The following is a 236,837-nucleotide window of genomic DNA, read 5'->3' on the forward strand; positions in this document are numbered from 1 at the left end:
CACCACAACAACAACAAAATAAAACAGAAGGGGGGGAAGCAGTCCCCCCAGAAGCCCAGCCCAGCCCTGAGACCGCTCGGGATGTGTCTGCTTCCCCCTCTAGTCGGTGTGTTACATTCCTGAAGAAGGAAAGCTCAGGCCGGCTGAGCCACACCACTAAAACTTTAAGAAGAATTTCTGGGCGGGGGGTGAGTCCCCCCCCCTTCCCCCTTTTCCCTGTCGGAGCAAAAGATTTCTCCGTTCTCTTTGCAGCCCGGGGCTGGGGAGGAGAGCCCTGCGCCTTAACGGAGGGAGAAGACACGCGTCTGCCTGCAGCGCGCGGGACTTCGCTTCGCTCAGCCCAGAAAAGGGGGTGGCCCGGCTTTGATTTGTGTGTCTGTTTGAAACCCAAGCGCCCCAGACTGACTCCGGAATGGCAACTTTACCCGGGACAGTTCCCAGAATGATGCGCCCCGCGCCGGGACAGAACTACCCGCGCACTGGGTTTCCTTTGGAAGGTAGGTCTTGACCAATATGTCTCTTGTAAATGACTCGTTTCTAAACAGCCGATCGCTGGGGGGGGGGGGGTTTGGGGGGACATCTCCCTCCCTGCCAGGGCCATAATGCAGCCTTAGCGCCCAGGGGGAAGGTAAACTTTCAACAGACGGAGTGATTCCCAAGCTAATTACCCTGTAACTTTCAACCCTCAGATAGTTTAGGGGGCAGATCTCAGTCGGTTGATTTTCTGCCACAGCCGTCAGTGATTTGCCCGGTAATTGACTTTAACTAGCGTGGTGAGTTTGATTCCCCCCGCCATGCTGGTTGTCGCTCCAGACCTCAAACCCCTAGACGGACACGATTCGGAGCTTCTCCCCAAACTTTTTGTTTCGCTCCCGGGCTGCGTCGCTTCAACCTTTGGAAGCGGCTTCCCAAGCCTCGGAGACCGTAGCCACCCCTGGCACAAGGGTCCCTGCTAAGGACTAAATGGACCCGCTTGCAGCTGCCGCCGAATGTGTGGGGGCTTTTTAGCTCATGAGAGGCCCCTGGAGCTGTCAGATGCTGTGTCACAACCCCCCCCCCCCCCACAGCTCGCAGCGCTGCTGCATTCAGTTCTCGATTTATTTGCCCCTTCATTGTGTGGGCGTCTGGGTGTGTGTTTGCACATTACCTTTATTATTAGTATTCCTTCTCACCCGCCTGCTGGCTGTTTAGCAGAGGCAAATTCAGAGTGGGACCCCTCTCCCCGCATGCATTAAACAAGAGAGTCTCAGGCAAGCCGTGATCAAGTGGCCAAACCGAAACCCGATGGAAACCCACGCAGGCTGCAAAACACACAAGCTGGGGGGATTTGCTCGAGTGCTTTTCTGTAGCAAATGAAGTAAAACAGACGGCCAGGGAAAGGATCAAAGGATTACAACAATATTTGCTCAACATGCCTGGGAATAATGAACAGAGAGCGGCCGGTGATTTTAGTACCTCTTGAATGTAAAATTGGCCACTCGAGTGTTATCTGTCGCTAATGATGTATCCAGCAAGTGTTGGCCGAGTGACTTCGAATTCGTAGTGCATGATTCTTATTAAATCGGGAGGCAATTTCGGGAATCGACTGTTCTTTGCAAAGAGAAACTCGGCCCCTCTCCCCCGCCCCCCCCGTCACCTCTTCGCAAATTATGCAGCTGAGTTCTTCGGTGTTTTCGAGACTGTGAAATTGTATTAATCTGCAAGATATACATTGCCAGGTATTAAACCAATGGGGGAGGTCGGGATTAGAAAGCCTGCCGCCCCCAGGCCCCTGAAAGAAAATTCTGCAGACTCTGTATTAGGATGACAAAAGAACAGGAGGACTTGTGGCACCTTAGAGGCTAACAAATTTATTTGAGCATGAGCTTTCGTGGGCTACAGCTCACTTCATCGGATGCATTAGGATGCGTGCTCAGTGCAAGGTGCGCTCTTGTTAATCGCTGCCACCGCAAAGAACCGACGTTTTGCTGGTCCAGTTTGCTGTTAAAATGTTAAGACGGTTCCCGTGGCACGGCTTCCTTGCCATTAACAAAAATATCCTTCCCCTTTCCCCCTGATAGACACAGAGCAAAGAAAGAACCGGAGGGTTTTGACGAGGTCATTTGAGCCGTGTGATTTTTTTAAAAACGTGCCCTTTTCCTGCGGTTTGGATCAGGCACTAAAAAAGCGCAAGAAAACTTTCCTTTTAAACACCTTTGTATTTCAAAGCCAGGTTCAAACTATGGGGACCATCAGCCATATAAGGTGATAATACTTTGGTTGTTTTGGGGAGGAGAAAAATGATTTTCATTTATCGCTAGGAAAACGGGTCCTTATTTTCTTATGAAGACCTCGAGCTCGATAGGCGAATATTACTGCCGCTGTCGATTATCTCTCTGTAGAGAGGAAAATACAAATAGATACAGGTGGTAGATGGAAGTATATCGATGCAGATAGAAATACAGACACGGATCTAGAGAGAGAGCGAGAGAAAAGGTTTATCGAAAGAACTAGAGAGAGATCTACAGCCATCAAAACAAACACAGAGAAACAGAGAAACACGTGTATAAATGAGAGAGGGGGATGCACAGAGAGGGAAGATACACGCATAGAGATGGTCTAGTTGTCACTGACCCGACGTTTCTCCTCTGCCCCCCCCCCCCCTCTGAATTCTAGTGTCGACTCCTCTGGGCCAGGGCCGAGTGAACCAGCTCGGCGGGGTGTTCATTAATGGCAGGCCCTTGCCAAACCATATCCGCCACAAGATAGTGGAGATGGCCCACCACGGCATCAGACCCTGCGTGATCTCCAGGCAGCTGCGAGTCTCCCATGGCTGCGTCTCCAAAATCCTTTGCAGGTATCAGGAGACCGGCTCCATCCGCCCCGGGGCGATCGGAGGGAGCAAACCCAGGGTGAGTGCAAAGCCAAGCAGAGGCTGCTCCAGCCAGGCGCTGGGGGCTTACAACTCGGACCCTGCTGCTGTTGAAGCCAATGGGAAAATACCTCCCCCCCGCCATCCCATTGGCAATTCCCATCAACTCCGATTTCCAATGCAGCCTGGGCACTGAACTCCCACCCTTCCTCCCCCAAAAAATAATGCACCCACTCTCCCGACGGTGCCTTGGCCCCCAAGCTGAACGCAAGAAGCCAAGAGGCCCCGTCGCCCCCCATCCCTGTTAAAATGCATTGTTTGGATGAAACGTATATGCAGGCGCGCGCAGGGGAGGGGGGGGATGGGCGTCTAATAAAGCTGCAATTTGCAGAATCAACTGGGTAGAAAAGCGGTGCGGAGTTGAAGGCAATGAATAAATTAGAATGATTTTCCACATGCAACAAGTGGGGCACACTCAAGCATTTGCTTCGGTTCCCGGTGCCTCTCGGGGGGGAGCCCTTTTGCATTTGAAGGATAAATCGGGGTGTGGTGTGGATGTGAGTCTAGATCTCCCCGAAATATCTCCCCCCTTCCCATACTCGATTTCATACACACACCATAAATCTACCCTTGTCAATTTCAAGCGAAGAGCTTGGGACAAAAGAATCTTTGGCATCAAGTTGTTTCTTGGGAGGTGGGGGTATATAGGCAGATTTAATTCCCCCCCACACCTTACTTGGAATTAAATATCTTTCTTGTTAGACCGGAATAGAGACCTCGATGGGAAATCTGAAAGCCTATGGTTCTTTTTTAAATTAAAAGTGATTTTTTTTCTCTCTCCCACCCCCCTCTCCGTTCTCTGCACTTACTCCCCCCCCACTGATCTCCATTGATCACAAAAGCAGGTTGCCACTCCCGACGTGGAAAAGAAAATCGAGGAGTACAAGAGAGAGAATCCAGGGATGTTTAGCTGGGAAATCCGAGATAGACTCCTGAAAGATGGGCACTGTGACAGGAGCACTGTTCCCTCAGGTGAGAAGGCAGCTTGGCAAGAAATACACAGAGAGAGAGAGAGAGAGAAAAAAAACATCCAGATAGAAATAGATCTAGGGAAAGGATTATCTACAGCCACCACAGACTGACACCCAGCCTATATCCAAAGGCTACAAAACGTCTTCTCAGGGGCTGCGTCCAAATAAAGGAGTTTCTGTCTCTTGGGCATGGCAATAAAGTGATGTTAAAAGAAAATCATCTCAAGATTCCCTAGAAAGGAACCTGAAAGTGCACATTTAAATTCTCTCTGCAAACAAACAAACAAAAATGGAATAAGGCAAACATTAAACCCATGGTGGAAAGGAGACCAAGTTTAGGGCACTGGTGAGACTTTACCTGTTCCATCCCACAGCAAAGGAGCCAGAGACAGTCTAAAGGGGGTGAACACACAGCACCTACCAGCACCCTGGGGTTTTTCAATCGCCCCTGGGTGATTTTCTGAGTTGCTCAGGGAAGGAACAAATTTCTCCCCCCCCCCCCCCCCGATGATGTCCAGAGGGTGGGGAGAGAATCTTTCAATTCAAGTTAAAATAAATAAGCAAAGGTTTGGGGGCACCATGGCTCTCCAGTCTCCGCAGGACAAACCCCCTCCCCACGCCCAAACTCCCCTCCTTGGAAGTACCTCAAGACCAAGAGTTTAAAGGAAACCAGCAGTGGGCCCGATTCTGAACCCCTGCTCCTACCCCCATCAATCTCCCATTCATGTCAGGGAGGGAAAGCAAAGGGGGAAAGGCCAACCCGTGCTCGGTTTTTCACAATTACAAACAAAACGAGAACGAGATGCCGTGTATGTATTTGTGTCCTCGAGGGGGGGAGCGTGGGTGGGATAAGTGGGTATTTCCGTGTGGGTACCTCTGGTTGTGTGTGTCTGTGATTTGCACGTGCGTGTGTGATAAGTGTGAATTTGTGTCTGTGTGATAAATGTGTGGGTGACAGAGGTAAGAGCATGTGGGTGTGTGAGACATACCTATTAGCGTGTGTGTAATTGCCTGCATGCATGTGATTGCACATTGGGGAGTGCTAAGTGTGTATTCGTGTTAACGAGGGTGTTGGTGTCAAAGCTTGTGACTTGACGTGTGCACGTATGTGATCTGTGTGTTTGTGCAACGAGAGTGAGGGAAACGCGTGGGAATTAGTGCGTGTTGGTGTTTATTCCTGAGTGGGTGTTCAGCTTATGGTCGTGTGTAAATTGCTGAGTGTGTATTTACATCGCATGTGTCTATTTCGGAGTCTATGTGTGTGGATTTTTTTTCTATGATGAGTTTGTGTTCGCAAGTTTATGGCTATGCGTGCATAGATCTGGGTTTGTGTGTGTGTGTCGTTTGTGTTCCTGGCATGTGTTTGCCGACCCGCTGCATCCTTTTGCTTTTCTTGTTGCTCAACTTTGGAAGCGTTGGCGGGTTGTCTCGCTTCCACCCCTTTTCCAAAGCAGCTTATACTTGCCTTTTTGTCTTTGACTGTCTGAGGTTTAGTGAGTTCGATTAGCCGAGTGCTAAGAATCAAGTTCGGGAAGAAAGAGGAAGAGGAGGATTGCGACAAGAAGGAGGAAGACGGGGAGAAAAAAGCCAAGCACAGCATAGACGGCATTTTGGGCGACAAAGGTAACTCGACGGGCAGCCAGACCTGGGCCCGCCCGCCTGCAATAAGCGACACTTGCTTAATATTTGTCACTTGCCGAAACTCTGGTCCTTGATGGGTTTTGCCTGGACCCGATCTTGCTGTCACTGGAGGTCGGGGCAGAATTTGGTGAAGCAGGATCAGCAAATGTCTGCAAAACTTGCCTTTCTCCACCTCTTTCTAGTGATTAAGCGTTTCCTAAATCAACACCCATGTCAAAAGTTACCGGCCATATAATCAAATGCTTTAGAGGCCCTTTGAGACAAGGGCTGCCCCCTCCTTCTCCCACCTCCCTTTTTTTACTCCCATCACCCCAGATTTGTTTTAATAGATAGGACACAAGCTGTCCCCAGGGCCCTTTCTGAAAGATCTACGAGAAAAGCAGACAAATGGAGAGAAAGGCCTTGATGAAATTGTACATAGATGGGCCCTTGGAAAGGGGAGGGTATTAATGGGGTACCTGTATCACATTCTGCCCCCTCTCCGAGCCATCTGAGATGCAGGAAAAAAGATGTTGGTATTTTCCTTGCAGTCACCGTGGATCAATTATTTATAGAGAAGGGAGGGAGGGGCTGGGGGGGATCAGAGATTCCTAAATGAATTTGTTAGACAGATTTTTCTCCTGCTATCTAAGTGGTCCCCTGAAACTCTGGCTGACAGTTGAGCGATTTGGGCAATCAATATCAATTAGAGAGACTGGGATGTGTTCTGCTTTTGGGCACCAGCAAAGGCGCCGTTGCTAACCAGAGAGCGACCCGTCTGGGGGTGATGGTGCTCAGATGAGCAGTTGTAAGAAATCTTTCCTTGAAAAACAAAAGCGGCGGAGATGGAGGAAAGGCTTCTTAGCCCATTTGGGGCGTGGGGCGGGAAGGAGCGGAGCGCTTTGTTGAAATCTCCCGTCTGCCATCTCCTCTCGCGGGTTTGGGTAAGGAGAACACCGGAGCAACCTGTAAACTTTGATAAACATCAGTTCTTGTGCCCAGGGAAATTGCAGGGGAGAAGGAAGATAAGTTTGCAGAACCAAAATGTTTGCAACGAAACCGTTTCTAGATTTTTGATTCCAAACCGTTCTGGGACCCCCCCCCCCCAAAAAAATTGTCAATGCGAATCCATGAAACAAGCATGAGAAAGGCTATAAAATAAACAGCGTGAAATGGATGTTGGGTCAATAAAAAGTTTGAGAGAGGAATGTCGCATATACATTTCAATCTGTGAAAAGAACAGGAGGACTTGTCGCACCTTAGAGTCGAACACATTTACTTGAGCATCAGCTTTCGTGGGCTACAGCTCACTTCATCGGATGCATGCCGCGGAAAATACAGTGGGGAGATTTATATTCGTTCGTCTCTAAGGAGCCACAAGTCCTCCTTTTCTTTTTGCGGATACAGAGGAGCAGGGCTGCGACTCTGAAACATTTCAGTCCCTGTTTCTTTCCCACTCACATCGATCTTGATGGAAGGACGAGGGCTCGTTTTCACTGGAGAGAAAAGGGAAAGATCCGGTTTGGGGATTTTCCCATCAAGATATTTTCGGCTTCTAAATCAAAACTAGACGCTAACTCCCAGGGGTGGGGGGCCAGAAACCTGTGTATTTATTTGAAGGGAAATCTGCTCTTTTCTTGAGTTAGGGAGTCTCACCTGTTTTCTGAGAGGAAAGGAGTCCGTTTAGGAAAACCCTCGAAAGGATTTCGCTCATTTCTATGAAATGGGTAGAAAGCTGGGGAAAATTGCAACTTCGGAAGGTTTCAGAGTCACCGCCGTGTTAGTCTGTATCCGCAAAAAGAACAGGAGGCCTTGTGGCACCTTAGAGACTAACCAATTTATTTGAGCATCAGCTTTCGTGAGCTCCAGCTCACTTCACTTCACTTCGGAAGGGTTCTGGTTTCGGTTAGTCTTTTTTCAATCAGTTGGTTTCTGGTTTGGTTTGGTGTGAAGAGGTTGCGGTTTCTTCGGGCGATTTGCAGTACTATTAGTGGCAGAATTTAGGGTCAGAGGGGAAAAAATAGTTATTTTCTGTCACAGAAGCCTCCAAAATGTGTGTGTTGGGGAGAGCTCACTCTTGCAATCTGTTTTCACCGGGTGCAGCGTTTCCCCCGCGCTGAGACAAGGCGAGTGACTTGGGACATCGAAGTCCCGGGATTTTGGTTTGAAAGGGGGGGGGCAGAATTGGGAAGAAAAAGCTGCCAAGTGTCACGATCAAACATTACTCTAAGTCTCAAATAAAGGTGCACAAAAGGGGGCGCTTGAAGGATCCGACCCTCCTGTTTCTTTCCTTTCCCCCAACCTTGAAGATGAACTTCATTTGCAAAGACCTTCCAGTCTATTGAAGCTTTATAAGCAAAAGATTCCTGGCCACAAAAGCAAACAGTTTAAAAAGAGAAAAAAAAATCTAAGCTGCCTTAAAAAAATGGAGTAAAGGGGTGGGGGTGGGGGAAGCGTTGTCCATTCTCATTCAAAATTCTGCAAGGAGGAGAAAAAGTTTGGACAAAGGGCTAAGGAGGGGAAGAAAAGGAGATAAATTATTCAAAACTCCCTGCTGTTAGGTAGTTTTGTAATATTATAGGACCGTCTGTTGGGAAAAGGCGAGCCGTGGGACGCTGCAAAACGTTTCGTGTGATTTTGGAAGGAGCCAATGCTCATTTGCAAATCGGTCCTATTGGGTCTCCGATTGTTTCCCCCCTTGCGCTATTTTTTAAAAGATTTTAGTTTGAGCTTATTGCTTAAAAAAATAGATAAATAAACGAATCCGCCGGTGAGAAAGCTGCACAAATATCCCCCCCCCGCACGGCTCCCCACCTCCCCAGAAAATAAGAATAAAGCGGGAACGTAGCTGTCAGCGTCCTTGCCCCGTTACTAAGAGGTAAATTGACATATGTGGTCCCCGATTTATGTAGGGGTGGGGGGGGGGGACCCAGTCCGTTTTCGATCAAGGGCGAATTGTGGAACATCTCGGGATTTTGAGGGAGAACGCGTGCAACACAGAAAGCCCCCCCCCCCCCCCAGCCGTCCGTGCCACGGCTGTCTCCTCGGCTCCTTGCAGAAGGACACCCCCAGGTCTTTTCGCCGCGGCGGCCCTGGCTCTGGAGAGCGGCTCGGGCTCCCCCAGATCTGCGAGCGAAACACAGCCGCCGCCCTTTGTCGGAGGCCGGGGTGCGTGCGCGGTGGGAGCCCGGTGGGTTTGCAGCCGCGGATCGGTTGCATCTCACCCGCTGGCCCCAAGCGTTATCGCGGGGGGAGGCGGGCTGTTGTTGTTGGTTTGGGTTTTTTAATAAAAGCCAAAACAAGATCTCACCGCAATCTTTTGTTGCAGTCCGAAGAAGTTTCCAATGGCCCCAATTAAAGTAACTAATAACACACTTCAGAGAGAGGGGGAGAGAGAGAGAGAGTCCCAGCTTGGCTCACTTTTAATCTTTAGAGATCTCACCTCTGCTTAACCAAAATGGCAACTTGGTTTGGTTTTTATTTTTTTTTTTTTTAACGACTGACAACCCCTGGGCACTCGGACCGGTAGTTTTCAAGCACAGCCACGAAAGGCTCTGGTCTTTATTTAAAAAAAAAAAAAATCGGGGGGAGGAAAAGGGAAAAGAAGCGACGAGGGGGGGAGGGCAGAGAACTTTGTTTGGGGGCTTTTTGCCCTCGTGGCAAATGCCTTTGCTCTGTTTGGGGGCTCTCCTCGCAGGGAGCCGGAGGAAGACAGCCCTCAATGCGCTCCCTTTTTAAGCGTTAAAGAAAGATTCCACCCTGCGCCTGTTTCTTTCTATCATCTGCTTGGCATTTAATAATGTTAAGACTTATTAGAGCTGGTAATGAAAACTGTGGCCGCTGAATAGGGAGCTGTGTTGGAGAGGGGTGTAATAGCTCCAAGGCATGCTAAGAAATGTATTTATCCCCAATCAGTGCTCACTCTCTGAGTTCCAAGCACAAACGTTAAGTTGAAGGGTTTTAAGGCAGATTAAATTGAGCCTTTATTTCTCTGCACTTTCATCTTTAAACGGCTCACTCCAGCTAGCCCTGGGCGTATATTCATGAGGCTTCATTTCTTCTTCTTCCTCCTCTTTTTTTTTATTTTTTTTTTTAGCCTCGTTAAACCCGAGTTGTTATTATTTGTGGTGCTCGTGTTGCTATTGATTGTGGTTATTGGGGTGCATTAGGGAGCGCCACGTGGCGCTGCAAATTCGCACCCAAACCGGCCCCGCCGAACGCCGGTGATGCGGATCCTGCGGGCTGCGGCGAGGATGGGTGTGGACACAACCAACAGCTTAGGGCCCCGGGAAGATGCCTCGTGTTTAACGCAGAAGGGGAGGAGGGGGCAAGGCCTAGTGCAGACGAGCAAATGGTATTAATTGCAACCAGGCGCTGCGGACTGCTCCACAATCAATGGAAATAGGAGTGAAGGGGATAGGGGCTGGCTCGCTCAAGGAATGGATAAGTTTATTGTATGGGAAGATGGTCTGTGTGCAGCCTTTACATAGGCAAGGCATGTAAAGAACCGACCAGGTGAAGATCAGTTCCTTATATGCCTTGCGTATATGGACACATCTTCCCCATACTGTAATCTGGTCAGTTTCACACACGCGCGCTTTATCTGCATCGTCTGCAACGGCAAAATGCATGTGTGATCAATGTTAAAAACCCTTAGCAACATATATATTGCTCAAAATTTACATATATAAAAACTAGGCTACTGTATGAGGGAAGGAGATCTGTGTGAAATATTTAATTGTAGAATTAAACAGGCATAAGAAATTGACCAGGTTACAGTCAGAGCAGTATAGGGAAAGATGATTTCTCTGTGTCTGTGTGCTCACGCAGAGAGAGAGACAGAGAGAGAGAGATCCCGTGTGTTTGCGTATTTCCCCACACTGCAACCCCCTGGTCGATTTCTTGTAAGAGTGTGTGTGGCACAGGGTTTCACAAAGTGAGCAACACCCGCATTTTGCTGTGGGGTGCAAAAGATCCAGAAGCAACTATCTGGGTTACCGTATCAGTTTTGCTTCGGGGAGGTGTGGGAAGGGTGTGAAAAGAAGGGCAGAAAACGGGAAGGGACCATGTACAGGTGTGAACGGGAGCAAGGGACAGGGGGAGGCGGGGAAGGAAAGGTGGGGATATTTAGACACTTCCAGCTCAAGGTGGTAACAATTTAATTTGGCAGCAGCAATCGCTGCTAATGTGGTTTTCGGAGGCTTGCGACACTGAAGGAAGCTGTTTTGATTGTGTGTACAAGGACCTGCCAAATTTAATTAGGCTCCAGGGGAGTGAATGAATGAGGAGAAAGAGGGGACTCCTTCCCCCCTCGCCCCCACCCTCTTTCTCGGCAACATTTTTGTGCTGTCACACCTGGAAAGGGGGATTGTTTCCCTGGGTCGGAGTTGGGGAGGGGAGGGTCTCAGGCGGTTTATCAGCCAGCAATCTGCATTGATTTAAAACCAACAAGCGCCTTCTCTGTAAATGTATGTTGAGAAGGGAAAGGGAACAGACACTTCATCAAATCAAGGGATTACCTAAGGTTGGCAATCTAATCAAACAGAGACCAGGCGGGATTTGTGAGTGTTCGGAGTGAGATCAGCTCTAATAATGGGGGGCAGAAAAAAAGATAGGGTGGTGTCAGGCAATTCATTGGCTTTAGGCTCAGTTATTCTGTGCATATTTCAGAGAGGAGAGAGAGAGGGGAAAAAAACCAGGGAGCGAAGGGGGGGGGCGAGACTATGTGTGAGCACACACAGAGCTTACATGTCACAAAAAAAGCGGAGACAAATGAGGTACAACAATAAACACAGATAACAATTACAAAGGCAAACAGTGGCTTTTGGGAACAAGTAGCTGCAGAACCTGGTCTACATAAACAAAGTAGGCAAATGTTTGCAAGATAAACTCCTTCCTAAATCGAGTGTGACGGGAAGGAGAGAGGAGAGGAGGACAGATAAGGTAGGAGGGGGGATACACCAGTATAATCTAATACAAGACACTTTAACAAAAACAAATTTAAGACAAGGATGCCGGAGAGGGAAGGAGGGAGTTCACTTATTCAGCAGGAAGAGGAATAATATAAGGAAGATGTTTATAATCCAGCTTGGGGGGGGGCATGGATTTAATTATACACCAGGACAAATATGAACCAGGTAGTTATGATCCCTGATTTGGGGTGGGGATAGGGGTTAGGATCAATGATAAACCAGGGAAAGGGAAGACAATAGAAGGAATAGGTATTTATAACCCACGGGTTTTTGTTTGGGGGAGGGGGGACATTCAATTATATGGCAGGAAGAATCGAAGGCAGATACGTCTGACCTAGGACTGTGGATGTGCATTGTTAGCAAGCCCCTGGACCCAAAAAAAATTTCCAGAAAGAGTTGAGGGCTGTGACGGGGTTTATTAGAGAGATCTATAGGGATCTATCTAAATGAGAATGGCAAATAAGAGAGTGGAGGTGTCTGCAGTGTGGTTAAAGGAATTAGATATTTACCAGTTTGAAATAAGCCGGGTATAAAAAGAGAGAGAGAGAGAGAGGAAGAGAGACAGTGAAAAGATGAGAGGGGAGAATACTTCAAACGAATTCATCATCTGGAGTGGTGCAGGGGAGATTTAGAGACAGTATTGGGAAGTTATTTAGATATTAATAACATATTTTCCTGAGGCGTCAGGAGTGCCTCCATACGCACTTTTTTCTCGCAGCTATTTGGCTGGGTGAAATATGGGAGACCCAAATGTTGGGAAGAGATAACACAATCAGCCTAGCCCTGGTCCTGTGACTGCATCATAGCATTAAACCCGGATTAACCTCCCCTCCCCCCCCCAACCCCCAAGCTTTCCAAATTTTTCAGTGGAATTTACATGGCAGGATTTTAAAGTACATATAACACTTGCCTTAAAGCTGTAAGGTTACTTGAGCGGGGGGGGGGGCGAATCTTGCTGAAAAATATCTTTGTTACATATGAAATAAGCAAATAAGGGACCCTCTTGAGACCTGAACTTTTTCAGATATTATAGTCGGGCTCTTCTCCCTCGCTGAAAGAAAGAAAGAAAGAAAGAAAGAAAGAAAGAAAGAAAGAAAGAAAGAAAGAAAGAAAGAAAGAAAGAAAGAAATTTCAATCAGTCGCTACATTTCTCCCCCCCCCCCCCCCCCAGTGGGTTTTGCTTTGTCATTTTAATCTGAAATGCGCTATGATCTAGGCTCTCGATTGGCCAAGGTTGGGCGAGGGGATCAGGGCTCTCAGTGCTTCCTAATATTGTCTGATATTGACTAGGAGTGATATTGACTAGGAGACTTTAGCCTTCATTCTAGGTTGCCCTCCCCACTCTCGGAGTGGGGAGGGCAACCATTAAAAAGAAGAGAGAGTTTGTAACCCTGAATCCCAACCAAAGCTGACGCTCCAGGCCTTTCCCTGAAAGTTCAGCTACAAGGCTTGGGTGCATCAGGGAAGAGATCTTCAAGTCTGGGTGTCCCGCATGCTTGGGATTTGCTGAGAGCGCTTGCTAAAATATCCAACCTGGCCAGAGGATGAGGGGAGGACAGGTGTCTTAGCTAAACTACGGGGGCGATCAGCACACCCCGGGGGGTGGCGGGGGGGGGTATACACTGAGATCCGGTATGACACGGAAGCAGCTAGATTTTGTACCTATTTTTATTACGAATCATAACTGTCCCCTTTTGGTGGCTGCAAATAATCAACCGGTGCCTGCCTGCCTCGCCTCCCGCTTGTCTTTCGAGTTCTCTGGCTGCAAAGAATGTTTCCAGGGGAGCGGATGAATCTGCTTTTGGAGGGGTCACTTTTACGCTGTACTTTCTCTGATCTCCCCCCCCCCCCCCCCAAGAAATCAGATGCCGGCTAATGACAGTTCATAAAGACCGCGTGTCTTCCTGGTTGGGGGAGGGAACCGAGAAGGAAACCCACTGAAGAAGGAAGATGAAAGTGCAATTGTTATGTTGGGAAGAGCTGGGAAATACCCTCTGCCTCTGAGGCCCGAGTTGTCAACGGGCGGTTGCAGCTCGTGGGGGCAAGAGTGTGAAAGGGAAAGTAGGTGAGGGAAAGCAGAGGCAGGGTGAGGAAATTGAGGAGCTTACAGCCTTTGATCCTTGGCTGCTTTTCCTTATCAGAAACATTTGTGGTGACACCGGTACAAAGAAAGTTCATCATATTACAGACTGCTCGGGCTGCTTGCAGGAACCGCTGGCTGTTAATTAGCAGGCGCTCTGTCTTGTGGGACAGACTAGATCTGAGGCTACCTATTACTTGCTTGGGTGGCTCTGGGTCCTGTGATGAATTGCTGAGAAGGGCCATTTCGGTTTCTAGCCGCTGCAGGGTTGGTCAAAGAAGCCGGAGGAGCGGGTTGGGGGGGGGGGTGAGAAGGAGAAGCCCCCTTAATGCTCATTCATAAAGTATAGGTATGGAGGGCAGCGTCTTTGCTCATTCATTATGGGAGGGGGGGGTGTGATTACAACATATGCTTAGAGAATTCCGGACCGTTCTTCTCGAGCCACTTAGACTTTGTGGTCCTGGCTTCTGTGACTCTTTTTCTTCGTGATTAAAAAGGGAAAGCGCTTTCCCAAAAAATAAATTCCCCAAACCAATAAATTTGGGGGTTGGACTAGATGACCTTCTGGGGTCCCTTCCAACCCTGATATTCTATGATTCTATAAAGTCTCTCCTATAACTAGGCGTTGTTTTTCCTTCCCTGGGAGATGGCCCCCCGGGGGCAAGGGACACGTTTTAAATATAGTTCCCCTCCCCTCCTTCAACCAGAAATCACAGGACGCTGACTTTGCTGGCAGCATCTCCCACACCTGCTGCGGCGATGGTAGCTGGCTTTGAACGTCGAGCTAGACCTGCTATTATTTAAAAAGAAAAAAGAAAAGAAAGACAGGGGGTTCCTTAAAAGAGAATCTCCCATGAACGAGTCATCGCCACAGTTCAGCTTCGGTTGCCCGTTCCCAAAGGAAGCCCAGGCCTCGAACCGTGCAAGGCCGTATCCACCACCCCGTGCCTAGACCCTGCCAGGGAAACGGAAAGGAAGCCCTAAATAATTCTTTGCCAGCGCGGTGCTGCGGCGGTTGTGGGAGCAATGCGTAGGAAGGGAAGAGCAAACGGTGTTTAGACACACACTCCTCTTTAAACCCGCTGTCCCTCTGCCCCGAGGCTCTCTGAACGCGAGAGGAAACCCTTCTGGATTTTCGCTCTCTTCTGCGTTGCTTTGCTGTTTCTAAAATTGGAAGGAAGCACTTTGCCTGACCCTGGGGTATAATAACGGAGGGCATGGCTCTTTTGCAAGGGTCCTTTCTCGGTTTAGGTACAGAAGCTGGGGGAGGAGGACACTTTAGGAGTCGTTTAGCCTTCACTGGCTTCTTTGTCTGAAGACCCTAAAGATCGCAGATCAAAGTGACCTGGTCGCTTCTTTAAAAAGACAGAGATGGGGGAGGGGAGTCGAAACCTAGTTATGAAACGCCTCAGTGTTTGGAATCGGTTCTCCTGCTGATTCCCCCTAGGGGCTGGGCTACTTTGGAGTTGTGGGTGCTCGGGATTTCTGGAAACACAAAGCAGAAAAGCCTGGCTTGTGTAGCTGGGTTTATTTCTTTCCAGCATCAGCGAGGGAGGTTCTCTTCCGCAAATCAGCACGTTTGGAGTGGTTGTGGCTTCCTAACAGATTTGATTCCTCCTCCCCCTCCCCAACTCCCCTTTTCTAATTGTCATCATGACTAAGTGGTGGAAATGGGAAATGAGGTCCAATGTTTAATCATGCTAATAAATTCCGCTCCCAGACTTCTTCCTAAATTGTGTGTTGCCAGAACGCCTTTTAATCAGGCGTTTGTTTCAATCCCCTGGTACCTTCCCCTGAAAATGCTCCGCTCAAAAACTTTAGGGTTTTTTATTATGATTTTACTTCGCTATTCTCCAGTGAACAGCTGGCAAAAGAACTAGAGGGAAAAATCTCCTCCCTGACCTATTGCAATTTACATTTTAGTCCAAATCTGGAGTGGGCGAAAAAAGTCGGAAGATGATTGCAATAATTTTGTTGGCTTCTATTATGGGGACGAATTGATTTGCATACTTATTGGGAATTAAAGGAGGAAGAGAAAAGTTGATTCGACAAGACTATTTAGGCTGTTTTTCAGAAACTTTCCAGCAACTGGGGGAGGGGGGGATGTTGGGGGATTGTAAAGACGTTCCTAAAATTGATCTAGAAAGGAGGCTACGAAAGTTGATTTTGAAATGTCGATTTAAAAAAAAATTATTTTAAGCAAACTTTTTGAAAGAAAAATACCTCACTTGTTTGCAGGGACCAAAGAGGGATCCGTGTACCTAGACTCTTCGTGATTTACTTTTCATGAAAGATCAACAAAATTGTGGATAGAATGAGATGCAGGGGGAATCTTTTTTAGTGACCAAGGTCTTTTAAAAAGCGTGTGAAATATACAAAAGGCGGGTCGATTTCAAAAGATACTCCTGTTTAAACTCTAAGGAATTCTTTCCAACCCATTTGATTGCCAGGAAAGAGAGACCTGGGACGGGGGAGGAATGTAGGGGTGGAAGAATACCACACGACCTTTCTAGATTGTAAATCATCGATCCCAGCCGCAGATTCTCGAATGGGGCTGGAGTAGACGCAATGCCAGACAGTCGAAGCTGCCAATTAATAGACTAAAAATATATTGAGTGAAATGTGGGAAATTTTGGATTCACTATTTCTGTGCAGAAACTTCCACGCTTTCAAATGCGTTCAAATCCACCCCCCAGGCCGAGACATGATTATTGTTTGTTGCTAAAACGCAGCACATATTGCTATTTGAAGCCCTGTTCAGGGGTGGGGGGGTTGTGAATATTTGGTTTGTATCTTGTTGCTTTTTCCTGGAGTTTCCCACTTAATCTCGTTCCAGCCACCAACCCTCTCTTTTGCGTTCTGCTGAATATCCTCGCAGCGGGTAAGCAGCCATTTGTTTCCCTCAAACTCCGGCAAAGAGAGCAGAAAACTTTTTTTAAAATGTCTCTTTATATTAAAAAAAAAAACCCACCCCCCACCCTCTTCTCTTTGTTGGAAAGAGGGGGAAATAATCAGTCACTGCCTCGGAGAAATGGGGGAGAATGTCCAGGATTAAAACGAATCTGAAGAACCCGAAACTGATGCAGTAAAATGATGTTTGGGGGGGAAACACACATTGTTAGAATCTCCATTCTCCTGAAGGGAAAGTGCTTAAAGATTAATCGTAGGTAGATAAACAATCTTCCTCATTGAGACTTGGCAGCAGACCCTCCCCAAATCCGTGTCAAGGAGAAGTTTTCACTACCAGTATCGATAGTAAAGAAGAAAATAACTTCACTGAAGAGCACAGATCTGGATCAGTTCTGATTTCCATTGCAAAGAGTCAAGTTTCCCGGGTAGAGAGAAATCCCCCAGTCAAAACAGCTCCGCAGACTAATAACGCAGCAGGGCAAATATTTAAAATGTTTTTTTTTTTAAAGAGGGGTTCAAATTGCCAGGGAAGGAAGGAAAGTGTAAATATCCTGGCTGCTTTAAAAAAAACAACCACCCCCAAAACACCCTTTAATCAGGAGCTCCTGCTCTTTTTCCTGCTGCTGTGACTTCATGACTTGCTCTCCTTAGTTTTTAAACTTTATACACGGCTGAATCTGATCCTTTTTTTAAAAAAAAAAAAAAAACTATTCCCCTCTCCTCCTATTATGGTATTTTTTTTCTCACTCTCTTTTCTCCCCTTAACCTCCTTTCCTTTCATTTGAAGTGAGCCTTGACAGCTTGCTACACTTTCTGAGTGCATCAATAGCCACTTTAGAAATACAAACAACTTTAAAGATAAAGTAACCAAACCAGAATGGGACTTTCAATGGGGGAATAGTTGTTGTCCTTTACCATGGAGTGTGCAGCCGTCTCTGCCTAATCCAGCTTTCATTTTCACCGACAAATGCCAAGAATCTATATCTGTCTCCCCACCCCTCAGGAGCCTGATTACACAACAAAAGGGCACCATTATCCTCAGAAGAAAACAGGGAGGGGACAAGGGGGCTCTGGGCTCTGAGGATGAGGGCATCTTCAAACTATTGACTTAGTGGATGAAGTCAAGAGCAAACACGCTGAGATCTAAAGGGGGAGGGAAGCGGTTTGAAGGTGGGGGGGGGGAAGGAAAGACAACCTAGTGCAGAAGCCAAGGAAAGTAGTCCAATGTGCTTGAAACCGATATGGGAGTAAATGTCGAGGTGGAAAGCAAAAATAAATTCGTATGCCCGCATTTTCTTTTCCCTCCAGCCTATCCTGGAAAGTCCCGATTTTCTCATTCGCTTAGAAAATGCGATTGTGGCATCTCCCCTCTCCCCCTCGGATTCAGAATCCAACGGATCTCTATTTCTGTGAGTCTGTTTCAAAGGGATCCCCAGCCCTATCGCTCTGACCCCCAGTCTTGCCCACCCTCTTCGTGAAACCGACAAGGGAGTTAGCGGGAGCAGGAAGGACCAGACAGGGTCGCGCTCAGCTCTGAAGGAATATCTGTGTCCGCTGCTAACAGGGTGTCATCTTTTGGCCGAAATGTTCAAAAGTGGCTGGCGATTTTGGGGGTGCTCAACTTGAGACACGTCAAAGAAAGCTGATCGCTGAGTATCCTCCCCGTGCAAATCCGAGCTCTTTGGGGGTGTCTCATTGGACATCCAAAATTAGGTGGGTGGCAGGGGTGGAAAAGCATAGATTTCCCATGCTCCATCAGCACAGAGACAGAGAAGGAAGGGCTGGTTCTGACTTCAGTGACACCAGAGTAAATCCGCTGGCGTGAATCTGAGTTTACCCCTGTTTTGATGAGGTTAGGGTGTCGCCTGGGTGTCTTAGTTGGGTGAAAGTTTCCAGGAATTTCTTTTACCTTCTGCTCTGGGGTTGGAAAAAAGGGAACAGTGGGGAATATGCGACGAACTAACCCTAACCTATCCCAGAATCATAGAATATCAGGCTTGGAAGGGACCTCAGGAGGTCATCTAGTCCCACCCCTGCTCAAAGCAGGACCAACCCCAACTAAATCAACTCATGCCCTCACAGGTCCAAGAGCTACAAGTGGAAAGGGCTCTGTGCCTATGTCACTTCTTTTTACCTTGCTGTGTTTCGCCTGAGCGCCTAATTAGCCGCTACTGTGTCGGGATTTGCAGGATGGGCTCATGGGGTTTCCATCCCAACCCATACGGGACAAAAGTTATTTCAGCCATATTTGTAATGTATCTGGGTCACCTAAGGAGAAACCCGCTGCGCAGGGCTAGTCCAAAGCAGCCCTGAAGGAGCCCCACTGCCCCTAATTACTCTTTAATCAACCCAACACAGTGGTCCCTTTAAGAGCTCCCTTGGGGAGAAACACCTCAGTCAAAGCATCTGCATTCTGACAGGCTCTTGTGTGGGAAGGAACTGTTGCAGCTTATTCTTTCATACTGGACCACAGCAAGCTTCCCTTCTGCTGTAGTTAGAGGAGTTTTAAAGCGGGGAGGAACACCTCAAAATAACCTGGGGGATCTGCTGTAAAACTGCAACGACATGGACATGGAAAGAGGTCACCCTTACCTCGCCCTGTTGTGTCTAGCTGTTCCAGCGGTTATATACTATAAAAGATCTGCATAGGCTAGGAATTACCTCTCTATACTAGGAAACCAAGGGTGGAGGTAAGGAGAGCACCTTCAACCTCATCTGGATTTCAGGGTATTTTTTCCTGTTTAATTTCTTTGGTTGCGGATGGGTTCCAAACAGCTAGAGAGGGAGGGGGTTGAAGTCTTTTAGACGCTCTGAGATGGCTCTGTCTGGACCTTTGTAGAGCGTCCATCACCCTGGTCTCTAGGCTCCTCTTTCAAGCGCCTGGGATCAGTTTCAAGTTTGGCCGGGCGTTTAATAGTTTTTCCTCTCTGCAAGCACAGAGCCCTCCGCACCCTTAGAATAAGGATTTTGTATCCCTCACCTTCAGAAATTGACTCGGCACCTGTTGTGTTCTTAGTTAGCCTGGGGGCGGGAACCAAGTCTTACTGATGTGCAGCGCCTAGCACAACGGGGCTTCTGCGTGCCATCAGGCTACAAATAACAACACAGATACGGGGAAGAGGCCTCAGGGGCCAATCCGGCATCGACCGGCCTACTGACTAGAGGATGTAATAAGGCCTTCTCCATCTTCAACTTCTTTTCCACCACAGCCCTTGAAAGAGGGATAGAAACGATTCTGGGTCTGGAAGTCCAAGGGCCAGCGCAACACTGGGCATGGGGAAGGTAGCAGTTGCGAATGCAAGAAAGTAACTTTGTGAATCCCGTCCTCTTGGGCCATATATAAACATATATTTCCCTGTACCCTGGCGGGTAATCGCCCCCTCATTCTGATTCATTTCGATCCTGGCGCCTAGCAAGGATCCCAGAAAAGTAAACGGCTATTTTTAACCACCGCTGGAAAGCTTAATTAAAAGCCCCTAACCTGATTGTTTTGAAAATTGATTTAGAAGAATTGCCCCTGGGCAGAGACACTATCTCCGCCAAGCTGCAGTCCCAGAGCTCGCATCGGTGTCTGAATTGTTAACCCCGAAGGAGGCTGGGGGGTGTAGGGAGGGCGCACGAGATATATAGCCGGGCTTTGTGTCACCCCCTGCAAATAAAGGTGCCTTTGTTAGCACTGGCGACTGACTGGGTTGCGTGGACCTCGGCTGGTTTCCTGGAGTTATGAGGCTTCATTGAATGAAGTGAAGCTCTATGGGGCTGGTAACATGGGGATGGGAGCTGCTCCACTTTGCCCCTTACTCCTGGGCCGGAGCTTGGGCCAAGTTACGCCCAGCCAACAGGGGCGTCTCCCTCCCCATTCCCCAAAACAAGGCGGCTGGTCCTGCAAAAAGGTCCAGAAAGGTCTTGCAACGTGGGCTGCGTCTCGTCCCTCCGCGCCCAGAATTGGTTGCCTTCCGTTTTGGTTTTGGAAGGGGGGTGGATCAAACGCGGTAAGGAGGCGGGTGTTGGTCTTTGATCCGTACTTAGTGGGGCGCTCAGCCCCCCGCATCTTCCCTTCCAGCTCCTCGCCACCTGGACATAGCGAAGGTGACCTGAGCTGCTTTAATTATCTTCAATTGCTTCCTTCGGAGAACTTGGCAGAGGAGGGAGAGGGAGCAGCCTTTCCTGCTCAGATTGGGTGAAATGAAAAGGTGGCGGGAGGGAAGTGCAGGGGAAGTAGCATTTCGGAGCCATAATTAGATGTAAACAAGAATAGAGACAGGGCCCTGTGGTCAGACAACTTGATTGTTCAGGGATTAACACCTAAGTAAACCAATAAAGGCCCCGCTTTGCTGGTAACCAGGCTGCGGGCCAGATCGGATTTTTAAAAGAAAATCCAGGACCAATGGGGTTGTCCCCCCCTCCCCACACACACACACACACCCTTCAGAGCTAAGGCCCCGCATTGGTAAATCCCAGAGAAGCGAGCTACTATTTAGATCATTGTTCGCAAACAACAGATAGAGGCAAGATTTTCAAAAGGGGCTCGTGCGATTTTGGGGAGTCGGATGTAGGACACCTTTGGGGAAATGTAGGACACTTTTGGGGAAAATCCCTGAAAAGTGCAGTGCGCCCCCTAAAAGCAGGTCCCCTTAAGACAGCGGTTCTCAACCCAGAGGTCTTCCAAGGGGGCACAACCATTCATGTAGAGTTTTGCCTAGTTTTACAACAGGCTACAGTACAAACTTCATACAAACATCACATTTCATAGGGCCAAGGCCTGGTTTATACAGCTCCATATGCTAGAGGTACACTGAAATGTAAGTGCAGTGTCCTTATTCCAAGTGGTTTCAGAATTAGACGGTAACACTGAGAACCTCGGCTTTTCAGTCACAGGGGGCTGGGACGCTTTTGTGTTTTGACGTCGGATTTTGTCAGCAAGCCGTTTTTAAGTGAGGTGAAACTTGGGGGTACGCAAGGCAAGTCAGACTCCTGCAAGGGGTACAGTAGTCCGGAAAGATTGAGAGCCACTTCCTTAAGGCACCTAAGATCACTAGTTGCTTTTGATCATACCTGAAGGGTATATCTATATCGATATAGACTAGATATAAAACCAAGAAAACAATTAACTGGTCAATCCATTCTTCCCTGATTTAAAACAAACTAAAAACCTTTGTCTGACTGAATGGTGTGACTTTACATGCACATCCCAGCGTGTGTCTGGAGGAGGTGCAAATCCGTGTGTATTTATGCGGGTGTTTCAATATGTTTGTTTTAAACAGGGAACCCTACGTTTTTCAATTAACTCATTGATTCCTTGAATCGCTTTCACCTTTCCAGAAAGTCCCGTACTAAAAATCAACCCCGTCCAAACTCGGGCTTCCATCAATTGGCATCTCTCTCTGCAGGTTTCTTTTCAACTTTGTTTTGGTTTGACGATTAAATCGGCTTTAATTCCAGTTTGCACACAACCTGCATTCTCTTACAAACCCAGGCCCCCGCCCCCAGTCTGGCCAGATTTCCAATAGGTCTGGGGGGAGTTTAACCTTTTTAAGATCAGGTCTGCCCTTAAGTGCTGTGGGTACCTGTGAGTCTAATTCCCAAGGCTTTCTGCCTGCCAGGATTTCGGACCGAAAGGTACCTGAACGGCTCAGAGTCAAACTGAGTTCAATAAGTTCGTTTTGTTTGGTTCCCCCTATCCTCAGCTCCCAGTGGGTTCTTTACTCTGCGGGGAGGGCTAATATTAGAAGCACCCTGGGGGGGCGCGTATTTCTTCCTCCCTGATTGCAAATCACCGAAAGATTAGCCCCAGCAGCTGTTTGGAATTGGAACAATAGAGAGACCTAGGAAGTGGAGAAATTGAAAAAAGAGACCCCTCTTTCTAATCAGCCAGCTCAAAGTTCACGAAGTCAGACTGCATGACTTAACATGACCTTCAGCCTCGGCTTCAGAGGGCTGGTTACTTATATGAAGGGGGAGGAAGAAAAAAGAAAAACACCAGGGCATTTAATGAAATTCCCAAAAGACCTGCACACGTATTCCGTGACTCGCCGGTCCTCCTTCGCCTCGCGGGAGATTAGCCCCAAACTCTTGCGCCCGGGGAGCAGTTTGCTAACCAAGGAGCAAACGATGAATAGTTGACACTGTGAAGACGGGGGGTGTCGCAGGCAGCGGACCCACATCAAACCCGACTGGGGTTGGGGGGCAGTGGAGATCTAGCAATCTGCTTCCCTTCCCCCACCCCAGACATTTGCCAACAGAGGCCCCCCCTCCCCCGCTGTTCCTAAATGCAAACGTTATACCGCCCCAATCCCCTCCCAATCAGGCGCGCGGGGTATGGGAGAAGAGGCTTTCTTTGCAGCAGGGGCCCGATCCTGGGGGGAGGGGGCGCGCTGCTCTCCCGACTCGCCGGGCTCGGGGAGGCGGCTCCTCCTTGCAAGTTCAGCGGCCACCCTCCAACCGGGAGCCGGGTCGGGCCCTGCGAGCCACTCGGCCTTCCAGGATCGGGCCCCGCGGTGCACCCGCGTCATTTTCCGCTCTGCGCTTTAGCTGCGCGCAGCTCCCGGCCAGGGAGGGCTCCGCTGCATCCGCGGAGAGGAGGAGGGGGAAGGTACTTGTCTTTCCTTATCCCCCCCCCTTTTCAAAACACTCGGGGTCCAGCCTGAGCCAGGGACCTTGCCTTGACCACCACCAAGCCCCTCTGACCGCCAGCCCCACAGTGGCTCAGGTCCAGATTATGTCTAGCACTTATCACTGATCCCCGTTCCCCCCCTCCAGCCCCCCGGTGCAATCGCTACACAGACTAGCGCCCGCCGGACGGTTATTATTGTTTATTAATCGCTGTTTGCACCCAAGATTTGTTCACCCGAGCAGAGATCACGTCTGGAAGTCGGGGGTGGGGGGGGGGGAGTCCTTCCAGCCCAGCCCAAGGCGGCTTTGCAGAGAGGGGGCTGGCGGCCTCGCCAAAGTGAACAGTCGGGCAACCCTGGGCTGATCAAATGCTCAATGAAGTGTGAGGGCCGCGGAGCTGTCAGCCAGGGCTGGGATGGGATCCCCTAATGGATTTGACTCGGAAATCTCGACTTGACCAGTTTTTTCCTCTTTAAAACAAACTCATTAAACTTGTCAACACTCATTAGGGCTTTAAAACACTGAACTGGGGCCACTGGGGAGTGCCTCTCTGGAAACCGACCTCGGGAGGGGATGGAGGAGCAGGGCGGATTTCTGCTCTTTTCAACAGGGGGAAATATATAGCTGCGTGGTTAAACTTAGTTATTTGGGGGCGGCGGGGGGGCACGGTTAGGGAGGGGGCCGCGCTTGGGGTTTGCCCAGGGCAGAAAGAACGTCACGGCAGCGTTTGCAAGGGATGCGATGAAACGACTCGCCCGGGGACTTTACATGGGTCCGCGGCGCGCAGAGTCTGATCTTTTGTTGTGTCTCGTTGCGTTGCTGGGGCTGGCGTAGGGCGAGCTCCAGGCTGGACTCAGATACAAGGCTACTCAAAGGGGAGCGTCCTATTTGTGTGTCTGAGTAGGGGGAGAAAAACCCGAGCTAAAGGAAGGTGAGGAAATGCATTTCGAGTGGCGATATGGCTAGACAGTTGTTGTATGGCTCTTTGTGTGTGTGTGTTGTTGTTGTGGTTGCGATCTCTTGAGGAAAGGCGGGGGCAGGGGCAGATAACCCTAAATCCTCTCTCAATGAGCCTGGCCTCAGAAACTCTTTTCCAATCCCACTACCCAAAATATTGTAAGAGCTTTCCAATTAGTTTGCTGGATACAAATGACCTTAGAGGGAGACCAAATAAATGTTGTATATTCCCCCCCTACACACACACACACAGTGTGTCTCTGAAGAGTTTTGTTTTGGTTTTTTTTTTAAAAAAAATAAGGGTTTCTGATGCTTTTCAAGGCTTGGTTCCCTTATTAGAAACACCCTCCCCCCCCATCCACCCACCCTTTAAAAGAAAACAACAACACAACCCGAGCCCTTCTGTTATCCCCCCTCTCTGAGAATGAGACCATCAGCTATTCAAGCGTATTGATGAACTCCCCCAAAAAGTTTATTAAGAGAAGCGAAAACAAAAGGACTAAAGGCTGCAGGCAACTGGACAGGGAGTTTATAAACTAGGGTCCCATTGTCCCTTCAAGGCAGATGCATGAATACCTCTCAATGGGCTCCTTTGGAGTGACAAGATCAAGCCAGACAACAGCATGTTAAAAGGAAGGAGTGCTGTTTCTCTTTTTCCACCCCAAAGAGCTGTTCCCCCGACTTCTCCTGCATTAATGTACATCTGCAGGGGGAGGAATAAATAGCTCCTTAGGATTGTGTATGTCCGTTTTTCCCCCAACCCCCACTCTACCAATGTTTCTTTGCACCATATGCCGCAGCTCAGACCCCCAGACCTCTATCTAGTCAGAAGGCTCCAGCCAGCACAAACTTGGTGGTTTATTAAAATCCCGACTTTAGAACATGCTCATTTCAAGGATTCGCTCATGGCCACTCAAGTTTCCTCGAAGCCCCCTCCTTAAATTTCGCTGCAAAATTGTTTGCATTTTCTTTTGTGAGATGTTGGCCGTACAAGGTCCAGTGAGGGGCAGGACAATAGGCCAGCAGATGACTCTAGAAGACAGTGGTTTTGGTCCATCCTCTTCTCCTGCTGGGCAAGATTCTGTCCATTGGTTATTTGGGGGAAAGGAGGAGGGGAACGGGGGGTGGGGGGGAGTTTTAATGGATCCCCATCAGAGAAGGATGTGAGGTGAAATGAACAAAAGGGAAAGAGGCCAAAGGAAAAATATTAAATCAGAGTCAGGAGGATGAGTAGAAGGGCTTTGAAACCAAGGGAGGGGGGCCATACACTGGATCTGAGCACATTTTCCTGCCTCCCACGCTACTGTAACCGTTCAGTAACAACAATATGCTTGATCCAAAATGAAGCTAGATAGGGATAGGGGATGAGATCCTGGCCCCAGGGAAGTCAATGCCATGGCGACTTATTGGGTCCAGGCTTTTACCCAGGATCTGCTTTTTCTGCCTTCACTGGGTCTTAGTTGTCATTAACTTCACCAGTGACTCCTGGTTTACACTGAGAACAGGGCTCAGAGTGTCACCAGAATGAACTGGCAGGCTCAGAGGAGGGGATGGACGGGGGTTTTTAATAAAACAATAGTAAAATTAGTGTTGTCACTGCTTGCGCAGGTCGTAACTTGTTCTTTTGAAATCAGATTGACCGGTGGGTTTGCATTTTTGCCTTTTTTTCCCCGCAACCACCCGCTTTCTCCCCCCACTACAGACACTCTCGCCCCTGTCCCCTGCTGGTCTAGCTCAGGTTAATTTTTAAAAGTGCGTGCAGGGGGTCTCGTGTGTTAATTTATATTTACATTTTATGGCATTGTCAGTGTCTATGATCCTGGGGTATCTCAGTTCCTATGAGAAAGCAGGTCTCATATTACCTGAGGTCCAGAACCTCAAAGGTATTTCAAACAATGGAAGTTAGGCGCCTAGATACCTTTTGAACATCTGGGCCTTAACTCCCAATAACTTATTGAAACATAACAAATAGCCCATGAAAAATGTCAAGATACTGAACAGATATTTCAGTTCACCAGAATGCCACCATATTTGGCTTGATCTAGATTGCTAGCCTGAATGCACAGCCCTGGTTATTTTTACGTTCTTCCAAGTTTTCTTTGCCAGTTTGAGGTGTCCCATTCTCTCTCGCTTCTCCCTGCAAACCTCCTACGGCAGATGTGGATGGTAGGCTAGTTTTTGCTCTCAGTCCCACCAGTGTGCCTCTGGAGTCACGCCCCCAGTTTGCAATGATGTGAATGAGAGGAGAGTCTGGTTCAGTGGGTGCATCTCAGCCAGTAGCTGCCGGAGTGGGTGTGGAGGAGAGCAGGTTTCAGAGTGATAATTCACATGATGGATGGCTACAGTTACACAGTGGTGATTGCTGGGCCATATGCCTGTTTACACAACCCTAACGAGAGACAGCTCTGAGTGCCGGGTTGGAAGGTCAACCGCTGATAATAATAAAGAAAAAAAAATTCACACATCCCCCTTCTCCTACCAATGGAATAGTTGCTATTTCATGACTGACTAAAGTCAAACTTCCCTCAAGGGGGTTCTGTGACTTATGACCCTTGTAACCTGTACTTAAAACTTTCAAAAGGGACAAGTACCCCTAGAGAGATGACCTGAGCAGAGACTAAATCACAAGGGCAAATCAAGGCTATAAAAAAAGCAATGATGGGGAAGAAAAGAACTCCTGAGCGAAAAACCAGAAGAGTTTCCCAGTTACAGAAGATGCCAGCTCAAATTAACTAACCCAGTGGTGTCCAGAACAGCTCATGTGCCCTCAGTGGCTATCAGAACAGGACCCATAACTTCTTATATCTTCTTGGTTCATGTTTTATATAGACATGGAACCCAGTTATAAGGTAGGACGAAGATCCTGAATTAGTTCAACTCAAGATTGGGGCCTGATCCTGGAAAGTGCTGAGTGCCTTCCTCTCCCAGTGAAGTTAATACAGAGCTGAGATTGCTCAGTGCCTCACTTCCAGCACCTTGCAGGATCAGGCCTTGGTTTTATATAGTGTCCTTTGTACAAGTTGTATTCCCAAATGCTTTACAGAGGGAATAGTGTAAGAGTTTAACATTACCCATAAGTAGAGGGACTTGTTCCTAGAATCTCCTGTGAATGGTGCTATCTAAAGAGAGAGAGAAGAGAAATTTCTAAGGTATATGGACAAAGGAGAAAAGAAATACTTCCAGCTGAGGTTTGAAATGCACCAGGGAAGCCCAATTTGCAATTGCGATGATAGTAAATCTCTGCTTAGAGTGAAGTTCTTTGGGAGTCGGGGGAGATAAATTCTTGATAGCTTTGTGGTCTGATTCCACTCCCCCCGCCCCACGCAAAAAGGGCTGAGCACCTCTAGCTCCCCTTGATTTCACTGGGGTCTGAAGCCAGGCTACGACCTGCACTTAGTAGCTCAAATATTTGCACCCTAAAGTCAGTCGGAATGGCTTGTGTGAGTAAAGACCCAGGCTAATAGATATTATGGCCCTGATCCTGCAAGCACAGATGTAAATGCTTAACTTTACATATGTGAACACCAAGATGTCACTCTAACTACTAACGTGCACAGAGGTGAGCATTGTGCATATGTATTTGCAGGATTGGCGACTCAGGTTCTACTTTGGAGATTTGCAAGTATCTTGGCATTTGATTGTAGGCTTTTCATTGGGCTCGCTTGCCTCAAGGAGTCATTTCTAGGGCCAAAATAAGATAAGGAACTAAAAGTGCCATGAGAAGAACCGATCTTGGGAAATTTCAGTCCCAGAAATCACTCCCCGAGGCATTAAAAAACAAAATCTGAAAAATATAAACAGACATACTCAAGTTCCCTTATTCACATATGAGGAACCAGTAACCAGGCCAATCTACAGAATCCCAAACTTCCTATTTAACTACTCACAGGATTATCACTTGTTGACAGCTTGACACCAGCAGGTGTTTCTAGCTCTTTATGATCACTGTTTTTTTTATACAGTGCTATTGGCAGGCGAATAGAAAGCTGGATCCTTGCCTTGAGAAGGTATCAAATTAAATTAGACCTAATTCAGTGAAGGATGATAATACTCAGTATATACGAGAAAGAATAGGTTCAAATCCATGAAGATCATGCAATCTGCATGCTCCAAATCCTGAACTGTGCAACTTGTTGGTTCCTCTTTGGATTTAAAACAAATAGACAAAACCATATTAAAATGTGGGAACAGGACCCAGAATAAGGGATGGATCAGAACTAGGGTCTCATTCTGGCTTGCAGAGGGTAGTGATAAATATAGTTTTATTATTGTGTTATGGTAGGGCCTATCACTTCCAACAAAGATGGGAACCCTGTTGTTCTAGGCACTGCACATATACACAGTTAGAGACAATCCCTGCCCCAAAGAGCTTACACTCTAAATAGACAAGACAGCCAAAGGATGGGAGGGGAAACTGAGGCACAGAGAAGTGAGGTGACTTGCCAGAGGTCACACAGCATGCCAGTACCAAAGCTGGAGCAGGACTAGATCCCACATTTCCTGAGTCACAAGCCAAGCCCTCTGCACTAGATCATACTACCTCTTACTTATTCTCTTGTTCTTTTGGCTTCAAATCCTGCAGTCTTTACTCGGGCAAAACCCCCACTGATGTCAATGGGACTATTGTCCAAGGAAGAACTGAATAAGGACCTCAGGATATGGGCTTTGTTTTTCATTAGAGCTAAAAGAAATAGAACTGTTGACAGAGGGACATCAAGCCCATTTTAGGTCCAATCCTGCACTTTCCTATATTAATGGCAACTTTATTCACACAAGTCGTTCCATTCATTTCACTGCAACATCTCCTCAGGGGAGTAAAACTGCCCACCAACCAAGTTTGCAGGATCAGGGCCTCCTGTTACCACCACGTCTTTCCTTGTTGCAACAGAGCATGGTATTAACCCAGCTCTGCAAAGAGACTCCTTAGCAGGTTTCGTGATTTCACTTGGTTCCGAGGACGGTCCGTATTTCGAAAATTAAATAGCCGCCTCCTATTTATCTGAGCCTTAAAATCTAAGCCATGTGGGATGTGACTGGCCGTTGCTCAGGCGACGGGGATATTGGCTTGATGTCTCATGCAAAGGGGGAGCCCCCTGTAGCTGTTTGGGGGCAGCTCGACCTGCTGCAAAGCTGCATAAATTGGGCTTGCTTTTTTTGTTTTTTTCCTCTCCCCCCTGGAATGTTTTAAATGATTCTGGATTTTAATGCAGGGCCTGGAGCTCATTCCACTGTATTCATGGCATCAAACAAGAGGCTGTTGCCCCCAGCTGGGTTCCGCGAACTTAGAAGCAAAGCTCAACTCAATATTACCTCAATTAATTAACTAAAGAGACAAAGGCTTTTGAGGTTTCACCTCTGTTTCCAGGGAGGGGGTCCTTTGGCAGAGATCTGCCATAAACTCATTCAGAACTCCAGCAAAGAGCCATAAGGGAAAGAGTCAAATGACACTATTTACTTGTTTACCAAGACAATTTATGTCTTCTTTGCCACCCCCCCCCTTCTGCTGCATTAAAATCTCTGTCGGGGGTGATGTGTGGGGGAGGGAAGGGAGTAGTATTCTCATTAACTGAAATCAGTGCATATGCCCATCTTAAAAAAATACCACTTCAGAGCTTTTGGTATCTTAATTTTTTTTTTTTATTTTAATTTGCACAAACTTTTTGAAGCTTTCCAGGTTCAATATAACAAATCTGAGCTTTGATGCTTTACAAGTGCTGTAAAGAGCTACAGGCAACATCACAGTTAAAGACCGAACCGTTTCAAGGCTCCCGTCAGCACTTGTATCTGTTCTGAATGTTGTTCTGTTCTTTGCGAGCAAGTCGTGAATGGAAAGGGTCACTGTCTTCTTCTGTGGTGGGGCCACACTCTGTCGCAGAGTGTAACCCACTTAAAAGGGCACTAAGGAACATGACCAGCTAAGTAACATGACCGGCTTATATGGCCCTTGTCACTGAAGCAGCTGAACACCTCATGATCACTAATGGATTTTAGCTTCCCAGCACCCCTGTGAGGTATCATAGAATATCAGGGTTGGAAGGGACCTCAGGAGGTCATCCATTTAGGCTCAGGAGGTAAGGAAGCATTGTCCCCATCTGTGCACCATGTCACAGGTTAAATTAAATGACTCGTCCAAAGTCACACAGGGAGTCTGTGGTTGAGCTGGAAATTGAATCCAGGTCGACTGAATCCCCCGTTCAATGCCCTTTCCGCTAGCCATCCTTCCTACCCACAAGTCTGTTCAATGCCAAGATTATAACTCAATCATTCTACTTGGCTGGACCAATCCCAATCATAGGGCTAGATCCTCAGCTAGTGTAAATTGGCCTAGCTAAGGAAATCTATGTTGATTTACATCATCGGAGGAGCTGGGCCATAACAGAGAGAGAGAAGAAGGGAATCTCAGATCATCAGATCCAGATCCCTTGGTATCCACTCTCCCTAAAGACTTTGTCTAGCCTATTTTTGAATACCTCTGGGACTGGCACTTTGATGCTTGGGGAAATTATTCGACTGGCTGCATAATGTTACTGTTAAATATCGTTCATTCTGACACCTAGAATGTGTAGTGACATCAGCAGGGGATTCTGCACATGCAGGGAAGTGGATTATACCTCAAAAGATCCCTCATGTGGATCAGAGAGAAGAATTTAGCCATTTTTACCCTCTTTACAACCGTGGGCCCCATTTTTGTTCCCTCAAAACTCAGTTTTGTGCATGCAAATATGACGGGTACACGTCTGAGTTGCAGGGCAGGGTGGGCATGTGGAAATGTAGTCATTTATAACTGCGTCTCCCTAATTTGTGGTGTGCAACTTCAGAGGCTTGGGTTGAGGCCTCCTTGAAAATATGGTCCTTAACATCTCACATCCCAAACCTGCAATTTATTATGCATATGCTTAACTTTTTACATGCGAGCAGTCCCAGCTGGCATGCTATACACAGCAGCTATACCAAAGAAGGTGTTTCTGCCAGAATCTCCCTGAACGAGGTTGACATAGTCAGGATTCATTGAGCTATTGGGATAATATTTCCTAGGTTTTAGGGCTGCACTTCTGTGGCCCTTGTCGTAGAGGCTCTTTATATATTCCAAGGCTTAAGGGCCAGATTGTTAGCTGATGTAAATTGGCATAGCTTCATAGAGTCAGGGGAGCTATGCTAATTTACATCAGCTGTGGATTTTACCCGTTAAATCTTAACATTAGTATCAGAAAGCAACTGAGGGTTTGGGGTTTTTTTGTGCACTAGTTCCGTTAGCCTGCGATCATATTGCCTTAAACTATGATCCCATCTGCTTTCTAAAGACAGATGGTGTACTGGAATGGGAACTGGAATGGGAATATGGAGAGATGGAGCTTTAATCCTGTCTCTGCTATGTGACCATGGGCAAGTTGCTTTACCTCTGTCTTGTCTAGCTAGTAAGCTCTATGGATCAGGGACTATCTCTTACTATGTATTTGTTCAGTGCCTCGCACAATGGGGCACCAGTCTTGGTTGGGGTCTCTATTATACAAAGAAGAAATACTAAGAATAAAACAGCTCAGCTGTTGATCAGCTTGTGGATGGAGGATCTCTAAGGAACATGTACTACTAGGGTGGTGCTGATCATTCTTCCCTCTGAATCAGCACTGGATTAACATGCTACCATGATCCGAGCAGGGCTTTTCTGGAGTTGCTGTATCATGGAGAAGGCACAAAACAGACACCCTGACAGCTCATGGACATCCCATGGTTTTATTTGGAAGAGTAAGCAGGTTGCAATTAGCTACTTTTTGCTTCACTTTCTCCTGAGGAGCACTGTTAGCAGTTGCACGGCAGTTGCATTTCACCCCAGAGGTGGCTGCCTTTCAGTCACGGGCGTAGCAATGTCTCTGGATAATTTGTGTATCCTTTAAGTTTGTAAAGTGCTTGGTGATCCTTTGGCAAGAAGGCTACAAGTATTAGTGATAGGGTGAGGCCATATCTGCACCATGGTTAAGGTTAAACATTATTATTGCAAGTGTTGTACTTCTAAATAATAAGGATAAATCATTATATTCATTATATTATATCAAATCATTATATTGTGGGTAAACTCTGACTGGTAGTGACTCTTGCGAGGCCTTGCTGGCTTTGCAGAATTCCTTCTAGCTACCTAGGTATTCTTGGAACCCAAGTGTGTGATCTTTGCCATGGGCTTTAAGGGTTGGAGGGGATTGTCTACTTTAGTTGTGCTGGGACAAAAAATGGCGTAGCAAGAACTGGTGCCCTTTGTCTTCTCTCCAGGGACCTTGGCCCAGATCCTCAAATGCATTTAGGCACCTAACTCCCATTGATTTCTTTGAGGATCTGGGCCCTCGAGCCTTGCTTAGAGCTGTGACATTTTACAATTTCCATGCCAGGACTTTCCATTCACAACAATGGTTTCCAATAGCGAACTTGGTTTTTCTAGGAGAAAATAACCACATGGATCAGTTCCCCAGCTGGTATACACCAGCATAGCTCCATGGAAGTCAATGGAGGCTGGAGCCACACTGCCTTACACTTGCTAAGTGTCTGGACCCATGTGTTTAGTGTTCCTGGAAACTGGTAGAGCTGCAGAGAGGATTACTGCAACCATTCCTGTCCCATCCCTTTGAGGGTCTATATTCCATGCTGGGGAGGGATGGCTCCTACATGAGGAGAGGAAATGTATGGCTGAGTCTCTCACAATACTGAGACGTCTAAATTATAATTCCTTAAACTTATGGATGTGGGGAAATGATTGATTCCCTAGGGGCTCAGCTGAGACTGACCAACTCATTGCATGTGAGACACCAGTTTGAACTCACGCCAGGAACCTGGGGGAAAAGGCAGAACATTTTTAAAAAGAGGGTATAAAGGATTATTGGATAAGCCACCTGGCTCCCTTTTCCCATCAGGCACTACTTAAGACGATGTACCTTTAAGTGAGGCGGAGGAGGGGGGTGGACTGGAAATGCTTCAGAAATGTAAATGCCATCCATTTGTTTATAATTTTATACCCCAACACGTAACCTGAACCTGATGGAGTCAATAAAGGATCAAACCTCTGCATGTTTCCTACCTCAAATATACTGGAGCAAATCCAGGGCTCACAGAGGCAAATGATTCCAAAAAGCTGAAAGGGAAAGAAGGAATTAAAAAAAAAAAAGAAGAAGAAGCCTGACTTTGTGTGTGTGTGTGTGTGCGTGTGTGTGTGTGTGGTTTGTTCCCCTCAAAGTTTTGAAAGAGTGCCCTTACTTATTCTCCAACATCAATGGGCAACTGATGCCTTTGCAGGAGCTCAGCCAGCTAGGCATGAAGTGAGCCCCGCAATTTACAAATAATTACATTTGTGCAGGGGAGTTGGAAGAACAGAAATGAGTGCTAAAGGGATGGAATTTCTCAAGTCAGAGAAATAAAGTTTCCCGCAACTTCTTTTTTTATTTATTTTTTTTAAGGAGAGTAATTTTCTGTTTCAAAAAACATACGTAAAAACCTGAAGATCGACTGAGTTATTATTATGCAGGCATGGGTGGCAAAGAAACGGTGAATATGAATTTGCCTTTATCTTTCCGGTACAATGCGCTTTTGTGCTGGGGAAATCCACGACCTGAGAACGAAACTGAGTGGCAACATTCAGATTGAGCAGTTGAATGTCCCAGATCTGAGGGGTGCGCAGCTCCGTGGTCTTTGGTTTGGCTCATGATAAAGACACGGATGGTTCAGGGAATTTAGATCCCGGTCCAGAGTTCTATCCCACCCTGCCCAACGTTCAGAAGGATGTGTTCGTATCCCTCCTTAGGTGAAGTAGATAGAAAGGTGCCAGTTGTTTAAAAGCATTGCAGTTCTGCTTTGTGTTTTGGAGCAAACTGGTCTGGAATGGGGGGGGAATGTCATCGTGGTGAGAGGATGCCTCTGTATTTATTATTGCTGGGACTGCTTCCTTTTCAGATAGCACACAAGGGGGAATGATAGGGGAACTAGCCAGGCAAAAATACTCCATGATTAATAGTTTGCTGGGTCGGTGCTTTTCTTTCAAACAGGGTTTCCTTTGGTGCGAGTCCCCAGAATAAAAAGTGCCCTGCTATGAAATCAACGGCACTGGTCAAATTCTGCCTCACCTACACCCATCCAATCACTATAGCTTAGTTTATAATCTCTTTGGGGGCAGGAACTGTCTTTTTGTTCTGTGTTTGTACAGCGCCTAGCACAATGGCAACCTGACCCATGTTTGGGGCACCTGGGTGCTGCCCCAATAGAAATAGTAAAGTGGCGAAGGACGGAACTTAGGCCTGCCTGCCCGAGTTGTAAGTATAGGTGTATAATAGCTACATAGAAATGATGTGCATCTATACCATCAGTCCGTGGGCACACCCATGATATACTGATCTATACTCAACGAAAGAGGTGGGATGAAAAAGCCAGGAATAGGAAATCATAGCAAGGGTGCACCTTATCCAGTCAGTGACAGCAGTGATACAAGGGCTGCTAAATCCAAATGGCGAGGTTTGCCAATGGCTGTGTGCAACGCAGAGCTGCAGAGAAGTGGGCCATGAGTAGGGTGACCAGCTGTCCCATTTTTATAGGGACTGTCCCTTTTTTGGGGGACTTTTTCTTATATAGGCGCCTATTATCCCCCACCCCATCCCGTTTTTTCACAGTTGCTGTCTGGTCACCCTAGCCGTGAGAAACTGAATCCAAATCTTTTGACACAACGAAAATGGGGCTGGATGCGTGTCTGGCTGGAGGGATTTCTGTTCTAGAAAGGTGTGGGCATATACTGGACCGGATCCTCAGACGATGTAAATCAGTGTAGCTCAATGGGGATATGCTGATTTAACTCAGTTGATAAGCTGGTCTTTCTCTGATCCTTCGTGTTAACTATAAGGGCCAAATTCTGCTCCCAGTTACTCAGCTGGCAAGAGCGCCATTGACTTAGGACCAAGTAGATGACAGCAGGTTTTGGCTATAAATCTCTCAAAACGGTTGTGTGGAAGGGAGCCACTTTCTGCCCTGCCAATCCCTTTTTAAGTGCCCCCGGGTGGATTCAGTCCTCGCTGGTTGCAACCCTTTATATATCTCTTTGCTCCACTCACAAACGGCAGTAGCTGTCCTAGCGTAGTTCAGAGCACCAGAAGGGAAGGCAGAGAGTCGTAGTGGGTGATACAGTAGCCGTGAATGAGCCCGTTGCCGGAGCCAGATTCCCAGAGGGGTGTGCACTGTTATCGCTATCCTGTGGCTCTTGAAGTAAGCAGTACACTGAGTGTTCTGTCACACTAAACTCAGCTGACCGATCTTTAATCTGGGCCTGGGCTAGGTCAGATACGCTAAAGTTCTCCGGGGGGAAGAAACACACACATTGACCTCTTCACAATCCCCACAATGTATTCAGGACAAAGTTAGCTGAGCAAAGGGATCTATTCTCCCTGTGCTTGGATAGCGTTAGTTCAGTTTTTATCCTGGATTCCTTGCTTGGAGCTAGTTGTTGGCTTAGAGATCCCAATATACCCTTTTGGGGGGTTAGCCCCCCTCCTTTCCCAGAGTCGTCCATGACCCCCATGTACCGTGCTTTCAAAAGAGGCTCTCTACTTCTCCTTCTTCGTTTTGTTTTGTTTTTGGCTAACTTTGCCACTGCACCAGCACGCCTCGGAGTGTCAGCTTGACATAATATGTAACAGTAATTAAGAAATAAGCCTCTTGCCCGGTTTCACAGCAATCATTTAGCTAAGTAACTACCATGGTCCAGTGCCTCAAAAATCACCATTAGCCCACGCCACTTATGGCCATAAAATTTCTTGTTTTCTGCTTTTCATCGGCCTCACCCTGGAATCTTCGTTTTGCTTTATTTATACATTTGCACTCAAACAATGGCAATAAACCCATTCCCAGAGTGTTGCAAATCAGAAATTTGTCCACATTTTTTCCACCACCTTCCTGGGTGAAGCTGCCTTTTTGCTTGGGAACGGTGGTGGCTGGAGCCAGCTGGGAGAGGGGGCAGGGCGTCGCATGCAGATTGATCGGTGCTGTTGGAAGTGGCGGGGATGGGGGAGCTGGAGGACGCTGGCATGAAAAGGCAGTTTGTGGCGACAGGAGTTTCTTTTGAAAGATGTGATTGAATCAGACCTGAGGGGGGGAGGAAAGGGCCTGCTGCTTGGGTTGCGTTTTATCTGCAGTTTTCTCCTCCCACCGCCAAGAGAGAAGTTGGATGTTGGGTTGTTTTGATTTGCCTTTTTTTTTTCAAATGTTTAAACTTGAAGAAATTATACAATTGGTCCTGCCTGCAAGGGCAAAATCCTGATGTCTTCACTCGGTCCTTGCAAGCCTTTGGGCCAGATCCTCATCCGGCATAAACCAGCAGAGCTCTGCCAATTTCAATGGAGCTTTGTTGATTTACACCAGCTGAGCATGTAGCTCTTTGCTGGTGACTTTGCCTTGGTAAAGAGTGAGTCCAGCCATTTACTCCATGGGTCAGATCCTGATGCGCTTACACAGAGAAATCCTCTGATTTCAGTGGAATGATGTGTGGGGCAAAGTACTCACTATAAATAATCTATCTAAGGTCCTGATGTGGTCTCTAGTACTGTAGTACCTCCCATTCTTGAATGTGTGTATCATCACGACACCCCCACGAGGCAGGGCAGAGGTATTCTCATTGTACAGGTGGGGAACTGAGGCATGAAGAGGCCAAGTGACTTTACAGGGAGATGCCGGTGGAGCAGGGAATGGAACCCTATTCTTCCAAAGCCCAGACTAGTGTCCTAACCACTGGACCATCCTTCCTCTCTGGGTAGTCTGGTGTAGCCCCGAGTGAAAACCTTTTATAGGGCCTAATCCTGAGGTCCTTACTCAGATTTTGCTCTCAGGCAAACTCCCATTGAAGACTATGGAGTCACTGCATATTTACACCACAGTGAGGTCAGAATAGCTCTGAGCAAATGCCTTGGCCTTCGGCCCCCTGGGCTTCAATGCAAGTTTTGTCGGAATCAGGAGAAGTCAGGCGGACAGAGCAAGGACCTCAGGGTTTGGCTCTTTGTGAACTAGAAAGGCCCAGATGGCTTCAGTGCTCCAGCTCTGGGGCATTTTAAGTCGGGACAAAGTGCTAGGACATATCCTGGGCTATCCTTTCCTATGCAGAACTTCCCATTGACAGAACCTCTGCGGGGAACACTCTTGCACTGACTGAGATATGGATGAGATGCCCTACCAGGTCTTTACTGTTCCCCTGATTGCTTCTCCCTCCCCAGCCTTCAGTCTCTCCAAAACCTTGCTGCTGAAATGATCTTCCTCTCCCATTACCCCCTTCCTCCGATCCCTTCACTGGATTCCCTGCCTCTTGCAGTATCAAATTCCAGTTCCCAGTCTTCCCCTACAAGGCCCCAACTCCACATTCCCTCTGCCCTTCAGTCTTGCTCCCTGCACTGCACCCAATTTCTTCCCTTACTGTTTTTCATCTCTTCTCCTGCTCTTCATGCTGTCCCCTACATTTGGAACAGTCTCCCTGACCTCCCCACCAAGTGTCATCATTCTTACTTGACATTCTTCCTTTAAATGGCTTTCTTCCAGGAACTCTTCCTGTCTTGTTCTGCCCTCCAGCATCCTCTCCACTCCCTTCTTTACTTCAGTGGTTGTCACCTATTTTACCTGTAGTTTTCTTTGTGTGTCATAAGGCCCAATCCTGCAAACACTTATGCAAAACACTTGGCAGGATTGGGTCCTTAGATTGTAAGCTGGGCAACTCAGGGAACGTGTCTTACTCTACGGGCCAAATTCTGATCTCAGTAAAGATCCAGAGTAAATCCTGAGTAACTGCACAGACTATAATGGAGGAGAACTGAGAGCCAAATTTGGCTTTGTGTGTGTAAATTCATGGTGCTCTATCAAGCCTCAATCTTGCGAGCTGATTCTTGTGGCTGGAGTCCCACTGAAGCTAATGGGACTCTGCACACGTGGATCAGATTGCAGGATCGGGGCCTCAATAGTAACTAATTACATAACAATATTGTCTATGAATCCATTGTCAGTTGCCATTCTGGTCGCAGTGAACCTCTGTTACGAGGGCAGTTGTTTTGCAAAATAACAACTTTATTAGAGTTAGTCTTTGTGTGTGTCATATATAGTATATTTATCTGACTTTCCTGAGGCAAAACAAAAATAATTTCTTTCATATTCATACTCAAAAAGGCCTTGGATTTCAACATAGACAGGTGGATATTATCTCTATGAAGGCCACTCTGCAAAGGAAACCTTTGCAGCAGTGAAAGTGAAACATACAATTGGTAAGCTCTTTGGGGGAGGAACCCTGGGTGAAATCTGACTTCAGTGGCCCCAGGATTTCGACCCATACATTTGTACTGCACCTAGCACTGTACAACCTTATCCTGCTCAGGCTCCCTACATGATTCAGTAAGTACTCCTTCCTCACCAATCTGAAAAAGGATGAAGTTATTTTTTTTAAAAAATTATTTTCAAATGAAAACTTTGTTGAACAATATTTGCTCCTGTGAGACAAAGCATTAGCCCCATTCTCCACACCAGGAAAGTTACTTACCAAGTTCATATTCGCAGTCAGTAGAAAGGGTCAGGAATGGAACCCAGGAGTCCTGGCTCCTAAGTCACTTGCTTTAACTGCTAGACTGTCTCTCCCACATCACCTGTGTTCACTGGAGCACAAACTTTTCTCTTAACTTTGTGTCTGAGCTGTTTGGGGCAGGGACAGCCATTTACAATGTATATTTACTATATATCTGTGCAAAACCTAGCATGGTGGGTCCCCACCCTTTCTGGCCACTTGGCACTATCACAATAGAAATGTTAGATGACGATGATGATTTTCCATTCTACCAGCAGCCCCCTTTCTAAAAGACATCATAGTACCTAAGGGGCCCCTGTTGTCTTTCTAGTTTTTGGGTCCATCTGTCTTGCTGTTCTCCCCGCATTTCCGCCTGCTCCATGCTGGGGCCCAGTTTCATGGGACACTCATTGATTATGTTTCATTAGTCATACTGTGTACTGCTTCAGGACAAGACCAAACGCCGATTCTCTGGTCCTGCTTCCCTGAAGTCACCTGGAGATTTGCCGTTGGTTTCAACGGAAGCAGCATGAGGCCCAAAGGTAGAAATGATTAGTCATGCACAGGGGTTGCAGGGGGTTAGAACCTTCCCTCTCTAACCCAGGGACAAAGCTCAGGGCACCCGCTCTGTTGCTCCTACTGCCTGCAGGCCGTAGTAGCAGCTGGAGGCTCAGCACCTGCCCCTCCCATGGCCCCCTGGAACAAACGACTGCAGTGCTGCCTCCATAGAATTTTGGGCCGCGGTGTCTCACCAAAAGGGGGCAGTAGTGAGTACAAACACACACCCGTCCACTTGGCAGGACAATATTGTGTATGTGCATGGAATAAATACAGGCTGTCCGAGCTGATTCCTAAGTCAATAAGGACAATATCAGGGATCCTCCAGGCAAACGCAAGTGTCGCCTTCTCCTTCCACCACGGTCTCCCTCCCCCTATATCAAAACAATACCACAGGGTCCCGTAACAATGGTGCAAAGGGCCCTGGCTTCCAAGATTGTTACCGCTGCATTTTCATGTCACTACGATTGGTACTGCGGTATTCTCCCAACACACACACACCTCTTCCAGGAAAAACAAACCCCACACAAGCCAGCGCCCGCTCCTGTCCTAATGTTGGCAGGTGTACAACACACTTACATGAGTCTGATTAGCAGCGGATCCATAGAGAGGGAGGGGCTGAGCAGGGGGAGTCACTCCAACAAAAATAATAGAAACAGCCCAGCTGAGTTGCTGTTGGGTTTGTTTCAGAAAAAGCTGAGGAGTTAGGAAACACTCCACTGGGCCTTGTCTATTGTCATGTTCTGCCACTTTGTTACCTAGGCTTCCTGCTGCCCCCACAGATGGAGGAGGGAGGGGGAGAGAAAGGGAGCTGTGGGAGGCAGTTTTCCCCAGGCATATGGTCCATGCACATAAGTACATTTATACATCAGCGGGTGTAAATCAGTGTCACTCCATTGACTCACATTTGCACCTGCTAGGGATCTGGCCCACTGACTTCAATGGAGTGATGCTGATTTACACCGGATGAGGATGTGGCCCATTGACCAATGAAGCAATGGCTATTTGCACCAGCTGAGGATCTGGCCCTGATTGCCTTTCTTCATCCTCTCATCATTTTTACCTTGAGATTCCAAGTCTGGCCATGCAAGCATAGCACTTGCCTTCAGTTGGCCTAATCCCCTTTCTCCACTGGCAGATCTGCTGGTGAAAGAACAACCTCACCCTCCCTTGCCCTTCATCCATCCATCGAACGATCCACCCATCAGTCAATCCTTCTGCGCCTCATTTCTCCCCTGGCATCTTCTCACTTCCCTGGCCTTACAGACCACCTGGGCACATTGCCTCAGATTGAGGCTTTTTAACTTTTCCAGCTTCCTGGTGATAAGTCCTTCCTTTGCTTACCTTCATTAACTCTCAAGAGATGCCCTGGCAGGCTCAGCCCACAAGCCGCTGTAGTGCAGAGTCAGTTGTCTCCTTGCCGTGGCGGGAACCAAAGGGAGTGGTGTATAAGCCACTTCGCCTGGCACTTGGAGGGGCTAAAGAGCTCAAACAGCAAGAAGAAATACCCCATTCAGAAACCAGTGCAACTTTAGTACAAGCCCTTTCTTCGATTCCCCTCCTTTCCTGTGTCCCTCCTTCCACTTCCCTTCCCATCTTTTCCCTCATGAACCACCAGAGCATCAGCATCGCTTGATGTCTCACCTCCCCCATGGCACAATCTCATGCCTGTCAGAAAGGGGTCTGGGACAGGATCCCAAGATCTGTCACCAGCCTGAACAGAAACTCAGTCTCCATTTCAGGCTTTTAAGCAGTCTCTCTTGGTTTCAAATTGAGGTTGAGCAGCTCCAGAGATCATCCATGCCAACATAAGTGCAAGGATGATTGCATGGAATATACAAGAATATCCTTTACTAATTATGATGGCAGCATACAAACTGTGATCCTTACCTTGCCTTGCACAATCCATGCTTATCCTGGCACTTTTGCTAGTATGGATAGCTGATCAGTATGGACAACAGATACATCTGTTGCTCTGTTTCAAAACCAGTTGGCCAAATGGAACCATAGGAACCAGATGAAAATGTTCAACTGGAATATCCACTCACATACACCAAGCTGGGACCACTTGCACTTTTGAGAAAGTGCTTGGAATGGAAGCCCAATTTTAAATTAAAAGAATGTCCTAGACTACTTCAGCAGGAGGACAGGTCACCGGTATACTTAAGCTAACATCTCAGCCTAGACAGACAGCCAGAGGTAAGTAGAAGTGATGGCCTTGATCATATTATGAATATAAAAGGAAAATGTCTTACCAATGCAGAATCTGGGTGAATGACCTGATTTGAATAAAATATAATCCCTTCCTCCAAATCTTTGGTTTCCAAGCAAAATCTTGTTTGGAGGTTGTGAAATGTCCAGATCCCCCTTTCTGGGCAGGTTGGGAGTAATGGAGGGGATGTTCTTTCATTTATGCTGTCTGACATTGCAAGGGCTAGAAAACTCACTGCCAATGCTGTTCTGGTGAGATTTTCCAGCCTTGTTGCTCAAACCCAAGAAGTTCTAACAAGCAACAAAGCTTTTAGATCCTTATCCAAATGCAACCTGAACTCTGGATAACATGTTTTTTTCTTTAGAAAGAAGGGGTACAAATCTCCAGGGCCTACGCCAGCCATGAACTGATGGGGGGTGAACGGAGTGGGTTGAGAAGACCCTTCCCTTCCGAACAGAGGTTATTGCTTAATTGTCCGCTCCTGGATTTCTTGCACTTTCTTCTAAAGCCTCTAGTCCTGGTGTCTGCCTGAGAAAGGATACTGCACCAGATGGACCATTGGTCTGACCCGATATGGCCATTTCTATTTGAACACATCCAGTCTGGAACTCAGGCTTGGTGGTTTGCCTGTTGCTAAACAGGGATCATCTACCAGCCTGTTGAAAGAACTTGTCTGGAAAGGAAGTAATATAAAGAGGATACCAGGCACACTCTGTTCACGGCTTATTTCCAAGAACATAGAAATCTGTGGGGAACTTTTATGCCCAGGTCCCCAGAGAATGGGGTGTGTATATGTATCTGAAATCTGTGAACTTGTATTTCTCTTTTCTAGTCTCCTTAGCTCACTCTGATGCTCTCACACTTTGTACCAGTGTCAGGAGGTGCAAGGAAGCAAGTCTATCACCTGAGACAGAGTTGTGCACATTAACTTTCTGTAACAGTAATGCTAATTTTGGGGCTTGGTCCTGCTTTGAGCAGGGGGTGGGACTAGATGACCGCCTGAGGTCCCTTCCAACCCTGATATTCTATGATTCAATGACTCTAATGTTCTCAGTCCTCCAGCCAGCAGAGGGAGACACTGTGCAGCTGTGTGAAACAGCCAAACTCAAAAATCCTTGTCATCTGTGGTGTTTTGAGTGTGTTGAGACTTTGAGGCCAGATTTAACAAAAATCCAGTGACATTTTCTAGCGCTTTGCTTGCAGATATGATTGCTTTGGCGGGTATGTCTTCACGCCCCGCCGGATCGGCAGGCAGCGATCGATCCAGCGGGGATCGAGTTATCGCGTCTAGTCTAGACACGACGAATCGACCCCCGAGCGCTCTCCCGCCGACTTCGGTACTCCAGCGCCGCGGGAGGCGTCGACGGGGGAGCGGCAGCCGTCGACTCACCGCGGCGGAGACCCCACGGTCCGTCGATCTAAGTACATCGACTTCAGCTTCCTTATTCACGTAGCTGACGTTGCGTCACTTCGATCGATCCGCCTCCCCCGGCACTAGTGTAGACCAGGGCTACTACGGAAAAGAGCTTTTAATCCAAATATCACTTTTTCTGAGCTGAAGCCTGGGTAGTTTTTGAAATCTTCTCAGAGGAAAATTAATGTTTTCCCCGAAACCTCCACCCATTTTAATTTTCTGGAAGCAAAGGCTGATTTTTGTGAAAGAAATCTTGGCATTTTCCAGGCATGAAATCAACCAAAATAACATTGTGAACATTTTTGTCGGGGGCGGGGGGGGGAGAAGAAATCACACGTTCACACAGTCCTAAGTGCCTGTGACAGATAGACCTTAAAGCAGGTCTGATTGCATCCGGTAAAGAGCAGAGAGCGGTACGGCTCAGACATACTAGCTGGGATCTGCTCTGGGCAGTGGTTATGAACTCATGAAATTAAACGGTGGGTGAAAGTCTTTGGCTGGGACCTCGAAAGGGGCTCAGTGTGGGTGGAGGGTCCTGACTGTGCGGCGCTGCCGGCCGAATCAGGAGACTGTAGACTGCTGGGGGCAGGGTCTACGTCGTCTTTTGTGTTTCTACAGCATCCAGCCCGGGGTGGCCAACCTGAGCCTGAGAAGGAGCCAGAATTTACCAGTGTACATTGTCAAAGAGCCACAGTAATACGTCAGCAGCCCCCCCAACAGTTCCCCTCCCAGCACCTCCCACCCACCAGCAGCCCCGCCGATCTGCGCCTCCCCCACCTTCCGATCGGCTGTTTCGTGGCGTGCAGGAGGCTCTGGGGGTGGGGGGAGGAGCAAGGGCACGGCAGGCTCAGGGGAGGGGGCGGGAAGGGGTGGAGTGGGGGCAGGGCCTGTGGCAGAGCCAGGGGTTGAGCAGCGAGCACCCCCCGGCACATTGGAAAGTTGGTGTCTGTAGCTCCAGTCCCGGAGTCGGTGTCTAGACAAGAAACCGCATATTAACTCCTGAAGAGCCGCATGTGGGTCCGGAGCCACAGGTTGGCCACCCCTGGTCTAGCACAACAGAGCCCCCTAGGAGTGACTGCAATGTGAATGTTTAATAATAATAGTTGATAGGGGTTGGTTTACATAGGCACAAATGGGAGGGAGTCCCCTTACTCCAATTGACTTCCCATGGGAGTTGGGTGCCTTTGGAAATCTCCCCTGTGAATATCAGTGTCCTTTGTAGATCATGGAGGTAGACAGTGCAGTGGACTGTGTCTTTAAAGGTATGTCTACACTGCATCATAAACCTGGGTCTGTGGGGCCTGGGCTTGTGGACTTGGTGTTTCCAAGCCTGGGTTTGAGCGTCCACACTGCATTGTAAGGCTGGGTTTACAGTTGTTGGACCCAGGTCTCACAGCTGTGCTAATGCATCCATGCTGCACCGCGCAGCCCTTCTGACTTGGGTCTGTGTATTAGGATGCGTCCACACTCTAAAATGACAGGACTCAGATCTGAGTCACTGCGGGACTTGGGATCTGACACCGCCTACCCCCACACAGAGCAGGCTCCTAGACCCAGGTCCTGAGTGCTTGCTAATCCAAATCAGGCTGATTTGTGTGTGGATGGGAGAGGGACTTGGACACAAACCTGAATCAGAACCTGGGCGTAGTGTGCAGTGTAGACATACCTACAGAGACCCAATGGTGACGACCACCAGGAAGTGCAGGGTTTGTTGGAACCCCGTGGCTTGTGTCTCTGTGTCAGCTGTCCCCGTGGGGACAATACAGACCGACGAGATATGGATGAAAAGGGAGTGGAAAATCTATCCTGTATTCCAGTGGAGCAACAGAGCCAGCAGCATTGCACTGAAGAGCGTAGCCATCACAGTGAGCTGGCAAGTCTTCCCAGCGGTTCCCACTGTGTTGCCAAAGCCAGTTGGAAATATCTGGTGCTGAGCTCTCTGGCAAGGTTCTAAAGGAGTAGAAGAACACCATTCTGAGCAGTGTCCATGGGACCCCGAGCAGCCCTGCCATCCCCAGAATGGGGTCCGCTCACACTGTTGCCAGTCGCATCCTGATGACTGAATATCTTGACGGGGTTTCTCTCTGAATCTACAGCACTCCTAGGGTTAAAATGAAATCCAGAGGGTGTGGTCCAGCCCTTTCACTTGTGACTGGCTAAGGCTCTGCAACTAAGTTTGCTGCCTGCACTTCCAGTCATTTCACTGGGAGGTTCATTTATTTAGATGCACAGAGAAGGCTGTTTGTTGTTTAAATTAAGAACGATGCTGCTGATGTAAGGTGCTTTCTTCTACTCCGCAGTGGGTGAAAATTAGTGACCGGCGGTGAGCATCCACAAATTCAGAGGTTTGGTCCAGGTAAACGTCCAAACGTACTTACATTTTTGATCATCCCTCAGACCGTTGACGAGGTTCAGACTTTGTTAGATGAAATTCTGATGCTTCGTCTGGTGTTGAGGAGGGTGATGTGCCTCGCTGACAGCTCTGGGGCTATCTAGCAGCCTTGCATCTTGTGCACAGTGGGTTTTCGAAGCCTGGAGGGAAATACTGCAATAAAAGTGGCAGATTTTTAAGAGTGAGGGTAATTCACCACTGGAACAACTTACGTATGTGTGTGGATGCTTCCTTGTCATTTGAAGTCTTGAAATCAAGATTGGTTGCCTTTCTATAAGGTGTGCTCTACCTCAACCAGAAGTTATGGGCTTGATTCAGGAATCCCTGATTCAGGAATCTCTGGGTCTGAGTTACACATGAGGTCAGACTAGATCATTATAATGGTCCCTTCTTTCCTTAACATCTGTGAAGAGTGGTCCAGTGGGTCAGACGCTGGCTTGGCTTGGGAGTCAGAAGACCCAAGATCTGTTCCCAGCTCTGCCACTGATCTGCTGCATGATCTTTGGCAATTTACCTCACCTCTCTATTTCCCGTCCTACTCTTTGTCCTCCTTGTCTGTTTAGATAGCATACAGTGCCTACCAAAACGGTTGTGGACTTTAGGCACTACTAGAATATAGATAAGAATAAATGTACAAACGTTGAAACACAGGGATTCAGGAAGATGAAGACAACCAGAGTTAAACCAACATCATAGAAACTTCAGGAAAGGTTTAAGTTCCATAAAAGTAAATTCTTAATTTATCCAAACCAGCTGTCCCCATTACAAGAGAAAATATCCATCTCTGAACCCAGAATCTCATCAGTGAGTAGCTGAAATTATCTAGGAACTGGAAAGAGGTGAACATCTAAAGGTTCCTGAAACAACCAAAGGTTTAGATGCTTCTTTGAGCCTCGTTGGTCTGCAAAATTTGGTTAGAAATAGAGATGAGTGAAGGGACTTAGGTTTTGCAAATTCTCATCACTTAGGTTTTGGCTGCAGAAACCTGAGTGGTTTGGATGCAAGTACCATTTCACCTGCACCATCAAAGATCAGGGGTGATTACAGCCTGGGCTTATCACTAGCTGGGAACCTATGGAGCACAAAGGTTTTTACATGGAATTTTGTGCACTTGTCTCTGTTCAGGCTGGAAAGAGAACTGGCATGAGAACTTCCTTTCTCATGCTGTTTCTGATTCCAATAGGATCTTAAAGAAGGTTTGGTTTGGGTTTGTGGCTGAGGCTTTTAATGAGGGGAGATTTCTTCTTCTTTTATCCACTCATCCCTACCCTTCATCTGTTTGCTTGTCTAACTTCAGGTGCCTGTCTGTCTATCCCTGCATCTAACCAACTAGATGTACCTAGGAGCCCATCAACATACTGTCCTCACTGTGAGGAATTACCTTGTGTCTTAGAGAAGACCACCAACATTAGCTATGGTTTCATGGGCCACAGAGAAGGCAGCACACAGGACCAAAACCACAAATACTCTCATTCCAGGTGCACAAGTAGCTGTGGAAGGGGTGATCGATAGTGAAGGAACCAGTGCTTGATGCTACAGACCTGGCTAACCACCACTTAGTGTCTGACCTCCCTTTGCTAAGCAAGCTAATTCAGAGGCAAGCACAAACCAGTCTCCAACACCATTTGACCCTGCCAGTGTCTTGGCACCTTCTCAGCCAGGCTTCAGGCCAGGGCAAAGCATCAGTTGTTCAGGTGGATGATGTCCCTCTGTTCACTGAAAAGGGTCAGCATGTAGACATCACCTTGCTTGTTGGCATCCTGCACTGGCTCCCCCATTAAACAGAGTCCAGTATGAGGCCCCCATGGAATCAGCTCTGGCTTCCCAATTCCCTCACCTCTCATACCATGATCCCTCGTGGCAGCTGTGTGCCCCTGGAGTCACGACACAAACGACACCTGCTGAAACTCTCCTTTTTCAGGTGCATTTTGCTTTTGAACTCAGAACTGGGAGCAAAGGTGAGGACATGTTAACTCAACTTCTCCAAGACTAAAGGGAACATTCATACCACTTCCGATACCCACCGAGTTCAGCCCAGCTCCACACCCTGCCGTTCCACTAGGCTGCCTCAGGGTGGTTCACTGAGAGTATACTTTTTTCCCAGAGGGCCCCATCTTGCATTCCAGGATCTAAGCTTTCAGTTCAAGGCAAAAATTCTTACGGTCACAAAGATAAACCTTCCAAAGATGAGCTGAGCGAAAACTGATGTAGTGAGGTCTGCTGGAGTCTGCAGACAGCCTGACACAAAGATTCTGCCAAATGTGACTTGCCCCTCGTCATCTCAATGGAACGTGTTAACTCTGGAACCTAATGGGATGTTTTAACATGTCAAAAATGTAAAATATTTCTCTGTTGATCCAAATGTCCAAGACAGAAGAGAGGTGATCATTTTACAAAGGTCTGCACAGTCTTCTGGGAGCAACATTTTGATTTGGCACCATGAGGGCCAAGTCATCTCTCTGCCTCAGTTCCCCATCAGCAAAATATGGATCATAGCTCTTCCTTTCTCTTACCACCCTTTGCCTGTCTTGTCTATTTACACTGAAAACTCTTTGGGGCAGGGACTGTATCTTATTATGCGTGTGTACAGTGCCTAGTGCAATGGGGTCTCTAGGCACTACCATACAATAAATAATTTAGGGGAGAGATGGCCCTTCTGCTCCTTGTGGGGACAAAGCTTCAGGGCTCCCTCCCCTGGACAGACCGTGGAGCACTGTCATGCCCTTGCAGGGTTCGTGTACCTTCCTTGGAAGAATCCGATTCTGGCTCCCACCAGAGACTGTCTTGTCCAGGCTGAAGACTCCTTTGCGCCTGGTGTCTTGGGGCCCTATGGCTGAGGATAAAAGCAAACACTCATTGACCCATTTAGCTGGACATCAGGGAATGTATTTTTGGGTCGTCTTGCCCCCCCAAAGCTCTGCTAAGCACCCTCTTGATGTTTGTCCTCCTCTCTTCTCCCTTCTCTCCCTTCCCCCTCGCCCCCGCTCCACCCCAAGCTTCTTTCCAGGCCGCTCAGGGTTTTAATATTCAGGCCATACCTTCCACATGAGCTGCGCTGAAGAGTTGACATGCCGGAGTTTATTGATATCACATCGGGCTGCACAGGGCTGTCAGCAGCACATTCAGGCTCTAACGGCCCCCTAAGGTGCCAGCTCTGGCAGCTCTAAAGGAATCTGCACAAAAACGCCTTTTCGTTTTGTCCAAGGTGAGACAATGCAATCGGGGCTCTGCACCAGATGACAGGGCTGATAAAGGGCCCAGCAGCGCAGGGATATCTTGCTTTCTTTTCGCTCCTTCATTCAATCCTTCTTTCTGTCACTTTCATTCTCTCCTCCTGTTATTTTTCTTTCTTCTCTTTCTTCTCCCAGCTCGGCTGAGAGGAGAGCGGCAGAGACAGGCAGAGGGGTTCAATTGCAGGCGAATGTCACAGTCCGGCTTCTCAAGGCGGTTTTAATGGCAGTGGAGGTGCCGTTGGCCAACGTGATGAGGGATTCCTGAGGGCACCCTCTGCCTGGTGTCTGGCTAGTGGCCCCTTTTTTCTCCTGGAGTTCCCTACGCTCACATTGCTGTTGCTTTTTCCAAAGGACTAAAATTAATGTAAAGCACGAAGTGCGGGGGGTGGGGGAGGAGGATAGATAGAGGGAGGAGAGGCAGAAAGAGGAGGGGGCGAACCATACCACAGAGAGAGTGAGGGAGAGAGAAAGGGAGGAGAGGGAAAAGGAGAGAGGAAGGGAAAGAGAAAGTGGAGGGAGCAGGGAGATAAAAGATGCAGAGAAAGAGGCATAGATGCAGATGGACAAAGGAGATGGAAGGTAGAGAAAGAAAAACAGACAGAAGTAAGTGTGTCCTCCATGGTCACATGTGCTGCATTGCTTTGCTGTCCAGCAGCCCGGGACACAGAAAGGACAAACTAGGTGAACATAGAAAATCCCCGCGCTCCACTCTTCTCACCCCACCTGGCTTCTGACAGGCAGCCTGACACCCCGATAAATGAACCAAGGCCTGCAGGCTGCAGGAGGAACCCGTTTTTCACATGTGGTTAATTGGTCTCCAGCATCTCATTTTTGCTGGCTGGTTCTTCAGGAGCGGAAAAGGTTTATGAGGGTTAAATTGGCACATCTTTGCTGCAAGAGCTTTAGGCTGAAAGGTGTGATCTATCCGTCCAGCGAGGCCCAGGGCTGGAATAGCAGGGTGCTGCAGGACAGGAGTGACGGGCATTGGCAGAGCTGTAGAGAGGGCTCAGGACTTCAATAAGGATAAGTGCAGGGTCCTGCACTTAGGATGGAAGAATCCAATGCACCGCTACAGACTAGGGACCGAATGGCTAGGCAGCAGTTCTGCGGAAAAGGACCTAGGGGTGACAGTGGACGAGAAGCTGGATATGAGTCAGCAGTGTGCCCTTGTTGCCAAGAAGGCCAATGGCATTTTGGGATGTATAAGTAGGGGCATAGCGAGCAGATCGAGGGACGTGATCGTTCCCCTCTATTCGACATTGGTGAGGCCTCATCTGGAGTACTGTGTCCAGTTTTGGGCCCCACACTACAAGAAGGATGTGGATAAATTGGAGAGAGTCCAGCGAAGGGCAACAAAAATGATTAGGGGTCTAGAACACATGACTTATGAGGAGAGGCTGAGGGAGCTGGGATTGTTTAGCCTGCAGAAGAGAAGAATGAGGGGGGATTTGATAGCTGCTTTCAACTACCTGAAAGGGGGTTCCAAAGAGGATGGCTCTAGACTGTTCTCAATGGTAGCAGATGACAGAACGAGGAGTAATGGTCTCACGTTGCAGTGGGGGAGGTTTAGATTGGATATTAGGAAAAACTTTTTCACTAAGAGGGTGGTGAAACACTGGAATGCGTTACCTAGGGAGGTGGTAGAATCTCCTTCCTTAGAGGTTTTTAAGGTCAGGCTTGACAAAGCCCTGGCTGGGATTATTTAACTGGGAATTGGTCCTGCTTCGAGCAGGGGGTTGGACTAGATGACCTTCTGGGGTCCCTTCCAACCCTGATATACTATGATACTATGACTGACCCAGAAGGGGTTCGTTGCAGGTCAGGATGGAGGTGCCCTGGGAGAGTTTTTGGAGAGCCAAAGACTGGAATAGCAGGGGATGCTGTAAGTCAAGTCTGAGGTAACTCAACAGAACTATATTGGGCCCAGGACTGGAAGAGGAAGAGTGAGGAGCATTGGACTGTCTGTTGGCCTGCGTTGTGTGGGATAGCAAGGGTATAGGCAGTTTGGGATGGGGCCATCGGCAGATCTGGGGAGGGAGTGTTTCAAGACTGGAATAGCAGAGGTGCCTCAAGTCAGGACTAAGGTGTGTTGTCAGGTTAGGGTGTGGGGCTTGGGGCTGGAGTAGGGCTGAGGTGCATTGGCAAGGCTTCACGAGCTGCAGATGGGAATGAATGGGCTTCTCCAATGAAGGGGCCTTGCCAGCACCTGGCTGGGATGATTAGGAAGGAATGGGAGGTGGGGGGGATTTTCCCTGATATATCCATGTGAGACAGGACATAGGGACTCATCACAACTGAGGCAAAACAAGCCCCCTCTAAATTGCTTCCTCTGATATTATCTTGGACTGCGTGAATGGTGAGGAGGGTCGGCGATGGTGCTTTGCACTTAAATCTCCCCTTTCCTCTGCATTGTTATCCTTATTGTTTATGGAGCCCTGTGAAGTCAGAATGTGTGTTACACACACACTCCCCATCCCCAAGGCGAGAGGCAGCATGGTCTAATGGGCAGGTACTGGACTGAGGGTTAGGAGGTGTGAGGTCTATTCCCTGCTGTGGGCCTTTGGGCAAGTCACTTCCCTTAGCGGGGCCTCTTCTTCCCTGCCTGCTGTTTGCCTGTCTTGGCTCTCTGGGACAGGGACTGTGTATGTAGAACTGCCCAGCACAATAAAGGTCCAGCTCTTGGTTGAGGTTTCCAGCTGCCTGCAGTCTAAATATATGCCCCACTGCTTTTGCAAACATTGTTCAGTAAAGCACCCGAACAGCCCCTGTGAGGCCGGGTGGGGCACGTTATTATCCCTCTTTTATATGTGGGGAGATTGAGGCACAGAGAGGTAACTGTAGTCCAACCTTTTCAAACCGGGATGCCTGCAGTTAGGCCCCTAGATCCATATTTAGGACCCTAAATAGGAGCAACTTGCTTTTCAAAGGCACTGAGCGACTGCTGCTCCCACGGATGGCAGCGTGCTTTGTGGGCAATCCCGCTTCTGAACACCAGGTCACTCATATTCAGGTGCCTAACTCTAAGCACCTAAGGTTGAAAAGCTCAACCAAAGTGACTTCTTCTAGGTCACACCATGGGCCAGTGGCAGGAGCAGAATCCTGAGAAGCAGGCGGGGTCTCTGGAGATTATCTCAGGATACATTTCCTCCTGTGTTGGCAGCAGGGAACTTCTAGTGGGGCAGAGATTTCCCCAGATCCATGAAATTCCAGAGCTGCTTTTTCAAGTAGGCCTCTGGAAATGCCCTTGCCCAATTTTGTGTGTGTGCAACACCTCCAGTTTTTTGCAACACAAACATGTATGCATTTTTATGTTCAGATGAATGTGTGTGCATGCCATGGCGATAGCAACACACAAATGAGGGATTTTTGCATGCGTGAGCTTTGACTGTGTGTTTTGGGGCCAGCCTGATGTCTTGTGTGTACTACGTTTTAGCTTTCCAACCCTAAGCCCACAGCTTTTCTGTAGTCAGCAAAGTGCAGTGGGTAAATTGATGGCATGGGATAAATATTTTTGAAAAGTGATGGTGATATTGCATCGCTGTTAGAGAAAAAGCTAAGCCTCATAATTCAGATCTATCTTTCTAACGTACCAACGTTCAGGGTAAAGCGAGGATAAACGTGTGTCACAATACAGCATTGTGTAGTTACAATGCAACATCACAATGTGATGGCATGATTTTCTCCTATAGGATAAATCGTTTGCACGCTGCTTGAGCCCTCAGACTTTCTTCCTTCTCCCCTCTATTCGGCAGGTGTGTGTCCTGCCGTGGAGTAGTATTCAATAAAAGCAACTATCCCTGGTTTTCGGTCACCTACCAGAGACTGCACTGTGTGTTCTGGGTCAGCCAGAGCAGCAACTGCTCCACTGGGGGGGTGGGGAAAACAGCCTTGTACCTTTTGGTTTTCTGCCACTGGTGGATTTCACCTGGGTCGCTGGTACTGCTGGGCCCCGGGCTCTGAGACCGTGGAATGCTGAGCTCTGCGAATCCTCCGTCCGCAGATGGAGGCAGCTTTCTGCTATCTGCTTCACTGCCTAGTACGGGCCCAATCTGCTGAGAGTCTTCCCATTGATTTCAACGCAGCTGTATTCAGCCCTGAGCTGTGCCCGGCTCTTTCTATCCAAGATCAGGCACAGGGAACCTAATACCAATCAGCTAGCTCAGCACAAAGACCCCTGCATGGGAGTGGTGCACTATACGGAACAGTAATGGGCCCACCTGTAGAAATGAAGGATAAAAGTATAAGAGGGTTATAAGGAACAATTCTCTGTCCTTAATTATTTTACATACTGCTCAGTGATAACTGCATCTCTCTAAAGGCTGGGGGAGGGAGAGATACCACCATGAGCCCATCGTGAGGGGCACTGCTCCAGGAGCAAGCCAGGGCTTGAATTGTGACTCAGTGTCTCAGTTCAGTCCCTGCTCCCTCTTGCTCCAGGGGAAGAAAGCTGAACCATCCCGCTACCCATTTACTTCTCCCACTGCATCAGCTCACCTGTGCTGGCAGGTGCTTTGGGGAAGTGGAGCTAAGGCTCCGTCCACTCCCCCTCCCTGCCTGCCTGTGCGGAAAGGAGAGTAGTGGCCCGCCTGTATGCACAGACTGGTGATGCAGATTGCCCACGCAGGGAATTAAGAGGGTGCCCTGTGTCCCTATAGCTCCCAGTATTAGCACCTAAAACACCTCACAATGAGCCCTAATAATTGCTCTGGAATTATCATGAGCGGTGAAGGAGTAAAGGGTTTGGATAATGATTTCATCTTTTCTTAATGTTGAAATCCTCTGAAACCCCTAAAAGAAAATCACCTAACTCTTTCCAGCACTCAAATCATGAGCAAACCCTAATCTGCACTGATCCCCGATGGAGGCAGCAGCAACAGAAAAGATCATGCTCGAGGACCCTGACCCCGGAGCAGAGCTGTCAGCAGCCGTTCTGAAATGTGTATATGTGCTGGCCAATCCCTTGCCTGAGACATCATGTAGTATATTCATAGGGCCAAGCTGGTCCCTTGTGTAACTCCTGCATCTTCAGTGGGACGGTGCATTTGCGACTCTTTGTCCCCAGCGCTACTGGGATTAAACACACTGTACAGTGCCTAGCACAATGAGGTCCTGGTCCACGACTGGGCTTCCTAGGCACAACCCCGGTACAAATAACAATAATTAATAAGACAAACATTGGGCCTATTTAGAGCTGGCCAAAAATATGAATTTTAGCATCGTTCAAGGCAAATCTGCAACAGGTTTTTCATACGATGATTTTTGCAAGATGCATCTTGTTTTTCAGCCAGCTCTAGTCCCAGTCAACTCAATTGCAAAACACGCATTGATTTGAGAGGGGCCAGGATCTGGCCCACTATAATGACTAATGCTGCAGCTGTAGTTAGACCGAGGCCACTGGGCCACAATGTGGGGTCTGATGTGGCCACTTGGCACTGTACTGTCTTTGGAATGGGGACATAGGGCTGCAGGAGAATCGTTCCCATGTAGTGGGATCCCCTAGTGATATAGGCCCAGATCCTCAAAAATATTTAGGCTCATGGAATCGAGGAACCTAAATATTCCTGTGAGAATCTGGGTCATAGAGATTCCTACGCCACCCACCCCTGCTGCTGGTGGAAGGGGTGTGAACAGAGCACAGAAGGTATAGACAGAGCACAGTGGGCATGGCTGAGGTGTCCCTACACCTGCCTCCAATCTCCAGTTGACATTTCAGCCCCTTGGAGCAATGGCCTAACTTAGAGCACCCTTCAGGTTACTCTAACTTATGCAGGGGAATGGACTCAGACCAGAACAGGCTCAGAACGATGGTATCACAAGGGTGAGCTTCTGAGATCAGTTGAACGAGGTTACTGCCTAGCTTGCAAGGACTTAGTGGCTGTGTGCACACCGGCGGTGGCATCTGTACACGCAGATCACTATCAAACCAAAACACACGGTGTAGAACAAAATAAATTACCTGTGCCAGTACGTTACCCTTCCAGCCATCATCCCCATGCGACAACGTCTCTCCCCGACCCCAGTAAGGCTGGAATTTCCCACTGGTACTGAGGACCACGCGTTCTGCCTCGCTGGTCAAATGGCTTTTCCTGAGTCTGGCCACATCTTCAAAACCAAAGTCCAGGTCATTGCAATGCCCTCCCCTCTGTGTCCTACCCAGATCCCCTTCCCTTGTTGCTGGAGGGCTAAGCACGCTGGTCCTCCGAGCCCAATTCTCTTTTGCCATCCTTCGGGATAGCATCAGAGGACCAGACCCTCAGCTGGTGTAAACTGGCACAGCTCAACTGATTGCAATGGAGCTGCCATAATTTACACCAGCTGAGGATCTGGCCCAGGAGCTTGTCCTCCGTGTATGAAAAATGATTAAAGGGAACTAGCGAGGTGGAGCAGGCCAAGGATGAGAGCATGAGAGGAACCCCCCAGGTTAAATAATTAGGCCCCTCCCGCTCCCTGACCTCCATCCTCCCCCTGGCCTTCATCCTCCTCCTGCACACCACCTTTTCTTCCCAATTTTGGGAGCCCCATTGAAGGGAAATGCTGCAGCAAGAGAGGCAGCAAGGAGAGGAGCAGGCGAGTCCCCACGGTCCCTCTCATGCAGCCCTCAGCTGGTTCCTGAGCCTGCCACAAGCACGCAGCTATGAATATTGAAGCGAAAAGGGCCTTTTATGGACTTCACAGATGTGCTGAGGAGTCGGGAAGGGCCCCTTTACCTCGGGGTGCTTTAAAAGGCCAAACAAAAGCCAGAAGAAAGCGGGGGAGGAGGGGAGGGAGGCGAGAACTAGAAAAAAGTTGAAAGAAAAGAAAAGAGACTGGAGTTGATGGATATTCCATCTGTTTATGCTCAGGCTAGTGCAGGGAATTGACAAAGGCTGTCGCAGGCATAGTCTCTCTCTCTCGTCTCCCCCCTCCCCCACCATCTCTCCCCAAATGTTCTGGATGCTCTGGTTCTGTTCACAGCTCAGACGTAACAGAATCTGTTTTCATGACCGGGGGTCCTTCCGTGGGGCACGGCAGCGGGCAGCTGCCATACCAAGCGCGGACTTCCAGTGGGACTCACTGGGGGTCCTGGTGGCTTTTATTTCTTTCACATTCAGAGAAGTAGATGGAGACTCTAGGACTAGATCCCCATGGGTGAAGCTCCATGGACACGCCACGAGCTGCACCGATTTATGTCAGCGTAGGAGGGGGCTTGGTCTGTGCATGGCATTGTCCAGGTGAAGTGTTAAGCAGCCCCCTTCTGCATTGCCTGGCATCCCCGAGACCCTTCTTGGAGTAGCAAACATTTAAGTGGTAAAGATCTCTGAACAAAGCACCGTCAGTTCTGTAACATATGAATGTGCAAGTGGTTTGGAGATCTAGTCCAAACATAGCTCATGTAATGGGCTTTATGTATATTTCCAAGAAAATTGAACCAGGCTAGATGGATGGCTAGATAGAGAAGACTGTGTGGTGATAGAGAGAGAGAGATGGATGGGCAGGACTCCAAAGTAAAGTCCTTGCCCAAGTCTTCACTCAACTCCAGTACTAGGAGCAGTGAAAACTCTTTGTGATGGTGGATCTCCCTAGTTCTTGCAAAATTAACATCTCTCCAAGCTGGAATATTGGGTGGTGCTGTTGATGGTCAGGCTTCGTGCTCTCCATTCCAAAATTCATGCACTGCTCCGCTCCTGATGGGTCTGTTGCTCCACAGTTCATGAGTCCCATGGTGCAAGACAGTGTGGGACGCCTGAATGCACTGCGGGTGTTGTGACATTGTACTGTTGCCTCAGCAATGTTCTCTCCTTGCATGTCAGGCTGTTGAATATTGACCTGTCATTCCCAAGTCATGTGGTGTTCTGTTGGGAAAATCCTACCCTGGACAGCACCTGTGACAGAACCAACGTGTATCTGCAACTTCAGCCGCCTGCTTCCACTTGGAGTGGAATCCAGCACGCATGACACCCTGTGCCACTCTTCCCCGGGCTGAACCATGGGCTGGAGAGAGGCTCCCATTGCCTTTTGGGTCTCAACATAAACACAGAGGTGCAGCAGCTTTGGGCTGCTGATTAGTTTAGGCCGAAAATGTGACTGAAACGGTGCTGCTTGTATCTATCTTAGGTGCTTATATCACCCCTTCCCCCCGTGCCATACAATCTTTTTAATGTATTTATCATCACTCCTCAGAGGGCTGGATTTCCTCTTATTACTGCTGGGGAACTGGGGCACAGCGTGACTAAGTGACTTGCCCAAGGTCCCACAGATGTCTGTGGCAGAGCAGGGAATAGTGCTGCCATCTCCTAAGTCCCAAGCTAGTGCCTTAGCCACGGTACCCTCCTTCCTCTCGTTCTGCAACAGTTGTGTGATCATTTCATGCCAAAGCACCTGATGAAATACACCCCAGTTTGACCTTTGTTATGAGCCCACAACATAGGAATGGCCAGACTGGGTCAGACCAAAGGTCCCTTTAGCCTAGTGTCCTGTCTTCCGACAGTGGCCAAGGCCAGGTGCCCCAGAGGGAATGAACGGAACAGGAAATCATCAAGTGACCCATCCGCTGTCGCCCATTCCCAGCTTCTGTTTGCAAAGTGGGGCCTGAGTTCTGGTGGAACTGCAGTGGTTTTGCCATGTTTTTAACCGGAACCAGGCACAGCGTGGGGGGCCAGTCCAAGTCTCACTTTGAATCTTCAGATTCACCATTTCAATTTTAAACTGCAGTGTGAATCCAGGGGACCCAAAATTGGAAAAGAAACTCATCACCTGCTGCAGACCAAAATCTCTGTATATTGCACAGCTCTTGCTGCATTTCGGTTTGCTGCCTGATCGAACCTGCTGACCCACACATTAAGAAGGGAGCTCGGAATGACATTTGATTTTCCATTCGCTTCTTTTTCAGGCTAGTTAATCTCCAGCTTTCTCTTCTCACTAGCTTTCTCCCCTCTCACGCACCCCAATACAATCTTGCACCTTCAGAGGAGGCAAGGGAAATGCCTCCCTCCCCTGCCCCCGTCCTTCTGGAGCATCGGCCTCATTGTTAGTGTTATTGCGAAGTTGTAAAGTCCATAATGGACATTACCTCCATCTGTGGTTTGGTTACAGCTGACCAGTTCAATGCCTAAATAATAAAAAACACCAAACCCCTCATCTCCTGAAGCCCCATACTAGTGCTGTGCTGAACACTGCGGTCCCCAGCTGAGCTGTAAATGACTTTTTCATTTTCCTAGCCCGGCTACCCAGTCTGTTTGGTATTCAAGGGCACCCCACCACTACGCACCATCACTCGGCTTGGACCGAATTACTTGATTAAAACGCATATCAACTATTATGTGATTCAGTTTTCTGCTATCGCTTCACACCACAGCCCCTAAACTATGTTAAACTGTAATATAGCTGTGGCGGGTGGGGGGAGGAATGGGGAGACAGAGGAGTTTACAGGTTGGGGAGAATGAAGAATCCAAGCTATATTGTAGACACCGGTTATTGTTTCTTTGTGGATGGGGCAGGGAGGGAGGGTGCATCTGGAGTTGGAATATCTCTCTGGCTCGCTTTTGAACATACCTGCAGCTAACTAGGTTGGGAAGGGAGAGTGAGGAAGGGTTATTCTGCAGAAATCCCACATTTAGGGCTCAGCACTTCATCGGTCTCAAATAAGAGAGACGGGAGGAGGGGCATTTTTGTTTTCCCGTTCAAAAAAAAAAAATCTCATGGAAATATCATTCTTTTGTGCCTGCAATATCGCCACCACTGTCTCTCTCCTCAGCTCACTTTTTAGAGGGTCTTGTTTGCATTTTGATGGATTTTGTTTGCTTTCTGCCGGTGCCTGCTCCAGAGGCAGATACTCTATTCCCGGGGCTGCTCCGCTCTTGCTCAGAGAGAACCATCCGTTGTGGTCAGAAAATGAGTACTCTCTGCAAATTAAAAAGAAAAGAAAAAAAAAAAGCATCTTTCTGTGGCTTATTTACCCTCCCAAATTGCTCCCCTCTCCAGTTGAGGTCAGTTGGTGAATCCAAAAGGGATTTTATGATCCACACCCCAGCACCGCTGTCCCCTCTTGGCACCTGGCACCCAAGCCCTGGTTTTTCTGCTTCCTCCTCCAACCCTATCAATATTGATTCCGCATTCTAGCCCGCAACTCTGCTACTGATGCAGTAGGCAGAACAGAAACCCTCTTGCTCTCCTGCCGCAGCACGGGTTGCAGCATGAAAACTTGTCTGGGTCAGTAAACGAAGCAGCTATGGCCAGCACCGTGGGCTATTCTTATCCCTGACAGCCTCGTTTTCCTGCACAAAAATAACTAGCCTGCCTGGCAAAGCAAGCCAATCTTCTGATGTCAATGCAAATCAGCGTGTGAAATCTCTGCACAGCCGTACGTTAGGGTTTTATACTGCCACCCATTCCATAGTATCTGAGTGCCATCAACCGTCTGTTTCCAGAGGTAGGGGGAGGAGAAAGCAAGATGGCACCAGAGTGAAAGAGCCAGGCTGTACTCCATCAGAGCCTCGAAAAGCCAATTCAGGAGGGCTCAAATGGAGAGGAGGAATACGGCCTCCATCTATATATGTTTAGTCTTCCTAGCGCCGAGCCGGATTGTGATACCCTTGCTCACACAGAGTAGGCCCTTACCCCACGTGTAGCCCCATTGATTTCAGCAGGGCTACTCATGGTGTAAGGTGCCGCTCAGCATGAGGAAGAGGTTCAGAGTCTGGCCTGGCGCATGTGTCATGGGGTCCTGATCAGAACGTGTACCCAGCCCAATGCTCCAGCGGTGGCAAAGATTTCCATCCAGCGAGCTCTTCCCTGGAGTGCCTCTTGGCTGCATTGTGACGACGTGACACCACGTCACCCGCTGCCGTGATGTGAGGAAACAGTGTCCCCTCACAGCGGGGGCTGGTTCCCGTGTCACCAGCCAGGCCTCGAGAGGCCTCAGAATAATGCTCTTTAATTGCCCCATGAGCAATTAATTGCCCCGTCAGGGTGGGAAGAGCCTGTGGCCCAAACTCCTAAGGTTCAGAGCAGAGTTTCAGGGTGAGTGGCAGAGCCCAGGAATGGATCCACGCGGCCTCCTGAGGGGCATTGTGGGTCAGAGGGTTTGGACGGCCAAAGTCTTCAGAGTGGGTTAACGCCACCCTGTGCTGTGCTGTTGATTCGAGGCTTCCCGATGCCTTACCCAGCTTCCCAGTGAGTAGGCACCCCAGCCCCTTTGATGCAGTCTTCTTGGGATGCCCCAGCTGCCCCCCTGACTTCGGAGTGATTTGGGATGCAGCCCCTTTCAGGCCGTGGCTTACCATGTGCTGACAGCACCCTGACTGGCTCCGGCAAGTTCCCGGCCACTCACAAAACCGTTCCCCTCTCTCTTCCTCTCAGTCACTTTTTAGGACAGGGCAGGTGGGAGCAAGAGAGAGGAAATGGAGTTAAAGGAGAGAGGGTGACAGAGAGAGATGAGAAATATTGAAGGAGAAAACACACAGCCCCCTTTTTGCCCCCCTCCCCGCCCAAATCCGATCTCTGCTATAATGAATGCATCTTCATGTCCAATCCTGTCTGCGAATCCTTCCAGAAAGCATCGAGGTGCTTCAAAACGAGGCAACGGGCCCTTGTAGAGCATCGAGGGCTCAGTCTGAGCCTGGAGGGGCTCGCCGTGGCCAATTCCACCTAATCCTGTTGATTAATTTAACTCCAAGGCTAAGAGGCTCCCAGAAGTAATGGAGGGAAAGGGCGGGGGAAGGGGCTGGGGAGAGAAAGGAGAAGTATGCCCCTTAATTATTGAGGGTTTTTCTTCTTCCTCCCCCAGCCCCCCATCCCCATTTCACTCCCCTCCCTTTCAAACTCCTGCAAACTCCCTCTGCTCAGCTCCTCCTAATTACACACCCCACCTCAGCTGGTGTCGTTACCCAGAAATGCACGTTTGCTGGCCCTAATTTACAAATTTTCTCATGCTAGACTGGACTGTAAAACCAGCTCCTCCTCCCCTCCAGCTCTCTCCTGTCTTTCAGACCCCCTCCCTGCAGCACCAACACACCTGCGTGTGTTGCTTTGACCACATACCCTTCATCCGGGAGGAGCCATCTTGTTTCATCCCACGCATCCTCAGTTCAGACATGGGCTTGAAGCGGATCATGCAAATCTCCAGTTAGCCTCTCCTCACCTTTTCTTCATCCTCTTGGCGGTGGGAGGTTGTGATGGTGTCAGGTTGTTCCTGGGATTTTGTTCAAGGTGAAAGTTGATGCTACAGCGAAGGGCTGGACCATGAGCCCAGAGCTGAATGCCCCCCAGCTTTGGAACTGTTTGGAGCTAGTTCAAGTTTTGCAGCTTGGGCTCATCTCTGCTCGCTGCTAGGCTAGGGTTTACTGAGCCAGATTCTTTGCTTCTGCAAATCGGCATAGCTCCATTGATTTCACTGGGTCTGAACTGGTTTAAACCAGCTGAGAATCTGGCCCATTGACGTCAGTGGAGTGACACTGATTGACGCCAGCTGAGGTTCCGGACCATTACTATCTTTATCAATTATTTTGTATTACAGTCATGCTCGCCTACTGAGAGCTGAGTCCTGTTGTGTTAGGCGCTGTACACGAACATAGTCCGAGCCAGCCAGACCTTCCCCCAAAGGGCTAAGGATCTAAATAATGGGGGAAACTTAAGAAGTGTTGCAAACCTTGCCAATTTTCAAGTTGGCAAACTTTCTCCTGTGCTGTAAACCCACATTTGTTGCTTGTTTCCAAGGGTGATTCAATTAAAGAAAAGAAAAATGTTTTTCTAGCTACAGGGCAGCTGCGCTGTGTGTTGGAGATAGACTCGCCCCTCAAAAACTAGGCTGGAACCAGTGTGTGTCCTGTATCTAGAATATACTGTAGAGGATCTGATTTTTCATCTCCCCTCTCTGTGCCATTTTCCCCATGTTTTTTTCTCCCTTCTTCTCTTCTTCTTCTTTCCTTTTCACAGGCAATCCCCACACATCCTTGAGGGATTGAAGGCGAGCGAGCTAATCTTTCCCTGTCCCTCATTACAAGGGGTGATGGGTGACCCATGCGAAAGGTGCTGCCTGGTTTTTCCACTGCCTTGCGTTTAGGGTGGTCAGTTACACTTGCGCAGAGGGGGCGTAAAATGCTCCCCAATTGCAATGACTGTTACTGTTGTTTGCATTGCAATCGCCCCTAGAAGCCCTAGCCCCATTGTGCTCGGTGCTGTACAGACGTATAACAAAGAGATGCCCCCACCCCACAAAGTTTACAGTCGAAGTGGGATTTGCCACCCTCTCACACCAGTGGTGACATTATACACCCACTTCACACACCTTTCCTCAGGTGCACGTGATGACACACGGTGTAGGGGGCGAAGGATCAGGCTCATGGACTTTATATTTCGGAGGCCTTGTCTACATGCAAAAGTTAGAATCATAGAATAACAGAGTTGGAAGGGACCTCTGGAGGCCATCTAGTCCAACCCCCTGCCCAGAGCAGGACCAATCCCAACTAAATCATCCCAGCCAGGGCTTTGTCAAGCCTGACCTTAAAAACTTCTAAGGAAGGGGATTCCACCACCTCCCTAGGTAACACATTCCAGTGTTTCACCACGCTCCTAGTGAAAAAGTTTTTCCTAATATCCAACCTAAACCTCCCCCACTGCAACTTGAGACCATTACTCCTTGTCCTGTCACCTGCTATCACTGAGAATAGTCTAGATCCATCCTCTTTGGATCCACCTTTCAGGTAGTTAAAAGCAGCTATCAAATCCCCCCTCATTCTTCTCTTCTACAGACTAAACAATCCCAGTTCCCTCAGCCTCTCCTCATAAGTCATGTGTTCCAGACCCCTAATCATTTTTGTTGCCCTCCGCTGGACTCTCTCCAATTTCTCCACATCCTTCTTGTAGTGTACCCCTTTAACTACACTGGTAGTGTTAAAGCAATATAAGAGCCCTAGTGTGGGTGCAATTAGACCTGTCTAACAGTGCTTATACCCTATGGCTTATTCCTATAAGGGAAGGGGGTAAATTAGACCAATATAAGACATCTTTATCACAGTGTAACTGTATCTACACTAGGAATTGTGCTAGCATAAATATTATGGTTTTAAAAAAAACCCACAGCTGTAAATGGCATAGTAACACCGATGCAAAATCTGGGGCCCTAATCAAACGATGCTTCTCAAAACTATCCAGTATCTCGGGTTCCACATCCTTGGAGTTTTTTAAGAACAGGTTGGACAAACCCCTGTCAGGGATGGTCTAGTATACTTGGGTCCTGCCTCAGCCCAGGGAGATGGCTTAGATGACCTCTGGAGGTCCCTTCTAGCCCTACATTTCTGTGATAATCAGGCTGGGTATTTTGCACGGTTTCCTTTTCCAGCCAGGATCGAAATACCTCCAGAACAGCCTGTCTTGCACTATTTTGCTGCTTCTGCTGCCTATCCTGGCTGGAGCCCAGTTGTTCAGAGGCATCCAGAGAAGAACAGTAATAAACAGGGGAGGTGGGGAAGGCATCTAAACACTTTCAAACTGGGGAAAAGAGTTGGCTCAAGTTTTGGATGAAGGCTCCTGGTGATTCGGGAGGAGGCCATTATTTTTGTGTTATACGCAGGGGGTGGTTATTCCTGCGGCTTTCTTAACCTTTTTGTTCGTGAACTTTGCTGAGAATAATAGCCGTGAGGTTCCCCCCCACCCCAGGAGCCCCCTGACTAGGAAAAGACTTGTTAGAGCATTGAGTCTATCTTTATGTAGTTACGGGAGATCATCCCCTTGATAGTAGAGGATGCATTGGCTAATCAGCTGATACTACACTCAATCTTAGCCAGAAGGCTGCCCGCATTATTTAATAAATCTGTGCCTGACAGTGGCAGCTGCATCCTGCTGAGACCAGCTGGTTTCAGACATGCCCTGGGATTTGTCTTGCTCCCTGGCCTGTTCCGTATGGTCTTGCAGTAAAACTACAGGATGTGGCATCGGGAGTTCTGAGTTGTATTCCCAGCTCTGCTGCGTGACCACAGGCAAGTCCCTTCCACTCTCCATGCCCCGTTTGTCAGCTAAAGCATTCTGGAAAATGATCAGACAGGGAGTGCTATGGAAGGTCAGTGTATCACTGCAGACACTTTATAACGATGGCTTTGGCGCTCTCCCATCTGGCACTGCAGCCAGGTAGATGGCCAGCAAGTCCCAAGGGTATGATCAGTTGGGTGTCATGACTACTGGCTATTCCCTGCCAGGCTTCTTGTAAGGGATTTTTGACCTGACAATTCGCAGATGTTTAAAGAAGTTTGGCTCCTTCCCATTAGGGGAGGCAAACGGGGGAGGGGGGGAGAAATGAAACTTATCTGAGTTTTGGGAGGCTCTCTCGTTCTACTTCCCCTTCTCCTACACCAGCGGGGATAATATTTTCGGTTGCAGCAGGGCTGTATGAATTAGTGGCAGGTATTCTGGCACTCACACCAGATAGCCAGAAGAGTGGGATGCATTGTCCATAGATATTGTAACACTACCTCCAGGTATATAAAACACCTGGATGCTGGATGTTTTGTTCATAGATAGTCTAGCACGACCACCAGGTAGCCAGGTGAGCCAGCTCCATTGTCTATAGATATTCTAGCACCACTCCCAGGTAGACAGGTGAACTGGGTGAAAATATTATTATTTATTATTAAGGTCACATTTATATTGTGATATGTCCAGATCAGGGGTTTCATTGCACTAGGCACTGTACAATAATATAGTAAATTACAATCCTTGGTCCGAAGCACTTACAGTCTGAAAAACAAGAAGTACCATGTGGATGAGACAAAAAAAGGGGTCAAGTTTAAGGGGTGAGGGAGGCAGGGGAACAGAAATAACTGGATCTGTGCAATTCTTAAGGTCAGGATCAGTGATCATAGTAATCACAAAGCCAATAGGGACTCTGGAAGTCCTCTCAGGTGGTTAGGTTGCCTGCATGTTTTCTAATGGCCAACAAGTCCATCCCACCCCTACAACACAGTAAATCTGAAACTTCTTATAATTACTGCACAATGAAAAGAGCAGCACTAAGTAGCTGTTCCTTATGCAACAGCCTGAGCATCGCTGCTGTGTGTGTGTGTGTGTATTTGTCTATACAACAACACATTCTGGTGCAGAGTGAAATAATGTTCAATCTGATTAATTTGCCTTCACAACTGTCTGTGGTGTATTGAGGACTCTGTTGTAATTGCAAGCTATCACTTTAAGAGTGGGGTGTGGGGGAGCTTGCTTGTCCTGCTTGCAGGCTCTTAGGAAAGTATGTGAGCAGAGTAAGTCTGGAAGGAGCCAGTTTAAAGCAAAGTGGGGTGAACTGTGCCTTGTTGCCTTAGTGAGCAGCCTACTTTGTCTCTCTCTGTTTTGGGTTACTGTGCATTGTTCTGGAGTCTAGGAACAAAAATAGTGTTCCTATGCAGCCTTCCAGCAAGAGTGTATTATATTTTTTATCTAACTTCTCTGTTTATATGCTGTGGACAAAACACTCTCAAGTGTCATCTCATTACCAGGGACAGCCTTCATTTTAGACCCAAACTTAGCTCTGTCCCAACTTTTATTATTGCAAATTATTCCCATCAAGAATGCCAACTAATGAAACTGACAGTTGCTTGTGAAATATACAATTATATTTATGTGAATGAAATTAATAATATGTTATTGGATTCCAGATGTGCTTGTGCAAAGTCTGGTTCTCCAGAGCCCAGATGTGCCTGCACCTGGCTAGAATTGTCTAGGGCCCAGTTGCATGGGCATGTTGCACCATTTAAGAATCTAGAGATTTTCCTGAAAATGCAAGAACCAATGAAGCTGATCATGTACCAGATTTGTGCTACAGTCAGGATTCTAAAGGCCTTCTAAAAATAGTGGCCTGATGCTGGTCTCACTGTGGTCAACAGCAGAACTGTTATTGATTTCATTGGAACCACGATTTGGCCTACTGGGAATAACACGTGAGATATCGAAAATATGAGGACACTATATACTGTACTGCAGAAAGGGATCTGTGGATCACAAGCTAACTATGAGTCAACAGTGTAACACTGTTGCAAAAAAAGCAAACATCATTTTGGGATCTACAAGCAGGAGTGTTGCAATCAAGACATGAGAAGTAATTCTTCCGCTTTACTCCGTGCTGATACGGCCTCAACTGAAGTATTGTGCCCAGTTCTGGGTGCCACATTTCAGGAAAGAGGTGGACAAATTGGAGAAAGTCAAGGAGAGCAACAAAAACGATTAAAGATCAAGAAAACATGACCTATGAGGGAAAATTGAAAAAAATGGGTTTGTTTAGTCTGGGGAAGAGAAGACTGAGGGGGGCACATGATAACAGTTTTCAAGCACATAAAAGGTTGTTACAAGGAGGAGGGAGAAAAATTGTTCTTGTTAACTTTTGAGGATAGGACAAGAAGCAATGGGCTTAAATTGCAGCACGGGTGGTTTAGGACATTAGGAAAAACGTCCTAACTGTCAGGGCTACTAAGTACCGGAATAAATTGCCTAGGGAGGTTGTGGAATCTCCATCATTGGAGGTTTTTAAGAGCAGGTTAGATGAACAGCTGCCAGGGATGGTCTAGATAATACTTAGTCCTCCCTCAGTGCAGGGGACCGGACTAGATGGTCTCTCGAGGTCCCTTCCAGTCCTACGGTGCTGATTCTATTGGTATCCCACAGGTGGAAATAGAGGTTGGGTTACAAGCAGTGGGAGCCCCTGGCACGGTGATTCCCACAGCTCTGAGAACATGCAGCCATTACAGCAACAGCAGAGCCCAAGGAATGCCTGGTTAACTCAAACGGACGTGGCCCATTGCGCCTGCATCTAACAGCTCAGTTCAGACACACTGAGTCCTCCTCACATAGAACCAAGAAAGGAAAGCATCCTGCCCTGCAGCACGCTGGATCCAATGGCATGTTTGACCTGCTCGTTATAAATAATTGGCCCCCGTTGGGACATTTGCCTCATGCTCCACAGGCTGTCCGCATTGTTCGGCAGCTGTTGAGAACGCCACAGCTGGGATTCCCAGTCCTGGAAGCAAAAAAAAGGAGGTTTTGGTGGAAAGTCCTGATCACCACAAAAGGGCACAGTGGAGAAAAAGGGGCCAGATTCATCCCTGGGGCAGCTCCATTGACTTTATCCGGATTATTCCAAGGATGGATTTGGCCCTGCATATGTTACTCATGCATTTAATCATAGCTGATAAAGGTTTGGCCTAATAGGAGCAGATTGGGGCTGTGACCATTGCACTGAAACAGATTATGGTCCTGATTCTGCTCTCAGCTACATCAGAGTAAATAGGAAGTAATGCCATTGAAGTCAGTGGAGTTATACTGGGGTATGGGCGATCAGAATCAGGTCCTCTGTAGTTAATCAATGTGCATTTAAGTACAGTCTATTGTATTAATGAGAGACTGAGAAAGAGAAACAGACAGAGAGATCAGATTTCTTGTTTCGCTGAGGAGATCTAAGGCTTTACACATCATATTTTCCAGTCTGCATCCATACTGATCTAGGGCATATACCACGAGAGCTGGAGTTGTCTCTCACCTTCCCACACAGAGACACGGGGTACCGGCCTAGATTAAGCATTTTGTGCATCGCTATCTGCACCGCAGGTGCCACTTGACCTGCGGCGGGGTCGCTAGGGAGCGCTCAAAAGTGATGCAGTCTAGCACATTTCTCCCAAGCCTCCCAATAAGGTTCACTGGGCCTCGTTTTTACACTGGTGTAACTCTGTGGACATCAGTTGAGGATTTGCACTTGAGACCAGAATCAGGCCCACTAACTCTGGGGCAAACTCTTTTAGTCCAGGTATGGTCTATTTTGTTTTGTTGTTTAATGGTACGTCCCATACACAGCAAAGACTTTACACTGGCAGCAGGTCCAGGTTAATACAACACAAACAAATGCTGAAGCATGATTCTTTCTTTCTTTCTTTCTTTCTTTCTTTCTTTCTTTCTTTCTTTCTTTCTTTCTTTCTTTCTTTCTTTCTTTCCCTCCCTCCCAGATAAAAGATTGTAGCAGGTGGGATATCAGACTTAATAATGAAGACAGAGTAGTTAGAGTGAGAGACAGGACTGTAGTCAAAACATGTGCAAACAACAGAAACTTGTTTGCTTTCCCCCTCCAAGATCCAAGGACTTTTTCTGTGAGTTGTGATTCCCTTTAACCTTGTACCATGCTGATAGGAGATGCAGTTATTGACTTAACAGGAGACTTTTCCCTGTGAGCTGTTTTGAAGCTAGTGGGAGTTCTTTAAACTCCTAGCGTCTCCCTTAAGATGCTCTTAGCCAGTAAAAAATGCTCCTTTATGGACTCATTATCATTCTCCCAAAGTGGGGCCCAGGGGTGTCCTATTCACTGAAATCAGGGGGCCAAATGCTACTGTTGAGGACTGGAAGTTGGGGAAGTTTCTCTGTCTCTCTTGTGAATTTGGTCCTGGTACATATGCTGGATTGCCAATTCTGGAGAACAAAACCCTCCCTTTATCCATAGGACAGGTGGAGCCGGGGCAGCAGCCGTGAAATCTTCCTGTGCACTGGGCCCAGCAAAGGTGCATCATGCCCACCAGAAGGGACCACCTCTAGGGTTGACAGGGGAATTCACTCAGCTCATGGCCTTTCTGCAGAGATGGCCAACAATGAGCACTGGCTGTGGCGGGTTTTGGGGAAAATGGATGCTTGTTCGCAAGGAACTAAACCGAGACCCCTAAACTCCTGTCACGAGGGGCATCAAACTGCCACCAGCTGACCCAGGCTAAGGGGCAGTTTAACTGTAATGTAGACTGTTTGGATTCAGGCTGCAACCTGAGCTCTGGGACCTTCCACCTTGCAGGGTCCTAGAGCCCGAGCTAGTCGTGCTAGGTCCTCTGCCCTCCACTTAAAGCTCCTACCCAGCTCTGGGCATCTATAGAGGATGTACGTTCTCTCAGCTTCTGAGGAGAGATGCTGTTTCCATCAGCATCAAGCCAGCAGCCCTCTGGGCAGGCCAGAAGTAGAAACTCTTTTCATGCCACATGAGAGCTGTTGAGGTTTCACCTTTGTTTCCATGTCCCAAATCAGGACAAAGCGTTCACAAATGTTCACGTACTGATCATCCGAAAAATATTATAATCATCAACCTGGGTCACCTGGCATGTTTGGATCATTTCTAGGTGTTTCCTCTCAATTCTGACCTTTTCTATGTTGAAACTTTTTAGAAAAAATAGAAATTAACATTTCAAAATGAAAAATAGTTCCCAGCTGGAAAATGAAATGGTTTGGTTCAAAAATATCAAAATGGGACATTTCTACCATTTGGAAACTTTTCTTTTTTTCCAAACAATTTTCGAGTCAGGAGATGCATCGAAGCCGATCCTTTCCCACAAACAGTTTCAGTTTCGACAAATCAGCATTTTTCTGGCAAAAATGCTTTGTCAGAATATCCCCGACCTGCTCTACCCAGAAGTAGAAGTTGGCTTGGTGGACACCATCACTGTAGAATTGCTCTAATTCTGGTTAGGGGGGTGGCTGGGAGGTGTTAGTAGGCTATTATCTACAGGAGGTCAGACTCGATGATCTGATGATCTATTCAGGCCTTAAACTCTATGACCGTATTGGATTCTCTCCCTCCCTGTAGCTGTTTAATTCTTGTTTCTGCACCTGCTTCTCCTTTGGCTTTTCCGCCATTTAAGCCTCAATCCTCCTTTTCTTTCCCTCGCCAGGTAACAGGCTGGATGAAGGCTCAGATGTTGAGTCTGAACCGGACCTACCCTTGAAACGCAAGCAGCGCCGTAGCCGGACCACCTTCACAGCCGAGCAGCTGGAGGAGCTGGAGAAGGCCTTTGAGAGAACCCACTACCCAGATATCTACACACGAGAGGAGCTAGCCCAGAGGACCAAACTCACAGAGGCCCGAGTACAGGTAAGGACAAGAGTCAGGACATGTCTGAGTCCCCCGATAACACAGCAGCCAAGGGATTCTCTAGGTCCATTGACCTAGGAGAAGGGGGCCCTATCATTTATCCATGATGAGGAGGGGCTGAGAGTTGGAGGATGACACGGTGGGTGTTCCATTTCTGTAGGACCAGGTGACCTGGGCCTGAGATGTAAAGTTTGTATCCAGATCCAAAGTTTCCCCATAGCCCAAGGATGTTCCCACCTGGGATTTTGGTTTGGCCCATTACAATTGCAAAATTTCAATCCAGATTGGGATCGTGATCCAAACTTTCCCAAAGCTGATGGGGTGTTCAGATCTATGTTTAGTGCCTTGAGTTGGGAAGGGGCTGTATACCATTTACCTAGGAGTGGCCGGGGTCGTTTCTACCATTTACCATGCCTCAGCCTCCCCTCTCCCCGCCCAAGGGTTTGGATCATATTTTGCAAAGTTTGCAAATTCTGCGTGTGAATTTTTTTTTCTTTTTGCCAATCTCCTGAGAGTTTGCGGTGGGGGGAGGGAGGGAAGAGGAGAGGAGGAGGAAGGGAGAGAGCTATGACATCGACACAATTAATAGCCCTTGTGGGAACGCCGCACATAGGCCCTTATGTCTTCCAGATAAAGGCTGGGTCAGCAGTGTGTGCAAACATGCAGAGGGATAAGAAGTGTGAACAGATCGGTGGGTATAATAGAGTCCCCCGGGGAAAGGGAAGGGGGGGGGCGAGGATTGTGCTGGGTTAAAGAAGTGAAATGGAGACACCAACAGCCAGTGTGGGCAGCGCTATTAGGTTTCAGGCTCAGCGTCGGGGGCTCTGTGTGTCGAGGCCAGCGCTGAATTGCAGAGGCAGGAGGGAGGGAACAAGCAACCCTGTCTCATGACAGGGAAATAACTATTCAGTGAAATGACCTTTTGGAAGCAAAACAGGCGTTTTTCTGTCTGAGATTCCCCTCAGAATAAGAACCGGCCTGTGTTAATCACCCCGAGGCCAGCCCAGCCGTAGGGCTGCATCCTCCCAAAACCAGGCCTCACACCTCTTGGACATCCACTCGGTTCATGGTCTTGCCCCTGCCATCAAAAGAGACGAAGAGCCGGCAATTCTACAGCTCCCAACATTTCCTGTGTATCTGTTCGCCTCCCACTGGCTTTTCCTGCCCAATGCATGTTCTCTGAAAGCTGCCAAGGTTCGGGTTCAGACTCACGGCACGTGGGTGTAGCAAAGGCTCAGTGACTGCAGTGTGTCTCCTTGAGCCACCCAGGATCGCTCTGTGCCTCAGTTTCTCCATCTGTATAGTAGAATTGATGATACTGGCCTCCTTTGCAAAACGCTTTGAGATCGACTGATGAAAAGCTCTATATAAAAGTGAGGGATTATTATTATTTTCCTGGGGAGGGAAGATCTGACCCATTGTACCTTGAGACAGAAAACAGACCCTGTGCCAGAGTGAAACCTTCTCCCCAGGAACATAGACTGTATTTCCCCAGCAGAGGAGATGCAGAGGACATTAGACCGATAGGGAGCTGTGGACCTTGGCTTATGAGGAGAGGCTGAGGGAACTGGGCTTACTTGGTCTGCAGAAGAGAAGAGTGAGGGGGGATTTCAGCTACCTGAAGGGAGGTTCCAAAGAGGATGGAGCTCGGCTGTTCTCAGCGGTGGCAGAGGACAGGACAAGGAGTAATGGTCTCAAGTTGCAGTGGGGGAGGTTTAGGTTGGATATTAGGAAACACTATTTCACTAGGAGGGTGGTGAAGCACTGGAATGGGTTCCCTAGGGAGGTGGTGGAATCTCCATCCTAAGAGGTTTTTAAGGCCCAGCTTGACAAAGCCCTGGCTGGGATGATTTAGTTGGGGTTGGTCCTGCTTTGAGCAGGGGGTTGGATTAGATGACCTCCTGAGGTCTCTTCCAGCCCTAATCTTCTATGATTCTATGATACTAGACTTGACCTTAGTCAAGAAGGTCTTCCTGAGATTTTAGCAATAATAATGCCATTTGTGCATGATGAGCCCAATCCAACTCCCACTGAAACCCAAGGAAAACCCCCCTTGCCTGCAGTGAGCATTGGAACAGGCCATGTGCTGCTCCAAGAGTTTATCCTTCTCTTTACATTACACTGGGTTGCTCATCCTCTTGGTTTACAGCATATTGGTGGTGAAAGCCAGTCTACGGTAACTGGTCTAGAGCAGAAACACAGCAGCTACATCACCTAAATGCTGCTTTATTTCCTTCTGGGCAAGGCCAGCAAAATCACCCTGCTGGGATCCCAGTTTGTGCAAGGTCTGAGTACTCTTCTTGAGAACAAGAAGCACAGGGCTTCCGGTCCTTGAGTCTCCATGATAGCCACTAGCCAGCAAGAAGGCATCTTCACGAAAGCAGGAGCAGAGAAGGGGTCGTCTTTGCATCACGAGACCTTCTGACCTCTTGAAAATTCTCCTACCGGCTCCTGAAGCAAGCCCTGCTCCACCCAGCTTGGGAGCAGGCTGTATGGATGGCAGGGGCTTGTGCTGGAGATAAAATACCAAGGGGGGTTGCATGCTCCTGTGATTTACTTTGGCTGATGTGGACATGGGAAGACCCTAGCAGAGAAACAAGAAGTAAGAAGGTGCCAGTGAGCCAAACCCACCCAGAGAATGGTGCTCGGAGGGAGAATTCTACTTGGGCAAAGACCCCTACGCACGTTTTTACGGTGAAAAATATATCCGAATTCAGTGTACTGTGGTGCTAGTCACAGGAGCGGAGGGAAAGCCCGAGGAGTGCCAGAGAGCTCAGATTCCTCCCCACAGCCCCTGCCAAGTCTTCTAATCCAGGCACCCACGCAGCTGGAAGGGCTGCGCTGTGAACCCGTGGCAGGTTCCTTCCTTCTGAGGAGTTCCAACCTCGGAGCGACAACGGGGTGGAGGAAAGCAAAGCCCACCAAATAAATAAATAGCCCCCTTCCCTTAGCTCAAGCTGTGATCTCCGAATCCCTCTCCTGGCTCCCAGGCAGCTTGTGGGGAAGGCTCCTGCCAGAGTTCTAGGAGCAGCTGTTCTCCGAGGCACATTCCTGATGGCTTTTTCATTCCGACATCCTGGCAGGCTCGGCTTCTTCCCACCGCTTTTAAGCCTGCCGCCCCTTGTAAAATTTTCTGGATATCAGAGCGGATCTTTCACTGGCTCTCAGGAGCCACAAACATCAGTCAATCAAGTTCTTGTGGAAAACACACACACAACGGGAAGAGTCCCGCAACTCTTTTCCCCTCTCTTCGCAGAGTCTGCGGCCAGAGGGGATGTTTATTAACAGTAGTTACAGCAATATTACAATAATGGCTAGAGGCCCCAGCCAAGATCGGGATCTCATTGTGCTAGATGCTGTACACAGACAGACAGACACACACACACACACTCCGTGCCCCAAGGAGCTTACAATGCAAAACAGACAAAGGGTGGGAGGAAAAACAGAGGTACCGAGAAGTGAAGTGACTCAGGTCACACAGCCGACCCAAGATCTCCTGAGTCCCATCTACTGCCTTACCCATTGGGTCCCACTGCCTCCCAGAGCAGCTAGTCTGCCCTCCTGCATGACAGAGGTTGTGGACTTTCACCCAATCATTCTGGCATCAAGCACAATAACTTGTGGTGGAGTTACAACATGTCCTTTGGAGATGCTTACTATTATCATTTGTATTACTGTAGCACCTAGGAGTCCCAATCATTGCGCTAGGCGCTGTACAAACACAGTCTCACAGAACAAACAGGGTCCCTCTGCCATCTCCCTTCCTCTTGCCTCTCACTCTTTCTCTCTCCGCTGTTTGTTTTCACATATGTAATGCCTTTCCTAGGTGTACGCTGCCCTATCCCATTGAGTGTCTCTGATCCCTGAGCCCTTACCCACCCACTCCCCTCCACCTGAGAAGCCCCTTGATCTGTTAAACTCACTGGCAAGGCTTTGGAACTTGGCGGGTCGTGCAGCTGCTAAGTGGAAGTTTGACACGTTGACAGCTAATAAAAATTTGCCAGCTGAAGAACAAGGGGAGGGGGACGCAGGACCAGTTGTGGGCTCCTATTTCTCATCTGCTAAGAAGATCATGGAATAGTGAGTGATATTTTCGATAGGGCTATAGTAACCTCTGTGTAGTCAGGGTGCAGGGGTCCAGCATGCTGGCACCGACAGGGTCCAAGATACATGTCATTTAGAGGGGCGTTAAGTCAACGGACAGGCTGCCTCTGATGTCTGTGGGTCTTGCATCAGACTCTTAGGGCCTGAACCTATTGCCCGTGAAAGCAACAGCAAAACCCCCCTTGACTGGAATGGGAACAGGACAGTGCCCTTGTGTTCTACTCCAATTGTACACGTGGGGGGTTCCTTTTTCTGGGTCACTCTCACTTCATTTGCTCCCACTTCCACCCCAAACAACCAGACCACTGGGAGTCAAGTGGGACCACGCCTGCCAAGTGTTTGCATTTAGTCCCCAATCCAGTCAAGCTCCCTGTACCAAGGTGGGGTCACTGCAGTGCTGGTTGCTAATCAGGGTATGTCTACACTTCCAGATGGGGATGTCATTCCCAGTTCAAGGAGATGTACCACACTAGCTCTGATCCAGCCTAGTGCACTACCAACAGAGGGTAAATGCAGCAGCGTGAGCTGTGGGAGGGACTAGCCACCCTGCGTACGGACCTGTCTGAGATGCAAGGCCCATACTCAGCATGGCTAGCCCTTCCTGCTGCTCACACTCTATTTTAGCATGCTAGCCCAATCAGAATTCATATCCTTGAGATGGGAATATGCCCTCAGCTTGAAGTGTAGACATACCCTTAGCCTCATGACATAGAGGCCGGGCTGGGGTGTCTGCACTGCTGATCCCAATGGTAGCAGGAGGGCCTGAGCTGACACTGGATTAGAGCCAGGGAGGTCTTGGTTTTATAAAACCTAGATTAATGATGGTGAACTCTTTGCTTTGTTACGGTGCCTTGTTTTCAGTAGGCTTCCTGGGCCCAAGGTTAAACTCAGTATCTAGTTCTGTGGGCGCAGTTAATTACGGGCATTTAACTTCCTGGTTAGTGACCACCATCAGGTGTCCAGGCTTCTAGGGCCAGATCCTTAGCTGGTGTAAATCAATAGAGTAAATAGGTTCCTCATTCTGCCTCCAAGTCTCACTCCCCCTGCCCATGAAAACAAGAGGGGCTTTCGACTGTGCCGTGAACATCAGCAAAATCAAGCTACCGGGTGGGGGCCGGGGATTTCAAATCAAGATTCAAGGGCCTCCTCACGGAAAATGCCCACTAGCATCTTCCTCTCATTTAAACTAGGGGGGATTTAGGTCAGATACCTCTACTGATCTCAACTATAGAAATGTAGCATCACAGAAGGGGACATCTCTCAGGTAGGCAAGTCCCAGGTCACGTGAGACTCGCAAGCTACTCAATGTCTCCTTCTGAAGGGAGCTTGTATAGTACCTTTCATTTCCAAGTGCTTCAGGAAGATGGATAAGCATTAGGAGCTTGACAGCACAGATGAAGAGACTGAGGCCTGGAGAGGAGACGTGACTGGAGCTGGGTGGGAAATGCTTTTCCTGTCCTGTAAGAATTTTTGAGATTTCGAATTTTTTTCTCATCCCAAATCGGGACAAAATGTCGACAACCCAAAAATTTTCACAAGCCAAAAGATCTGAAAGAAGAAAAAAAAACCTGGAGCAGGTCAATTGAAACATTGCATTTTGATCATTTCAAAAGGATTCCTTTCAATTTCAACCTTTTTAGTTCGTTTTATTTACCTCAATTGAACTTACATTGCAAAATGAAAACTTCCCAACTAGCTCTTGAAGTCACTTGCCCCAGGTGACACAGGAAGCGAATGGCAGAGCCCAGAAGTCTTGATTCTCCATCCTGTGCCCAATCTCTTGGGGTCATGGTTCCTCCCTGATCTAATGCTGTCTGCTGATCTATCTAGCAGCATTTCTAAAGAGCACATCACTGTGGAGCTAAGTGCTGCTCTGGGTTTCTTAGTTGACTAACTGGAGGAAAAGACAGAGAAAAAAAGCTAAAATTCACCAGAAAGTACCAAAATTCACCAGAAAGAACCAAAAAGAGCTAAAATTCACCTGAAAGCACCAAGAAAGCAAATGGGGAATAAGTGGCCGCCGGCCTCTCAGCTGATTTGGAGCTTTGAGCAATGAAAACATTTTCAAAAGCAGGCAATGATGCACAAGGCCCAGTGCAAACAACTGGGCTCCATTTCTCCTTCCATCAAAATGAGTCAATGGATGATGTTCTGCAGAATTCAGTAATGCGGGAACGCAGGGCAAGAGACTCAGGTGGTTCAAACCAGAATAGCTCCATTGATTGAAATGGCATCCATTGACTTCAACGAAGCTATACCAATTTCCAGCAGCTGAGTGTCTGGCCCATAGAATCCAGTCCCTTTTCTGTTCCAGCTATAGAAAGACTTCCAGTCTGGAGTCAAGTTCCCAGCAGGTAAAAGAGGATTCCAGCAGCCTGCAATGTGTCAAGGCCCTGGGGAGCCCAGTACTCTATCAGTCAGAAATCTCTGTGGTCAGTGGATTGATTGTATGTCTCTATGTGGCAGTCTGTTACATGCGTGGTTGTTGGTCCCAGGATATTAGGGAGACAAGGTGGGTGAGGTCACATCTTTTATTGGACCAACTTCTGTTGGTGAGAAAGACCAGCTTTCAAGCTTACACAGAGCTCTTCTTCAGGTCTGGGAAACTAACTCAGAGTGTCACAGCTAAATACAAGGTGGAGTTAGTTTCCCAGACCTGAAGAAGAGCTCTGTGTAAGTTCAAAAGCTCGTCTGTCTCACCAACAGAAGTTGGTCCAATAAAAGACATTACCACACCCAGTCTGTTAGTCTTGCAGTCTGTTAGTATTCATTATGAGGACCTTCTGCACTTGGAGGTGTCGTGTGGAGATGGTCAATGTCTTCCCCAGATCTGAGCGTTAATCGGAGACATGTGAGGTTGCTTGAGTTTAATTCAGCGTGCCTGACTAGTTGATTCTAAAGCTCTTTGAGACTTTTCCAAATGGGCTCTGTTAATGCAATCCCTTCATTCTCAAAGGTCAGTGGAGACTGTTTTCTTTCTTCCATGGGGTTTGACTCCTTTGCATTTCTTGCACGGGGGGCTGCTATGAGGTTATGACACAACAGCTGCCCTGTATCTTTGGCAGCAGCCAGGGGAGACTGTGCTCAGGAACTGTGTGAGAGGCTATGCTCAGGATCAGGGACTCTTCCTGGCAGAGGCCGGGTTGGCGTGTTCATGCTCTGTGGCACGCGGCCAGCTAAATGGCTCTCTCACACATGGGGGCACCCACACAGAGCAGCCCCTGGCACTATGGCAGCCATGTCAGTGGCATTTCCTGTATGTGCCCATGCACTGCAAGAGGCCGACAATGAAATAAATGCACAGGCATGCCTGTCAACATTCAGCTCCCGGGAAAAGGTCGGGTGGGTGTGTGGGGTGGGGGGAGGTTAGAACACTCACCCAGCCAAGTTTAAAGGAGCATTCCACTCTGAAAAGCCAGTAAGGACTGTTCTGAATTACTCATTCTATTGTAGCTGGTCATTCCCACCTCCCCAGACTGAGTTAGAAATAGAAATGAAGATGGGTCCAATAAAAGGAAAGCCCACAACTCCCTTGCCCCAAACCACACCCTCCAAAAAAGTCCCACATCTGTCCAGTAGCCAGTAGGCTGGATCTCAAATCTTCTGCTCTCCAAGGTCACCCAAACCATGGTGGCAGTTCTTCTCCATGTGGATTTGGCAAAGTTAAAGATCATCTATAAGAATTGCCAAGATGTCCCTCACCTCCTAGTACCTGAGGATGAGCTTAGAATTGCATGCATGCTTTCTGACATATATGTCAGAGTCCTTGTAACTGGCACAGCCACAAATGGAAACAGAAAGGTGCCAGTTAAGGGATTGAGGCCGAGGGGAGGGGATTTTACTGGATAGAGTCTCTCCTACTTCATTAAGTGTATTAAACATTACAAAAAACATAGTGGGCCCCGTAAAAAAAGCCTCCCAGGGGTGTCATCCCAGGTGGGCTGGGACCTCTTGCCAGGCCCAGTTTCCAGCATGGCGCTGGCCTAGAACAGGGTACCAGCAGGCCACCTCTTACTCCTGGCAGTTGCCCTGCCCTTGTGGGCAGGTTGACTTTGCTTCTGGGTGGGGGAAAAGCAAAAGTCCAGCTCTGCACAAACCAAGCCCCTCCTGAGGTCAGTAACAAGGCAAAAAAGATCCAATGCACCGCCTAACTGCAGGGATGCCTGGGTGGCAGCTTTGTTGGAGCCCTAATGGCTGGGTAGCTGAGTCAGCCCCTCCCTAGCGGGCTTACCCCTGGGGACTCAGCAGAGCTGGGAGGTTTCCGGTGTGAGGGTTCACCCTGCTGTTCCAGGAGCTAGTCACTCCCTTTGTGGTGCTTCCCCCTTGTGTATTACAGCTTTCTCCTTTAAAAGCCCTCCTCCCTACCAGGCATGATTGGCAGTGCTGGAGGGGTGGGGCTACTTTAGCACAAGGAGTCTCCCCAGCCCTTTCCTGTCAGTGAAGACTTTATACACCCCTTCACAGGCCCAATCCTACAGTCCTAGTCCAGGCAAAACCCCTACTGAAGTCAGTGGGAGCCAGGACTGAATAAGAACTTCAGGACTGGACCTATAATTAGGCAAGATCAACTTGTTTTGCTTTCATAGTGCAAGGGATCCCTATGAAATGAACACGGGAGGTAATTTACAGCAGCAAATGGTGATCCATTTCACACTGGTTTAGTGCTGAGCGTAAGCTTGCAGCGTAGACATGGAGGAACTAGTTCAGATGGAATAAGCACTGGAACATGGTTTTCATTACTTTACTTTAACTATCAGACCAAAAAGGTTCAGATAAGCTGCACCCTTCTCTAAATTGAACCTCTAGGTCCACCTCTGCCACCATCCCATGTGCATTTAAAGCAAATAAGGGTGCCACTTATCCAGTGCTTAGAGCCAGTAAAATTCATGGCACTCAATCTGTTCTCCTGGCGATTACCCCAATTTTGCAGGTCTGCTATTTACTAGGGCACCAATTTAGTAGATTTCATTGTGGTTAACAATGGAAAATGTTTCTTAGAATCAAGCCTGGTGTTTGCCAAGATATTTTAATCTTTTATCTATTTCCCACAGCACTGAAGCTATTTTTGTAGAAGATTCATAGCTTTTTCTGTTGCAAAGAAAATCTCCACAATGTAAATCAACGTGCTGCTGTTTTGTTGTTAAACCCTATCGCCAGCCAAACAATAGCAGTGGGAAATCTACTTCCCAACACCTTATTCACCTCAGTGAGGTGTGTACATCAAAGCCTGTTTTGGAAGGCTTAAATGCAACTGTAACACTGTTAAGATTGGGCCATCTAAGAAGCAGGTATTCAAGCGGAGATCAGGCACTTAAATAAAAAACCTCTCACTACTATGCAACTGCTTTATGCCATCAGTGAATTTATTCTAGTGTCTTTCAGCTTCCCAGTTTATCCCCAGGACATATAGTTTGCAGGGGAGATAAATAGATAACTGAAAACAGTGATTTTATTCTTCATTTTATTTACTTAACAGCATTTCTTTTGACCACTGAAATGATCATTGAGAAATTCTGTATATATGCTGTAGAACTGGAAGATACTGCAAAACAATGTTCGCAAACATTCATTCATATTCCAAACAGCTGTTCAGTCCAGCCATAATTTTAGTCCTTTTTATTTGCTAGATGCAGATATTAATAACATCCTTCATAAGATGAGTAGGAAGGATGCACCGGTGTGCAGTGCTCTGGACTGGGACTCAAGAGCCAAGGGTTCAATTCCTGATTCAAACAGAAGATCTCTGTCTGATGTTGGGCAAGTTACTTAATTTATCCTGTGCCTCAGTTTCCCATCTGTTAAAATGGAAATCATAGTTTACTGCCGCACAGGAGTGTTGATGATAAAATCCATTAGTGATTGTGAGATGCTCAGATACTATGGTGATTAGGACCATATAAGCAGATGGATGAAACGTTGGTTGCAAAAGCGCTTGAGAAATGGGTTACTCGTTGTATTAACACATGTACTTATATGTGAATGACTGTATTCATGAATGGACAATAATATTTATTATTTGTTGTTCATTATCTGTTATTCATTATTCCCTATCCTCTTGTTTAAAAACAATTTCAGGCATCCAATCAAGGATCAGAAACAATGTCATAGATGACCAGTCACACATCTTGAATAACTAATGGTAAATAGTGAATAGCTGAATTAAACAGTTGGCAAACAGTCCATATTATTCAGTCCAACCCATTCAGTAGATACTTACAGATAACTAACACATTCACAGTTCCTAGGATTTTCAAAGAGAAAAACCAGCTACATTAATTGGATAATTTTGTTTGTAAAGAATAGTTCGATCATCTCTAATAATATTATTTAATATTTATATTGTGGTAGCACCCAGAAGTGGTAGGGCCCTATTGTGCAAGGTGCTGTACAGACATCGGGTCTGTCTACACAACCAAAGCTGTGCACAGGCTAGCCTACCTGAGCTAACTTGAATCCAGCTAGCGCAGATAACAACAGCAGTGACCATACGCTTCAGGGTAGGCTCGTGAGACAAGTATGTACCCAGGGTCCATGGCAGGCTTGTACTCCGAGCTGAAGCCTTCACTGTGCTGTGTTCACTGGTATTATTACCCTGCTGGCTGGGTTCAAGCTAGTTCGCATAGGGTAGCCTGTGCACGGCTTTTGCTCTGTCGCAATACTTGTACAGGTAAATACAATGCCTTGCTTCAAATGTGCATGCTTACGACCTAAACATATTTATAAGCCGCTTTCTAAATCTGTAGAGATTTGTCAAAATCTAAATAACCTTTGATGATCATTTGAGCAGCGCATGTATCTCTCTGTTGTCTTTCCTGCGTTTCTCATCATCTGGCAGAGGAAGCATATGGGTAGCTCTGTTTAGCAGTCTTAGGTAGTTATATGACCCCCGCACTGTTATCTGTGCATCTCACTAGCTTTACTGTGTAACTCCCTTATCCCCATTTTACAGATTGGGAACTGAGGCACAGAGAGACCAAGTGACTTGCCCAAGGCCTGTGTCAGAGCAGAGACCTGAACCAGGGTCCCAAATTAGTGCTCTAACCACTGGGCCATCCTTCCTCAGGCATATGTGTTCAAAATTTGTGCTCTTGATGGTAGATCAGAGAAAGGGGCCATGGTGATTTATTTAGTTGTTATGTCATTAGAATGTAAATGATAATAAAGAAAATTATACAAAAGCTCTAGGGGCCCTGGCAATTACATTTCCAATACAATAATCCCCCCACCAGCATTAAAAAGCAAACATGAAGACAGGAACAATAACTCAGCTCATCCAGTCAGCTCCAAAAAGTGCCTTTCCACCCCCATGTCCCCACCATTCTGGGAACATACCCTCAACCCTCTCAGTTGAATAGCTGGTGATTGTTCAGGACATTTACAGGTGGACTGGACGAAACATACACACATAAAATTCACTATAGGAAACAATCCTGCACTGATCCCTAGGAGTTGATTGAGGACCCAATCATGCAAAACCTAAGTCACATGAGCAATCGTTATGCCTAGAGTTGCCAATGTTGGTTGGACATATTCCTGGAGGTTTCATCACATGACGTAATCTTTAATTAAAGATTAATCTGCGGACTCCAGGACAATCCTGGAAGGTTGGCATCCCTAGTTATGCCGGTAAGTCACCACGTTGACTTCAGACTCTTCATGGGATTGGGCCATATATGACTAAATAGGTCTCTTCCATCCCTGATTTCTGCAACTCTTTGAACATGTGGAAGCAAACGCATGTTGTGCCTTTTCCCTTCTGTCTGAGGTTGAAGGCAGGACTTGATTGTTCCATCCCTGTTTTCATTTACCAGTTCATTCATCCCATCCATCTTCCTCCAACATCGAGTCCTCATTAGGCTGAGGAGGAACACAGCGGTCTTTCTTTCCCACGAGAAGCTCTTCCTGACCTCCCTTCCTTCTCCTTGTCTGACAAATTGTGGGAGCTGACCCAGATCTCGACGTCTGCTGGGATAATTCAGTCCAGCCTCCCCTGGCAGGCAGCTGTCTTGGCCGTGTGGCTGTACTGGGTGCAAAGACAAGTGGCTAGTACATCGAGTGCGAGTTTTGGCAGGATTGGGTGCACGGGTTCAGTTTAAATAAGAACCAGCTCTGACCTTTGTCCCAAGTTCAAACCAAATCTGTCTGAGCTGCTAAGACAGAAGGTGGGTGGTTTTGTGGGTAAGGCGTTGGCTTGGTATGCAAGAAATCTGGATTCAATTCCTGGTTCTGTGACAACCTCCCTGAATGACTTGGGGAGGCTTCTTAGTTGCTCTGTACCTCATTTCCCCATCCGTAACATGGGGAGGAGAAGGAGAATGCTTTGTTTCTCCCACCCTTTGTTTAATTAGAACAAAAGATCCCTAGGGCAGGGACTGTCTCTGACTGTGCGTATGTACATAGCCCAGTACAACAGGGCCCTCATGGCAACTGACAGTCTCTAGACACTAGGGAAATACAAATAATAAGTTCAGATAACATTTTTATATGTTCATGAGCAAGCTTGGGTTCCTACATGACCATGGTGTTGGTAATCACAGTGGGGGAAGTTCACCCCATATGCAGAAGGTCTACCTGAGGCTTATGCACCGCTTACGCCCATAGGTGGTGGACTTAAGAGGTGTATAGGTTTCTTGGTGCAGAGGCCTGGCGTATGGGCTTTCTGCACAGGGACGAGTTTCCCCCACCGTGACTGGTTGGGCATTCCGGGATGGAATGCCATGCCCCCCAGTCCTTTGCAAGCACATACCCCACGGTATGATTTGTGTAGCATCATTGTCTCCTTTGTTCTTCCTGACAGGCTGTGAAGATCACTGCAGTGAGAGCAAATGGGAAAGGGAGAGTGAGACTAGAAAGGGGAGGTGGATTTTGCTTTGTGTTCACTAGCCCAAAAAGGGACTGTGTAAAAATAGCACCTCCCCATTCCACATATCTGTTCCTTGCATGTCGGCAAGCCACAGCAACTTCCTTTACTGAAACAAGCCTGGTTTCCTTACTGGTGGTCCCTGAAGAGTCAGTGCAGCTATGGGAGAACAAGCTGGGTTCTAATCTGCACCAGGCACATTCAGTGAAATTGCCCAACTAAATTCCAGCTGCGAAATCTGTCTTATTGTTAGAGATACCAGACGAAGAAACAAATCAGGTTGATTCTCAGATCCCATGTGGTACCTCTAATGCAGACGGTTAGAAGAATCTCCTCTCCTCCTTCCGATAGTGTCCATTTGAGCTGCTGTATTTACAATCACTTTTCAAGAGAGGCAATGTGAGATAATATAAGAGGTAAAGTCCCTATTAGCATCGGGTGTAAAATGAAGAGCAGCAACACCCTGTTCGGGCTCTGCCCAAAATTAAATCCATTTTTGGAATAAGAAACTTCATGCAGGGATATTGGACCAGCAATCAGCTCTTTGTAACCTGTCACTTCGATATATTGCACCGATGACATTGTGCAGACCCCAAATGTCTTTATCAGATGCAAAATGCTGCCTGCAGTGATCTAAATTTTGCTCCTGTGTCCTGTGCATCTTCAGTGAATTTACAGTGAATGGATCCCCCTGCAGTGAATGGACAAATGAACCCAAGGGACCTTTTGCCTCTTTTTAAAAGAGGCAGACTCCAGACATGCATGTCCACCTGCCTCCAGGTACCTTGTGCAGCCTCTTTTCCAAGTGCCAGACAGCTTGTCCTAAAGGAAGATACTAGCTATGCAGTTCTGCCCAAGCCCATCCTGATGGCCTATGGATGGGAACAATGCCGCAGCAGGCAGATGGACAGCTTCAAGGCTGCTTCCTCTTCCTCCTCTTCCCCTCCACCCCCCAATGGTCTGGTTTTAGCAGCCATGGCCTTCACCCTGGGCTTAACATGCTGGTAACAGGATCTTCAGGCTGGAGAATCTTTAGTGGCTGATAAAACCTTAACTGTTGTGAAGCGAAAGCAGGTTCCCTTTGAAGTGAGCCTCGCATTACAGTTAGATGCTTGAGCCTGTGTATTTTAACTACCAATAAAATGATTTTTAAGCTTAAAGCCTTGAGCCACCTTTAAGGGTGGGGGAAGGAAAGAATTGCTAACGTCATTAGCTGGAATGTATCTTCTTTTTATTTTTTTTTTCCGGTGGGTTATAAAGAAGGGACAGAATTAACCTGTTTCAGCCATGAAATGTCCTTCCCTCTGCAAAGGGAGATAAATCCTATACATTCCTTTGTGGATGGTTTCAGCGGTTTTGTCTGTTGGTTTTGTTTTAAAGGCCCTAATATCATCCGCTAGCCAGCCTCGGCTCGGAATCACTAGCGTGCAGTTGCGAAGCTCCTTGGGCGCACCTGTGTTTTCTTGTTATAATGAGTATTTATTATTTGGTTTACAACAGGGCCTAGAGACCCCAGCTACTGGGATCTCATTGTGCAAGGCGCTGCACGTACACACAGTAAGAGACAGCCCCTGCGCCAAAGAGCTTACAGGCTAAAGAAACAAAACAAAGGGCCGGGGAAAGAAAGTCGTGTTGCCCTCATTTTAAAGACTTCCACAGACTGCAGATCAGATGCTAAGTGACTTCACACAGGGAGCCGAGGAGGGAACTGATCTCTTGAACGCTCATCTAGTACCTTAACTACAAGACTATCCTTCCTCTCCAAGGATATGCACTTGTTAGTTGGAAATGTGGAACACATCTACACAATGCAGCCGGCAGGAAGACAGGAGTAAACAAACAAATAACCGTTGGCCATTCTGATAATTGCATGGCACTGTGAAGGGCGGTGGCAGGTCTCTGTATCAAGGCGAAGCCACCGTATGTTCCAACACAAACAGAAACAAAACACTGGGCTCAAGATGGGGTTGCGAGGCAACACCAGGGAGCAGATCAGTTTGGGACGGACTAGAAGAGGCTTTTAGGGAGGGATCTTCAGGAGAAATGGGAGGGTCTTTGGAGACTAGAGAGCCTTCCAAGTGCGGGTTGGTGGGATGAATTAAATGTGCACAGATGAGAGCAGGGAAAGAGCAGTAAAGGCAGCAGGTTGCTATGAGAATAGAAACACAAGCAGGTGAGTGCTTAGATAGGGCCGGATCCTGCTCGCATTGAAGTCAGTGGTCACATTTCCAATGTATCAGACCAATAGAGCTGTGAAGGGTTGAGCAGGGGGATCTTGAATGGGATTCCCAGGCCCTCACAATATTTGCACCATCGTAAGCTCACTCTGGTTCACTCACTGACACTGCTGCAGCGAGGAGCCTTGTGTTTCAATTTTGAACTTGTGTGTGTGTGTGAGAGCGAAGACAATAACCGTACATGATGTAACATAACATAACGCAAATCTCTCCGAAATTGCATTTTGATCATATGTTAGCCAATCCAACAGACAAAATCACCCGAGGGGGGAACAGGAGTCATTGTGGGTAGGTTGCTTGCCCATCCCTCTCCATGTGTTTCTTCTAAAACTCCTAATCCACAGTGGATTTGCCAGCATCTGGCTCTCAGTTATAAAAAGGAACTTTCCCACCCTGTCCAACTTCAGGAAAGTGTCAGAATTCAATGAAGTGGCTTTTACTCCCTTGGAGTGCCAGCCCTCTTTCTCTTCGGACTCAGAGATCTTGACCAACAGATATTTTTACCAAGACAGTTTCTCTCCTGTGTTGTCTTCACCTCTTCACCATCTCCAGCTCTGGGTTTGAACGGAAGCTCTTCAAGCCAAGGACCTTGTCGTCTTCATTGTCTGCCCCCTACCACTGCTCACCAATTGATCTGAATGTTCTGAATTTTCTTGGGTCATTGTCAACTGTTGCAGTGGGAGCAGGTGATGTTATAAGCAGAGGAAAGAGTCCCTGTTAGCATGAATGAAGAGGGATTGTGTGTGGGGGTTGGGGGGTGTTTGGAGTACAAATGGGGGAAAGGACAGGAGCATCTACTTTGTATGACCAATGAAAAACAAAATGTTAAATTATTAGTATTATTTATTATTTGTATTACCATAGCATGAAGGAGCCCTAGTCATGGGCCAGGACCCCACTGTGCTAGGCGCTGTACAAACACAGGGAAAAAAGACAGTCCCTGCCCCAAAGAGCTTACAAAGTGTTATGAACCTTGATGTGAATTCATCCTTTTGACCCTCCACTCTGTCCCTGATTTAGCTGGTAATGCTTGGGGATGGGTGCCAAAAACTGAACATGGGGAATCTGAGTAGGGTGGGTTATAGTGATTAAAGCAAGGAATTGAAAGTCAGGATTCCTAGGTTCAGTGTTCAGCTCAATCACTGACTTACTGTGTGGCACTGGATAAATCACCTAAGCTCTATGTGCCTCAGTTTACCTATCCTTAATATGGATATAATAACAATATTGTAGTGGATTTGTGAGTAATGCAGAAATTTGCCCATGAATTAAACACAGAGTGCACAATTGACTGTGGAACTCATTGCCACAAGGTATCACTCAGGCCAAGAGCTTAGCAGGGTTCAGAAAAGAATTAGACATTTGTATGAATAAGAAGAATAACCTGATTTAGAATAGTAAATATTAAAAAACCAAGACCTTTAGAAGAGCCATAAAAACTCAGGCTCCAGGGCATAAGTCAACCTCTAAATATAGAAGGAAATTTGCACTGGGGGAAGACTGTCCCATAACTACAATTGCAAGGATCCTTCCTCTGAAGCCGGTGCTGGCCACTATTGGAAACAGCATGCTGCGCTAGATGAACCCCTGGTCCTCTATTGCAATTCCTGTGCTGCTCAATCAATTAATTTCATCCATGTTTGCACCCCATTTGTGACTGCTTTGCAGTCAAGGGTCACTAGAATGAATACGCACCAAAAATGAATGTCGAGCTTCCGCGCTCCAACATCCACAGAAAGCAAATTTAAAATTCACTTTCTGCGAGCGTCCTTGCCAGAAACCTTGCTGTAGGAGTTACACCCCTCCAGTCAAGAAGCAGAAACAATACCATGTGACTTATGTGACCAATCATAACAAAGCAACACAAGCCATTCAGTAAATGAGATTGGGGGGGAGGGGGAAATTCATTAATGATTTTTAAATAACAAACAGGCCCCAAAAAATCATGAGTTCGCATGAATGCCCCACAAAGAGAAAAAGAAATCAAATTCTTTTGATAAATGACTGAGTGTAGATTATTATTATTTGTGTCTCAGTAGCACTTAGAGGCCCAAAGTGAGATCTATGCACAGAACAAACAGAGTAAAAGACAATCCTTCCTATTAAGAACTTGTGCTCTAATAGAAAGGCAGACAACAGGTGGGAGGAGAAACGGAGGCATACAGAGATGAAATAATTTACCCAGTGCAATGCAGCAGGTAAGTAGCAGACCCAGGTTGCCTGGCTCCTAGTCCAATACCACACTGAATCTTAGCTGGTCACTTGGGGCTTGTCTACCCAGTATAAGCTAAAGTGTGAATTTAAACAGCTATAGTTATACTGGTAATAATCCCCATGTGGGAACTCTTATTCCAGAAGAAAAGTGCCTTTTTCAGAGTTATACCAGAATTACTAGAGTATAAGTGGTAAAACTTTCCCATGTAGACAAACCCTTAGCTCTAATCGTGCAACTGAATGGTTTGTAAAGTGCTTTGAGATCCTCAAATGAAAGGTGCTATGGAAGTAAAGGTGGTTAGGTATTTTCTGACAAAATGTGTTTTAGCTGGAAAATGCCAGTTTGTCAAAACCAAAACTGTGTGCGGGAAAAGGTTGGTTTCTATAAATTATTTTACCCAAAAAATTTTTGGAAAATAAAGTTTCAAATTTGTCAAAACAGTATGACATTTTCAAAATGAAAAATTCCAGTTTTTCTGGTTCAAAATGGCTTTTTGTTTCAAAATTTAAGCTAACAATAGTAAAAAATACAAAATGGTCAAAACTGTGAAATGAAATCTTTCCAAATTATTGAAATGAAATGTTCTGATTGGCCCACCCCAAAACATGTATTGGATTTACAGTTTGTGAAACTTTTTGAAATTTTGACTTTTCAGCTCTTTAGTATCTCAGAAATGTTTTCAGGACAGGAAACCTCTCTCCATCCCAGCTGTACACAGAATGGCAAAATATTTATAATTTGGTACACCCACTTCGCAATGATGTAAATGACTGCATGAAGTAAGGGCTATGTAGGATCATCCCACCTTCTTTTTCACAGTTATGGTCCAGGATGCACACGTACTGACCCCTTCTCTATATGTGTCACCAGCAGGGTTTGGATCCGAAACCTTCAGCATCACACCACTTGAGCTACAGGAATAACTCCATTAGATGATAGCAGTAGTAGGCTGTTATCCACTAGAGTGTGTGACAGACAGTTTGCTAGTGTGTTACAAACAAACACACCTCTGAGTTTTTCCCCTTTGTCTTGACTGATCATGTTGAGTGTAAGTCCATTGGACTGCCCCATCCCTTTGCAGGGTCATAGATTTTAAGCACAGAAGGTCCATTATGATCATCTGGACTGACCTTTGGCATAACATAGGCCAGACAATCTCCACAGGGATTCCTGCAACAAACCCATATCCTTCCTCTTGCAGCCTGCAACTCTCCCCTGCTGTTTGGCCTCAGTCCTGGTCCCGACATATGTGAGTCCATACACTTGCCTACGCTGAACCTTGCTTGTTGCCGTAATCTCTCCAAGTCACTGTGCCCCAGCGTACAACCCAGTCACTAGCAGAATGCATGCACCTGGAGAGATATAGCAATGCATTAAACAGGAAGAGCATAAAGAAAACCTGTTCCCCACCTCCACCCCCCCGGGGAATTAAACTTACCCAATGTGACACAAAGTAGCCCATGAGGGACTATACTCATCAGTTTGTGGAACTACCCCTGTTGATTTCAAAGGTCTTTGCTTCAGGCCCTAAGTGAAAGGAAAATCAGATCCAGAGTCTTCACTGCATGCACAAAAGAGAGGTTTGCTTTGGTTCACCAAAACAGAGGGTGCTCTTGGGAACTACACCCCCCACCTTTGTCACCCCAGTTCCTAATCTGTCACTGAGCAGCCTGAAAGCCTGATGGAGAACTTCCCCACCCGCCCCCGAATGCTTTTCACTCTTGATTTTTGCTCCATTTTTTCTTGTCCCTGTGAAATTTAATCATGTTTTCTAGCCCTTTAGGCCTCACAGAGTCCAGCAGCTGCATTCTCATCTGGCTTGAAAGCTTATCCGCATACTTCTCAACCCCAAACAGGGATCGGTCCTCAGAGCCTTGCTGATTAAACACAATAAACCAGACCCTAGAAAGGGCTCGTGCAGCCCTTCACGCTATCCAGGAGGGAGATGGCTTGTGATAAAACACACCAGGGCAGACGCATGCATTTAGAAAAGCTCTTTTGAATCTCATAGGTAAAACAGGGTGATGCAAGCCCAGCTTTGCACATGCATAAATACTGGGCTAATTTTAATGCACAGCAATTTAGATGGGCTGCAGCGCCTATTGCAGGGAAGCCACGTGCAGTACTGATTTGTTGCAGTACAGAGAAACTAGGAGAACTCTGTATTCCTTCTGGTCCTGTCTTTTTAGCTTGTCAAACTTAGGAGCTGAGATGTTCATCTATCTATTTATCCTCTCTACCCGTGCAGACATTACGGAAACCTAATCCTACAGCATGATTCACAAAGTTGCCAGATAATGAGGCAGATGGACCCGATGACAGCAGTACCTCCACTTCCTAGGGGCCCTCTTGGAACGCACAGGCTTAGTAATTATCCTTTCTCTCACGCTTTGATACTTATTTGGCTCCCACTACCAGAGGATCTGAGCACAAACCAATGTTTAAGGTACTAATTCTCTCTGCATCCTTCTGACACAGGGCACTGCTATTATCCCCATTTTAGAGATGGGGAACTGAGGTACAGGTCACACAGCAAGTTTGTGGCAAAGCAGGAACCTTGACCCCAGGTGTCCCCAGTTCTAGGCTAACGCATTAACCACTGAACCATTCTGCCTCTCTCTTGCTCACCCTTCCTCTCTCTCACTATGATTCCTCCAGTGTCATGATCGCTATTGATCAGGAAATGCATCAGAGATCACGGTGAACCAGGACAGTCTCTGCAATGGATGGAACTCGGTACGATTCACCCTCTCTTTCCTGTCCTCCATCGTAGGTGTGGTTCAGTAACCGAAGAGCCAGGTGGCGCAAGCAAGCAGGAGCCAATCAGCTGGCAGCTTTTAATCACCTGTTGCCAGGGGGCTTTCCGCCAACTGGAATGCCGACTCTACCACCCTACCAGCTGCCAGATTCCACCTACCCAACCACCACTATTTCCCAAGGTGAGCACCAACTACCAGAATAAAGTGGTTGGTTATTTCTTGGTCTGTTCTCATCTATTATTCCACTCCGCCAGCCAGACCACCCTACCATGCTGGATTCCCATCACTACCTTCCTTTGAAGCAGCTGCTCTATGCAGGTTGGCCTTGATTGGGAGGCCAACATTTGATTCAGGCGGATGGAAGCTCAATAGTTTCCATTCCTGATACCAAACACAGCCGGTCTGCTTAATATCCATTGGTCAATATCCCCTGCATCAAGGTCTCCCATGACTATGGCAGCTCCACTTACCATGTCACTGAGAGTGGAGACTAGTGAATCCAGAGTGAATTCTATGTGGGACCGGTGACATGGCTCAGCTGAGTGAAACACTGGCCTCCCACCCAAGGGGAAACCTACATGTGCAGCTGCTTTGACCGTGAAACCAGGCAGGTGGGAGACTGTGCCACATTGCCTCTGTATTTTTCCCCTTTTTAAAAACAAATCTTCCAATTACAATCTACATTTGAAAAGCCAGGCCCAGCTCTGTCCAGTTCTGCAGCAGCAGCCATGGAAAGTCACATAAGAATAGTATCGGAGCCCGTTTAACAGAATAAACAAAGCGTTTTGCACTGTAGTGAGTTGGACACCAGCAACCACACACACAAGGCTTTAGGCACTGGGCAGCAGCTGACAGGTAACCTCCGGCACTGGAGTCCGAATTCAAGCCCCTTGCACCAGCTCTTGGATTTGGCTGCGGAGCTGGTTTTCTGGCTGGGTGGGGATGCTGGGGTTTTATTCAAAGGCCGTCCAAGTCAGTGGAAAGTCCCCTGTTGACTGCGATGGGCTTTGGATTGGGTCCTTACAAAGGATCTTACAACCTTAGGGACCTCAAACCAACATCTCTTCCTGCCTTGTGTATCCTGCGTATTTCTTTCTAGACTGAACTGTCCGTAACATCTCTTCCTCCCTCACCTGCGCCGCCCCAGCAAACTGTGGGGAGAGGGGTGTTGTTGGAGAAGGAAGATTTAGAAATAGTAGGGAGGATTTGGGGAACACTACTGGAGCTTTTTCAGGCGACTCGATCTCCAGACCTAGGGGAATAGAGAACGCCGAATGGAGAAAATCTGCAACCATCTGGTCTAGACCTATCTGCAAAAGAGAGGCTGGTATTGTAAAAGAGAGTGCTCCTGAGATCAGGAGCAAGGGGGCCTCGTGGAGAACAGAGCTCAGTTCCTGCTCTGCATAACTGCAGGGAGTGAGTGTTTGCTGGTTGCATCTCAGACTTCCACATAATATTCCGAGGAGCTCCGAAAACTGCCGTACGATTTCGCCGTTTGTGCTCCCATGAGACCCATGCCCAGGCTAGCCAGGTAGGCTGCAGGTCAGGACTCAGCTGTGTTGGCAGTCCTGGATGGGAAGCCAAGGACTGGATTAGCAGGGGTGCCGGTCAGGACTGAGGTGCATTGGCAGAGCTGGTGAGGGAATGCTGGGTGCTGGCCAGAGTCAGTTCCTCACTGGCTGGAGAACATTACGTTCAATCACAATTTTGGGAAAAATAAACAGTGGGAACTATACGGGAATGCCTCTCTGGTCTGTGCCAGGTCCCTCCTCTCCCTGCTGTTACCCTCAGCAGCCCTTGGGCTCTTCCCCACTGCCTGATGATGCATGTACAGCCTCTGTCATGTCTCATGAATGTTTCCCTATGAATGATTTCTTCACAGATGGGAGCAGCACCGTGCACAGACCCCAGCCCCTGCCACCATCCACCATGCACCAGGGAGGGCTGGCAGCTGCTGCCGCCGCTGATACCAGTTCTGCCTATGGGGCCCGACACAGCTTCTCCAGCTACACGGACAGTTTCATGAACCCTGCAGCTCCCGCCAATCACATGAACCCTGTCAGCAACGGCCTCTCTCCACAGGTACACAATGCTCTTCCACTCTTCTTCTCCAAGCCAGGAGCCTTCGGTCAGCCCAGATCCTACGGGAGAGGGCAGGCTGCAGGCTATCGCTGTCCAACATTGTTACTGAAAGAGTTGTTGCATGCTCTCAGGGAGCCCAGATCGGTCTGTCTGTTTGTCCATCCATCCATCCATCCTGAGCTTATTGCCACAGCATCTGAGCATCTGAAACCTGTAACAAAGCTCAGATCCTGTGTTTGAGATGTCACACTCTGTTCCCAAGTATCTAGAGACTCGTTTGAGTCATCAAGTTGAGGGTTGGCTGGAACAGGGTTAGGGGGGTTGTTCCAGCCCATTACAGAGGTGGGTCCGGCTTTGAAGTTCCCAAGCCCACCAGGGTCTGAACTTCCTCAAAGGTCAGGGATGTCTGGGCCTGGGATTTTGGTTCCCAGTCTCTACCAGGAACTAATCGTGATGTAACTGATTTTCTTTATGACCTACCATAAATAAGGAGAGCCACATGAACTGTGAGAGAGAAAACACATATTCCCCATTTACTTGTTCAAATAAAAGAATAGAGCACATCTGTATTGAACTTACCGGGCCAAACTCATACTTGGTGCAACACCACTGATCTCAAACTCCCTCCCTGAACCCAGTATAGAATGTGGAACTCCTGACAACCAGTCCCCTGCCCCAACCACTAGACTAACCTGCCACTAGACTACATGGTGGGGGTTCAAAAATTCACAGGGCTAGATCCACAGTTGGTGAGCTCCATTGAAGTCAATGGAGTTGTAAGGATTTACAGAAGCTGAGAATTTGGCCCACCAGTCTCTTACACTGGATCATCTGGGATGATTTAACTGGGAATTGGTCCTGCTTTGAGCAGGGGGTTGGACTAGATGACCTTCTGGGGTCCCTTCCAACCCTGATATTCTATGATTCTATGATTCTATGATTCTATGATCTGGAATATTAATGCTAATTTTCTGTCAATCCAACATACCTCAGCCTTGTCAGACAGAGCATTTAATTCTCTTCTTCTCTGACGTGTCATACTTTGGCTCCTATATGCATGTTTACTTTTAGCTGTAATAAGACACTTATCATATGTTAATGGATAACAATAATGACTTGTGCTCACCTACCTTCTATTATTCTGAAGGATACCAAAGGGCGTTGCACTCTTGCTCTTTCCTACCACTGAAATACAACTGTCTGGGAGGTGAAATATGGCCGTTATTTAAGGGCTTGTCTACACAATGGATATGGTGCACTACAGGGCTGTGATTTCTAAAGTGCAGTAATGTGTTGCACATTAACTGGTCCATGTAGACCCTATTGGTGTGCAAGGAAAGCTTGTTAGTGTGCTTTAACATGGTACCAGGTCACACAGTAAAAGAGTGTTCAGCAGCACTGTTTAAGACAGGACGTGCGGGATAATTTATTTAACTGAAACTACAGGGAGATTTTCAGTAGGCGTTTGAAATGAAAAGGTTGGAACTGTTTAGTTTAGAGAGGAGGCAAATAAAAAGGTAGAACAGAAGTATATAAAACAGTTACTGGTCTAGAGAAAGCAAATATAATACAAGAATGTGGGGATAGTCAATGAAACAATACAACACATTCAAAAGAGATACAAGGACAAACTTTTAACACAATGCATAATTAATAGAGCTGGTTGGAAAAACTTTCCCCCTTGGATAATGCAACTCTGTCAGAATCATGTTGATTGTGCTGAAATTTTATTTAGGAGAAAAACAGCAACAAAAACAAAATTCCAACAATGCTGAAATGTCCCAGTTCATAGATTCCTAGGTTCCAAAATCAGAAGACACCACTGTGATTATCTCATCTGACCTCCTATATAACACAGATCAGAGAACTTCCCCGAAACAATTCCTTTTCAACATTTTTGGAACTAAATGTTTAGATTTTTTTTGTGAATGTTTTGATATTTTGTTTTAAAATGATCTTTCCTTTCAATTGTTTTGTATTATATTATATATCGTAATATATTTAGAAAACATCAAAATCTAAATGAAACATTACAATTGATCCAAAACTATCTTTTTTCTGAATTTTCCAGCATGGAAAATTTTGAAATGTTTGGGTTTGATTCTGATTCAAAACAAAGCTACATTTTGAAATTTCAAGATTCTTCAGGAAATGAAATTTCTGTTCTCCACCCATCTCCAATAATTAGCCTGTGGAACTCATTGCCACAAGAGATCACTGATCTCCCTGGAGATGGGACAACTTACAAAAGTATGGACTGCTCAAGAGATGCACTAACAAAAAAGAGGAGTCCGGGTAGGGATCCCTTTATGACTCTGCATATAGAGAATAGATGATGGTATGGTGTAATCTAATGTATCTAAATATATTTGCCTGATTTTGGAATAACCACATTACTCACAAATGAAGAAGCCTCCATGTGTGAGCTGCCCAGGTCATCTCAAATGCATCCCAATACAACATTTCCACTACACTACACCCTGGTATATTTTGTTTCTCCCCCCTTTGTTGTGGAAAAACTTCTTTTAGAAATGCTTTTTAAAGGATCACTGGTATTAATAACACTTAGCTTTTATACAGCACTTTTCGTGCATAGCTCTCAGAGCACTGTACAAAGGAAGTCAGTATTATTGTCCCCTTTTTATATATGGGAAAACTGAGGCACAGAGCAGGGCAATGACTTGACCAAGGTTAACCAGCAGACAAGTGGCAGAGCCAGGAACAGACCCCAGCTCTCCTGAGTTTCTGCAGGGTGCTCAGCCCATTGTCTCCCTGTCATTCTTCATAACGTTTTGCCTCTAAGCCATGCTGTACTGAACTGACTGGGTGAAAAAGGTATAAATGCTGTAAAAATTAGAGTGGGTCCAAAAATGGGGGGGAGAGGAGGGGGAATCATGGAAAATTTCAAACATTTTGAAGTGATTTTCATTGTACAGGTTTCAAAAAGGAATGATCATAGAATCATAGAATATCAGGGTTGGAAGGGACCTCACTAGGTCATCTAGTCCAACCCCCTGCTCAAAGCAGGACCAATCCCCAATTAAATCATCCCAGCCAGGGCTTTGTCAAGCCTGACCTTAAAAACTTCTAAGGAAGGAGATTCCACCACCTCCCTAGGATTGTTCATTGATTTGAACTTTTTTTTGCAAAGATTTGTCGTGAACATTTTTGGTTTAGAAATTTGTCTCTCTTCCTCCTTTTTCCCCTCCCCCTTCCCCCCTTTTGCTGCCCTTGTTTTCCGTTTTGCCACTGAAAAGGGTCATACGGAGGGCCCCCCAGTTTGGATTATGGGCATGTAAATTGCAGGATGCACGCGTAGGTGCTGGGAGTAGGGGTACTGCTGGACCCCCTGGCTTAAAGTGGTTTCCATTATAGGCAGGGTTTACAGTTTGGTTCAATAGCTCTCAGCCCCCACGCTGTGCACATGGTTCCAGTGCCCCTGCATTCACTAGCAGGCTGCATTGTAACGGTCATGTGTAGACCCTGCAGGTGCAAACTATAAGGTACCTAGTTTGCACTAATGCAGTCCTTCAAAATGGCATAAAACTCCCCTTTGTAGATGGTTATAACTCTCATGGCGGTATAGCACAATGGGTGCTGGTGTGTGGTGTAGAAGGTCATGGGTCCTGTTCCAGTCAATACCGGTATGTGTATGCTGTCAAAATGATAAGTTATGTAAGGTTAAACCTTCTGCTGGGGCAGGACTGAATATTATGTCAGACTGGCGAGATTTTGTGCGGGAAATAAGGAAAGATTTCTCCGACTGTTGGAATTTTTTTGTAACATCAGCTGAGTAAAGCTGGACATGGGCTGGAGACGTGAGCATGTGTCCTGGGACTGATGGGCAGAGCACAGGTTAGATGCTCCCGGGCACAAGTCTATCACGTGCTTTTGTAATTTATTACACGGACATACATGGGGGCAATATCCATGTGATAAATTGCACGAGCATGTGGTAAATACACCTGTTGTGCAATGCTTGTACAATTTATCCCATGCCTACGACTGCATCACCTGCTTGCTGGTCCATCTCCCAGGGATATTCCAACTGATTGAACGGGTTCATTCAACCCTACCAGAGAAATGGTTCTTTCCATGCTTACCCCTACTCCAAATTACCCTGCCCTCAGGCCTTGGAGGTGAGTCCTGGGCCAATAAAAGCCTTTCAATACTTAAAAATGTAGAGTCCAAGATCTTGCAGCCTTGAAGAAATAGGAGCTTTAATGCTGTTGAGAAGGTGAGATTCCAAGCACTCACTTCTAACCCTAGAAAGGCCCAAGGTATCCACATATAAATACATCCAGATTTTTGTGTCTAAAAAACCTGTTTTAGGTTATTTTCTGGGTGTTTACATGCGTTAGTTTTCCTTCCTCTCTGCCCTTCTGAGCCCTGCACTGTTGGACTTATGGCAACCAAGACCCCTGGTTTTACAGGAGGAAGGATATAAGAAATAGTCCCAGTAACGGAAATAAAAAGTCTACAAGGCATTTGTAAAATGCCTTTCCCCTCACATATTTGGCACATGCAGAATACATGATGGGCTGGGGTAGGGTAAAGGTTTTGGGGATGACCTGCCTAACTCACTTGTGAGTAATGCAAGCATCCACAGCCCTACAGATAAACCCTTTATGCAGTTCTATCTATCTATCTATCTATCTATCTATCTATCTATCTATCTATCTATCTATCTATCTATTCCCATACACCCCCCTCTATCTATCTATCTATCTATCCCCACACACACCATCTATCTATCTATCTATCTATCTATCTATCTATCTATCTATCCCCCCCCACACCATCTATCTATCTATCTATTCCCATACACCCCCTCTATCTATCTATCTATCTATCTATCTATCTATCTATCTATCTATCTATCTATCTATTCATTGTGGCATCTGGCTGCTGTCAGTAGGAGTAAATATCCAAATGAAAGGGATTTTAGGAGGCTGAAAAAAGTTAGAAATTCAAGATACGGCGGGTGATTTGTATGAGCTGCAAACAGACTGTTCTCTGGTTTCATCCCTCAACAGCAGCAGGAGGGAGCTTTCTTTGCAGTTTGGACAGGGAGAAACGGCCGGGGGTCGGGGGACTGGACCCTGAGTTACATCCAGAGCCCTCTGCATTTGCTGCCACAGGGAACGCTATCCAATTACCCCTGGATTGGGTATCCCAGCCAGAATCCACCAGACGGGGTTGGTGCTGGTAACTGAAATTCTATAGGCCGGGCACGGTTTTCCCATTCTCACGAGAGAGAAGGGGGATTAGATTCGGCCTCTTCAGGCTTGACACTACCCCCCTACGCTCCAGACAGAGGGAGCAGACGCTGCTGAAAGTTTTGCCTAGAGCCTGTGGAAAATGGTAGCCCTGTGTGTTTGTTTTTTCCATACCTAGTGCATGTCGGTGCTAATGAGGGAATGATAGCGCTGGCCAGTGATGTGCTGTGTAATCAGCCTCCAAACAGCACTGCCAAAGCACCTCGATACTCAGTCACAGCGTCCCCTATTAGCCTGATCCTGCTGCCTCACTCTGGGGCTCTGCCGTCCTAGCCCTGTGCTAACACACTGTCCTAGTCCAGTTCCGGCCCTAGGTCACTACACGGCTTCCCAGTCTTGTCCTGCAGCTTTCCCTGCTATTCCGGTCCTGGGACCTCCAGAGAGTGACTGCTCCGCTGTTCCACCTCAACCTTGACCCACGGCATCCCTTCATGTTCTGGTTCAAGGTCCTCATCACAGCTGTGTCAAAGCACCTCTGTCAGGCTGGATTTAGGGGCTACAACACTCGTTCGTAGGAGCTCACAGCAGACCCAGAACTTGATCTTCAAGAGCTATGTACCCATCAGTTTCAAAAGATTTCACCTCTACCCGCAGAAGTCAGAGAGTCTGTCGGGCTGAACTGGTGACTTGCGACATCCTTCCACTAGGCAGATTTTGATCAAATGCCTGAGCAGAGCTCAGCAAGGTGGAGACGAGGAAGAGAGACAAACCCAGAGAGAGACTAAAAAATAAGATCAAGTGGCAAGTTAATGAAACGGGCTGCAGCCCCCAGGCGCTGGAGCTGTGATCTCACCAGCCCTTGAAGCCTTGGAACTAGAGCAGGTTGAAAAATGGTGGGGTGGGAATTTCATTAATAAATTTCAAAACATTCCATTCATTTTTGTTCCACAGATTCCAGAAAGGAATAATTTTGTGTTGGTTTGAAACTTCCCACAATTTTTATATGAAAAATGATCATTTTTGACATTTTTCCTGCTTTCTTTTCCTCCCTTTTTCCTTCCCCCCTCCCCTTTCTGGTTTTCCTTTTTGCCACTGAAAAACTGGGAGAAAGAAGGAAGAAAAGGGAAAACAATAAACAACAAAACCAAACCAGACCCAAACCATAAGTAAGGTTTTATTTATAACATTTTTTCGCTTTTTGATTTCATCTAAAAAGGAACACTTCGGAAAAAAAATATTTTGAAAAAAGTCGTTTTTCAATTAAATCAAAATTCATTCCAAAAATTTCAGTAATAACCAAACTAAGCACCTTGACCTTCCTCATGCATCACACCACAGCTATGTCAAACTTCCCACTGACAGCAAGAATAGAACTCAGATCCTTCTGCTCAGAAACCCAGACCCCTGTCACTTGAGAATCTCCATTTGTGGTCACCAATATAGGGCCTCTGACACACAGCTCTGAGTCTATTCATCAAGGCGAAGCAGTGCACAAATACACTAGCTAGTTTATTACAATTGAGGCTTGATCAGTGCTTGGTTGACAGCGCTCCTAGGGAAGTACATGGCTCTGCAGGAACCAGTGTAGGGGATTAAGTAAGTTGCTGTCTTCCCACTGAGCACAGAGGGACGGAGCACAGTGTTGCTGTCTTCTTGACAAGACATAAAACTGAGTATCCAGCCACTCATGACCATGGAAGAGTCCCGTGGTGCTTTCCATGAGAGTAAAAAAGCTCTGGTCATGTTGCATGCTGGCTGGATTTCAACTTGAGTAATTACATTCTGTCGGCTTAAATGCCCCGGTAGTTTTAATTAGATGTTGTTCTCCACTTCCTGACTGGGTGTCCCTGCTACCCTGTCATGGCTGGGCTTCCACCCCAGATGTAGGTACCATTCAGTGATGGGTGAAGACATCCCTGTGTAGCACATTGGGATCTCTGGGGATGGAAAAGGCTATTAAAATAGATGGGATTCTGGATTTATTGCAAACGTTTCTGATCAGTGTATATCTATTTGCTATGTCTGCAGTGAATGGGTAACAAGAATGCTAATCAAGATGGCTTGCTAGCTAATAGGTTGTCGTGTCTGTAGGGACAGTGGGGCATTTGCCCTTCCCATCCATCTGTCTTTGATACAATGCAACTAGCTCTAGATGGTTTAGGTAGAAAATGATCTGTCATTATACTGGTCTTTATAAAGGGTCCAGGCTGGGGAAATGGGAGATGGCCAACATAGCTTGGTGATTGTCTTAGCCAAGATCTCTCGGGTATCTAGGGAATAAGGCTATAGGACATATTTTACATTCAGCTCAATTAACGTGTTTAGTTGTTTCACAGAATCAACAGAAATATGAAAACACCAAAATGTTTGTGCTGTTTCACCCACAAAGCCTCTCTCCTCGAGGTTTCCTTTACAAGGCAATTGATGTATCTAGCTCTTTGTACTGTTGCTCACCACTGTAGTATCAAAGCTGCGGGCTACTTTAGATTGACTGCCTTTGAGCCTTTGGGTGGCCAAAATCACGTGTCTTGATATGATATTGTGCAGGCCCTAAATGTTCTTTCTGAGTCCTTTAAAGTGTTCTGCAGGCCCACAAAGTCAACCTGAGGAGATCAAGACAATCCCAGAAATATCAGGAAGCTCAGACCCCCCCTCCTTGTGTTTGTTGCTTTTGTTTTCTCAGGGCTCTGGGTGGCTTTCACTCATAGAATATCAGGGTTGGAAGGGACCTCAGGAGATCATCCAGTCCAACCCCCTGCTCAAAGCAGGACCAATCCCCAATTTTTGCCTCAGATCCCTAAATGGCCCCCTCAACCCTGGGTTTCGTAGGCCAACGCTCAAACCACTGAGCTATCCCTCCCCTTCATGCGTCATATTCATCCGCAGTGCTACTCCACCACTGCGTGGTCATGTGGCTATGCCACGAGACTGAATGTTGCAGGACTTGGGTTCCACCATGTCTGGCTTTGCCACCATTTCTTGGGAAAGTGACATCACCTCTCTGTGCCTCGGTTTCCCCATTAGTAAAATGAGGATAACACCACTGAGCAACCTCAGAGGGGTTTAACATCTCTGACGTGCTTTGCAATCCGTGCGCGGCCGGTGTAGTGGAAGTGCAGTGCTGTCTTAACGATGTTTCCACAGAGAGGTTTGAGGCCCGGATCTGAAAGTTGGCATTGTCAGTGATTTTGATGCTCGTGCACCTTACCTTTCTGAGGGTTGAGCGGCGGAGCTTTGCAGGCAGGCTCGTCCTCATGAATGGGCTGCTTCTGCTCCTTATTTCACCCACAAGTGTCTGGCTTTCCAGGCTGCATTCGAGTGGATGGGCCGGGGCAGTGCCTCAAGGTGACCTTTGCTGATCACGCCAGGCCATGTGGCTAATTCAGCCCTGCCATTTGTATTTCCTTCATGTTGTTTTCCTGTTTGTAAAGCTGTGTGAGGGTTCTCTCATGACAGCCCACAAACGGGACGCTACATAGCGCAGGCTGTGAGGGAACATCAGCAGGGCTGCCAACTTACTGGGGGCATCCTTTCCTGGCAGCACCTGATTCTGACTGGGGGGCCGCGCAATGAGTTGAGCCCGTGCTGCTGTCCTCATCTCCAAACCCACATCCCTCCTGGTCCCTGCCTGAATCTGTCTTCCTGCACGATGTGTCATATCAGTATCTAGTGCAGGGGTGGGCAAACTATGGCCTGGGGGCCGCATCTGGCCCCCCCAGATGTTTTAATCTGGCCCTCGAGTTCCTGCTGGGAGCAGGGTCCGGGGCTTGCCCCACTCCGCGCAGCTCCCGGAAGCAGCAGCATGTCCCTCCTCCAGCTCCTATGCGTAGGGGCAGCCAGGGGGGTCTGCAAGCTGCCCCCACCCCAAGCACTTCCCCACCGCACCCTAACTCCCAATGTTGTGAGCATTCATGGCCCAGCAAACAATTTCCATACCCAAAAAGTTTGCCCACCCCGATCTAGTGCTTCTGTCCTCCTGACTCATCCCCCTACAGGTTACCTGCTCTGTCCCCTGCCTGCGGCCACTTTCCACTGTAGGCTACCTCCATTTTTTGAGGATTCCCCCTCCCCCCCAATGCATCATCATTTTAAAGAAATAGAATGATGGGTGGGGCTGGAGTGACATCCTCAAGCCACACTCCACCGCCCACTCCCTTCCATTGTCTGTAAAGGAGGGAGTCAGTATTCTGTCCTGGAAAGAGCAGAAGCCGGAAAGGAAGGACTTTCTCTGCCATTCCCTGAGTTTTTCAGAGCTCCTGGGTTGCTAAGAGGAACCATCTCTTGCAGTCCCTCCAACCAGCACAAGGAGTGAATGAGTGGAGAGGGAAGGGGGCAGTGGACAGATGACTGAGATCCTCCATCGTAGAGATTAACCCAGCTCTGACCACCTGCCCTCCATCATCTTTGAAGTCTGGACACCAGTTTTGCAGCATGATCTCTGTCTACGCTACAGCATCTCCCATCTAGGGCCCAACCCTGCTCCCGCAGCAATGCATCATAGGATTTCTATTGATTTCAGTGGTGCAGAACCTGGCTCAGTCATGGACCAGAAGCCTCCTGGCTGTAACCGTGCTGATGCTGGTGGAAGGATTGGTCTAAGTCCTTTTCAGGAAGCCTGGTAATTGGGAGGGACATGGTGCTGGCTGGTGAGGGGGATCAGTGCATAGCGCCTGACTCCGAAGAGACAGCGCTCGCTCGTTCAGTGACATGAACCCTTTCCGTCTGGTTCCTTTTCTCCCTCTTTTTTTTTTTTTGTCCGAGACACTGTGCCTATAATAAGCATTTAAAATGAGCCTTGCTGGGCTGGGGGAGGGAAAGGGGGGATGGGGCAAGATTTGGAGGGGGGGTTAAATAGCAAAGAATTAGAAAGAAAAAAATCTGATGCAAATCACTAGTAGAGAGAAAATTATGTGCAATTACCCAAGCGCTACTGGGCAGCCTGGCCCACCCCAACCAACAAGATCTCATTAACAAGCAGAAAATAAGATTGAAATGGTGTGTAAAAGAGCTGAAAAATGAATTTGAATGCTGCATTTGTCCACAATTACCCCCTCGTTCACACATATTTTATTGCAATTTTTTTATTATTCTTAATCTTTCCATCCCTCAAAGCAGATTGGGAACATCCTGGCATTACCGTTGCTGAGGGAGGACGCATTAAGGATTTCCCGTTTCCCTGAAAGGAGACCCTTCTCTCGCTCGAATTTTGAAGGGTTGGTTTTGGAAGGATAAGGATTCATTTCTCCGGCTTATCTTAGTGTAGAAACATGTTCTTTTAATAGTCTTTAACTCTGACGCTCTTCGGTGCCATCCCACAATGGCTTTTTTTTTTTTCTTTCCCACTTTTCTCCTGGTTTCCTTGCCATCCTTTTCCTGTCTTTCCTTTCACTTTTCCTTTCTTTTAACCCTCTTTCCCATTCTTCCTTCCCACCCTGCTTTCTCCTCTCTCCCTTTCCCATTCTGGCCTCCTTCCATTCCATTTTTTTCCTCTCCCATTCCCATTCTGTTTGTCCATTTCGCTTTCTCTTCTCTCCTTTTCTCTCCTCTTCCCTCTTGGATCTGTGCTGCACACGCATCCACCTCCCCTCCCTTCCATCCATCCCTCCTGTCCATTATCCGCCTTTGAATTCACTCTGCAGCCCTCCTACCCTGCTGTTATGCCCGGTATTTATCTCCTGTGTCTCTGGGGGAACATTATTCTCCTGGACTAGCTGAGGGTTCTCTGATGCACAGGCCATCACACACCTGGCCTCATTCACCAGACCCCTTGGAAAGCTGCTACCACTCCTATGTTTTTTGATTTGGGAAGCAGGGCTGCTTTTTCCCAGAGACAAGAGAATGTGCAAGTCCCATCGAGATGCTGCATTTTGTGGAGTGTGTGCATGTGATCAAATCAATGTCATTTAGGAAAGTGTGTGTGGGGGGGGAATTGAAACCCGCTTTTTCCCCCTCAGCGAGGCTGCCTTTACTGATCCCTTTGGTGTTCTCTATTGCTCAGTATCAAATACAGCTCTGTCTCTGTAAACTTTTAACCTACATGGCCCTGCAAAGCTTTTCCCCTCCACCCCCTCTGCTAAAGTTTTTACCAAACAAAGCCATCTGCTCTTGTCAATTAGACGTCTCAGCTACAGGCTACAAGGAAAAGGGAGAACAGAATATTTTTCTCATGTGAAAATAGACACGTATTTATTTGACTGCTTTCTAATTGCTTTGTTTATAGGGGTGAAAGGAGTGGGGGGAGGATTCAGATATGGGGGGTCCGAGACACCATTGCAGCCCTTACATGTTTCCTTTCAATGTTTCCCATATGGTCAAACCATAAATGTTCCCCACAGGTCCATTCAGTGTTATTGCCTCGCTATAAATTACCTATGTGACCCATACAAACGGTGGCCCCAATTCTGGAAAAGCTTCCAAACAAGAGTAAAGTCGCACCATGTGAGTAAAAGCATGCAAAAGTGTCTGCGGAGTCTGGCCCTGCATCTCATATCACACCGAAGAATTACTAGGTGTGAAATTGCAGCCAAGACTTCAGAACTGGCCTAAAGGATTTAGATGCCCAATTCTCATAGGAAGCACATTGAAATGGAGTGCCCAAATCCCCTAGGTAGCTTTGATCATCTCACCCTAAAATATTACTTTAAATACATTCAGAATAGTGTGACTTATATTTTAGACATTATATAGATATATCCTATATATGTACATACATATATATGTCCTGATCCTCATTTAGGTTACACTGGCAGAGTAAAGCTGCATTAGTGCCTTGTGTAAATGAGAAGCAGGGATACACACACTCATCTGCATGTGGAGTGAGAGAGAGAGTTTTGAGGGAATATTGAGACATTATGAGCACTGAACTATTTCGGAGAAAATAGGGTCTGATCCCGAGCCATTGAATGCAATTGGAACTTTGCCATTGACTTTGATCGATACAGCCCCATAATTCCCATGTTACGTATTAATCTAAGTAACAAGAAAAAGGACAGAGGGGAAAAGAGGAGAAGAGAAAGAGAGAGGAAATAAAGGAAGAGGAAAGGGAAGACCAATGAAAGAGGACTGAAGGGGAGAAGAGAAAAAGGTCCCACGTACAGTCCTCATATGACCCATGATTACTCCTAGTTATATATAGTTCCTGTAGATCATTTTAATCAGATGTCTCTAGGAATCCTGAGCCTGTTTCTCAATACTCAAAGGTCTGACTCACACAGACCTATGAATTGTCCAACACATTTAAACTATACCTCCTCTGCCTCATATTGTATCAGATCTTGGTTTATGATGTGAAGCCAGGCCAAGACAGATCATATCTGTACAGCTAGAATTGCATTTATATGGTCGGTAGTAGCTGAATCCAAGCACGAGCTGTATTTTTTCCCCTGTAGGTTGGCTTGTTCAAAGTCTGTCTCCACTGGGTTATAGAGAGAAAAGGCGGGTGAGGGAATATCTTTTATTGGACCAACTTCTGTTGGTGAGAGAGACAAGCTTTCGAGCTTATGCAGAGCTCTTCGTCAGGTCCTCTGGGTTTTGTCTCTTCTCTGCACGGGGGTGGTTAAGAGTGATTGAGCCCCTGACTTGGCTGGTAGACATGGACTTGGAGAATTCAAATGCCAGATTTGCCCTTCTTTATGATTATTAAGGGAACTTGAGACAAGGCAGGCAGGGCAGATAGAGGGAGAGAAAATGAGAGATTAGCAATTAATACAGAATCCAGACGGGTGACAGGCATTGCCAAGCGACCTTCGGAATTCAGAGGCGAGCATTTTACCGCGGGGCTGCAATAACCCAGGGACTTGGGAGCTGGTGCTGAGCTGTGAAAGGAATCAAAAAGGCCCCTGTGCAGAAGGAGGTTGCCCAGGAAGGAGGACTCGTAGATGGAGAAGCTTAAACAGAAAGAAGGCAACAAGATAAATAATTAGAATATAAATGCTGTAGTGCATGTATGTGTGTGCGTGTTCTTGGGTGCATGCATGTGTGAATCCATGTGTGTGTGTGTGTGCGTGTTCTTGGGTGCATGCATGTGTGAATTCATGTGTGTATGTGCGTGTTCTTGGGTGCATGCATGTGTGAATTCATGTGTGTGTGTGTGTGTTCTTGGGTGCATGCATGTGTGAATCCATGTGTGTGTGTGCGTGTTCTTGGGTGCATGCATGTGTGAATCCATGTGTGTGTGTGCGTGTTCTTGGGTGCATGCATGTGTGAATTCATGTGTGTACGTGCGTGGATGAGGGGGAGGGGCACATGCACATGTACACGCGTGTTCCAGTTTCAATAGTCCTTGAGAAAAGAAGAGAGGATCATGCTGGCAGCTTGCTTCCAGTGGATTCCTTTTTAAGCCCAGCCCTGCTCCTTATCTTTGCATAAGCAGGGCCTGATGCTCGGTGGTTACACACATATGTGTGTGCACTGTGCATTAATTTCCTTGGGTGCTGCAGACACTCAGCACTCCTTCGGATCGGGCCCTAACTGCTACGGTGAAGCTTCCTTGCTTTGGCAAGGGACCAGGCACAGAGCCAGTCCTACTGGGCAACAGAGGCGGGCACAGCCCAGACCGTACATTGCAAGCGTTAGGGAGTCAGTAGCTTTCCCTCCCACCCAAGTCCCCCCCACCTCGTAAAGCATCAGCTTTGCCCTTTTACTGTCCCCATGCAGGCGATAAAGCTGCCCTGTGCAATGAGTTCGGAGCCTCGCTTTCCACAGAGCAGTGGTGTGCCGCCAAGGCCCAGCATTGGTGGAGTTAATAAAGGTGCTTGGTGAAGGGTGGTAATGGAAGGGGATCGGAAGAAGCTCTTTCCTTTGCTGCAGCACCAGCCCTCCCTACTGCATGAGCCAGAACCTCGCAAATGTCCAACATAGGGAAGCACGTTTGTCATTGACGTGAGTCCCAACTTCACCTCCCTCCCAGCCCATGCCAGCCTGCTGCTGCGTACTCCTGGGAATTACCAGCCTCAGGGATGCAAGGCCTTTGACCAGAGGTTGCAAACAGCTTACAAGAAAGCTCCCCTCACTATTGCATTCAAGCTTCCTGCTCTTTTAGTTGTTGAGCGCCTCCTCCTGGAACAACGGCTTAGCAAGTCGCACAGGTAGAGTGAGTGGGGTGCGTGGGCTATGGGGTGGAAGTTGCGTGTGATATTAGCCTTTGGAGTGTTGCAGAGGGGCATGAGTGTTGCCTTCACCTGGGGCGTATAAAAGGGCAGGATTGCATTAGCCATTGGAGCGTTATGGGAGGGGCTGTGGGTAAGCGATTTAGAGGGAGGCTGTGTCGTGATTTAGATGGGGGGTATGGTGCCCTCCACTCTGTAACACGCACAAGACAGGATCTATGCACTACTCAGCCCTTGCCCACCCATGCACTATGGGGCCAGTTTGGCCAGTCTTTCTGGCCCTATACTGCATAGCTGTGGAGTAGGCTGTGCAGTACCTCGCCACCTTGCATAGACATTGGCACAGAGATGGCCCTAAGGGAAGCAGCATGCGTGCAGCTGGGTCTCCTCCTGAAAGATGCTTTCTCCCACCCACCCCCAGCAGACCGGCATACAAGAGATCAGTTTACAGCAGGAGCTGAAGATCAGAAATTCTAGCAGGGCTTGGGGTGGGCAACTAGTAAGTTGATCAAAGGTGTGGATGGTCTTAGCTCCCGTGATAAGCTAGAGTCAATCCTTAAGCCTATCGAGTTGGGAGATGAGGGGGGATCTTATTGCAGGGAATAAGTACCTGAAAGGCGATCATAAGCCATACAACGAAGGGGTGGTGGAGGAAGGATCTAATCTTGCTCAGCCGCAATAGGAAAATCCACAGGATACTCCTGGGAATTTGCAAGGAAATATACAAGGTTTATGCAAGGGGCTTGTTGCTGGCAGGGAATGGCCATCGCCAGAGTTTGCCCCAGAGCGATGGAAAGCCCACCGGGCCAGTGAACAGCTTGGAGCCCAAAGGGACTAGCTGTTTTGCAGTAAAGAAGCTGGTCCCCATTCGGCTCAATCCCGCTCCGAGACACAGTGGCAGTGATTGAGAATGGCGGGCTCCCCTTCCTCGCACACATGGAGTAGGGCTTACCTCTTGGGACGATGGAAGGGGCCTCTCCCACAGAGTCTGTTTTGATGGCCGGGGGTGGGCCTGGGCAGAGCTGTGTCCATGACTCTCCTCCCTGCTCCCCCTGCGTCTGGTGTTTCTAGGACCCTCCTGGAATAACGCCCGTGGAGCGCTGTGTAAGCTGATGCGATGTGGCGATGGAAGCAAAGTGCAGAATGGTTCAGGTCTCGTCTGGTTGAGTCTCACCTCCATAGTTCCCAAGCGAGGCTCAGGAAAATGCCCCTCTTGCTAGTACTATTATTATTTATTCTTTGTATTACCCTAGCGCCCAAGAACCCCAGGTACAGACCAGGGCTTTATGGTGCTGGGCGCTTCACACACACACAACAAAAAGATGCTCCTGATGGACCATATGCCCCCATCCAGGCAGGGTTCCAGCCCCTTGGTGCTGCTCAGAGCAGGGAAAAGGGCCTGAGGGGAGAAAACCCAACCCCATATCTCCCACTGTCAGTCCTCCTCAGGCAGCAAGTGTCTGCCAGAGAGCGGACAGCTCCCCCTCCACGCTGGCTGGAAATCCACCCCCACAAAGGGGCCAGGCTCTCTGTTTGCCCACTCTGCTAACTGCCCGGCTTGATGCAGTTCTCTTAAATCAGCCCCTCCTGCCTCTTTAACCGTCCAGTGGCTTTATATAGAGCGACCCGGAGAAACCCCTCAGAGGTGGCCCGGACACCAGTGAAACAGTGTTGGGGAGAGGGAAAGAGTGGGGCCAGGTGTTCAGGCTGATGCTTTCCCACCCATGGGATCTGAGGTGGCACTGAGAAAACCCCACAGAGCTCTTCTCCTCTTCTTCCTCTGCTCCTTCCTCTCTTCCTCCCCTTCTCTCTCCCTCTCCCTTCTCTTTTTCCTCCCTCTCCTCTCCTTCCATTTGATGTCGAGGAGAGCTGTCTGCCACTCCAGCGTCTGTACTGAGAAGGGATGAGAAGTTTCAGCGAGCACTCGGCGCCTCTCCTTTGATCCATGTCCTGAGGCCTGCTTGACAGCAAAAAAAGGCATGGAGACAAAACGACTCAGTCAAAGTGATTCCTGACAACTGTCTCCCTGAGATAAGGAAGCTCTCTGTGTCTTGTGGGTTTTTTTTTTTTTAATACCTCCTCTCCGTTTCCATAAGAAGCAGAGTCACTTTAAACCAGAAGAGCCAGGCAGCAGCCAAGCTGCACAGAGAACAGCGATACAGAGAGAGCCTGGCTGGGGTTTATCGTGTTTCCCGTCTTCCCCCCATTTTCTTCCCCTCCTCTCTAATACGCTGAGATGGATGCTGTCGGTTACCCCAGCGCTGAGTTTAATTACATGCTGCAGAGAAAGCCCAGGGAATTTGCAGGTGGCAATAACATCAGTGGGTTATTCTGTTCGACCCTAACCACAGGGAAATGCCTGCATTCAAAGGGTTGCAGGGGGAAACCTTTACATTATCTGACAATAACCAATCCTTTTAGGGATCGGCAGCAGGCCTGCTCATTATTAGCAGGGCATTATGGCCTGCCAGGCGCTAAGTGGCCCTCAAAGCTGTTCCCCTGCTGCTGAGGAGTCCCAGGTTTGTATGCACAGTTGATGCTTCTTACACAGGAGGCCAGAGAGCCTTTTTTTCTCCCCTTACCTCTCCGGGCTGTTCAGTGGAATGAGTTTGGCAGGGCTCAGCTCGGTGCATCGCCAACACCAATCTGCATTTTGAGGAAATGCCGTCATCTTTTATGCATGGTTGAGGAAGCAGGAAGGTGCCAGCGGAGGGAATTTGATCAGATTCAGGCCGCAAGCCAGTGCCAACGCAAAGGCCGGGCCCGGCCCTGCGAGGTGCCAGACAGCCAAAGCCAGGGTTGCCAACCCTCCAGGATTGTCCTGGCATCTCCAGGCATTAAAGCTTAGTCTTTAATTAAAGATTATGTCCTGTGATGAAACCTCCAGGAATATGTCCAACCAAAATGGGCAACCCTAACCAAAGCGGCTGAGGGGAATGGCAGGTGCTAGGTTCCTCTCAGGATCAGGCCCACAGATGGGAGCAGATCCCATCTCCCCATCAGTCACGACAATCCCTCAACTCAGAGCAATGGAATTTAGGAGAGGGGACAGCCCATGTGCGGTGGAACTTAGCTGGACCTTTGCAATGGGACGTGGCCATGCAGAAGATCGGACAGTGCTGACTTGGGCAGATGAAAGAGCAGAAATTTACTGTGGCTACAAAGCAGCAAGAGGAAAATCGGGGGTGGAGGGAGAAGAGGCAATCCCTTGTTTAGTTGGCAAGGTCAAATTACGCTGCCCCATCCCCAAGTTGAAACACACCGCAAAGGCGTTGGATCTGCGCTAGCCAGGCAGTAAAGCCCAGGAGACAAGGCGGAGATCTCACAGCCCAAAAGCCTGGAGAGGTCGTGCTCCTTTGAGCATTGTCATCCATGGCCATGGGAAGATAGTCCAGGCAGCGGGGGATTGTGGTCTTCCGGTTCGCTGCTGCAGGTGAAAGGGGACAGCGAGCCCTGGAAATCGGAGCTCATTGTGGGGCGGCGTGGAGCCTCTGGAAAGAGTTTCTCCTTCTTTTCTCTGGTTGAAATAATGAGGCTATTCTTGTGCCGGCTGCTCCAAAGTCAAACGCCATTAATATGCGGGAATAGTAGGGACGGCTGGGAGAGAAAGGGAAGTGAGGGGGACACAAGAGGAGGCATAGAGGTAGTGCGAAAGAAAGAGAGAGCGAGATTCCCTTCCCCCCTCCCCAGAACCGCACTGCACTTCGCTGATAAACAGTAAATATCGGGGAACGGGATTGCCACATTATCTGAGCACGGCAGAAAATCAAAATTTCAGTCTAAATCCGAGGAGACGAGGCTCTAAGCTCCTCCAGCTGATACGGATGCCGAGCCCAGCTAGAGAGGCTCAGGAGGCGCCAAATGACATTTTTCATTCCAAAAAAAGAAATAAATAAGGAAAGAATGAGAAAAAAGAAAGGAAAAATATTTCTTTGGCTAAATTGCAGGAAGGGGGAAGAAGAAGTGAGAGCGGAGAAGGGTCAACCAGCAATACCTGAGTTTACAAACTCTTTCTGATGGGAAATAGTTAGCATGTGTGTTGGGGGGATAAGAAGGGGTTCATATTTGAGGTAGCCCATCCAATGAACTCCATCAGCAGAGTGTTGCTTGGGGATCGACCTGTAGGACTCTAACAGCTGCTTGAGGATGATGGCAAACCTTTAATTAGTGATTAAAGTGTGCAGCTGAGCACAAATCCAGGCTCGAATAAGGAGCCACATGGGGTCTCCCTGACCCCAAAAGCCAACGACGGATTCAGTGGCTCAGTCGGGAGTGCAGTTCCTTGGATATAATGAATCTCTCGGCATTGCGTGCTGATAATAGCACCGTCACGCCGCTGTTTGTGCCGAGGAGGATTAGACGGCGTCTTTGAGTAACTTCACACCCCGATCGAAACTGGTGCCTTTGCCAGGGGAAGTGGCCAGGGTCTGTTCTAGGTGGGCACAAAAATCCACTCCACTGTTTACCTGTACCTGCACTAGGCAAAAAGTGGGAACTAATGAAATCTAGGTAGCTAGCTAGCCCGCACATGGTGTCTGTAACACTTTCACAAGTAGACGAGATTACCATGACTACAACAATGGGTAATGTGGTCAAGCACACAGGGTCAGGAGCCAGGATGCCTGGGTTCTATTTTATGGCCAAAAACCCCAAAATGCTGCAAATAATCATGTTTTTTAAGGAATTTGCTCCATCCCTGTTCATGTTTCTTTTGTATCCACTTTCCGCGAGCATTTGATAAGTCAGATTTCTAGGCATAGAGGGACACAGGCAACCATTGACTGTCCATGGCATTTAGACTACTAAGTGCCTAAATCCCAGTTGAAAACTAGATTTAGGCTCCTAAATCAGTTAGGCATTGCAGCGCTGAGCACAGCACCACCTAAATCCTTTTAAAAATCTGGGCCGAGATGCGTTTGGAAAATCCCACTAACTTTTAAATATGTTGAAAAATCTAGCCTGTTTCAAAAATGACATCAGCACTTTAGAAGCTGAAGTCTCGTAGGAAGTCAGCAGGATTTAGGCTCCTAAACACGTCAGACTCTTCTGTAGATGGGACCCAGGCTCCTACATAATTTAGGTGCTTGATGCCCTCAACTTCCTTCGAAGTCAGCGTGAACCTCAAAAAATGGAGCAATCCATTTTGGATGGGTACCCAGAAGTTCAGAGGCTTATTTGAAACACTTGCTTTAGCTCCTGGATGAGCAAAACTGGGCTGGACATCTCAGCTTCTATTATGGGATGTTGTTACATCTGGCAGGACCCAGAAGCAACATAATAATGGGAATATATATTCATCCAACCTCCAAAAAATATTTACTCCAGGTTCATAGCAAAGGCTGTTCCCATGGGCAAAGCACTGGGCACTGCAGGGTCAGAGCCTCAGTTTGTGTAAATCGGCATGTCTCCATTGACGTTAATGGAGCTACACCCATTTACACCAGCTCAAGATCTGGGCCTGGGAGCAAGGAGATCCGGAATCTGGTCTCTGTGACCTTCAGCAAGTCACTGAGTCCATGCCAACTCCCAGAGATGTCTATGGGAGACTTGGCTGCTAAACACCTCTGGAAATCAGGTCAATGGTTTAGGTACCTAAATATGTCTCTCAGTGCCTAATCTGAGGAACCCAGGTTTGAAGATGGGCAAAATTGTCTAAAGTGCCTAAATGATTCAGGAGCCGAAGCCCAATTGAATGTCAATGGGATTTATGTTCCTAAATCACCAGACATGTCTGAAACTTTTGCTTGATGAACTTAATCTCTGCATACCTCAGATTTCCTGTGTGTGGTAACAGCAAGTGCTTATCTCACTAGGGTGGGAGGTTTGCAAAGCTTGCTTAATCCGTTGGCAAGGCAGCCAGGGCTGTGATGATGCATGCCCAAGAAATGCCAGTAATCAAATAATCAACAATAATTAATGAGTCAGAATTGGGTCACTTGATTTTCCCCACCCAGTTTTACAGCACATGCCAAGCTGAGCCCCTACCTCCTTGAGTCACGTAATGGTACACTGTCCTCTAGCGCAGGTACCGGAAGGGGAATTACACCGCCTTTGGGGGATTCATGCCCCTCTCCACTCTGCTGCTGGCGGAATCTTGTTCTATGGGTTGGCACCTTTATGTTTCCATGAATGTTGGGGAAGTGTATGAGTGCTGGGTCCTCCTGATGTGTTTGTCCTTCCCTACCTCAAAGAATCTCAAGCTGGAAAACCTGACGATCTGGGGTATTCTGACATCCTAGTCCCCGGGGTGCCTGGTGTCGAGAGCAGCATCACAGCATGGCTATGCCAGTTTACACCAGATGAGAATAGAATCATAGAATCATAGAATATCAGGGTTGGAAGGGACCTCAGGAGGTCATCTAGTCCAACCCCCTGCTCAAAGCAGGACCAATCCCCAATTTTTGCCCCAAATCCCTAAATGGCCCCCTCAGGGATTGAACTCACAACCCTGGGTTTAGCAGGCCAATGCTCAAACCACTGAGCTATCCCTCCCCCAAAATCCAAGATGGCGAGTGTCTGGGGGGTGCAGAGCTGGATCCGCCGGCATCCTCGGCGGGGCCGGGTGCGGGGGTCCCGAGGAGAATAGATCCCGTACTTTTTAAAGGGCCAGCATGGCACATCTAGTCTTAGCATTTAGAGCTGAGAATGCCTCCAGCTCCTCTAGCCACCTTGCCAGGATTCTGCCTGGCTGGCTGGAAGGGTTAACATTGCCTTGCCAGTTGCCATTTGAACCTCAGTCACTGCAGAGTTTTGGCCTAAGCAACATAGGAGAACTATAGAAAGTCAATGGGACTTGGGACCCTAAATCTTTTGAAAATCCCACCTTGGTTACCTCAGCATCGGCCTTCAGCTCCATCTTGCTTTTTCCCTGTTGGCCAGCCAAATATCTGCTGTGGTTTTTCCCAACCTCTCTATGTCATTAGGTCAGCTGCCAGACTACGTTCTCCCAGCCCTCACTGACGACTGCCCCTGTACCCCCCACCCAGCCCCTGGCCTCTTTCCCCCTACCCTGCTGCTTAGAAAGTGGTTTCAGCCCCCCTCCCTGCTGTTTTCTTGCTTTCCCTTCTTGCTGTATTTCATCCGGGGTCTCAGAGCCACAACCACAGTGGGATGGCTTCTCAAACAGCTCGAGAGCTGCAGGCTTGTCTGCGGGGTGAAAGGTCACCCACTAGCAAGTGTTTCCGTTTAGTTCCAGATTCCAGCCTGACAGGTGTGTGCCTCTTGATTAATTCCCAGCTCCCCTAAATGTTCCCATCGTCATGTGCTCCAGTCCTGCCCTCGCCACAGCAAAGAAAGCAAGCAAAGAAGTGGTATTTGAATGCATTGGGCTTTATCCAGATAGCTTCCTGGAATGGCACCTACTTAATGCATTGGACTAATGGAATCATTTCAGATTCTCCCCTACAGAGCTTCTTCCATTCAGGCTACATTTAAATAAAGAGATGGTCCAAACTGGGATCTTAAACCCCCTGTGATGACTTCTCCACTCTGAGCCATCTGCCTCTCCCACCAGTCCCCATCAGTGATGACAAAGGAGAAGGCTTCCACACCGATATCTTGTTAGCCACCAATGGTGCCCAAGCACTGGAGCGACTTTATCTAGTCTCCCCATCCACTGGCTGTGGAACCATCCCGTTGAGGCTTAAACCAAGATCCCTATCATCTGTGGGCAGCAGTTTTATCAAGACAGCATCCTGTCCGCTTGGTCTGGTAGGAGCCAGAGCTGAGTTTTTCTGAGATGGGCCTCTGCAATGGCTTGTAAGCTTCTTAAGGCAGGGACCGTGTCTTCTCCTATGCGCGCATGGCCCTCTGGGCACCCTGTTGGCACTCAGTAAAGAATCATTGTAAATCACCATGACTTTGCAATAATGGGACACATATGGGGATTCACAAAGGCGGGGAGGAATTCAGTGATCTTTAAGGCACAATAGTACTTTGATGGTGAGTCCTTTCTTCTGGCCTCTGGTCCTTGAGTTTGAAGACTCATAGACTCATAGATATTAAGGTCAGAAGGGACCATTATGATCATCTAGTCTGACCTCCTGCACAATGCAGGCCACAGAATCTCACCCACCCACTCCTGCAATAAACCTCTCACCTATGTCTGAGCTACTGAAGTCCTCAAATCATGGTTTAAAGACTTCAAGGTGCAGAGAATCCTCCAGCAAGTGACCCGTGTCCCATGCTACAGAGGAAGGCGAAAAACCCCCAGGGCCTCTTCCAATCTGCCCTGGAGGAAAATTCCTTCCTGACCCCAAATATGGCAATCAGCTGAACCCTGAACATGTGGACAAGATTCACCAGCTAGATACCCAGGAAAAAATTCTCTGTAGTAACTCAGATCCCACCCCATCTAAAATCCCATCACAGGCCATTGGGCCTATTTACCATGAATAGTTAAAGATCAATTAATTGCCAAAATCATGTTATCCCATCATACCATCTCCTCCATAAACTTATCGAGTTTAATCTTGAAGCCAGATAGGTCTTTTGCCCCCACTGCTTCCCTTGGAAGGCTATTCCAGAACTTCACTCCTCTGATGGTCAGAAACCTTTGTCTAATTTCAAGTCTAAACTTCCCGATGGCCAGTTTATATCCATTTGTTCTTGTGTCCACATTGGTACTGATCTTAAACAATTCCTCTCCCTCTCCGGTATTTATCCCTCTGATATATTTATAGAGAGCAATCATATCTCCCCTCAACCTTCTTTTGGTTAGGCTAAACAAGCCAAGCTCCTTGAGTCTCATTTGATAAGACAGGTTTTCCATTCCTCAGATCATCGTAGTAGCCCTTCTCTGTATCTGTTCCAGTTTGAATGTTCCAGTTTGAATTCATCCTTCTTAAACATGGGAGACCAGAACTGCACACAGTATTCCAGATGAGGTCTCACCAGTGCCTTGTATAACGGTACTAACACCTCCTTATCTCTACTGGAAATACCTCTCCTGATGCATCCCAAGACTGCATTAGCTTTTTTCACGGCCATATCACACTGGCGGCTCATAGTCATCCTGTGGTCAACCAATATTCCAAGGTCCTTCTCCTCCTCCGTTACTTCTAATTGATGCATCCCCAGCTTATAACTAAAATTCTTGTTATTAATCCCTAAATGCATGACCTTACACTTTTCACTATTAAATTTCATCCTATTACTATTACTCCAGTTTACAAGGTCATCCAGATCCCCCTGTATGATATCCCAGTCCTTCTCTAAATTGGCAATACCTCCCAGCTTTGTGTCATCTGAAAACTTTATTAGCACACTCCCACTTTTTGTGCCAAGGTCAGTAATAAAAAGATTAAATAAGATTGGTCCCAAAACCGATCCCTGAGGAACTCCACTGGTAACCTCCCTCCAGCCTGACAGTTCACCTTTCAGTGTGAGCCATTGTAATCTCCCCTTTAACCAGTTCCTTATCCACCTTTCAATTTTCATATTGATCCCCATCTTTTCCAATTTAACTAATAATTCCCCATGTGGCACAGTATCAAACTCCTTACTGAAATCTAGGTAAATTAGATCCACTGCATTTCCTTTGTCTAAAAAATCTGTTACGTTCTCAAAGAAGGAGATCAGGTTGGTTTGGCACAATCTACCTTTTGTAAAACCATGTTGTATTTTGTCCCATTTACCATTGATCTCAATGTCCTTAACTACTTTCTCCTTCAAAATTTTTTCCAAGACCTTGCATACTACAGATGTCAAACTAACAGGCCTGTAGTTACCCGGATCATGTTTTTTTCCTTTATTAAAAATAGGAACTGTGTTAGCAATTCTCCAGTCATGCGGAACAACCACTGAGTTTACACATTCATTAAAAATTCTTGCTAATGGGCTTGCAATTTCATGTGCCAATTCCTTTAATATTCTTGGATGAAGATTATCTGGGCCCCCCGATTTAGTCCCATTAAGCTGTTCGAGTTTCACTTCTACATCAGATATGGTAATATCTACCTCCATATCTTCATTCCCATTTGTCATGCTACCATTTTCCCTAAGATCCTCGTTAGCCTCATTATTTGTTTAGATATTGGGCAATGCCCAGATTATCCTTAACCTCCACTCCATCCTCAGTGTTTAGAGTCCCACTTCTTCTTTCTTTGTTTTCTTCTTGTTTATATGGCTATAGAACCTTTTACTATAGTTTTTAATTCCCTTTGCAAGGTCCAACTCTACTTGACTTTTAGCTTTTCTCACTTTATCCCGACATGTTCTGACCTCAAGAAGGTAGCTTTCCTTGCTGATCCCTCCCATCTTCCACTCCCTGTAGGCTTTCTGCTTTTTCTTAATCACCTCTCTGAGATGCTTGCTCATCCAGCTTGGTCTACAACGCCTGCCTATGAATTTTTTCCCGTTTCTTGGGATGCAGGCTTCCGATAGCTTCTGCAGCTTTGACTTGAAGTAATCCCAGGCCTCTTCTGCCTTTAGATCCATAAGAGTGATTGTCTTGGTTGCCAGTTAGCGATGGGCGAAAACCAGCCCAGAAAGAATATCAGTCCTCATGTCGTGTCTCTCGTGATCGAGAAGAGACTGGTCTGCAATGTAACAGATATGATGGGGATTCTTTATTGAGGCTGCAGGATACAGACAGGTTTCAGAGTGGTAGCCGTGTTAGTCTGTATCAGCAAAAACAATGATAAATTTGTTAGTCTCTAAGGTGCCACAAGGACTCCTCATTGTTTTTGAAGATACAGACAGACTCCTTGGTGTTCTCTGGCTTCCAGCCTGACCCAACCTGTGCTGCCCAGGAGCTGCTTGGTGTTTTCCTGGACCTTCCTAAGGCCTGGCCTGGAATGGATTGTTGACTATGCTGTGCCTTCCCCCACCCCCACCACACAATCTCCCCAACTCGAACCTTCTCCCATTTCTACAACGAGACTGGGGCCAAACTTTTTTTCAAATGCTGAAATGTTCTGAGAGGTTCTTTTAGTGAGGGGTCTGGATCCATAATGCTGGCTCTGAGTCCCCATGACTGTGGAGAAAGTTAGACAAGAAAACCAGATCCAGACTCCAGAGCCAGGCCCATGGCCCCGATCCTGCAAATGGATCATGAATGCAGATGGATACAAATGCCAGTGCAGGGCCCCATTGACTTCAGTGGAGCCAGTTGCAGGATCAGATGCTATCTCTGCAAATGAACCAGAACCACAAATCTGAACACTCTAGATTCAAAAAAGAACTGGATAAGTTAATGGAGGATCAAATGGCTATTAACCAACATGGCCAGGGAGGCAACACCATGCTCAGGGCAGCAATAAACCTCTGACTACCAGAAACTGGGAGTGGAAGACAAGGGGGCATCACTCCATAATTACCCTGTTCTGTACACAACCCTGAAGCTCTGGCATGGACCACTGTCGGAGACAGGATACTGGGCCAGATGGCCAATTGGTCTGACCCCACTGGCAGCACTTATGTTCTTAACACTCCCAGCATTTGGGGATGTCCAGATCTGGATCTGGACTCCATGGTACCTTGGGCCCACCTCTAAGGAGTTTTCAATTTCTAGGGGTTTCTAGCTGGGATCAGAAATGCTGGAAATCTCATGAAAAAGTCTTTTCAGAGGACTTCCAGCCAAGCTATAGAGACTCACAAGGTTTGCAGAGCTAGATAAACATCAGAGAGCATCCCACACCAATTTATCCACTAGAAAGAAGCAAGGTCCCTTTCGCGGTTTAAGTAGATGGGCTCAAGATGAGTTAAAGAGGAAATATGGTTTACTGGTTGTAGTATAGAACTGAGAGACATGAGAGCTGTCTCTTCTGCCACTGACTTGACTGCATGACCTTGGGCAAGTCACTAAAAAAAAACCCCTCGGTGCCTCAGTTTCCCCATCTGTCAAATGGAGATAATAGTACTGATTCATCTCACGCAAGCATTGCAAGGCTGAAATCTTGACTGTTTATAGAACATTCTGAACTTCTCAGATGAAAGGTAATAGACAGGGACATGTCCTGCCCCCTGCGTATTTCATGACCTCACAAATGGGGATCACATCCAGCAATGCTGAGCACCTAAGGAAGCACCCGATGCACTCAGTTCTTTCTGGTTTGTGCATGAGGTTTTGGGGTTTTTTTAAACTTATTAAAATTTTGCCTTGGTTGCATTCCTTGCTTATTCAAATGCCGTCAGTTTCACAGTGGATCCGATATTATCTCCCATCATCTTCCAGCTTCAGTGTTTGGGTTATACAGAGAGAGAGAGAGAAAAAAAAACTGCAAGCAAAATAAAAAGCTGTTATCTGACAGAATCTCTCCTGGGGATCTCAGTTATAAAAAAAAAAGGAATAATTTTTCTCTGAGCTGGTGTTTGTTAAATGTGCAGGAGCCATAGGCAAATTTTTGCTAATTTTGTGCATGCTTTTATCATACTGGTGATTCACTGGCAGCTTTATCCTCCGATAAGTGGATTAGTTGTTGAGCTAAACAAAAAGGTGTTTGACAACCAGGAAGCTCTAAAGAACATATTTGTTTTCCAAATAATGGAGCTGTGTTTGCTGCTCAGTGCAGTGTGGGATGATGTTGTGAATTTCATTAGCCAAAAGGAAAGGCCTTGCAGCTTTTCCCCTTGCATAAGCCAGTAGTTCGATAGGAACCTCTCCTGTCTGCGGCAAAGGTTTGGGGTTTTTTATTCGCCCTGGTTTGGCTCTGGTTTCGCCCAGAGGCTATGGTGATTAGGAAGTGGCTAATGAGCTGTGTCTGCGTCAGTCACTGGCCTAGCAGGTGAGATCACGGCCTTCTTCTGGTGGCTCAGCCCAGCAAGGATAAGCGCTTCACTCAGCAGCTACTGGAGTTACTCATTTCGCTCAAGAGGTAGGGGCTTGTGCTTTCCCTGCTGCAGGACCAGGGTGCTAGCGAGACTGAGAGGTGAGGTATCTCTGCATGTGTTGCCGTGCTTTGCTTTGAAGGAGGTGATCTCGTTCAGAAAGATCTCTTAATTGAAATATGGGGGGCGACCCTAAATTGCAGCATGTGGCTGCCCTCTCCTTATGCAGGCTAGTAATAGCAATTGCAGGCCTGATAACCTGTTGTGCCCATCCACCCGCAATTTCTATTCACCCAGCAAGGCCAATTCAAATACAAGCGAGTGTATTATGGCCAAGCCTGTTTATTTCTGCATGGCAGGTTACATGCAGCCCTTGGGCTCCTGGAGAGCTGGCAGGCGAGCCCTGAGTGTTACAATATTTGGCTCCCCTGACCAAGGGGGTATGTTGATGAACTGGGTAAGTGGGAAAACAATGAGGAGTCCGGTGCCACCGGATTCCTTGTTGCTTTTGTGGATACAGACTAACACGGCTACCCCTCTGATACTTGGCTAAATGGGAGCAGGCTGAGGCTAAAATGTGGCACTCATCTCTGTCTACGGCACTTATGTGGCCCTGTCACTGTGCTATCTGAGCACTTCACAATCCTTAATGTATTTTTCCTCACCCTGGTGAAGTAGAACTGTACAGATATCCCCATTTTACCAAAGAGAAATACAGAGAGACTTGCCCAACCCAGGAAGTCTTGAACCCAAGTCTTCTGTGGCCTAGCTAGTGCTCTAATCACAAGACCATATTACCTCTCTTGATCACTAACCCTAACACGTGATCTCTGTCAGTTCACATGGGAAATTCAAGCACATCAGTGACTCAAAGATGATGCCTTTATTGGAGCTGTAGGGATGGGGGCTTTCTGGGCATGGAGACCTTTGTATCTTTCTGCAATGACCCCTCTGCCTCTAGAACACAGCATTGATGGGACACAAGGAGGGCAGTCAAGTCCAGCCATCTGCAGTCAAAATGACGGGTTTCACTGTGAAGATGGTTGGACATAAAGTAGAAAAATGAAAGGATCACACCCACTGCTTCCACTTGCTAAAAGTCAGAGGTAAAATTCTTCCCACGGACAAGCTAAAATCTCCTTGTTAAGGCTGGTGGAGAGCACTCGGTGCTGTAGCTTTGGAATTCCCATGTCTGGGGTGGAAGGATGGTGTTGGTCCCATGCCCGGTGGAGGCTGCAGGGCTAAGGGGTGCCATGGTAACTGGTTTGAAAAGAGAAGAGGTTCCCCCAAACCTGCAGAGCTGGGGGAAAGAGTGGTGCTGAAAGATTCCAGCCATCTCACCAACTGTGAGGCTGCTGGAATGATGTACATTTTCCCCTCTCACGGGCATCTCTGCCTCCCAGCGTGGCATTGGCAGCGGTGGAGGGAATAGCGCAGGGATGCATTTTGCACGTGTATAGCCCTAAATCCAGTCTGACTCAGAGAAACAATGGGTGATGCGGTTTCTCAGGCAAGGTGGATGCTACTGAGAATAATAGAAGCCAAGGGAAAAAACCCTTCCTTGTTGGCTTAAACTCCGTACCCCAAATCGTCCCCTGGTGAACCAAGCATCTGCTCTCCCTTGATGCCAGCTCACAGACGGACACTTTCCTACACCCCTTTAAAAGATGAACCGCTTCAGTAGTAGGAAAAATATCATCTCAGTGCTTGGAGAAGATACCTCCCATCTCTGTCCAGCCATGGGAAGAGATCAGGAGCATCTTTTGAATGTGCAGAGGCCCCTAATGCTGAACAGGAGATCCAGGCAGTGAGTTAACTACCCTTTGGGTCCATGTGCAGGCAGGCCCACCGGGGAGCTACCAAGCCTCCCGCCCTTCACTTGCATTGAAGGAAGGGGTGACCATGGCTGGACATGGGACACTGGACGGAGAGGGCCAGGACTCTGAGGTGGCACTGAGCGTTCAGGTGCTTAGCTAGCTGATCCTGGCTGATCATCATCTGCAGGGTCAGGAAGGAATTTTCCCCCAGGTCAGATTGGCAGTGACCTTGGGGTGTTTTCACCTTCCTCTGCAGCGGGTGGGTGCGGGTCACTTGCCAGGATTGCGGGGGCCTCGGGCACTGGTGCATCTCAGTCTCTCCTATTCTCTGGTCTCGTTTCAGTTGTTGGGGTTAGTGTACGGGTGCCGGGTGGGGTTGGTGGCCTGTGATATACAGGAGGCCAGACCGGATAATCTGCTGGTCCCTTCTGGCCTTGGACTCTATGGCTCTATGACACCGAAAACAACACCGTAACACCCCCCGCAACCCTGTGACCAACAGGCGTCTCTAGCTGGCAAAGGACAGCATAAAGATGGGGTACCTTCAGTGCAGGAGAGAAAGAGGCAGCAAAGAGAATTCTTCAGATGAAGGCAATCGTGCCCTCAGCTCCCTTCAGCTCCCGCCTGGATGAGACTGGGGGAGGGAAGAAGGAGGGGGAAATAAGTAGCCGAAGAGCGAAAGGTCCCCAGCTGGCTGTTTGCGGCATCTGCACTCAGAGTGCAGACTCCAGCTGAGAGCTATTTCACTATTTATTTACATGTAATTATTGCTATGAGGTGCAGATATTAACACTGTCAAGAGCAATTTGCCCTGACATTTTTCACTTGCTCTGTTCCCTGGCGTTTTCAGAGCTGTTGGTTTCTCTCTCTCCCTCTCTCCCCCCCACCACCCCGTCCCTGTTTTTTTTTTCTGCTGCAGCAGCCACTAACATAGCGCTTCGGCTTTGGCAGCACGCAAGCCGGCCTTTCTAATCCAGCGCCCTTCGCAACTCATTAAACTTTGGAATTAAATTTTGTCCAGGAGAGGCACGGGGGTGGGAGGGGGGTTCCCCCCCCCCTTCTCGCGTGCTCTTGCACCCCGCCACCCGTCCACAGCAGTTCAAGCATTTCCACTCTAAACAAACCGAATTTACCGGTGGCCGCGTTTTCAATTGGAATGCAATCTCAGGCATTAACCTTTGCTTTTGACGCTGCATTTAAAACACAGAGAGAGGTGCCCAATCGTTTATTAGGTAGCGATTTAAAGTGCGTGCGGAGAGCGGTAGGAAAAAGACAGAAAGCGACTGCAGTTGGAGAACGAATATTTTCACCAGGCCCCGTGGCAGCATGGAAATAAGAAAATCCTTGGATGTGTGGGTTATAACCTGTAGCTATCTTACATCTCCTTAGGCCCTCTTTCCTTCCCCTCCCTCCCTGCCCAATCCATCTGATTTCAATAACTTGCAACCATTGGCACTTTAAATTAAGACTCCCAGCCCGCACTCAAACTCTGATTTAATGAGACAGTTATTGTAGATCATCTAATAACGATCAGTTGTGCACTAACATTTACTCACTTAGCAGCGATGTGACAGATACAGGCTTCTTCATCCTCAGCCAGTGTGGTGCTTGTCATCGACTGCTATTTATTTTATATACAGAAAGCCACATTCCTCCCTGGCATGACTCCACTACCACCAGGCATTGATCTGACCCACTCGCTCTTTGTGAGGGTTTATAAGCTGGATGGCAAGGAAGGGTTTTATGCGTATCCCGGCATTGAAGCATCTGTGTTGGAAGAGATCCTGCTTCATACTTATTTAGTCTACATCCGAAGCATTTGATCGGTGTCTATTATATAGCTATATAATTGGGCCCAAATGCTGGGGGCAAACATTTTTGACCTCAGGTACCTGACCCCTGATTTTCAGTGGCTTGGAGCACCCACAGCTTCCCATGTCTCAGGGCCGGGAATCTACACCTGGAGCCTCTTCAAATCCGAGGCCACTTTTGAAAATTTGAGACCATCTTAACTCTTGGCCTTGAGGGTTTCTTCTGCCTTACCGGCTCACCTGCACTGAACTCGGTGGTGCTCAAGAAAGGCAGGATCAGGCCCTGAGTGTAGCATCCATTTGATATCCAGTCTCTGACTACTTTGCCCTTGCAGAGAGGGGGACACAGGAACCTGGTGAGTTTTTCCTGGTTCTGAGGATAGGGGAGGAGGGTTTTCACTGGAACAGGAAAATCCCCCAAATCTGTGCATCTCAGGGATGCATGACAGGCCAGGGCGATCCCTCCCAGAGTAGAAATTCCAGATATACATTTCCAACTGATTCTTACTTGTTCCCATTGGCCATTCAGTTTGGGAACAGTAGTGGGCTACCAGCCTGCTGGTTCCTGAGCTGCTGGTCCCTCTGCAGACATGGAGAGAGAGCAGTGCAAGGATTCTAATGAGATTTCTACTAATGCCCCCTTCCCTCCAGGGGAACTGGGTTCTCTTGGAGATGTGCTCCCTGGCCCTTCCTTTGATGGAAAGAGGGAGATCAGTGAGGGGCTCTGTCAATATTAACATGGGTAGGGAGACCTCTGGGTTTGATAAAGGGGTGATGCCTGGAAAATACCAACCCCTCTGCACATGCGGATCTAAACTTTTTCAATGGAAAATGGGGTTTTCAAGTAAATGCAAATTTTCACTGAAATTGTCTGCTTTCCGTGGAACAATTTGACTTTCTTGTCCAAAAACTGAAATTTTGTGCAGTGAAAAATTCCATTTTCTACCCCCACTCTCTTAAGAAACATTGAGCAGATGTTTTAGGTCAGTAGGTTGTTTATAACCAGGACTGATTAACCGTATAACACCGTCTGCTGATGAGCTTAGATAGTAAACTCTTTTTGGTCTGGGGTTGAAAAAGGTAACCCTTTTCCATTACAAATTTTGGAAAAAAAAATGAAAAAAGTTTCATTTCATTTCAGGTTTTTCAGGACTTTTCCAATTTTTTTATTGAGTGAAACAATTTTTTTCACTTAGTTTCAAACCAGAAGTTTTTGTTTCATTTCAAATTGAAAATTTTAATTTTCTTTCAGCTTTTGGAAACCAAAAATGTTTCCCTTTTTTATTTTTGATTTTCATTTTTTTTCTACCTTTCTCTCCTCTTTTCCCTTTTCCAGAAAACCCTACCAATTTATTGGACAATCGTTTCATTAAAAAAGATGGAACCTTTCAGAGGAAACTAAAATATATCACAAAAAATCATTTATTTTAAAGTCCTGTTTTCATCTAGAAGAAAATGTTGACCATCTCTGTTTGTAATGTCTATTCCTTATTCCTTATTAACCCCGTATACACCACTTATAAATGGAGCCTTAATATAAAACTGTACCTTAGTAACGTGAGTTTTCACAGATAGCATGTCTAAGTGTGATAAGAGCTAAGGAACAGGAGCCAGAAACTTGGACATGTCTATTCCTGGCTTCTTCTTCTCCTTCATGCCCATCCACCTTCTGTTCTTCAGTTTGTCCATCTAGCTATCAAATGGAGTTAATAAAACTGTCTCAGCTTTTATAAAGAACTCTTAGCTCTTTGAATGAGAGCTCGATATAAGAGTAGAATTGTTATTATTTTATTTATTTATTTTTATATTATAAGGCAGCAGTGTTATGAGGCTCACCTCATTACTTTGTTAATGCTCATTAAATGTGAATGGCAGGATGATCCAGTGGTTAGACCACTAACCTAGGTCTTGGGGAGAGGGATAGCTCAGTGGTTTGAACATTGGCCTGCTAAACCCAGGGTTGTGAGTTCAACCCTTGAGGGGGCCATTTAGGGATCTGGGCCAAAAGTTGGGGATTGGTCCTGCTTTGAGCAGGGGGTGGGACTAGATGACCTCCTGAGGTCCCTTCTAACCCTGATATTCTATGATGGGCTCAAATCCCTGCTGCTCCACCACAAATTTCCTGTATGACCTTGGGCAGGTCACTTAGCTTCTCTGTGCCTCTTCTGTAAAATGGACCTGTTAGTCCTTCCCTACTTCCCAGGGTGCCATGAGGATAAATCCATTAAAGTTTGTGACATGCTCAGATACCATAGGGGCTGCCAAAAACAGTGCTGCAGAATTGTAACCTGTTCTGGTTGTCATGCCAGCTCAGCTGTGAGATTTGGGTTGAGTGTTGTGAGTGGGTTAGGTGCGATCAGTCCCCTAAATGCTGCAGTGCCCCATGGATTTGTGAGAGTAAAACTCTTTTGTGGCAGTAAAGCTATATCAGAGACGAGCCCTCAGTGAGGAAAACAGCCAGCCGTTTACAGCCGGAAGAGTTCATCTTCAGCTCAAGTGGAAGGGGGCGGTTGGATTTGGTGCTGTAGCTCTGAATTCTGTCCAGGCTGAGAGCAGTGGTGTCTGTGTGTATGGGCTGCAGTTGGTTACACAAGGGCATTTCTTGGACTGGAAGGAAGTGAGTGAGGTTTTCAGTGTCTATGGAATTCTGATCCCATTGAATTATCATGGGACTTACTGAAGAGTCTTTCGAAAATCTCTACCATAATTCAGAAAGATTTCAAGCCCCAAACCAAACCAGTTGGTTTGAATGTGGCAGACAGGAGGCGGTAGGTGGCTCCTCACCATGTAATGGCAGAGTGAGGGTGAATATGGTTGGCTGAAGGTTTTATGGCTAGTGTCCAGAACACATCCTAGAGACTCAGAAACCAGGATGTAAATAAAATGAATTCCAAGGGTCTTTAAAAAAAATCTCATGATTTTTAACACCCATCTCATGATTTTGGGAGTGGTGGGAGCTGACATGGTTGTAGAATATTTGGGGCTGGCAATACAATGTGTTTCAAAGGTGAGTAAGAGGATCCCGATGAGCCTCCATACAAGATTCTTGAAGAATATTTGAGAATGACACATACCACGACTTGTGCACAGGGAGCTGCTCAGAAATCGGGGTGACCCGGAGGCTAGTGCGGACAGCTGTCGGCGTGATCTCCCCTCGGATTTCCGTAGGATATGGCCAGTGCCTCTCCCCATTGGCATGTCCTCAGCCATTTCCTTCCACACTATCAAGTCTCCCTCCATGGGATCCAGAGCAGGGTGGGGTGGTCGGTAGAGGCCACACAGCCCAGGGTCGCCGCCAGTGGCAGACCCAGAGGGTACAATCTGGCCCTGGGCAAGATGTCAGAATCTGGCTCACCGTCCATTGGCCATGAGCTACAGCACAGCATGTACCCATTCACCAACCTCCACCTCATGAGGCCCAGAGCCAGCAGTAGCAGTGAGGGGGACCAGGGATGAGGGGGGCGAGAGAGGGAAGCAGAAAGAGAATGAGTGATCAGCATCGATGTTGTCAATGTTGCTGGAACTTAACGTATTGTGAGATATGGCAGCTTGTTTGCACGGATGTTAATCAGCCTTTCCTGTCCCCTCCTTGTCACTGCCCCGTCCCTGCCACAGCCAATCTGTGTCCTAATCTCCATCAATTAATGAGGTACACTCTCTCCCCTCTCCCCCGCCAACACACGCACCCACCCTAAAGCTTAGCAGGCCTCAAGAAGAAACAGCCTCCCCCCTTACTTTCCACTAACTCAGCGCGGCCAATTAGGCATCTGACACCCGCACTGGCTGACAAATTGTTTCTGTCATCTGCTCTCTGTCTTTCATTAAACAGGAGGTGGGAGGGGGGAATCGGAAGGGAGAGGGGGATTGGAAGATGTGATCTCCCATGCTTAGCGAGGCCAGATACATTAATTACAAAACGGCCATTTGCGGCATGAAAATGCATTAATTAAATTTATGCAATCATTATCTTTAAATAGTCTTATCTTTAAAATAATCAGCCCTTCCTGAGTCTTCCCTCTCCTCCGCTAAATCGCTTCTAATCCCCTTTCCTCCATTTATCTCTGGATCAGCAGAAGCTCGTGTGCTTTCAAACTTCTTCACGCGCGAGGAGCCTTAAACTTTGCCGGAGTAACGCAGGGCGTGATAGATCAGTCAGATCACTTTGCAGTACAGTTAGGATGGAAGGGAGTGGGCCCGAGCGTGCGTAGGGACATGGTGGATTCGCCATCACTTGAGGTCTTTAGATCAAGATCTCTTTCTACAAGATAGGGTGTAGCTCTGACAGAAGTTGTGGACTTGATGCTGAGTTTATTGCATGAGGGTCCTGGGCTTGTGCCATCCAGGTGAGATTAGGGCTGGGTCTAGGCACACATTTTGTAGCAATAAAAGTGTTTTGGGGGGTGATTTTTTTTTCTTTTTTTTAGTGAAAGAGCTACACTGGTCCTCCAATGTAGACACAGTTATATCAGTATAAAGGTGTCTTATAGCTAATTCCCCCTCCCATATGGGGATAGCTATCACAGTATGAGCACCTTTATACAGGTATATCTGCATCTACCCTAGGGGCATTGTACGGCTTTAACTTCAGCACTCTCGTTAGTTGGGCTGTGGTGTCAATTGGAACTTCTACGTGATGCAGTAATAGCAATAGTAACCGAAAAGGGCTCACAGAAATGACTAGAAATTTAAATAAAAATGGGGTTTTTTTCGTTTGCTTGGTTTTGTTTTGATTTGAACAATTCCTTGCATTGTTTACAACCCAAAACTTTTAGGCTGTGCCTTCACTAACAAAAAATCCCCTATTGGAGTCCTGGTATCAACAAGGCTTTGGGGGCTTTCAGTGTTTTCAGACTAGAGTCCACCAGCACTATTACTGAATTAATTATATGTTTTTATAAAATTCTCCAAGATAGACTAGATTTAAGTGCATGAAGGTGAAACTACCTGGGTAATTAAACTGATGAGGTGATATTCATTGTCCAAATGGAGTGAAACACATAAAGTAAGCGAACAACCTACAAGGCAAATAACAAATTAAATTCTTGACATTATTCCATTTTTAAATCTGAGATGTTAGTAAGAGAGGGAGGGAATTTTAAAAATATTTACGGTGCTTCACTAATTTGAAATTCTCTCAAAGGTAAACTTTATAATCCACACACAAAAATCGATGATCTCTACCTGTCCCTCTGCAAAGATTTAATAACAGCCATGATTGTGAGATCTCATATTACTGTGATCTCAAGATTTAAAATAAGGTAGTATACTCTGGAAAACTCTCAGTATTATTGTTTAAAATACTATGGAATATCATCAGAAACAACCAAAGCTGAACCACCGTTGACAAAAATGAGAAAAGTACTGTGACGTCTTACCCTGGCTTTTTAAATTGTACTTATTCTTTTACTTGCTAATTCACAAAATTCAGAGGATATTGCAAGTTAGTGAGGTTTTATTGTGTGTGGATTATATTCTTTGCTCGTGTCACCTTGCTCAGACCCATTAAAACACATTTACACCAACAGAGAATCTGGCACTGTGATTTTGATAAACGGATGGTGTCTTTTTCATAGCCCCAATTCAGCCAAACATTTCAGCACATGCTTATGTCCATCCCTATTCTGCAAAAAAGCATTTAAGCACATGTTTAAGCCCATTGACGTCAGTTAAGCATGTTCCTAAAAGTTAAGCACGTGCTTAGTGCTTTCCTGAAGAGGGATGAACTGCTGAATGGGTCTGAAGTCTTATAACCAAAGACTTATGTAAAGACTCCAGGATTTGTTCCATTGACAGTATTGTTATTCTATGGTGATATTTTTAGCACTAATTAGGGAAATATGACTAATTCAGATAAAAAGCCAACTGAGCTGCAGCTTCTCCTAAAACATGAACTGACCTGGGTTTGAATTTCATTTTGTAAAACTTTGCTAAACTTTTATTTAATTTTATTATTTCTTCCCCTTTTCATTTTGTGCTTCCTTTTCCCAGCAGGGGGTGAAAATGCCAAAATATCAAGGGAAGGTGCTCCTCAATCTGAGACAAGAAGAGTTAGTAATCTTATTTACACAAAAAAGCCTGTTCTCATGAGATTTCCAGACCAACTACACTCAAGAGGTTTGGGTGGTTCAGAGAAACAGTGGATGCTTATCTCATCTGAAGCTCTGGAACCTTTTTGAGTTTTTGGACTTTGTAGGATTGGGAATTTTAGTATATTGTGGTCATTCATTCCTATCTGCAATATAAATCTTTGAGACAGGCCAATGCAGTGGTGTTTTGATCCAGATCTGTATTAGGTTTAGTCTGCGATTTGGAATTAAGATCCAGTCAGATATAGAGTCAGGGTCAGGATTCCACTGTGTCAAAATCTCACCAGTTTTCTGATATCTTGAAGAGTGGAAATCAGCTGTTCTCACTCGATTTCTGCCATCTTGGGCTGAAATCCCACGAGGTTTCAGTTGCATCAGAACTGTAACTGGAAAACAGTTCTTCCCCCATTTCCTGCATAGAACCAAAAACATAAGGGTGGATTTAAGATCCAAAGTGGAATCCAAGCCCTCCTAATATTTAAAGCATCATTAGATCTTAAGCTCTTCAGCTCTGAGACTGTCTGTATTTTGTGCCTTGTACAATGCTGAATGCATTAAATAATAAATAAATTCACAGGAGCTCAATTTCAAGGTTCTTTTCTCTGGCCCGTCTCTAGTAACTATACACGCAGCCAGAGAGAAGGAAAAAACTCCACTTTCTACCTGGAACTGGGTGGGGAGAGGGACTATGAGATAAAAAAAAGCCCTAGACTAAAATCTCTATCAAGATCATCACTCTCCCATTTACCTTCAGTGGTACCTTTATCCCAATGAAACTCTAGGGTCAGATCCGCAGCTGGTGCAAAGCGACAGAGCCCCATTGACTTGAATATTCTGAGAAGGTTTGAGCTCTGAGTGTGTTTTTTGATTTAGAGGTGGACAGGGAGCATAGATCACCATTGTGCTTTTGAAAATCTCTCCCTGAAATCTTTGTTTCGGCCTCACGCAGCAGAGAGGCCCGTAGAAACCAACTGTGGGGCTGCGAAAAGCCACTTCCACTGGATTCCTGGCTTGTCCTGCGGGACTGAAGGGAAGACCCTTGACTTTAAAACTCATATCTGCTGCAGGTTCCCAAAAACCTAAAATTCTCTCAAGTTGCTACAAGTTTGTTAGGGTGAATGAGCTGAAAAGGAGCCGGCCTACCTTTAAAACGCAAAACGTCCCAAGAAAGCTGGGAAGCAAGAGAGCAAATGAACAGACAGCCAAGCAGGTGGCAGTATGGGATGCTGCTAATTTTCCCTTTCTTTCATTCTTTTGCCAGCCTGAGTTATTAAATGGTTGGTTTGAGTCTAGCTAGCATTGCAGTGGCTGAACTTATCAGGGTTATTTCATCTCCCCATGACCTCTCCATATTTACGATGGGGACCCTGAAGGCATTGGCTTGACTTAACTAGTGTATCTTACAGTGCAGTTAAGCCAGGCCTTAACTGATTACAGCCCTTGATTGATCAGAGAGGGGAGAGAGAGGAGTTCTAGAGGAGATACGCAGGGCTATCAGTGCACCAGGCAGCTTTGCCTGAGGCTGGGATATGCCACTCGGGGGACTCTTTGTAGTGCAGCTTCCTTTCACATTTATAGATGCTACCCTCCACACTCCAAAAAAAAAAAAAAAAAAAAAGAGGGAGAGAAGCAGAGAGGGGAGGTCTGGGGAGGACTCAAAGGATCTCAGGAAATCTTGTTTGGAAGCAATAAGTCAGCACCCACACTCTATTACCAGTGTCCGCAGGGGGTTGTGATAGTGAGTGAGCACATATCAGCTTAGCTGAGAATTGAAAAAAAAAATAGAGAGAGGAAAAAATGGCAAAGAAGGGAGAAGAGAGGAGACACCTCTGTGGATTTTGGTTTGGTTTTGTCAGTCTCTGGTATGCTGATGATAGGAGAGAGCTCTCAGGGGTTGAATGACAGAAGAAGTTTATAAACCAGGTTTAATTTGCTGGGACTTAGCTATCCTGTTTGAGACCCACGTCCAGCCTTTATTCACATCCAGCCGATGCACCGCAACAGATTTAGCGGGCACCCTTTTTTGTTTCTTGCTATTGTAAATCTCTTGCCAGCCCCTTTCTTTCCAGCCCCTTCTCCAGCCAATTTCAGAGATCACCCCAGGATGGACAAACAGTTGCAGAAGATAAGAATAAGGTGATCCCCAAACCTTTGTCCATCTCTAAAGCCAAACCCAAACTAAGCCCTTTTAAAGATTCTGAAATGTTTGGGGGTTCTTACTTTTCGTCGTTGTTCCTCTCTGCTTTTGCATCCCAGGTGACCCTGTGAGTGCTGAAATGCCATGAGCAAGACTGTTCTCCAGACAGCTGTCTCCCAATCAGAACCTGGAAATAATTAAATTAGTAATTTATCATTTTGTGGATAAAGTGCCTAACCCGTATGCCTAACTCAGAGGATCTCAAACTTTTTCATAGTTGCACCATGTCTTAACAAAGAGATTGTCCCATGGACAACTCCCCTCCCACTCCACCCATGTGGCATTTTACATGGAAATATTTTTTGGGGGGGAAATAACTTCAGGGAAGTGTTTAATGTATGTTTAGCTTCTTCTAATGGAATCTAGCAGCTGGAAACGAGGAGGAGGAGCCAGTCCCATGTGACCAGCCAGCTCTCTTGCAAGCCATAGTTTGAGAACCACTCACGTTACTTATTTGTTACTCCTCTGTTTAAAATGTTTTAGCCATCCAATCAAGGAGCACAAAAAGTACCATGTGACTTAGGTAACCAACCAACATAAATAACTAATGGTCAAAAAGAATACTTCAGAAACAACTCATAAGCTGGAAAAGCTATTCAATGACCCCTTACAGATAGGGAATGTGTCTGAAGGAAATCAGGAGTAGTTCACGAGCAATTCATTAGCCAAAAGGGGAAATAAATTCATAACAGACATAGGGCTCGATCTACAGCTGGTGTAAATCAATGTAGCTCCATTGAAGTTGATGAGGCAGATCCTCGTTGGTATAAGCTAGCATATCTTCAGGATCTGTCCCATTATTTGGTGATGAATAGCTTAACAAGATCTATGTTCAGAGCTTCAGATGAATAGAGCCCTGAAAATTTGCAGCTATCCACTTTATATCCACAGACTATGTTTGCGGATCGCGGAGCAGATGCGGATATAAATTTTGTATCCACACAGCGCTCTACAGATGGAGGGGGAGATTCTGCTACTATTCCATAGGAGAAATTCCATCCCAATCCTAAATTTATCAGTCTGTTCAGATCAATGCATGTGATCAAGAACCTCTGCTATCTATCAGTGAATCCCATTTATAACCTGAGATACTATTGAGCTTGATTCTCCTCTCACTTACACCAGTGCAAATGTAACTCGGCTACAGTCAATGGGGTTACACTGATGTAAAACCAGCCTGAGAGGAGAGTCAAGCCCATTATCTTTGTTCAGTATTCTGAAAATGCTTCCTGGGCAGAGCCGTACACACATTAATTGACCCGTTGGTGTGGGGGAACCATTTGTACGCATTTAACTAATCTTGGGGCTGAAATTATCAGAAGTGACTAGTGATTTTGGATGGCTTACCTGAAACACCTTAAAGAAAGGTGTTTCGATTTTCAGAAGGAGGGTGATTTCAGGTATCTCAAGTTGGGTGCCAAAATCTCTAATCACTTTTGAATCTCTTGGCCTGAGGTTTCTTCCATCTCCAGGGGAAGTGTGTCCATGTCTGATTAGTTACCATAAGTCCATATGAACATAACTGGAATCCTCCTTTGCCTTAGGCAACCTACTCTAACATAGTGTGGCTCTTTGTTGTTGAGTCTGCTACTACTTCTGATACACTGGATTTGGTCCTTTTGCTCAAGGGATAGAGACTCATGCTTCTAGATCCAGATGTTTTGGGTTCAAGCCCCACATGTAACAATGCCCTGGGAAATTAATCTTAAGCTAACCAAGAAGATTCCCCATCACCCTTCTTACTTTCTTAGGGACTTGCTCTGAAAGGAGATCCCCATTCTTTTTTCCAAACTGTCCGAGCTCAAGTAACTCATCTTATCATCATAGCTAAGACCCACCTTTGAATAGTTTAGAAACTTTTCTCTGGACCGTCTCCATAATTTCTACATCTCTACAGTAGCAGGGTGTCCAAACCAAGAGGCAGTTATCCAGGTGGAACCTCATGATAGCCTTGAATAATCAGGTAATAACTTCCCATTGTCTTGTTTCTAATACTCCCGTGGTGCTGCCTAGAATCTTATTGACTTTCGTTGCTGCAAGTGACACTGTATTCCCAACTTTATGTCATTCCCAATGGGAATCCATAAGTCTCTTCCATTGTCAGTACATGCCAATTCTTCATCCATCAGTGAATAGGTCAGCTTAGGATTTTTAGACCCAAAAATAAAACTGCTCATGTCCATTTCATCAACTGTTCCCTAAACCACTCCCCTTATGTATTTAAAAAACCTGGAAGATGTTTTCAGTCACTTACGGTATTAATGGTATTTCTGATTTTATTGCTGGCTGTCAAATTACACCACTCCCCATGCACAGGTCCACAGTGAGCCACTTATGAGAACATTGAAAAGGGAGACAGCATAGTCGAGTATCATAGCGCTGGAGCGGGAGTCGGGAGTCTCGTGTTCTGTCCCTGGCTCTGTCAGTGACTCACAGCGTGACCTTGAGCATGCCCTCTCTCTGCATGTTTTTGCATCAGAATGATACTTGCCCTTCTGTGTAAAGCACTTTGAAATCTGCAAATGGAAAACGCTATCAAAGCAAAGGTTTGTTATCTGAAGACATCTGAGATACCACTCTAGAGACATCACTGCAATCCAGCGCCATCTGCAATAACCAGCTTTGGCTTCTGGCCATTCAATATATATTTATCCAATCAAGATACCTGAGTTTCTGAAACACGTTGACTAGTATAGGAATCGAACATTGTTGCAGTGCTTCGTCCAAAGTTATAATAAACTCTGGATAGATAATATTTGAACCATTCCCTTATCAGTTGCCTTACTGGCCTCTTGTTGATCAAGAATTTTCCAATTTTTATAAGACTACATTGGTTCCCATTCTCTTCAGCCCTAGACACCATGTTCTGATACTCAGATCCCATGCTGATGGTTGCATGATAAATATCTAGCAAGGCAGAGCTCATTCCACCAAGCTATCTTTTATAAGGTAATAGAGTCCAGGGGTGAAATCTTGCCCCACTGAAGTCAGAGCTGAAACTTTTATTGACTTCACTCGCGCCAGGATTTCATCCCAGTCATTTAAAATCTAATTTAAAAGCTTGATTGCATTTTACATAACTTAAATCTCCAGAAGTAAAACACACTCTTCTAAGATAATGTATTTGGACCCATTCTGGTTCCCACTGGCCAATGGACTGACTCTGTTTGCTGAAGTTACACTAAATGACCTACGATCATTTTGATTAGATCTTTCTCAAGTTGTGGATATATGAGTCCTTATCTAGTCCTCTGCTGCCATGCCTGACTGCAAGGATATATTTAATTTGTACACCTGATGGGTTACCATACTCTTCACAGAGTTCCTTCAGTATGCCGGGATACAACGCATCTGGGCCTGGGGATTTTTAGAAGTTCAAAATTAAGTGCTTGGTTTTGTAAGTAAAGTGTTGATGATTACAATATAATCATTGTATTTCTCTACCCATGGGCACATTTGGTTATAGTCAACTTCCTTTAATGTGAAGATCTTTGGGTCTCCATATTATTTATTTATTTATTTATTTATTTATTATTTATAACTTTATTTATCTCCTCCCAAGTCTTTCATCGGTCCTACAGTAACATTTCCCTTCTGCTACTGTTTAATGTAGGTTTAAAATAATCTGTTCTACCTATAAGAGTGGCCATACTGAGTCAGACCAATGGTCCATCTAGCCCAGTATCCTGGCTTCCAAAAGTGGCCAATGACAGATGCTTCGGAGGGAATGAACAGAACAGGGTAATCATTGAGTGATTTTTTGAACCCAGTTATACTTTTGGCCCTATGACACTAAGATATTAAAAAGGTATTGATATGAAGAAAGATTAGGGCTTATTCAGTAGGTGAGAGGGGTGAGATGAGGTGAGAGGGTCTCAAAGTAGAAATGGGAAATATTAAGTTAGGTACAAATAAACCATCTCTGAAATGACTTGGGGAGTAGAGAATGAATTTCCAAATGCGGGAACTGAGTCACCTGTACTGATGGTGTGGATCAGCTCCTTGTATTGGAATTCAGAACAGAGGAAGAACCTGCTCCATGCAGGTAGTGGGTCTGGAGGAACTGACATGTTTCCAAGAACACATCTAGGGCTCTGTCAACCTTTTCCTCTTTCAGCAATCTTTGCAAATGCTGAGATAAGTGAAACTAAAGGGAAGAGATTTACAGGTGTCACCACAGAAGTCAAAGTTGGATTTTTCCTTAGAGGGAATCTTCTAGTGTTTTGTCCAACCTAGTTTTAAATGTTCCAAGTGATAGCATTTCCCCTCTTTCCCAAGTGAGGGGCTTTCCGCTTCATCCTTTAGTAGACAATTCCACTGCCCAATAAATACATCTCCCTGGCAGGATGTTCTTCTTAAAGTTTCCCTTTTTGAATGTCTTCCCATTACTCCAAGTTACACTCTCTCGTACAACACTGTGTAAGATTTCTGCTTCGTTGGAGTTTGCACTCCAAATATTTGTAGAATGTTATGGCCTTCCTTTATTCACAATTTAGCCAAGCTATGCATATTGAGGCCAACATTTTCTAAAGTAGCCATGGATTTTGGATGCCTTAAGGTGTCTGAAGATGGACACCCGACAACGGAGACACTCAGAATCACTTGAGAAACTATTAGCCTTAAGCTCTGTTCTCCTTTCCTCCAGAGCCAATCCATCCAGCCTCCTGATCATTTTTTGCTGCTCTTCTCTGAACTCCTTACAATTTGTTCATATCTTTCTGGTAATGAGGGGTCCAGAAGTAAATGCAATGTCACCATCCTGCTACATGATGTGATGCCTCTATAAATGCACCTAAAATTATATCAACCTTCCCTGCTCCCCTTCCCCTGGGTATCAAAAAAATGACCACATCTATGCCCACCACCAATAAGGATTTACTTTATCCGCTCTTTAGGGAATGATCATAGGGTGCAATTTTCTGCCATTGGTTATTCAAACCCAGCACCACCGGTATCTTTTCTCTCTAGTTCTGATAGCCATTTTCCTCGGGGTTGACCTGGTGGCCATATCTTGCTCATCTAGTCTTGGTGTCACACCTGTCTAGCCTTCACATTACATCAGTCTAGCAATCTGCTTATTGGAAACCTCACACTTAAACATGAAGGAAGTCTGCTGACTAAGTACAAGATTCATGGATGGGATATGATCAGCCACCTTGTGATGAATGAGGAGACTTCCTTCTCCCTGGTAGCTGTCTCTCCTTGCAGCGAGTACTCTCCTCCTTACATACTGACCCGCTGCTCTTTGGTGTAACCATTTGAACGTACACAAGTTGTTTCCAGATGTCTCTGTGCCTGGGAGAGGCATTGTAGCAGCAGTGAGTTGGCAATCCTAGCCCTTAATTGTTTTTCCGCCCAGTGCCACATTCTGGTGTTTGTTCTTCTGGAAGTAATGGTACAAACCAGGGCACCGCGCTTCAGGGAGAGCAGGGGCCGCAGAGCTGCCCATAGGGGTCCCACCTTTGCAATAACAACAATAATGTGCATTGACACAGCAAATTTCATCCCTGGATCTGTTATTATCCTCCATTGTAAGCGGCAAAGAGAAGTTAAGTGACTTGCCCAAGCATGACATAGTGAACCAATGAGAGAATTGGGAATAGAAGCCAAGTCTCCTGGCTTCCAAGCCTGTGTTTTAACCATTAGCTCACACTACCTCTCCCACATAGCTTGGGCAAGGTCATACAGTGAGTCCGTGGCGGACCTGGAAACAGAATCCAGAACTGCTGGCACCCAGCCACCTGCTTTGACCCTCCCTGCACACCATGGATATCATTTTCACAATGGAGAGATTTTTGAAGGAGGCTGTATAATTTTCTGACTATCATTCAAGTTTGTAGCGAGGCAACGTCAGACTATGATGGGGCAATTGAATCTCATGCTTCAGGGTATAAACTGATTATCTTCTGGGGTCAGAGAGGAACTGATGTTAGCCCCTTTCTCCCCCACTGGTCAGGTGCATTGTGGGAGGAATTTCTTGCCTTGTTCTGCCATATCATATGTGGGCGGTCACGCTGTCTGGAGTGGCTCACGACTGTGAGTGCCTACTTCAGAGCAGACTGTCAAAAAACAGGGCAGACACCCCAAACTGGTGGTATGTTCTATAATTAGCCAGAAACAAATGAGAACTCCTGGATCACAATACTGGTCTTATAATGAAGTCACAGATAGTCCCCTTAGATTCTCCACCCTATCTTGCTACCCAGACAAACTGGATTTTGTGATAAAAGGTCACTCAAACCAAAAATCACACCACTTCAGGTTGCTCCCAGCCCCAAGAGACCAGTCATTTCCCCCAGATCAATTAGTACTCCAGATCTTACACCAAAGACAACACTGGCAGCCAATTCTATAGTAAACTATCTGAAGGTTTATTAGTTAAGAAAAGGAAATGAGAGTTATTGAGAGGTTAAAGCAGGTAAAATAAATGCATGGCTGAGTCATGGTTTGTAACTCCAAATGGTGATAGTGATGTAATAAACAAAATAAACAGTCTCCCAAAAGTCTTTTCTGGGTACCCAGGTTCTCTCAGGGGATCTCTGCGTTGCATCTGGTACACTTCCCTATAAGAGTCCAAACAGTTCAGAGATGAAGGATCTTTCCTTGAATCCATGCATCTAGCATCTTCTCACAGAAAACACGCTGACAGGGTCACTACCCACGTGGGCTTTTCCTTTGATGACATAGAGTGAGGAATGCATTTTCAGTCTTTGACCTCCAGTCATCACACACAGTGACCACTCGCTTTGAAATGAGCTCTTTTCTGTTAGCGTTCTTCATTAGCATTCTACAAGGCTTCTTTCTCCTTTGACGGGTTATTTTGTTACAGGGATCTACCCAATGTAAATGTTTGCTACTACATTATAACAGGATGCAGATACGCGAAAACAATGTTAGTAACATCCCATTGTTTTTCATGAAGTTTAAACACCAAATACACTCTGATACATTTAACAATCGCTTTGATCTATACTAATTCACAAGTGAATTGGCCTGGGGCTTTGGCATGAGTCCGCCAGTGTCACACTGGCCATTGCCAGAAACAAAGTGCAGAACTAGATGGAGTGATTGCCTGTGGGATATCTGCAGTCCCTTTCATGGCTGCTTTCCCCAGACCCTGTGTAATGACACTAGCCAGCACAGGCTGTTAGTTCAATCTAAGAACTAGAGAGAACCACAGACTCTGTCTGTGTCCAGCAGCCTCAATGAGGAGTCCCCTTCATATTCATTGCAGCCTGTCTCCTCTCCAGAGCAAGGGATAGTGGATGACCTGATCCTGTTTGTTTTCATGTTTGTGGAGGTGCACCCCAATGTACTGCCTCCCAAAAGAAAGATCAATCATTGTGCAGCTGACAGATTGAAAGATTCCCACATTGTCCTTCTCTGACCCATTTTCTAGCTCCTTAGAAGCTGTGTCGGGTATTATGTGTGTTGAGTTGGCATAAAGGCATTTGTGTGTTGGGAAGGAAGCAGACGGGGATTTGACTCAAGGTTCACAGGGTGGGAGCACCCTAAGTTTGTACTCCCTTTCCACACCGAGCAAAGTGGGCAAGAACTAACCTGGCCCTTCCCCATCCTGGCAATGAGCAGCTGGAGTGAGGGGGAGAATATCAGTGAAAACAAGACAGGGCCAAAAGCAGCAACTCCAGCCTCGGGATGCTGCAGGGGTCTCTAGAGTTAACTGTATGGAGGGGATATTTGGGGCTTGTCTTTCTTCACATTTCTACAGATCATGAAACTTACATAATATTCTCTCCCCTCTTCCCCCCCACCTCACCCCGCTCCCTTTTGTATATAAAAAAATATCGCCCCATCACTTCGCTGCCTCTCAAACTCCTCCCCCACAACACACAAAACCCCCGCATACCTACCCACACAACCTCCAAACCTCAAAATCTGGAGCCCTGATTGCAGAGATTGAGGCTCCTAATTGCACTTCACTTTCCAAAGCCGCATTCGTTTATCATAAAGGGTGCACATTTCCCCTGCTACAGTTTCCACGGCCAGAGGCCCTGAGGGCCAGCTCAGAAATGGAGGGAATTAATTACATTTTTTAAACTCCCCTTCTTTTAAAGTACAGGAGAGAGTGATGAAACGTCCCGGGGGGGGCGGGGGGGAACTGGGGGACCGCAGAGACGATGCGGGGGCAGTGGCAGGAAAGGAGGTTCCTATTATTTCATCCAGGAGGCTCCATTTTACCTTATCCTCAGCGCCCCTCCACCCCGACACACTGAGATCCTCCTTTCCCCCATGACAAGCAGTCTCCTAAAAGGGTGGAAATTAGGCCAAAGCCTCATAGCACCATGGCCATTATTGACTTACCCTTAAGTGCAAGCTCACACCAAGCCTGTGACTGATTTGGGGCAGCAGCAAAGGAAAAGGAGATTGGGGGGGGGATTGACAAAAGGGAGGGGAAGGCAAAGCTGTCCATTGCCATGATTGACAGGTAACAGATTTCCCTCCAGATAAAACCTTACAGATGTGGAGTGGGTATTGATTTTTAGTTAGTGATGGTAATGCACCAAGAAGTAATAAATTATAGGAAAGCAAGGTCAGAAAAGGAAAGGTAAAAGGACTTTGCATTCTTAAGGAGGGGATTACTCCATCTGCCCTCCACTTCCCCAAGTTCAAAAGGTTGCTGGAAAATGAGTTGCACCAGTCGGCGTGAAATGCCAGACAGTGCTAGCCTGCCCCCAAGCTGGAGGCCTCTTCTTCACCCCCTCTTGTGGAGGGTGTTCAACACTGGGTGGCTGATGTCAGCTGGGGTGGAAGAATCCAGGGTCCACCTCTTGTTATTTTTGATACAATAGCATCTAGCGATAAGGCTCCCCAATGTACTAGGGTTGTACAAACACATAGGACGAGACAATCCCTGCCCCAAAAAGCTCAGAGGCTAAATAGACAAGACAGACCAAAAAAGCATTTCACAGTTGGGGAACCATGGAACAGAGTGTTTGAGAGACCTGTCCAAGCTCACACAGTGACTCTGTGACACAGTCCACTACCTGAAACACGCCACCACCCTTCTTCCCTTAGAGCCATGTGGGAGCATTCATCTGGAATACACTGCTGTCTTCTTAGCTGATGTTCTTTGCCTAAGAGTACCAGGGATCTAGAACAAGAATCCACATCATGGTTCAGGGCACAGAGCTTCAGAATTATGCTGCTGGCTCCTCTGGGTGCTGATATTCTGGGACCCTTTTGGCTTCTAATATAATAACAGTAATTGCACATCTGTACCATAGCATCTCATGTCCTAGGATCTCAGAGCTCTTTACAGGCATGTATTAATTCAGGATCTCGACACCCTTGTGAGATAGTATCAATCCCATTTTGCAATGAGGAAACTTTAGAGAAGTTAAGTGGCTTTCCCACGGTGTCACAGAGAGTCAGGAGCAGAGCTGGGAACAGAGCGCAGGAGTCTTGTCTTCAGCTGCATGAAACTCGGCTGTTGTTTTTTGCAGAGATTCAGGCAGGCTTTTCTCCAGTTTCAGCTCTCACAGGTTGGGATAATGTGGGCCTGAGACTTGTTTACACTAAGACCACTTCACCTCACTCCATCTTGTCAGTGTGCCTGAAAGTGAGTGTAGTTGTAACTGGCACCCACTTTGAGGCCCTTTTACACTGCCAGAGTACAAGCGAGGGTCAGCCCGAGTTTCACCTTACGTTTTTGAAAGCTCATAGAATCCCTCAAACTCAAAGTGAAAGAAAACCACCCAGTTCCACATGATTTCTACTTGCAGCATCTCTGAATTTGTACTATGACCAAATCTTCACTTGCACAGCACTACAAGCAGTGGACAGCTCACTAAGGAGTGTAGGAGGAGAGAGGAGGCGATATCCTCGCCTTCAGTTAGCCGAGCTATGGCTTTCCAAAAATAATTAACAACAGCCATTTGTGCACCTGCTCCTAGTCATGAATTGAATTTAATATCTCAGTCTGGCCCCACATATGCCTGGGACAGGTGCCCTAGATGTATGTATAATAATAAATAGCCAAGCCACTTGCCTCATTGATGATCAGTTCCTTCTGAGCCAATTCTCCTAGTCATGAAGCTCCTGCTGTACCATATGAAATCAGGTTACACTAGACCAGGGGTGTCAAACAGACAGTCAGCCAGTCTGATCCAGGCTGCCTGATGCATTTGTGTGACTTGCGTGTCCTATTCAGATTCCACTTAAAGCAGAATCTCAGCATCTATTTAAAGGGAAAAAGCAAGTTTCTTTGACCCTCGTGACGGTGAAGAACACTTCCAGATATGAACGGAAGGAAAACCAATGCAGTGTTGCCTTCCTGAGTCTTCAGAGAGCCTGAAACAATGGCTCAGAGAGGTGTAAAATCCCCAGTCCCTATAAATCTCATTAGAATGTCAAACTCAAATGATCGCACTTAAACGTCAAGATGAACTATTGCATAGCTGATCATTTCAGCAGCTGGAATGTGGAAGGGGGTAGGAGAAAAACCCCAGGAGGTTGGAAACAGGTGTTGCTGTAAGGGAACATAGAGGGAAGAGCAGAGGAGACGCAAAAAGACAAGGAAGAAGGGGCGAAAGGAGGTGGGGAAAGAAGAGAAGTGAAGGGCAGAAATAGTAGTGGCCCAAAGGGACACTTATTTTTCTACTGAGGGATCCAATAGTAATTAAAAGTTTAGTTAGCATTTAAAAGCCAGATTGATCCCATTGGGCATCCGGTCCAGGACTTAAAGTGGATTTTGGCCCTTTCCACCACAGAAGTTTGACACCACTGCATTAGTCCATCCTGTCATCTGAAATCAGCTGAGCTCCCAGAGACTGTTAGAGTTCTGGGGGAAGTTAGGACCCTGTGCTATTCACGTTGGGGCAAAGATGATAGAAACCCCTGGGATCCCAGGGTGAAGAGCCCCCTTATCTGTATTGTACCTGGAATCAAAGGAGGCAGTATGCATCTGGAGCCAGAGGCCTAAAAATATAGGAATTGCAATTCTGGGTTCGACCAGCGATCTGTCTAGTCCAGCAACCTGTCCCCAATACCAGCTTGTTCAGAGAAAGATACAAGAAACCCTGCAGTAGTGTTATAGGATAACCTGCTCTCAGAGAAATTTCCCTGCTAATCCCCAGCAGCTACAGGCTGGCATAAACCATGATGCAGGAGGGTTTACATCCCTTTCCAAAAATGTTGTGGGAAAAGGCAATGAAGTTCTTGATGATACATATAGCTAAAGTGTGGACAGCTCCATATAGTATGTACAGGGCTTTAGGATATGTAGCACTTACTGCTGCTGGCTTTGTGATGCCCTGGCTCACACAGCCTGGGGCTGAAATAATGTGCAAGGAAGAGGAGGAACTCTGAACCCCCCAGCCCAGTAGACCCCCGGGTAGGGGTTATACTGATTTTCCAGCTGATAGGCTGACACCCACTCCAATCCCCCATCACCTTCTTCTCCTCAGGGTTCCAGCCATTGCTGATCTGTGAATCCAACGCTGAGACAAATCCCCGCGAAGGGACTCAGCCTGCCCGAGTCGGGAGGTGACGCTGCGTCCAGGGAAAAGGTCTTTGCTGGACTCCTGAGTCCTTCCAGGGGAGGGGGAGGGTGAAAAAGCAAATGTCAATCCGCCCCCTCCCCCCCCCCATCATTCAGGATAAACTCCTGACTTAGCAAGGGCAGGGAGGGGAGGAAGGCGATGGGGTTGAGTAGAGAGGGAAATAGCTGTTCTATGGAATCCCCCCTTGTGTCATTCCGAAGAATGAAGCCTCTGCACAATAGCTCCCCAGGCCACCGGCAGGGGATAAAGGGCTCGTTCTGCCTCTTGCTGGGCTGCAAATATTTTCAATTTGCCACTTTAATTGATGTCAATAAGGTTATGCTAAATGTGGAGATTTTGAACATTTCTGCTTTCGAGCTCCACACTGGCTCCCAAGGTGACCGCTGCCCATCCCCGAGCGAGCAGCCAGCACAAATGCCGCAAGCCTGCACTTACCCAGTGACAGGTGACGAGATCAGCCCAGCTGCGTCAAAGGCGCCTCTCCTCCCCTCAGCTCCTGGTCAGGGCTCCCGGCCTGCAAACACTTACACACTTGACAACCACGAGGAACCTCACTGATTTCAATAGGGCTGCGTGTGGTAGTAAAGTTAAGCAGGTGCTCAAGGGTTTGTAGGATCAGGGCCCCGGTTCCTATCCCTATAAGCAAACTGACTCGCTCCATCCTGCTCCTGTTTGCCTTCCAAACACCTCTCTTCTAACAGGCATTTTCTCTGCAAAATGAACCAACTGTGCTTACAGTCCCAAAGTGGTAAGATAGTTTAGGTGCAGCCTTAATTACATTTTACAGCCAAGGATAATCCTGAGATGGGCTGAGCTTCTACCAGCAATTTAATCCCCTTTCCTTTACCTGTGCTTTTGGATAGGGGGTGGGCGAGTTCAAATCCCCAGATCAAAGCCTGCTCTTCCGGGTTGGATCCGAAACCGGGAGGTTACTATTCAGATCTGGTTCCGACAGGAGCCCAAGATGGCAGAAATCTCATGACTTTTATTCTATCTTTATTTGACTTTATTCTCCAGGGTCTTCAATCTGGCACCGTTTGGCAAATGTAAACTGACTTAAAAGCCACCATAGATATCGGCTGTCACAAGACCACCTGGAGGCAGATCCTGCTGGATCTAAGCGTGCTGTCTTCATGTGCCCATCAACAACGCTTTCCCCTTTTGCTTCCCCAGGTGATGAGCATCCTAAGCAACCCGAGCGGCGTTCCACCACAGCCCCAGGCTGATTTCTCCATCTCTCCCCTCCACGGTGGTTTGGACACCACCAACTCCATCTCTGCCAGCTGCAGCCAGCGGAGCGACTCCATCAAGTCTGTTGACAGCCTCCCCACCTCGCAGTCCTACTGCCCTCCCACCTACAGCACCACTGGTTATAGCGTGGACCCCGTGGCCAGCTACCAGTACGGACAGTACGGACAAAGTGAGTATCGATCCCACCAGAAAGTCGGCTGGACTTAAGCAGAGTTAGGTGGGGGCGGGGAGTTGGGGTAGAGGAACCAGCAGTCAGATGGGGTGTTGGCTTGGATTCCCATGGATGTTTGTACAGAGAATCATTCTTTAGGGACTAATCAAACAGACACCATCCCGCTCTCTCCGTGCTCTGTACAGGGTCCCCCACTCACTTGCCATCTATTGGAAAAGTCTGAATGAAAGATATTGAATAGAAATATTTATATTGTAAGGGAAGGAGGGGTACCTCCAGGATCCCTCTGCTTCCCCATCTCCTACTTCTGCTCCCTCAAAGACCCTACATCCTGGTGACCCTGCTTCTGTCCCAGGAGAGTTAGACATGCCTAACATGACATCACTAGCCAAGGGACTGAGCTCAGCTGCACCAACCCAACCTGTCAATAAAAATATAGGGCGGATATCAGCACAGCGTGAGTCCGTCATTAGAAAACCACATTTGATGCACACCACAGATCCTCAGCGGCCAAAACCATCCCATTCAAACAATTCACAGTCCCCGTCACTCCGTTCTGACCCAGCTGCCAACACCCCCACCACCTCTTTAAGATAGATGCTTAAGGTGACAAACCCTCTCAGCTCTGGGGCTTCCTCAGCCAGAGGAGACTCATGCCAAACACACGGAGGTGGGATACATGGCCACTCTGCTACTACACATGCAGCCCTATTGGGAACAGAATCCAAGCAGCAAAGAAACAAAAACGAAAGAGAGAGAGAGTTTCTCTAGCCTTTTCGTTAGGAGTTACACGCCATGTCAGCAGGTACAGTTGTGCAGGTAGGTTCTGGACTTTCGGGTGCTTTGAATGCAGCCACCCCCTTCCAAATTTGCATAGTAATTATTGTTGCTATTGCCTCCATTTGACCTCAAGGATGGGGATGGGGGGTTGGATGAATGGAGGTAACATGACTTTCCCAACATTCAGAAATTGCTGACTGTGGAAAAGGGCTTCTCATGTTAAAATTCATGCTGACGGGGAAATTGCCAGGCACGTGTGTGCTTTTGAAATCCATGCTGACAGGGGGAAATTGCCAAGCACGTGTGTGTTTCACAGGCGACATCATATCCAGGAGTCCCAGCACGGGTGGAATTGAAGTGTCCCTTCCAAGCCTGGTGCCAGTTCCAAACCTTAGTGTCTCACAGCCCCTGGGTCTTTTATGCCTCCAGCCCACCATTTCCCTTGTGACCATGGCAGGCCTGGTCCATCAAATCTCACTTGTTGCTTCAGTCAAGAAAAATGCTTAAAGGGGGTGTGGGGGGGGTGTGTGTACGGAGCAGAGGGGTGCCAGCCTCTCGAGAAGGTTTTGTATGGGAATCTGTGACTCTCACTGGGCAACACTGGGGATTGATTATTTGGCAAAACCTTGTCAGCCAGGTTTGGTTCTAGGAAACTTAGAGATAGGCCAGAGTCAGAATCCTGGGTGTGAACACAGTCAAACTTTTGTGAAATTTAGATCTGGAACTGAACCCCTCTGTGACTTATTTGAGCCCCCAACATTTGAGGGCTCGGGGAATGGCTCACCTTGGCAACAAAATCTGTGTAAGGCATTCTGAGCATCCTCACTTGCCTCTGAGGCGAGGCTGGTGCCAAGGGTCTGCCACCTCAGCCAAGGCTCACTGAAATCAAGTGGAAACTTTCCATGGGCTATGGATCAGGCCCAAAAGACAGCGGTTGGGAGGGTCAGTTTCACCTCTAGAATGGCTGGGTCACAAAAACGCTAGAGACCCTGGCAGAGGGCTCACCTGCCGGTGTTAAACTAATAATAAGTGTGTGTTGTGAGAGAGTGACCCGCAATGGGTTAAAGGTGCATCCTCTTCCTCCCTTAGCTCTCCCGCATGCCCATGGCTTGTCCTCGGTGACCTTTCCTTCCATTCGGCCATGGCTTTTTATTCCCCTCTCCGTCACAGCTCTTTAATGTCTTTAACTTCTATGGCTAAATGAGAACCGGCTGTGGCGGCAGACAGGATCAATAGCTGCTTCCCCCTCGCCCCTCCTCTTTTTGTTTTTAGGGAGCTTGATCTGCGACCCCTTGACCTTCCCCTCACTTCTGGATGCAAGGCTGGACACACGTGCTATTGATAAAAATCTTAAACAAATTCCAATACCATGTATTTCCAATAAAGGTCCCTTCGGGCAGGACGTTAGTCACACCCCATGTGTGTAAAAAAAAAGGGGGGGGATAAAATTTTAAAATAAAAAGAAGGAGTTGAGAAAAGACAAACAAAAGATCAAAAAGCAGGAGAAAAGAGAAAGAAATGCTTGTCTTGTTTTGCTGCAGGGATTCTTATTCGGGGCTCTCTGTGTTTATGAAACCATCCGCTCAAATCCCTTGATATTCTTTTATTTGTCTCCCCTTTTTTGTTTCTGTCTCGTGTCTCCCTCTTTTCTGCAGAGTGTTTAGACTTTCATCCAATTTCAAAGTCTGGTTTTGAGCTTACGGTTCAATCCACCGGGCGTGGTTTGCAGTGGGAACGTTTTCCGGTTTATTTCAATCAGAACCCGGTCTCCCAAACATTCTGTGCCCAGCAGCAAATCTCGTACGATTGACAGAGTTAGACCAGATGTGCCGCGCTCCCCAGAGACATTCAGGTAGCCAGCCACAAAGGGTCCCTTCCTGTTGCCGAGGTGAAGGTAGGGTGAGAAGCTTTTAACACACGCACACACACACAGACAACCTCCACCACTTCTTCCCATTGCTGGGAACTGGATTCACTCTCAGTCAGATGAGCCAGTGAAGCCCAACTGTTCCCTGTGTAATACTCCTGCCTTTCAATTGGGTGCTGGATGGCAACTGTGGCCACAAACCAACATTATGTGTGTTAAAATCAGAGGCATCTGAAGCTGCAAAATCCCTATATATATATATGATGCCCTGTACAGAGCCTGCTCAAAAGCCCATTGACTTCAATAGGGTTTGGATCAGGTCCAGAGAGAACATGATCTATCTGTCTATCTAAGAGATGCTGAGCACATGCAGTACCTGGTATAGTCAATGAGAACTGTGGGTAGTCAGCACCAGGCATATACACACACACACCCGCTCGCACACACTCCTGTGCATTTCTTTTTGTTTTGATTTCCACTCTGTATTAAACCAACTCTGATTTCTGGCAGGGAATGACCCACTTCCCATGAACCCTTCCCAGAGGCGCAGAAAGAGACGGATGGGTGGCTTTGGTTAGTTGGTTGGCTGGTTTTTAATAATAATACCACCACATTTCTATCCCTAAGTGATGACCAAAACAGGGAGAGCAACTTCTGACCAACCTTCAGAACGTACTAATTCCCCAGGAGAATTAACGTTCCCAGCTGGCCTTGCTTTTCCTCCCTCCGCAAGTACGTGTCGGAGTCCGTGCCTTGCACAAATGTCAGCACGTGTGTGGGGATATACATAAGGATGGATGCACAGAACCAGCACAGGCATAGACACAAACACACGCACGCACACACACCCACGCACACACACAGCACTCTTAATTGTGTGGGCAATTTGGCCATGTGTCAGGAATGAATGTGGTCTACTAGCCCATCTCACATGTAAACAGTCACCTAACACACATGCACCACAGCACAAAGATACAGGGCTAAGCCTTAGGACCAAGCAAACTAGGGACAAGGGAATCTCATTCTTCCGGGATCTTCTGCGCACCCCAATCCACCCCCCATTTCCCAGTCTTGTGGTCCCATCAGACTCCAGTGCAGGTGGGCCACCTCAGGGGCTGAACTCCCTAACAGGCCTCATGCTGCCCTTCACACCTCAATGTAACTTTATCCTGTGCCTGAGTCCATTTGCCGCTCACGTGTCCCAAGCCATGAACACTCATACACAGAGGCAATACACAGCATGTTCTGTCCCAGCCGGTGGGGAGCAGGGGTGCCAGATTAATGTGGTCCTTACAGTTCCCAGAGGCCGGAGCCATGCTAATGATGCCGGTGATGGAATGCAGAAGCGTGAAAGGAATTCTAATAGATATGACAAGTCTAATAAGAATTTGTGTCTGGAAGGGACCCCCTTTGGGGCAGGCATCTGACAAGATGTTGATGGCTGAAATTTGTTTACTCATTGGCACCGATGGTACGTCTCCTGCCAGCTCCTTATTAATCTAATTTGAGACATTATAGCTAGTGAGAGGGAGAGACTTTTGACTGAAGGTCTGCTAATGAGCGGTGTCACCATCCTGCCCTGTCCCTCTTCCCCTTCAGTCCATGGGGCGGTCTGTTGAGCTGGAACTTGGTCACAACTTGGGATATGGAGTCCACAGATCACCTCGGGAGTTGCCAATGTGTCTTCCATGATGATGATCAACAGAGGCTTCTCCCAGAACGGGAGGAAGGAGGCGAGGAATGAAACTATCAGAGATGTATCAACATACGGTGTCTGGGTCAGATTCTAATCTCACTCACACTGGGCTAGCGCCATTGAAACTAGTGAAATAATTTACACCAGCGTAACTCAGATCAGTGGTGGGCTCTGTGGCTGTGAGGGAACACAGGGAGTTGAGCATGGAGATCTCTGCGCTCACCCAGCGCTCTTACCAGCTGTTGTCCTCTTCAACCTTCATCCTTAGGCAGCTCCCCAGGAGATTCCATTGTCTATGGGGGATGGGGAATTCTTGTGTTTTTTCCAGACATTTTCACTAGGTTTGGGGAAGATGAGTACATCTGTAGCAACGTGTGCAAAATTCTGTGAAGGCAATCACTGCATTTAGCTCCAGCAGGGCCTCCTCTTCTGTCAGGCTGCTCTAGCAGGGCCTGGGTCTATCTGTCTGTGACTCCCCTCCCATGGTGGGGCCAGCCTGTCTGCAACTCTCTCTGCGACAGGGCCTGTCTGTCAGTGACTGCCCACCGCGGCACGGCCCACCTGTCTGTGACTCCCTCAGTGGCCGGGTCCATCTGTAACTAACCTAGTGGCGGGGTCTGTCTCTCTCCCCCAACCACCACAGAGGACCCCTTTGTGTCTGTGATGCCGCCTTCTCCACAGCAGGGCATGCACATCTCCAACTCTATCTGTGGTGATGCCCATGTGTCTGTGACTCCCCCTTGTGGCAGGGCCTGTCTGTCTGTGACTGCTCCCCATGGTGGGGCATGGGTCTGTGACTCCCCCCTATGGCTGGGCTCATGTGTCTGCAACTCCCGCCATGGCTGGGCCTGTCTGTTAGTGATTCCCCTTGTGGCAGGGCTTGTTTATTATCCTCTTTTAAATGGACCTAAAATGCCTCATGCCCCCCAAATCCCAATCCTCATGCTGTGTTTTTTTTCCACTCCCTTTTCCCCCACAGCTGCTGTCGACTATTTGGCCAAGAATGTCAGCCTGTCTACACAGCGCAGGATGAAGCTGGGAGAACATTCAGCTGTGCTGGGCCTCCTACCAGTAGAGACAGGCCAGGCTTACTGAAGAGTCCATCTGTGCCAACAACCCACTCCAGCAACCTGGTACCACCGGAGAAAACACCACCAGCAGCCTTCCAGGGTTCCACCTCTGCCCAGACCCCGCTCCTTTCCAAATCCCCACCACTCTGCACCAACGCAAGCTGTGAAGGAGATGGAAAAGAGGGGGGAAGGCTCTCCATGTATCCAGTTCCTTACCAAGCACTCTTCTAAGACGCCAACCCAGCCTCTTTAACCGTGACTCCTTCTGTGGCCAGAGACAATGGGTTGGATACATTTATTAATCCTAATGTTCATGCCCTCCCTCCAGCCCACCTGGTCAGCTTGGCATGCTGCCCACACTTAATGACTTTCCATTGATCTCGGTCGTTGGCACAGTCAACGCTGAATTTCTTTTTCCATTGTAAAATATATATTTTTATTTTTCCCCCTTCTTTTTTATTGTAGTAACTTGGTGGACGTTGTATAGAAGGAGTAACCAAGCTGATCACTAAGGGTGATGTCATTCGGGACCAAAAGACCTTTGGACCAAATATAAGAAGGTGTTTAAAAAACAAATGAAAGTTACAGCAAACCTGTCCCACCCCCCACGCTGCTGATAGGATCCCGTAGCAAGGGGAAAGTAGGCAGGGATGTTGCTCCACATGGGTGGGATTCGATGGATGCTATAAATGCTCCAACCTGGGACCTCTGGAAAGCATAAATGTAAATTGTTGAGCGGGGTTATGAGAATTTGGGGGCAGGTATGAGCAACGCTCACTTTTCCTCTTAGGGACCAACTAGATCCTGACAGGATGGTGTGGGGCTGGCTGAAAACCACTTGCATCCAATAGCAGCAGGAGATTCAGTAGGAAATGTTGGCATATGTGCATGTGGAGGGCTGGCGTGGACAGTGTTTGGGCCAGGTGGTGTCTGACTGGGCAGAGTGAGAACTGAACAAGGACCTTCTTTCTTTCACTCAGCGAGTTCGATCCTGGCAGTGAGGGAGAGTGGCTGTGTATGTCGGCGAGGGAGATGCACTGCCCAATGGGTGCTGTAGCGAGCCTGGGTCTGGCCTAGCTGGAGATACTTCAGCTTTCAGAACTGGGTTCTTCCGCTGCTAGAAAAATGATTGAAATGAAATGAGATTCTTTCTGAAGGCACCTTTCAGGGATGTCTCCCGCCAAGCGAAGGCCTGAGGGACCAGTTAGTTGCTGGGATGGAGGGAGTGCATTAGTTAAGGCAGAGTGCCACACAAAACTGGAGTGTGCATCATGCGCTGGGGAGACAGAGGGCTGTAGGAATGGTCTGACCACGACAGTCTGTCTCCAACTGGCCACAGAGAGAGGGAGGCATAAACCCACATAATGCACCTGTTTGTGCTGTACTGGACGAAAGAGGAAAAACTCTTGTGCCCTTATGCACACAACTCTTTATTTCCCAACCTACCAGGATAAGTACTTGTCTCTTACCTTAAGTAACTCGTCATTTTCACCATCCTCTGGTCCTTTACCGGACAGGTTGATCCCTTGGTCTTCTCTTCATATTTCTGTGTTGTTTATTTTGGAGGTGCTTTCTCTCTAGGCCTCAGATTTTGTTCTTGTTCAGATTTGCCTCCCTCTTTTCTGTAGCATACAGCACTCTTTCCTCTGTACCAACCCATGATCCTGCTCAGCTCAATGTTCAGATAAACCCAATTGGGAATAACAAGTTATATCTGAATCACGAACCACGTGGGGTTTATACAATTTATTTATATGGTGTGGTAACAATCTTCACTCCCCCTGATAAAATGCTGTAGCAGGTCCCTAAACATTTAGACTTTCTTCACTCTCTGACTGCATTTAAATGACTCACCTACAAGAACACACTTCTGTTTACTCATCACCCTGAAGAGGATGAGGAAAGTTGCCATTGAAACAACCCATCCTGTTCCTTTCCTTTAAATGATCTTGTGCCAGCCAGTGACTAATTTGTAAGGTCCAACATTCAGTGGATTGGCAGCAGATGCTGCACGCTGGGTCAGTCAGATACAACTTTCTGGTGTCTATATTGGACGTATCTTCAGTGGAGTTGAGAGATGTGGGGGGACCTACTTTCTGCCTCCCAGGGACAGAGGATTAAAGGGTGGGTGAGGGGGCGGATTTCTTCCCTGCATTCTTCAGCTTCTTCTTTTTGCATTTCCCTCAAACCATCAGTCCTTGTCTTTACACCTGAAGCAACATCTTCTGGGCTGTTTCAGGCTTTCTGGTGCCTTGCCCTTGGCAGCATTTTATTGTTAACCACAAAGTGGCCAACTCCCGTGGACATGGCAACCCACATGGGCAAATTGCCAGTTCTTAGCCAAAGCCAATTTTTGCTTCATGTGTTGCTCTGTATTGTATCGAACACCATCCATGGCTTTCGTCCAGCCCACTGCTTCACTGGGATTTGTTGTTCCGAACTCCTGGAAGCATTTTAACACACAAGATTCATCTCTCTTATTTATACACACACACTGCTGTTCAGCAGCTGGGTTGCTAACAATTGCACACAGAATCCTCTGCAATGATTTGTACAGGGAATCCAAATCCCTCCTTTTACTTGTCCAACTGTGCAACAAATAAAACGGTGATTCCAGACCTTCCCCTCGACTACAGGAGAATTTCCTGGGATTGCAGAACTTCCTAGTTCTTGCGTTTCACAATGCCATTTCCAAGACTAAATACTGCATATAAAGCGGGAGTTGATGAAGGCAAGAATCCTGGTTTCTTAGAGGTTACTGGCAAACTGAGATATGATAGACAAGAGGTGTTGCCTAAAGCTAGTGTGATAGAAAAGGAAAATGGAGAGTTATGTGCTTTTGGTTTGGATCTGAAATGAGGAAGAGCAACTTTTGAATCCCATTTCTGGCTTGACTGTCCCTCCGAGTAACTATAATAACATGTTTCAGAGTCACAGCCCGTGTTAGTCTGTATCCGCAAAAAGAACAGGAGGACTTGTGGCACCTTAGAGACTAACCAATTTATTTGAGCATAAGCTTTCGTGAGCTACAGCTCACTTCATCGGATGCATGCCGTGGAAAATACAGTGGGGAGATTTTATATACACAGAGAACATGAAACAATGGGTGTACACACTGTAACCAGAGTGATCAGGTAAGGTGAGCTATTACCAGCAGGAGAGAAATATAATAACATTATTACCCCAACCACATCTAACCTGGAGAATCAAAGGAACATCTGGAAACACAAAGCAGATGCTAGGGTGTTTCCATGAGATAGTCCATGGGGTCAGGGACTGAAACATCCATTTTAACCTGCTCTAATACCTCACGGTTACCTGCGGGTTTTGAACAGACACCGGTAAGTACTGCCGGGGCAATAGAACGGGGATGTTACTGTGGGCCATGAGCTGCATTAATCAGCAAAAAATATTGACAGCTCAGTGAGGAGAAGCACCCAAGAAGGGCTGTCATGCCTGAGAAATGTACAAACTGGTATGTCTTGGTGCTGTTAGGAAATGTAATGTACAGAGGGAAGATGTTAGTCCCCTGTACTAACTGAGCATTGTGATCACCGACAGCCAGTCAAAAAGCTCTAATCATATCCCAAGTCCTAAAAGCCATTTTATACTTCGACTAATTAAAGCCATTTTTGACCAGACTGATTTCTCCTCATCTGCTACACGATACAACCAGCAGGAAAGACCCAGCTTGTAACGAGAAACGGTTGGCCGCTGATCCCGCCCACAGAACTTCCTCTTCTCTCTGCCTTGTTTTCTTGTGTACTTGTGTGCGCATATATACAAAAGCAAGAGACACACAACAGTTCCCAGTCTGTAAGGTGGCCCTTAACAGCATACAGCAGGTTCTAGTAGTGGGTATGTTGTTAACAGACAACTTCAGTTAAGCTAAGAGCCAGAGTGCAGGAGCCTAAGATAAAGTGTCTGAAAAAGAGGGAGCATTATAGAAATCTGTTTACCAGTTACCTTCACCAGAAAGTCCACGAACATCCTGGCTGCTGCTGTAAATAGAGTTCTTAGAGGAATATGAAAAACGCCCCATGCGAATAGCTATTCTCTGACCCTCTCCCTGAGGTCGCACTTATGTACATTAGTTGGATATTTGGTCATGTGCTGTATGTTTATAGAAAGTTGAGTTTTTTTATATACTAAAAACACAGTGAGTGCTGTGCTAGTTTAAAAAAAATGGGGCAAACGGTAGAAATTTGCATATTGTGTGTTTTCAAAATACATTCCAGAATCTTTGGGGTGGGATGGGCTTGTTTTTGTGTGGGGGGGGGGTGTTTTTTTTGTGTTTTAATTTTTTTAAGGTACATTAATGTATGAAAGTCAAAAGGTTTTTTTTTGTTTTGTTTTATGGATTGCCAACCTCAGTTCTGCTGAAAAAAAAAGAGAAACTTGGGGGATGAGGTGGGGAAGCAAAACGGAGGGAGAGATGCCCTAAAGGCGAACCGCTAGGAAGGGTGGAACTGCGGCTCTTGGCAACTGGCAAGCATCGGACTCACAGGAGCCTGGAGAACGCCTGGCCAGAGTCACTTGAAGCGAAACGACCAGGCCATGAGCAGACATTCCAATCATGGGGACGCAGGGACACCTGGGAACCCCAACAAATCCCGTGCTTAATAAAACAAACCAACTGAAGGACACATTCAATGGACATTCTCTCAGGTTGATTTTTTCCCATGCCTGTGAACATGATCCTTGTGGGAAAAGAAGTAACGGATTTGCTCTATCTCCCCACCCACCGGCACCATTCCAAGACTATGCTGGTCACTATCTCACCACGTTCTGCAGCTCAGCAGATTAGCCCCTGTTGCTCAGAGACTTTGTGTATTTAATGCTTCTAACCCATCACCCCTGACACCTCCATATACCCATCTGGGGAATATCTACATAGCACTATAGAACATTCCTTATTCCTAGTAACTGCGGATATGTTGCTTCTGTGTTTGACTCATAGCCATTTTGCTCCATGTGTATGCGTGTGTGTGTGTGCGTGTGTGTGTGTGTGTGTGTATATATATAATCGCACCATAATTTATTCAGCTATATGGAGTAGTAGAATAGAAAGAGAAACTGGTATTTGCTTTAACTACCTGCTGCCTGTAGGTGTCTCTCTGTAACTCAGGCATAACTGTTATACATTAAAAAAAAAAGAATTAAAAATGTCTTTGGAGGAATTAGTTCATTCACTTCGCAATGTGTCACATACAATAAAATGGGTGCTGCATGTCAAAGATCTTGGAGTTTTATGGGTACTTGGTCTAATAATAGGGTCATTTGAAAGTGAGGGGCAACTCAGGCCCTACATACCTAATTTAATCATATTAACACACATTATGAAATGCAAAGAAATGCATTTTCACAAAGTGGTTGTTTTCATAGGACCAACAACACACTGATTTAACCTCTCCTTGGCAGCAGTGGGTTCATTAGCCCACACACTTCTCAGAGCCAGCAAGGGTTCAGATACCGTGATGATGGGCACAGCATAAGACTCTAAATAGTTAACTAGGGTGGAAGTAAAAAAAATTCCATCAGAAGGTTGTTTTGTTGTTGTTCTTTTTTAACTTTTTGGGTTTTGTTTTGCTTTGCTTTTTAATGGAAAATGGCTTTTCATTGAATCAGAAATTTTCACCAAAAATTGTTTTTCTTTGAAAACTATACATTTTTTGCTGGCAACCACAATTTTTATTTTCAAGGCGGTTGGCAGGTTTATGTATTTGTTTGTTTGTTATTCAACCAAAACATTCTTTAAAATTCTACAAAAAGTTTTATCAGCAATTTTCATTTGCATCAAAATTTTCAAAGGGGAAAAAAGATTATTTCCCAACCAGGTCTAGACATAACCAATGCTTTTTGTGCACAAACAAATGTGTTTTGGCTTGGCAAGGCACCGTGTGAGCTGAATATGTTGTTGAACAAAAGGCACCATTTTAATTTCAGTGCCAGTCAAGAAACTGGAGTTTGCTCAATGGAAAAGTACAAAATCAATGGGAGGAAAAGTATTTTCAAGTTTCTAATAGGGAATCACAAATGATGGAATAAGTGGCTCATGGGATTGGCAATTGGGAATGGAGCATTTCACCTCTAACTCAAATACAGAAGTTAGAGGTCAAAAGTCATTATCATCTGATGACTCTTGCACTATGTCTGTGAAATTAGATTATTTTAGTCCAATTTCTATGGGCCAACATCACAAAAACTACCACAACAATTGGCATCTTTGTCAGTTGTCTCAGCAGAAAGAACAGTTTGCGAACAGGTGCAAAGGATGAACTAACTTCTCATTCCTAGAGGAGGTCCATTTGGGACAGCTGTCCTGTCACAGAGTGACTGGCCTCTTTAAGAGGTAACGAGTCCAGTTCACCTATGACCCAATAGGAGGGCACCTGGCCATTATAAAGAGCCGGGGGCAGCTAGGGGACAGGAAGAAGACAGGGGTAACAGGAAGTTAACAGCAGGGTCTCTGTAGACCGCTGCATGAATACTGTGAGAGCAGTAGTTGGAAGCCACTTGGGGGAGAAGAGCTGGTGCAGACAAGGTGTCACAGAATTGGCCAAAACTGGGGAACCTGCCAGGAAGAAGGCTCATGCAGGGAAGGGGGAAGAACCAGCTCAGCCAGGGGCAGACCAGATGCAAGAGGGTGATCCTGGAGGCACTCAGCAGAGGGTACATCTTGCAGGCGGAGAAGCCTTGGGAGCCCACTGGCAGGAGCCCTGAGATGAGGGTTGTGGCCCTTCAGCAGTGTGGAAGCCCAGGAATAGGGGTGGGGCTGAATTGTGGTGAGGTGCGGGAGTGAACTGGTGGAGGGTGAGGCCAGAACTGATGGGGGCTGGGGGAAGGGGAGGCATTTAGGGAGGGTAGGGAGGGCATCTACCCCCACCTGCATAGGCAGAGATGGGGAGGGTATTGGCGCATTGCCCCCCCCCCAAACTGAATACGTCACAGAGGCAACACATGCGGGGGCAGATTTCTGCCTTCCCTTTGGCCCTGCTGCCTCCCCACGTACCTCCCCCTCTTTCCCCCCCACAGGGGGCTCAGGCTGGCCACATCCCCTATGAGGGCTCGGAGGAATGTTCGGGGACGGGGGGTGAGCAGCGATGCCAGATGCTGTGTGTGTCCAGGTCATTGCCACACCTGGGCTGGGTAAGGGCCGCCACACCCTCCAGGCTCAGGTATGTAGTCCTTGGTGCCTGCAAACCACTGGGTGCTGGTGCCCACGGTCTCTGTGTAGGACAGCATGTCCTGGCTTGGCCTGGCCCGGCGCGCACACGGCCACAAGGAGCAGAGCTGCCCCCATTGTGCCAACTCGGGAGAGAGCACGGCCAGGTCCTGCAGCAGCACCCCCTTGGATACAGCCCCTGCCTGCACCCTGAGCTACCCCCTCTCTCCACACCGCCCCGAGCTACCCTCTCCCTGCACCCTGAGCTACCCCGCTCTCTACACACACTCCCTGTAGACTGTGAATGGCCAGGGTGGTAAACAGATAAAACCGAGGTGATAAGAGGGCGGGTTCACTTGAAGACAATATGATGGTTTGCCTCAAAATAACTGAAGGTATGAAAGGGTGCCATGCCAGAGGAAAGGTTGGGAACCACCATTTATGGTAAATAAACCACCATTATGGTATAAATCCTGCCCTTTGCTGTGACTGAGGAAGGTGGAGAGGAAGGGCAGGAAAGCCGACAGCCAGAGATGAAAGGTCATATTTTCCTGCCCTTTTTCTATTTTGGCAACATCTTGTCTGCATTTATCTAAGCAGGATGGTGTAAAACCACGTTGGGTAGCACTGGACCTGAGCCACTAACTTCTGATTTTGCCTCCCCCAAAGCTCGAGAGTGTTTGGATCCAAAGGGTTCATTCAGGACCATCTGTAGTCAAGTGGTGCTTGATGTCACCAACAGGTCATTTGGAGCAAAGTTGCACACTTCCAAGAATTAACCCCCACCCCTTTGTCCAAGTTGTCACAGAGGGGCGTGGCAAGGGAGTGTCCCATGGAGTTGGCAGTAAATCCAGTGATTGTCCAGAATGACTACATTATGCCCAGGCATGCAGGTGATGAGCACCCTGTAACATATTGTTGTTGTCTGTCTTCACTGTGGCCTTGCCTGGTCAGGACTGTGCCCCTCTGCCCAGGGAGGAGCAGTGTTATCTGTAGAGGATACCACTGGGGTATCTGCTTCACTTGAACAGGAGAGCAGCTTTCTTCAGTATTTATCTTGATATCCAACGTCCAGTACCTGTCTGACATTCTGATCTGGACTTGGTCAAGTGGCTCGGCCTCCCACAGGGCTTCAGAGCTGAAAGCATTCTAGTCATTTTTCTACCTATTTAGGCATGTAGGGGGAGATTTTCAAAGGTACAAATGATGAAAGTCAATTGGGTACATAATTTCCTGTTGTGCCTTTGAAAATCTTCCCCTTTATGCTGCATTCATGACATGGTTGGGGAGAGCTCAGCAGAAGTCCCTAAGCTTTGTCATTCTTCGGCCGACGTTGCATGAGAGGTTTCACCCTGAGCCCACCAGGATAAATCAGATGATTGGAAGGCACAAAGCATTGGGGTCAGAATGCACCAAAACCTCCCAAGCCGAGGAGCAGAACCAAGAGGAGTTTGAGCTATTTCTAAACCATGCCACCCCTCTGTTCTGTACAGTGCTCTTTTTCACTAACAGCTTGATCAGATGCCTTGCAATGGCAGGCAGCTTTGAAAAGGATCTGATGTGTTGCAGCTATGCCATCTTATATTCCTGTTAGCTCCAATGAGCTAGGCCGGACAGGACTGACACAGTGCTTAGATGAGAGACCTCCAAGAGAAATCTAGGCACTGCAGTAATAGTGTTGATGGTCTAATAGGGAGCACTCTTCCCTCTAAATCAATGGCTTACCATAATGTTACGGGCATTGTGCTATCTATCAGACCTGTTGGCTTTGTGATAGGATGTAAAATTGAGGTTCTGACCGCTGCGGCTATTAATGATCCCCCAGAAGTTTATGTACAAGCGGGAATTACCCCTGGCCTCCTTGCCAAGTTCCAGGGTAAATTACATCCTGCTTCTGCAAATTTGACATTATTAGTCTTCTCTTCCTGCCCTAACGTGTCACACGATGCTGCTGTGCGCTGTTAAACAGCTGTGGTGTTTCACCCCAGAGATGGCTGCACTTCAGTGGGGACTGACGTGATCGCTTGCTGAGTTTACATTCGGAAAGCTCTTTGAATGAAAGGCTCCATATAAACAAGAGATTATTATTATTACACAGTAACTGTAGGAATGGAGAAAATGACCTCCAATTGCATGCCCTTTTTAATACAGAGACTTTGGCCAGTGCTGCTGTAGAAAGGTGAAATCCTTGTGCCTCCTCGCAGTCCCTTGCGGCTGCGTCTTGGCTCTGACAACGATCATGCTCAGACGTTTGTTGCCTCAGGCCCTGCAATTGCTAGTGTTTCAACACTGCCCCCCTCTGTCCCAAGTGCTCTGCTTCCTTTCGCCTAATGATTCCAACCGTTATCTAAGTGGAACAGGATATTCGCCAGACCTTGTGAGATTCGATCCATTACCCTCTGAGAGACATCAAGCTGTCCCTTGAGGGAGCTGCTCTTACTGACAGAGCTCCATATACCAGTATCAATGGTCAATTATGGCTCTGAGTAGTCATTGGCTATAATCTGCTGATAAGCCGGTGCTAAATCAAATTGGAGTCAATTTGACACCAGCTGACAACTTTTGCAAATATGCTGTACCTCCAGCGTAGGAACTGCCATGCCAAGGGTCGCTTTAGAGTGATAACATCACCTCATTAGCACTGGACTAGCATATACCCACCCACACATGGGGAGCAGCCCATATATTCCACTGGGGTATCGTTCCAACCAACTTTTATTTCTGTGTCTGCTTCCCCACCACCCTGGGTTATAAAATAGCTGGTGGTTGCTCTCCACAGCACCCATCTGTGGAGGGTGTGTCTACACGGCAAGAGAAGGTGTGATTGTAGCACATGGAGGCATCCCTGTGGTAGCTTTATCCCATCGAGCATGAGTAACCGCAGTAATGGAGCTGTAACTATTGTTACCCGGGCTAGCCAGATTTAAGGTAGGCCAGATATGCCTACCCGTGCAACTCCCCACCTTCACTTGCACCTTGAGAGTTGGGCTGGTTACACTAGGGGGACTGGATTTCTTAAATGGAGGACAGAGTAGTGGAAGAAAGACATTCCTCCTCTGAAGACAATAGTTACTTCCAGGAGCCCATGACATGCTGGAGGTGGCTCTCAAACAGAAGGTGGATTAGGGCTGTGGTTCGCAATCAGGGGTAACCCTGGGGGTACTCAGAGGTCTTCCAGGGGGGTACATCAACTCATCTAGAGATTTGCCTAGTTTTACAACCGATTACATAAAAAGCACTGGCAACGTCAGTACAAACTAAAATTTTGTACAATGACTTGTTTATTCTGCTCTATATACTGTACACTTAAAAGTAAGTACAATGTTTATATTCCAGTTTATTTATTTTATAATTATACGGTGAAAATGAGACAGTCAGCAGTTTGTCAATAGTAGTACGCTGTGACACTTTTGCATTTTTATAAGTAAGTAGTTTTAAGTGAGGTGTAACTTGGGGGTATGCAAGACAGATCAGACTCCTGAAAGGGGGACAGTAGTCTGGAAAGGTTGAGAACCACTGGATTAGGGTAACCTCCCTTTTTTGCGGATGCCACTCAGTCACCCCAGCCAGGCAAGGCTTATCCTGAGGGGCTCATAAAACCTGTGAAAGGGGGAACCTTTTGCTCTTGGAATGGACCAGATTGCCTTAAACAGCAGATGTTTTCCTAAAAAATTGTTCCTGGTTGTGGTCACTGGGCCTCAAGTCCCACCCCCTCTAAAGTCTTCAATCGGCCCCATTTCTAACAAGCTAACCACTCTGTTATCCTCTCACTGTGCACCACTTTTAACTCACCTCCTGTAGTTCAGTCACATGTCACTCAGATTGGTAGGGTTGCCAGGCATCCGGTTTTCAACCAGAACGCCCAGTCAAAAAGGGACCCTGGCAGCTCCGATCAGCATCGCTAACTGGGCTGCTAAAAGTCCGGTCGGCGGTGCAGTGGGGCTAAGGCAGGCTCTTTGCCTGCCCTGGCTCTGCACAGCTCCTGGAAGCGGCCAGCATGTCCCTGCAGTACCTAGACGCAGGTGCAATCAGGGAAGCTCTGCGCGATGCCCCCGCCCTGAATGCTGGCTCTGCAGCTCCCATTGACCAGGAACCATGGCCAATGGGAGCTGCCTGCCTTAGCCCTGCTGCACCGCCGACCAGGAGCCACCTGAGGTAAGCGCCGCCTGGCCGGAGCCTGCACCTCAAACCCTCTGCCCCAGATCGGAACCCCCTCCCGCACCTAACTCCCTCCCAGAGCCCACACCCCAACCCCTCGCCCTAGCCCTGAGCCCTCTCCCAGAGCCCACACCCTGCACCTCCTCCCACACCCCTACCCCAGCCCTGAGCTCCCTCCTGCACCCATACTCCCTCCTGGAGCCTGCACCCCAACCCCCTCTCCCAGCCCTGAGCCCCCTCCTGCACCCCAAACCCCTCATCCCTGGGTCCACCTCAGAGCCCACACCACCAGCCAGAGCCTGCACCCTGACCTGCACCCCAACCCCCTACCCCAAGGCCTGAGCCCCCTCCTGTACCCTGAACCCCTCATTTCCGGCCCTACCCCAGAGCCTGCACCCCCATCCAAATGTGGGATGCTATGTGTGACTGGCCCAAAATGAGGGATACAAAGGTTATTCATGCAGGGAACCCAAAATTCTTTAAATTACTGTTTCTATAACTTGAATTCCATGATTCTTTATTTCTGATGTATATATACTTTAGAAAAACAAAGTTCAGAGGATAAGAAATGTATGGGAATGTATTTGACTTTGAGAGTAAGCCATATTTGAAAGGTACGCTGTGAATCCATCACTATACATTTTTGACAACATTACACCAAGACTTTTGGAAGTGACTAGTTGTGTTGATTTGGGGAGTCTGTCTTATACAATTTATGAATTCTGTGTGAGATTCTGAACACTCTGAATGGACCTTTACAAGCGGCAAGCTCCATTTTGAATATGGAAGCTACTTGCCTTCTCTTTGTGCTTTTGCCTCCATGTTGGACTGAAGTTCCAAAGGAGGTGGTAAAGGACTAGCAGAAGGGGGTAGTTTATTTAAGGGCTGGAACACTGAAATTTAATCACTCTTGATGATAGACTAGCTTCCAAGTAGGAGAAGTGGTTTGTCAGGGGAGTGGTAGCCTCTCAATGAAGTCACCTGGTAGGGCTTTGTGGTCACCTGCTAGCGCTGATCAGGAAGTCACTTGACACAGAAGACAGGAAGGTTAGAAAGGGCAGAGGCTGCTCTTCTTCCATTCCCTCTCTGGCCATTTTTCGCCAGCTTAAGATAAGGGAAGCTGCTGCCGGAGCCAAACGAGGCAGGGTGATCCTGCCTACCTGAACACAGATGGCCTGCCAAGGGAAGGGCGAGTTAGAGTGAGGGGAAATATATGTAGGATTTATTATTCTTGCAGGGATCTGTATATTTTTCATGTGATTAAGTAGAGAGTAAAAGCTGTGTAGAACTCTGTGCAAAGTGTTTGTGTGTGTTGTGTTACATCTGCCTCTTGAGAAAGCTAAACTGTAACCCAGAAGGGTGAGCCTTTGGTGGGATTCTTGGAGAGGGTGTGTTTAAGCGAGAGGAGTCAGCACTGGGGCTTCTGGGATCAGCATCTGGGATGTGTTGCAAGTCTCAGAAGGGAGTATTAGATACAGGGTCCGCACTCCAACTTCCGGTGCCTAGGAACCTGAAGACTGGGACAGTTCATGGACTTTATTTTGACTCTGGAGACTTAAAACCTCTTCAGATCCCAAGGCTGGAATTCCCCCACAGGAATCTGGTTGGGTGCCAGCTGGAGGAACCTGACCAGATCTGTGATACTTGTGATTTTGAGTATTTTGATTTTGGGGGTGCCCAATTTGAGACCTCCAGAAAGGCCCTGACTTTTTCGTAAGTGCTGTGCACCCACCCTCTGATCATCAGGCCCCTTTTAAGGGTCTCATGCTGAGCATTCAGGATCACTAGCCACTTTTGAAAATTTCAGCCATAGCCTTTTCCTCACAGCACAGCCGAGCTCAAGTCCTATTTAAGTCACTCGTGGAATGAGCTTAGATAGCTTGTTTCTAGCTGACACGGTGTCACAAGGTAGAAAACTATGACTGGGATAGCAGGGGGTGTTGCAGATCAGGATTTAGATGTGATGACACAGCTGTGGGAGAACTTGCTCAAGGACCTTGTGCATGATACCTGGTTCTAGTCACTTCCACCTCTTCACTTTCAAAAGCAATGCACCTCACTCCATAATTTTCTCTTAAAGATAGGATTTGGTTTGTATGTTTAGCTGTGTGTTTTATCTATATATTATCTGCTGAGCCTCCCCGATGAACTTGGAAGTTGCCATATGTTGCCACATAGGGCATGATAATACAACTCCTAACACACAAATCTAGATATGTCTGGAGTGGATCTTAATGCATCCTGTAGCATTGACTATATGAACTACACTGCTAGCCAGATTGGCACACCCCCGTCCAATAATTTAACTATCAGGGTACATTCACTTGCCTCAGATGTCTGTCACACCTCATGACCTGTGTTTAGTCTTTTTGTCACTGATCTCAGTAGCTATCGTACAGTTACTGTGCTGTCAAATTTAGCTTGGAAGCCTTCAGCATTACAGCACTTCATGATCAATTTCTTTTCTGAATAGGTATAGAAAAGTTTATTACCATAGACTGTGGACTTGCATAAAATAAGGGCATTCTGAGCAGGGAGAGGTACATGAAAAGAGAATTAAATGACTTTAAAAGGATTTTCATGTGGGTCTCATTTTCTGAAGTTTAATGTAATTAATATTCTGTACTTTATGGACCAGATTCTCGGCTGGCATAAATCAGCTTAGCTCCGAAGAAGTCAATTTGCTGGGTTGATCTTACACCAGCTGAGAATCTTATCCTGCATATCTATAACACATAACATCCTTAATCCAACGTCTAACTAGTGGGGGTTAAGAAGGAAGCCTCCTCAGGGCAGGTTATCCCATAGCTGTTGATGCAGGATTTATTGCAACTTCCCCTGTTGCAGCTGCGTGCTGGCCACCATCAGAGATTGGATATTTGGGTCTGATCCAGTGTGGCAATTCCTATGTTCCTTTCTGAGGAATTCAAAGCAGTATGCAAACTTTAATCCGTACCACACCTCAGCTCTGTTTTACTGAACTCATACACTGGGAGGGTGAATTGTCCAAGATCACAATGGTGGAGCAGGGGAACAGGACCCTGTTAGTAAGGTCACATTATATAGCCCTCTGGTTAATCACATGAGAATCTGATTTGGTTTCCGGACACTGTCTCTCACCTTCTGGGCTAGGGTGGGGTTAGGAACTGTCTGTGGAAGCGTAAAGCCTTTTGGAGAGGTGGGATTTCCTGGCATCACTGTGCAGTGACCCTGTGGCCATGCAAGGTGTGAGAGGGAGGAGACCCGTCCATTTTTACCTGCCTGAGAAAGGTCGATGTGATTGAGGAAGAGGAGGAGAAAGAAGTGGACAGTTTCCTATGGAGAACTGACTGGTCCTCTGTTGAGAATAAGTATGATGTAGATATCCTATTTGACTTCCCTTCTAAACAGTCAAGGTATTGAGCAAGCCAGAGTGTCTAGAGCTTGGAGTACAATATAAGGAGTTAGGAGACCTGGTTTTCACTGCTGTGCCCAACTCCCTGTGGGACCTTGGATAAGATGCTTAACGTCTCAGGCTCCGTTTCCTTCCCGTTAAAATGGGGATGATAATTAATACTGACCTCAGAGTGGGGACAGTGACACCCGCATAAATAAAGTTTGTGCGTGTGTTATGAAATCATAGGAAAGAAGGTGCAAATGGGGATGGATGGATGGCTCCACACCTGTCTAGAGGCCTCACAAACCACTGCAGCCAACAGAGGGAGGGAAAATCCTCACAACTTACTGAGAGAAAATTCCCCCAGAGCAGGCACTAGCCAGCATTGCCATAGTCACCCTGCACAAGCCCCACCTCCCTCAGAATCAGCGTTTGGGGAGGGGGCGGCCATGTGGGGGGCGGAAGGAGAGTCCCTGCAGAGCTATGATGGGGATCACGGGTGGTTCTAATTTGCACTGCTAGCTGCCCACAGGCACCCCAGGCAGGGCTGTCATAACTTAGAGCAGGCGCAGGGGTCCCCTAAAATTGCCTTCAGGGGGCCACACTAGTCCCCAGCTGGCCCAGACTCACCAGGGTATCAAATTGGCCTAAAGCCACCATGTCCCCCTCCCCCTTGTGCTGAGACTGTGTGTGCTCTATTTCCAAGAGCCACTCCACAGAATCTTGCCCATTAACTCATTGCAGGATCGGGGCCTTCCTTATCTGTGGAAAGAGAGCTTCTTTTTTTTTTTCTTTAGCCGCTTGTTCCCACCCAATGCAACCTCAAAATGGTTCACTTAAAAAAGCAGGAACAGGGAAGGCTTTCTACATATCCCCCATAGGCAGCGAGTTATATGGGCCCATGGGTCCGTGCTCCCCCAGTATTTAGGAACATGGGTCTGGCTCCACCAATGTTTGGGCTGACCATGCTTTGGGGGTCCCCGCGCTTCAGGGGAACATAGGTCCAAGGCAGACTGTGGGGGTAGCGGGGGGCCTGACGCTGGCAGCAGCAAGTGACCTGGCCCAGCCCACCCCACTCCGCTCCGTCCCAGTGGCTCCTGGTGTCACTTGGGGGAGGGGGTGGAAGCCGAAAAGAGGCAGGGCAGGGGCTTGGAGGAAGGGCTGAAATGGGGGCAGGGAGGGGGCATAGCAGGGGTGGGCTGGGGCCAGGTTGCTTGCTGCTGCCAGCGCCAGGCCCTCTGCTAACCCCCCCGGCTGCCCTGGACCTGAGTCCCCCTGAAGCACGGGGCCTCCCAAAGCGCGGGGTGGTTGCCCCAGTCCATCCTATGGATGAGACGGCTCTGCCTGGACCCCGCATCCCCTTGAAGTGCGGGGCCCCCCCAAAGCACCGGCCTGGGGCAGTAGCACAGGTCTGTCCTGTGGACAGGACGCTCTGCTTGGGCCCATTCTGGGCACCACCAAAAATTATACAAACGTGGCACCCCTGGTATCCCCAACCCACCTCTGATTGTCTTTCATATACATCCAGGCTAATTATTATTAATAACAGATATGGGTTTATTTCACCAAAAAAAAAGGGGGGGGATGAAGGAGGGGGAGGAAGAGAGGAGAGAGAAAAAGAAAAAAAAAAGAAACCCACAAGAAACTGTTCACATTTCCCGAGACATCGACCAAGCTTTTATGAATATAACTGGATTTGTAACAAGCATTGCAGCTGCATATAAGGCATTCAGACATGGAGACAATTTTACTAGATAATAGACTATCACGCAGGATACAATTTAAATTAAAAAATGCAATTTTCACCTTGAAATGAACAAATGATTACAATTTCTATACAAATTAAGGCATTCAGGCTCTCTTTCAGTAGTGGCATCAGTCCATGAAATATGACATAATTACCATGAAATACATTTTCAAATATTTTGATTTTTGTCCGTCGCTTTTAAAAAACATAGCCCCGGCTTCTCTGTGTGTATGTGTGTGTGAGTGCTGTTCGCATTATCCCACCTTCTGGGGGAAAACACATTAAACAGAAAAGAAAAACGACCCAAAGATTAAGCTTCTCCCCCCCTCTTCTCGTTCTCCCTCCCCTCGAGTTGCGAGATAAAATTGAAAAAAAGAAATCTTGCAGAAAGAAAGAAAGAGAGAGAGAATGCAAGCGAAAGGCTCTAAAGCCCCCAGATTTATCTAAATTACTATGCTTATCTGCAAAAATCACATCTGCTGGTTATCTACTAACTTTGCAGATTCCCCCCCTCCCTTCCTCCCTTAAAATGATTTTTTTAATTCCCCTTTTATTTTTTAATTATTTTTCCATTATGTCCTCTTTTTATGGCTGGCGATACAAGGCAAATCAGAGAAATTAGTACACAGGCTCGCACATGAGAAAAAAGAAGAAAAATGAAACTTTGTGGAAGAAGTAGGTGGAGGAATGGGGACAGGAGAGTAGGGAGGGGAGGGATGTGAAAGAAGCATTTGCTGCCTCCCTGCAGTGTGAAAGTGACAAGTTTGGTGATCCCAAGAGAGGAGCAGCGCTGGGGCTTGCAGCCATTTGATCTGCTCCCTGGCCTGTCTGCATTCTGCCTAAGCCTGGCCTATGTATTCTGAGCGCTCTTAGCTATGGCTAATGCTCTTTATTGGAGGAAACATTGTTTAATGGTTAGACAAGGGTCTGGAATTCTGGGCTTCCCAGCACTGCCAGGGTATAAATTAGGCAAGTTCCTTCAGCTCAAATTTTCAACTTGAATGTCTAAAGTGAGCCACCTGAATCTGTATTTAGACATCAAAGTGGTCTGATGCTCAGCGGTCCCAAAAACCCAGAGCTCCCAGCAATCTCCTCATCTCGTCTGAAAACGATTTCCAGGAAGTGCCTATGGATTTAGGCGCCTAACTTTAGATGCACATGCTTGAAAATATTGTTCGGAACTTCTTTATGAGCTCAGTCGTGCATGGTGCTGAGCACCCTGGCCCCGATCCAGCAATGTACTTAAACTTATGCTTAAATTTAAGCACATGTGTAGACCCACAGATTTCAGTGCTTTGCTAGATCAGGGTTTAGCGTACTCGGCACCAAGCAGAATCAAGTCTTAGCTCTGCTCCTCAGTTATGGCTTGTAACAATCCTTCAGCCATGTCACAGGTGTTTGGTTGAAGTCTAATTGTTGCCTGTGAAGTATCTGGGAGATCATTAGATGACAGGTGCAAGGGATTTTACTGTAAAAATGTACCATTTTAGTTTCAAAGTGAAAATCACCCTGCAAAACTCACCCTTACCTCCAACTTTCCAGTGCTGTTATTGAGTAATAATTATGATCTTTCATAGGCCTGTTCGCAATATGTGATATGCCAAACTACCAAATCGGCAGGTCAGCATGAAGGTTGTGCTCTGCACTGTGACTTTTCGGTTGTTTGGTGTGTGCACGGAGGGAGATAGTATTGTTGAATTGAAACTGAGTGTTGTTGGCGAAGGTACTAGTGTGCTGGAATGGGGGTGTCATGAGGGTGGGGGAATAATGCCATTCTTAGCACTGCAGTATGCCCAGCTGCTTTGCTTCCTTTGAAGTGAATTGTGCGAGAACTTGTCTGTCCTTCTGGGCACACAAAGGTGAATTGTGGGAAGGCATTGGAGGACTATCTGCTGTCAAGCAGTTTAGCCTGCATCCTCACGGCAAAGTGGGCAGGTTACAGGCCTGAGTGTAAACAGTATTTGGGCTTTGGCCTATAGCCCAGGTGGGGTCAGCAAGCCTGGGTGTAAAGTATCACTTAACTAGGGTGAGAGGGTTTTGTGTGTGAACAGATATTAACGCTGCAAGGAAGACAAGTTGTACTAGAGGCTGAGCTGGGATCCAAGGGTCTCAGAGGGGGCTTAAAGACACCTGTTCACATACACACACTCCTAGGTCCCGTCTTTACTGCAGAGTTAACCATTGCTCTTACTTGGGTGTTGCCCCAGCCCCTCCCATCTCCACATAAAACCTTCTCACCCAAGTCTGATGTGCTTAACGCCAGGCTAGTTGGCCAGTCCTAAGATATAGTACTAGAGTACTTGAGTACTGCTGATAATCAACCCACTTTGCAGTGAGGATGCAGGCTAAATCACTTGAGTGCTGATAGTCCTCCAATACACCACAGTTCCTCCCATGTGCCTAGAAGAACAGACAAGTTCTCCCCCAATTCACTGGAAAAGAATCATAGAGCAGCTCGACTTACTGCAGAGCTAAGAACCATGGGATGTGCCCCCAGAAGTCATAGAATCATAGAATATCAGGGTTGGAAGAGACCTCAGGAGGTCATCTAGTCCAACCCCGTGCTCAAAGCAGGACCAACCCCAACCAAATCATCCCAGCCAGGGCTTTGTCAAGCCAGGCTTTAAAAACCTCGAAGGATGGAGATTCTACCACCTCCCTAGGGAACCCATTCCAGTGCTTCACCACCCTCCCATGTTTCCGAATATCCAACCTAGACCTCCCCCACTGCAACTTGAGACCATTACTCCTTGTTCTGTCATCTGCCACCACTGAGAACAGCTGAGCTCCATCCTCTTTGGAACCTCCCTTCAGGTAGTTGAAGGCTGCTATCAAATCCCCCCTCACACTTCTCTTCTGCAGACTAAATAAGCCCATTTCCCTCAGCCTCTCCTCATAAGTCATGTGCCCCAGGCCCCTACTCATTTTTATTGCCCTCCACTGGACTGTCTCCAATTTGTCCACATCCGTTCTGTAGTGCGGGGCCCAAAACTCGACGCAATACTCTAAATGTGGCCTCACCAGTGCCGAATAGGTAAGTGCAGCACCAGCCAAGACACAGTAACTTGGGCAGGGCTTTGCAGTGCAGCTGTTCTCACCTGGGCAAGACTAACCTGTGCACTCAAACCCGAGTGCCAATCACCCAGATTAACTCTGCATGAATACCTCCCGAGCTATGCTGAGCTCAGTTATAGCCCCGCTCGAGAGCCTCCCTTTCAGTCCTGTCTCTTTCCTAGTTGTGACGATCAGTGATAGTTATTTTTGTTGTCATACGTTTGTTGTCTTGTTGAGTCCTCAGAATCAACTCATGTGTTTTAAAATCTATATATAGTGGTATGCAGGCTATCCCGCTTTTCCATCCCACTCCTTCCACTAGAGTAGCTTCAGGGTTATCCAAAGGAGAGACCACATTGTCAAAAAAACCCACATACTTTAACCCAGGCAAAGTCCTCGTACAGCAGCTCCTGCCTCCCCTAGAGCTGGCGACCAGCACCTCCACCCAACAAAAGAACTTTGTTTCAATTCCTATTTCTCCATCCTTTCTCAAAACACATCTACCTGAAACATTAGCCAGCGGGAGAGGGGGAGCCTATTAGAATGTTTCTAGTCGTCATAGTTGAGAAGAGAGATTTGGTCGAGTTCAGTGCACGTTTTCAAGGGGTTTTCCCCAAAGCAGGTGAGGCAGAAGCGTTGGGTGATTCGTTTTTGTTTTGTTTTTTCTAAGAAAGCCCAGACTCTGGGACATCCATTCAATGTTATTCAGCGTGTGGGAAGGTGGACTAAAGGGTTTCTGTGCTAAATTAAGAGACCGATTCCCGTCAGTAAAGCATTTGCACCAAAATTTTGCAAGTGGGCACCAGACCCTCTTCCTTTAGCAGCACCCACCCCCCAATTCATGCTAGTACTGCTCACTGTGGGTACATCGAACCTATATCAACTTCTTCCTTGGGGTGGAAGAGTTCCAAAGAAGGCAGGAAGGGGACTGGGATATCATAAACACATTGAGCCATAATGGGGTTTAAAATGGCCACACAAGTGTAACACAGTCACATTGAAGGCTATGAAATCAAGCTAGAATTCTGTGGGGCAAACCCTGCTATATGTAAGATCCAGAACCATGCAATCAACAGGCAAGGAGCACTGCACCATCTGCCTTCAGAGGCCCATAGTTAGGGCCCTACCAAATTCACAGCCATGAAAAACGCATCACGGATCGTGAAATCTGGTCTCCCTCCATGAAATCTGGTCTTTTGTATGCTTTTACCCTAAACTATACAGCGTTCACAGGGGAAATCCGTGTTTCTCAAATTGGGAGTCCTGACCCAACATGGAGTTGCAGGGGGGTTCACACAGTTATTTGAGGGGGGTTGCAGTATAGCCACCCTTACTTCTGCCCTGCCTTCGGAGCTGGGTGGCTGGAGAGCGGTGGCCGTCGGCCAGGCGCCCAGCTCTGAAGGCGGTGCCCCGTCAGCAGCAGCGCCGAAGTAAGGGTGGCAATTCCAGATCTGCCATCAGAGCTGGGCTCCCGGTCAGCAGCTGCCGCTCTCCAGCTGCCCAGCTCTGAAGGCAGAGCCATCACCAGCAGCGGCAGAGAAGTAAGGGTAGCCGTACTGCAAGCCCCCCCCACCACACACACACACACACACACAATATAACCTTGCCACCTCCCCACAACTCCTTTTTGGGTGATGACTCCTACAATTACAACACTGTGACATTTCAGATTTAAATAGCTGAAATCATGAGATTTATTATTTTTAAAATCCTGTGACGGTGAAATTGACCAGAATGGACCGTGAATTTGGTAGGGCCCTACCCATAGTAAAGAGGTTCGCTAGCCCAGCCGGCAGCACCAGTGAGAGGCAGACAGCATCCCTTCCTGCTGCTCAGGTCACTGCGCAAAGGAACCCCATGTAGGGTCTCACAAACTGTCTAAGCCCAGCACAGGGCCCCATAGCAGAGAAACACACATTTTTAGTGATTTACTAGAAAATGCTTTAAAAGTATCTTGCCAGAACTGGAAATACATTTTAAAGGTCAAATTTGTGACTACTGGATTTTGGACAGCTGGAATGGACCTGCTTCGCAAAGCGGCAAGCACTTTAACCAGTGTGGCTTCCCAGGTTCATTCCCTGCTCACCCCAGTTAGCCAACCCTGAGTATATGGATCATCTCAAGAGTAGTCTCAGGTTGTGTTGATGCTAAGTGGGTGTGGCTTGCAAATTTAGCATCCTCCATCCTGGCTGACACGAGGTCTGCACCTAGCTTCATTTACACCTTGCTGCCAGTGAATGCTTCTTATAAGTTACACCCGGTTAGGGTCCAGCTCAGGCATGGCACTGTGTTTTAGTCAGAGTTCAGATGCTGGGAACTAACTCTGGCCCCAGGAGTCCCATGAACCAGCAAAGAGAGTGAGCTTGACCTTGGGTTGCCAATTTTGGTTGGACGTATTCCTGGAGGTTTCATCATCGCATGACATGATCTTTAATTCTTGGGGACTCTAGGACAATCCTGGAGGGTTGGCACCCATCTTGGATGTCAAAGGCTGATATTTAAGGTGTGCCCAAGGGCATAAGGGTGAAGAACAAGTTAGGATGGAGCAACGTTAGTCCCTAGCAATTGGGTGGGTTGTCAGCTATTAAACTGAACCACGGTGAGGGTCTATCCCAGCAGCTCTCACAAGCTAAGCAGGGTTAGGATCATTTTGGGGAATGGGAGACCTCCAAGCACAACTGTGGTGCTGAAGGAAGAAATGATGGTGATTCGCACAGCAGGATGACATGCTTCTGAGTCAGTGTGGAAACAATGCCCTTCTGTGCTGCTAAAAGGCTCTGCCTTTCAGATGAATCATAGAATGGTAGGACTGGAAGGGACCTTGAGAGGTCATCTAGTCCAGTCCCCTGCACTCATGGCAGGACTAAGTATTACCTAGACCATCCCTGACAGGTGTTTGTCCAACCTGCTCTTAAAAATCCCCAGTGATGGAGATTCCACAACCTCCCTAGGCAATTTATTCCACTGCTTCACCACACTGACAGTTAGGACGTTTTTCCTAATGTCCAACCTAAACTGCCCTTGCTGCAATTTAAGCCCATTGCTTCTTGTCCTAGCCTCAGAGGTTAAGAAGAACAATTCTTCTCCCTCCTCCTTGTAACAACCTTTTACATACTTGAAAACTGTTATCATGTCCTCTCCCAGTCTTCTCTTCTCCAGACTGAACTGACCCAATTTTTTCAATCTTCCCTCCTAGGTCATGTTTTCTAGACCTTTCATCAATTTTGTTGCTCTTCTCTGGACTTTCTCCAATTTGTCCACATCTTTCCTGAAACGTGGCACCCGGAACTGGACACAATACTCCTTTCGAGGCCTAATCAGTGCAGAGTAGAGTGGAAGAATTACTTCTTGCGTCTTGCTTAAAATACTCCTACTAATACATCCCAGAATGATGTTTGCTTTTCCTGCAACAGCGTTACACTGTTGACTCATAGGAGCAAAACTGAGGCTCTGACCAATGGTCATTCAAGATTTAATGGCCGTTTCTGTTGGATGCAGTAGTATTATTCACTTTCTGTTCTAACCTACTGAGTGCAGGGTGAGGGTAGTAGGAGAGGGTGTTCTTATTCCACTCCAAAGGTGGCTTCATTTCAGCAATAGGTGAAGCATTCCCTCTGTCTTTTACCTATCTCAGTAGGGTTATGTGAAGCTCAGTTAGTTAAACTTCATAATGTGCTTTGAGATTCTTAGAGGAAATCTTCCGTAGAGGAGCACAACATGATCATTGTGTGTGCTGGAGAGTAATGTGAGTTTCTTGATGGAGAATTCTCAATTTTGACTTCTCTGCCAGACAGATACTAAAGTGAAGAATACAAGAGCAGGTCAGGGGTGGTTATTGGGTTGTTGTTTTTTCCTCCCTGCAAAACATTTTTCATTTTCCTCAAACTTTTTCTTTGACATTTTTCAGGTGTTTGTCAAAAAAACCCCAAAGCCAAAATATTTAGGTTTAATACCACAAATGTTTGCTTTTCAACGGATGAAAAAGTTTTTTTTAAAAAAAAAGGGGGCTAGGGTTTTTTGATGAAACCCGCCAAAATGTGGATGAGAACAGATTTTTTTTCCAAAAAAATTATTTTATTGAGGAATCATTTTTTATCAGGAAAAAGAAGTTTCTTAAAAAAAAAAAATTGGAGCAGCTTTCAAGGATGTGAATGTCTGTGGGGCTCATAGGAGGGCAGTCAGTTATGGTGTCACCAGTAACGCTGGAAGTAGCATTTGGATCAGGTCTTCCGGAGGGGGCAAAGGTTTGAGCAGATTTTCTGCTGCTTTAGACTGTTTCCTCTTTTGCTGGCGTATGAGTTCAAGCTGAGGTCACAACTGATGTACATTTGTGTGGCTTCAGCTCCAACTCTCCTCCTGGCCATACCATACCAGACAGAATTGAATTGCATTGGGAATCTCCAATTTACCCAGGCTTGGGTCTGGGTCTCATTTCACCCCTCAGAATTAGCTTATCAGGAGCTAGTATATCTCCGCTGCACCTGACTTAATCAGCCCCTTCTACTGTCATCTGGAATACCTGCTGCCAAAAAAATGAAGGGGCAGGTTTTGAGCTCAGTTAAAGTGCACAGGTGTAAATCAGGAGTAATTCAACAGATTCCAATGAAGACACCATGGATTTATACAGGCGTAAGGGATGACAATCTGACCCGAATGATAAAATTCAACCTTCAGTTATTCGTGTGCAATCCCATTGTCTGCCGTGGGGTTGCATGGGTGTAAATAAGGGAAGACTTGTAAAAACTCACAACTTGATCCAGTTTTAGAACCTCCATTTGGATACTGCAGGGGTGCAGTTTATATCTTAGCAGTACCTATCCCCGCTTCCCCAGTACTTAGCATGTTGGACAGTTCCGATCCAAATTCTGCTGCATCCCCTACTGCTGACCTGTTTCTGCGACTGTAACTGATTAACATCAGCCAGGAATAAATGCGGGAAGTTGAGCAAAACTATTTCATGCAAAAGGTAATAAACATATGGCATAAGTTACCAGAGAAGGCAAATGAAGCAAAGAGCATAAATGAGTTCAAGAGACATGATTTTTCTCTTAAAGAAGGAGAGGATTGAAGGAGTCTAGAGGAAAAAAATAAAAAGCAGGAAGGTGGGGATTAAGATCAGCTATTCAGGGCTAGATGAACTCTTCCTGTTCTTATCAGAGAGTGGAATTATGAAATTAGTTATAGGAAAATCTCCAGCAGAAACCTGTTTAGCACACAAAGCAAATAGTTCCTCTTGAAGGCTCTATTCCCTGAATGAGTAAGTATTCCTGTAAGACTGCAACCCTTTTACGGAATGTGGGTTGGCTTAGTGCTCAGATTTGTTTCTTTATCAGCTTTGCACAGTCCTGCATTTTACCTGCCTTATGCACTGGAAGTTTCTTCTTTTAACTAAAGCTGCAAACGAATGGGTCGCCAAAGTGTTGAGTTCTTGGTGAATCAAAAGCTACAAATCTCCAGAGCCTGTAATAAGAAGCATAAGAATAGTTTACATATGTCTTTTCACTTGCCTTTCAACCTAAAGGATGCCAAAATACTTTGCTAACTACATACAGAAAGAAATGCCACCACTGCTGGGGAGGATGGTGCCAGCCAGCTGCCACATTTCACATCTATGGGAATTCTGTGGAGGCTGCAATGCACCAAACTCCTGTTTCTTGGTCTGTAGGAGTCTCATGTCAGCCTTCCTGAAAATTGCGGGACCATCCCAATGTGTGAGTATCTGACCTGCATAGCAAGCTCTGCTTTCCTAGCAGCTGCACCTAAGCCACAGAGTTTGGATACAGATTTTTGAAAACAGCCCTAAAGGTTCAGTGTACTTGGCTCTGGGAGTCTGGTTCTGGCTCATCTCTCCTTTTCACAGGATAAAAATAAAACTCTCCTGGAAAGTTGATGCCTGTCACAAATACTGCGGAGGGGCCTGATCCCCAGAATACTCACCCCTCACACTAAGGTCACTGTTCAGCACCGCTCAGGATTTATAGTAAAGCTGATTTTAAAAAAAAAATGTCAGTGGAACAGTTTTCCACTGGAAAACGCAGTTTTGTCAAAACCGCAATATTTTGAGGGAACATGTCAGTTTCAACAAAAACTTTCACTGGAAAAATGTCTAAACAAATTGTGTTCTTTGTTTCATTTTGCTATGGTAAAAGTTAAGTTTCAACTTTATCATTTCAATTCCAACTTTTCCATTAAAATATTATATGATATTACATTACATTATAGATGTTAAATATGATCTATTCTAACATTTCAAATTTGTGAGAACAAAACATTTGGATGGTTCTGAATATCAATTTTTCAGAATTTCTATTCCACAAGAAATTTCAAAATTTTGACTTGTTCTGATTCAGAAGGAAAATTTTGAAATGGGATTTCCCACTGAACAGGAAAATTCCGGTGTCTGACCAGCTCTAATTTACAGTCTGAAGTCTCCATTTTGCTGCCACCTACCATAGCCATGTGCACTGGGCACCTCCATGCATCCAGTGCTATCCCGTGTAGCATGATCTGTCCCAGTAATTTCACATGCAATGATGGAGCCTCAGTGGAACACTGGAACAAGAATGGAAAACCAGCAACCAAGTTGAGAAGAGTCTACGGATCACAGGGGGGTCTCCAGTGGACAATGTGATCCTTGTACCATTTATTGGATGGATGCAGGCAAGGAAGTTGCTGCAACATTGGGGAAAAAATGGTTTCCCCTCAATATATGATTTACAATAAAGGAAAATGGGCCAAACTGCACCTGTAATCTTGATGTCCACAGTGGTTGTAGCTGCAGTTAATGTGGCTTTTGTAGTGGCTAACTAGGAGCTACACCAATGGAAAAGGAGAATAGAGAGGCCTTCCCTTCTCAGGAGCTGTCAGTCTGGTACCTAAATTTCACTAGCATACAATTTACATGATGCCTTTTTTCTTTTTAAAGAAATGGACAGGGAAGATTAAATTCTCCACCCCCGCCCAAACTCACACACACACAAATGACAGCTCTGGAATTGTCGTCCAACTGTTTGCTCAAGCGTTTGGAGAGTTTTAAATGCTGGGGTTCCCCAGGAATACATAGGAGGCCTAGAGAGAGCACAAGGGACCAGCACTCCTAGTACTGCAGAAATGGAACCAGCACAGCAGGTTTGGGGATAGGGCTCTAAAGATACACCAGAAGCACCCAAAGCAGTGCACAGCAGCCCTTACGCTTCAGAACTGTCAAGCAGTCCAGGCTTGTAAGTGTTTCGGCTTAGCAGGGGAGGGAATAGGGTTGAAACACCCAAACAGTTTTAAAGCATAAAGTTTTTTTTCTTATAAAGGTCCTGGCCCTGTTCCTGTTTAATTCAACAGCAACATTCACCCTTGTCTCCGAGAGTAGAATTGAGCCCTGAGTGGAAGGTCCAAAGTCGTTATAAGGGACACTGGGTTGGGAGTCTGCAGGAAAGAGACAGGCGTATGAGAACTTATTAGAACTTCTGAGACATCTCAGGTAATTTCTTCTTTACTCTAGCGGCAGAAGATAAAGGACTCAGCAGATTAAAGGATTTATCCCACCACCACTCCCAATTTAAACAGTTCTTGGATAGGAATCCTCTACAGATGCCCAGGTGCTACTGCAAATGGTAGTGATCATTCAGGAGGCAATGCTCTTCCCTCTCTCTGTACTAAATCTATGCCTTTTGGGGGTCCTACGTGCTGTCCTCCAGATGAGATGACAACCCAAGATCCTAAGCACTTGGGCACACTAAAAATCCCATGGTACCTTTTCTTAAGAACTTGTTGTGATGGGTTGGATCACAGAAATCCCCTTGGGGCTGCCAACTGATGTGCCAAAACTACTTCTGCCCTTCCTTTCCCTGCCCACCCAGCTTGGGACTTCAGTGCCCTGCATGGTTTGAGCCAGACCCGCTAGCCTGCTGCAAACTCAGACCCAGGTCTGAACCACGTCCCCTAACAGCTGTAGGCTTAATTGAAAGCAGCTTAAGAAGTGTTTCTGTCTTTAACACTCAGATGCTCAACTCCCAGTGGGGTCCAAACCACAAATAAATCCGTTTTACCCTGTATGAAGAGGTAAACTCAAAAATTGTTCTCCCTCTGTAACACTAAGAGAGAGATATGCACAGCTGTTTGCGTCCCCCCCCCTCTGCAGGTATTAATACATACTTTGGATTAATTAATAAGTAAAAAATGATTTTATTAAATACAGAAAGTAGGATTTAAGTGGTTCCAAGTAGTAACAGACAGAACAAAGTGAATTACCAAGCAAAATAAAATGGAACATGCAAGTCTGTCTAAGAGTAGCAGCCGTGTTAGTCTGTATCCGCAAAAAGAAAAGGAGTACTTGTGGCACCTTAGAGACTAACAAATTTATTTGAGCATAAGCTGTTGTGAGCTACAGCTCACTCCATTGGATGCATACAGTGGAAAATACAGTGGGGAGTAGTCTGTCTAAGAAACCTGAATACAGATAAAACCTGACCCTCAGAGGAATTCCAGTAAACTTCCTTTAACAGATTAGTCTCCTTCTAGTCTGGGTCCAGCAATCACTCACTCCCCCTGTAGTTACTGTCCTTTGTTCCAGCTTCTTTCAGGTATCCTTGGGGGGTGGAGAGGCTATCTCTTTAGCCAGCCAAAGACAAAATGGAGGGGTCTCCCACGGGCTTAAATAGACTTTCTCTTGTGGGTGGAGACCCCCTCCTCTCTCCTATGCAAAGTCCAGCTCCAAGATAGAATTTTGGAGTCACATGGGCAAGTCACATGTCCATGCATGAGTCAGTTTTTACAGGCAGCAGCCATTGCTTACATGCTACCTTGAACATCCTCAGGTAGACTTCTTATGTGGATTGGAGCCTTCCAAGATCCATTGTCCCTTAAGGGCCCTTGATTGGGCACTTAATTTGCACATTCCTTTCTCAATAAGCTGACCAAATGCTTTACAAAGGCTACTTAAAAATCAAGCAAGTACACGGCCAATATTCATAACTTCAAATACAAAAATGATACATGCATATAAATAGGATTAATAGATTCAGTAGATCATAACCTTTACAGAGATATGTTAGATGGCATATGTAGCATAAAACATATTCTAGTTATGTCATATATACATTCATAAGCATATTTCCATAAAGCCTTATGGGGGGCATCGTCACACTTGTTCACCTAAATGGGAGCTGAACTGTTTTGTAAATCTGCCCTTGATTGTAGGTGCTGAGGACTTCTGAAAATCTGGGCCTAACTAACCCTGCCCTACATTCCCCAGGCAGTTACATTTGGCTGTGGGATTCCTCTTTTTTTTCACTAAGAGGGTGGTGAAACACTGGAATGCGTTACCTAGGGAGGTGGTAGAATCTCCTTCCTTAGAGGTTTTTAAGGTCAGGCTTGACAAAGCCCTGGCTGGGATGATTTAACTGGGAATTGGTCCTGCTTCGAGCAGGGGGTTGGACTAGATGACCTTCTGGGGTCCCTTCCAACCCTGATATTCTATGATTCTATGATTCTGTGATTCTTCCCTGCACTGTTGGATAATGTTGCTCTACATCTGACCCCTGAAGTGGCTGTAATACAGGGGAGGCTGAGGAGTTTTTGAAGCTCTCTGGGATCTCCCAGGATGAAAGGTTGCTTTATACATCTAAGATAGTATTATTGATTGGTTGACTTTTACCAGGGTCCATGTCTCAAAGTCGGTGCATGTTATTTCAAAAGGGGGCATCATGACACATTTCTGAAGTTAGGTCTTCCCTTTGCTAGTCACTGAGAGGGGATGTCCTTAGCTTTTTATGTCAGAGCCAAGGACCAGATCCTCAGCTGGTATAATCAGTGTAGCTCCAACTGAAGCCAATGGAACCGCTCCAATGTACACCAGGTATCTGCCCTGTACGTCTGGCTTGGGGAAGGACACAAAATGTGTTCTTTCAACATTCCTTTAAAAGGGGCTCTAGTGACCTCTTCCATCTGGAACTTATATGATTAATTCTGTCTTTTGGTTGTCATAGATTGGTGGATTTTTAAAGCCAAAAGAACCCACTAGGATCATCTAGTTTGACCTCTTGCTTTCCAGAGGCCATAGAAGATCACCCAGTAACTTCTGTATCAAGCTGTGAGGGTTTGTCCACTCCACACAAGCCCTGAGAGAGTTAATGTGTGCTAGAAGGAGGCTGCACCAGCTGATATGCTGCACCTGCAGGGGAACTAGGGATTGATAAGGCCTAATGGCCGATGAAGCCAAACTGGGGAGGGAAGTATAAAGCCAGGAAGTGAGCATAGGAGGAGGCTGCAGGGAAGGGGCCTGCAGTCACTTTCTACAGGGGAAGAGAGTTGATCAGGGACAAGGAGGAAGTCCAGGGGGAGAGTATGCCCTGGAATCCTGTCCTGGTCTAGGAAGTCCATCAAGAGTCTGAGATGGGTGAAGTAGCCATGGGAAGCAGAGGAAGCTCCAGTAGTAAACCAGGAGATAGAGGGTAGAGTTGGAAGGAGCCTAGGGAAACAGCAGCTGAGATTGAGCAGAGGGTATTGCTCGCCATTGGGAGCCTGGGCTGGAACATGGAGTAGTGGGTGGGCTTGGATTCCCCTACCAGCCATGGGGAAGTGGCACAGGATCTAAAAATGGAATGGAGATGTTGTCCAGACGGCTTGTCCGGTGGTGCTTTGCTACCCTGGAAGTGGAGGACTATATAGTGACCTGGCCAGAGGGTGGAGTCCCAAAGAGGGAGCACCCCCGAGTCTCAGGGAGAGAGGTGGAGCCACACTATGAGCCACCAGACAAGGTGAGAGCTAATTCCCGGACCTAGCCACGAGGGGGCTCACTTGCAGCAAGTGGAACCCCTTCACACAAGCCCATAGCTTGCGTTTGGGCTGTCGTGTGTCTGCACTGTAACGGGTTCTAGAAGGAACTATTATAATCCTCTCCACCTTGACACAGCCACAGGATTTAAGCCCGTGATTCTTGCATCCAGACCAACAGTTGGTGGTTGAACCAAAGTATGTCCCATTCCTCTGAGTTAAAACGCCCAATGTCCCATCTCTAGTTTGATCCCTCATAAAAGAGTGTAGCAAAGTAAAGACCGAACTCAACGAAAACCGAGTGGCTGAGTCTAGCTCTACTTAGGTTGAAAAAGCCACACGGCCCCTTTAAAGCTGGCCCCAGCTGGGGTTGCTACAGTATTAGAGAAGACACAAAATTAAGTTATGTGAGGCTCCTGCAGCTGAACCAGATGCGACTGAAACCAGCCTCTTTATGTATTCATGAGCTATGTGGAAGAGAAATAAAAGGATTCATTACCACGCAAACTGTTACTAATGACATGTACCTGGCGCCGAGCACCTCTGGAAATCTAATGCGACACACTCGAAGAGAAAATGTATTCGCTTATTCAGAGGCCAGAGCTGAATGGAAAATTTCCCCTCCCTGGCCCTTCCTCATTCTGCATTCACTAAAAGCAACATTTACAATTCTTCTGCCATTATGTCCTACCAGGGCCTCTGCGCTTTCTGTCATGACCTTGATATTAGCTGAAAATTGGAAATTCACTGGCATAGCAGAGGTGGGGAGGGGCACGAACCTTCTTGCTTCGCCTCCATGTTAACCGTGCACTGGAGGAAGAAAGAAAGAGAAAAAGAAGGAAAGAAAACTCCCACTCTTTCTAATGCAGCAGCAGCAGAAGGGTCCAAAGAGGTGTACAACTTGAAACTAAACTGGGCGTTCTTATGGCAGGGGTCGGAATCCATTGGTGACGAAGCAAAATTCTTCTGCCATTCGAGTCGACACCATCCGGTTGCCAGATGAATGTTGGCAGCCACATTTCCATCAGTTCCAGCTGGTGGGAAAGTGGGGGGAGCAGTCACCTGGCCAATCCAGGTGTGTAAGATACCCTACCTCTGAGCCTTTGGCAAGGTGGAGTTTTTGCTTTTTTTTCCCTCATCTTTCTCAGGTCTGAGATGCTTCCAGTCAGGAATCTGGGCTCATCAAACATAGGAGGCTGCCTCTGGGAAAAATGGGAACACAAAGAAATATGCAGTTAGTTTTTGTGCTGGAGAAAGGGTAAAGCGCAGGTAACATAAGGGTAAGCTTCCCTCACATGGCAGTGCCCTGCCAGTGCGCCTCCCACAGAGAGTCACATTCAGTGTGAGAAGATAAAGCTGTTTCCACATCCTTGGTCTCTGGACTGAGATTGTCAATAAAGGCGCCAGATCTGGTGGTTTGGTGTGGACACCATTCCTCCAAGAAGTGAACTGAGAACCAGCATCTTATTTCACACAGGCAGCCATCCAGTTGTAAGGGTGGGGATGGCCTAGAGCTGAGAGCCCCCAGACTCTAGGTTCCTTCCTATGAGTCTTTCAGTCTTAATATCTAGATTGGGGAGTGGACACGTTACGGGGAAAAGGTGGTGGTGGAATTATGACTTGCTACCACAAGGAGAACCAAGTGTCCAGTGCGGAAGGTCAGAAGCAGTGGAGACTTCTGTTCTCCTCCAGATCAGTGAGGCTCTGCTTGGTCTCCAGACTGAGGGTCATCCAAAGCTGACTATAGTTTGAAGAGAAGAATAAGAAGCATGGGTGGGAGGGAAGAGGAAACTCCAGGCCAGGTCTTCAACTGGTATAATTCAGGATAGTTCTATTGATACTGGAGTGACACTGACCTACACCAGCTGAAGATCTGGTCCTCCATTCTCAACTGGTTCACACTTTAATTAAGATGGCATGTCACTTTCCAGTTACTCTGTGTGGTGGGGTTCTGACTGATGGATGGGTGGTATGAGGGCTTCAGGGAAGCCAGAGAAGTTAAAGGAGATGATGTTATCCTTGATGAACGGCTCTGGTATCTGTGCACACAGCAAAGGTCTGGGAGATGTTGTGGAAGAAGTGGTAGGATTTGGACATGACCTTGGATGAGAAGGACAAAGGGGATGGAGGAGCTGAAGATGATTCCTGGGTTATGGGCCTGAGTGACGGAGAGGACAGGGGGAGAGTCAGAGACACAGAAAGGGGAAATGGACAGGGCTTGGCAGTGGAGCAGATCAAAAAAATTTCAAAAAAATCTGTTTTGTAAAGAAAAATGACTTTTTGATCAAAATGAATTTTTTGACCATTTTTAGTTGAAATTTTCCAGTTTTCTATGGGGTGGAAGGAAAAAAAGCAAAAAAATTAACAAAAAATGTCTCTTTTCAGTGTTCAAAAACAAAAAAGCACCTACATACCTTTTGGTTAGCATTTTCATTGTCTGGATCAGTGTTTATTGTTTAGACCACTACTTTACTGAACCCAGATGTTTTTTTTAAAATGGGAACAAAATATTGGGTTTTAGTTTCAATTTTTCATTGGGGGAAAAAATTACGTTTTTTCCAAGGAAAATTTAAAACAACCCAGAACCATGAAAAAATAATTAGTTTTTTTCAGGTGTCCCGCATGGGAGAGATGAGGAGGAGCTCAGTTTTGACTGGGTTAAGTGTAAACTGATAGCAAACCATCTCAGAATACCAGGTCAGAGAGACCGACTAAGAGATGGGATTGGATCAAGGGCGATAGGAAGTTAATGCTGTTGAAACCAGAGAGCGATGTTTACATCAGAGCTGTGTGCTTGCCAGATCTCTATTTCTGATGCCATGGTCTTAGAGTAAGCTGATGCAACTCCAGTGAAGCCAATGGAAATGTAAACAGGAACATCAGGGCAGAATTTGGTCCTTGTTGATGGATGGACTCTATGGTGCTTTGATTGAGATGGCACCAGAAATGGTTTGTTCCTTTTACATAGCGATTAGCAGAGGGAATTTCCATTGTTCACTGAAGCCAGCGTTAGACGTCTTCTTGTGTGCGTATAACACTTGTATGCAGAACTGTCGGCAGCAGCTTTCTATTGGGATTTTTGCTAAGTGTAGTCTATTGGGCCTGATTCTGATCTCATGAACGCTGGTGTAAATCAGGAGTTAATGGAACTACACTGGTGAGAGCGGACTCCAGCCCTGTTGCTGTTATCTGACCTTAGATGTGCACTTCTACAGTAAAAAGGGATTGAATTATGTCGTCCACTGTGTTAGCAGTGGTTTCATTGGTGAGCCAAAAGCATCCAGTGTCTTTTTTTTTTTTTAATGCTGTGGGAAACCTTTTCTACTGACATTTTTATAGCCATTTTAAAGCTGCCTGAGGCATTCATGTATAATTTAGCATGTGGCTTAGTCCTGTGTCTGTAAAGTCACATGTGAATTTGTGGTGGTTATTCGGGGGAGGGTTCTGACATGTTCTGTTTTATATTTCATCCCTCAGCCCCCTCTATTTGCCTCTGTCCCTCTCCTCCCTATCCCTCTGTCCCTTCTCCTCCCCTTCCCTATTCTCTCCCTCTCTCTGTGTTCCACCTTCTCTCCCTTCCTGCCACTAAGTTCCTCCCTTTCTCTAGCCAAACCCCCGTCACTTGTCAACTTGCTTCTTATTCACTTCATTAGCCCTGTTCCTAGTTGTTCATCGAGGGGTGTTTGTATTAGTTGGAGAGCTTTCTAATTTAATCAAGGTTAGAGACACAATTCCAGTGCTTGTTTGCCCAGCACGCTGGCCCCGCTCTCTGATTAATTCACAGGATGTCAGATGCACTGTTCTGCTTTGTTTGTCATCTTCCCCCATCACATCCTAGTCCATATTCTGCTCACCAGGTGCACAGAGCTTCGAAAGCACCCAGATAAACAGCCCTATCCAAGCAACAATGTGAGGACAGCAACACCCCGTTCTTGGGAATAGAGCAGATCTAAGGCCTGATTCTAAGCTTGCTTACACTAGTGCAAATCAGGAGTGATTTCACTGAGGAGATACCCTGGGTTGAAATTAGTGCAAGTGGAGAATCGGGCTCCTAAACTGCCCCAATGAGGAACAGAGATCCCTAAAGTTTCAGAGTTTCATGGGAGATAGCCACACAGAACATAAGAACATGATCCCACTGGCATTAATGGTGGTCACATGCCTAACTGCCATACAACTTGGTCAACACATGTGGAAATGGGTCATGTCTGTGGGCTTGGAGTCCAGAGAAATGCTTGACCAGATGCCCACTTCAGGCTCATTGCAGGGCCTGGTTACCTTACTGTGGTTATGCCTCTCCCACTCCACTTTTCTAAGCCAGCACCCCTCTTTCTCCAGAACCCCTCCAGACAGTGTGTAGGAAGGAGCACTGAATTCAAGAGAAAGGGACGCTCTGGGTGTGTTCAGGAGTCATTTGGGAGAATTTGTGATCCACGATAACCCCCTGATTCTTTTCAGCCCGTTAGTCCCCATTTTGCAGTCGTGCATTTGATTTTTCCTTCCTATGTGAAATACTTTGCTCTTGTCCTTATTGACAAGTAGGCCTGACTTTGCCACTGTCTCAATGTACAGCCTTGAGCAAATCACTCAGCAGCTCTCTGCTTCAATTTTCCTACAGGTAGAGTAGAGATCACGTTTACCTGCCCACCCCACCAGGGTGCTGTAAAGATTGGTTAGTTATGTGGAAGTGGTAAGTATTAGGATAGAAAGGCAGAATTTCTGCCCAGATGACCAATCAAAGTGCATTATTAAAGTGCCATACAGGAGACGTGTGTCCTAGTCCTTTCTCCTGCTTTTTCCTTCTCCCAGCTGGGAGTTCCACAGAAGCAGAGCACTCAGGCAATGGGGGAGAGTGTATTGACAACGATCCTTTCAGCAACTGCCAGCTGGAAAAGTAGCTGCAAGGTGAAGTCTCAGGGGAGGGGATCTCACCGAATTCTCAGCCCAGTTTAGCCAATTCAAGAAGCGCAGCTAGGCTGGAGACACAGCTGAATTCTCAGGGGTTTCTCTGAACCCCAACCCTTGTTGCCTATCACCATTGCTTTCTTGATGCTTGAACCCCGTCTGCTGCAGGATCTGGTCTCTGACATGGCTGCAGTTAACACAGATCACTAGGTCCGTCCAAGTAGAGTTTTCCTGGCACAACCAAGGGTTGTGTCAGGTTGGTCTTTTCACGCCGAGCAGGCTGGCCAGTCGTGTTTGAGGAGTGCATGCTGGGAAAATCTGGGCAGGTGGCGGCAGCCGCAGGGGCCTGTGAGTGTTTTTCAGATGGTGCAAGGCACCACACACACAACTGGGAGGTAAAGGGAGTGGCCAAACAACCCGCCGAACACACGCATGGCAGGGAGGGCAAGAAACCTGGGTATAGCATGGCAATCGTGGCACCACACACACACTGCAGGGGAGGTTTCACAACACAACCACAAGTCACGGTTTGTGCATCCACACCTGCTGGGCTACCGGAGCTGGTTTGTGCATCCTTGGAAAGATTGCGCAGAAGACATGCACACACAGCAGCGCCGGCAGAACAGGTGGCCGTGTCCCACTGCCCGTAGAACTGAGGAGGGATAATCAGCCAGACTGACTATCCTGGGACGGTGAAAGGGGGTGGATCCCATCTACACAGCAAAATAACAATGTTCCTGATTACCAGACGACAGCCCTGTGCTAAGCTATGATGACACATGGTTGGCTGCCATCGTTACTAACTTAGTATCCATCTTGTGGCATGTGGACATAAAGGTGATCAGCGCCGACCATGTCATAAGTGCATAAGAACGGCCATGTTGAGTCCGACCAATGGTCCATCTAGCCCAGTATCCTGTCTTCCGACAGTGACCAATGCCAGAGCAATTATCTAGTGATCCATCCAGTGTTGTCCAGTCCCACAGTCTGGCAGTCAGAGGTTTAGTGATACCCAGCGCAACCCCTGACCCTCTTGGCTAATAGCCAGTGATGGACCTATCCTCCATGAACTTATCTAGTTTTTTAACCCAGTTATCCTTTTGGCCTTTACAACATCCCCTGGCAACAAGTTCCACAAGTTGACTGGGCGTTGTGTGAAGAAGTATTTCCTTTTGTTTGTTTTGAACCTGCTGCAAAGAATTTCATTGTGTGACCCCTTGTTCTTGTGTTCTATGAAGGGGTAAATAATACTTCCCTAGTCACTTTCTCCGCACCAGTCATGATTTTACAGACCTCTGGCATATCCCCCCTTAGTCGTCTCTTTTCTAAAATGAACAGTCCTTACACTTTTTAATCTCTCCTCGTACAAAAGCTGTTCCATCTCCCTAATCATTTTTGTTGCCCTTCTCTGTACCTTTTCCAATTCTAATATATCTTTTTTGAGATGGGGCGACCAGAACTGCACGTCATGGGGTGTATCACGGATTTATATAGCAGCATTATGGTATTTTCTGTCTTATTATCTGTCCCTTTCCTAATGGTTCCTAATATGCTTTTGCGACTGCCATGGCACATTGAGCAGATGTTTTCAGAGAACTCTCCATGATGGCTCCAAGATCTCTGTCTTGAGTTGTAACAGGGTCATGAACCAGTTTGGATCATGATTTTCAAAAGTGACCAGGGTTTTCTGAATAGCACCCTCCTGTAAGGTGTCTCAAGCTGTGTGTCCAAAAATGTGAGGCCCCTAAAATCCTTAGCCACATTTGAAAATCTTGGCCATAGTGGAGACAAGGCCTTAAATCTGCAGGGCAACATGGGCCCTTTGTGGTTTGGTCTGTTCTTCATACCGCTGTGAGCAACCTTGCCTTCCCCTTGCACCCCCAAACCACAAGACCTGCCTCCTTCCTCTCCGCCTACCAGGAAATAAAATACTTTTCTCAGAAGTTATTGTCATGTTCAGTAGCACGTCAGAAACACCCGTGCTGTAGGTTATCGGCTGCTGGTGCTCCAGTGTAAATTCAATTAGCCAGCATGTGTGAAGAGGAACATAAACCTTCTCCAAATCACCTCTCCCAAGCAGAGATCAGGCCACTGGCCTTCACAGTTTCCTGCTACATTTTTCACACCTCCTTAACAGGAAGGCTGGTGGAGAAGGGTGGTGGGTCTGGGGAAATGAATTGGGCCCATTGGATTTTGAACACATCAAAAGTGCAAGGTGTCGGACACCCCATGGTAGCTTTCTCAAGTGATCAAGTTACATCCCTGCAACCCCCGCCCCCCAGCAAAAACAAAATCCAGGACCAGAAAGCCAGTGGGAGCGAATGAATCAAACTGGGAGCAAGGGAGAGAGCTGGCGAGAGAGAGACGCCGCTCTGATCCCTATAGCATTTCACAGCTGTTAGAAGCTGCCTCCTCCTATTGCGGTGATTAGGCCCGAATTAACGAAGGGCCTTTCAGCCATCAGCCTTCATTACTGCTGTCAGGTTTCAAGATGGCTCCAGGCCCTGAAGCCTTATAGAGGGTCGGGGCTGGGCTGGGTTTGAGGAGGCTGCAGTCTAGTCTCTCTCTTGCCTGGGCCCACGGGTTTTCTTTTCTTTTCTTTTCTTTTCTTTTTTCTTTTCCGTCCTTTGTTTCTTTGTTACCCTTCCCTTTAAGACAAGATTCTGCTCCTCAGAGGCGGCCCAAAGCACAGTCCCAAGCCCTCATGCTGTTTGGGGGGGGGGGGTTTGAAATTCATGCACCCACCTGGCCTTCTCTTTATAATGAACCAGACTAACCCCTGGAGCTGGGAGGGAGGCGTTCAGAACTGAACTGAATCTCACCGAGTTGCTTGAGCCCATCTCTGCCATTCCCCTGAGCTTGCCAGAGGAGGCCAGATGCCAGCGGGACACCCACCTATGGCAGGGAATTTGTTTGCAGGGCAACGACCCAACCTACTGCAATGTGGCATTACCATTGCCCTGATGCCGCCTCCCAGTGTGATGGCTCGGAGCTTGGCTGCCGTGATGCATAGATCCGTCCAGCCCAGAACCACGCTCATCTACACAGTTTCCCCTCTGTGAAAGAAATCTCTCTCTTGAGCTCTACAGGGGACCCAGTTTCCCTCTGCCTCCCTGGGAACAGGGCGGTTTTCTCCAGTGTCACAGAGTAGGTGGGAGCCCTCCTCTGCCTCCTTGTGAAAGACGTGTCTCTTTGTAGCCCCACACAGGGTCAGGGACACACATACCAAAGTTCAGCAAGGCCAGGCATCTATATCCATCCTGCCATGTCTCCCCGCTGTCCTGGGACAGAATTAATTTGCAAAGGTTGTTTCCCAGATATGGGCTCAGCTCTCCTGGCCACCTCTTTCTCCATTCATTCAGCTAAGGTCTGATTTTTCCCCCTTTCATTCCCCCTCCCCCTCCTGGCAACTGAGAGAGCCCCTGGAGATCACAATCTAAATATATAAATAGTCTCCATCAGCTCACCTCCCGTCCTCCCTGCCGCCTTCCTGAGATGTCTTCTTGGCAAGCATCCGGACAGGGCAAGGAATGGAATGGAAGGAAACGTTACAGTAAATCCCCCTGGTGTCTCAGTGCCAGGACTTGCTTGAGCCCTGCCAGCTGGGGTCATCGGAGAGAGTCCAGGAGTTTGGATTCTTCTCAATGGCCAGATGTGCCTTTCCCATGCAAGGGAGCTTAGATCTGAGTGATGTGCCAAGGACATGGGGGAGACATCCTCTTACCAAACAGCGAGGGGGCGGTCAGCAGGGAGGAATGCCAACCTCACAAAAGCTGTACCACCTCCACCCTTCCGCAGGGCTCTGGCAGTTCTGCTAAAGATAATGCTGGAAGATATTCAGAGGGAGATTAAAGAGAAAGAAGGTTCCAGAGTAATGGAAAACAGCAGGAAGTGGGGTTGGGGGGAGTGGAGTAGGGGTCAGGCACAACAGATCCAGCCAACTAACTCTTGTCCAGCTGAGATTCTCATATATGTTCCATGCTTGTTGGACCTTAGCATTCTGTCTGCTGCTGGCCACTACTTGGTGAAGTTCTTGGGAGTCTTGTACCCTAGAAATAATGGCCCACAGTAAGTAAAAATCCTTGTTGGGCCATATCAGCCATGGAAAGATGAATGCCTATGCAGGGCTCTTGTATGTTTTGGAGATGCAACTGTCCTTGGTGTAACAGAAAGGAAATCAGCCCTCATTTACCTAGAGCCGTACAAAATGTGAAACCACATGAAACTTACCCAATTTCTCTGCAGAGGGGAAAAATCAGATCAGGTTCACTGAAAAGTTCATGAACCATTGGTGCAAAACCGGGCCCAACTTCAAGTGAATTTGGTGCTGGTTTCTCAGTGATGGCAGAGGTGGGCTCAGACACTGGTGCACAGGTTCTGAGTAAGTTTTAGCTGAACTTTGGGGTTTGGATTGACTGGCTCCAAAAACTTCCAAGCTCTTCCTGCAAATGTTGGAAACCCCACCAGTCATTGTTCTTGCCAGATTGCTGTCCTACTGAGCCATGCTCTTGTGATATGCTGTTGTCCTGCTGTTTCATTTGCATTTGAACCAGAATCAGAAATCAAGGCCCTTCTGGTTTTAGATCAGACCTGGCATTAAAACCATGGAGGTAGGTTAGGGTCCAAGGACTCACATCTGAGCTATCTTATTACCCCTGAAATTTGAAAGTCTAGTTTGGCCAATTTCTAATCTAAATCATGCAATGCCCATAACTTTGATGCAAATCACAGATGTGCCTTCAAAGCATCTACCGCTGTCCATTGCTGGAGACAGGCTACTGGCTAGATGGACCATTAGTCTGTTCCAATAAGAAATCAAACTCCTTGTGGCTAAAACAGTCTTGTTTCTCAGCTGGAAAAAGAGAAAGAGAGAGAGAGACCAGGAGGAAGAGGAATATTTTTGGACAGACCAAGGATAACAGGAAAAGATGGGGTTCTATACAGGCAGATCTCAGTCTATAAGATGCCAGTCACAATTACAAACAGTAGTTTCTGGATCCAGCTGAAATATGGTTTGGTCATGCAAAGCATTTAACCTGTTGCATCCTTAGCCTTTTACAGCATTGTACTGTTCAGGACCATGACTAAAATATAGTTCAGACCCAACTATCCTGCAAGAGATCATCATAACTGGTTTGAGGGACTATCATGCTGTAAATCAATTTCCCCACTCTGATAGGAATTTCAGTGAAGATAGGACCTCAAGGGTAGTAGCCTAGAGGTGGAAACAGACCTGTTCAGAATGGTTTGGCTAATCTTTGGCTGCTTGGGAAACATGGACATGAGGGAACTACTTATACTCTGGGAAACTTTTTTGCAGGAAAACTGAAAAACATTTGTGAAAAATCACGAATCTGCAGTACAAATCTTTTAGCTTGGTAGGGTGCTCACTTAATGTTTGGGCATAATTTGTGCACAAATTGTTCCACCTAGCTACTGTCTGTCTGCGTAGACCCCCATCATCTTCCCCTGTCTTTATGGCAAAGGGGTTCTCAAAACTTTCTTCTATCCTGTCACAAAAGACAATGCAATGTCACTTCACTACATGGAGAAAGTCCAGAGGAGAGCAACAAAAATGATTGAAAGACTAGAAAATATGATCTATGAGGGAAAATTGAAAAAACTGTGTTTGTTTAGTCTGGAGAAGAGAAGACTGAAGTGGGACATAACAGTCTTCAAGTACATAAAGGTTTGTTGTAAAGAGGAGGGAGATAAATTGTTCTCCTTAGCCACTGAGGGCAGGACCAAAAGTAATGGGCTTAAATGTCAGCACGGAAGATTTAGGTTAGATGTTAGGAAAAACTTCCTAACTGTAAGGATAGTTAAGCATTGGAATAAATTACTCCGGATTCCGTCAGTGGACTCCGTCTAACCTGTTCTTAAAAACCTCCAAGGACGAAGGTGGTCTAGATAATACTGAGGTGGTCTAGATAATACTTAGTCCTGCCTCACTGAAGGGGACTGGACTAGATGACCTATCGAGATCCCTTCTAGTCCTATATTTTTATGATTCTGTTGTAGCATAAGGTCACGGTACAGAAACATTTGAGAACCACTGATGTAGACATTTATGCTATGCTCCTCTCCTTGATATCTGAGTGCCTGCAAAAATAAGCCCAACAGGCTGTCACGCACGTCTCTAGTATGCTTGCCCTCCACCTGTGCTCACAGTCATGGCAGTTTAATCAAGGAGCAAGAGAACAGTACTGACATCTGGGTTCTCTTCCTATCTCTACCTCAAGGCCTGAATCTCCAATGCCCTGCACCTCATGCCAGAATTTACACGAGTGTAAAGTAGGTGTTAAAATTCTGCTAGTAGGATCTGATAGCATTTTGCACACATGGTGCAGGGCAATGGAGAATGAGGCCCAGTGCCTAAGCATTCTCTTCAGACACAGTGTGGGGATGGCAAAGCTCCAGATGAAGCTGGTGACAGCTGCTTCGAAGGGCTTTACAGTGCATATAGGCTCCCAAAGTTTTGCTCATTCAAGGGTTTGCTCATTCAAAAATACCTATCATGTGAGTGCGAGCAGATGTTCATCATGAAACCACAAAACTCAGTTTCAAACTATGCCTGCCCATCCGGAGGCAGCAAAACATTGCGATCTGAATTGAGAAATCCGGTCACTGGCCACAAAAATTCAGATGGGGCGATTCTCACATTCGGCCTACTCCGGAAGAGCCAACGTTTCACATGGTTTTCAGGAGGTTCTGTTGCAAAAGTTTTGTGGTCTGCCTGTGCTCACAGTCCATGGCCGTTTAATCAAGGAGCAATGAAGCAGGACAAATCAAACACCTGGAGAAGAATGTTGAGGGACACAAATGGGGGTCTTTTCACTATTTCTTTCAAATCAGATGGTCTAGTGGCTGCAGCAGAGGACTGAGAGTCAGGACATCTGGGTTCTCTTCCTGTCTCTACTGCTGGTGCATGGTGACCTCTCAGTAACTCAGTTTCCTCATCAGTAAAGTAGGGATAATAATACTTCCTATCATTTGGAGGAGGGCTTGGAAGGATGGTCCAGTGGTTAGTGCACTAACCTAGCACTTAGGGGACTTTGCTTCAGGTCTGCCATAGACTTCCTGTGTGACCTTGGGCAAGCCACCTAGTCTCTCCATGCCTCAGTTCCCCATCTGTACAATAAGTACGATAGCCCAGCCCTACTTTACAGCGGTGTTGAGGGTAAACTCTTTAAAGATTGCGAGTGCTCAGTTACTACAAGGATGGGGCCATGTAGATATAGGCCTAAAATAGATAAACAGGCTTGATTCATTAAAGTTTGTGAAGAACTTGGAGAGTCTTAGATCTGGGGATTGCCACCCCAAAGGGGGTCACGAACAGGTGTCAGGGGTTTGTGGCCACCCTGCCTTTCCTATATTGCTAAATAAAAGGGTGTCCTAGAACAGGTTAGGTTGAGAATGACTGTCTTAGATGAAGGGGCTGGGGTTAATATTTACTAATGACACTCTGTGTCTCCCTCACACACACTTTGGCTAGAACGTGCCACCCTTTGTACCTGACTCCTCATTAAAACCAACGGGGATCCTTGCAGAATAAGGCATGGATAAGAGCGATGCAATCTGGCTCCCCATGAGTAAATCAGGGTGCTTAATTTTTAAAAGAGAAAGAGAGAGAGAGAAGCAAGATGAGAGATGGGTGAGAAAAGGGAGGGGAAAATGAAAGAGAGAAGGGCAGAGACAAGGCGGGGGGGAGCCTTTGGGGAGAGGGGTAGAGAGAAGGAGCCAGCCACTCAGGTTTCAGGGGGCTCAGGGAAAAGTTGAGTCCTGAAGTATTTTCCCAGGCTGTGAGAAGGCATTGCAGCTGGCTCCCATCCTAGCCCGGGAAAGGAGAGAAAGTCTGAAGTGCTGCCAAAGTCTTAGTGTTTGTAATGAAAATGAGAGGTTGAGAGGTTAGGGAAGGATTCTCCCTGGCTTGACTAGAAAGATGAGACTTTCTGCATATGCAGCTGCTCACCACATTGCCAACCCTGGCGGAGGGGGAGGAATCAGAGCCCCCAGAAGTTATCGGCTGCAGTTAAAAGGGGTTGACGAACAGGGGGAAGCTGAGCGACTGCAAGGCCCATAAATGCAGGTGTTACCAAGGAATTATCGCCATCCCTAGAGCACGGATGGTAGTAAATCAGTGCTGCTAAGATGCCACGTTTGGTGCAAAGGACATTCTAGGCTGGTGGAGATTTCTGGTTAGAAACCAGGCCTTAGAGTCCTGTGTGGCCCGCTGCAGCATAGAGGTCAAATCTTCAGCTGATCCAGCTTCACTGGTGTCCACGGGCCAGATCCTCAGCTGGTGTCAATCAGCACCGCTCCATCGACTTCAGTGAAAATGGGCTTATTTACAGCAGCTGAGAATCTGGCCCCAAATCCTCCCAACACGCCTGGGAGCTCAGCCTGTACCTTTCAGCTGCGGAAAGGGGGTTACAGGTTAAATAGTTTATCCAGTGGGAGACAGCTGCAGAGCTGACTCCTTTCCCTCACTCTGGTGTAAACAGGGAGTAACTTCACTGAAGGTACAGGAGTAAAAGAGGAGAGTGAAACCCTGAGTTTCCTACTCTAACCACTAATGAGAGTCCCTAACGCCCTAAGCAAATCTGTTAAAATTCATCTCCTGGAGGAGGTACTCCAAACCCATTCTTGGTAAGTACACAAATGCAAATCAGATTCTTTGCCAGATGGTGAGAGACACCCAGAGTTCATGTAAGTCTCAATTTATTGAGGTACACCAGGAGTAACTCCATTGACTTATACTTGTTTAAAACCAGTGTAAATGCCCCAAGGTCACCTGCAGGGCCAGGAATAGAGCCCAGGTCCCCAAACTGCCAGTCTAGTACCCTATTTGCTAATGTTGTCTCTTAGAGCAATCTTTTCACCTGACACATTCTGCATGCCTGGCAGGCCTTAAGGTACAATAAACTGTAACCTTGCAATCCCTGAACCTTCAAACAAAATGCTTAGTACCATGCCAGAGTCAGCTTCTTGCAAAGCCAATGGAAATAAGGCCTGATTTAATCAGCAGGTTCCTATTTTTGATAGCATGGAAACCACTCCAGCTCATCTCCTTGGTGTGCATTCAATTTATTCCTTCAATAGACTTATTCATTTATAATCCAACATTTGCCAGCCGGGTCTCATTGTGACTACAGAAGTCATACGGATTGATATATACAGATTGTCTACAGAAGCACGGGTGCTCTGCAGGTGGGTCTGTGAAGCTGGAAGCAGGAAGCAGAGTGCCTTCAGCCCCTTGAGATGTGTGGAGAGAATTATGCAGCACACCTGGGCACCCCGCGGCCCCAGGATCCTGCGTTGTAAGGAATTAAATAATTCTGTCAATGAGTGACTGGTTAATCCACATCGTAGGCTTCTAACAATTGCTTTACCCCATTTCGCAGGTGCAGAAACTGAGACCTGGGGAGGGCCATGTTCTTTGCTCATTTATGCTGGTGTAAATGGAGCGTAACTATAGTCTTTAATAGAGTAGCTCTGGATTTACACCAGTGTAAATAAGAACACAAGATGGCCTCGGGATTCTGAACTCCTGACCCTCTGCCTAAGCCACTCTCTCATGCTGTAATAACTCCACGAGCTGCAGTCAACAGACGACTACACACAGCTGGAGCGCTGGGCATAGAACCCTGGTCTTCCAGCCCCATCAAACTGGCCCTCACCACTTGAGCTAAAAAACTTCTCCACTGCTCGTGGAATCAGCAAGTCCTTAAGCCTTCCTGGGCCCCTGGAGAATAACCTCACACATGCCTTTGCAGAGCCAGTACATTATAAGGCAGCAATAAGAGACAGACTCCATTGTTAAAGGGAAGGGGGGGGTACAATTTGCTGCAGTAAATTAACACACACCCCCGTGATCACACAGAGATCACACAACTTTCTGCCCCCCGCCCCCCCCCTTACGATGGGCTCTGTCCTTGTGGCACCATCTAGCCCTCCATTGATTGAGCCACAGACGGATGTTTTAGCTGATGAGGCAAGACGAATTCCAGGCTGCTCGGGGATGCTTGACACTTCCCAGGCTTAGAATCCTGAGTGATGAACCAGGTGGCTTCCTGACTCCAGGATGCAATAGCTCTCCCTCTGGCCACAGGTTGATGTTAGTTCTGGGTGCGGCCTGAGGACAACACTGAGAGTTAAATTAACGAGAAGAAGCGAGGTGTTTCTCAGCCCCATGGTTTGGTAGCTCAGCTGAAGGGCATCCCTGAAGATAAGGGGCAGATGACCAACCTGATGTTCAGCCATTAGAGACTTGGAAAGCTGCCCAGCTGCTAGAAATGAATCATGAGGAGGTGGGTGAAAGCAGCGTAGTTACTTATTGTTGACTCCCAGCTGTGTTCCCCTGGGAGGAGCAGAAAGCCCATGTTTGTGCAATGTGCCCACAACATACCCGCTGCTTTTAGTCACACTCTGACCATAGGCTCAGCTGGGAAATGTACAGGGGGGAGGGAGAGGAGGTGGGTGGCAAAAGGAGGGAGAGAAAGAAGGGAGAAGAGAGGGACAAGAAAAGAATGGGGGTGAGGGTGGAGAAAGAGGAGTAATTCCATTGTTTTCCATGTGGCACTATAGTCCTCCAACCTACAGCTTCCTAGATGCGTCCCCTTGTCTACCTTTGCTTCAGTGGGTCCTTCTCTTGGGTGATCCCATAGACAGACTCTGGCTCCAATGAGCTGTTTAAATTTATAAGGCTAGTGCCCAGTAGCAGCCCCAAATATAATTTATCCCAGGCAATGAAAGAGTCCGTGATAGCCACTAGTATCTTTTTCTAAAGGCTGCATAACCCCCTGATTGTATTACATGGACACCCAGTGTCTGCCTACACAGTTGCTTTGTGTATCTATCACCACAAACCTGGCCTCGGGGTGCCCCCTAACAAAAGACCAAGCACTGAAGGACCTCACAGGGCTAGGCAGAGATACACTGATGGAAGAATGCATGGAAAACGTGTGCTATCCCTCGTCTGCCCTGTCCCTCTCCAGGGCTGCTAATGGAGCATCTGCCAGGATCATGAAGCTTAAAATAAAAAAGAACAAACAAATTCCATCCACATCCAACACCTTGGAAAAGTCTTTCCTCCCTGCCCGGCCCATTCAGGATGTTGGAACTCCCCATCCTTTGGACCCCTTCCCACCCTGGAGCGCATTGCCCTGCATGAACTGTGGTCTCTCAGTACCACTTACAGCTGTATCCAGCCTCCAGAAAATTGATTTCCCAGCAGCAATCCATCAGCCTGGCACAGTGGGGCTGTAAAAGTGTCACCGGGTCCTCCTGAGTGTCCCTCGTCTCAAAGAGGCGCCCTCCTTCCCCCTGCCGTGAAGATTCTCTCCCCTTGGAGAGCGCCGCTTTGTTCCTGGATGACTGTAACCAGAGACCCCAGAACAATTTCCAGAGCAGGCCATCTCGCAGTGGGGTGAGCTCTCTCTATATATGGGAAAGGCTGGACTGTACATGCTTCTTGGAGAGAAGGAAAACAACTGGATCAAAATATGAGGATAAACTTTCTGAAGCTGGAGCTGGGTCAAGTGGCCAGTGCCGTTAAAGGTTTTCCATGAAAGAATCTGAATAATGATTGATTCTGAACCTCAACTATATTCTGTATATATCCTATCCCTTGACTTTAGCAAAGATTTTGATATGGTCTCCCACACTATTCTTGCCAGCAAGTTAAAGAAGTATGGATTGGATGAACGGACTATAAGGTGGATAGAAAGCTGGCTAGATCATAAGAATATAAGATCGTTGGGCTCTCAACAGCTTGATGTCTAGCTGGCAGCCGGTATCAAGCGGAGTGCTCCAGGGGTCGGTCCTGCAGCCGGTTTTGTTCAACATCTTTATTAATGATCTGGATGATGGGATGGATTGCACTCTCAGCAAGTTCATGGATGATGCTAAGCTGGGGGAGAGGTAGACACTCTAGAGGGTAGGGATAGGATCCAGAGTGACATAGATAAATTGGAGGAATGGGCCAAAAGAAATCTGATGAGGTTCAACAAGGACAAGTGCAGAGTCCTGCACTTAGGACGAAAGAATCCCATGCACCGCTACAGACTAGGGACAGAATGGCTAAGCAGCAGTTCTGCAGAAAAGGACTGGGGGATTAAAGTGGACGAGAAGCTAGATATGAGTCAACAGTGTGTCCTTGTTGCCAAGAAGGCTAACAGCATACTGGCTGCATTAGTAGGAGCATTGCCAGCAGATCGAGGGACGTGATTATTCCCCTCTAGTCGGCACTGGTGAGGCCACATCTGGAGTATTGCGTCCAGTTTTGGGTCCCCGCTACAGAAAGGATGTGGACACATTGGTGAGAGTCCAGCGGAGGGCGATGAAAATGACCAGGGGGCTGGAGCACATGACTTAAGAGGAGAGGCTGAGGAACTGGGCTTATTTAGTCTGCGGAAGAGAAGAGTGAGGGGGGATTTGATAGCAGGCTTCAACTACCTGAAGGGGGGTTCCAAAGAGGATGGAGCTTGGCTGTTCTCAGTGGGGGCAGATGACAGAACGAGAGGCCATGGTCTCAAGTTGCAGTGGGTTTAGGTCGGATATTAGGAAAAGCTATTTCACTAGGAGGGTGGAGAAGCCCTGGAATGGGTCCTGTAAAGGACAAAGCAAAGCACTCAGGAGGGAGGCGATGAGTGAAGTCCCTACAAGGAATGCTCAGAGCAGCATGGGTATATCTCAGGTGGGCCCACTGGATGGGTGTGGATATACCCCAGGCCACATCTTCCCAGCACATCCTATTCCTCTGCCTCACCACAGATGTCCTGCCTCTGAGAAAGCTGAGGTTAGGACAGGGCAGGAATGGTGCAAAGAAAATGGCTGAAGCTGCTAAAGACTCCTAGCTGGAAGGGGCCATCATAAAGGGTTAAGGGAGTGACCAAGTTTTGCCTTTCTCTGCCAAGCCGGCAGAACCTGGGGCTGCCGCAGGGCTTGGGTTTCACAAGCAACTCTGGCTATAAAATATGATCGTGTCTCATGCGCTGATTGATGGTTCCAAAGTAAACATCAGGCAGATAGACCCAGAAAGATCAGATTCTCAAGGGCTCAGACGGCGGACATCCTATCCCCCCTTGCAGCCCCGTGGCGGCCCGGGATCTGTCGCCCTTGCCCCACTAACGAATCAGCAGTGGAGGGAGGCCAAGAGAGGAGGGGAAAACCCCCACTGCAGTAGGATCATCTCTTTGGTGGAAATCCTGCCAGGGCATCCAAACCATTCACTTGCGCTGTCTGGCCTTGGGCGGTGGCACTAGAAGGCACATGCAGATCTTGCAGAGTGCAATTGTGGAGAGCAACCCAGAGAGCCAGAAAGGGTTTGGTTTGGATGCACTGGCATGATTCCATTCTGCCTATGGTACGGGCATGCGGAGACCTGAATGCTCATTACCAGAGAAGAGAAACCTCCGTGTTAAGGGGCTAGCCAGGGAATGCCATATGAATAGGTCTGACCCTAACCCCACCCCCACCCCCTTCCAATCACTTCAACCATATCACCTGCCTACCAAGGAGCTTTCAGCTGACCCGTCAATACGGCAGGTGGTTATTTTACCAAGCAGAGCAACAAGCTCCACTTTTCGTTTTCCAAGTCGTACAACTGGATGTAGCGTTGCATAACCACCACCAGTGCAGAATGTGTTGGCTTTCCAGCCCAGATGCAAAGAGGTACCCACCACTCTTCAGAAATGCCCATGTGTATGACAAGCACCAGCAGGAACTCCAGCTTCTTTCTTAAAACAGAAGTACTGTCCCTTTAACCCCCTGGTGCATTGCACATCCTTGGCAGCTTCAGTAAAGGGAGGGTCAGTGATACAGTGCTATCTAGGGTGGGAAGAAATGCCCTGTCCAGGTGACTGGACAAAGCAGGGGTGTCATTAACCTTCCCAGTGAGTTACATGCCACTTGAGCTCCAATGGATGTTCCTGTGGTGTTCCCAATTCTCCAGCACAGGGGGTTTTCAATCAAGAATGGATCTGTTTCCAAAAGACCTGTTGTAGGAATTATTTTGAGGCAGTTCTATGGCCTGTGTTATACAGAAAGTGATCAGAGGATCAGAATGGTCCCACCTGGCCTTGATATCTATGAATCGTTGATTTGTCTGAAACTACTGAGTAATCTCTAAAGCATTTTGCAGTGCCCGGGTATAAATGGGACTGTATAAAATAGAAATTAATTAGTTCACCAACCAGTAACTGATTAGGATTAGTAAGAAACTTGTGCCACGAGCAAGTTATGCCATGATTATCCACCAGAAAGTTTATTCCACCTTCCTCTGACGTGCCTGGTGCTGACTGCTTTTGAGATAGGATCCTGGACTAGATGGACCAACGCTATGGTCCTAATACTATTATTGCTGTTTATTAACCGCTGTCCCAATGGCACATAGCAAGTTGGCAACAGAGATGGGAACAGGACCCAGGAGTCCTGATTTCTTCTCCCCTTACCAAAGCACTAGATCATGCTCCTGTTGGCATAGGATGAATCTAGTGGTGCTATATTTTTCCTCTTAGTTCATTAAGTGTGAGGCTTTGAGTTTATCTGCACTAGATTGGTTAGGGCTTTTTGCACTGATACTGGTGTACATTGCTACAGTAGCCCTGCTGCACTGTTTGAAAACCAGGGTAAGAGGTACTCATTCAAGTCTCTATTTACACCAGTGCAGCACATCCACGCAAGGATTGAGATTCTGTGCTGCAGTTTCAGAAGGTGTAAGCCACCTTTCCACCTCAGGATTCTGGCTGCTCTCAGGGGCAAATACAGCTGCTGTGTAAATTAGAGCAGCCCCAGGGCTGCTATCCCCAGGGTCTAATTTATGGCAACCTCCTGAGGACACCTAAGGGCTGCTCAGCCATCTCGAGCCATGCAGAATCTCCGTAGCAGTATGTACTAGAGCCTGTGTTGGCCACGTTCCCTGTAGGTCCCTATACACCACCAGGTGGCATATGGGAGCCAGAGCAGGGGGCAGAGTGTATTCCTAAGGGGTTGAACTGGTGAAGCTACTCAGATGAAAAAAATTCCCAGTGTGTCCCCTTCAGTTTTTCCCTGAAAGCAGCGTAGCATTAAGGATTGCAGGAGGACCCCTGTTAAACCATCTGACTTTGCCCGTGTGGCAATATTATCCAGAATCCAGCATGCTTGAGAAGCCAGGACAATGGCACTGAGTGAGCTTTCTAATATCTCGCTGCCCAGAGGAGAGACCTCTGAAATGTCTGCCTGATTATGGTGTCCTAGATGAGGGTGTTTTTAAAAGGAGAATTGTAAATTGTTTGCATGTGCGCGCTTATACTTGGTCAGTAATGGCAGTGTGGGAGTGAATTTGGCTCTTTGGTTTTATACAGTACTTTCCTTGCCCAATGAACTGTTACAATTCCTAGGCATAGAACTGCCGCTGAACTGGAGCTGATATATAACCTCTTTGGAAAATGGCTTAAAGATCCGTTAGAAATCAATCAAACTACACTTTAGACAGGCTGGAAATCTAATATGAGGGTTCCAGTTTATGAAATGACAAAGTTAAGGTTAAACAACCAATCCCCCCCACTCCCTTTCCACTTCCCTTGGTACCTTTAACGTTGATCTCTGGAGTCACACCCATTATGAGATTGTAGGTGTCACATCCCACCTGGAAAGATACCTCCACTGGCAACGCCTTCCCTTTGCTGTGCTCTGTTCATACTGGGTTTGAAGTGGTGGGGGACTTGAATGCCAGGGGGACAGATCCTGCCTTGAGTCAATAGAGTTGGTCTGGATTTACAGCCGTGTAAGTGGGATCAGAAGCAAGACTGGTACGCAATGAACCCTGCAGAGAATGTTTTTATTCTCATTGTTTGTCTTTTGGAACAACTTTTTTAATTATTACGGTAGCACTTAGGGGCCCCAGCTGAGATCAGAGCCCCATTGTGTTAGGCACTGTGTAAACCTGAAGCGAGAGAGAGCGTCTGCCCCAAAGAGTTTGCAGTCTAAATAGACAGGCCAAGCAAAGGAAGGGACTGTTATTCCCATTTCACAAGTGGAGAACTCAGACACAGAGATGTTCAGGTACTTGCCCAAGGCCACTCAGGGAGTGTGTGGCACAGCTGGGATTAAAAAGCAAATGCCCAGACTCCAGGGCTTTAATAATAACATTTTCCTTCCTCTCTGGGTTCCTGAGTCTGTTTGGTGCTTTGGGGCTTTTCTTTCCATCTGCAGGGGTGGAAGGTGTCTCCTGGGTGGCTCCTGTGTTTGGCTGTTGCATTGTCTTCAGTCTGTGGTGGGAGGGTTTGGGGTTGTTTGAATAAAAAGCCCATTTGTATTTATGTTTGGTATTTGTGAATAGTTCCCCCCTCCTTTTAGAAAACAAGTACAAGTCCATTTGCAGGGGGTGGGGGTGTCACTGGAGACTTCAGAGCGATTTTTACGAGACGGGCTCACAAAACCCTCTTCAGATCCAAAACCACCCCCCAATATCCACAAACAGTGAATGCAGCGCTGCTTCCAGGCGTGACAGAGAACACCGTGAGCTGGTTTTCAGGTAACAGACTTACAGCACCCGGCATGGGCGGACACTTTGGGGAACTTTAGGCTTCTCCGTAATATCCCTTGTACATGTTCCTAAGTAGTCAGTCCATATTTTATAAACGTGACGGCCCACGCATGCATCACGGTCCATTGTTATAGACACGCACCCCACTCGAAGCAAGGGCTTTATCTCCAGCCGCAGTAGGCTCCCAAGCAGGAACCGGCCTGGCTTGTAGATTTCAAACCAGCTGGTGGTTTTCTTTATTCTCCAGCCTCTTGGCTTAAATACCACCTGATGTGCTTCAGAGCCATTCGGCAAACACAGGGTTAATGCGCCTTGCGAACAGAAACTCCATCTGTCCAGAGAGGGTTAATGCGTGCGATATCCCCCCTCAGCCTCCTCCTTCGATGGAAAAATAGGAGAAGCCCAGCTTCTGCCAGTGTAGCTCATTCCCGGGCCTTCATAGCAGGTTTGTGATGTCAGGGGGCTGATGGGAACAAGCACAGCTGTCTCCAGCCATCCTGTTGCCACCGCAGGATTAGGGTGAAGGGGGGAGAATCCAAGGGGAGGGGTAGGAACACATTCTTCGAGGACGTACGTCACTTTGGCACTTTTTTCCCCTTTCCTTGGGATTTGCGGGTGTGTGTGTGTGTGTGTGTGTGTGTGTGTGTGTTTATTCAGTCATGTGACCTGGCTCCCAAACTCCTGTCCCACTCCCCACCCCACCCCACCCCACCCCCGCACGCTCCAGAATCCCACGCCTCTGCATTGAGAAGAAAAGAAGTTTATTCAAGTACAGAGAAGCAGGTGATTCAAGCCCTGTGGCCCTCAAGGATGGGGGAGCGGTGATGTCAGTGGGCAGATGGCCCTCAATACCTCAATCCCTGCGGCCATCTGCCCAGGCAGGAGCAAGCTCACCTGAGAGCAGGAGAAGTGCAGATCCAGTGTCCAAACCTTCCTCTGCCTTCAGCCACCATGCTGTGAATTGGTACTGAGCCAATGATGCACCATGGTGTTGAGAGATTGTTTTGCCGTTGGCGGAGTGGTCTTATGGGTGAGATCCTGACTGCAGGTGGGCACTAAAAATCTCGTGGTGCTTTCAGTAGATTCTGTGGCTTTTATGCACTGCATAAATTATTAAAGAAAGAGTAAGGGGTATCCTGGCCAAATTCCAGCTCAGTTAATTGCATCCCGCCTCCCTGAAGTTACCCTGCAAATATTGTTCACTTCCTACCTTAGCCTACGTGAAGCAGGGAGGTGTCGCTGTCCAAGGGTTAGAGCAGGGGACTTGGAAGCCAGATTGCTGCTTTCTATGCCCACCAACTCACTGTGTGACCTTGAGCCCGTGACTTTAACCCCTCTGTGCCTCAGTTTCCCCATCTGTCAAATGGGATTAACCATACTGGCCCATCTTTGCAAAGCGCTTTGATATCTTTCACTGAGAAGGGGTTACATACAGTAAGCGCACAGTAGAAGCAAGCCTTGCTGTGCACTAGTCAACATGTGCAGCAGCTCATGCAAGGGAGGGCTGCCCTGGAGGAACCAATCGCTATATATCCCTCACCTATTTTAGGGAGGAGCTATGAGTCTTAACAGGTCCGTGTTTAGAAAGCACTTCCACATGCTCAAGTGAAAGCTGCTAGAGAAGGGCAAAGTACTTTTACTATTTATTGCTTTGTTAAGCAACGAGATTGCACTATCAAACTGTAATTCATGGGCGAAACAATCATCCCGGCACACGTAGGTGGGCACGCTACATCCGTTTCTGGGATTCTGAGTCCTTCTGAAGGGGAACAGAAGGGACCTGCCTCTTCTGCCTTCTTCAGTCTCACCCCGTACTACCGGTGGCCTGAGTGGGTCGTCTGTAGTCGCTTCTCTGCCACCCATGCAGCCATGGTTACATAGCGATTTTTCACATGCTCCCTCTGCTCACGTTGGGAATTATACCTCCAGCTGCGGTGTGGGCATGCCCGAAGTGAGTGGTAAGTCAAGGCCTGAAATCCTCTGTGCACAGCACAGACACCAAGACAGCCGGCTTCCCCTCCACTGCTTCACCATCCACATTCAAAAGGGGCCACCTGGGAGGCTCATTTGGTTTCTGTGGCCTAGTCACATCCTTGGCCTGGCTCTGCCCCAGCAGACAAGAAGCCAGTTGTGATGGTGGGATATTATGTACTAGGAGCTAGCCTGAGACTCCCCTGCAAACACATGCCATGTAACCTGCCAAACCGCCACCAAGCACTGAGATGGACCAGATTCAGCCCAGCAACCTGTGGGGAAAGGCCCATGCTCAATCCCTCAGGCACCCGGACGCTCAGCTCTCAAAGGGCTAGTCTTATTCTTCAGGCTTTGCCAGGAGCAAAACATCCTGAGGAATTGCTCCTTCACCCCGCAACAGAAACTCACAAGGGACCAGACAGGGTAGTGCCCTCCCAGGGCCGGGTAACAGTGCGGTTGTAGTGGGGGCAGACGCAGGCTGGGCTGCGAAGCGTCACTAAAATGCCTCTTTACCCTGCCTCTCTCTGGAAATCCCCCGTCAATCCAGCGTGGCAGGCGTTTGGCATCTCTCTTGAGAGCTAGCTCCACGTGGAATATAGCTTGTATCCTCCAGAGCATTGCAATGGCTGCAGAGTGATTGTTTGGTGCTCCTCACTTGCTGCGCGGCAGATCCACCGCGTCTTGATTTCTGGTCCCCTGTCCCTAACCAAAATCAGGAGCAAAGAGCCCCCACGTTCTTCAGAACAGGCAAGGCAAGGCCCTGCTTCCTCAGTTTGCAGCCAGATACTATCTGCTTGTCCCCTGCAGCTGTGACCTGGCCCTGAGAGCCTTTATTATCTGTACTCCAGTAATCCCCAGGGGCTTCAACCCAGGATTGGGCCCCATTGTACCAGGTGATGTACTGACATAGTCAAAGGGACATTCCCTGTGCAAGAGAGCTTCAAGTGTGCGTCAGTTTTACCTGCCCATTTTCAGACGTTACCAGCTTCCTCCAGAGGTGGGGACGGGCTGAGGTATATCTTTTGTAATGAACTTGTGTGTGTGTCACTGCCCACTGTGGCGTAGACTCAGACAATTCTGTTGTGTGTCATAGCCTCTCTATAGCTAATGAAGAGTCTCCTTTAGCCCAAGTAGTTGGGGACTGAGCCTTCTAGTGCCGTGAATTTCAGACTGGCCATAATGTGCAGGATATTGACAACCAGGATGTGCTACGGGTCATAGATTTGTTAATGTTCGTGTCATATCTGTACAGATTTTATGAATCATGGAAAGGGGCTGACTTTAATAGCTTAATTATGTTTTAAATATGGACACATACATGTCCTCTGCATGTTGTATGACGTGTGAGATCCAAAAGGAGGGGGAGTATCTCTAGGGTAGCACTTCCCATTACTCTGTGCAGAAGAGGGCAGGGTAGGTTGAGAATAGCATGGCACAATAACCAGATCAGCCTATATCCAGTTCAGGTTTTTATTTAGGGGCATATGTTCCAAATTAGTTTCGCATGGAGCATAGAGGCGCCTGGATGGGAAGCCAGGTAACCACAGAGCTTCTGAAGCAGCCATCAGACTTGAAGCTCAGAGCTGTCCACGTGAAAGTCTGGGAACGCAGCCCTGGCTAAGAAATAAAATCCAGCCTTCACCTTCTCTTAGCTGTAAGTTCTGCAAGAGCACCCTCCACCTGAGATGAGCTTAACCCAGATCTTACTGATGTGCCTAGGAGAGTTGGGTTTAGTTCAGCTGCTACCTCTAGATGTCTAGGATCCCAGTTCAGACCCAGGCTGTGGCAACACAGGATCCGTGTGTAACCCATACTAGGAGAATGAGTCTTTGTCCCTCTCTAGTGTCTGGTCCACTAAAAGGATAACCATCTACTGTGGCTGTCAGCTTGGTAGGTTTCTACAGAGGCTTATGCATCCTGGGTTCAAACTCCACTGGTGGCCCAAGGGCAGTGAGCTTGTTATAACCCACTGGGCCTAACTCTGCTTTTACACCAGTTTGATCCTCCATTTTTAGTGGCGCTCCTCCTGCTTTACACCAGTGTGTGAGGAGACTCAGGCCCATGTAATCCATGGGGGAGGGGGAAGTCTCCTGCCTCAGCAGTGGTTGTCAGGCACGTTAGGGCAGAATTCTCTAGACTTTAGGAAGTTGCATGGGGAGGAGGGAAGGGAGGAATAAATTAAAAGGGTCCACTGAGGGCACGATGAAATCTTAATTGGTTTTGTTAATTCATTATTAGCCATTTAAAAAGTGTAAACTAAGGACTGAAAGTGACAAAACATGTCAGTGGAGGCTTCTGAACTGTGAATAGCCCTAGGCTGCCCAGAAAACCATCCCATGTGGTTGGGCCAAGCTACAAAAGAGGAGAGGGCCCGCTTGTGAAATGAGCTTAGCTATTTTAGCCTGTGGCAGCACCCCGAGGAGCTGTTCTGGGGGTGCTGGTTGGGGTGATTCCACCAGCAAAGGGGGGGAAAAGCAAGGTGCTAGCTTTGGAGGGGTGCAGCTGGGAAATCTGCATGTGAGTATGCACTTCAGTTCTGGGGTTAGGAAAATAAAGGTTTAGCCCTAGTAGAAACTGTCCTGATTCTAGGGGATAGAATAGCCAGCTCAGGGCGGGATGGGGAAGGATGGTCCTTGTGGTGAGGGAACCAGTCTAGGATTTGGGAGACCTGGGTTTAAGTCCCTGCTCTGCCACACACTTCCTGTGTGACCTTGGGCAGGTCACTTAGCCTCTGTGTGCCTCAGATCCCCAATTGTATAATAGAGATCATAGCACTTAGCTATCAGGTAGAACTCTACCTCACAGGGTTATGAGGATAAATCCATTAAAGATTGGGAGATGCTCAGATATTATGATAGACACATGTGCTATCCAGATCAGACTCACTAGGCTCTCAATCCTGCCCCACTGAAGTCAATGGGAGTGTGGCCATTGAGTGTTGCGGGAGCTGGATCCTGCCTTAGTCCAATTCTCACTCCTGATACAAACAGGGCAGCCCAACCTGTGCTAACAGCACGGCCTGGATTTATCCAAAAGGTGGGGCCCTGGAACCACTTTCCTGCCCAGAAGAGTGGGGTGGGGGAAGTGACTCCAGATAAAGAAACCACCAATTGACATTAAGGGGACCCCATGAGGCCCCGTCAGCTGATCCATTTGACCTGTTAACCCCTAGCAGAGTTTCTGAAATATTTCAGCTGTCTCCCCTTCTCAGCCTCAAACCTCAAGATGCAGAGCCCTGCAATTCAATCCTGTGCAACAGGCTTCACTTTGGGGTATCTTTTCCTTTGTATTTTCATGGGCTGGCAAAAAATCGAGAGAGGAGAGAGAGATGCTGGAAGGGTTGATCTTGCGTTGATTAAATGTTTTGGATGGTACTGATAGATTATCCAGAGAGAATCAATTGTTCAAGGCAGCATTGCCCTCCTGGCATTGTGAAGTAGGCACTGAAATGTCAGGTTTGTGATCTTAAATCAGCAACCACAACACAGGGGAAAAAAATTAAATGGGGGGGCAAGAGAAGGGGGGAAATCTTAAATGAAAATAAGACTGGAACAGGTTGGGAACTGTGATGATAATATTAATAATTGATACCAAAACAAAGTGCCGTGGAGGAGACTGATGGTTGTAAGTAATTTTCTGGGTGCTGTGTACACACACACAGATGCCTTATCACTGAAGGATGGAAAATAGCAGCCGAGATGAAACTTTAGATACATTTTAAACACTCAGATGAAGGTGGGGGCAGAGGGGGGAGCCAGGAGCACGGGGCGGGGGAAGAGTTTGTATTGCAAAGCACTTTTCCATTTGGATACTGAGACTAAGCATTAGATTGGAGCAGATAGCCATGTGGCCTCAGGCCCAGGAGTGAAGGCAGCGACGCCAAGCAGAGGGGGAGTTTAAGGACAGTGGGTTAGAGGAAGGGGGAAGGTTGTTTTTTTGTTTTGTTTTTTTTTAATTTGGGGAGAGAACAAGGTTAATTTTGGAGCTGGTGAGGGATTAAAAGAATTGGCTTCTGTCTGGCACAAGTTTTGCAGATGCTGTCTCTCCAGGCTCTACCACTGCCCCTCAATCCGACCATGTGAGCCCCTGTTGTTCTAGCTCTGGGCTACCTACACCCCCATTTCTCTGTCTAGCCTAGGTACTTCGATTGCCCCTGTTTCTGTAGTATCTGAGCACTTTGCCGCCTTTAATCTAGTTATCCTCACAACACCCCTGCAAGGTAGGGAAGTGCTGAGCCCCCTTTTACAGCTGGGGGGACTCAAGCAGAGAGACTAAGGGTAGAGCTACACTGCAATGGGGCAGTGGGACTGCGGTGTGAGGAAACGGTGCCTGAGCGAGCTCGGGTATCGTATCAATGGGGCTGCAGCAGGACGGGCTGTGAAAAGGCTGCCCAGGACCCTGGGTAATTACTCAGGAGGCCAGCCTGCATGGCTTCAGCTTTGCTGCTACTGCTATTAAGCTGGCTTGGGTAGGCCCACGCATATGGCAATTGCAGTGTAGACGTTCCCTAAGCAACTTACCCAGGGTCATTCAGAAAGTCAGGGGCAGAGCAGGGAACTGAACCGGGCTTTCCCCAAGACCTGTAATAGTACCCTAAGCACTGGGCTCCCTTCCCTTCTAGCAACGTATTGCCCTCAAGCTCCTTCCGGTTCTGATCCTGGGTTCTCCACACAACTCAGCCGACGCCCCTTGCACCTGAGTGGTAACGTCCCCTGCTCTTATCAAAAGCTGCCAATCACACCCAATAATCACACCCATGGTGGTTTAGAAATGGAGCAACTAGCCTGAGACCAGCAAACGTGTGTCTCTTCAGAACCTAATTGCAATGTGGACCCAGATCGCCCCAGGCATGGTACACACAGGTGTAGGTATTTTTCATTCTAATCGTTGTGTTCAAAGACCGTTGTTCTGTTATATACACAGGGGAGCCAAAAGCGAAAGAGACACTGTAAAAGGTCAGTTTGTCATTAAGGGCTATGGAACCGCCTGACCATCATGCACACAAAGAACGATGCATCCTACAGTTATTTGTAAATAATTTACTACTCAGAGCCAGGGTCTGGTGATTAACAAGTGAGTGAATGAATGAGCCCTCTTATTCCCTTTGGAAAAGAATATCATCGGGATTATTTCTGTGTATTACAGTAGCACATAGGGGCTCCAATTCAGGATCAGGACTCATTGTGCGAGGCGCTAAACACACATTATGAAAGGATGATCCCTGCCCTTGCAATCGAAGGAACTATCCATCTGTCTTAACGATCAAAGGTACTTGCAAATATCTGAGCAGCTCACAGTCTTTCATGTATTTATCCTTGCAACACCCTCATGAACCAAATCAGTGCTGTTATCTCTATTTTACCGATGGGGAACTGAAGCCCAAAGGAACTAAGGGTCAGATTTTTGATGGTATCTAGGCACCTAACTCCCATGGGAGCTAGCCCTGTGTCATTCAGGAAGTCTTGAATGGACCCAAGTCTCTAAAATCCTAGGCTGGCATCCTAACCCCTGGCCATTCTTCCTCTTTAGGCTAATAGTCTGGCTGATTCTTTTGGAGCACATGGCTACTTGGATCTCCACACGACAGCCTCTAGGTTAAACATCAGCATTGTTGCAGGTGCTTGACAGGCAGCAGAGTTATGTCTCTTCCAGCATGTGTCTACTGTAGGCGTGACAGCAGCAGGAGCTGGAGAGAGGCCCTTATGTACAAACACCAGGGCCAGCTGGGTGTCAGGCCACCCCAGTGCCAGCATTAAGAACACCAGAACCACCCACGGCACGATGTGAAAACATCAGCACTGTTTGTGAGATGGTAGGAAAATGCCTCTCAAACTTGGCTACTAGCTGTTTCTTCCAGCTGGTGGGCTCAAAGGAAGGTGTTGATGCCAGTTTGTTAATCTAAGGCCACACGTACACTTGGGAAAAGCCCCAATGCACTCATCTGTAGCCAGCGATCAGTGTAGCTGCACCAGGGCTAAGATCAAAGTGTTGCAGGGACTTACAGGGCCTAGCACCAACTTAATCAAGGTTAACCTTATCATTATTATTACTATAGCACTTGGATGCCCTAGTCATGGGCCAGGACCCCTTGTGCTAGGCGCTGTACAAACCCAGACCAAGAAGATGGTCCCTGCCCCAAAGAGCTGACAATCTAAGCATAAGACAAGAGGGATACAGACAGAATAAGGAACAACAACACAAACAAAGGTCTCAGCGCACCAGTAGCCTAACTGTTGTCAAGTTTTGTCAGCAGAAGGGCAGGGTTGGAGGAGGATGAGTTAGTTTTGTGGATGTTTATGGGGAGCTCTTCCCAGTCACTGGGGTATATCCCTATTGCCTCCATCAGGGCAAATCTTTGTCTTCCCCATGTTGACATTTAGCAGTGAGCAACAGTGCAGCTCCACAGAAGCTGAGACAGGTCTACTCCCAGGCATAGAGACGGCTTCACCCTGGGCATTCCATGGGATTTCGTATACTGAGACATGGATACGCGTCATGTCACTGGTGGGTCACTAGGCTAAGAGTAACTTAAAGCTATTTGCCATCTCTTGGCTATTTGGTGGGTCTCAGTCCAGTTCCCAGTGGGCAGTGTCCATGTCACAATTGTTGCCTTCGCTGTTGGCACTCACCAGCTGCCATTTTAGCAGTCTCAGCAGAAAGGCCAAGGGTTATGTGTACGTGGAGACATTGCACCCCCATCCTGACTGAGAGGGGCCTTGGTGAGGCAGTGTGGCAGGGAGATTTTCTACCACTGCCCAGGCTGTACCCATCCTGGGGGTTAACAGAGGACTTCTTTCTCCCCTACAGTTAAGCCTGTCATTCAAATGGCTAGTTGGGTACAGGAGACAATTTGGCCTTTTCACCATTTCACTTCAACAGCTCCTTGCCTTCTCAAGGCTGCCCCTGACCAACTCTGTCACTTCCCCCAGGCGGCCCTGATCACCTCTACAGCTGTCCCTCAGCACTCAGTAAACACTCTTTGCTTCTACAGACTTTTGGCTTGGCCAAGTGTTCAAATTGGCTGCCCCCGGCCCCTGCCCTGGGAGCCCCATCTACCATGCAAAACTGCCTTAACGTGACAGGGGAAGCAGCCAACACACTGCACAGCTGGCGTAGGAGAGGCTGAGATGAAGGAACCGGGGGGAATTCAGAGGCTTGGCAGATGGAGGAGTTTGCTCTTAATCCCAAGCCGCCCTGGGCCAACTTTGCTGTGGTTTCCCGGGCTGTCAGAAGCCTTTTTATTTGCCATGTGAACCAACCTTGAGGTCTTTAGACAACAACAAATAATTTATCTCATGGGGGGGTTCCCCAGAGAGCCATAAGAGGAGAGGCTCCAAGACAGAATCTGCTGGCAGCGGAGCAGACGGCATTCACCTGTTATTCTTCTCAAGCAGGCTGGCTCCAAGGCATCAGAAATCCAGACAGGCCTCCCTGGGGCACGCTGAGAAACATGGGGGTAGGTATGTTCTTCTCCTGCTCCCCTTCCCAATCCACACCCAGAGACTTCCCACCTACATGCTCAAAGAGCAGGCCCCTCTGAGAAATTCAGACCTCCGTTCTGGAGGGTGGTTCATGGCCAGCGTTGCCCACCTCTCCGAGCAGTCGGGGCCTTTCAGAGCTCGGACTGTCAGTGGAAGTAGATGTCCAGGTTCTGTGTGTCGCACGTCTTTCTGCATATGATCTGGATTCCATAATGATCAGGAAATCAGGTGCTCTGTCCAGTTCCAGGTTGGGAATGGGGAGGGGGAGGTGTCAGTGACTTTGATTCTGTCTAATCTCTTGGTAATTACTGGAGGAACAGCCATTTGTACAGACAAATCTCCTGAGCAGCTCTTCGCAAACCAGCCGCTTCCACTGCTGGCTGGTCAAAGTATTCGGGCTGTGTGCTTAGTTCTCTGCGTAGCCTGATATTTTTTCTGCTTGCTGATTGGACAGCTGGAACGTTCTGAATAGAAACCACAGGTGTTCATACAAAGGAGCAGCCATTCCCCAAACAGAAATCCTTTGATACAAATACAAAGTGAATTTAGCACTCATGGAAGGCCTGGAGACCGTCCCCAGAACAGGTACCACAATGTAATTCAAGCTTCCTCACCAATGTTCCTTAACCGTAACCTGGAGGGACTTCCCCTCAGCATGAGAAAAGCCATTCAATCTCCATGGCTCATTCTGCCCCCAGCCTTTCTGTATACACAGCCAACAAGGAGGCCAGTTTCCATCAGCTCTGCCATCTGGGAACCATTCTCTCTCTGTCTCTCTCTCTCTCTCTCTCTCACACACACACACACACACACAAACCACCACCACCAAAGAGCCATCAGATGGCAACACTATAAAATCAGCCATTACCAGCCTGGGCTGGATTTAACCTGGCAACCAGGAGCTGAAAAGCTCTGCACCCCCTGACAATCCTTTGAGTCACCCAGCCTCTCAGCATACAAACTGAGAGGCAAATTCCCAGCCAGTATAATCAGCTGCACTGATTTAATGGAGCTCTGCCAATTTGGCCCACTATTTCTAAGGCTCCCAAGAACTTTGGAGCAGGGGGAGATGTGCACACAGGTAATATCCTTTGGGTACCTTCTGCCCACCTGTCAGACCACAGTTAGTCCATATCTCCGTGAGCCAATAACCTGTGTCTGCCCTAAATGCAATCTGGGTGTAGCCTCTGGATCTGTCTCCCCACCTCTGTCCCTTGTGGCTCAGTAGCAGCATCTAGCAAGGTCTTTGCGAGCAGGGACCCAACTCGGCAAGGGAAGCAAGATCCTCTTCCAGACAGCAATGTTCTAGGTGTGCAGGGGACTGGGAGACTTGGGGCACTGTTAACTAGCAGTGCTGCTTTTCGCCTTGGGTTCAAATGTGGCACAGGTGAGTTGGGACTGAATGTTCTTACCACCAAGTGTCTGCATCCCCAAAACCACCTCCACAGAGAGGCCACAGCTACTCTCCCTCTATGCCACAAAGAGACATATTGGCAGGGTGATATGTGCAGGAAACTTACATGCTGCTCTGGCTATATCTGTCCTGTGGATAGATTAGGAGACTCCGAACTCCAGGGCTCTAAATACCCGTGTTGCCAACCTCAAACATTAAAAAAACCATGAGTCGACATAATCATGAGATTGGCTTTAAATGACAAGATTTAAAAAATAATAAAGATTGGATTCTTATTTGCATTCTGGATTTTGTCCCTTTGGGGATCACATTTCACAGCTTGTCCAAACAGCCACAAGGGCGAGAAACTTTCTCGTTTGGGTTGGTAATAAAAGGTGAGATGCTGGTGCGTTTGTGTGACTGCAGGAACTACGGCTTCCGGAAAAGCACCAAATAAATAAATAAATTCACAAGAGTCTGGCAACGCTAATACACATGTTTTAAAGAGAATGGGGGAGGCAGGCAATTTCAATGTGCTCTAGAAAACCCTGTCCCCTTCTTACCCATGGTCCTTATTTCTGTACTCGTAGAGCTTGTGCATCCCTGGGTCACAGCCTCAGTCCTTGTTACCCCCCAGAACTATGTGAAAATTTGGATCTTAAGCAGACCTTTGTGGCAGCTTTAACTCTCTATAACAGGCTGAACTACCACGCGTCCCCACCCTGTGCTCCAATCCCTTCAGACTCAGGGGATGTTTGATCCTAACTTTGTACTTTAAGCCAGTCTCTGGTAAAAGTCTGGCGTCCGAGTTTCCATCTGAATGAGGGCTGGCTTGCAGGCCACCTTTCCCTGATCTGGTGGAGAATGGGGTAAAGAGCACCATCTGCTGTCTGATCCCAGCACTGTATGCAGCTGGAGTCCTTGACAGTTCCCAAAACTGGGTATCAAACCACTTCCCTGCATTTAGGTTTCCAGGTGTTGAGGACTGAAGTGCAGCACAGCATGGGGAGAAGGGGAGAGACTAGGGACTCAGATGGCAAGAGAGAGACCAACAGACAAGGAACTAGGGAGACGCAGAAAGCACAAGACAGAAAGAGGGACAGACAGAGAGGCCTTCGGTCCCCTAGCAAATCCTCTCCGGTATTTGTTTTACTCCCAATATTTTCCCCTACCGTGTTTCATTTTCTTTCCATTGTCTGTTTCTCTCCTTTGCCTCTCCTCTCACTCTCTCCCTTCTTCTTCATATTTTTCTCCCCCTGTTGATTCCCACCCCTAGCATGTTCCTTACAAGCAACCTCCTCTCTCTTCCTTTTACTCATTCCCCCCTTCCCGCTACCCCTTCATCACCCATCTCTGCTTTCTCCTCCCCCCTTTTCTCAGTCGCTGCCACCTTTTCCCCATCTTCCCTCCATCACTTCCCCTTCATCATTCTTCTGTCCCTCCTCCAACCCCCTGCTCTGTGCCCTACTGCTTCCCCCTCCCCTCTCACATCAAACCCCTCTAGGGCCCCACGGGGCTCGCTGAAAGGCTGTCCCAGGGGAGTGCTGCAGGTACCAAGCTGATGGAGGAAGTCTGTCCCAGGTCTGTGGCCCACACTCCTTCAAGACTCTCTCCTCTTCCTCCCTAACTTCCAGGGATAGGCTTGGGGAGTCTCTCTGCTATCCCCTCCTCCCACTAGCCTCAGGGCCCTTATCAGCCTGAAACACCAGATCGGCCAGGACAGGACTGGGCATCCCTGCCTGCCTGTGTGCTCCACAGTTGGCTGCTGGAGCTGTTCTCAGCCAAGCAAGGGTTCCCCCTTCTGCTCCCCGTTCTGCTACCACTGTTGGATCCACCAGAGCTATTGAACCTTGTGATGCATGACAGGGCGAGCTTTAGCGCCCTACAGGGTTGCAACAGCTGTATATAGGACGCACAGTTCGTGACCCTGAAAACCTTGCCCCTCTACTTGGAGAAAATGAGATTAAGCCCCCAGGGTTTGGCTGTTAGCAGGAACTGATTAATACAGGTGTGCAGGCCTGGCATATCCCAACCAGCAGAGGGCAGTGCATGTTCATGGACCTGTGTAGACGCAGCTGACCCATGGTAATTGCCCATAGGTCAGTGGTGTGTAAATTTTCCCAGTCTCGCCCCCCCCCCTTACCATTCATGGAATTTGTCACCCCCCTCCCCCCACCACCACCATTACTTGCAGCCACAGCCAAAGCTTCCTCAGCAGTGGGCTGCTTCTACCTTGCACCCAGGCTGCACCACTAGGGAAGGGCCAATACCTGCCTCTTCCCGCTTGGGTTTTCAGGGTTGGGGAAGGTGCATGCAATGGTCTCTGGAGGCTGCCGGGAGCAGAAATCAGCTGACCCACAGGCTGGGTGGCCCGCTGAAGTGAGGCAGGGAGTGGAGCTGGCGCTCCCTTCCCGAAACCCACAGCCTGGCATCGCCGCTCGCCCCACGATTTGAAAACCTCTGCCATAGCTGGACTCAAACCAAGCCATTCACTGATTGCATACTGCGAAAGGGGAAAGAAATTGGCTTGACACTCTCTGGCAGGTGTGACTGTGAGGAGACTTCCTCCCCCAGGAGCCTCAGACTGTCACATCCAGCTGGGGGGGCACCCTCTGGGGAAGCAGGAGAGGCAGGTGGAATTCCATTTGGTGCAAGGGCTTAGACATTCAGACGCAGTGTTTAGCTGAGGCAGGGGTCCCTAAACTTTCTTCCCTGAGGCCCACCCGTGCAGCTGCAATAGGTACTGCAGCCCACTCCATCAGGAAGAGCAGTCCTACGGCCTCCTCACCTCAGAAGGGACCAGGGCCAGTGAGAGGGCGAAGGGGCCAGGCAGGTGCCACAGGTCTGCTGAGTGCCTTGAGTTGGTCACCTGGCAGCCCTGCCCCAGTCACCCACCCAGGACCCTGGAGTGCCTCATAGTCACCGCCTGCCTTGGAACGAGGGAAGGGCTTGGGGAGCACCAGTGCAGGGCAGAGGTAGGCGCATGGGCCGAGCCTGACCGTTACCTATGATGGTCCCAATCAAAGCATTGTCCAGGTGGAAACAGCAGCATCGCTGAGCCCAGGTCCCTGGAGGGGCCCCGGGGCTGGTACTCCAGGGGGCCCGACTAGGGTGACCAGATAGCAAATGTGAAAAATCGGGAGAGGGGGTTAGGGGTAATAGGAGCCTATATAAGAAAAAGACCCCAAAATTGGGACATCTGGTCACCCTAGGCCCAGCAGCCACAGATCGTGGGGTGCAGCAGCTCAGAGTGGGAATAGCCACGAACTTCCCAGCCGCCTCCAGCTGACCTGAGAGGTGCTGCCTCTCAGGACCAGCCCCTTCTCCTGGTCCCCTGCCTGGCGGCTCCACTTCAGCCTCTGCTGCTGACCCGGACACTGGGGTACTCTGGCTCTGGGTGGGGGTCATCGCCGGCTACCACTCCACCAACGTATACAGTTGCAGGGGCACAGTTTGGTGTGTTTTCGCCATGCTCAATGACACTCCCGTCGTGGGGACATGCTGGAGCAGGCACGTCAAGAATATATGCTTGCAGTGGGAATAAACTGGTCCCAGAATGACCTGGGGGGTAGGGAGGGTGGGTGCAAAGGAGGATAACTCTTCCTTTCTGGCACGGGGAGAGCAACCTTTGGTGATGCTGTGACAACGATGGGTGCCATAGAATAAGGTTGTCCCAAAGAGCAGATCCCACTGCCCCTGTAGGAGGAAGGGAGCAAATTTCTCACCTCACCTCTAGTGGGTCACATGTTGGGTCGTTACCGATGGTCCAGGATGGATCTGCACAAAGCATGTAGTTACTAATATCCAAGAAACATGTATCTGGTGCCCGGCAGAGCGTAAATATGCCCAGAGAACAGCAGAGTCCCTGCCCCCGAGGACTTATAGCCCAAAGGCCGGGGTGAATGCAATGCAGTGCAAGAGCTTACAGAACTAGTGCAGCTGCACGTGGTCTGAGAGGTTTCCTGGATGACGTGGATCTCCAGGAGACTTCTGAGCAAGCAAAGGCAGGGCTGCAGAGCTCAGGGGGATTCATATGTGGGGGGTTGGTTTGGGCCCAAGCTAAAGACAACAGTCCCTCTAGGGGGCTAATAACATTGTAGGCAGCTAATCATTTCCTTTAAAACACAGACTGACTTGTTCGACTAGGAAACGATGCTCAGGACTCGTCTAAGGGAATTCAGATGTTGACAGGGAACACCCAGCGGCAGCATGAAAAGATCTGTTACTTGCCTTGCAGCTGGCTTAATGGCAGAAATAGCTAGAGCCCAGAGGGGACATGTGGGGTCACATGCCCCCCCCCCCGATTTCTGGGAAAGGCACCAGCACGTTGCGCTCCCGCTGAGCCCTGCTAGGAGGTGCCAGGAGCAGGGAAGAGAGACTGAGCTGGTGGCCCAGGTCCGGCAGAGGGGTCGCGGAGAAGCCCGATGGGTCCTGGCCCAGCCACGGGTACCGATGCTCGACAGCAGGTGTCCGGAACCAGCTCCGGCCCACAGCAGGGAGGCATGGGCAACGGGCATAACAGGCCAGGGAAGGCTAAGCCTCCCGTAATGCTGGCCGTGGCTCCGCCCATGCTCCACCCCGAGGCCCCGCCCTCATGCCCCCTCTACCCTAAGGTGGGCGGGGCTCAGCTCAGGCTGGCAGCTTGGAGCTTGGGCAGGCTGGTGGCTCGAGTTGGCCAGCAGCCCAGCGTGGGGCAGCCGGCGGCCAGGCCCGGGGTGGCTCAGGCCAGTGCTCGGGCCGGCCAGTGGCCTGGGGCGGCTCAGGCCAACTCGGCAGTCGGACCAGTGCTCGGTCCAGGAGTTGGGCCAGCCTGGGGGTCTGGCCAGCCAGGGGTTGGGGCGGCGGGGGCGGGCGGACTGGTGCTCAGGCTGGCTGGCGGGGCTAGGCTGGGCTGGCTGGCGGCCCTGGGCTCGGGGGCCTGTGCTCCTCCGGCCACTGGGGAGGAGGTCTCGGGTCTCCGGTGGGCGAGGGGGCACAGTAGGGCCGGGGCCTGGGGTGGAAGGGGAGGGCCCGGGGGCTGGCCTCCCCAGAGTGGGGTTCATGCACCGCCCATGCAGGGAAGCGGTGGGAGAAGTGGGGAAGCAGCTCTGAGGGACGTGGGGGGCAAGGTGGTACCAGTTTGGAGACACGTCAAGCCTCACTCATTGGGTGTGAGACTCACTCAGTAGCACGCTAGCTCACTCTCGCACACCTTTCTAAGCTTATCTCACTCATTTTGAGAAAATATATAAAGATTGAAACTATTTTTACTCAGGCACTGCAAGAGACAGCCATACATCCTGGGCCCCAAGCTTGGGCCTTAGAGCTTGGAAAGCCACATTGCAAGCATGTGGCCATCAGGGAGAGGACCGGTCTGCAGTCTGTAGACGGGAGAGAGGAGGCTACACGCGGGGTTTTTTTGGTGGGTGTGAACACCTGACCGTCAAAAAAATATGAGTTTGCCCAAAAAACAAGCAGGACTTGATCGAAAGTTTGCTGGTTCTGCAAAATACAGTTCAAAATTTAAACCCCACGGGACAAATTCCTGGCCCTTCATTGTCAAGGCAAGGCTTCTTATTTTAAAATGTACGCTGTGTTGCCCGGGGCTGTCCTGTGGTCATCAAGGAGAAAAGGATACAACGCGTCATCTGGGGAGTGAAGTACACGCACAAATAGCAGAGCAATGGCTTTAGAGTCACAAATTCCTTTTGTACCCATGGCAAATCCCCTCACTGATAAAGTAAGTCCAATGTGTTTAATAATTATGATTACTGTTGTTAATTTATTATTAATTATTATTATTTATTAACCCTTTCAGGGCACTTGGGTTTTCCAGCAGTAATTTGTTTGCTGACCTTTTCTTTTTTTTTTTTGGTAGTACAGTAATTTATTCCTAGTACTTTGTCAGAAACTTTGTGTGCAAAGTTTGGATTGTTTTTATGAATTAATTTGTATTGGGTCCAAGATTTTCTGTTTCTTGTACAGTTTTCAGTGTGTTCCGATGAGGGTTAAATATGAGGCCCTTTATCTAAGGCAACAGGATTATTAAAATACAGTATGTTACCTATACAAATTTATACAGACACAAACTTGCAATCCTTATATCCCATAAAAAAAATCCACTCACTATTTGTAGCATATTATTAACATCCATGCTTGTGAAAATCTGATTATACTGGTTGGATTAAAAACCTGGACTATTGGATATTACCAAGGATCAAAGATGAGTCCCTTTTTTAAACAATGACCTAACACTCCACCTGGGAAGTGTCATTCTTTGGCCTTGAATCTCACTCTTTGGGGCTGTAAATCTCATTCTTAAGGACAGCCAACCCTTGGCAGGTGCGGCAGGAGAGTGGGGGGCGAGAAAGGGGCCAGAGGTGACGCATGGGGTGGTCGTATGCCCCCCCCTTTAAATTGTGCCTTCCCTACTATCATCAACAGTTACACATCACCTCTGCTAGAGCCTGAGAGGTGGGGACACATGCCCAGAACCAAATGCGATGCCTAGACTTCAGGGTTACAGACTCTGTCTTCTGCTGCAGCAGCCTCTACACACAAGTCCCTGCTTTAGTGAGGCAGCCAGTGCAGCCACCGTCTGCAGCACACACATGTCACGGGGCTGCCTTAAGTGCAGCAGTTAGGCCAGGCACCTCCAAATGGAGCCTGCTACACAATCCACTTTCACCCACCCAGGTAAAGGGAAAACAAACTTGTTGGTGCTGTAGCCTGGCTGCTTCCTGCTGCCTTGTGGAAGCAGGCCCAGTTGTTGCAAGGTGGGAAAGGGTACAGTATCTTCCTCCCTGTGACTGTTCCTGTGGTGTAGGACAAGCCACGCAGACTCCTCTGTTCAGTGCTTGGGCTTTGGATAAAGATTGCTCTTGTGGGGTGAGAGCCTGCTTCTTCTCCCTTGCAGACTCCTTCTGCCACGAGGAAAAGCCCCAAGAATCCCAACAGGTAGTTTGGGAGAGCAGGATGTCCCAGAAATCATAAGGAGAATCCCAGCAGTCTCCAGCATTGATCACAGTTTGTACATACGTACATAAAATGCTACCTCTGGGTAAACTATTCCCTGAGGCATTCCAATTAGCTAAATCTCCCCTTCCCTGTATCAACACAGGAGTGCAATGCAGAGCCCCCCAATTAACTGAACCTCCCATGCCCACCTCTTGAACGCACACGCACACACACAGTGCAGTGCAGAGATCCCGATTAGCTGATCCCACTCCCCATGACTATACAATGCAGAGAGACCCCAGTTTGATGATCCCCCTCCATGTAATACGGCGAAACCCCAGTTAGCTCAACCCTGATTTTCTGAACTGCATTCCTGTTGCTGATTCTGAGGTGCATTTATTTGATTTACCTAGAGCTTTAGCTATTCCAAGGCAATGAGATAATGGGGGTTTGTCTACTATGTTCGCAGGCACTTCATATGCCACAGTCTCAGGGGCTATCCTGCCCCTTGGACAATATTTCACTGGTATTGACAGTATAACCAGTCAATATTTGTGTGTATATCTGTATAATTACTGCATTGAGACTTGAGCTGGATATCTGCTCCACTAGAGGTATCTATGCATTTTCGTGTTGCCAGTACTCATTATTTTACTGCGAGTCTCATGGTATTTGGCATTTTTCTTGGTGCTGAAGCTCCTGGAGTCATGTGATTATGTGAGAATCTCCACCGTTTAAAGTACATTTAGATTAATAAATTCCAAGGTCAGAAGACACCATTGTGATCATTTGATCTGACCTGCTGTATAGCACAAGTCATAGAACTTGCCCACAGTAATTCCTGTTCGAACTACAGTATATCTTCTAGAAAACCATCCAATTTTAAACTAAAAATTGCCCATGATGGAGAATTCACCACAATCTAGCCCTTGTGGCTGTGGAGAAAAGCTTGAAAACGTGACCCCTAGTGGCACAATAACCAGAGAGCAATTCAGTGACCCCAAGATTTATGATGATTGATGATCTCATGATTTGTAAGCCAATCTCATGATTGTTGTTGCCTGACTCATGCCTTTTGCCTGCTCAGTGTAGGTAATACTGTTCTGAAAGCCAGAAAAACACCATTCCTTCAGAAAAATTAAATGATCTCTAAGTTCATGTCTTCTACAGTGGAATTTGCTCTGTTTTTTCCATCTCTCCCATTTATTGCCCCCATCTTATTGGGTGTGCACTACCCCTGCTTTCTCATTTGCTTTACTTTAGATCTTAAATTTCACTTGCTTGTCTCGGAACCTAACACGAAGGTCCATTCAGTGTGAAGAATGTAGCGTGGCCCTTTGCCGGGAACAGTTCAAAGCGTTTTGACACTTGTTAATACCCCTGCAGCTTCTGTGCATTCAATCTGGGTTGCATTAGCACCATGAGCAATCTGTGGTTGGGGGAGTTGCGGGGGGAGGAATGACTTTGGGATCCATCCAAGAAGCGTCAGACTCAATCTGGGCTCTTATAACTACGTACCTAACATGGTACATCACATGGTTTGATCTGCCAATTAGCCTCAGTCAGAGCTGCTAACCGAAAGCAGATGGATCTATACGTTATCGTATGGAAAAATCTGCCACTTGCCATTTTTCTGGAGAGTGGGAGAGCCGGGCTGAATGCCCCTTCCTAAAATCACCAGGCGGCAGCAGGTCTTAGACATGCAGGAGTGAGGATGAGCAATTAAGGGTGCAAGGGTGATGGAGAGGGGAGCAGGGACATGTGTAAGTACCGAGGTTGGTGCAGGGCTGGTGGCTGTTGTTGCTTCATACAGGTGTGGCACTGAACCTGAGCTAAGGAGGTGCCCTTAACCTGTTCCCTCTTCATTGTGTGTGTGCTGTATATTGGGATTATGTAAAGCAGCACCGATAGCCCCTGCTGTCCATTCCCTTCCACCCTCCCCTCCCCTGGGATATAAGAATTTCTGTTCCCCCAGCTTGGGCAGAATGTTAGAAGCATCTGAGCAGGCAGGAGAACATCTCAATTGTCTGATCAGAACATTGGAAATTCCTATCCCTCCTCCCTTGCGATCCTCCTCCTCATCGCCCCACCTTCCCCAAACACAGGCAGGAGCATTTAGCCACTTCAAAAAGAGAACTGTTTAAATAGCATTAAGGCCCTGATTGAAAGTCACAAAAGCCATGACATTCAGAGTTAAGGCTAAAAATCCACTTGACACTCTGGCCTTAAGTCATAAAAGGCATGAGTCAAAGGCAGTAACTGAGTGCTCCGAGTTCCCTGGCTTCTGAGCAGGGGGGGTGCTAGTCAGATCTCTAAATGAGATTTAAACGAGCTGATGGCCTGAATTAACAAGGTTCAGAGATGCCATTTGGATTAGTTTTGGGATGCTGATCCGAACCACTTTGGTCTGGGAACTGGGCTGGAAAGCGTATTCTTTCCCCAGGGGCTGTCCTGAGAGGTGCTAAGACCCAGCAGCTCCAACTCCTGTCAGTCTGCGAGCTCGGAGAGCACAGGGGCATCATGCGGTCCAGAATCCGGGTTGTTTGCGATCTGCGCTAGTCTCTCTTGGAGCCCGAGATTGCAGGGTTGTATGAGGCGAGGCAGTGTGGTTTAGTGGGTAGAACATCAGGCTGCGAATTAGGAGATCTGGGCCACTGGCCTGCTGAGTGACTTTAGGCAAGTCACTTTCCCTCTCAGTGCCTCAGTTTCACCAACTACTTGTCTTGCCTATTTAGATTGTTGGAGAGGGGATTGTCACTTACTATGACTGTACAGCACCTAACACAATGGCACTCCAATCTCAGATAGGAGTTTTAAATGCCATCATAACCCTAAATCTGGGACGTTAGCCCCTCAGCGAAATCGCAACATTATCAGAACAAATTAAGTCAGTTTTTAAAATCTTTATTATAGTAGAGGAACAAACAGAAAAATGTAACAGCATCAGATGTGTGCACCTGGAATAAGGATGTCCAGTAAGCTCCAGCCATGTTTGTTGGTTTGAATTAGCTGCTAGTCCTATGCTTTGCCAGGCTGCTTTCAAAAGATTTTTATGGCAGCTCCAAGCTAATAGTATCCTGTCTAATTGCATAGGGTCACATAGCAATGCACTTGGGCCTTATCAACTAGAAGAAACTAACTCAAAATATGGACACGGCTATCCAGCCATTGGTTGTTTAAGGCAAAATTTTCAGTAATGGCTACTGAGTTTCAGTGCTCAGTTCAGCACCCTTTGGGGGCCCGGTTTATTTTAGGGATGCTGACCACCCACAGGCCTCTAATTAGGGCATCCAGAATTTCTAGCCACTTCTGGAAATGCTGGGCCTTAATGTCTTGTCCTAGGGTGAACTTCATGACAACTTTATTGTTGGGAAGGGCCACTTCATCCAAAGCAAAACTCTTTGTGGAAATGTATTGCTTTGGATGAAAGTTTCATTGGGAAGGTTTCTCTGGTCCAGGATGGAATTTAGGTCCTACATTCCAGGAAGCGGGGCAGGAACGAAGGGAGGCATCATGACCTGGCTATAGTGTCAGTCTCTTTGTATCTGGCCCAATGAATATTTAATTATTTATACAAAATGGAACAGCTACAACAGGCGAGACTGGGAGACTTGACATCATAGCCTGGTGATGAGGGCATTCAGCTGGGATATGGGAATGAGGCTCTGATTCAGAGCAGGGACTCGCACCTTGAACCCAGATTCCAAGTGAGTGTCCTCACCACTGGGCTGTTGGCTTGTCTGGAGTGAGTCGCTTGCTCTCTTTTTGCAGAAGACTTTGACCGATTTAGTTCTTGTTCTGATGCAGAACAAAAACAAATGTCAAAACCTTGAGTTGTTTCGTGAAATAGGACTCTTGTTTTCCAGCCCACCCTAGTTGTTGTACATGTTGCCTTGTTTGAGGGGGTAGGAGGGAAATTTGCAAGATTCATACAGTTGTACAATCTACAAAGCATTGATGCACTTCTTGAGGCGATAAAGACTCGCCTCCAACACAAACACGTTGGAATTGGGGCTTCTTTCGCTATGGGGACTGTCTCCATACAAAGACGAGGTACCTGGTTAGTCCTGTCTCATGGTGTAGCTCTGGATGGCAGTTTGGACGTAAGCAACTGTGTTGCGTTCTGGATGGAAAAATATCAGATAACACTTGGGGCCAAAGTAACGCATGGAGATCCCAAGCAAATTGATTACCGTACACATAGCATCACAGAGGATCACCAGCACCCCTCTGTACCTAGACACGACCAGGAAAATGGCAATCCTGGAAACGGAATAGCAGGTCATACACAGCGTGATGTACTTGGCTTCGTTGTAGTTCTTGGGAAGCTCCTTGCCCATGTAGAAAAAACAGAAGCACAGAATAGAGAGAAACATATCTAGGCTGCTGTTCATCAGCAAGGCCAACTTGTAGCTCTTGTTGCATTGCAGTGCTACTGTAGGGGGGTCGTCCTCCTGAGCTAACAGAACTGGAGCAGGAGGGTGGATGATAAAGTTGGTCACAGTGATGGTGACTTTCAGAGTTATAATTACGGTTATAAAAATGTACTGGCCATTGTACTTCATCCAGTAGCTGTAGGCTTTGGGCAGCCGGGCAGCCATCTTGAAAATGCTGACGATCTGGAAAGACCTGACGGTGAGGCAGGAGATGCACACGGTGAAGCAGAGGCTGAACGCTGTTTGCCGGCACACGCACGTGAACTCTGTCGGGATCCCTACATACATGGGGACGTTGACGAAACTGATGATCAGAGATGCCAGCATGAGGAAGCACATCCTGCCTCCTGCGGACTTCACCACGGGGGTGTGCGAATGAATGGCAAAGGTGACAGATATGACTATAGTGGCTATGAGGCCCAGCACCGAGAATAGCAGCAACACCACTGTAGTGCCTTCTTGCCATTGCAGGTATTTCACAAGCCTTGGGTAGCACTCTTGACTTCTGGCACTGGACCACTGGTCAGCTGGACAAGGCTGGCAGTTGTACAGGTCTGCAAAACAAAATATGGTGTTTCTGAAAGACCCTAGTAAGGGCTGTCTTGTCTGTAAATAGTCAATGTGTCTAATAAGAGCAGAACTGATGGGAGCGATGGTAAAGGTTTTGCACCCATACTGGCTCAGGCTACTGTCTTGTCAGCTCTCACTAGCTAAGCAGGGTCAGACCTGGTCAGTTCTGGATTGGGAGACCTCATGGGAAACCCAAAGTAGTGGTGATTGTATAGTAGCGAAAACTCTTCTTTCTGATTAATATGTGAACCAGTGCCGTAAGCTTGGTCTTAGGGGTACACTTTGCTGTTGGAGGCGAAGTGATTCAAAGGAGAGGTAAAGCCACTTACCGTCCTTAGTGATCCTGTGGGTTTGTTTTTCTTTGCAAGTGCAGGGATTTTAACCCTAGTGTCTTGGCTAAATTCTAATCTGGGTAGTTGCATTCTACATCCCCAAATTCCCCCTAAACTTGAAGTTGGAGCCAGTGTTCCTTTTCCTTTCCTGCTGGAGTAGTTTTGTTGTGCACTGTTACCCTCGAGGTGACTGCACTTCAACGGTGGCCAAATTTCCTCAGAGTACATAGTTTGTCAAGCTTCTTGGAATCCTTCAGGATAGACGGTGCTATGCAAATTTAAGATATAAATAACACCTAAGGTCTTCTATTTGAGGATCTCACAAAACATTGCAAACATTAATTTAAGCTTCCTAGCTCCCCGATAAGGTAGGGCGGTATGAAATCCATTTTACAGATGTGGGAACTGAGCCACAGTGAGGCCATGTAACTTGCCTACAGTCAAATGGTGAATCACCGTTAGAAGTGACAATGGAAGTCAGGTCTTCTGACTCTTCATCCCCTTTTCTAACTACACCTCTACCGCCATGCCAGCTCCCGCTCCCTATACCACACACAGAGAATCTGAATCAGTGAGAGAAAGCGTGGCCTTGAGGGGATTATTATTACAATAGTGGAGATCACAGCCAAGACTGGGGCTCCATTGTGCCAGCTGGTGTAAAAACACGTAGCGAGAGGCAGTGCTTGCCCAAAAGAGTTTACAATCCCCATGAAGAAGACAAAGGAAGGATTTATTACCCCCATATTATAGATATGGGACTGATGCCCAGAGAGGACTAAGTGACTTGCCCAAGGTCACATCGGAAATGTGGCAAGGCCAGGACCTGAAACCAACTCTTCGGGTAAGAGATTCATTCCTTTCATAGATTCTAGGACCAGATGGGACCATTAGATAATCTAGTCTGACCTCCTGCATAGCACAGACCAGAGAGTCTCACTCAGCTACCCCTATCTAGAGCCCATTAACTTAACTATAGACCTTCTGCTGGGAACAAGCACTGTTGGACTGATATGAAAACAAAGTGCGTTTAGGCTTGTACGCTGCATTTTCCTTACCATTGTGGTTGAGGAAAGTCCCTGCTTCACAGTCAATACACTCAAAACAGCAGCTGCTAACACTTGTGGGCTTTCTCCACTGCCCAGGCTCGCACTGCTGGGAACAGACTGAAATGGGGACCTGGGTAAAAGGGAATTGGAGGAAAACAATGACAATCTCATAGTAACTTCCAGGTGAGCCAGAAGAACTTGTAAATGCTCCATAATAGTTGCTATCCAATTCCAGTTCAGCCACAGCATAGACAGGAAAGGGGATACACAGCTAGGATAAAGCCAACCAGGCAATATGCTTTACCTTTAAATAGGGAACAGTGTTTAGACTGTGCCCCTCTTGGGATTCAGCCGTCAGTTATACATACCTGCAATAACTTTACCAGCAAGTTTACCATGTTCCAATGGCAAAGAGCCAGGGATGGAGTTCTTGGGATGGCCATAAGCAAAACATTCCTGGGATCAATCTAGCTACTGCATCACCTTTAAATAGAGAAGAGGGATGGGCATAGCCACAAAGGCAACGCTCATCCGGGAATTACCTAACCAGCCACCGGATGTCGCTGTTGTACCAGACAAACAGCTGAAGGAACATTCTTCTGGCAGGAGGCAATTTAAAATTTTAAAGCAAAGGGTGAGACTTTCAAGCCTTGTTTGTTTATGTACAAGTCTGGCACACGCAGCCCATTCTGACCGCTTTTCTTGTCGCCTGTCTTTTTGTTGCCCAAGTGATAGGATTTATATGCTCGAGTCCCATTTGTGTGTGTAACTATGGCACAATAATCCCTAGCTCCTATATAGCACTTTACATTCGAAGAGTTCAAAGCACTTGACAAAGGAGGTCAGTATCATTCTCTCTGTTTTACAGATGGGGAAACTGAGGCACAAAGAGGGGCAGTGACTTGGCTGAGATCACCCAGCATGCCAATGGCGAATAGAAGCCAGGTCTAGCTCTGTACTCTATTGACTAAGCCCTACTGCCTTCGGTTTTGCTCAGGTAGTTCCATGACGTTCCCACATGTGTGATAATGGGTGGAGGGAACTTGCCGTGTTGTTTGGGGTGTGCCAGGAGATGTTCTGGGTGATGAACAGCAGCTTCTGGTTCTTCGTGCTATAGGAGGTGATTTTCTGAAAAGGGTTGCTTGGTTGGTCCCACTTCCACTGGATGATCTCGAAGCTGTTCGGAGTGTCGCCTTTCTCTCTGAAATTGATCCTCTTCTCAAGCAGAGAGAAGTCCACGCACTTCACCTCTGGCACTAGCTGCAAATGGAGAAGGATGAGATGATCAATGCACACGTACTGCTAGGCATTGAAGTTACAGATTGGTGTCACTTCCTGAAAGTCTGGTTCTGCTCTGAAAAGAGATGCTGCCTAAAGAGCAGCCGTCGGTTTTTTACTTGGTGATTCCAGGTCAAATGCTCTCAGTCAGCAGAAATTTTCTTCTAAGAACCAGCATGGCAAACTCACCCTTGGATCAGAAAGTGAAACTGGGCTCTTCTGGCTCACGTATCCCCAAAGATTCTGCAACTGGGACTCGATCAACCAGGCTGATGCATGAGTCAGAAGAGAAGCCAGCTCGCTCCCCTGGAATTATGTTGGCTTTGCAAGAGATCTAAAAACCCTGCCACCCATGTTCATGCTGAGCAGTATCTTGCATCCAATTGATCACAAAGGGACTGCTGGTTGAGTAAGGGGAGAGAGTGGCGGATTCTGCCATCCTTGTTCTGGTCTGTGCCCCCTCTCTCTTTTTCAGGGTTGTTATTTGTCTTATCATAGTGCCTAAGAGCCCCCATTGTGCTAGGAGCTATACAAACAGACACCAAAAGTTGTACCCAAAGGGAGTATCACTGTCTGGTTCCAAGGCCCTAACCCTGCTCCATGAAGGGGATGTTATTGTTTTTAAAAATAAAAAGCATCTCCTTTGAAATTAGCACACAAAAGAGAATTGGAAACATTTTATTTTTGTTTAATTTTAAGTCTGGATGGACAATATCTAAGACACAGAAAAGGTTCCTTCCTATCTAGTTTATTATTAACCCCAGCCCAAGTACAGCAGTGTGGCTAATGAATAGGACATGGCAATGGGAGTCAGGAGAGCTGGAGTCTGTTCCAGGCTCTGCCACTGACCTGCCTGTGATTAATGTGAGCAAGTCACTTCCCCTCCCTGTGCTTGTGCAGGCTCTTCAGGACATGGACACTCTGTCACTAGTGTCTGTACAGTGCCTAGCACCATGAGCCCTGATCTCTGCTGGGGTTCTGGGCAGAGCTAATCAGAAAGTTTTAATCGAAAATTTTCTCTCAGAAAAATCATTTTGATTAAATCAATTTCCCCCCCCCCCCGACCATTTCAACTTTAACAAAATTTCATTTTGGGGAAAAAATGAGGGGGATGAAAATGTTGAAATGTAGTTTCATCCCATTATTTTTCCCCAAAAAAAATCTTGAAATGTTTTGCAGGACAAACTACCTGTTTCCTGATCCAGGTGACTTCTGGGTGCTGTTGTAATATAACTAATCAGTAGAAGTCCTCACTCCAGACCCCTGTGTAAGGGGACTGTTGGTCCATTACTAAAATTTAGTGGGCAGGAGGGGGTTGGTTGGCTAGCTCTCAGTACCAAAAGAAAGGGGCAGGGTCGATGGGGAATCAGGACCCTGAGACTGGCAGTCCCAGGGGCAATGGAGAGAGGCCAACGCTCCAGGTCAGCCTGACTGACAGAGCAGGCAGGCTAATGAGAGTCAGGAGGCCTCCATGTGTGAGCTGGAACTGTCTGGCCAGGGCCAAGCTAAGGAGAGAGCAGGAGGCTGAGCTGAGCTGGGGAGCGCGCGCCAGCCAGAGCCAGAGAAAACCAGATAAGCAGATTGAACCAGGGAGAGCTGCAGCAAGAGCCAGGGAAGTAGCCCAGGGAGCAGGTCAGTGCTGGGAGCAGAGCTGCAGCAACCAGAGCCAGAGAGGCCAGAAAAGCAGCCCCGGGAGCAGGAGGCAGAGCAGCAGCAGCACTGAAGCAGAGTGGGGCTGGAGCAGCCAGGGAGAGCAAGGGGTAGGGTGACCAGATGTCCCGATTTTATAGGGACAGTCCCAATATTCAGGGCTTATGTAGGCGCCTATTACCCCCCACCTCCTGCCCCGATTTTTCACAATTGCTATCTGGTCACTCTAGCAAGGGGGGACCCTGGGCAGTGGACCCAGTGCAGGGAGATGATCTTGCAGGCCAGACTTGGGTGGGTGGCTGGTGTCTGACACTGGGAAGAAGACCCTGCCACCTAGAACAGGGGAGGGCAAACTCCAGCCCGGAGGATTGCCAGCCCCGTGGCGCAGTGGGGCTAAGGCAGGCTCCCTGCCTGCCCTGGCCCTGCACCACTCCCGGAAGCAGCTGGCACCATGTCCCTGGGGGAGGGGGAGGGCTCCGTGCGCTGTCCTTGCCTGCAGGCACCGTCCCCCACAGCCCCCACTGGCCGGGAATGGGGAACCACAGCCAATGGAAGCTTCAGGGGTGGTACCCGCAGGTGAGGGCAGCGCGCAGTGGAGCCACCTGCCCCACCCCACCCCCAGGAGCCACTGCTGGACATGCTGGCCACTTCCGGGAATGACGCAGGGCCAGGGCAGGCAGGGAACCTGCCTTAGCCCCTCTGCAACCCCGGAGCAGCTCCAGGTAAGCGACGCCGGGCTGGAGCCCGCACCCCAAACCCTTCCTGCACCCCACACCCTAACCCCCTTCCCTAAGCCCCCTGCCGCACCCCAACCCCTGCCCTGAGCCCCATTCTGCATACCCCACGCTCCCTCCCACACCCCAACCTACCCCAGCCCCAGCCCTACATTCATAGCCCTGCATACAATTTCCCCTCCCAGATGTGGCCCTCAGGACAAAAATTTGCCCACCCTGACCTGGAATCTGAAGGCATATGTCTGAGCAAGTGTCCGACCTGCAGCATTCTTGCAGCCAGGGCCTGAGAAGGCCTGGGACATGTGAGGGACAGACTGAACTTCCCTTATGTTCCAGAGATGGCTGGTTATGATGTCCCCATGCCACAGAGCGGGGTGACGAGTTTTCCTTTAACCTTTTCCTTTTTTTTTCCTTTTTTTTTTTTAATTAGTTGCTGTTTAATACATTGTATTTGCTTTGAACTATATGCAATGATCAGTGGGTTAGGAAAGTGTCCAGAGCAGAGAGAGCACCCTGGAGTGGGGGACACCCTAGCCCCTATCCTAAGTGACCATGACAAGGTTGGGAGTCGAGCCTCCAGGAATCCTGGGCCTAGCCTTGTCAGGGTTACAAGGGTTACACCTAGGAGAGTGGAAGGGGAGGGGAGGGTCCTTGTGGTCAGGCAGGTCTCTGGGTAAAGGAAGTGGGAGCGAGGACTCAGATCCTTTTGTTAGCCCATTTCACCAGGGTAGTGTATAAACCAGGAAAGTCCCGCACAAGAGCAGAACCATTCCCCCCACTTACACCTGTACCACACAGACCCAAACCCTGCCCTCTTTCCCCCTGAACAGGAAAAAGTGAAACTAAGGCAAACACAAAATCGCATGGTTTGAAGGCAGAATGCTTTCTAACAACACCCTTGTTTTTAGGCAATTTTTTTCAGACTTGCTTTAGTTTTTTTGTTCTGTGCACAGATGTAGTCCTGGGCCATGACTGGAGTCCCTAGGCACTATGGTAGGACAATAATAATAAAATCAAAGTCTTCAGCCTACACTGGCCCCCTTTCCTTTTTACCCGTTGCATGCACATCACCAGTGCTTTCACCATGGCAATGTATTTGTAGCTCACATTTGCATTGGATTTGGTTTGTGCGCATGTTAATCAGGACCATGAGCTGATAAAATTTGTTCTTGAGGTCAAAGGCTGGGAGTAGACCAAATGTTGGGAACATCCATAAGAGGCAGGTTGCTGTTCGCAGAAAGCAACATGAGGGCACACAGGTAGTTGTATTTTAAAGCCTACATTTTCAGTGCAGACATAACCAGGCCTTCCTTTTGTTGGGTGCTGCGTTGTGCCTGCCGTTTGGAGAGGCAGCACAGTCTGCCTAATAGGGTACTGGACTAAGAGACAGCAGCGTAGGTTCAATTCCCAGCTCTGCCTCTGATCTTGGGCAAATCACTGCCTCAGTTTCCCCTAGTGCTCTTTGTCTTGGCTATTTAGACTGTAAGCTCTTCAGGATAGGGACTGTCTTTTAGTACGAGTTTATACAGTACCTACTCCCTCCAGATGCTACCATAACGCAGATAAGTAATAATAAACTGCCCAGTTTGTTAGTGCAATCAAGAATTTAGGCATCTATGTGTCCTAAACTGCATTCACGAAAATGGAGGCCAGCATCTGAATGTCTGGTCCTAAAACAGTGGGAGATGCTAATTTAGGGCCTGATTGTGCAGCCCCAATTCACACTGAGATCTACTTTACTCCATGAGTAGCCCTACGTGGTTGAGGGTGTCAGAATTGGGCCCTGGATCTGTGGTCTGGTACCCAGATCAAGATTTATTATAACCTTCGGTTCTGTGTATTCACCTCTGTGCCCAAGTTAGAAAGGATATGATTCTGTTACTGTTCACAGCAGCAGAGCCTGGATCTTTGGTCAAACTGCAGAGACTCGAGATTTTATCTCCAGAGGCCCCTGGCATCCATCAAGATTGTGGGGTCATGTTACCATATTAGCTGTAGGAAATAATGTGACTAAAGAACTGGGAACTTGAAAGTCGGTGAAGTGTTCAGCTTGCTGACCCTTGTGGAGCAGGGGTGAAAAGGACTTTGGGAACATGAACTAACAACGCCTTGAACCAGTAGGGTGACCAGAGAGCTAGTTTGAAAAATTGAGATGGGCGTGGGGGTAATAGGCACCTGTCTAAGCCAAAGCCCTGAATATCGGGACTGTCCCTATAAAATGGGGACACCGGGTCACCCTCTGCAGCAGCCTGCTATGGTGAAGGACTGCACTCGCTTCTCGTACAGACAGGAGATGCAGAGTCAGAGAGCAGTGAAGCCACTTGCCTGAGGCCTGTAGCAGAGTCAGGACGAAATGAAGGGGGTTTGTCAGTAATATGCTCAGGCCTTGGCGCTCTTCTCGTTTTGGGATTGCTGCTCTAAATGCATGTGGATCTGTTGTGGCCCTGCCAGATCCTGAGATTTGTGCTGCTCTATCTGTGCACATGTGTGTGCATGTGCTCGCTCGTTCTCACACGCTCACTCCCTCTCTTGTGCGAGATTTCACCAGCAGGGAAAATGTTGGTTTATCTGTGTGTGAGGAAGAGAGATCAAATGACTTATTGGGGAGGTGGGGGAGGGAGAGTGGAACCATCTGTTAGGATATAGATATTCAGGCCTGTCTGTAAAGGCCTACACTCTAAGAATTTAGGTGTATTCTTATCATTTGGCTAGTTATAGAGGTATAAAAGAAAGAATCAAAATCTCTGTCTGCCGGTGTAAGAGCCTTTTCTTACTGTAACAGTCTGAGGCCTGGCTCTTAGGCTAAGGCCTTTGGCTAAGCAGCAGAGGCAGCCATAAGCTGGGAAGCAACCAGTCACATCCTCACGTTCCAAGCTAGTCACATTGAAATAAGATTGTTTGAGATTGTTTAGTCTGCAGAAGAGAAGAATGAGGGGGGATTTGATAGCTGCTTTCAATTACCTGAGAGGTGGTTCCAAAGAGGATGGTTCTAGACTATTCTCAGTGGCAGAAGAGGACAGGACAAGGAGTAATGGTCTCAAGTTGCAGTGGGGGAGGTTTAGATTGGATATTAGGAAAAACTTTTTCACTAGGAGGGTGGTGAAACACTAGAATGCGTTACCTTGGGAGGTGGTAGAATCTCCTTCCTTAGAAGTTTTTAAGGTCAGGCTTGACAAAGCCCTGGCTGGGATGATTTAATTGGGGATTGGTCCTGCTTTGAGCAGGGGGTTGAACTAGATAACCTCCTGAGGTCCCTTCCAACCCTGATATTCTATGATTCTAAGGTGCTATTGGGCTGTTAGGAATACAATCCTGTCCAAGCCGTGTTAGTCTGTATTCGCAAAAAGAAAGAGTACTTGTGGCACCTTAGAGACTAACCAATTTAAATTCTCGTGGCCCAGTGTATTTCACTGCCACTCCGGGATGTTGCCTCTAGCCTTTTATCCCCTCCCACTGTATTCCTAGCCATAGCTCTCGAATGCTGGCAGAACTGATCTGTATATAGGTTGGTTGGTATACAAAATCCAGCCTGATTATGACTTTCCATGAGGCCACATGTTCCATGAGAGTGCCAAGGTGGGTGAGGTAATATCTCTTATTGGGTCAACTTCTGTTGCTGAGAAAGACAAGCTTTTGAGTTTACATAAGAGCGGCCATACTGCGTCAGACCAAAGGTCCATCTATCCCAGTATCCTGTCTTCCAACAGTGGCCAGTGCCCCAGGGGGAATGAACAGAACAGGTAGTCATCAAGTGATCCATTCCCTGTCGTTCACTTCCTGCTTGTGGCAAACAGAGGCTATGGACACCATCCCTGCCCATCCTGGCTAATAGCCATTGATGGACCTATCCTCCATGAGCTTATCTAGTTTTTTTTTAACCCTGTTATAGTCTTGGCCTTCACAACATCCTCTGGCAAGGAGTTCCACGGGTTGACTGTGCGTTGTGTGAAAAAATACTTCCTTTTGTTTGTTTTAAATCTGCTGCCTATTACTTTCATATGGTGGCCTCTAGTTCTTGTGTTATGAGGAGTAAATAACCACTGCCTTATTTATTTTCTCCACACCAGTCATGATTTCATTAGACCTCTATCATATCCCCCCCTTAGTCGTCTCTTTTCCAAGCTTTTACACAGAGCCCTTCTTCGGGTCTGGGAAGCGTACCACATGTATCGTAACATACGTTGACATTCCCAGTCTCTGGCTGGCAGCAGGGGCAGCATTGCTGTTAAAAAGGTCAACTCAGTCAGTAACAGCTTGTGCTGTAGGGTGAGGAGGGGGGTCCTAACCAAAAGCCCCCTCCCCCCAAAGAGCCAAAGGTTATTTCAGTGTTACCAGAACATTCCAGTAACCCAGGAATAAACATCAAACGATGTGGGATATTTGCATACATTTCCCTGGTCAGCAGGATCTGATCTCTGGCACAGAGACGAGAATTTTGAGAGGCACATACATTTTCCCGGCTTCCTCCGACTGTTCAGTGGCTCTGAGACCTGTGCTTTTATAGCATCTCCAGTTCCTTATGGAGAGGGCCCTAAAACTGGGAGATGTGTCTGCCACTCAGCCCCCAAAGCTTATCTTTTACCCCTTTGGACAGGGGTTTGAATGAACTGATAACGAGTTTGCAGCCAATGCGCAGTAAGCGGTGGCTTCCAAAGTAGAGAATAATTGCTTGTGTGCATGGCCTTGTGCTAGAATGCTTGAACGCTTCCGGTTGTTTTGCATCTGAATCCCTCCTCATGTTTGCCAAGCCCAAGTCATCAGATGCACAGAGCTAGAGAACAATGGGAAATCGCCACTGGCTATATAACAGTAGCCTACCCCTCTTCAGAGCCACAAGTAGCTAGGGTTGTATATTGTCCTGCACACATCCCTGAAGTATTTGAATTACCTGGGTCACATGCTCCTCTCCAGCTAGCTACTGAAGAACATAAGACTGGCCATACTGAGTCAGACCAATGGTCCATCTAGTCCAATATCTTGTCTTCCGACTGTGGCCAGTTCCAGACGCTTCAGAGGGAATGAACAGAATAGGGCAGTTATCGAGTGATCTAGCCCCTATCATCCAGTCCCAGCTTCTGGCAGTCAGAGGTTTAGGGCCCCCTGGAGCATAGGATTGCATCCCTGACCATCTTGGCTAATGGCCATTGATGGACCTGTCCTCTGTGAACTGAGCTAATTCTTTTTTTAACCCAATTATACATTTGGCAACAAATTCCACAGGCTGACCGTGTGTTCTAGGAAGAAATATGTCCTTAGGTTTGTTTTAAACCTGCTGTCTAGTAATTTCATTGAGTGACACACGTACACGCACACCCCGGTTCTTATATTATGTGAAGGGCTCAATAACATTTTCCCTCGTCATTTTCTCCACCCCATTCATGACTGTATAGACGTCTATCAACCCCTCCCGAGTCATCTCTTTTCTAAGCAGAACAGTCCCACTCTTTTTAAGCTCTCCTCATATGGACGCTGTTCCACACCCCGAATCATTTTTATTGTCCTTTGCTGTATTTGTTCCAATGCTAAAATTATTACCTTTTTTGAGATGGGGTGACCAGACCTGCACACAGTCTTCAAGGTGTGGGCATATCATGGCTTTATATAGTGTCATTATGATATTGTCTGTTTTATCTAGGCCTTTCCTATTAGCTTGTTAGCTTGTTTGACGTTGACCAGATGTTTTCAGCGAGCTAGCTATGACTCCAAGAGCTCTTTCTTGAGTAGCAACAGCTAATTTAGATCCCCCATCATTTTGTATGTACAGTTGGGATTATGTTTTTCAATGCGCAGCACTCTGCACTTATCAACATTGAATTTGATCTGCCATTTTCCTGCCTGGTAACCCAGTTTTGTGAGCTCCTTTTGTAACTCTTTGCAGTCAGCTTTGGACTTAACAATCTTGAGTAATTTTGTATCTGCAAATTTTACCACCTCACAGGTCACCCACTTTTCCAGATCATTTATGAGTATCTTGAACAGCACTGGTCCCTGTACAGATCCTTTGGGGATCCTGCTATTTTCCTTTCCATGTGATAATTGATCATTTATTCTTAGCTGTTGTTTCCTATATGTTAACCAGTTACTGAGCCATGGGCAGACCCGCCCTCTTATCCCATGACTGGTTACTTTGCTTAATAGTCTTTGGTGTGGGATCTTGTTAAAGACTTTCTGAACATTCAAGTACACAATATTGATTGCATCACCTTGTCCACATGCTTGTTGACACCTACACAAAATTCTGATAGATTGGAGAGGCATGATATCCCTTTAAAGAAGCCGTGGTGTAGCTGATACGTCTGTTCGTTACTATAATTTCAACCAATTTGCCTGGTACTGAGGTTAGGTTTACCAGCCTATAATTGCCAGGATCGCCTTCAGAGCCTTTTATAAAACTTGGTGTTACATTAGCTATCCTCCAGTTATCTGGTACAGAGGCTGATTTAAGCGATAGGTTATATACCACAGTTAGTAGTTCTGCAATTTCATATTTGAGGTCCTTCAGAACATTTGGGTGAATACCGTCTGGTCCTTGTGACATATTACTATTTAATTTATCAACCTGTTCCAAAACCTCTTCTGTTGACGCCTAAATCTGGAACAGTTCCTCAGAGTTGTCACCTAAAAAGAATGGCTCAGTGTGGGAACCTCCCTCACATCCTCTTCATTGAAGAATTGCAAAGCATTAATTTAACTTCTCTGCAACGGCCTTGTTTTCCTTGAGTGCTCCTTTAGAACCTCAATCGTCCAGTGGCCCCACTGATTGTTTGGCAGGCTTCCTGCCTCTGAGGTATTTAAAAAAAATTGCTGTTTGTGTTGGTCGCTCTTGCTTGTTGCTCTTCAAATTCTCTTTTAGCCTGCCTAATTATACTTTTACACTTTGCTTGCCAGAATTTGTGCTCCTTTCTGTTTTCCTTAGTAGGTTTTGACTTCCAATTTTTTCAAGATGCCTTTTTGTATCTAACTACCTCTTTTACTCTGCTGTTTTGCCATGGTGGCATTTTGGGGGGGGTCTCATATGGTGTTTTTTTTCCCCTTTGGGAGATCATTGAGTTTGAGCCTCTATTGTGTGTTTTTTAAATAGTTTTCATGCAGCTTCCAGGCATTTCACTCTTGTGACTGTTCCTTTTAATTTCCATTTAACTAGCTTCCTCCGTTTTGTGTAGTTCCCCTTTTTGAAATTAAATGCTACTGTGGTGGGTTTCTTGGTATTTTTTCTTCCCTGCAAGGATGTTAAATTTAATTTCGTTATGATCGTTATTACTGAATGGGACAGCTATATTCCTCTCTTGGACCAGATGTTGTGCTCCACTTACGACTAAATGAAGAATTGCTTCGCCCCTTGTGGGTTCCAGGACTAGTTTCTCCAAGCAGTCATTTAATGTGTCCAGAAATTTTACCTCTGCATCTCTTCCTGAAGTGACATGTACCCAATCAGTACGGGGCTAGTTGAAATTCCCATTATTGCATTTTCTGTTTTTGTAGCCTCGCTAAGCTCCCTGAGCATTTGACAGTCATCGTCACCATCCTGATCAGGTGGTCAATAGTATATTCCTACTGTTATATTCTCATCATGCATGCATGGAATTTCTAGTCATAGAGATTCTAGGGTACAGTTTGATTCATTTAAAATTTTGACTATATTTGACTCTGTGCTACACCTGCACGACTTACTGTCATTCCTATATATTGTACCCTGGTATTACCGTGGCCCATTGATTATCATCATCCACCAAGTTTCTGTGGTGCCTATTATATCAACATCCTCCTTTAATGCCAGGCACTCAAGAGCACCCATCTTAGTAATTAGACTCCTAGCATTTGTCTACAAGTGCTTACAAAATTTGTCAATATTTAGGTGTCTGCTTTCATGTGATGTAAGTGAATGGGACTCCCTTTCGTTTGTCTGTTTTGCTCAGCTCTCCTCTCTTTTAGGATATAGAGTATCCCCTTTAATAAATCCTTCCCTAGGGGAGGTCACTGTCCAAAGTGTGTGCTCCTCTGCGCCTGTCGGCTTTCCCCCAGAGCCCTTACTTTCAAAACTCCTTTATGACCGTTCTAATTTTACCTGCCAGCAATCTGGTTCCACTTTGGTTTACCAACAGTCCCAGGTGTTGTGTCATCTCTCTTATGCTCTTTTGCAAGAGGTGTGTGAGCATGAAATGCATGCTCCTTTTTTTTTTTTTTGGAAAGGGGAAAGAAAACGAGCTCGACAGCCATGGAGCCCAAAGGTTGTCGGCAAACAGAGGACCAGGCAGAGCAAAGGCAGCAGCAATGCCAGCTCCTTCCCTGTAAAGTGCTTTGCTATTCTAGATTAGGTACCTCTTGGACTAAAATATAGACAGTTCAGTATCCTCTTAGAATCACAGAACTGGAAGGGACCTCACGAGGTCATCTAGTCCAGTCCCCTGCGCTCAAGGCAGGACGAAGTATTATCTTCTAAACCATCCCT

General features: G+C 47.4%; 2 protein-coding genes across 3 annotated transcripts; one reads left to right on the forward strand and one right to left on the reverse strand.

The window, feature by feature from the left end:
- Window positions 1-412: 412 nt before the first annotated feature.
- PAX7 (paired box 7) lies at window positions 413-149,350 on the forward strand. 2 transcript variants are annotated; one of them, XM_073316339.1, is made up of 9 exons: window positions 413-497; window positions 2,656-2,891; window positions 3,754-3,883; window positions 5,371-5,505; window positions 69,036-69,235; window positions 89,425-89,590; window positions 91,293-91,492; window positions 143,193-143,439; window positions 148,765-149,350. In XM_073316339.1, the coding sequence occupies exons 1-9, from the start codon at window positions 413-415 to the stop codon at window positions 148,878-148,880; spliced, it is 1,515 nt and encodes a 504-aa protein (XP_073172440.1). In that variant the 3' UTR covers window positions 148,881-149,350. The 2 variants fall into 2 exon arrangements, with proteins under 2 accessions (XP_073172440.1, XP_073172442.1); XM_073316341.1 differs by having other exon boundaries at window positions 5,377-5,505.
- A 71,935-nt stretch (window positions 149,351-221,285) lies between these two features.
- TAS1R2 (taste 1 receptor member 2) lies at window positions 221,286-229,474 on the reverse strand. The gene is made up of 5 exons (XM_073317068.1): window positions 229,442-229,474; window positions 225,774-225,986; window positions 224,736-224,856; window positions 223,678-223,728; window positions 221,286-223,332 (listed from the first exon to the last, which is right to left on the reverse strand). The coding sequence occupies exons 1-5, from the start codon at window positions 229,472-229,474 to the stop codon at window positions 222,404-222,406; spliced, it is 1,347 nt and encodes a 448-aa protein (XP_073173169.1). The 3' UTR covers window positions 221,286-222,403.
- Between the last annotated feature and the right edge of the window lie 7,363 nt (window positions 229,475-236,837).

This window comes from Lepidochelys kempii, chromosome 18 (assembly GCF_965140265.1).
Source record: "Lepidochelys kempii isolate rLepKem1 chromosome 18, rLepKem1.hap2, whole genome shotgun sequence".
Taxonomy (NCBI): domain Eukaryota; kingdom Metazoa; phylum Chordata; order Testudines; family Cheloniidae; genus Lepidochelys; species Lepidochelys kempii.

Excerpts from the sequence above, each read along its gene's own strand:
- TAS1R2 (XM_073317068.1), bottom strand. The coding sequence starts at position 229,474 with ATGGTGAAAGCACTGGTGATGTGCATGCAACGG. Across the intron at positions 224,857-225,773 it reads GGCACACCCCAAACAACACG|GTCCCCATTTCAGTCTGTTC; the intron begins GCAAGTTCCCTC and ends CCTTTTACCCAG. Across the intron at positions 223,729-224,735 it reads GACTTTCCTCAACCACAATG|AAAATCCCTGCACTTGCAAA; the intron begins GTAAGGAAAATG and ends GACACTAGGGTT.
- PAX7 (XM_073316339.1), top strand. The coding sequence starts at position 413 with ATGGCAACTTTACCCGGGACAGTTCCCAGAATGATGCGCCCCGCGCCG. Across the intron at positions 498-2,655 it reads CACTGGGTTTCCTTTGGAAG|TGTCGACTCCTCTGGGCCAG; the intron begins GTAGGTCTTGAC and ends TCTGAATTCTAG. Across the intron at positions 2,892-3,753 it reads TCGGAGGGAGCAAACCCAGG|CAGGTTGCCACTCCCGACGT; the intron begins GTGAGTGCAAAG and ends TGATCACAAAAG.